This window comes from Callorhinchus milii, unplaced genomic scaffold, assembly GCF_018977255.1.
Source record: "Callorhinchus milii isolate IMCB2004 unplaced genomic scaffold, IMCB_Cmil_1.0 Scaffold2, whole genome shotgun sequence".
NCBI lineage: Eukaryota > Metazoa > Chordata > Chondrichthyes > Chimaeriformes > Callorhinchidae > Callorhinchus > Callorhinchus milii.
The window spans coordinates 19,833,291-20,121,648 of record NW_024704743.1 but is presented as its reverse complement, the minus strand read 5'-3'; the positions used below and the strand labels follow the sequence as shown (position 1 = coordinate 20,121,648).

Genomic DNA, 288,358 nt, shown 5'->3' with positions numbered 1-288,358 from the left:
TTCATGCATGAGTTTTCCTCCCTCCTCTCCTGAAGGTTGGTGTTGGTACAGATTACTCGCTGGTACATTTTTAATAACCATTCTTCATGTGTGGTCCTAAACAGTGAGTGTTAGCACAAACAATTGAACTAATTTAGTTACAACAGCGAAAGTGATTTTTATATTAATCTCTTTCAAAAATAGTTTTTATCATTTGATTTTTTGGGGTATAATTCTTTTTCATGGACCTTACTCAAATGGGCAGCCTTCAAATGTGATTCCAGATAATGTGTGTAAGCGGACTAATCATCTTTTGAATGGCCTCATACGTTTATTTAAATACATTGCATTTATTTTTTATAAAATGGTACGCACCTTAAGTTTTCTTTTATAAATTTGTTTATTTTCCCTGTTTTTTATCTTTCTTCAAACCCTAACTTTTGCTGGGCATAAGAACATAGGAACAGGAGTAGCACATTCGGCCCGGTGAACCTACTCTGAATTCCACCATCCCACAACACTACTTTAGAAGAGTAAAATTTTTTTTTAACAGATTTCATTAACATATCTTGCTCTAATTTTTAGATTATGCCCTCTTGTTCTGGATCTTACAACCAAAGGGAAAGTGTCGTCTTTATTTGCCCTGCCAATTCCCTTTGCTATTTTAAGCACCTTGTTCACACATCTCTCAACCTCCTCTGTTCAAGGGAGTATAGCCCCAGTTTGTCCATCCTGTCCTTATAACTAAGGCCCTTCAATCCAGATATCATCCATATATTCAGGTATTAAAGTTTCAGCCTGGTATCACACTATATGGGGACTTCAAGCTCACTGTCTATGTCAGGGGCGGGACACTATAGATCCCATGGCACTATTTTAAAAGAGAAGTGAGTTTCTCTCGATGCCCTGGCCAAAAATCCCCCAAATAGCATCGGTTTAGTAATGGCTGTTTGTTGGACATTGCTGTGTAAATTCTTTGAAGCACTTTGAGACGTCTCGACAATGTGATAAGGCCCTATATCAAATGCAATTATTTGATATAGGATTATCATATACAATTATCATTCTGGTGAATCTACATTGCACGCCATCCATATCAGTATTGCATTTTCTAAGGTGTGGTGACCAAATGAGGTCTGACATAATGTTATATAATTGTAACATCACTTCCTTTGTTTTATATTTCAGTCTTCTTGTGATAAAGGCCAACAACCCATGGACTTGTTTGATTGCTGCTTGTGTCTATGAACTGACCTACAGTTAACCTCATATGTGGAACCTTATCAAATGCTTTTTGAAAATTTATCTATCCACATAGTTCCAGTATCTTACTCAAGTTGAATGCAAAACAATGCAAAGTACCGCATATTGTAGGTAAACATAAGAGTCACATATAGTTCATGGATGGAATGGAATTTGCCCAGGGAAATATAATGAGACTTTAGACATTAGATAACATTAAGTATCATGTTCAATCAGTGCAAGCAGCAACAAACAAATTGAACAGCATGCTGGTTTATCTACATTGCCAAAGTCATGCTCAAGCTGTGTACCATGCTGGTTTGGCTGCAAATGGAATACAACAAATAACAAATTGTATTTATATAGCGTCTTTTATGTCGGAAGAACGTCCTAAGGCACTGGACAGTAGAGAGTAGCGGTCTGGTCACTATGACATAAGGAGACCACCCAGGACTTAGAGATGGTGCAGAAGAGAGCAATGAAGCTAATTCCCAATATTAGAAGGATGAGTTATGAGGAATGACTAGATAAGCTACATATTTTTAGCTTCTAAAATAGACAATTCAACAGGCTATTACGGATGTATATGCGATGCTTAGTGGAATAGAAAAAACAAATCAGAACAATACTTTTGGAAGGCAAATGCAGCAGGACTAGAGGCATAGGTTGAAAGTTCTGAAAGGCACAAGGAAGTATTTCCTTACTCAGAGTTTAATTAACAGCAACGGGATGTCAGGAATATAAGGATACCAGAGACCAAAAAAGTGCACCCATTTAAGAAACAACTTGAAACTATAATGGTAAAGAGGATAGGGTTGGGAATCTGGAAGGCTGAATTCAAATGAGCCAAAAAACTTTCTTCACCCAAATCTCTCTTTTGATCTTGTGAAGCAAATGAATTAAAGCATAAAGGCAGGAATGTATAGCAACCAGAGATAAAGGAGTGAAAGATTGAAGTCAAACAGGCTGAACAGACTTCTTTATCTGAATCTTTCTGGTGATCTCTTGTGATTATACTGTATTAACCTTTTCCAACTGTGTTTATCAACATGCAATGCAATGAAGTAATTTCAGCCTCAAAATGATATAGGTATGAAATAAAAAAAAACATTGTGAAATTTCAAAAATCTTTTGATTCCCCAAATGGGGATGTTTCACCTTTAAGGTGGATAGTCTCAACATAAATTAAGAAAATTCATGGACTTCTGCCTTTTGTAAGGAATTTTGACAAACTGAATACTGGGCCACAACTGATCACGATGTATTGTAGAAACATGCACAGTGTGGTCATAAAGCAGGCTAATCCGAACACTGAAAATGAGCATCAATTAAATGGTCATTTTGCTCTCCCTTTCAGGTGGGCGTAAGGAAAACCCACAACCTAAGGTAACCTATGAGCAAGCCATACAGTTTTTAATAGAAACCATCAAAAGAAGAAGACAGAAAGGAATAAATCTTTTTCAGAATTTATTTTTTCGCTTGCACCATGGTTTTGTTGTTTGAGAGTTTCACACCCTCGGGCATAAGGATGAGGATTAACAAAGTAAAGGAAGTCCATTTATAAATGTTACTTGAACCCCGAGATGGAATTACTGCTTTCTAAGTCCTGCTCTGTGTTATGTTAATTGAGTCTAATATATATTTATATATATATACTATGTATGTTACTTAATCATTTACTCCAGCTGTTTCTTTCTGGGAATGGGGGAGCTGCTGATTGTGCTACTGGTTGGCTAGGAGGAAGATCATTATATTAGTGCAGTAGTTTGAAGGTCACACATTTTTGGCAGTGAGAAACACAAATGTATTTTTGGAAGAAAACTAATCCGTGGGATGAGTAACTTCAAAAAATATAGACATACTTTTGAGTTTCTAATGAGATTTTGACTGTTTCCCCGTTCAGAGTTTTGCTTTGTTATTTTTCTTTGCTTTCCTTTGTATCGCCTGGGCTGCAGATCCAACTGCAACTGAGAGGCTGAGAGAATAATCCCCAATAATTGCTAATAGGTGTGGAAGACTGGCCTTAAGATGAATTTCCCGGTGATTTTGTCTCCTTTGGGAAGTTCAGTATCTGAGGCTTGAAATCCCTTTGAGTCTTATCCTGAAAGACCATAATGTCTTAAAAGTTAAGATTGCACAGAATATGTGGAAAAGTCTTAAATTAAGAAGACTTAATTTGGAAGCCTTTTTTTCAAAAAATAAAGAACTGCAGAAAAATAGCTTCCAATTTAAATCTTAATTTAAGACTTTTTCACAATTTTGCATGATTTTAAATTCGAGGAGAAAATGGTCTTACAGGATGAGATGAAATCGAATTTCAGTCTGTGGAACTCTGGAAAGCACCTCAACACACTGTTGTGCCTAAGATTGAGGCTCAGTGGTAAAGCTGAAATACAATCACAATTTCCTGACCCAGTGCTCTGTAACATTGCTCGTTGATACTTCAATAATCTTTAGCATCATGCTGCAGTAGGATTGGTAATTAATGTGTAGTAGTTGCTGGGACCTCATGGATAACCGCAGATATTTTGGTACGAGTACTTTGTATTTGTCCCCTCCTTCCCTCCCCACCTTTAAAGCCTGTGTTAAAGCCCATCTTTTTGTCCACATTTTCCCACCACCCTACCAAACCCCACCCCACAATGGACTCCCAGTCAGATGTGTGAAGTACTTTGAGAGTCCTATCAACGTAAAAGGCAGGCATTATATAAATTGTTGTTATGATCATGAGACCTAATTTGCTGGTTCAGTTCACAACTAAAGTGGAAAATTGCTGCCTGGATTAACCAAGGGCAAACACATACAGGTGCCCTTAATCATAATCATACGATTAATAATAATAATCCTTATATTTGGTATAGCGCAGTGATTGTTTTCTGGGTAAATGTAGGAATACAAAACTTGACAGGAGTAGACAAAAACATTCCAGATAATCTGACTGATCCCAACATTTTAAAAGAGTAACTAACTTTTCCTCATTTTTTTATGCTCCTCACTTTAATTTTTTTGTTAAATAACAATCTAATTTCCTTATGAATTTGCTGACAACACCTCATACTGCACACATTCAGCACTCTCTATGTAACATGATTCAATCTGAACTGTCCGTTCACCTTCACAAGGTCATAAGAGCGGTTTGGATGAAGAATACCATTGTTTGACCTCAGCGCTCCAGATAGCAACTTCACAAGATCATACGAGAACACCAACCCTGCAAAATACCTGCTGGCAGAAGTATTGCCAACTGTGTAACTAATCAGACTTACGAGGTAGCAGGACAAAAGTATTAATTTTATTTTCTCTAATTTACTATATTTGCATTCTCATTACCTATTTGGGACCAAGCAGCCTGGGAAGAAAAAATGATCAGGAGGTGGCTGTAGGAAGCTGGGAGGCAGAAATCAGCACCATTCATGAATTCTTAATTCTGTGTATGAATTATTGTAGACAATTATTGTGGAGTCCTGTAGTGTATTTGTTAGAGCACTCACCACGCAAGTGAGAGGATCCAGGTTCGATTCCCGGCAGGACAAAACATTAGGCAAATTTCCTTATTCCACATGCTTCTGTTTACCTACCTAGCAGTAAATATGAACCTGGCTGTTAGTCGATTGGTGGATTGCTTTTCTGGGGGTAATAATCCCTTAAAAAAATAGCAATTTGGTCATTCAATGGGACTGTTTGTGGGACACCGCCTTCCACAATTGGCTGCTGCGTTTCATCCACAATATATACAGTTAATTCACTTTACAGTAACTTCTTTGAGGCACTTCAATTACATGATAAGGCACTGAATCAAATGCAAGGATTATTATTCATCGTTAGACAAGGGATATCATGAGTTTAGAGATGTGCATTTCTAAGTGTGTCAGGAGTGAAGGAAGCATCCTCATGAAAAAGTGCTGTTGATAAACTTGTTATAAGGCCAAACTGCACATAATAAGTTTTGTTGGAGCATTATTGCATGATTTGGGCTCATAGGTTGCTAACTCCCTCGAGGCGGTACTGTAAACTGGTGGAAGTTGTAACACCATGGCTTTCTGTTGGTCCCCATATGCCCACTTCAAAATGTTGTGTTGTGTGCAGCATACAATATGTCAAGAAGATATGGCATTCCAGCCAAAACATCAATGCAACTAAAACATATCCCAGATTTCCTTTGTACAATCCCTTGATACAATTATTCCTTTATAGAGATCTGTGGATTTAAAATAGGAATGATCAACCATAACCACCATCTTCCTAAAGGCAGCCCAGAAATTTCCTGTGCTACTCAAATATCTTAGAAGTGGATTGCGAGAGAATGGAGCAGATTTAGGGTGGATTTGGGTGCTTTAGTTGATCATGCATGGTTTGATTTTTTACATCTGCAGTCAGTTTTTGCTTTTTCCCCGCTCACCAATTTTCTTCTCCATTATTATCCATCCCCTTCCTTCCTTTCCTTTCTTAAAGAGTTTTTGAATTATTTTTCCTTGTAGCGGGGAATGGTTCTATGTGACCCTTTACTGCTTTGCCCAAGCACCAATTATTCAATTACAGTCAGTCTGTTCAGCCTTGTGTGTGTGATCAGCTCAGCTAAGTTGAACCCAGTCCCCTCCGTGGTCCACTACTCACTATTCACTGAATAAACCTGCTGACTCATTGAGGAAACCTATTGATTGTACTGAATGGCAGGCAAGGTGCACATAGTTCGAAATGTATGCAGTCAATGGTTCCCAGTACCCTAGGGAAATTAACAATGTCACAGGGCTGTTGTGTTTGTTTTTGCTGGAGGCTTTTAGAGAAGTAGATTTGTCTCTCTACTCACTTCACCGACACAGCTGTGACTTGGTGGATACATTTACATGTGGTGCAGTGGCCAATACTTGTGTAATTGCTGAATGCAGTTTGAAAAGTGACAGTAGAGTCGGATGTGAGTGTTCTGGTTTCTCTCCCAAGGCTGTGGTAACTACAGACTTGCTAATAAATCTTGCAATTTATAGCTGATGCCCTTGATAGTTGCTTGCTGAGTTTGAGCCACCTGGCGTACCACTGTTCTGAAGAAACCAAAAGTCTGAAATTCTTCATGAATTTTGCCTTAAGACGATTGTTTTAAAATTTAAGCGCGGATAGATCCAGTCTTAATCTGGCAGCTGTTATTCCACAGTTCTTAATAAGAAGTGGAATATCTTGAATTTTTAGATAATGGCATTAAGTTTAAGATCATGAGGAATTTTGGACCTCAGGAGGTTACTTTTCTTGGAGTTGGAATTTCCTTTTGGGGTCTATCTCTCCAGCAGTGATGAGGTAACTTATGATTGTAACTACTTGGTTGCCTGAGCCCACCAGCTCCTTTTCTACTGTTAGATTCACTTTTAACATCAGCAAACAATATTGCAATTATTGGTTTGGAAAAAATCCAGATGTGGCATAATTAAGCCTGTAATGGCCCCTTTTTATGTGTAAATTGGCATTACATTGAAGGGGGCATAAACAACCCAATTCATTATGTCAGTCATTACGTATCAGTTTGGTTCAGTTGGTAGCACTCTTGTCCTGTTTGAGTAATCAAGCCCCATTCGGGACTCTTACTTTTAGATCAGAGGAATGTTGACACCCCACATCCTGTAGTGGAGTCCTGTAGCTCAGTGGTTAGAACACTCGCTTTGCAAGCGAGAGACCTGAGTTCAATTCCAGGCAGAGGGCGAAACCTTGGGCAAGTTTCCTTACTCCACACGCCTAATAATAATCCCTCCAAAAAAAAAAAACAATAATAAATTGGTCATTTTCAATCTACGGCTGTTTGTGGGACATTGCTGTGCGCAATTGGCTGCCGCGTTCGCCCACAAATATACAGTCAATTCACTTTACAGTGTGTTCTGTGAAGCGCTTTGGGACGTCCTCCCGACGTGAAAAGCGCTATATCAAATGCAAGGATTATTATTATTATTATTATTATCCGGTCCCTTTATCAGGACGCCTTCCTCCACCTCCGCCACATTGTCCACCTCCGGCCACACCATACCCCAGATGCAGTCGAAAAACTCGTCCGTGTGTTCGGAACCTCCTGCCTTGACTACTAAAAAAACCCTCTTTGCCCAATCTCCCCAGCTCCACCATTCACAAATGATCCAAAACTCCGCTGTCCACATACTCACCCGTACTAAACTCTGCATTCCCATCACATCTGTTCTAGCTAGGCTCCACTGGCGCTCCAAACGGATTGATTTCAAGATCCTCACACTTGTTTCTGAATCCCTTCATGCCCTGACATCTTCCTATCTCTCCGACCTGTATACCCCACAACCCATAACCCGCTGCCTCCCCTCGACTGGCTCCGGCCTCCTGCATGTCTCTTGTGCCCTCCAAACACTCTTCCTCTATTCCTCCGCCTGGGCCCTTCCTTCCCCATCTTCGGATCATACCTGATGACCTTCCTCTTCAACTGTGCCTATGGTCACTTCCCACTCCCCCTGATTCGGGTTTAGGCTCTGCCACTGTCAAACATTCTGGGATACTACCCTGTGTAAGGGGTGCTATATAAATGCAAGTTGTTGTTGTTTGTTGCTGGGGGAAGGCTGTATTGCTGCTTAACTTTGAATGAGATGTTAAACAGAGGCCTGTCTATCTGTTCAGATCATGACACTATTTAAAGGGCATTTCTCCAGTGTTCAACAATCCTTCAGGGAAATTTCCTATAGGGAAATCCTTTAGTGAAAATTTACTTCCCAGTTACTTGTGGGTCCCGCGGTGTGCAAAATGATTATCATGTTTACATACAAATACACAATCACTCCACTTTAAAGAAATATCAAATGTTGCAACTTTAAGCACATAATTTAGGCTGTCCCTAGCCTGATCTGTCCTACCATTGGTGGGCAGGATTTCAGCCATTCTATCCCCGCTCTCCATCCCAGAGTCCCTGTGCCTTGCACCCTTCCTCTCCACCTTTAAAGTCCACCTTAAGACCTACTTTTTAATTTGCACTTTTGGTCACTCTTATGACTCCACCCTCTTCAGCTCCCCCAGCCAAGATCATTCTCCCAGTCAGCTGTGTGAAGCATTTTAAGACATCCTCCCGATGTGAAACGCAATATATAAATGTAAATTATTGCTGATCCAAGCAGGGATCATTGGATTTCATTCAGAAATGAAAACCGTGTCTGATTTTACCTTTCCCAGTCCATGGGAACTGAGCTCAAATGCAACATCCCAACTGATGCCCTGGTTAAAATCAACTGACTCAACACAGACCAGGGGTTGAATCTGCCACTTCCCATGTCTGTTTTATTTTCTGGTCAGCAAGGACTATGGCACGTGGGGAAACCCTTTGCTTTGCTTACAAATCTCCAGTTTGAGCCACTGCTAACTTACAGAAGCAGAGGTTCTGTTTGCCAGACCAGAGTATTTAACCCCACACCTGAGGGTACACGCACAATGCTTTTGTATATACAGAGAACACCCCACAAGTACGGGGTGCCAGAAGCCAGAAGTACTGGAGACCTCAACGTACACATTGATGTTTTTCAATGCCTTGGCTTCTACTGCTGGAATAGAACCAACCAAATCACTGGCTGTCTTCAAGGCTTTCAGGGTCTGAGTGGTAAGGATCTATCCCCTAGTTTCACGTGTGCCCCTCAAAGTCTTACTGGTGAGATAGACAAACTGGACAATCATCCACAGTGCCCTGGAGCACTGTGAACCTGCCTGACTCATGCATCGGTTCACCACCTCTACCACATAGAATTGTCACTTTGCTTGGCATCTTGGAGCCAGCTCAACGTCCATTCAAAGAGTGAGCGGACATTTAACAAGTGTGACTTCGAACCCTCGCTAGATAGATAGCTGGTAACAGGAATTCCTCTACGAAGAGTATGTTTAAGAACACAGCTGCACATGAAGTATATTACTGCAATGCCACGACCCTCCAGATCACATCGGGCGAAGGTTTTATCAGCTGATCATTGAGGAAGTTAGAACATGTGCGTTTGAATATCAATGTTTTTAAAGATGTTTCGTCCATGTACGCCACTGGGGAGCAGAGGCTGCTCTGTGGCAATTTAATGCAGCTAAAATTCCTTTTCCAGTGCGCCCTGTTAAAAAAGCCTGGAGCCCGCTGATCTCATTTAGATACCATTAACATATAATTACACTGTTGCATTCTCCGTCCTTGAAAGGCATAAACGCATTCTGAATGGATTTGAAAAAAATGTCCATATCAATAATTAAACCATGAGCCAATTAATGTATACATTAGCTGCATGAAAGAAAATTAAACCAGGAAAAGGTTTAGAGGAGGTAAGTTTTTTTTGAGTAAAAAGAAAAGCAGACATTTTAGATTCTTCTGTCTTTCCAGAGTCAGGCCCCAGGTCTCTCATGGTTCTGGAACAGCTGTTCCATTGTGTTTGGTGATAAATTTCTTCTCTAGGAACCCAAAAATTCTATGTAAAGTCTGTGCAGTCACTTTTATTACATACAGGAGAGTGCCATTCTTTCAGGACACATATGGGCATTCTTTTATGAAGTGAAATTGCTGCAGGCTTACAAACCATATGTGAGTCTCTAATGCAAGTGAAATATAACCCACATTTGGAACGAAGATGAGTTGCAATGGGAGACTGAAGATCTACAGAGATATATATTATTGTCATAATTGTCCACAATTTATGCCCTGTCCCTCAGTTTTACAAGGTTGTGTGAAAAATGCATTGACAAATGATGTATCCAGTTTAAGCATGATAGAACAGACACGCATTTCACAGTTCACTTTTTATTTTACCATGTTAAGCTTATAAATAGAAATCGGTAAAATTAATAGATGTTTTCTTTCAGGTGTTTATTAGATTCAGCAGAATGGAGATCACTCACTACAGTTTGATGAAGGTTCTCCTATACTAATGTCTCCTTGAAGCTCTGCTCCTATTTGAATGGTAGCATTGAAAAGTAAATAAGGCCTCTGAAAACTCAAAAACTCCAATGAAAGAAGCATTTTAGCACGTGCCTATGGGGTATTGCCGCTCTTGGCAGCAGTATAATCACTGCTGTCAGAGACAGTGCCAGGCATGCCTCAGCCCTGTGAAGCCTTTGTTTTGTAGCTGGTCAGTTCAGATCTTCACCAGTCATTAGGGAAGGTACAGTGATCCGAAACAAACTTGCTAACAGGCCTCCTTTTGTACGTAATATTTTACATTTGGAAATGTCAAATGTACAATGCAGAAAGTGTTAACATATGTTATTGACAGGTGTCAACACGTGTTATTGACAGATGCTTATAAAAATCTACCATTGAAATTAAACGTGGCATAAATTATTTTACATTGGATTGGATGTTCCTCACAGCACAAGTCGGCCCCATTAGAATGTGTCCGGTTGAACATGGGTTTGCTTAGAGTACAGGCGTCCAGTGGTGACCAGCAAGATCAGCCAGAGCAGTAACAAAATCCACAGTTACTACACTTAACACTAAATACTGTGAAGCTCTTTAAAACAGCTCGGTGATGTGACAATACGACAACAACAACAACAAATTGCTTTTACGTAGCACCTTTTATGTCAGGACATACCAAAGCGCTGGGCAGTCAAGCTGAGGGTTGGATTCGGGAGAGGTGGGAGCCAAGGGGGAAAGGGCATAGGGTGGAAAGATGTCTGAGGCATGGTCAAGAGGAAGGTCTTGATGGACCTTGAAGGAGGTGAGAGAATGGACGAGGCACATCTATGTAATTCATACTTCAAATTCCACACATTTATACTTAAGGAATACCTTAATTTATATTGTAAGTTTTATCACATTATAAGGTAATACTGTATTTATAATGCTGGGAGCAAATCTGGTTCACTCCCAGCAATACAGCAATATGAAGCTGAAAGTCTAGTTATATACTTCCTGCTTTACATCCTATCAAATCCAGGTGCATAGTATGCGTGTTCTTATTTTAATGTTATAAAAGAGCCTGTAGCTCAATAGCGTGGGGGGAGTTCAATCCCTAGATTTTGTTGAAGTTCATAATCTACTCTTGTTGTGTTCTCACAGTTTATGATGTCGTCAAACCTCAAAGGCTGACTTTATAGCCTTGTAACTCCATCCACAGCATTCACTATCCTAGGGACAAAAAGAAATTCATTATCCCACCAATACATATGGGACCTGGATTTCCCAACCAAACTTAATGTTAACAATAACTGGACAAGTGGAATGCAGACAAATATTAATGTTGTGTTTCTACACAATGATAGTTTTTTCACAAACTATAAAATGTTGTGTTGCTTGATCTTACAGTTGAGAACAGAGAGTAATTTTCCCATAATAATACAATGATAATGACAGCTCACTCTGAGATATTTTGAGAGTACCTGTCTAGAAATACAGTAAAACTCGCATATGTCTGATCTGTATAAATTGTATAATTGCCTAAGTCATACATCTGCCCAAGTCCCATTCAAGAATTTATATTCTATGCAAGTTTGACATAACTCATACTTTGCATAAGTCATATTATATGTATGGTCCCAAATGATACAACTTTTGTGAGGTTTACTGTATACGTAGATATTATTAAAACACAAGGTCCCTCTTCTCAATGGTAGCTCAGATGTATCACTTTACAATCTTCACAATGGAAATCTTCCTTTGAGGAGAGGGGAACAAAAACTGCCCACTCTTTCAAGTCTCAATAGCCACAAGACTATACATAGCCTTCAGGGGAAGGGAGGAGAAAGTCTTTAAACAGTTCCTTCACCCAGAAACCTTTCAAACAAAGAAATTCCACACGCGGCTTTTATCATCTTTTACCTCAAATTTTAATAAAAGTTAATAATTTCTCTGTCTATGGCCTAAAGGGAGTGCTACCTTTATTTTTTCCAGATAGTCTTTTCTCAGAACAATATATTCCCATAAGGATTAATCAACTATTTTGTCGTGGACTAAAGAGCCAAGCTGACTACTCAGAATCATAATAATAAGCCTTATATTTGATATAGCGTCTTAGCACGTCATTGAGATGTCTCGAAGTGCTTCACAGAATGTACTGTAAATTGGAGTGACTGTGTCTGGAACTCTATCCCCCAGTGCCTTCGCCTTGCTTCCTCCCTTTCCTCCTTCAAGGCCGGTCTCAAGACCTTTCTCTTTGACCGTGCCTTCGGCTCCCCTCTCGACTCTCTACCCTCTCCTCGCTCCCTCCCTTCCCTCCCCTCACCCTGACCATTTCCCCCTGCTCGGGTCCTGACCCAACTGCACAGCGCCTTGGGATGTCCTTCCGACGTGAAAGGCGCTCTATAAATGAAATCTTGTTGTTGTGTATTTTGTGGGCGAAATGTGCACAAACAAGTCCGCAAACAAAATCATGGTTTGAAGCTTTTAGAAATTCATATCTTAATTTATACCAGAAGTCAACTTTGTCTGTCAAAATATCAGGGCCAATTTTGTGAGCTTTGTGTTTTGTAACAGTTACTTGAGCTTGGACTCCATTCTCACATTATCTCATATAGTACTATACCAAACAAGTCTGAAGGGCTCCCTCTATGGCTCAATGAGTAAATGCGCCGTGTGTTGTGGAACTGAACCAGAGGGAGGTCTGAAAGACTCTTTTGTGTTAATATTTACGATTAAGGGATTTGTAAAAAAAATCTTAAATTCAGTCTTAATTTAGAAGCTGATTTTCTATGGTTCATAAAAAGAACAGGTTTTGAAATTAAGACTGAATTGCAGAATTTTCTACTATTTTGTTCAATCTTAAATTTTAAAACAAATAGTTTTACAATAATAATATTTGTTGCATTATATATAACACATTATCATATTGAAACATCCCAAAGAGCTTCACAGTATTGAATGTTAAGTGAAATGTTTATGTATTTGCAACAAACACGACAGTCAATTTGCACATAGCAATGTCCCACAGAAGCCAGGAGATGAATGACCAATTTAACTGTAGTGTTGTTATCCAGACTTTAGTTTAACATCTCACACTAATAATAATATTTGATATAGCGCCTTATCTTCGAGACGTCTAAAAGCGCTTCACAGAATATACTGTAATGTGAATTGACTGTCTATTTTGTGTGCGAAATGCAGCAGCCAATTGCGCACAGCAGTGTCCCACAAACAGTCGTGGATTGAGTGACCAATTAATTACTTTTTTTAAGGAAATATTAACCCGGAAAAGCAATCCACCAATCAACTAACAACCAATCTAAAACTAGGGGAAAATGCAGTCCTTAGGAAGTTCCCAAGGTTTGATCCCTGGTCTGTGCTGAGTTAGGTAATGTTCGATGACGTTGGGCCATCATAATGGGCCTCATCATCCCTAGGGATAGGGAAGTGAAAGAACATTCAGCAGTTAAAAATCTGTAAACAAGATTTTATTATGTTTCTGAATGTATCTATTATATAATTTCTCTGCTGCAATTGGACCAAGTCAATTTCCTCTGAATATATTATGCTTAACATACAGTGCCTGCAAGAGGGTACGCTGGGTGGGTTACATCTGTGATATAAAAGGCAATCCAGGCTGTCGAGAAGGTACAAAGAAAAGCAATGATATTTTCCTACTTTCCTGAAGTAAAACGTGATTCTCCAGTGAGGTCTTTTAGCTCCTCCCTAATAGTTTTTCAATCCCACTTTGTTAGATTGGACCATTCACCAGGTTGCCTGTTCAGCCACGTAATGTGACTGGTACATTTAGTCACATGAAATAGTCTCTTATCATAAGACCAATAAAAGTGGTTCAGATGAAGCAAGCTGGATGAGTGCTGAGGAATGACACAATAAGCTAAGGCTCTTCGTCTCATAAAGAGATGTCTCAGAGGGACTGTATAGAGAAAATGTAAGATACTTAACAGGATAGAGAAAACAAACCGTGAACAATACTTTTAGTTACACAGGGTAAAAGGGCATAGGTTCAGGGGTGTGAATTGCAAGTTTAGAACAGATACCAGAAAGTATTTCTTTTACACAAAGGCCAATCAACAGCTGGAACAAGTTACCAGGAAGGGTGGTTGAGGCAAGAGCATTTAAGAAACTCTTAGATGCTACCCTGAGAAGATGAAAGGGTGCGTACTGTAGAAGGATGAGATCAAATGGCCTGAAATATCTTCTTCATCTGAACTACTCTTATGGTCTTATGACAGGGGACCTTTTCATGTAACTAAACGTACCAGTCACATTACGTGGCTGAACAACAACAATAAATTACACGTGTATAGTGCCCTTCACGTCGGAAAGACGTCCCAGGGCGCTAGAACACACTAACCTGGTGAAGGGTCTAATCGAATGAAGTGGGATTGAAAAACTGCTAAAAGACATCACTGAAGAATCACATTTTATTTCAATAAAGTGGGAAAATATCAAAGACAATTGGATAATTCATTATCCAGTTTATTAGAAAACCAACTACAAATGAGGGCATTGAATTACTTTTCACAGAGTGTGATGAATATGAGGAGGTGGTAGAGGTAGATTTTTTCAGCAGATTCCAGAGAGAACTAGATACCTAGTTAGCAAAGAAATCGATTGAGGGTATGAGACACAGATGGATTGTTACAATGTGGACTGATTTATCAAACACAGCTGTTGAAGCAAAATCTATAACAGCATTTAAAAGGGGATTGGATTAATATTTGAAAAAAAATTCTAAATACGAGCAAAATGCAGGGGAATGGGAGTTGTGGAGTTCTGTAGCTTAGTGATGGGGCACTTGCCTCACAAGCAAGAGCATTTGGGTTTGATTTCTGGAAGAGCGAAACATTGGCCATGTTTCCTGTTTTTTTCTGGTTCTACATATTCTTAAAAATGTAGTATTGCAAAAACAAGAAAAAAAATCACAAGTTTTTTTGTGCAATATTACAGTGGCCCAATAATTCTATTCATCATAGAACAATATGTACATCAGTTACCTTAGAAATGTCATTTTATCAAAAAAGGAGATTTGGGCATCAGTGTATTAAAATCTTTTTACTGTATTATTCGTAAATTTATAAAGTACCAGGCGCTGAGAATCTGAACTGGAAAAGTCCTTCACAAGACACACTCTGCATTAGGGCCACCTCAGCCACAAAGGAAATAAACACTGGTGCCAAACCCCCTGCAGAAAACCTTTCAGGTGGCAATGTCCCAAAGTAGCAGGAATGAGAGTTGCTAGTTTTGCAGGAGTTTGGTGAGCAAATTGACAGGGAAGCAAATCTGCTCTGCAAACCACCGCCTAATTGCAGAAATTATGTAATCTGGATGTGACTAAAGATACTGATAAGGCAAATAGTCTGATTCAGTTGCTAATGTACCTTTCTGTAGCACTCATCTACAAACAAAATTCAAACCTGTGACTTTCTCCTTATAATTTAGAGTCCTAATGCCAGAATGATTTTTGTTGCTCTTCTTTAAATTCTTTTTTTTTGAACCCTTTCCGGGGAAGGTATCTCACACTGCACACAGTAATGTTACGCAAAGTAACTTGATGAATATTACAAATAACAGGGGAACAAGAAATGCAGCAGACCAGATTCCAAATTAAGGATGAAATGAAATCAAAATTTATGCATGATTTTAAATTTTAACACATTGGTCGTAAGATTAAGACTGAGAAATATGGGCTTTGGATTCCTTTACAACTCTAGAGTTGCCACTCCAAACAAACTTTCTCCATTTACAGTAATATTATACTCCCTTTTCTATTGCTAAGAGAATTTTAAATGTAAATGACTCATTTTACATTAACACTGTGAGACTAAAATGTTCTTGATATCATCCTCTACCAAATGCTTCTAAAAATCAGAGTTGTTTGTTTCCAATGGATTGCCCTCATTAAGCAAACAATGAATTCCAGTAGATTTGCGAGATGCGACATGTTGCTTCTAATCCGTGCTGAATAATCTTTATGGCCTCTTCACCCTTTAGCTAAACATTGATCACATCTGGTAAAATGCTCTTGAGAATTTTCCCATTTACTTCACTCTTTCAGAGTCTCTTTTAATCTGTCTCTCTGTTTCCTTGTCAGTATGTGATTAGCTGTTGCAGGAAACTGTAAGCCCCGAAATTCCACTTCATCTTAGTCCATAAAATTGTTCTTCCTTAAAATTTAAGACCACGCAGAATGGTGGAAAATTCTTAGAACTCAATTTTAATTCGAGACTGTGGAAAAGCAGCTTCCAAATTAAAACGGAATTTAAGAATATTAAGAATTTAACACAAAATGGTTTTACAGACTAATAAAGAGTGGAATTTCATCTTTCGACATTTATTCTCTTTGAAAAATTTGTACTGGATTTTTTTTATTTTTTATATTTTCCGCATCTCTTTCTGGTAGGCGTTTGCTGAGAGATTTCATTAATTGCAGGTGTCAACAAACTACTTTTCCAACTTTTTTCCCCCTGTTTTTCATCTCTCCCTTCATCTGCCTTCACTGTTTTTCTTCTTTTCAATTTATGTGTTCACTCACTTGGATCCCTTTTCCCCCCAAATTCCTTTCTGGAATGTTGGTTCCACTTATTCCCAACAAAACCCTCCTCCTTCACATGCAAGTGCCTGAGTGACTGACCTGAAGTTGACCCAGTCCTGAGAGCTTGACCAAATGGTGACCCTAGCTCCTTTTTATTCAGTCTTCCAATTCCATCCACTACTCACCGGCATGTGGAGAGATTTTCCCACTGTCTTCAAATACCAGGAGCCACAGATATTGGGTTCGATCATTGTTGGCACATAGCTGTAGAATGCAAAACATGTTTCAGTACCGTGTTGGCTTTCAGAGGCCTGAAATTGCTCATGGTCTTATCGTTAAGCCTATTTTCAAAAAAATGTAAGATTGTGTAGAATTCTAGAAAATTGTTAAGAATTTTGCTCGCAAATTTTAAAAGGCTGGTCCTAAGACAATGAAAAATGTCAGGCCTCTGAAATTTTTTTAAAAAAGCAGTAGCTGCTGAAGTTTGGCATGATATTACAGCCCACCTGATTGAGCGAGTTACAAGAAACTTTATCAGGTAGAGGATTATTAGAACATGGAATGTTTTGTTGCAAATTGTTATTGCCATAGCGTGTCAACCAAGCTCAGTTGGTAGCGCTCTCTCTCCCTCGAGTCAACTTCTGTTAACCCTGCAAGCCAAAGCCCTAATGGGTGGTCCTAGCTGGACAAGCAACAGGTCATTGCCATACAATGGTTTCAGTGGCAAGCTATGTAGTTTTAGCTGGTTAGACTCCAGCAACAACAACAACAAGATTCCATTCCACTTGGGAGGATGTCCCAAGGCGCTGTACAGTTGGGTCAGGACCCGAGCAGGGGGGAAATGGTCAGGGTGAGGGGAGGGAAGGGAGGGAGTGAGGAGGAGGTAGAGAGTCGAGAGGGGAGCTGAAGGCACGGTCAAAGAGAAAGGTCTTGAGACCGGCCTTGGAGGAGGAAAGGGAGGAGGCAAGGCGAAGGCACTAGGAGATAGAGTTCCAGAGCCAGCAGTACATCAATGCACACTCTGGGGTCCTAAGCCTTGGCTCTTGCCAACCAATGCTTAATGCGCTCCAGAATTAGGTAAGCAGGATGCATCCCTCCAGGGTGAGAGTGCGCATTCCATTCCAATACACATCTCTGGAACTTCCATGTATAGGTGGGATGCATGTAACTCTCAGTTTATTTGGATATTCTTAGGCAGGGTGATGGGCTTCTGCATGTGTCAGACACCTGGCTGAATGCCATAACATCACATTGATGTGGTCACATTTCATTTCTGTTATAGAATGCCACAACTTTCACCCCATCATCTCTGTTTTGTATGAAATTGATTTTTCTAACTGTCAAATACTTAAGAATCTCGGGGCAATTTTTAAAGTATTTGATGTGCCTCCAAATTCAGGAAATAATAAATGTGTAAACGTTACCCTCCAGAAGAGTTGCTATTGTGTGAAAAGAGCTTAGGTATAACAGAACACATGTGGGCAGTGCCTGCATCGTTCATCATTCATCTGGTTTAAGTTTAACAGCATGTCAGATCATAGCAATGTCGTATAAAGCTTTGTGTATTCCAGGTTTCAACCAACAACAACAACTTACATTTATATAGAGCCTTTCACCTCAGAAGGACGTCTCAAGGCGCGGGACAGTTAAGTATTCACACCCGATTTGGGGGCTGGAATCAAGAGGGTTGGAGTTTGGTTGACAAAAAAAATCATGCACTTATAGCTGTCTACTGTGAGCAAATTGGCTGCTGTGTTTGCCTGCAAAATACACAGCCACTACACTTTCCAGTAAATCCTGTGAAGTGCTCTAAAACTTCCTCCTGATGTGAATGAAAGAAGCTATATCAAATGGAAGGATTTTTTTGGTCCAGAGACCAAAACTATACCTATATTTTAAAGGGAGTTGAATGAACAATTGAACAGGAGCAATATAAAACAGTATGCAAAAGGAACAGGGAAATAGGATTCGGGTAGAGGAGCTGACTACCCTAGAAACATAGACATCATGGCCCAAATGCCCCCCTCCTAATCTCTTTGAGAATACATTTCTCGGTTACTTGCATTTACTTGGATAAGAGATTGCTCGCTGTTGAAGATTATCCATCACCAATCTCTCGTTTTCCCATCAATATTGCAATCTGCACAGTTTTGCAGAACTGCCTCCAATATTCAAATGCCCTCCTTGTTGGTCTCCACCATCCACAAAGTCCAGCTGATCCAAAATTCCGCTGCCTGAATACTCACCCATAATAAACCCTGTACCCTCTAACACATCACTGGCTCCCTATCGTCGAGTGGATCAATTTCAAGATCCACACAATTGACTTCAAATCCCTTCATGCCCTGGCATCCCTACCTCTCTGACCTGTTTACTCCCCAACCCACTGCCTCCGCTCGACTGAATCTGGCCTTCTGCATGTCCCTCGGACGTACTTTCTACCATTGGCGGCCGCGCCTTCAGCCACTACGCCCTGAAACTCTGGAACACTCTTCCTCTATAACTCCGCCTTGTCCTCTCCTTCCCCATCTTTAGGTCATGCCCGAAGACCTTCCTCTTCGACCTTGAGGAAGGTCTTCGGGCTTTGTGTCGTGCTCCGCCACTCTCCAAGCACTATGGACACAACCCTGCTCATTTGCTACGCAGCCTAATTATCGGTTGAACCTGGAGCCTACCAGTTTGCACTCTCTGTTCAACTCCAAATTTCTTGCTGTGGCGCTCCTTTGGTGTCAGCCAGTACAATGGTTTCTGTCAAGTGGACTGGAGCTCACCCTATGTTGACCTCCAAATAAGCTCAAAGTTGTTGTGTGAGAACACAGGAGCCAGGCACCTCCTGATCCATCTGCAGTCATTTTCTTTCTCTGAAGGCACTGTCTTATTTTAGAGTTTGGTACCCTGATGCCAGTAAATATCTGCTATATCAACCAAGTAGGCATCCTGCATGTGTGATCCGAGACAGCGAGTATTGCCTACAAATACACAGTGCCTATGCTTAGTCAAATCCGGTGAAGCGCTTTGAGATGTCTTGACCACCTGATCAGGCACCGTGTTATATGTAAGCGTTATTATTAATGGAAAGCTATTTGAGCATTGTAGGGGTTACAACTTAGCCCAACCCAATTCCTATGCAACATCCACATGTATTAACTTTCTAGTGGGAAAATGACTGCTGAGCGATTGGAGCTTGATTTTTCCTTCCCAAGCTCAGGGGTGTTCAGGCCAAAGTAATGCCCCAAGTCTCACTAGTTGAGATTGACAAACTCAATACAGCCGAGAAATCAAATCACCTAAGTGTCTGTTTTGTTGAGCATTACTCTAGGCAGTTGCTAAATGAGCCATTGGAGTATGTGAAAACACCATCTTTAGTTGATTCCTATCCCTTGAAAGAATTGCAATTGTAAATAAATATTTTCAAATGAAACAGATTATTTTTGCGCATGGCTCACAGATGCATCTCATTACTTCAAAAACTAATAAAACTGCCCATTAAGGCCAGATGGATCAAAAGCTTCAGGGAAATTGCAAATCTGACAAAGAACAGCCTTTGTTTAGTCTCTATGAATTGAGCAAGATTCTTTAACATATGTTCCTTTTTTTTGCAAAATTACCCAAAGTGGATAACTGTGCGCATCAATATCCTCCTGCTTTCCTTTTCACTGAACAGAAGAAAGAAGATACAGTATATTGAATAAAGGGGTGGAGGAGTGGGAAGTATGGTATTGATAATCATAGAAACTCATCAAATGAAATTTCAACTTGTTTTCCATTACTACTGTTACACAGGTTAAATATTTTGGATTGAATTTTGCTCTATTGTTATTCTTATCCTACTGCTTTACACAATTTGCATCATATTATACATTTTACACTTATATGTTGTTGAATGTATGAATTTACATTTCTTTCATGTTGGGAGGACGTCTTAAAGCACTTAACATGGCAGGCTGGGCACCTGAGCTAGAACGGAAGCAGAAGGGGATGGGGAGGAGAAAGATGATCAAAAGCAGTCTCCATATTCCATGAGGAAGTGTGTGACATGCAGATACACACCAGATTAGTGTGCAATTGTGCAGTGTGTAACATGAGTGACCATTAGGAGAAAGAGGGCAATTGTCAGGGGTGTGAGGGAACATGGAATACATCAGTCTTCAGAGCCCTGGACAAAATTCCAACAAACTTTTGACTCACTAGAAAATAGAATTCTATTTAGTGCAGGGGGATCAAACCTCATTTGTTATCATTTCTCAATAGTGACCAACTAACAATATTGTAATGATGAGATCCTGGTCAAGGTCAATGGGTTGAAGCCAATGATTATCTGTGAAAGGAACACTTCAAAACAGCAAATATGCTCTACCATCACTGTCAAGTACAACACATCACAGATCTGACAATAGAGTTGGTCATGGATGTGGGAGTGCTGAAATGACTTGCTCCTGAGGAAAAAAAATAGCGATGGAAATTGCTATGCAAAGAACAGGATTAACATTTAGAAATTCTAATTAGTATGAAGTATTATTTTAGGATTGGCAGAAAAAGCATGAATATCACGCAGAGAATGAATTGTTATGAAGAACAACCAGTTAATTGGTACTTGTCTAACTGTGAGTGAACTTCACTGTGTGGAAACAAGACTGTTTCAAAGGATGTACAAAGCTGGATAGCGCATCAAGGTAAGCACATCTCCTATGTAAGTTTCATCAATGTCAAAAAAGTATTGGCTTGCCTTGGTACCTATACATGGGTAACTGTATAAGGGCTCCTCATGTCTCCAGAAACATGTATAGATAATGCTGCCTTTGCAGATCAAGTCCAGCAATGATTTTTCTGCCACATGCCACTGCCCTGCAGTAGATAATACTGCACAATCAATACACACAAATGCAAGTTGGCCTTCTCTGTCTTATTAAAAAAAAGCCTATAAATCTCTCAACCAGTTGAGATATTGCAAGGACATATTTAGCCAGGAGTAGCTCCTTCCATCAACACCCAGGTTGAAGCTGAATATATAACACAGTCTCTATGTGAGTTAAAGATACATTTCCAGACATTCTAATGGCTTTGTGTTCTTGATGTGTCTGGAAAATTGGCAGAAAATATCTGAGTTTTTTTTCCCCATATCTATTTTGATCTGACGTTCCTGCACAAAGTATTCTACCCCAGAACATCCTAATCATTAATCCAATGTGGGAAGTGTGCAACCTCACAGGATGAACTATCACAACTGTTAGAAGTGATCATACATGCTACTGATAATACTCACCCTGGTTTACTGCCTGTGCACTCGTATGAGTGCAACAGAGATTCAACTATGTACTCAAAGCAGTTGCTGAAACTTTAAGAAGGAACTTGAGGTCCATTTATGACAGTGGAGGTTTCTGCTGATGCTTTGGAAGGCATACTGGCAAAGAGCAGCAAGGAAGAGGGTGTTGTTGTGGCGAACAGGCGGCATTGCCTGCAACCTCTACCACTGAAACATGAGATTTCCCAGGTTGTAGTGAAACAAGTTAGGTGCCTCTCCATTTGGCAACATTGATCTAGGAATATGAGGGACAGGCCTGCTAATTTTCCACCTTCCTGGTCCAGGTAATACAGAGCCTGTTATAGCACCTCCACCCTGGCTGAGATCAGCTAATTCAGCACAATCCAAGAAATTGGAAACTTCCTGATCTGTTTGGCTTATTACCATAGCAGAATGTGCCTTTAGACACTGAGTTTGCAAGGATTATTATTATGGTTGCCAATTATTAAAAACACTATTTAACACAGTTAAACAGTGTTTGTCAAACACAATAAGAATTGTGATATTCAGAAGCCTAAGCAAGCTTCTTCAGCAGTTACATATGGCACTTAATAGGCCATCAATATTAGCTTACCATCAAAAGGCTATGTTGATGGATTTGTAAAGATAGCGTTTTACAGGGAGGTGCACTGTTGACAAGGCTTTTGCAAAGTACTAGAATTTTGCAGAGTTACTTCAGCTAGACAATAGGATCCAACACATGCTGATCATCAACACTAGCAAACTTTTCATTACATTTCTATAATGGGATTTCTCACTAGAAACACATAACAAAATATCCACAGTATTAGCAATTATCATGTGGTGGACCCTAATTACTTTGCTTTGACTCTGACTCAGGCTGTAACACAACATTACTAGTACTACTGTTGCACTTCAGATTTTATTTTGTACTTTACTGTTTTATTTCCATCTTGATGGTTGACTACACTAGCAGTTAAACTATCAAGGACTGTAGCAATTGGTGTAGTGTAAAAATGCTGCGCTTTTCCTTCTCGAAGCTACAAATTGGGTCATTCGCTAAAGTCAGGTGGTGGTCTTTTAATTGAAGACTGGTCTCACAAATTACTCTGCAATATCATTAAAAAAACAGTCTCCCTGGACTTTCAAGAAACAGACCGAGAGCTGTGAATAAACTTTGTGGGAATGGCACAATGCAATTCATACCCAGTGTGCCAATATTACATGGGTGCAAACCACAGTGCTCCTGAAACCATCATTTATGCTGCATGCTTGCTATTGAATTGCTGCCAAAATCTTGGTGATTCTCTGGCAAATGTACAGTATAATTGCAGCGTTAATACATTATTTGTTGAATTTTAATGTTATTGTATGTTTCATGAGGAGTGTGCAATACAGATAAGGCTACGTAAATGAAAGAGTATACTGTATATGTAGTATGTTTTAAAGAAAGGGGAGGGAAATTGTGCATTACGTGTCATTGTGTATGTGTAGTGGGAAGTATTTACAAAACATATTAAGCAGGCAATATTATAGCTGTGTTTCTGTATAACTTTTAATTTTTTTAATTTGGGAAAAATAGATTTCATACCCCTCAGGTTGCCTAACTAGGCACTGCACACCAGCTGAAATCAGATGGCTGTTGGAATATGTCACTTTAGCTGGGGAGATAGATATAAATGTACATTTGGGGGAGAATGTAAGAAAGTCCATTCAAGAGGGTAAGATAAAGTAGGAGGAAAGCCAGTAGGAGAGCAGCTGAATGGGGAAAGCAAAGTGACAGGAATTTCACAATTGTCTTCAATGGCGCAATTACTTTTAGCTTGAGAGGTGACCTCAATGAATTATAAGAACAACAACTTACATTAATATAGCGCCCTTCACAGGGGACAGAGTGTTGGAGTGCTTAACAGTGGCGGAGCCGAGCTGGAGAGAGGAAGGAGGTGACTAAGCACGGTCGAAGAGTAAGGTCTTTAGTCGTGATCTAAAAGAGCAGGGCAAGCTGGAGGGATTGAGGGAGAGAGTTCTAAAGCTTCGGGCCTTAGTAGCTAAAAGCCTGCCGAGTGGAGGCAACAGGTAGAGGAGTGGGGAGAAAGCAGATCAGAAAGGTAGGGAGGTGCCAGGACATGAAGTGATTTATAGACAAGTGAGTGGTTCTTGAAATCGACCTGTTCTGTGATTTGAGAGCCAGTGGAGCCTGGCGAGGACTGGTGTGATGGGGGTACAGAGTTTATTACGGGTGAGACAAACGCAAAGGGTATGAATGGTCAGAATGCCTCCAAAGCAGAGACATACATGTCAAATGTACAGTGCATTTGAAACACCTCCCCCCCACCCCCCCCCACACACACACATTTTACTTTTCAACATGTGTGACTGATTTTTTTTTATTCATATGTCTATGTCTGACTGAGAACATTTTTTTTGAAATTGAAATATGATTTTTAAAGCTTGTCTTGGGGCTTGGTATAAAATTACATTTTTGACTGTCTTTCTTGGTGTTATTACTATCGCTCTTCTTTGCAGTCATCTTCTTAAACTTTGAATTTGATCCCCTCTTTAATCTGTGCTGAGTCTTGATTCTTCAAGGTGATATGTGCCTATGGCTAGCACCTGTTCCCCCTCAAGAAATGCAGAGAGTATTAGTCTTGCTCACGTCCGTCCTTATTAATTGCAAAGTATCTCGTGCAAGTAAGTGACCAAGCTGGACAGTCTCCCTCGGGAAAAGTGATTACTGATGACAATGTTAGAAATATCCTGAGAGTATCACACTCTCACTCTTGTACCGTTCGCTGCTCAACCCTGACAGCTCGACAATGATCTTGCTGTACATGAAGTGACAGGTAAGTATTCACAGACTTTCCTGGTGCATCACTGCAATGGATTCCTTATGAATTTTATACCAAAATAACTAATTTTATCAATTCCAAATGTGTGCTCTGTTACACTTCCTTGTTGCGTGTGCCCCATTTTTACCAGCATTACGGATGTGCCATTGAAGTCCTGAGCCATGGCTTCAGACGATCACTTCTGTCACTTGTGAAATTAATTAAAAAGAACACAGAGCAAAGACTGATATACATCAGTTAATACCTACTAGTGATCCATTCCTAAGCCTCCCGACTAGATAAAAGAATCATGAGTAGTGCCAAGGTAATTGAAATGCACGTCTATAATTATATTTCTTGGCAACGTATATCAGCTTGATGAAAGAGAACATAGCTATCCTGTTGCCAAGCGTTTGCTAATGCTGCTCTATAACACATCACCTCAGGGTGAGGAAAGGTGGCACAATGGATAATAATTTGCTCTTAGATTTTTCCTCTCCCTCACTATTTCGCCCACAAACTACACACAGTCATACCACTTTCAGTACATCCTGTGAAGCACTTTAAGACATCTCAATGGCATGATAAGGCACTATATCAAATGCAAGGATTATTATTATTATATATGTAAATGGGGAGTTGTGCTTGCCTTTGCCTAATGCCTTTTCCATATGATCCAGCTGTTATCTAGAACCAATTGTTTGAGAAATAGTGCCCCATGACTACACAGATCAGAGGGTCACAAAAGGAGTTGATCATTTGCCTTTAGAGTTTGTGGAACCATTTCATTAGTACATGGCAGCTATATTTTTTATTTTAAATCCCACTTTTCCATCTATTATCAATTCCTTAACTTTTCATTTCTCATAGCTCATGTAACACTTGGAATCCTCCTCATGACATTGCACTGCCTCCAGGGCCCAGACAACACTCTCATGTGGCCTAATCAGAGTAAATATAGCTTATGCATGACTCCTGATACTCAGTTGACTTAGCAAAATAGCTCAAGATTCTGTTGTCCATGCTTATTGCTCTGTCACACTGTTTCAATATAGTGAGTGATGATGAGCCAACACCCCAAGTTCCTTTCCAAGTTATATCCCATCCACCAATTACTTGTACCTCCTGCTTTGGTCTTTATAAATGAGAACTATTTTCTCAGTGATTAGTTAGGACTCCAGTGGAGCCCTGTAACACAGTGGTTAGAGCACTTGCCTCGCAACCGAGAGACCTGAGTTTGATTCCTGGCAGGGTGAAACACTGGGAAAGTTTCCTTAGTCCACATGCCTCTGTTTACCAAGCATTAAGTAGGAACCCGGTTGTTAGTCGATTGGTGGATCGCATTTCTGGGGGTAATAATTCCTTACCATAAAAATAAAAAATTGATCACTCAATTCACGACTGTTTGTGGGACATTACTGTGCACAATTGGCTGTTCGTTTCGCCCACAAAATATACAGTCAATGCACTTTACAGTATATTCTGTGAAGCGGTTTGCGATGTCTTGAAGACATAAGACGCTATATCAAATGCAAGGATTATTATTATCTGTCCAGGTATAAAACCTGTCAATATCTGTTTGTAAGAACTTTACTTCCTCTTGATGTTACAGTTTCACTTAAAGTTGAACTAACTCAAAATCCAAATCATTAATGTGTACAAGTAACACGGAAGAACCCTCCATGACCCCAAGATACCTCCACAATTATCTCTCCCTCCCCCTCGAACATTTTGACTTAGCTCCCCTCTTGATTACCTTTTGCTTTATTCCCTTCAGCCAGTTACTAATCCATTCCCATTATCCTTGATAGACATCACTTCATAAAGAAGTCTTGATATTTTGCCAAAGGCCTTTTTTTGGAATTCTAGGTGCACTGTATCATATGGTTTCCCAGTCACATTAATAATGTTTACATTTGATAGTGCGACTTTCATGTCACCAAGATGCCTCAAACGCTTAACAGGATGTACTTTAAAGTGGAGTGATGGAGTGACTATGTATTTTCGGGCGAAAGTGGCAGCTAGTTTGCGCGCAGTAATATTTCACAAACACCCATAGAGCGAATAACCAAATTTATGTGGGAGATTGCTCGTCAGCACACCATGAGAAATTCCCATCTCTTTTCAAAGAGTCTATGTGTCATTTAGGATCCTCCACCCTTTCTCTAAAAGCCTCCCAACTCGCCTACTCTGCATAGGTGAAAATATTTTGGGTGGGAGGAGCTGAGTGGATGCTCCCTTTTAAGGCAGGCGCAGACTTCATGCCAGCATCAAAGATGGTTGTTTCTCCTCCCTGCTCCTTACCTGCAGATTTTCTACCAGCTTAAAAGATGCCCCCCCCCCCCGCTCCTCTCAATGCAGAACTCCAACAGAGGCTGCGTAGTGAGAAGCCGGAGGCGGCCATCTTTAAGGTTGGCACAGAGCCTGGCAATGAGAAAGAGGAAAAATGAGAAGCGACTGTCTTTAAGGCTGTCATGGTCAATGTGGTGAGGATAAATTTGGAAGGGGGAGAGGCTGAGCAGTGGTAGACCTTGCCACCAGCCATCTATGCTGCTCCCTCCGCTCGATGGGCAGTTGCCTGCTTCAAGTACCCCAACCTGCCCACACACACACACACACACACACACCACACACATTGGTGGTTGGCCCTTCAGCCTTTCTGCCACCACTCTCTGGACCTCCATCCTGGGGTCCCTTCACCTCGCCCCCTTTCCTTGCATCCTTTAAGGTCTGTCTCAAGACCTTACTATTTAACTATACAGTGGTTAGAGCACTCACCTCACAAGCGAGAGACCTGGGTTCAATTCCCTGCAGGGCAATCGATACCTTGGGCAAGTTTCCTTACTCCACATGCCTGATAATAATCATTCAAAAAAAATTGGTCACTTCAATCCACGACTGTTTGTGGGACAATTAGCTGCCATGTTTCGCCCACAAATATACAGTCAATTCACTTTACAGTCTATTCTGTGAAGCGCCTTGAGATATATAGAAGACGTGAAAAAGCGCTATATCAAATGCAAGGATTATTATTATTATCATTATGCCTTTGTTCATGTTCCCTCCCCACTCCTCTGGTTAGTCTGTAGGGAAAAGTTGGGTAATCCGGCAAGCAGAGCATAGTCAAGCCAGGATGATAAATGCATGGATGCAATGGACAATATGAGTTCCAAGTCCTGAAATGGGGCATGAGCCCACAACCTCTGACTCAAGAGGTGAGAGTGTGTCGAACTGTGTCAGGCTGACAAACAAATTGCCTAGTGCCATGGAGTTGTCACAAAATGGAGTTGTACCCTGACAAATATCTCTAGCAGAGGAGGGAAAAAATTTGGAGGAGTAAGGAGAGGAGAGAAGATCCAGCAACATGATCAAGTTAATAATGTAGATACACTGAAGAAAGCTCGTGGTCAGAAAATGAAATTTGCCAGCATGACTTTGAAGCAATTGACATTAATGAGTTTGTTGATTATGGGGTTGTGTCAATGATGCCACGGCTTTTGTCAAAATTCAATTTGCAGTGTAAACAGAACAAATTTGACAGACGTGGCAGTACAGAATTTTGCAGAGCTGCTTCTAAACCCAGTGATTCCTAAAGATCCTATTTTATAACTGTGCCATCAGACTCTGGATAAAATTCTTTTTGAGGTTATGGGTGTATTGTTCTAAATTAATTCTTGGGGAGAAATTCCACCTGGGCTATTTGTCTTTATCGACCTTAACACTTGAGAGCTTCTAGAGTTTGGCAAATTGTTAAATTCAGTCTTTGAAGTTTTTAAAAACTTTTGAAGTTTGTAGTTCTTAGAGGAACTTGCTCAAAACTCGCTTCAAATTTAAGACAACTTCCTTTGACAACTTCTGGATGGTCCAAAATGAATGGAATAAATCTAAACCCAGGTGGAATGGTGGAATTTCTCTCCATATGTTTTTTGAATAATCCTTCAGGATAATGGATTATCAATAAAATCTATCATTAATGGTAGGTTTCGAACTGAACTTCAAATCTATAAGAGAATGATTTATCTACAGTCAATTGGGGAGCCATGGCTTTTGTACTTAATTTAGCAAAGTGGCCTGAGATTTCAAACTCCAACTAACAAAATTAATAGCTTGTTAAATTTGCATCTTTTTGGAAACCTTTAAAATAATTTTAAGCCATTATCTGGCAAAACCCCACACAATCAGTATTCTCTGCAGCTTGATTAAAATCATTCCCAATCTTTTTTTACACAAAAAAAATGCAACACCATCAAGAAAACCTTTAAATCCAACCCACGATTGTCTGTGGGACACCGCTATGTGCAATTGGCTGCTGTGTTTCGTCCACAAAATATATTCTGTGAAACGCTTTAAGGAGACATGATAAGGTACTATATCAAATGCAAGGATTATTATTATTATGCCGTACAGCTCTGATTTCATGCCTCTTTGCCAGGTACCATCTTAAACATAATTTTAAAAGTTAAAATTCACATTTAAAAGCCATTCTAGTGCCTGGGATTGATGTCTACGGCTCCCCGCTAAACTAAAACAATGATTGCCAGATTGACTGGAAGAAGCCTGAGGGGGAAACCATTCTCCAGCAGTCAGTGGGTGTTCAGAACTAAAACTGTTCTGTTGCGAAGCCCAGATTTCGAGTACACATTTTCAGCACAGCTTCTGTAAAATGCTCCCAGTGATAATTAGGAATGGAACGGGTTTAGGAATTTGATTTTGACTGCTATGTGATTTCCTTGTTGAAATTGAAGAAAGGGAAATCAGCATTTTACCCCATTAATTAAAACCTGTGGCACTATTCAGAAAGAGAAGGGAGCTTCTCCCAGTGTCCTGGCCAACAATCCCCAGCTAAAATTGGTCATTCACTTCATGGCTGTTTGAGGGACATTGCTGTGAACAAATTGCTTACAAATATGTGGTCACTGCATTTCAGTAAAATCCCGTGAAGCATTTTGAGACATCTTTACGACATGATAAAGCATTATATCACAGGAAGAACCATTATTATTATATGAATTATGAGCAGTGGGGGTGAAATTACAGCCATGCTCTTTTAAGCAGTGGGGCATTCCTATGAATGTAGAAATGTNAAAAAATCATTCTACTTTTAACCACATTCCCATGAAAGATAAAAGCTTCCTCTCTTGTCACATTCTTATGTTTCTTTTGGAAAAATGGCTCTATAAATTGATGAACACTTTTCAGATTATAATACAATAGAAGGAGCTTTCATCACAGCTTTGCAAGATTAGTTTAATGGGTTTGAAGCATTCTTTGCACAGGGATAACATTTGAAAATTGAAAATCGTAACCAGACTTTCTCTTAAATGTAACTTTGGTGGACAATGTGAGTTTTCAATGTGCCTCTAGGGGAAAGCTATAATTGTCTGCTTATTATCCCATTGTTTGTTGCAGAAAAACTATTCTTGCAAAGCCAAATAACTCATCATCTATCTTCTTCTATCTATCTTATACTAATAAAACAACAATGTCTGTCGGTACTTCAAGACGGATCTCATTAACCGATTGAAGTAGATAGGTGATGTATATCTCATCGGAAAGTTCTTGCTACTGGGAGTGACATGGGCATATTTGTTGTCAGGTATCTCCTATCGTTCATAAGCTATTTTCAGGTTTGTGTTTTTTTGCTGCAGTTACACTTGGTGGCTCTCGAGTCAAAGTGGGGCTGTGGCATCGTGCGTCACAGAGCACCTACGTATGTACGCACACACTGCAGTTACGTCTGGTGGCTGCGTCGGCTAACTGTGGCACAGAGCCAAGCGGCGGGAACAAAATAAAGAACAGACGAAGCTAAAGTGCGGCAACAACAACAACAAAATTTAATTTTTAAAGCACCGAGTCCTCCCACTGAGTCCTCCCAGATGAGAATAGAGAAAGATGAAATGTCTGTCTGTGTGTCAATCTACATTCCATATTGGATCCTTTGGTTGCAAGGGTAGCTGAACATGTACTGCTAGTCTCAATATATTTAGCTTTGTCAGCCCGGTCCAGTTGGTAGCACTCTTGACTCTGAGTCAGAAGGTTGTGGGTTGAAGCCTCACAATGGGACTTGGAACTCATATCACCATCGGTGGTTGGGCCTTCAGCCTCTCTGCCCCCACCATCTGGAACTCCATCCCGTCTTCCCTCCACCTCGCTCCCTCCCTCGTCTCCTTCAAGCCACGCATCAAGGCCCTCCTCTGCGACCGTGCCTTCAGCCACCCTCCTATCCTCTCTGCCCTCCACCCTCCCTGATCCCAACCGCCCCCCTCGACCACCTGCTCAGGTCCTAATCCCTGACTGTTCAGTGCTTTGGGATGTCCTCCCGAGGTGAAAGGCGCTTCACAAATGTAACTTTGTATCGTATTGTATCACTTCAGTGCAATGCTATGGGAGTGCTGCATTGTCAAAGGTGCTGTCCTTCAGATGAGTCATTAAACCTGTCTATCTGTTCAGGTGGATGTCAATGATCCCATGACTATTTGAAAAGAGAAGGAAATTTTTCCTGGTGTCGGTCCACAATCCCCCTGATAAAACTGGACATTCATCTCATAGCTGTTTGGGAGATATTGCTGTGGGCAAATTGGCAGTTGTGTTTACTTACAAATAGTCATTGCACTTCACAGTAAATTCTGTGAATTGCTTTGAGATGCTGAGAAGGCAAATACAAGGATTATTACATATATTTAAAAGTTGTTGCTTTGTAGATGCATCATGTTTTTCAAAATCATTTGTTGTAGAAAGAGTGAATGAGGAACACTTGTGTTCAAGATGATGTATTCCAATAACAATACAGCATTGTCCTTATCGGAAATTGTTAGCAAGTACCGTTTGCCATTCTTCAGTATTTGTACTGGAAATCATAGTGTGGAAGTTTCTTAGGAAACACTATGAAAAGACAGGAACACAATAGCTCTCCTTCCATGGTGTTGATAACAGGTTTGGCCTCCTTTTAGACTACAGTAACTGTAGATTACAGCACTGCCAATTGTCACTGTGATCGTAATTGTGGCCCGCATAATAGCACCATGAGCCTAATGTAGTTTTCCATTTGTACAGCCAGCTATCAGTTTTCTAGATCAGATAGAAAGAAAATGTTCAATGAAATGCAAATCCCCTGCAGGGTGTGATTTCTGTGCACATTGGCCCATCATCTCACACAACCTATTGAACGTGCCCTCTCAGTGTGAGGGTCTCAACCAACCCCCGCCATTTTGCTGCAGGACAGCATACCTTCAAATGAGCCACTCTGCAGAAATGTCATTATCTTTAAACAGAAAATGTAATACTTTCAGAAGATCAGGAATGTCTGCACGAAACAACACACTCAGCATCCTAAGCATTTGTTCATACGTGCATTGACATTGTAACCAATTTTAACAAAAAAATAAATTGGAGGGCAATCTGGGCAATAATAGATTGTTGCTGCACACCATTATTATGACAACTAAAGCACAACTACAGATGATTACATTTGGGGTGAGGAATTTGTGCAACAGGGGGACTAAACAAAGGATATGAAGGACATAACACTTGCACTGCTTGGATTGTTAGGAACTTCTGTTGAATGAAATGAAGCTTTGAAACCTTGACCATGTAAGAAGTAGCGTAAAGCCATTGTTTTCTATATTTCCAGTACACAGAGTTCGCAAAACATTATGAGGCATGCCAAAAAATTACTTGTTGGGGAAAAAAACATTTAGGTAGCTGTTGAATAGAGACTCGAGGCCTGAAAGTTCTCGAGGTCTGAGCCTTAGGACCATCACCTTAAAATGTAAGATTCTGTGGAGTTTTGAAAAATTCCTAAATTCAGATTTAAGGAATAACAACAAAATTACATTTGTATAGTTCCGTTCACGGAAGTGCCTATTTTCCACAGGTCCTTTTAATAATACTGATAATAATCCTTGCATTTTATCAGTCTCAAAGCACTTCACAAAATATACTGTAAAGTGAATTGACCGTGCGTTTTGTGGGCGAAACGTGGCAGCCAATTACGCACAGCAGTGTCCCACAAACAGTTGAGCATTGAGTGACCAAATTATTATTATTATTTATTTTTGGAGGGAATTTTACCTCCGGAAAACGATCCGACAATCGACGAACAACCAGGTTCCTACTTACTGCTAGGTAAACAGAGGCGTGTGGAATAAGGAAATTTGCCTTAGTTTCACCCTGCCGGGGAATCGAACCTGGGTCCTCTGACTTGAGTCGAACCTGCTACAGGACTCCAATAGATCCCTATAGAAAACTAGCTTGCAAATTAAGAATTTTGTAAAACTCTGAATAATCTTAATTATTCATCAAGTAGATAAGTTTCAAGATCAGGTAATGCAATAGTACAACACAGTATTTAATTATTGGGTGTCTATAGGCTTTGCAGAACACTGTATTTGTTAAGAATGCCATGTAGAGGCCTGAGTTTTCTTTTTTTTTTACACACCAATTTTCCTTTTTATTAAAGAAACCAGAACCTTAACACAAAACAATAAAATAAAAAAGACCACAAAGAAAAGATACAAGAGGCAGGCATGAGTGACATAGCTTTTAGATACTGTATATGATTTTTTCCCCCAAAGGTAAGCATCATTTACAAATCAGTGATACTTTCACTGACTCTGAGCCAAAGGGGTGGGGAGGTGACCGTAAGCAAGGTTGAAAAGGAAGGTTTTCAGGTGGACTTGAAAAAGGGGAGAGAGGGGGCAAGGCAGAGGGATTGAGGGCGAGTGTTTAAGAGTATTGGGGCGTAGTGGCTGAAAGCGCGACCTCCAATGGTGGAGTGGAGGGTGTGAGGGACGAGCAGGAGGCCGGTGCCAGTCGAGCGGAGGCACCGGGTGGTGGATTGGGGAGTGAGGAGGTCAGAAAGGTATGAAGGTGCCAGGGAGTGAAGGCATTTGAACACGAGTGTGAGGTTAATACCTCAGTGTCCCAATTGTAGTCGATCCGTTTGGTGATGGGAGCCAGTGGAGCCTGGCCAGAACTGGTGAGATGAGAGTGAAAAATTAAATTAAATATTTAATTAAATAAAAAATTATATTAAATATCTTCAAGCTCAGTATACACTTCCAAGGGCTAGAAGGTTATGCTTGAATGCTTGAAGGTTCTACACTCAGAGGGTAGTGAATTTATAGAATTCACTATCCCAGAAGGCTGTAGATGCTCAGTCCTTGAACATCTTTAAGGTTGAGACTGATAGATTTTTAAAAAACAGAGGGATTAGGGGATATGGGGATAGGGCAGGTAATTAGAGTTAGGTCTGAAGATCAGCAATGATCTTATCAAATGGCGGGGCAGGCTCGAGGGGCCGAATGGCCTACTCCTGCTCCTAATTCTTATGTTCTTAATTGAGGAAGGACAGGCAGAGGCTCATGTGGAGCATAAACACTGGCATAGACCAGTTGGGACGAATGGCCTGTTTCTGTGCTACATATTCTAATGTATTCTAATGTATTTTATTTTATGTTGGCTTGTGGAATACCGACCCAGCCCCAAGCTTGAATAAAATAGAAGCAAAGAGAAATAAGAGAGTATAAATAAAGAATCATGGAAAATAAATTTTCCAAAGCTGTCTCGCCCTTCAATTTTTCATCATTAGAGGTGCAGATTTGGTTCAGGGCCAGTTAGTATACAGGAGATGGGGGATGGGAGGAGAGGGGCAGAAGGTTGACTGTGACAATAATAAGACTCACATTACCCTGCTGGATAAAATATTAAATACTAACTGGACTTTCTTTTGGATATGGCTTAAGGAGTATTACTTTCCATGTTGAGGCTGAGCCAACTTTTGTTTCCCACTTTTATTTCTTCCTGGGCGCAGTTCCTTCCCCCACAATCAACATTCTACCTCTTAAAAAACAGCAACTTGCATTTATATAGCAACAACATCATCAAAATTACATTTGTATGGTGCCTTTCATGTTGGGAGGACGTCCCAAGGCGCTGGACAGTCAGTGTTTCGGATCCAAGCTGCGGGTTCGGGATTGGGGAGAGTGGGGGGGAGGGGAGGAAACAGGGTGATCGAAAACACAGTTGACGAGAAGGGTCTTGAGATGGGTTTTGAAGGAGGCAATGGAGTGGGTGAGGTGGAGGGACTCCGTGATGGAGTTTCAGAGGGTGGAGCCAGAGTGGCTGAAGGCCCACCCGCCAATGTCAGGGCAGGTGAGGTGGGGATTGTGAAGCAGGCCGGAGCCCACTGAGCGGAGGGAGCAAGCAGGATGGTAAGGGTTTAGGAGGTCGCAGAGGTAGGGGGGAGCGAGGCCATGGACGGCTTTGAAGGTGAGCACCCTTCACGCAGGGTGGAGTCTTGGAGCGCTGCATGATGAGGGTAGGGGTGGTTGACCCTGAGCAAGGAGATGGGGTGGAGAAAGGGGAATGATCAGAGGTGCGGTCAAAGATGTACATCTTAAGGAGGGATTTTAATAATAGATAAAGAGGGTACAGCAATTGAGGCAGGGAGTTCTGGAGGTCCAAAACCAGTAACAATAACCACAAATTGTTAAAGCATATAAATCTCACTCTAACCCGGCTGGCTTCTGAGCTGTCTTAAGGACTTTCACAGATCTACTTTCTTTTAAACAATCACCATTAATGATTTGCCCAGTGTAGCAAGCTCATGGAGCCAATGAAAGTTTGCAACTCTTATAGATGTGAGGGAAATATCACAGTCAATCTCTCTTAACAAAGTTAATCACTTTTCATCCATCAATATAGCATAAAACCTGTCTGCTCAATTGTGCAATTCTGTTATCCTGTCAACCATGTCTTGAGCAGAGCTGACCACCACTATTTAGGCAGTGGTATAACAAGCACGGAAAGAGAAAAAAAGCAGACAACAAAGAAACAGATTGGGTCAATGCACTTTGGTCTGAGATATCTCAACATAGATGTTGCGTCAAGGAAACATACTTATTATAATCAATTATTTTCATCCTGAGAAATAGTTCAGAGTGTTCAGAGTGTTCAGCAGCTCATCCAATATGACATTTTGTTCTTTCTTCCTGTTTGGAATGAATCCTCCGTCCACATTAGAAGGTATTGATGGTTCCTTCAAAATGCAGTGCTCTCACAGACTCCCAACGTAAACATGGCTTGCTGTCCAGTTCAGCGCCTTGGGACATCCTCCCGACGTGAAAGGCACTACACAAATGTAATCTTGTTGTTGTTTTGGTGGGCAGATAAGAGGTGCTGAGGCTCATAGCTTCCTCAATGGCTCAATATAGCTCTCTGCTAGTCACAAGATCAGTTTGCATGAAGGTGGCTCTTTGATCCATCTGATCTCATCCTTCCAGGACACCCATCCCACAAGAACCCTAAACATTGACCTAAACATTTTTGATTAGGGAAAGAAAAAAAACATCAGGCAGATTTTCTGCTCCTGATTTTTATCTGGTGTTTCTAGTGTGAAATGTCGTGCATAAATCTAGTCAATGGATACTGCAAGCATTTTGACAGTACAGCAGAGCTTGAGGCTATAATCAATTGATATCCACACATATTGTCCCACCACCAACTGGCTCCTCCACCCTCCCTGCCATGCCTTGCAGATTCTTTCCTCTGACTCCCACTGCGAAGAAATGCTGGACTTCTTCGAGTCCAAAATCGAGGGAATCCGCTCGGTTGCCACTGCCCTCCCAACTTCCACACCTTCCCTACTCCCTCAACCCCCACACTCCAACCAATACCCATCCCTCCTTCCTCACCTTTGAACCTGTCACCCCTCCTCTGTCATCACCACCATATCCTCCATGAAGATCACCACCTGTTCCCTGAACCCCATTCCCACCCTTCTCCTTAGATCCCAGCTCCACCTCCTTGCCCCACTACTCGCCGACATCATTAACCTCTCCCTGTCATCTGGCATTGTTCCTACCCCCCTCAAAACAGCCCCTATCACCCCCACCTTGAAGAAACTTTCCCTTGACTCATCCCAGCTACCAGCCCATCTCTCACCTCCCTTTTCTGTCTAAGGTCCTTGAGAGAGCCATTGCCTCCCAGCTTCGCTCTTTCTTCTCCTCCCACTCCTTCCATGAGCCCCTCCAATTGGGTTTCAGAAACTGCTCTGGTCAAGGTCACAAATGACATCCTGACCATGTGTGACCAGGGCTCCCTCTGCCTCCTCGTCCTCTCCTTCGCTTTTGATACCGTGGACCACTCAATCCTCCTCCACCGCCTCTCCTCCCACCTCAACCTTCAGGATTCTGTCCTTGACTGTTTCAGGTCCTACCTTTCACACCGCCTCCACTTCGTCTCTGCAAATGGCTTCTCCTCCAGCCCCCGCACCGTCTTATGTGGCGTTCCTCAGGGCTCTGTCCTCGGTCCATTCCTTGGCACCCTCTACATGCTCCCCCTTGGTGACATCATCCACAGACATGGGGTAAATTTCCACATTTATGCTGATGACACCCAACTCTATCTTTCTGCCTCCAGGACTACTGGCGTCCAGACTGACTGTCTGTCCAACATTAAGTCCTGGACGAGGGACACCTTTCTCCAACTCAACGTCAGCAAGACCGAGGCCCTCCTGTTTAGCTTGCACCAGCACCTCCGCACCTCGGGCGCTGGCAGCATCAGCATCCACGGCTGCACACTCAACCTCACTAAGCCAGTCAGGAACCTGGGTATCTTGTTCGACCCTGAACTGTCCTTTCTCCCCCACATTCGCGCCACGACCGGCACTGCCTACCACCACCTCCGCAACATTGCCAGACTCCGCCACTGCCTCACCCCTCAGGCAGCCGAAACCCTTACCCTCAGATTCGTCACATCAAGGCTCGATTATGGAAACTCCCTCCTCATCGGCCTTCCCAACTCTTCCCTTCACAAGTTACAGATCATCCAAAACTCTGCAGCTTGTGTACTCTCACACACCAGGCTTGGTGACCCCATTACTCCCACCCTTGCCCGACTCCACTGGCTCCCCATCCCCCAGAGGATTGAATTCAAGATCCTCAATCTCACTTTCAAGGCCACCCATGGCCTTGTCCCCTCCTACCTCTCTGACCTGCTGACTCCCTACAAACCTGCCCGGCCTGTTCCATGTCTCCCGCCTGAACCACCCTACAATCGGTGGCCGAGCTTTCAGCCTCTCTGCCCCCACACTCTGGAATTTCACCCACGGTCCCTTTGCCTTGCTTCCTCCCTTGCCTCCTTCAAGGCTGGTCTCAAGACCCTCCTCTTCAATTGCGCCTTCAGTCACCCTCCCACCTCTCTGCCTTCCCACCCCACCCCTGTGCTTGGGTCCTGATCCCTGACTGTCCAGCGCCTTGTGACGTGAAAGGTACTCTATAAATGTAATGATGATGATGTTGCTATAGCCAACAATTCCCAATATAAAATTGGCACTTTCACTTCATAGCTGTTTATGGGACATTGCTGTGCAAATTGGCTTCTGTATTCTTTTAAACAATGCAGTCACTACACTTTACAGTAAATCCTTTAAAGCACTTTGAGATGACCTCCCAACGTGAAATATTGAATGGTAAGATTGTTATATGCATTCTCCACAGGGATCAATAGAGTAGGAGCCCTGGTTAATTTTTCCATGTCTAGCATTGGGACACTGAGGTATTAACCTAACATGGAGATCAGATGACTCAGCATAAACTACATTCTTTCTGCTAATTACATGTTAAACTTTTCAGCATCATGTACCTCTGCCAGTGCATCTCTTTAGCTGAGTTTAAGGGCAAGTGCAAGATTAATATAGGGTGAATTGCCTTCAATTATTCACTTCTTTCCTTTTAGGAGGGAAAATTGCCTTGAGTCACTCAAGTCATCCCTCTTTGGCAGTCTCAGTTGTCCATTTCCTGAGCCAGGTGGGTTTGCAATACATCAAGGCATTGCTGATGACAAAGCAGCCTGGATTTCGAGGGGCGGAGATTTTTCAAAATTGGCTGCTATTTATCTTGAAAACCAAAGCCGAACAGGTAGGGTGATTCTAGCCGGGTAAGCAATGGGAAGCTTGCCTGACCTCAGTGCTCTCAAAGGCAAGCTGTGTGGTTTTACCTAATCAAACTCCAGCGGTACTCCAACACACACACACTGGGGTCTTGTAGCCTTCTGTCTCACCAACCTGGGCCTAATACATTCTGGAATTAGATAAGCAGGGTGCATCCCTTCAGGGAGAAAGTAAGTACTCCATTCCAGACACAAGGACATTTCCATGTGTATTGACAAACTCATTCTGGTTTAATACTGTTAAGCATGTTGATGGGTTTCTGCTTTGATCTGGTTGAGCCAAAAATGATATCCACTTTGGCATACCATGGACAGATCAGGAATTTGGTCTGGGAAAAATAATAATTCTTGCATTTGAAATCGTTGAGACGATAAAGTGCTTCACAGAATATATTGGAAAGTGGATCGACTGTATTTGTGGGTGAAACTTGGCAGCCAATTGCGCACAGCAGTGTCCCACAATGAGATGTGGATTGAGTGTTTTTTTGGGAGGGATTATTACCACTGGAAAGTTATCTGACAATTGACCAACAACTGGGTTCCACTTACTGCTAGGTAAACAGAGGTGTGTGGAGTAAGGAAACTTACCTAAAGTTTTGGCCTGTCCGGGAATCAAACCCAGTGAGGTGAGCGTCCTAATGCCAACGCTACAGGAATCGTTGGCTCAGACTGTGTGCCTGGAGCAGCAATGGTAGTGTCCTTACACCACACATAGCAACCTTATTGTGCTGCTTTCACTAAGGGAAAATCAATTTACTGTTCTATTCAGCATGTTTAAAATACCCACAGTGTAGCAAGTGCTCAAGCTGTGGAAGTTGACAAGGATAATATTAGAGGCAGAACTATCATTTTCAGTTTGCAATAAATACTTGGTAGGTTTTCCCTTTGTAGTTAACGGGAGACAGTGGAAGTCAAAGTAGGCAAAGCAAGGGGTTTCTAACAAGTTACATAAATATAAGCTATCCACCTGGAAACAAATGTGAATTGCAGTTCATTCATGAGATTTATGGTCTTTTTGCATAACCAAAGTTTTTTTGGGGGAGGAATTTGATACTTTTAATCAGTTTATTTAATCTAGTGAGAAAATTAAACAAGAACATTATGTGGCACTGGAGTTTTTTTTAAAAAAAAGTCTTTAACATCTACCCTTGTATTCATGATTTTTAGATTACATAGGATACAACCGTGAATTAAATGAAAGACTTCCTGGGATTCAAAATTGCCATGAGTTTGTGCGTAAACTCATGCTGTCAAATTACTGGGACACATGGTGCCTTAAATCCACAAAAGCTTTTTGGATCAAATTACTTTGCACAACATGTTCCACGTACTTTTTAACATTTTAATGGTGTTACAAACCAACCCAAGGAAGGTGAGGAAAATGACTGCCTCTGGCAAACAATAGAATACTTTGCTAATCAACAACGAGAGGGATCAACGTCTATTCTTTAATAAAATCCTGCAAAAAATACAGGGTTAAATAAAATAAATAAGTAAAATACATACATAGTCGATAATCAACACAGCAAATGTGGTATGAGTGTACAAACTGGTTATAGGCTCTTTAATGTATTACTAGTGGCTATGTGTGAAACTGAAAAGTGTCGGGCTTAAATGAAATAGAGGTCAGATGGAGAATGGTTTAAAAGCCTGTGGTGAAACCAAGACACCAATAATACCCCGATGTACACTCGGGGGCCGCTAAGCCTGAGCTCTTGCTAAATTGTGCCTAACACCCTCCGGAATTAGGTAAGCAGTATGTGTCCCTCTAAGGAGAGAGTGCACATTGCATTCCAATAAACATCTCTGGAATTTCCATGTGTGGGTGGGAAGCATGGAACTTTTCAGTTTGGTTTGGATACTCTTAAGCATGGTGAAGTGTTTCCGCATGTGTCAGGCACCCAGCTGACCTAAAAAAAATCTGTCTAGGTGTAGGTTTGAAGAATGGCCACTTCACTGAGGTACCGGAGAGAAAAGGGGAATAAATTGTCAAAACAATTTAATATGTGTGGCGTGAAGAATGATGGCTTCCCACTTGATCTTGTTTTAGCGACAGCTGAAAACATTAACTGACCTAATATTTCTGTGTGTCTAGATAATTTTCTGCAATTCATACCATTATAGTTAATGGGATTGTTATCTTTCATGAAGCATTTAGACATCCTCCTGACATAAACGGCACTGCATAAATGCAAATTGTAATTGTAATAGTATTGCTTATTATAATACTCCTTACATTTGATATAGCGCCTTATCATATCATTGAGACATCACAGGATACACTGTAAAGTGAATTGACTGTATATTTTGTGGGCAAAACGCAGCAGCCAATTGCACAAAGTCAACAATATGCACTAAAAATGTTTGATATTTATTTTTCCCTTTTTATTATTGCATTGGACAGCATTGTTTTGCAGCTGGTTTGAAGGGTTACACCCAGAATGTTAACCAATGTTTCTCATTCAGTTGCTGATTTACCTGCTGTCATTTGTTTTCCAGAATTTGTGTTTCTTTTTACAATTACTATAATGAATTCAACAGTGAAGCTCAAAACTGGATTGAAATATCATATGTGCAATATGTTTGCAAAGTAGAAGTGATTCCATACCCATTGTGCGCTATTTGAACTGCTTCCTAGTGTTTGTATATGCACTATACAAATGTAATTTTGTTGTTGTTGTCCACTGCTTTTTCTTTGGATTCTGAAACAACTTTGTTAGTTGACACACTCATTGCCTTCCAGGGATTGTAGCTAGAATTCCTCTCATTATAAAAAAGCATTAAAATTCAGTAACAACAAAACTTTAATTAAAAGAGCCTAACAATATAAATATAATAATAATCCTTGTATTCTATGTTTTGCCTTTCATGCTGTGTGGATATCTTAAAGCGCTTCACAGGATTTGATATAAAGTGACTGTGTGTTTAATAGGTGAACCTGCACAAAATGGTGCACTGGATGGGTCATCAGCACATGAACTAATCGTGCTTAAATGCATACCCTCAGCTAAGCAATGAAAAGGATTTCAGAATCACCTGTAATAATTTTCATTGTGCCATGGGATCTTTAATGTTCATCTGAACAGACAGATAGGTCCTTGGTTTAATGTCTCGTCCATAGGATGACACTGTGAACAATGCAGTGCTCCCCCAAACATTGCATTTAAGTGGCAGCCTAAGCTGTGAGTTCAAAGTCCTGACGAGTGCTTGAACCTACAACCTTCTGACTCAGAAGTGAGACCCACCAAATGAGCTATCAAATGACCCACCAAATGAGCTAGGCTGGCTGACATGGGAATTGATTTTACAGACTCCAAAACCACATTATAATGCGGCTGCATGTTGATAATAATCCTTCCTTTTGATATAGCGCCTTATCACGGCGAAACATCTCAAGGCACTTCACAGTGATTGTGTTTAGTGATTGTATATTTGTAGGCAAATTGGCTAGTTCTATCATAGTGCAATGATGTGTTGCATCTACCTCAGCATCTTTGGAATCTAAATACATATTTTGCTCTGCATTACATCTTGTTGTGCACATAACAGTTCAACATTGTTTAATTTTATTCAGTATTAACGTTTCGTCCACAAAATACACACTCAATCCACTTTAAAGTATATCCTATGAAGTGCTTTAAGACATCTCAACAATGCAATAAGGTGTTAATATCAAATGCAAGCATTATTCTTAGACAGTCAGTTATGTCAGTTTCATTGCTAAGCTGATCACCATACAACTAATATTTCCTTTATGTATATCATTGTTTAGGCTTCCTCCCACAGGTTTCCATAAACTACAATTCATGTATTTCTCTTGTTTGATGAATCCAACAGGTGAGCAGTTTTAGAATTTCTAGTGATATATTTACGAACCACATTGAGCAAAATACTATAACCTGCAGGCAAAAACTATGGACCTGGTTGAAGCTGTATGTAGAAGCAGGCACAACCAAAGCCAACAAAATGCTTTTAAATGTAAAATACTAAACAAGTGCTTCAAAAAGAAAAATAACCGATAAAATTAAACATTCAATTTATTCAAAATGTGAAAATCTAATACTGACAATAAATTGAAATAGAGTATATATAAATAAATCGAAAAGACAGAATAAATTGGTTTGCGTGTACCACTGTGTTGTCAGGTCAAAGAGCAAGTGTGCTCAGCAAGTGGTTTTAACACCAACAAAGTGCTGCATTTAAAGGGAGCAATGTCAAGTCAAAGAATGTTATGACGTTTTAAGGGAAAGGCTTTAAGGCACCTAGTCCTGAATCTGAGACCAGGTTACAATTCCAGCACATTACACCTGGATCACCACAAAATCAGAATCAAACCAATTCCCTGGACTAGGTTTCTTCCAGTTTCGAGTGGTCAGGTTTATACTTTGGATCTTACACTGCAGTGCAGCAGCCAGATTTTAGATTGTTTCAGAAGCAGACTGTACTAGGAGGGTCAAATATTTTACTGCATCTTGTTTTTGCTTGCGTGGAGTTCAACAGTTCTCGTCACTAGGGAATTCAACAGTTGGTGCCAATTTGGGGAAGGATATGTTGTAATTCTCCCAGCTGACATTCAGTCCTAAACAATTACTCCAAGCACAACAATGCACGATGATGCCATGAATGTGTTCTGCTGGAAATACAACAACTTTCCTTCGTCCCATTTCCCACCTGATTAAATGACCCATACGAACCCAAAAGTCTGTGGAAAAAATGTCATAAAAATGTCAACTAAAGGAGAAATTATCCTCTTTGCTTAAACAATGTTTCTCTGTGCTACTTTTGCTGACTGTTGAACTTTCATTGAATACGCAAATTTCTAACATTCTTTGGCGTGAAAGAGCTAAAGAGTTCTTTGTGCTAAGTACTTTAATTCTTTCCCTCTCATTTTACACAACCGTTTCTGTGACTGTTTGATACTATTAAAATATCCTTTATCCAAAATGCAAACAAAATATGAAATATTTAACTGATCGTGTTTCCCAGAACAAGTAAGTAGATCATTCATTTAACTAGTCATTTAGCATAATAATCATGCAGGAGGATTGTCATGTACTGCCGTTTGATAATGAATAAATGTTCCAGTTACTTACACAGCACAGACTGGCACAGTGCCAATTACATCTTCAACAGTGACGCATGCAGGAAGCTGCAGTTTTGTTGCCTGCTCACAACATTGTTGATCAGGGGACAACTAGTTCATTCAAACAACTGGTTTAAAACACAGATTACCAGTCTCTGATTGATGGTGAGATTTTTTTTAATGATTGAAAAGAACTGATGAGATAGTCGGTTCTTTTCAATTGTTAGGAATTGGATGGTGGTGCGCTCAGCTGCCCAAGTGTTTTTCAAACATTAGAAAGTAAAGTGGAAAATGTGGTCAGCACCCTGGTCGCAATTAATAATAATCCTTCCATTTGATATAGTGAAACAGTTTTGCTCACAAAATATACAGTCAATTCAACACTTTGAGACGTCTCTAAGATGTGATAAAGGCGATACATCAAACAAAAGGATTATTATTATTACTACTACAGTGCCTTATTATCGCGTTGTTCAGACGTCTCAAAGAGCTTCACAGGATATACCGTAAAGTGGATTGATTGTATTTTGTGGGCGAAACGCAGCAGCCAGTTATGCACAGCAAAGTCCCATAAACAGCCATAGAGTGAGCAACTGGTCAGTGAAATAGTAGAAACTACTCTTATCTTACCGCTGGAATAGTCTGATGAATGTTATTACGTTTCTAGTAGCCACCTTACTTTGAAGCAATTTCCATGACGTTTTCAGACATCGATGTATCTAAGAATAATGGGTATACTGTAGAAACACAGATGTATGTCAAAGCATTCACAATATTTTTCACAAACCCTCAGGCAAAGGGTGGAGAAATTGTCAATACATCACCATACATTGATGCTTTTATCATGATATATACTTTTGCAGAATGTCAGGATTACACAGTGGCGGTGAAGTCTTTTAAAGTATAGAAAACCTCCATTCAATGCTGCTTGAAACAGGCTATTAATTTCCATTTCTGACCCGTTTTGAAAAGGTGATCCTCCAAAAGCAGAACTGCGTTAAATAAATCAATGGCTGGGAGACAATGTGCAGACCCTCACAGTAAATCATTAGCTAATGTTTCTCTGCATCAGTCTTTTAATATTATGCATGTAGTACTTAACATGCAGTTAGAAAAATCAATTTCCATTTATTAAAAATAATTCTCTCCACCTTTTCTGAAAGTGCTGACTCATGCGGGAGTGGGATTCCGAGAGCACCAGCAAGGCATTTATTGCCTAAACTAAGTGTCTATCCTTCATGCATGAGCCTAGACTGCGAGTGTCAGTCTGCAAGCTTGCGTGCGAGTGTGTGTATGTGAGAGCACGAGGGCATGAGCATGTGAGTGTATTTGCACGGGACTTGACCGTGCAAATCTTTCTTTTGACTGAGAAGCAAATGTGTTATGCGCACTCATACATACACACTCATACAGCATGCGCTTGCGTGAGTGTGTTTGTGTGTGAGGGTCAGTGTGCATGCGAAAGGATTTGAGTGTGTATGTGAGTGTTTGTGTGCACTAAATTTCACATGGTGGGTGAGATGAAGCACCTTAAAATTTAAGATTGTGCAGCATTTTGGAAAATTTGTAAATTCTGCCTCGATTTGGAAGCTGTTTTTTTTGCAGTTCTTTGGAAAGCCAGTTTTCTGTAATTCATCATAAGAACTGCTTCCAAAATGACGGTTTCCAAATTGAGACTGAATTTAAGATTTTTAAATAAAACAATTATGCACAATTAAAAAATTGAGGAATTTGAAGCCTACGATATCTAGATATGTGGACTTCATAAAAGGATTTGCTCTCTTCATTCCAGCCTGGGGGCACGAATGTGAACAACAGCACCCTTACTTGCCAACCTGTCTGAGATCAGGGATTAAACCTACCTGGAACCTCCCGGGGCCTGAAATTGAATCTAGTTTTAGCCTAGAATTAAATTAGAATTAAAGATTGCGCAAAATTTTGAAAGATTTTTAAAAGGAATCTTAATTTGGAAGCTGCTTTTCTACAATTGTTAAAAGGAAGCGGCTTCCAAACTAAGATTGAATTTAAATATTTTCCACAATTCGTTGTGAACTTAAATATAAAGACCAGGCTAAGACTGCATGAAACCTCTCCTCATCTCGAAGGCTCAGTGGCTTTACCCACTGAATCGCCAGGACAGGATATTTCCATTTCCAACTTGATAAGATTGTTGTGCGCGCACGCACACACACAATTGAATGGCTGAATCATGGGAAAGGTAAATACCACTCTTGCTTACTTTCTAACAATCAGCGAGTGTGACCTGCCCACTACTTGCCTAGTTGGTAGCCCTCTTACCTCAGGTTGTGAGTACAAGACCCACATTGATTTCGAACTCACAGTCTCGGTTGACACTCCATTGCAACGATCTAAGGTGACATTCCAGTGCAGTGCTAGGGGTGTGCTGCGTTGTTGGAGGTGCCGTCCTTCGAATGAAACGTTGAACTGAGGTCCCATCTGCCTGTCCAGGTGGACGTTAAAGATTCCATGGCACTATTTGAAAAACGAAGAGTTTCCCCAGTGCCCTGGCCATTAATCCGGCAGATAAAATTGATCACTCACTTCATAGATGTTTGTGAGACATTGCATTGTGAAAATTGGCTACCACACTCACTTACAAATAGTCACAAATTTTCACAGCAAAATCCTGTGAAGTGCTTTGAGATGTTGCGATAATGTGATAAGGTGCTATATCAAATGCAAGGATTATTATGAATGACAGAATGAACATGAAAGGAAACCCGCCTCATTTTCACCCTCTACAGCCTGGAGATACTGAGGTAATGCCCACAGCCATCAAAACTGAGATGACCTATTCCAGCATAGAACTTCGATCAAACCATATTGGTCTAAACTAAATTGTATCAAATCGTCCCATACAATTATTATATAGGAAGAGCAATTGGGAACTCTCTTGTATGAAGCCTGCTGGAAAAGTATTATATTTTAAAAGCAAGTCAATGTTTAGACTTGATTTCCAGCAAATTGTTATGACTCAAAATATTACCTAAAAATACATTGCTGAAGTGAGGCTACTTGTTAATTGGTGGAAGATATCTTGGGCAATTCATACTTAAAAAGAGGATAATAATTATTGTTTTTGATATGGCACCTTTCATGTTGGATGTCTCAAAGCGCTTCACAGGATTTACTGTAGCGTGTAATGACTATGTATTGTGGAATCCTGTAGTGTATTGGTTAGAGCATTTGCCTTAAAAGCGAGAGGACCCTGGTTCGATTACTGGGCAGAGCAAAATCTAAGGCAAGTTTCCTTACTCCGCACACCTCTGTTTACCAGCAGTAAGTAGGAACCCAGTTGTTAGTCGATTGTCAGATTGTTAACCGGGGGTAATAATCCCTCAAACTTTTTGTTATAACTTTGTCATTCATTCCATGACTGTTTGTGGGACATTGCTGTGTGCAGTTGGCTGCCATGTTTCACCCACAAGTACAGTCAATTCACTTTACAGTATATTCTGTGAAGCGCTTGGAAATATCTCAACAACGTGATAAGGCGCAATATCAAATGCAAGGATTATTATTGTGTCGGCAAGATGGGGGCGCTTAGCCCAGAAATTATCCCTTTGCTTTTGCACTTGCATCTTCATAAAACTCATGCAAAATGTTTTGAGTTGTTTCATCTTGATACAATAAATCCATCATCTTATTTTCACACACACACGCATGCAGAGAGAGAGAGAGCGAAATAACATTTTGTTAATTAAGCTCTGCTTTTCCTGCAACGATTACAGAGGTCATGAACATGACTCTGTGAATGTTCGCTATCCAGGGGTTTGCCCTGACAATTATTAGTTGGTTAGTTGTCTGTTTTAGTTTTCTTCTTGGTAATTAATTTGATGGCGTAGCATCTGCTGACAAGGATATCAATTATTCTATTCTATTCTTTAAATTCCATTTCATTATTCCAAACAGTGGTCACAGAACAGCAATCGCAATCTTATCTAAGTTCACATACCGTGAGTTCCACAGAGTCAGCCATCCATTCGCCACTTCCAGGACAGTTCTGTCAATTCTTTCGGTGCCTATAGTCAATCTTCATTAACTATATTGTTAGTGTCCATTACTACCACAATTACTGCTGCACTTAGTGTAGGAAGCATTATGATTCAAATTTACTTAGGTTTACCTGCCTTCGAGTTGGTACAGAGAATCTGGTTCAAGGTATCCAACCAGTTCATTCAGGAAACACTGAGACCCAGTTTTTCAGATTAATAATCAAATTGCTTTATTTGAAGCTTCTGGAATCTTCTTATAGCCCTACCCAGTTGGGAGACTCAAATATGGCTCAATCAAACCTGATATTTCAGTAAGTAGATTCTGAATTCAGTGAATAGATAACTGAAGTGGAGTCCTATTGCTTAGTGGTTAGAGTACTCGCCTCGCAAGCGAGAGATAGGATAAAAAGTTGGGCAAGTTTCCTTACTCCACACACCTCTGTTTACTAGCAGTAAGTAGGAACCCAGTTGTTAGTCAATTGGCAGCTTGTTTTTTTGGGGTAATAATCCCTTAAATAAAAGTGGTCATTCAATCCATGCATTTCGTTTTGCCCACAAAATATACATTCAATTCACTTTATAGTATAAAAGCAGAAGTCACTGGGAATACGCTATACTTTATAATATATACATATACTTTTATATATATACAGTAAACGCTATAACACACTGGGAACAAAATACTGCAGATGCTGGAAATCTGAAATAAAAACAGAAGTCACTGTCAGCATTATGGAGAGAAGAAAGTGAGTTAAGGGTTCAGGTCAATGACCTTTTGTCAGAACTGTTTAGAGTTCGACCTGAAGCGTTAGCTTACTTTCCTCTCTCCATAGATGCTGTCAGCGACTTGGTTTTATTTCAGATTCCCAACATCTACAGTATTTTGCCTTTCCCTTTCTAATACATCCTGTGAAGCACTTTGAGACATCTAGAAGATGTGATAAGGCTCTATATCAAATTATTATTAACTGGAACTGAATAAGGAAAACAGCACAGTGTACAGCAGATAACATGTGGGTTCATCCATGATTGGTCAAGTCATTGGTTCTCTGCTTTTTATGAAGCCCTTATTAATTTCTGTTTAGCCACTGACATGAAAACCCTGTATTGGCCCCGATCCTCCGCTCTTGCTGATAAAACGTTCATGTTAAAACAGCCCGTGGGCCCCCTCATTGATATAAGACAGGGCTCCATTGACACTTTTCTATCCTGCATCATGAAGTTGAAGGAAATGAACCGCAAGTACAGTTATCATGTAACTGAATACTTTGATGATGTAGTATCACAGCAATTAGTCATGGCTTCGACACATCCTCCCACAGATTCAGAAAGTATTCCTCTTTCTACCTGTGCTCTCTCTTTTGATTTTAATTTTTGAAAACATTTAGAAAACGATGCAGTGAAAATTAATCTTCCCCAGAACTTCAAGTCCTAACTTCCTGGATGGATTACTACTTACCCATAAAATGTTGCCAAGCAGAGCTGTTTGTTAGATGTAATCTTATCATAACCAGTATTTGAAGCACTGAAGCAACCTTGGGGATTCTGAAGATGTTTGACCACCCCCAGCCCAGAATTCACAATGTTATCTTGACGTGGTCAAACCTTTTATTTAAAAAAAACTGTTCGCTTTGTGCAGGCATTAATCCAATACTGACAGCACTTTGGCATAAATTTGGAAGCGAAGAAGTTCCTAAATTGCACAGTCTGATCTCTTACTGGCCTAAAGACACATTCCTCAGGGCTTGGTTTCATGTTGATAATAGTTTTGACAGTGCAGCTGTTAATTAACAAGAGCCAATGCCTCTGATCAACCATCCTGACAACAATGATCCTCCCCCTCTTTTTAGTCGCATATTAAATTTTTTATATTTAGAGTTTGCACCCGTATTTTCTTTTGATTTCTATCCCCAGAATCACACTGTTTGCAGAAAAACCCTGATTCATTTCTGCAACAAACACATTTATAATCCTTTAAGACTTCAGTTTTACAAAATTTCTTTAGAAACTGTCGGATGCTATTTTTTCCATTTCCACTGGTGACTTAGTGAGAAAACTGCTCTGCAGCGTTCGGTACCATCGAGAATCAGAAAGTCCCAGCTTCCACCTTTGGCGGGTGCTGAGTTCGCTCAGGAGATGTAAGCGGGGCGTAAATTGGACTCAGTATCTGGGGTCAAATCAGCCACGGTTCCTGCTTTCTAGCCACTGCCACCTGCTGGAAAAATGCAGATGTGCAGGTGCCAAGTTGTGCCAGGCCCTAGACTGGATATGATTTCCACCCACAGTCCAACAGCCTAGCGATAGCTCCTCCGATAGAATGAAATGAAGCGTACAGCGCTGGATGGCCACAGGTACCATCCCCTGTCTGTGCTCTGTGTTGGCTGACTAATTTGGGGCAGCAGTAGTGGTATTATAATTGGTTTAAAGCCACAGAAACGTATGGCACAGGAGGAGGACGTTCGGCCTGTTGTTTCTGTGCAGGCTTTCACTGGCTCCAAAGTGACATGCTTGGCAATGGAATATCGTAAATGAGTCTATTCTCGGTGGTGGTCTCGGTCATCCGGCTCCTGAATCTCCGGCTCCACAGAATTCCAGGGCACTGCTAATGACAGCCTGACCCATTGGAAGGGCTTGGAATGGCAGACCAGTCACTGGGAGCAGGGATTCTTCCCTCTTGGCTCCTTTTACCCCTGCAACCTAATGGGTTGTGTGATCCCAGCTGCACAAGCAGCAGGCAGCTTGCCAGACAGTACTTTCAATGGTAATCTACGTGGTTTTAGCTGGTTAGACTCCTGCTGTAACCCAACCACACATTCTGAGGTCCCCACACTAGGCTCTTGCCAGCCTACAATACCTCCAACATTAAGTCAGTAGGATTCATCCGTATAGGGAGAGAGTGCACATTTCCTTTCAGATGCAGGGAAATTTTCAAATGTTAGTGACATACATATGTGGAACTCTCACTCTGGTTTGGATACTCTAAGCATAGTAATGGGTTTCTGCATTTGTCTGTTATTCCTACTCTGATTAAGTTATCTGTTTAGTCCTAATCTCTTGTTATATAATAATAATCCTTGCATTATTAATCTCTTGTTCCTGGCTCTCTGAAAGAGCCATCTGTTTAGTCATATTCCCTTGTCTTTTCCCCATATTTTTCTACATTTTTCCTTTTCAAATAGCTATCTTAATCCCTCTCTCAAGATAACGTAGATTGTGCTCACTCGTTTTTCCAGATAGAGTTTTCCATGTCCTAACAACCCACGCTCTCTTTGCCTTTTGGTGATTACTTTAGCTCGAGTTTCCAACTCACTGACCAGTGGAAATTATTTAGCAAAACTCTTGCCAATTTAAAAAAAACTTCCATCAGGTTTTCTCTCAACCTTCTCTATTGTAGGCAAAAAATCCCCGGTTTCTTCAGTCTTTACTACGTAAATCGTCTGGTTCCTGGTTTCAGCTTCCCTTATTTAAGTGGGGGGGAGAGGAAAAAAAATCAAATGGAGCTGTTGCTGCTCTTGGTCGTTCTGCAGAAACCTAGCTTGAAACTACGTGTGTGTGGGAGTCAGGCAAGGTCAGGATTGGACTCGGCTGTGATGTTCTACACAGTTGAACAATTGGCTGACAGTTGCTGCCTAACCTCACACATGAAGAATGGTCACTTAGGTGAGTTATACCAAAGGGCACTCTGCACCTGTGAATTCTTCCGAAAGAATGAATGAGGGAAGGAAATTGGAGGAAAGAGGTGGGGACATAAGAAAAGCTACTTTTGTTTGAAATGGTAATTACGCAAGTATGTTGAGAAAAGTATATTGAGACACACAAGTAGGTACACTGACTTTCAAAATGGCTATATTGGGTATTGGCTGCTCGAGAGTGCCTCCTGACTATTGGGGCAAAGACAAATAATGCTATCAAGTGGAATGAGAGCTGGGAATCCAAACTTCTATCAATAAACAAGGTATCAGTTTGATGTGAAGACTGCCTGGAGTGAACAATATTATTCCTTCAGCTTCTGATAACTGGAACAATTATCTTAACGGACTCCCTGTAGAGAGAAAGGTTTTCCCTCTTGCACTTGATGACAGGAATGATTACTTAGCTGACTACACTATCTCCAAGAGATTTACAAGCTCAGTTCACCTTTACCATAAGTAATGTGCCGGAGGCACTATTGAGGAAGGGGTCATTCTTCTTTGTCCGACTAAAGAAAACTATTTAAAAATGCAAAACCTAATAAATAAATCCAAAGAATAACTATAATTAAGCTAATGCAAATAGTGGCAAATTTCCGAGTCAAAATTTCCCCAAGCCTAAGGAGGATTGGTGTCATTATTGGTGGAACATTCAAACAAATGTAAGTATGACAGCCATTTTGCTTGAGCGCCCCTCTGTGTTTCAGGTGGAGGAGGGGAGAGGAACATTAACCGTGAATCAGATCAGAAGGAGATTCTCATCCGCTTGTGGAAAAGGCCTTCACAACAGGCTTGCACTTGAAACGTGCGTTTTTTTTTATTTAGACCCGGAAAACTGTCAACTTTGTTTTCAGTGCTCTGTTCCGATTGAATAGACTTTTGTTAATAAGGTAACAGAAAGCTACCAGTACCTTCAGGATAAGGGTACTGATAGTCTCCATGAGGCTATGTCTCTGTGGATGGTGGTATCTTATTTAAGTGACCCTTCTTTGCATGTGAACCTATTCAAAAAACACTTGAAGCCCACTGGTAACTAGTGCTTCATATAATTTGGTTAAAGCTTTAATGAATTGATTCTGCTTCAAGAAAATTAATTCACTAATTTGTATACCAACCTGAACCGAGCTTTGGAAACAAAGGCTAAATAAAGATGCATATTCACAAATTATGTAATATTATTTAGATGCAGAATAGCACTATAAATAATAATAATCCTTGCATTTGATTTAGCACCTCAACACGTCTTAGAGATGTCTCAAAGCGCTTCACAGAATATACTGTATGTAATAGATTATGCTCCATCTTTGTTTAATGCAGATGATCCAGTTTAAATTGGTTTGTTGTTTTGTTTGAGTTCAATACACTGCTTCTAATTTCAAATTCTGGTCTTAATTGCTAGTGATAAAATACACATGAAAGAAAATGAAATGATTTTGCTTGTAGATGGCAGCTACAGGTTGCTGTGCACACATTTACAATTATTTTGCAAATTAATTACTGCAATTTCCTTTTGCTTTCTTTCTCCTACTAAAGGCGGTGATCTGTCCGAGGGTATGGCTCTGTGGGCGCTGGTAGATTTCTTATTTAAGTGATTTATTTGAGTGACCCTTCTTCACATGTGAATCACAATGAGTGTTGGCAGTTTATACAACGGTGGGAAAAATCCAGTCTTCACTCAATGTCCTCACACTAACACACATTCTTTCCTGCAGGGGTCACTAAGTAATGAGCAATAGTTGGTGCTGTGTCAAATATTCTGCTTCATGACCCAAGCACACTGAGATCAATCGTCATGCCTCACTAATGTCAAGGATGAGGTCAGCTAACTCAGCATGGAACAGGATTAACAAGCCAATGGAAAACAAGCTTTTATACCTCTGTCACTTCTCCATTTCCAATACAGTGCTCCACAATAGTGGGGGGGGGGGAGGTTTTGGGACCAACATTATAACAGAGTTTGGGGGGAGGGTAAGGGGTGGGTAAAAAAAAATCACACATACACACAAGTCAATATTTTTAGTATTGACTCACAGCTTTAGCTATTTTTTTAAAAAAACAACTTGATAATTAACACTGGTGTAAATGAATACATCATGTTTTGTAATTTTCACCCAACAGTTTATACAGGTTCTAGCGTTCCATTCCTGAAATACAATTGCCGTACGTTAAAGTTTCACTCCATGTTAACTAGTGCTGCACTGCACCAATGCAAGCACATTTCTGTTGCATTAGAATCTATCTGCCATCCCCAAATCGATATTCCCCACTTGCTATGATCCTTCCACTATTGTCTGCTGGACTGTCAATGAAAAATAAGTATTATAACTCTGTCGTTCCTCCATTTCCATCAATAAGTTCCACAATTCCCAGCTTTATTTGCTGGCAACAACAACTTGCATTTATACATGATTATATTTGGAGCACTGCACAGAGATGGGGTTGGATGCCAAACAAGGAGGGGGGGGCGGGGGAGGTGATCATAAATGTGGTTGAAGAGGTACAACAACAACAAGATTCCATTTATAAAGCGCCTTTCACGTCAGGAGGACGTCCCAAGGCGCTGCACAGTTGGGTCAGGACCCGAGCAGGGGGGAAATGGTCAGGGTGAGGGGAGGGAAGGGAGGGAGCGAGGAGGGGGTAGAGAGTCGAGAGGGGAGCTGAAGGCACGGTCAAAGAGAAAGGTTTTGAGACCGGCCTTGAAGGAGGAAAGGGAGGAAGCGGCGAAGGCACTGGGGGATGGAGTTCCAGAGCCTGGGGCTGAGAGGCTGAAGGCCCGGCCACCGATGGTAGGGCGGTTGGGGCGGGGGATGTGGAGCAGACCGGAGCCGGAGGAACGGAGGGTATGGGCAGGTAGGTAGGGGGATAGTAGGTCAGAGAGGTAGGAGGGAGCAAGGCCGTGGATGGCCTTATAAGTGAGGATGAGGATCTTGAAATCAATCCTCTGGGGGATGGGGAGCCAGTGGAGGCGAGCGAGGGTGGGAGTGATGTGGTTGCGAAGCCTGGTGCGGGACAGTACACGAGCTGCAGAGTTCTGAATGACCTGCAGCTTGTGGAGGGAGGTGCCGGGAAGGCCGGCGAGGAGAGAGTTCCCATAGTCCAGCCTTGAGGTGACAAAGGCGTGGACCAGGGTTTCAGCAGCGTGAGGGGTGAGGTAGTGCCGTAGTCTGGCGATGTTCCGGAGGTGATGGAAGGCGGTGCCAGTTGTGGTGCGGATGTGAGGGAGAAAGGACAGCTCAGGGTCGAACAAAACCCGAGGTTCCTGACTGGCTTTGAGAGGTGGAGAGTGCAGCCTTGGATGCTGATGCTGTCAGCGCCTGAGGTGCGGAGGCGCTGACGTGAGCCAATCAGGAGGGCCTCAGTTTTACGCACGTTGAGCTGAAGAAGGTTGTCTCTCGTCCAGGACTCGATGTCGGACAGGCAGCTGTCAGGACATCGGTGGTCGTGGAGTTGAGAGTAGAGTAGGAAAGGTAGAGTTGGGTGTCATCCGCATACATGTGGAAGTTAACCCCATGTCTGCGGATGATGTCACCACAGGGGGAGCATAGAAAGGGTGAAGAGGAGGGGACCGAGGACAGAGCCCTGAGGGACACCACATGAGACAGTGCGGGGGGTGGAGGAGAAGCCATTTGTAGAGAAGGTCTTAAGGTGGGATTTAATGATAAAGAGGTGGTGAGGCAGAGGGACTGAAACAAGGAGTTCTATTGCATGCTATTTCTACAATAATAAGGTTGCCAAGACATCTACCAGGACTCATCATTGGGCCACTTTCATGTTGGCTCCTGCTTTAGTTGCTTGATAATAATAATAATAATATGGTAAATTTATGTGGGCCAGAATATTGCCAATCGGATTAGGTGGCATTAACATTTTTATAGTGAAGTACACACCACTGCTTTACTGCATCTCACCGAATTGCTGTGGAATTGTGTTCCGATGGCTGACACTGCCTCAGAGAATGTGCCTTCATGTAATGTTGGCAGATTTCAAAATCTATGAAATAACCAACGAGCCTTCAGCTACAAAACCCCATTCAAGATTTTTGTTTCAATCACCTTTAACCTGGCAATACAGGAAGAAGGTTAAATTATTTTACGAAGCCACCTGTTACAGTTGATATTCTATTTTCAGTCCACATGCCAAAGAGTAATGGAGTTCTTGATCAAAACAACATTCAAACCATTAAAAAAGTACAACTTAAAGATGATGGCTGGAATTGTACAAAACTACTTATATAACCTTAAATGTTCTGCAGAAAGTTTCTCCCAGATTTTCAATGCAACCTTTCTGATTCACTAACCTCAAGGGCCTGTTTTTAATGATGTACATAATTTGCATAATTGTTCAAGGTTTTGAATGTTCCCTCCTATTGCTGTACACCAAGCTTCCTGACCAGCTACTATTTCACATTTTATGCAGACATTTATCAGTAAATTTGAAGTTAATCTGGTCCATACGTTGAATAGGACCGAGCCTCGATATGCTGAAATGACTTTCTTTGAACAGACTGTGGATTTCCGGTATCATTGTCTAGCTGAGTAGACTTAAAACAAGACTCAAACTCTGGAAGATCTTTTTCAGAGATCATTTGACACATTTATGCTATTTTGAGTTGGGTTGATGAGTTTGAAAAGGACAAAGAAAACAAGCAAAGACAACTTTAGGGCTCAGATTTCGGCCTCACACCTGCCAGAAACATCACAATCCTTTTGCAAGGAATTTTAGACTTTTTGAAAATGTTATTTGTTTAAATAAACCAAAGAAGGCAAAAATATTACCTATAAAACTGCCAGCGATTTGCCCCAGGTTGCCATTTAATATACAATATTTCAAACATCACACATTCTAAATCTAAGTTGCAGCATCAGCAATTTGCTGATCAGTTCTCTAGGAAAACATGAATACCTGTAACAGTCATTTGCAGCAATATGGCTTGGTGGGTAAGCCTGCAAGAATGCAGATGCTGAAAAAAGGAAGAAAAAAAACTTTTGTAAATTATACATAACTTTTACTCAATTCAGAAGAATTTGCAGAAACGTGGATTTTTTTTAAAAAAGACTTCAAATTTCGGCCCAAACTTAATTTTATTATTTGCTGGAAAAGAATTGGACTTTGGAATTCTATAAAATGCATCAATTTTGGGTAGTGTTGAGGTTTAAAAATATTTTAATGAAAGCATGTTATATTACTACAGCATTTTGTTTAGGACTTAGTTAAAACCAAATTGGTAACAAATGTGCTGAGAGTGAATGTAGCTCCATAAACTCAGTGAACTGTTGACCTGAATCCTTACAATCACAAAACTGCAGTATTGTAACCTTTTACGGTAATTATGTTGTTGAGTGCAGAGTTAAGTGATTCAGTATCTGTCATAGGTCACTTATTATAACTAATGAAAGGGTTATTATAACCGATGGAATCAGTTGTATCCTCCAAGGGCAAAACTTCCTACCTAGTATATTTCAGGAAAAATATTTGTATTGTTAAAACATAAGAAATAATATTTACTATTTGGGTATAATCAACGAGTTCTAAATTGGCTTGTTTCTTGATGAGATTTGTTATTAACAACTCAGTCAAGAAAATGGAAGCACTTTCCACAACCAGAAGTAGATCACATCATTCCAAAACAATTATATTGCAATACAAACTAATTTCGGAGTCCTTCTGCTTACAGGAGGAAACTATTAAGGATTCCTGTTAAGAAATATCACAATTTAGACCCTAGTATACAATATAGTTATGAATAAGAAATGACATTAATAGGCAAGATTTCTTTGTCAATTAAATGGTGAGTATACATCAGTGCCCTTCAATTTTATGTACAGTTTATCATGCACTAAGGTTAATAACACAGCTATTACAGCCTTTCTGTTATCCTAGAGATACACCATTGCTTAAAATGACCAAAAAGAAAATTTTACACAAGTTTGTACTATACATATATAAAAAAACTTACATTTGATATTGAGCCTTTCAGGTCAGGAGGATATCTCAAAGTACTTCACATGATATACTGTAAAGTGCAGTGACTGTACATGTTGGAGGTGAACGCAGCAACCAATTTGCATACAGCAACATCCCACAAGCAAACATGAAGATGAATGGCCAATTTTGTTTGGGTACTGTTGACCAAGACACATGGAGAAACTGTCCTCTCTTTGGCCTGATGGAGGAGTGAGTATCCTGGAACGATTGAGATTAAATGGGTTGAAGGGGTTCATCGGAATCAATCTGTGAAACTGTTCAGGTTTAAACCAGGTTAAAGGGATTACTTATTGTGGTGGAACAGGTTGGAACATTGAGGTCTAATTTGCAGGTTGGGTTAATCATGGGCAAATGTTTACACATGGTTTTAGTTATGTAATTAGCAATCAATGTGAAGAATTACAGTCACCTGCTGTTTATTAGAAAGGAAGAAAAATTCCTTGGGGAGGAACAAGACTGGATTGAGTCCTTATTTCAAAAAGCAGCTGACTTGGTTTTCCTCGAAGCAGATTTCCCCTCTGTAGTAACCTGCTTTCCCCTCCTCTCTTTCAGACAATGATTAACTTGCTATTCAGTATTTTCTGTTATTATTTATATTGATTGCTATCTGTTGAAGCTCTGCTCTCTTCGGAATGGGCGATAACTTCAAATGGTACTGTAACATTTGGACACAAAATGGATGTTTTCCATAGAACAACCTCTTGCTAGCTTTAAATTACATAACATTCAAAAGTAATTCAGAGCATCCCTGATCGCACAATAGGTAAAGACACCATTGGATAAGGCATTGGACCATACAGACTACAAAAGTTGTGGGTTTGAATCCCAGTTTGCATTAGCTGATGGGAGCAGTTGAACTGCTGCAATTGGGTAAATTAAAACAAGATTTCCTCTCTTGAGTACCATCCAGAGACTCCTGCTGGAAAAGGTGATTGTGTAGAAGCTTGGTGAGGACAGGATTGGTTTAGGATATGGTAGCCCCAGAATCAAATACAGTACTCTGCTGACATTGAGTACTAATGCATGTGATTAATAATTACCTGAGCAAGTTATAAGAGAGTGCCTGGTGCCTGTGGAGTCATAGAAGGAAAACGTAAGGAAGTCAAATGCCTTTGGGAGGGAGAGGAGAGAAAAAATGTGAAAGGGAAAAAGTAAAAGTGCAATCATGAAGGATATTACACATTGGAATTCATAACTTGTATATAATAACTGTTCATGAAGCCATGTTTCCATAGATAAGGTGTAATTTCAAAATACTGAGCATAATGAAGGTGCCTGAGGGTCCGTGAAGTCTAGCTGTCTAAAAAGTATTTGAAGTTATTCAAAATAAAGATGGATGTTGCTTGGACCAATTGTACTGCATGACGGATGGTTGATATTTAGTGGTGTGGCTAATTAAACGGTTCATAAAAAAGAGTGACATGTATGAAGAGCTGGAATGGTGCAGTGGTTGTGAATTTATTTTTTTAAAATTAGGAATTGCAGAGTAACAATATTAATTAAAGAATACGGGTGCTTTGGTTTCTTTCTCATGAATAAAGCATTTATCCCTATGGATCTAACATGTAGTATCACTTGGCAATGGAAAATATACACCGTCAGAAGCAATGTTTCATCCAGTTTCGCAAAGGTTTCCAATTTCATGTTCAGTACTGGAGGTTATTTTGTGAATACAATGTAACATTGAATTCCTAGAGAGATAGGATTATTGTTTTTGTATTGTATCTACTTCCAATATTTACATTGGACGTTTATCTTCCAGTCTTAGTAACAATACTTAATATGTATTTTTACTCACCTGTCCATTTCTTTGCATTCTCTGATGGTTTCATTCATATTGTCTGTTTCTAATCCCTTTGTCTTTAGATATTCCCAATAGTTGTTTTTTTAAAAAAACTTTCTTTTCTGACCGTTTCAACTGATGCTCTGCAAGAACAGCCTTAATTTACCTTATCTATATTAACTTACCAACTTTCCAAATTATCTGTGTTTGCAGCAGAGAACAAAGTACATTAATAGGTTGAGACATGTACCAGTGGGGCCCGAATGGCCTGTTTCCTTGCTGTGCAATCTATGTGGGTGTCAGCTTGGTTCAGCTGGTTGCACGTTTTCTACTGAGCCAGAGATTGTGGGTTCAAGCCTCACGTTAGATTATGAGGCTCATATATGACAACTCACGATGTCTAGGCTCACATTTCAATGCAGTGCTGAAAGTGCATTGCATTGTCAGAGTTACTGCCTTTCAGATGAGATGTTAAAGAAAGATCCCGTCTGCCTGATCAGGAGGACGTTAAAGATCCCATGGCAGTAATTGAAAAAAGGTGTCCTCCCCAATGAACCTCCTAGTAATATTGAATATTCACTTCATGGCTGTTTATGGGACATTGCTGTGTGTAAATTGGTGACCACATTTGTCCACAGATACTGTACATGGTCATTGCACTTTACAGTAAAACTCTCATGAAGTGTTTTCAGACGTCCTTCCAATGTGAAAGTACTATACCAAAAGCAAGTATTATATTTATTATATTGCACTTGATTAAATATTTTTAAAAATGTTCTGCAAATTCAAGTTTGACATTGAATCTGAAAAGAATTAAATTCATTTTCCTCTCAGATTTGAATTTAAAATTAATTAAATTTGAATTTAAATTTTTTAAAGTTTAAAAAAGTATATATTTTTTTCAGCCAGATGTCAGGGCCAGAGGGGTTATTCCTCAGCTTTCCTCATATGAGAAACAGACCAATTCTTGTTCTGATGTTGCAGCAAAATTCAGACATTCCATTCCAATACTGGTACATTATTCATCTTTCGCATAAAGTGTTACCAGGAGTATACGTGACAATTATAAAGCTTTCTGGTTCACTAGAATCAACGTCAGAATGTCTGTACCACTCAATAAAGTCACTGTGTGCTTATATTTTAACCATTTATTTTGTGATTGAACTTCTACAAAAAACTTGCTGTGATGTGCTTTGACGCATTTCAGGAAGTGAACTAAATCCAGGGACAAGATATAGGTTTATTCTGTAACCTGCCTAGCAAAGTTACAATATTCAGTCATTGGAAAAAGAAACATTTTGCAGAACACAAACGTTGTTGAAGGTAACAAATAATGTATAAGATTCTCACTGTTATATCAGTTTTTTGAACTATTTGAAGAGGTGTCCCCAAGCGAAAGGCACTATATAAATGCAAATTGTTGCTGTACCTGTTTCTTAGTATAGATCGATGAGAATAATACTTCTATTTGTTATAGTGATTTTTACATCTATACATCTCAAAGTGCTTCACACAATTAATTAATTTGAAGAGTAGGGAAATGCAACAACTAATCTGCAGCAGAAGTATTAAAAATATTCTATCAATCTGCTTTAGCCTATGACAGGCTTAATTATACTATTGCTGGAAATAAAACTCATTTCATTTAAGATAACAGAAAACAGACTGATTCATGTCTGGCACCTCAAGGACATTTTTGAATCAGAAAACACTTTAGAAACCTGACCTTGATCTTGGCCACTATATCAATACACTACAGACAGGGAGCATCACATTCTGGGCTAAGATTGTGTTAACACCCACACATGCTACTACAATTTCTCATGCCAAAAAATAGGTTAAGTAAAGCACTGTACTTAGATTAATAGGAATCAAAATGAAGTGAGGTTTGTGTAACTCACTACTGTATATCCTGGAACAAACGAGGAGCAGTTTATGTTTACTGTTTATTTTCATTAAAAATCCTATGTTTCCAACTATTATTACTGTTATTATTACATTGATGAATACATGGTGAACTTTGAGATGTAAAATCAACATGTCGTATATAGAAAACTACTGTATTGTGAACATTTCTTTTCAATAAGATGTTTAGTACTTGGGAAGTTGCAGTTAATGCTTTGGGCGACTTTATACAGAAATCTAAAAATAATGTTTACGTCTGGGATTTCCTGTCACCTACTACACATAAGTAGCCAGTAAACCTGCCAAATGTTATCTGCCAGAAACCAAACCTGGCAGCTAATTTGTTCATTGCGACTTGAATCAGACGATGTATAACACAAATGCGAATACTTAATTTCTTCATCAACTGTAAATTGATTTCCATCAGCTGATTTCAAAAAGCCCAACAGGAATAAAGGCATTTAGAAAGAGCCTCAAATAGACATTTTAATTGTCCCTTTGTTGTTGAGATACAGTATTTGGATCTTGTGGTGTCCTGAGGAGAGATCGTCACTGCATTCTTTTATGTCCAAAGGAGCCTGAAAGTACAACCCAGGAAGAATAGGTGATTTATTTTACATTTATGGCAGGATTAGTTTATTCAAACTTGGTTCTCTGGGAATTCTACTGGTGATGCTGACCCCTGATCACCAAATCACTTTTACCAGATGTTCCTCCTGCTGGGGCCGATCAGTGTAATTTGTGATGTGGGCATGGGTCTGCCTTCAGCTCTGTGTTTGTGCGGAGAAGCATTCCATCCCCGTTTCTTCTCCTGACTAAAACTTATGCTGTTGGGATGAGCGGAGGAAAGCAGGCGGTGGTTCCCACTGGAGGAGGCTTGAAAATCTGAAGATGTTGGTTCGAGGTTCTTGCTTGTAGCATTTTGTGTGCTGTGATGTGCTAATTAATATCAATAATCAATTTAACAATGTTATGTTAGTTAACACAGGTAGTGGGCAATCCAATTGTAAATTGATCAATTTACATTTATATTGTGCCTTTCACATCAGAAGATGTTTCGAAATGCTTCGGACAACTGAGGAGGGGGGAGGGAGCTGTGGTAGGGGGAAAAAGGTGGCCACTGTCGGAAAGATAGGTTTTAAGGTGGGGTTTAAGGGTGGGGAAGGAGGGGGTAAGGCATGGAGATTCTGGGATGGAGTTCCCGAGGACAGCGACAGAATAGCTGAATATGTCCCCCACACCCACTCTAATTGTGGGGCAGAAGGGGTGGAGGACATGAAGCAGGGCAGTGCTTGCTCGGCCGAGGAATGGTTAGGGCAGTGGGGTCACAGGAAGTCACAGAGATAGGGTGGACCGGGTCTAGAGGGATTTAAAATTGAGGATGAAAATCTTGAATTTGATCCGCTGGGGGACAGAGAGTTGGTGGAGCTAAACAAGGATGGGGTAATGAGCTTTTTCCCGCCTGGTGCGGGAAGAAGACACAGGCACCAGACCTCTGGATATTCTGTAGCTTGCGTATGGAGGAGCTGGGGAGTTTGGGAGAAAAGGATTGTTTGGAAGGGAGCTGAATGAGTTGGTGGTAATAATTGCTAAATGAATTATCAATGTTAATTAGCATAAAAGTGGTAACAGCACAATATTTACCCATTGTTTCTAAACTAAATAAATGATCTGGATAGTAAAACCAGCTGTAAATTGATCAAATGTAAAGCGACAACACAATGAAGGGGGAACAGAAGAGGACGCAGAAAGGATTTTAGGCCAGTTAATCAAAAGGATGGACATGCGGGAAATATATTGATCAGTGTTAGCTCTTTCAAAGTTTTAAAAAAGCAGAGGTGTTGAACATGATCAATTGAATGAAATTAGAGCAGGGATATTAGATAGAAATCTTGCAATAATAATATAACATTACTTTCAATGTTCAGATATGTGGTGAAACAATCAGGCCGACCAGCAGGGAGTTTGGATAGTTGAGCCTCGATGTTATGAATGCATGTACGAGGGTCTCGGCGGCCTGTGGTGTGAGACAGTGGCAGAGCTGGGCGATATTGAAGGGGGGGGAAGGCATAGCGGGCCATGGCATGGATGTGGGGTAGAAAGGACAGTTGAGGGTCAAACAAGACCCCAAGGTTCTGGACTGGCTTAGCAAGGTGGAGTGTGCATCCGTGGATGTTGACGCTGTCAGTGGTTGAGGTGCGGAGGCACTGACGGGAGCCAATCAGGAAAAACGTGGACTTGTTGATGTTCAACTGTAGAAAGTTAGCTCTCATCCAGGACTTGATGTCTGACTGACATTGAGTCAGGACAGCAGTAGTCCTGGAGTCAAGGATGGAGGCAGAGAAGTAGAATTGGGTGTCATCCGCATACATGTGGAAGTTGACCCCATGTCTGCGGATGATGCCACCAAGAGGAAGCATATAAATATTGAAAAGGAGGGGACCAAGGACAGAGCTCTGAGGAACTCTCTATCTCAATCCCTCCACCTTGCCCCCTCCCTCCCCTCTTTCAATTTCTGCCTAAAGACCTTTCTATTTGGTTGTGCTTACGGTCACCTTCCCACTCCCTCTCCCCTTGGCTCTGGATCAGACTCTGCCACTATCAAATACTCCAGGACGCTGCCCCATGTGAAGGGTGCTTTATAAATGAAACTTGTTGTAATTCTCATCAATCCATTTTGAGCCATGTTCCTGAAACTACCAACAACTTGCATTTATTTAGTATCCTTCATATGGGGCAGCGTCCCGGAGAAACCACCAACACTGCTGTGATCTTTGCATCAGAATTGATGTAAAGAACTACAGTATAATTGAATGAATATTGGTGTCAAATCCAAACAAACATTTAAACTTATATTTTTAAACTTCTCAGGCTCTCCAAAGACCCAAATTCCATGTATTGTTAGCCTTGAGACCTTACGACAGTTTCTGCAGTTCTTAAACATTGCTGTGCAAAAGCGGATTTGAAATTAAGATTGAATTTGAATTGTCAAGAGTTCTGAATGATGACCTTAAATGTTAAGAAAATGGTTTTGCTTGACAGGGTAGGTAGAAATTTGGGCCCAGGTTCTTAATGTTATTGGAGAGTTTGTTTCTTTGGTCACACTGAGGTTTAATTGTGCAAACCCAGAGCTCTCTTCAGCCTCAGGCAGCAATGATTTCAAGCAGGCAATATAACTGCAATTTTGCATTCTACAAGGGGAAGCGATGTTACCTTGCTTCCGGAGTACAAAATGAACATTATAATTCTGTTCAATCTGGGTTACCACACCATAAAAAAGCTAGACTTTAATTAGAGAAGTTATAGAAAAGAGCAGCAAACTAATCCCAAGTGTAAAGGGGATGAGAGACGAAGAAAGATTGAAGAAATGTAAGCTTTATGATGAAGGAAAGTGATGGTTAAGAAGGGACTTCTGAGTACATAAAATTATATAGATAAGGAAAACCTAGACCATTACATCAAAGTCAGTCACAAAAGTGGGACCAGAGGACATAAATGGAAATTAGTGAAAAGTAAATTTAGAACAGATGTCAGAAAAAAAACACTTTACTCAAAGAGTGATAACAATTTAAAAATCATCTTAAACCGAGCAATGAAATCGATGCAACAGCATTGGGGTTATTGAAAAAGTAATTAGATGACATGATCTGAAAGTTATATCCAAAAGCAATGGGCTTCAATTGGCGAAATGACCTTTTCTCATTCTCAACTTTGTTTACTTTCTTATTTATTTGCCATAATAAAAACAGGCTTCTGCTGCTTTTCCCCAGTGGGTACTGTAAAAACAATCACACATAATTATGCAGCACTGCTGTGAAACTCTGAACCCTAGTTGGATTCAGTTTGGCATGCTGTGAATTTGCTGCTTATTTGGCTCTCATGTTGAATAAAACTTTGCAACTTCAGCCAAAACCAGACTTTTTTTTATACGTCGATGACATGACAGTCTTCCTTTCAAGATAATAGCCTCAATGTAGCACACTCGTCTGTTCTAACCTCTCACAACAAAAGTAAATTATTTGACAGAATTTCCAATTATAGGTACTGGAAAGCTCCAGCTAAAGTTATTTTGTCTTAAATTATTAGACAATAGCGCAGAAGTATGGAAAATCTTAAATTCAGTACAGTATTAAGTCTTTAAAGTCAATTGTTTCAGTTCTTAAACAGAAACAGCTTCCAAATTAAGGCTGAAGTTCACAATTTCCCACGATTCTAATTCTTGTGCTGATTCTCTTTGCGTTGTGCTTCCTTGGTATTCTGCTTGCAGCCAAAATAATTGCCTTAGGCTAAAACTAGGTGGAATTTCAGATCTCGGGTCCTGGTGCAAAGGCCAAATTGGTAACAATGTCTACCACACAAGACCAAAGAATGTTTTCAGCTGATGATACTTAAATGGAACATTGAATAATGCATCATGTTGCAAATAGTACCGATTTATATGATCTAATTACATTTTAAATCTACTACTAACTGGAAGCAAAATGCAATCATTAAACACTTGGATTCAGGAGATTTTAAAATGTCACTGGGCAATGGACTCATAATTTATCATTTGGATGTTTATGGGAATGGAAATTTTATTGTTGCATTAAAGGAGTGTTAATCTTGGCCTTTTCTTGAGCGCTTATTATGATAACGCACAAAAATGAAACATTTTCTAGTTTTTGAAATCTCATGTACTCTCAGTTCTTGTTGTTTACCCTTTTTATATTTTCTGCATCAAGCACGCAGAAACAACAACAACAACATGCACTTATATAGCGCCCTCTTCGCAGGTTAGTGTCTCAGAGCACTGAACAGTGGCGGAGTCTGACCCCGAGCCAGGGGGACGAGGGGAGGTGGCCATAAGCACGGTTGAACAGGAAAGTCTTCAGGTGGGACTTGAAGAGGGGAGAGAGGGGGCAAGCTGGAGGGATTGAGGGAGAGTGATCCAGAGTTTTGGGGCGTAGTGGCTGAAAGCACGACCTCCGATGGTGGGGCGGAGAGTGCGAGGGATGAACACGAGGCCGGTGCCAGTTGAGCGGAGGTGCCGGGTGGTGGATTGCGGAGTGAGGAGGTAGGGAGGTGCCAGGGAGCGAATGGGTTTGAACAGGAGAGTGAGGATCTTGAAGTCGATCCGTTTTGGAGCCTGGCCAGAACTGGTGAGATGTGGACAAGAAAGACAATGCGGTTAGAATGTGAAACTAAATATAACAAAATATACAGTCAATTCACATTGCAGTATGCACTGTGAAGTGCTTTGAGACATTTCAACAAAGTAATAAGGTGCTATATCAAATGGAAGGATTATTATTAGTTTATTTAAACTGATGGAGTTTGTTATGCTGATTTACAATTTAATATTGGTAAATTATAGAACATTTTTATTGTTAGCACTTACGTACGGTTGGTACCGTATTATTTCAAATTCAAGTGATGCTAGATTAATTAAAATATAACAACGTCAACAACAAGATTCCATTTATAGAGCGCCTTTCACGTCGGGAGTACGTCCCGAAGCGCTGGACAGTTGGGTCAGGACCCGAGCAAGGGGAAATGGTCAGGGTGAGGGGAGGGAAGGGAGGGAGCGAGGAGGGGGGCAATGGTCAGGGTGAGGGGAGGGAAGGGAAGGGGCGAGGAGGGGGTAGAGAGTTGAGAGGGGAGCTGAAGGCTCGGTCAAAGAGAAAGGTCTTGAGACCGGCCTTGAAGGAGGAAAGGGAGGAAGCGGCGAAGGCACTGGGGATAGAGATCCAGAGCCTCGGGGCTGAGAGGCTGAAAGCCCGGCCACCGATGGTAGGGCGGTTGGGGCGGGGGATATGGAGCAAACCGGAGCCAGAGGAACGGAGGGTACGGGCAGGTAGGTAGGGGGATAGTAGGTCAGAGAGGTAGGAGGGAGTGAGGCCGTGAATGGCCTTGTAGGTGAGGATGAGGATCTTGAATTCGATCCTCTGGGGGATGGGGAGCCAGTGGAGGAGAGCGAGGGTGGGAATGATGTGGTCACGAAACCTGGTGCGGGACAGTACACGAGCTGCAGAGTTCTGAATGACCTGCAGCTTGTGGAGGGAGGTGCCGGGAAGGCCGACGAGGAGAGAGTTCCCATAGTCCAGCCTTGAGGTGATAAAGGCGTGGACCAGAGTTTCAGCAGCGTGAGGGGTGAGGTAGTGCCGTAGTCTGGCGATGTTTCGGAGGTGATGGAAGGCGGTGCCAGTTGTGGTGTGGAGCGGATATGAGGAAGAAAGGACAGCTCAGGGTCGAACAGAACACTGAGGTTCCTGACTGGCTTTGAGAGGTGGAGAGTGCAGCCTTGGATGCTGATGCTGTCAGCGCCTGAGGTGCGGAGGCGCTGACGTGAGCCAATCAGGAGGGCCTCAGTTTTACGCACGTTGAGCTGAAGAAAGTTGTCTCTCGTCCAGGACTCGATGTCGGACAGGCAGCTGTCAGGACATCGGTGGTCGTGGAGTTGAAGGTAGAGGAGGAAAGGTAGAGTTGGGTGTCATCCGCATACATGTGGAAGTTAACCCCATGTCTGCGGATGATGTCACCGAGGGGGAGCATATAGAGGGTGAAGAGGAGGGGACCGAGGACAGAGCCCTGAGGGACACCGCACGAGACAGTGCGGGGGTGGAGGAAAAGCCGTTTGTGGAAACAAAATGAAGACGGTGGGAGAGGTACGACCTAAACCACTCAAGGACAGGGCCTTGAAGGTTGAGGTGGGAGGACAAGCGGTGGAGAAGGATAGCGTGGTCGACCGTATCAAATGCTGCTGATAGGTCGAGGAGGACGAGGAGGCAGAGGGAGCCCTGGTCGCAGATGGTCAAGATGTCATTGGTGACCTTGACCAGGGTGGTTTCTGTGCTATGGGCAGCACGGAAACCCGACTGAAGGGGTTCGAATAATGCATGGGTGGAGAGGAAAGAGCGCAGCTGGGAGGCGACAAATCTTTCAAGGACCTTGGACAGGAAGGGGAGGTTGGAGATGGGCCCGGTAGCTTGATAGCTGTGACACATCAAGGGAGGGTTTTTTCAAAGTGGGAGTGATGATGGCAGTTTTTAGGGGAATGGGAACAGAGCCAGAGGAGAGGGACAGGTTGATGATGTCAGTGATATGTGGTGCAAGGAGGTGGAGCTGAGGGATAAGGAGTGGAGTGGGGATGGGGTCAAGGGAGCAGGTGGTGGGTTTCAGGGACAGGATGAGTTTGGTGACAGAGGGTGGAGAAACGGGTACGAAGGTGTGCAGGGGAGGATGGGTAGGAGTCGGAGTGTGGGAGGGAGGGGGTGGGCGGAAGTTGGAGGGGGCGTGACCGCGGAGCGGACTCCCTTAAATTTGGATAACTAGCACTACTCTAAATCACTAATTAAGCATTTATTCTATTTATTCTCCTTACGTCGTATATCCTTTGTATTATATGAATATGAAACCTCATGTTCCATCAATGTAACATTGAGCAATACAGTACTTCAGTTTGTCCACCAGATGGCATCATTATGGAAGTAATGGCACAATTGCTGATGTTTCAGCCGCAAAGCAAATGGTCGGCGGTAATATCACTTGTGCATTGATTAAATAATTTTAGTGGCAAATAACTGAAAATAATAAGGTTTTTAACTTCCTTGTTTCTTAGGTTTCAGAGTAATTTTTGAATCATAACTCAGTTCTGAAACATGACACCAGTGTTTGCCATAGAGCGAGCACACAGTTACCACAGAGAGGCCACAGCCTAGACTGTGAGCTCAGAGGTCCAATTTGAGACTTGATTGTATGTATTATGCATGTGTTCATGTCTGTGAGTAAGTGTATCACTGCAGGTGTGTTTATGTGGGACAGTGTGCTCTAAAAGTGGAACGTCACAATCCACATGATCCATTATGGAGGGTTGGTTTCACAACCTGAGATTGGAGAAATAATTCCAACTGAATCAAGAAACTTTTTCAAATTGATGAGGAAAACTTCTAAATATAAAGGCTGCTATTCAATAAGCAAACACTAAAGATCCCACAGCACTATTCAAAATGAATTTGTCCTGGATTCCTTGCCAACAGCCCAAATAAAAATGTTTATTCCTTCCATAGCTATTTGTGGGATATCACTGTGCGCAAATTGGTTGAAGGAAAATCCATGGCATTATAATAATTATTATCCTCACCTTTGATAGAGTGCCCTATCACATTGTTGAGCCATCTCAAAGCCTTTCACAGGATATTTACTGTGAACTGCAGTAATTGTGTATTTTGTAAGCGAACACAGCATCCAATGAAGTGAATGAGAAAGTCCTTTCTCTTTTCAAGTTGTGGTATGGCATCTTTAAAGTCCACCTAAACAAGCAGACTGGGCCTGGGTTTAACAAAGGACTTCCAACAATGAAGCACAGCCCTGACATTGTACTGTACAAAGTCCCAATTGTGGGGGCTTCAACGTTCTGCCACAAAGGTGACACCTGAAAGAACACTATTCACAGAGACAAAGAAGAAATCTCTCTCCCGGTGTTCTGGTCAACTGTTCCCTAGATAAAATTCGTCATTCGTTTAAAAGCTGTTTGAAGGACATTGCTGTGAGAAAATCAGCTGCCTCATTCGACATTGCGGTCCCAGATGGTACCCTTTCTGAAGGGTGTTATATAAATTCAAGTTATTGTGGGGAACACTCAGCAGGTCAGGCAGCATCTATGGAGAAAGGAAAATGAGTCAACGTTTCGGGCCCACGACCCTTCTTCAGTTCTGACGAAGGGTCGTGGACCCGAAACGTTGACTCACTTTCCTTTCTCCATGGATGCTGCCTGACCTGCTGAGTGTTCCCAGCCACTTCTGTCTTTGTTTCAGATTTCCAGCATCTGCAGTATTTTGTGTTTTGCTTCAAGTTATTGTAGTTGACAATAAATACACAGTCATACACTTTATAGTAAACCCTGTGAATTGCTCTGAGATATTTTAGCAATGTGATGAAACACTATATCAAGTGCAACTATCATTTGTTATTATGTTGATAATGATTATTAGAAAATATCTAAGATGAAAGAGAAAGAGAATGATACACTTATTGAGCAGGGAACACAAAGTACATAGTATCAAACCATTAACCACAAAATGATAGGCATGGAAGAAGTGTACTGTACATGAAAAAGATTTCTCTCAGAATTTTGCCTACTTTGTTTCAGATTTATCATCAAAGGGTATAGAATACTGTATTTGGATGTGGTAAATATATATTCTATCGAGGATGTAATTACTAGGCCAAAAGTTTAATGATATTTGGCTTCAAATGGAAAGTAAAATCGATCAGTTTAACAACTTAGATCCGAAAAACAATTCATTTTCAGACCATTTTAAACACAATAACACAAGCATTTCATATAGAGTCTTGTCAGGTCGTCAAAGCATCTCAAAGCGCTTCACAAAATTTATTCTAAAGTGGAGTGTATTTGTAGGCAAACGTGAGAGCTAATTTGCACACAACAATGTCACACAAAGAGGCATGAAGCGAGCGACCAAATTTATCTGGGGATTGCTGGCCAGGACACCAAGAGAAACTCCCTTCTCTATTTGAATAGTGCCATGGTATCTTTAATGTCCACTTGAACAGGCAGCCGGTCCTCAGTTTAGCATCTCATCCGAAGGATGGTTCCTCGGACAAAGCAGCAACTTCTCCCAGCACTGCATTGGAGTGTTGGCTGACGATGAGTTCAAAGTCCTGATGTGGGGCTTGAACCCACATTCTTGCGACTCAGCCAGACTGACCTGTCAGAATAATGGAATTAGGAACAATTTGTCAAATTTTAGTCACATTAATTTTGTGTGTCAGGAAATAACATTATCAAAAAAAATTCTACAATGATGTGTTGTTTTTAAACATGTATGGCACACACTGAGGTCAATAAAATACTCAGAGAACAGATTATAAGTTATCATGTACAATGAGATGCAAATAAACTTCAACAGAGCAATAAAACTAGAATGACCTTTACGCAGTAATGTTACTTATCACATTAACGGTACATCCCCACTTTAGTGAAACTGTCTTTATAGTAATTACAAGCTCACATATTGAATTGACTAAATCAATAATGCATTTCGAGATAATAACCAAGGTTCCAGTTAAGTGAACCATTAGAGAGTGAACGCAGACAACAACAACAAAATTACATTTATAGAGCCCCTTTCACTTCGGGAGGATGTCCCAAGGCCCTGGGCAGTCAGGGGTCAGGACCTGAGCATGGGGGAGGGAAGGCAAAGAGGTGGGAGGGCGACCGAAGACATGATTAAAGAGGAGGGTCTTGAGACTGGCCTTGAAGAGGGCAAGGGAGGAAGCGAGGTAAAGGGACTGTGGAATGGAGTTCAAGAGGGTGGAGGCAGAGAGGCTAAAAGCCCGGCCACCGATGGTAGTGCGGGTCGGACGGGAGATGTGGAGCTGGCCGGAGCCCGCTGAATGGTGGGAGCGGGCAGGTTGGTAGGGAGAGAGCAGGTCAGAGAAGTAGGAGGGGGCAAGGCCATGGATGGCCTTAAAAGTGAGGATGAGGATCTTGACTTCAATCCTCTGAGGGATGGGGAACCAGTGGAGTCGGGCGAGGGTGGGAGTGATAGGGTCAAAGAGAGCACATCGCCTTTTTTTTGTTTGCAATACGAGAATTCAGAAATTGTACACTTGTTATAAACATTAAACACGGTGAATTTCTTTTAAAAATCAAAACTCTAAAACCTCTAAAATGTACTCAAAGCACAAGTTGGAGTGTACAGTTTAGGAGTCTTGTGATTAGAGAGGACTACAGATAACAAACAATAATTATATTTGATATGTAGTTATAACATCACAATGCATTTTAAACCTGAGGTCTAATTTATTGTATTTCTTAATGGCATTCCTGAATAAAAAATACAGAGAACCGTAGAAATTTACGTCACAGAAAAAGGCCATTCGGCCCATCATGTCTGTGCTGGCTCAATCCCAATATTACTTGCATTCAAGTGGTGCAAATAATCATAATTATCCTTGCATTTGATAAAGCATTTTAACACATCTTCGCGATGTCTCAAAGCACTTAATAGAATGTACTGTAGAGTGAATTAACTGTATATTTTGTGGGTGAACATGGCAGCTAATTACGCACAGCAGTGTCCCACAACCAGTCGTGGATTGAGAGACCAATTTTTTTTGAAGAGATTATTACCACTGGAAAAGCGATCCACCAATCAACTAACAACTGGGTTCCTACTTACTGCTCGGTCAACAGAGGCCTGTGGAGTAAGGAAGCTTGCCCAACGTTTCGCCCTGCCAGGAATTGAACCCAGATCTCTCGCTTTTGAGGTCAGTGCTCTAACCACTGTGCTGCAGGACTCCATTGAGAGCAAAAACACACAACGGCAACCTAGAGAAACTTTGCTCCGGCCTATTTGCGCATTAGTTTCCTGGACACAGACCAGAGATTCAATCTGGTTCCACTGCTTACTGAATATTACTTGCAGGGTCATCAGGAAAGCTAAACAGTTTTTCTTTCTATTTAGTTCTACTACTACTAAAATATAGCAGAGTCGTTTTTGTAAAATCAAATATGTTCCTGGTTTTAGTTCAATAGGAAATAGATATGCTTAAAAAGACCGATTCCTATATTTAAAATTGTAACTGTAATTTCAACACATTATACTGTAGCAGCAATTATTTATTTTTTATTTACTTATGTGTTTCCCAACATTTACGTTTCCAGGATAATAATAAGTGTTAAAATTATTATTGACCTATGGAAAGTGTAACTAGACAGTAACTGTAAAATAAAGATTTATTCTTCAACATTTATTAATGTAAATATCGTCAATAATGTTACATTCTGCTAGAGGGCCACAGTACATAATTATCCATATCTTCTTGTGTGGAATCTATTGCAGAATTCTTTCCACTACCAGAATGAATGTAATGTTCTCTATTATATTCTATTTCTTTTTAAAATGAATACCATTGTCATATTAATAAGCTCACATACAAAGTACTAATATAATTTACATAATGATTCCATGGTCTATGACTACAGATTTGAACCCAATCATCATAATTGTCACCCTCAATTTGTTCCTTTCCCTCCTCAAAGTAGTGGCATGGTTTCAATGTTGCCTCCTCAGTACCAGCTCATTATCACTGTTGAGAATGAACACATATACACATCACAGTGTCCACCCCAATATAAATATATTTACATTTTTTAGCATCATTTCGCCCACAAATATATGGTCAATTCACTTTACAGCATATTCTGTGAAGCTCTTTGAGACATCGAGAAGACGTGAAAAGCGCTATATCAAATGCAAGGATTATTATTATTATTATTATCTCTCATGCCAGGAATGCCTCCTGATGTGAAAGAGTTGAGGAGGGGATCTGAGCAAGGGGTGGGGGGGGTTATCAAAGGTTATTAAAGACAGAGTGGATAAGATGACTGATAGACAATTGGTCAGACAGTCCTGGAATCAAGCGTAGAGGCAGAGAAACAAACTGGTGCCACTCCCATACATGTGGATGTGGACACCACGCATATGGATAATGCCACTGAGGAAGTATACAGATGATGAAAAGGAGATAACCTAGGATAGAGCCCTGAAGTATTGAAATGTTGAACTGAGCCGCATTTGACTGTGTGGGGGCATAAGGAGAAGCCATTTGATGAGGCAAAGTGGAGGCTCTGAGATATGTAAGAGTGAAACCAGGACATAACATTGCCTGCAGCAATTCTGTTCTACTTTCCCGTGCTGGTGTTACTACCTCTGCAATCGTTTTGTTGGAACATATTATGAAATTTGTGCCCTCTGAATCAATAAGAATTACATTAAACAAAATGGATTTTTCAGTTGTGTATCCACACACATTTTGTTTGGCTCATCCACAGTATAAGGTAACAAAATATTCCATATTCTGATCATAAAATTGCATTAGTAATTCCATAGGGAATATTGTAATCAGGCAAATATGCTCTAATGAATATTAAGAAAAATATTTCATAACAGAGTTGATATTATATTGCAATAAATCTGTTATGAAAGATCGTATTTTTCACCAATATTTTTTCCCGTTGAATAATTCAAACCTCAAGAAAGCTATAGTAATTGTCCTTAAGGATTAAAAATTGTGATATAAACTCTTTCTTTAGGTTATTGAGTTTTAATGCAAATATTAATAATAATAATGCTTTCATTTGACATAGTGCTCTTCATGTCAGGAGGATGTCTCAAAGCGCTTCACCACATTTACTGTAAAATGTAGTGACTGTGTACTTTGCCGGTGAATATGGTAACCAATTTGCATAGAACAACATGTCGCAAACAGCCATGAAGTGAATTTTATCCGAAGGATTGTTGGCTTGGACAGGGAGTAACTCTCTTTTCTTTTACTTTGTATCATGCAATGGAATCTTTAAAGTCCACCTGAACAGGCAGAACCTCAGTTTAACATCTCATTCGAACAGTGGCACCTCCGACTCTGCAGTATTCCTCCTGCACTGTATTGAAATGTCAGCCTGGACGTGAGTTCAAAGTCAAGACAACGGGTCTGAACCTATACACTGCTACCAACTGAGAGAGCCTGACAGCTTTATATATATTATATATATCTATATAATTATATATATATATAATATTCCTCACATTTGATATAGCGCCTTATCATGTTGTTGAGACGTTTCTAAGCGCTTCATAGAATATGCTGTAAAGTGAATTGACCGTGTATTTTATTATTCAGTTAGATACAAGATCAAAAGCAGATGATATATATATTTTAAACTTTTTAAAGTAGTATACAAAAAGCGTAGAAGCAGTTTTTGGTAATAATTTGAGACGTTTAAACCATCATATTTTCTAGAAAAAAATCTTTCCAATAATGGTATGTGCAATTGTGTTTTTAATTAAATGTGCGTCCAATAAAAATAATGAGTTTTCGACTACAATTGACCAGGCTGTTGTAATTTTGTTATAAATCAAAGACATAATCCTTTCAGAAAAATAATTATGCAGTGTTTGTGTTATGTAATGCCAAGAAATAGACACAGAACAGAAATGGTATTGCATCTCTTGCGAATGCAAGCTATAAGGGCAAAGTACAACAGACATTTCAATACTGTGTTACTTTTTTCATCTATGGAGATTATTTTTTGGATAATACATTACTTATTTTGCATTATACTCTAATAGGCTTATAGCAAATATGGGCCAAGCTATCTTTGACATACAAAATGATTTAAACCAGTGGTATCCTTGATGTACTGGAGTAAAGCACATGCAACCTATATGCCCTGTTACTGCTAGGAGTGGTATAATTTTCATCAGGAAGCCTGATTTACACCCTGGACATCTTCACATTGGTTTATGCTGTTAAAAGAAAACACCTGATATCCAATGTCTGCTCATATGCAACTGAACACATGTGCAGAATTCTGAATTGGGTGGGCGATTTGTTTGGTGTTATAAAAAACATTTGGGGTTAAAATTCCAGCTGTGCTTCGATTCCCTCAATTAATGTTGCATTTCAGAGCATCCAGAATTTGCAAATTGTTGAATTCAGTCTTAATTTAAAACTGGTTTTCTATACTTAAAATAAATGAAAGAAAACCTGCTTCACAATTAATAATTTGCCAAAATTCTGGACGCTCCGAAACACTATGTTAATCAAGTAAACCTACAGAAGGGTGGAACTTTAAAGTCAGTAGGAATCAAATCCCATATACCCGATTGCTTCCCATACCCTTTAATATTCCTGTTTTTTTTAAACATCAATCTAATTCTCTTTAAAACTAAAACATTCTAACCATTCTCTGTGTAAGGATTTTTTTTCTGACCTCCCCTTTAATTATTTTTGTCATTAAGGATTTGCTCCCATAGCATTTCTGCTGCAGTGTTAAGAATTGATCTACTACTGAAACCAGATCTCAAGGTTGCCTTGGCCCCTGGATACATTTATTTTTGTCTCTTTGCATATCTCCTCAGTCTCATGTTCATTTACATATTCATTTCTCTCCATGTCTTTTTCTCATTTCTTTCCAGTCATTGAGTAGCAATGTGTAGGAATGTGAAATCCCTTAGGTCAGGGTGGTCTAATCTTCAGGCTGCCACAGGCCAGAATTCCTATTAGAGAAAGGTCCACGGGCCCCATGAGCAGTATTTTGGGTTTCCCTTCCACGTTTTTCATGTTGAAAGGACATCATAAAGTGCTCGACACTGTCGGCCGGGCACCTGAGCTGGGGGCGCTAGCCAAGAGAGGTGGGATGGGGAGGGGAAAAGATGACTGAAAGCGTGGTCAAAGAGTTAGGTCTTGATGTGCCTTGAAAGAGGGGTGAGAGGGAGGGAGTCCAGGAATGGAACTCCAGAAAGTGGGGGCAAAATGGCGATGGTGGGGCAGATGGGTTGGGAGGAAAAATAAGAGAACGGCTGGGTCAGGAGGGGGCAGGGGACATAGCAGAACACAGAGAGGTTTTTCACTGGGGCCGAAGGAGATTCCAGTCTTCTGTCCTGACAGTGAACCATGGAACGCTGCCCTCCCTTCTCTCTCTCACTCTGCTCTCTCACTCTTTTTGTTTCTCTCTCTCCTCCTCTCCCTCATATTCTCTCTCTCTCACAGTCATTCTCCTTTCTCTCTCTTGTGCTCTCTCTCGCATACACTCTCTCTCCCTCTCTCACACACACACACTCTCTCACACTCTCTCTTCCCTCTCAAACTCTCAATCACTCTCTCGCTCCACTCTCTCCCACTCGCTCTCTCTGTTTCTTTCTCTCCACCTCTTTCTCACATTCTCTCTCTCAATCACTCTCTCTCCCTCTCTGTCAATCACCCTCTCTCAATCTCCCCCTATTGGACCACGCTGCCTTAGGTTATGCCAAAAATTAAAGATGTATAAATTAAAGAAAAAGTAGTCACGCAAAGAGTGCATCTCTTTCTCCTGTGAGAATTTTTTAAAAATTCTGCCTATGACAAATGTACCCATAGCATTAATTGTCCAATTAAAACAAACTAGACAAATGTCAATAAGAGACGCTTAAGCGTTTACAGAAAATACAGGAACTATAAATTATCAATGAAATTAACTAATCTAAATTTCCTGAAGAAATGGATGCTGCTGCACAATAACATTCCTTGTAATAATAATTTGGTGTAGCACCTGTCACTTTGGAAACATCTCCAAGTGGTTCACAAAGTTTCTATAAAGTGCAGTGACCATGTATTTGTAGGCAAATGTAGCAGCCACCAGCTATGAAGTAAATGATCAATTATATTTAGATGTTTATTGGCCAGGACACCAGAAGAAACTCCCTTTTCCTTTTGAATAGTGCTATGGGATCATTAACTTCTATCTGAACAGACAACAACAGCAAACTGCATTTATAAACCCCCGATGGTTCTTGGGATATCAGGAGGCTGGCCTAAGGACAGTCGACAATTTGCACCTGAGTTAGGGGTTGGAGGGGGTGGGGGAAAAAACAGGGAAAGAGGAAGATCTTGAGATGGTCCTTGAAGGAGGTGAGAGAAGGGCCAGGTGAAGGGCTGGAGTTTCAGAGAATGGGAGCTGAAATGTTTTAATGGTGGAGACGGTTGGAAGCGTGGTATAAATGTATCACCTGAAAGAAGGCACTTCTGACAATGCGGCACTCTCCCTTCACTGCGTTGGAGTGTCAGTCTGCCCTAGACTATGAGCTGGACGTCCTGACCTGGGGCTTCAACCCACATCCTTCTGATCCAGAGACAAGAGTGTTACAAACTGAGCCGGGCTGACAACTGTTCAAAAATTATTGTAGTTACAGTATTTATTACAAATCAAATATGGAGACATGAGTAACTTCTTTAATGGTGCAGGCATAAGCGACTTGTTTAATGTACACAGGCGCCAAACAAATTATGTATAATTAAGATGTAAATTATAATGGAGCTTTTGCTTATACGCCTGCAATTTGTATTAATAACTTCCATTTGCGAATGCCTTGTGTAACTGAAGAGACTTTGGTCAAACGTATATTTTACTTTAAAGCTAAAAGATCTGTTCTCTTGTTCAAACACATTTGGTTTTCAGTGTTTTGCAGATCTATGAATGTATCCGTTTAAATTCAAAGGCACTTGAGCATTATGGCACCAATGCAACATCATGATTTTCTGGAGTTTAGACAATAAGTTATAATAGGGTTTTTTATATTTTTTATATATATCTACATGAGGAAGGAATTCTTCCAACCAACTAATCTGTTTGTAGCAACTCCCACCGACTGCATCCAAACACATAAAGTGTCCAAGTGTCTGATTATTCATTATTGCAGTTTAAGGAGGCCGGTTGACATATGTCAATGTTCTTGTTCGGCACCAAACACAAAAATAGGTAGGTTAAGCACTTCGCCAAGTTTTTCCTTTCTTACATTTTCTTTGCACAGAAAAATAGCCTCCCATCAAATATATGTTGCATTCAGTCCATCTTGGTATTCACAGTAAATTGCAGGACCTCATCTGAAAATCATTCTTTTTACTTTTGTTGTTGTGCCATTTTCGTCCAGGAATCTGCACTCCACAGCTGTATTCTTGGAATTGTTTGGAATTCATTGGAGTCAAATTCGCTGCTTCTGGAAAATGAAATTCTTATTATTACAGATGTGTTGGCTTGCAGCTGTGGTTCCATTAAACATTAATCATTAACATTGCTCATCTCACAATTACCATTCAGCAAGGATAGGCACATTTGCAATTTTGTTAGCATTGCATTAACATTTGAAAGGCATCCTATCTCTTGTTTATTATGATAGGAGGGATCTAAATCGTCCTCCCCTTTCCCTGGCTATGGGGAAGCTGCATGGTGGCTTCTTCTCTCCCACATTGCAAAATAATAATAATCTTTGCATTTTATAAAGCGTGTTATCATGTTGTTGGGAATGTATTGTGAAGTGAATTGACTATATATTTTGAGCATGAAACATGACAGCCAATTGTGCACAGTGACGTCCCACAAACAGTCATGAACAAATTGTTTTTTTAATCGAACCCGGGTCTTCTTGCTTGCGATGCGAGTGCTCTAACCAATACACTACAGGAAGTTGAAAAAGAAAAAAGAAAAAATCGTTGTCCTAGATGTCATGCTTTGCTTGTGGTAGAGTGTTACTAATATTACTTCATCGTATTAGGTAATATATAATACTGGGGACTGCAGGAAACAGTATATGGGAAGAAATAAAATGTTGGAGGTGCATCTTTCAGATGAGCCACGAACCTAAGGTCCTATCTGTCTGTTCAAGTGAATTTAAAGATCCCATGACACTTTTTGAAAAGAGAAGAAAATATCCCACTACTTCTCTGGTCTAGATTAATTGGTCATTAATTCACCCCATGATTATTTCTGAGGATTTTGAATGTGCAGAAAGCTGCTACATTTGTCTACATTACACGAACAGTCACTACGCTTATAATAAAATAATAAATAATCCTTGCATTTGATTTAGCCCCTTCACGTTGGGAAGACATCTGAATGGGCCTCACAGGATTTACTGTGATTTGTATTGATTGTATTTTGTGGGAGAACAGTCTACAGCAACACTACAGTTACTTAAGAAACACTTTTGAATTGTTTCAGGAATGAAATCAAGCTATAAAAATGCTAGGTCTTTCTTTCACTTGATTGGATTTGCATTTTAGTTCACTGGCTAAAAGAAATCACATTTTAACCTGCTGCGCAAAGTTATGTGGAAAAAGGTGCAACAGGATGAAAGTGAATTGAGCACTGATCAGAAAAGCATACCCTGAATGTACAATATAATACAAAATTACATTTGGATCTGAGCGGGATGGACGGTGGGGGGTTGAGGATTGTGTTGGGATTAGATAGGGTGGAGTGCAGGGAGGGTAGGAGGGTGGCTGAAGGCATGGTTGAAAGGAAGAGTCTTCAGGCGTGCCTTGAAGGAGGCAAGGGAGGGAGCAAGGTGAAGGGAATGTGGGATGGGGTTCCAAAGGGTGGGGGCAGAGGAGCTGAAGGTCCGATCGTTCCAGAAGCAGCGAATTTGACTCCAATGAATTCCAAACAATTCCAAGAATACAGCTGTGGAGTGCAGATTCCTGGACGAAAATGGCACAACAACAAGAGTAAAAGGAATGATTTTCAGATGAGGTCCTGCAATTTACTGTGAATACCAAGATGGACTGAACACAACATATATTTGATGGGAGGCTATTTTTCTGTGCATAGAAAATGTAAGAAAGGAAAAACTTGGCAAAGTGCTTAACCTACCTATTTTTGTGTTTGGTGCCGAACAAGAACATTGACATATGTCAACCGGCCTCCTTAAACTGCAATAATGAATAATCAGACACTTGGACACTTTATGTGTTTGGATGCAGTCGGTGGGAGTTGCTACAAACAGATTGGTTGGAAGAATTCCTTCCTCATGTAGATATATATAAAAAATATAAAAAACCCTATTATAACTTATTGTCTAAACTCCAGAAAATCATGATGTTGCATTGGTGCCATAATGCTCAAGTGCCTTTGAATTTAAACGGATACATTCATAGATCTGCAAAACACTGAAAACCAAATGTGTTTGAACAAGAGAACAGATCTTTTAGCTTTAAAGTAAAATATACGTTTGACCAAAGTCTCTTCAGTTACACAAGGCATTCGCAAATGGAAGTTATTAATACAAATTGCAGGCGTATAAGCAAAAGCTCCATTATAATTTACATCTTAATTATACATAATTTGTTTGGCGCCTGTGTACATTAAACAAGTCGCTTATGCCTGCACCATTAAAGAAGTTACTCATGTCTCCATACTTGATTTGTAATAAATACTGTAACTACAATAATTTTTGAACAGTTGTCAGCCCGGCTCAGTTTGTAACACTCTTGTCTCTGGATCAGAAGGATGTGGGTTGAAGCCCCAGGTCAGGACGTCCAGCTCATAGTCTAGGGCAGACTGACACTCCAACGCAGTGAAGGGAGAGTGCCGCATTGTCAGAAGTGCCTTCTTTCAGGTGATACATTTATACCACGCTTCCAACCGTCTCTACCATTAAAACATTTCAGCTCCCATTCTCTGAAACTCCAGCCCTTCACCTGGCCCTTCTCTCACCTCCTTCAAGGACCATCTCAAGATCTTCCTCTTTCCCTGTTTTTTCCCCCAACCCACTCCAACCCCTAACTCAGGTGATGCGGGGGACGTGGGGCAGGCCGGAGCATGCTGAGCCGAGGAAGCGGACAACTCGATAAGGGGTTAGAAGGTCACAGAGCTCGGGAGGGGCAAGGCAGTGGAGGGCCTTGAATGTGAGGACGAGGTTTTTCAACTCTGAGGAATGGGAAGCCAGTGGAGCCAGGCGAGGGTGGGGGTGATAGGGTCATTGAACCTGGTACGGAAGAGGACATGAGCTGCAGAGTTCTGGATGATCTGCAGTTTGTGGAGGGAAGATTTGGGAAGGCTGACAAGCAGGGAGTTGGCGTATTCAAGCCTAGATGTGATGAATGTATGAATAAGGATTTCGACGGCCTGAGGGGTGAGGCTGTGGCAGAGCCGGGTGCTGTTCCAGAGGTGGGGTAAGGCAGAGGAAGTGTGAGGGAGAAAGGACAGTTGAGGGTCAAACAAGATGCCCAGGTTCTGGACTGGCTTAGTAAGATGGAGTGTGCAAACATGGATGGAGATGCTGTCAGTGCCTGAGGTGAGGAGGTGCTGATGGGAGCCAATCTGGAGAGCCTCGGTCTTGTTGACATTCAACTGTAGAAAGTTAGCTCTCATCCAGGACTTGATGGCTGACAGACATTCTGTCAGCAGAGCAGTTGTCCTGGAGTCGAGGGTGGAGAAGAGATAGAGTTGGGTGTCATCTGCGTACATGTGGAAGTTGACCCCATGTCTGCAGATAATATCACCAAAAGGGAGCATATACAAGTTGAAGAGGAGAAGAACAAGGACAGAATCCTGAGGAACACTGCACTAGATGGTGGGTGGGCTGGAGGAGAAACTGTTTGTGGAGGTAAAGTGGGCAGGGAGAGGTTAATAAGGTCTGTGAGTAGAGGGCCAAGGAGGTGGAGCTGGAAGGTAAGGAGAGGGATAGGGAGGGGGTCGAGGGAGCTGGTGGTGAGTTTCATGTGGGTTATATTGGTGGTGAGAGAGGAAGGGGAGACAAGTTCGAAGGTGTGGAGGGAGAGAATGATAGGGGCCGGAGTGTGAGGGGGAGATGTGGAGGGTTTAGCGCTGAGGAGGGCAGAGGTTGGTGAGCAGTTCCCCTCGATTTTGGTCTCGAGGAAGTCCAGCATCTCCTCACAGTTGAGAGAGTGTGAGAGTGTGAGTGAATGAGTGAGAATGAGTGTGAGTGTGAGAGAGTGTGTGAGTGAGAATGTGAGAGAGTGAGTGTGTGTGAGTGAGAGTGAATGAGAGTGTGTGTGAGTGAGAGTGAGTTTGAGTGAGTGTGAGTGATTGAGTGTGTGTGAGAGATTGTGAGAGTGTGAGTGTGTGAGTGACTGAGTGAGTGAGTGTGTGAATGAGAGTGAGTGAGTGAGTGTGTGAGAGTGTGTGAGTGAGAGTGTGTGGATGACTGAGTGAGTGTGAGTGAGTGAGTGAGTGAGAGTGTGTGAGAGTGAGTGAGTGTGAGAGTGAGTGTGAGAGTGAATGTGTGAGTTAGTGAGTGTGAGTTAGTGAGTGTGAGAGTGAGTGTGAGTTAGTGAGTGTGAGTTAGTGAGAGAGTGAATGTGTGAGTTAGTGAGAGTGTGAGTTAGTGTGAGTTAGTGAGAGTGTGAGTTAGTGAGTGTGAGTTAGTGTGAGTTAGTGAGAGTGTGAGTTAGTGTGAGTTAGTGTGAGTTAGTGAGAGTGCGAGTTAGTGAGAGTGTGAGTTAGTGAGAGTGTGAGTTAGTGTGAGTGTGAGTTAGTGAGAGTGTGAGTTAGTGAGAGTGTGAGTTAGTGTGAGTTAGTGAGAGTGTGAGTTAGTGAGAGTGTGAGTTAGTGTGAGTTAGTGAGAGTGTGAGTTAGTGTGAGTTAGTGAGAGTGTGAGTTAGAGTGTGAGTTAGTGTGAGTTAGTGAGAGTGTGAGTTAGTGAGAGTGTGAGTTAGTGTGAGTTAGTGAGAGTGTGAGTTAGAGTGTGAGTTAGTGTGAGTTAGTGAGAGTGTGAGTTAGTGTGAGTTAGTGAGAGTGTGAGTTAGTGTGAGTTAGTGAGAGTGTGAGTTAGTGAGAGTGTGAGTTAGTGTGAGTTAGTGAGAGTGTGAGTTAGTGTGAGTTAGTGAGAGTGTGAGTTAGTGTGAGTTAGTGAGAGTGTGAGTTAGAGTGTGAGTTAGTGAGAGTGTGAGTTAGTGAGAGTGTGAGTTAGTGAGAGAGTGAATGTGTGAGTTAGTGAGAATGTGAGTTAGTGAGAGTGAGTGTGAGAGAGTGAGTGTTTGCAATGGGAGTGTGTGGGAGGATTGGTTGGACCGCGGGCGCGCGCACGGGGGGGGATGCGGGGAGGCGGAGCGAATCAGGAGGCGGGCGCGGCGCGCGTGCACCAACCCCCTCCCTCCCTGTCCTCGTGCACGCGCTCCCGCGAGGAGTGGGGGGGGGGCGAGAATCTCCGGAGCCCGCGCGTGCACTCAGCACAGCCACAGACACACACACACACCACACAGACACACACAGCCCCACACACAGACACAGCCATAGACACACACAGACACACACACCACACAGCCCCACAGACACACACAGACATACACAGCCCCACAGACACAGCCATAGACACAGCCCCCCACACAGACACAGACATACACACCACACAGACACACACACCACACAGACACACACAGCCCCACAGACACACAGCCCCACACACAGACACAGACATACACACCACACAGACACACACACAGACACAGCCACACACACAGACCCACATACAGACACAGCCCCACAGACACACACACCACACAGACAGACAGCTACACAGACACAGACAGCCACACACACACACACACCACACAGACAGACAGCCACAGACACACACAGCCACAGCCACACACACAGCCCCACATACAGACACAGCCCCACACACAGCCCCACAGACACACACACCACACAGACACAGACAGCTACACAGACACAGACTCACAGACACAGACAGCCACACACACACACACACCACACAGACACACAGCCCCACACACGCACCACACCACACAGACACCCCGCAGCCCCCGCGCTGCACGGCAGTAGCCCTCCCGGATCGTTGCCCGGCAGCTCGGGACCCGCCGCCCCGCTGCGAGAAAATGAATCCGCTGTGTGCGCGCTGCGGGAAAATCGTCTATCCCACCGAGAAAGTCAACTGCTTGGACAAGGTAATCGGTTTTTCTTCTACCCTCGAACCTGCACCTAAACCTGACCCTAATCCACCACCTCCACCTCCAGCAGCTGCACCACCTCCACCTCCAGCAGCACCAGCAGCTGTGCCCACACCTCCAGCAGCAGCTCCAGCTGCAGCTTCTCCCATTGCCGGAGTGTGCGGGAGGCGGCGGTCGGCGGCGGCGCATCGCGGTCACTGCGGTTTTACGCGTTGAAGCTCATCGCCCGTCCCCGAGAGCAGAAAGTGTTAAGATGAGAGCGAGTGAGTGACTGCGTGTGTGTGGCTGTGTGTGTGACTGCGTGTGTGTGGCTGTGTGTGTGACTGCGTGTGTGTGGCTGTGTGTGTGTGTGTCTGAGTGTGTGTGTGACTGTGTGTGTGTGACTGTGTGTGTGTGACTGTGTGTGTGTGTGGCTGTGTGTGTGTGTGACTGGGCGTGTGTGTGTGTGACTGTGTGTGTGTGACTGTGTGTGTGTGACTGTGTGTGTGTGTGGCTGTGTGTGTGTGTGACTGTGTGTGTGTGTGTGGGCGTGTGTGTGTGTGACTGTGTGTGTGTGTGTGTGGCTGTGTGTGTGTGTGTGTGACTGTGTGTGTGTGTGACTGTGTGTGTGTGACTGTGTGTGTGTGACTGTTTTTTTTGTGTGACTGGGCGTGTGTGTGTGACTGTGTGTGTGACTGTGTGTGTGTGTGTGTGACTGTGTGTGTGTGACTGTGTGTGTGTGGCTGTGTGTGTGTGTGGCTGTGTGTGTATGTGACTGGGTGTGTGTGTGTGACTGTGTGTGTGTGTGTGTGTGGCTGTGTGTGTATGTGACTGGGTGTGTGTGTGTGACTGTGTGTGTGTGTGGCTGTGTGTGTGTGTGGCTGTGTGTGTGTGTGACTGGGCGTGTGTGTGTGTGACTGTGTGTGTGTGTGGCTGTGTGTGTGAGACTGTGTGTGTGTGTGTGTGGCTGTGTGTGTGTGAGGGGGTGGGGGGCAGTGAGGGGTGAAACCGTGCTGGGAAATGCAACCTTTCGGTTCGCGGCTCAGCCAAAGTGTTCATGCAGACACCGAGGAGGCGGAGGCTGGGATGCGAGGCGGAGGCTGGGATGAGAGGCTGAGGCTGGGATGAGAGGCTGAGGCTGGGATGCGAGGCTGAGGCTGGGATGAGAGGCTGAGGCTGGGATGAGAGGCTGAGGCTGGGATGAGAGGCTGAGGCTGGGATGAGAGGCTGAGGCTGGGATGAGAGGCTGAGGCTGGGATGAGAGGCTGAGGCTGGGATGAGAGGCTGAGGCTGGGATGAGAGGCTGAGGCTGGGATGAGAGGCTGAGGCTGGGATGAGAGGCTGAGGCTGGGATGAGAGACTGAGGCTGGGATGAGAGGCTGAGGCTGGGATGAGAGGCTGAGGCTGGGATGAGAGGCTGAGGCTGGGATGAGAGGCTGAGGCTGGGATGAGAGGCTGGGATGCGAGGCTGAGGCTGGGATGAGAGGCTGAGGCTGGGATGAGAGGCTGAGGCTGGGATGAGAGGCTGAGGCTGGGATGAGAGGCTGAGGCTGGGATGCGAGGCTGAGGCTGGGATGAGAGGCTGAGGCTGGGATGCGAGGCTGAGGCTGGGATGAGAGGCTGAGGCTGGGAAGGAAAGGGTTTTGTATTTGTTCAGCATATGACGCATTGCCAAATGATGCAAAGCCTTTGACCGAACGCCTTTCCTGCTGACAGATCTGTCAGTGACAGTGACTGTGGCTACACCTGAGTCTGCCAACCTCTGGGAAAGCAAACAGTGCACTCACTGTCTGCCTGTCTGCCTGCCTTTTAAAAGTGGTTCTAGACCCTGCTCTACAATATTTCTACTTGCTTCTTTTTTTTTTTGCATTCACTGGCTATGTGTTTCTTTTTCAAACCTATGCCTTAAAAGAAACCTTCCTTTGCCAGTTGCATTTATGTCCACGACCCATAAGTTATTGACGCAGAATTTTTTTTACACACACTGATATGTTGATAAGGAAAACGATTTAGATTTGCAACAAACACCTGTGAGATAGAGTATGTGTGTTTGAGGCTGTTTTCAGCGAGCCTGTGGTTAAGACGATTAAAATGTTTTTTTTATCCGAGTTATCTTGTAGTAATATTGTCTTGGTAACAGGGCAAATCGGTTGATAAAGAATGGTCCTGCAATTTTGTTTTTATAGTACTGGCACAAATCATGTTTCCACTGCGAGATCTGCAGAATGACCTTAAATATGAAGACATATAAGGGATACGAAAAGAAACCCTATTGCAATGCGTAAGTAAACCTGGTTGGTGTACGACCCACGATGTACAACAGAAAAGCAATCTTGGCATTGTGCTCTCTTACAAATAACACTGTCCTGTCATTAATTTCAAGTGGCGACACTTGGGAAACAAATTGAGTTAACATTGCCCAGTAAACTGAGGTTGTACTCCACTCAGAATTTGTTTTTCATCGTTTACATAGGAGCTACATGCCTGTGTAGCTGGTGATGTCTGTAAGGTACAGTTTTTTTTAATTTTTCAATTACGAGCATTTTTATTATAAATTTGAGAAGCATTTTTAAAAAAACAAAGCTAGAGTAGATTACAAGTGATTATCAATAATAAGTATAATAAATTGAAGTTTCATAGTTAACAGTACTCATCAAAACACTGACTAAACAATGTTTTCCAGTTCTGTACTTTCCTATTATCCTATCTGTAATTCTAATTATTTTGTCTGACACATGGGCACATGGGAATAGAAAGGAATGTGTCAATTTCAATTCAGAATATTTCTTGTTTTTTTTCCTGTGTTGATTGATGAGGATTGGTTAGCAGTAAGACTATGGAAGTAATTGTTACAACTAGCACCACAGTAAAATTAAATTCCAGAATTAACTCGCCAGAGCAAAAGAAGTACTCAAGTCTTTCTTGTTCCCAGTAATGTGTGATAAAAGAGACTCTTCTATAACTGAGCAGCTTGGCAATGAAAGTGAGTCTCTTGAAATTTGATCTAATTTGGTATCATTCGAAGTTGTTACAAATGTGCCTTTTTCTGTGACTATGTTAAATCTGTTGATTTGATTGTATGCTTGCTTTCTGTTCTCTCGCTTTGTCCCATTAAGTCACAGATCATTCTCAGCTTTCACTGAATAACCTTTCTGATTTCTTTTGTGAAAAAAATTAAACTGTGGCTGAGTGGATCAGCTGTGCTTTCACCTCTAAGCTTTCTAGGTTAGGATTCAGCCCAAATTGATAGGATGATATTAATAATAATAATCTGTGCATTTGATATAATGCCTTAGCAGGTCGTGAAAATGTTTCAACTGAAGTGCTTCACAGGTTTCACTGTAGAGTTTAGTGATTGTATATTTTGTAGCTAGCCAATTTGCTCAAGGCAGTGTCCCACAAACAGCTGTGAAGTTAATGATTTGATTTTATCTGGGGGATTGTTGGCCAGGACGCAAGGAGATACCCACTTCTCTTTTTGAATAGTGCCATGGGATCTTTATCACCCACCTGTACAGGGCGAGGAGGCCTCGAAGTATGCTCCCCTTGCACTGTATTAGTGAGTTAGCAACAACAACAAAATTACATTTGTAAAGTGCCTTTCACGTTGGGAGGACATTCCAGTCAGTCTCAATGTTCTGATATGGGGCTTGAACCCACAATCTTCTGGGATGAAAGTTTATAATTTTTCTGCATTTCTTTCATGTTTCCATGAAATGTGGTCTACATTTAGTTTACAGTAGGTTTAATTGCACCACTCAAAATTACAAAACTAATTGACACAAAAAAGTGGCCAATAAGAATGGCTTGTGAAGACTCAGAAAAATGTACACTAGTTGGAGCCAGTCGGTGTCTAACCACACTGAATATGGACTGTGAGTACTTGATACTGGGTGCTCAAACTCCAACAAAAGTGTTATTTATAATTTGAATAAAAATAAGAATGAGCACTTAAAATATACTTTGAAGAAAGGACTCCAGCCTTCCTTTTAGTCAACATTTGAGTTCTGTGAAAAGAAACTGTCGGATAAACACGACAAAAAGTTTACATGCAATTTCATGATGTTCGTTACAGACGCAGCCAAATCTCATTGCAAACTGAACAGACCCTCCACGTTTGCCGGGGGAATACCAAATTAGTTTGCTAATCTCTCAATTGATAAATGCACTGACAACGGAGCCACACAGAGTTGTTTTGTGGGGTCGTCAGAGTCGATTTTAATGCCTCTCATCTAGCGAGGGGAAAAATGAGCTAGATTTTCATTCCTGATTGCTGTCCAGAGACCCCTTTTGGAAAGTGCATGAGTATCATGAGAATAGGATTGGGCTCTTACTGGGATGCCCCTCATAATTGAATGACATGTAATAATAACACAATGGTTAATACTTGAACACTGATTTTGGGAAGGGTTATGGAGGATGGTTGATACCCATAAAATGGTATTCGAGGTGAAAATGTTAGCGGTAATGTAATTTCTCAGTCTCTCCAATAGTATAACATTGATATGACTGTAACCAAAGGCGAATGAACAAATGTACACAAAAAAATCAGTTTTAAAATGATAAGAATTTCCAAGATCAATTAATCCCAGGAGCAAATTGGCATCCTCTTGGGAAAAGAGAGGATTATCAACTGAGGGAGCCAGGGAGCATTGAGAATAATTTTATATATTTAACATTTTTTTGCAAAATCTAGCCTTTTAAACAATCTATAAAAAAATTCTTCTCCTATGTTTTGGTAATTTTTGTAACATCAATCTCTGAAGTCACTTTGGCTGACTCTAGGTTGACCCGCCAATACAGTGATTGGGGTGTGCTGCAATGTTGGACGTGCCGTCCTTTGAATGAGACCTTAAACGGAGGTCCCGTCTGCCTGTACAGGTGGATGTTAAAGATCCCATGGCACTATTCGAAAAGAGAAGATAAATTTTCCTGGTGCCCTGACCAACAATCCTCAAATTAAAATTAGTTATTCACTTCACAAATGTTTCTGGGACAAAATATTTCTGTTTCTTCATGGATGTTAGCTGTGCGCAATTTGCCTGCTGTGTTCACCTACAAAAATACAATGGGTTCACTTTTACACTAGATTCTGTGAAATGTGTTGACTTTCCTCCCGATGTGAAATGCGCAAATCAAATGCAAGGATTATTATTCATTGGTATTAATTTTGCTAACTCCACCCTCCCCCATTTCTCATCTGCTCTATTTTTCCATCCTTCCAGCTCTTTGCTGCTTCTCAACAGCAATACTTGTTCTTTATCAGAATTGCTTGGTCACTTAATGAACTGCAGCATTGGGAGCTTCTGAAATCACATTGCAGTTCCTTGACTGACTGAGAGTGTCACTGTGGAGTACAAATGGTATTGGAGTTTTAAACTTATTTTTAATGTTGCAGCAGATGCACCATTTTTTGTTGTTAATCCAGTCATCAGTGTTTCTGTTTGAGGCAGAGTATATGTTTTAGTTAACAATGTCTGGTGTACTTGTTAATATTTGGAAAGTTCCCAAACTGCTGGATATTCCTCAAACCAAACTCCTTTTCAGTTAATTGACCTAATACTTTGTTAGCATCTGAACTGTTTCTTCCTTAACTGATTCACCAATATAAATTTGAGATGTTCAAGGGGCATTGGAATTTCAAACCATGAAGTTTTTTTAAAAAAAGGTTGCGTTTAAAATTATTGGAAAAATTCCAGTGTTTTCTCAGGGCAAATTGAACATCCTTGGACAAAACTGGCTATTAAAGACGCATTATTTTGTAAACTGAGAAGGGAGGAGGGCAACAGAATTTTAAAAAAATGTGCATTTGGGTATAGTGCCTTTCACATCAGCAGAATGTCCCAAAGCACTTCACAGGATATATTGTAAAGTGGAGTACATGTGTGTTTGTGGGCCAAAGTAGCAACCAATTTTGTGCACAGCAATGTGTCACAAACAGCCATGGAGTGAATGACTACTTCTCTTGGAGGGATTGTTGGCCAGGACACCAGGAGAAACTCCCTTCTCTTTTCGAATAGTGCCATGGAACGTTTAATATTCATCTGAAGAGGCAGCTGGCACGTTGGTTTAAAAATAATTGACATTTATGTTGGAATTATTGATGCCTGGAATAATTCCGCAGTGTTGTTGCAGCATCTCTTTGTATACCTAAAGTTAAATAAACATGAGCTCCTCATTTGCGGTTCTACAGGTGTGGCAGTTTTCATGATATCAAGTCTGATGCAACAGTATTTTTAGGAGCACATTTACAGTTATTATGTCGCTTATGACTTGTGCTGAAGGATGGAGAAACGTACAAATGTGTAAATTTCTAAACTTCCATTGAGTCAGAAATGCAATGTGCAGAGCTTATGTTACAGAATTAATTTGGGGTCTCTTGAGTCTGGGGTGTATGGTGCGGTATTTAATATCCAACACTTTTAGGATTCTTATTAATATTTTTTTTTAGCATTTTGGAGGAGTATTTTCAGAATATAGATGTACAGTTCCATCAAGAGATTGATTCACAGTCTCAAGAATACAGTTATATAGTATGCAGAAACAAGAGTTTCTGTTACGTTGAGTGAGTTGAAATGCATTATCCTTTTAGTTGATTAGTAATTAATGAGGACATAAAGGTCACCAGAGGGTACCATTGTAGGTTCACACTGATGATGGTGTGAAGAGTTATAGCTACAATGAAACATTTGCAAAATCGGGGCTGACAAGGTCAGGAGGGGATTTAGTGGATGCCTTCAAAGTTATAAAAGGGTCTGAGGTTGTTCCTACTGATTGGTGAATTGGAAATAAGGAGGCATAAATTCAGGATTGTCGTTTAAATTAAACGGAGGTTAGACATTTTCGTTCAAAGGGTGATTGGAGCGCGAAACACTTTATTCCGAGTGGTTATTGACACCAAGGCCGTAAGATTTAAAAAGGAAATCGGTTAGGTTTTCAAAGATAAAACAACATAACAGGGTAATGGGAAAGAGCAGGGAATTGTGATTTGTGTATCTAGCTCCAGTGGAAGACGAAACAACTGCATCAGCTTAGCTGCTGGGCCTCTTTATGTGATATAAATTTTAAAATAATCCAAGAGAATGGCCTAAAATGTTCTGCAATGCACAATGTATGTACGCCCCCAGTCCCTTTTTTTCTCTGCTGACAATTTCCTTGTTTCATACATTCCCTGACCTATATGAAAGCTAGAGACTCAGTCACAGACCTCCAAAGATGCATTTTATAGCTGGATGCAGGTAAGGTCAGGGAAGGAAGGTGTTAAATCCTAATATAGAGGTGCTTAAATTTTGCATGCTTCATTCCACAATAGAATGGACCTCTGCATGGAGAATCTCCCATGTGTCTTTGTCTTGACATCCGATGCACAACCATTTTGAACTCTTGTCAAGTGTTCACGCTTGAACACCAAATATACATAACTTCAGAAAGCATCTTTTGCACGTATGGCAGGCACTGCTTGCTGAATAAAGATTTTGATTTAATATGTATTAAAATAATTGGTCAGCTTTTACTTTTCAGATGTAAAGTTACTTTTTTCAATTTGTTTTTGTTAACCATATTACATCATTAACACAAATCAAGAACAAAACAGCTCAGAAGAGTATATATTTATGCATGATTAGCGTTTACATGTCACCAATATTGTACAATATGTTCCAAATCTAGTTATAGCAGGTGTTTATCTGCAGAATTAGCAATACAATAAGTTAGTTCAGGAATTTTCGTTGATTTATTGCCACAATTATATTAGGTGCTTCTGGCCTCCATGATAATAGGATAATATTTTGCTGACAATTCCAGATGATTACTGTAACAATACCAACTGGTATTTTTCATTCATGCAGACTAATGATTCAGAACAATGCTAATGTTAGAATATTGCCTCATGCAGAAGATCACAAGTTAAGGTTTTATTCCAGAAATCAAAAGACTCATGGTTGATTGCTGGTAGGTTGACTTGTGACTGAAATTTAGAATATGCTATCTTAAAGTGGGTCAAGAAAGGAATACCATTTTGAATCCCAATGGGTTTTACCAGATACTGGCTGCCAACATTTGTGGCAAGAAACATATGGATTAATGTTAAAGGTGATCAATAATAATTTCTTTTTCTTTTAAATGTTTTTTTTTGACATTTGTTTGTCCCTTTGGGGATAATTTACTTTGAATTAGAAATTGAACATTAGCTTTCACTTGTAAGATACAAGATGTAATAATAATAATCCTTGCATTTGATATATTTCACGTCTTCGAGACATCTCAATGCGCTTCTCAGAATATACTGTAAAGTGAATTGACTGTATACTTTGTGGGCGAAATGCGGCAGCCAATTGCGTACAGCAGTGTCCCACAAACAGTCGTGGATTGAGTGATCAATTTATTATTATTATTTTTCTTTTTCTTGAGGGATTATTATCAGGCGTGTAGAATAAAGAAACTTGCCCAAGGTTTTGCCCTGCCGGGTATTGAACCCAGGTCTCTTGCTTGCGAGGCGAGTGCTCTAACCACTGAGCTACAGGACTCCACAAAAATGTAAAAATTATAATGAGTTAGTTATTTATGCTGTATAATGTGCATAGTTTATTCAAAACTTTGATTGTTGCATTTAGTTACTGAGTGAATTTTCAGACTTTATGAAGAAAATTACATTCAAAGTTTGGATATGATGCCTTTGAGTGTCCTGTGAAGGTTGCTACATATCTGATTATTCAGCTTGCACCATCATATATATGGGATTGATAGTAGTGTCACATTTGAAAGGTTTTGACAGAAAATGATTCGTTAAATGATACTATTTTCTGCAAATGTCCCTAGATAAATGCAACTCTAGTTTTGAAGTGATGTTGTATAAAAAGGTATGCTGATGATTCCTCATAACGACAATTTTGTTCTCAGTGGGGGAAGGGCAAAAGATTGTCGGTGAGCTTCATTCAATGTACTGTTCCAAGTCTAGCTGCGTAGAATCTGGGATATGGCAACTCCCTTGACACCTCATTACATTTTTACAGACACAAACCTTTTCTGAATTAGATTTTTTTTACTGATTCTTCGCACAGAAATTTCAAAAGGGAGTAGGTTAAATATTAGCCCAACCCACGACCCCCCTCCCAAAAAAAACCCTCAGTGGGTAACACATAACGTATGTATTTCAAATTGCAAATATATCAGGTTTTTGTACAAGTTCTTTTTTGGTATTGTTTTATTGCACACATCTGTTGTACCTCAAGGCTCTTGAAATACAGAACTTTTGTTAATGTATGGTTTACATCACGTGTACGGAATTTTTGAGAAAGCTCTTTTTTTAACAATTCCCTAAACGTGCTGTAAATGATACATTAACAAAAGTTTAATCCAGAGAAAATCAACAAAAAACATTTATTTTGTATTCATTATAATCTGGACAATAATTTAGTTTCATTTGTACAAACGTTAGATGTTAGAGCCTTGGAGGAGGTGTAGTGGAGGTTTACAAAAATGATTCCAGGGATGAAGGGCTCGAGTTATTATGAGCAGAGGCTGGACGTGTTTTCACTGGAGCAGAGAGGGTTGAGCTTCTGATTGAGGTGCACAAAATCATGAAGGGTTTTCTTAGGGTAAATTGAGAGAAGTTAATTCCATTGAGAGGGGAGTCATTAACTGGGGAATATAGTCATAAGATAGCCACACGAATAGCGAAAGGAGAATTTAGGAGGATTTTTTTTCACCCAGCGAGTTGTTGGGATGTGGAACTCCCTGCCGCGTAAGGTGGTGGAAGCGGAGACCATTGTAGCTTTCAACAACAACAACAAAATTACATTTGTATAGCACCTTTCACATCAGGAGGCCATCTCAAGGTGCTGGACAATCAGTGTTGGGGGTCGGGATCGGGGAGGGTGGATTATACCCAGGAAATTTCATCAGGGAAGTAGACAGGCATTTGAGAGAGAGGAGCTTGAAGAGGTTTGGGGATAAGGCGGATGGGGTTATTGAAGTAATCTCCCTGCCAGTGCAGGCTTGATGGGCCAAATGGTCTCCTTCTACGCTGTCAATTTTTATGTTTTCATGTTTCTGCTTTCCAAATGCTCAGGAAGCTAGAGTGTGCCAGGACATAAACCTTACCATGTATAAGGTTTGATTCTCTCAAATCTATCAATATTTCTTCTTCAAATTTTAATTGGTTTATTTCTATCTCTAGTCTCCCAGAAGATAATTACTGCATTCTGCACAGTCAGCCCTGTGGGAAATTTCAAACTTGTTTATTGATGAAAGGGCCTCTGTAATAATTGCTGTAGACCTCTTTAAGGAGGTTCATTTTTTGAATGTCTGGTTTATATGTTTTATGCTTGAATGGGACACAACGCAGAGATAACTATACTGGAACGTTGGAACCTTATCTGTAGAACAGTAAATGTTTCTTGATTTAATATTTCTTGATTTATGCCTTAAGAAATTGATGGCATTGATTTATGCATTTATTTTCTTAGTCAGCACTGTCGTAGAATCTGAAATGTTCCACAATGATGTGGCCTTTTGGACCAGTCAGGACATGTTGTTGACACTTTAAATAGCTTTCATTACTCTTCCAAGTCAAAGCACAAACGCTTTGCTCATGTAAAAGTTTTTATATTGCATGGGCTGTATTGTTTTACATCACACCACTTCTGCAAGGGATTACATTTGTTTCCTTGAGGGATGGTGCAAGCAATAGAACTGATAATCTTTGTATTTGATATAGCATATGGTGTCAAAATGTCTCCAAATGCTTCACAGGTGTACTGTAGTGACTCCTTGCTGCAGGCAAACTCAGTAAACAATTTGTGCATAGTAATGCCTCACAAGCAGCCATGACGTGAATGACCAGTTCTGTCTTGAGCAGAACACCAGGAGAACACCCTCTTCTTTTCGAGCAGTGCCATGGGATCTTTAATGTCCACCTGAACAGTATTTGGTTTAATGTCTCATCAAGGATGGCACGTCTGATGGGACATCTGCAGTACTCTCCCAGTGCTGTATTAGAACTATAGGACCATAGAAATTTACAGCACAGAAGAAGGCTAGTGGCCCATCATTTTGATAAATAATAATAACCTTGCAAGTAACAAATTGTTGCACACGAGCTCCTGTTGAATTTACTATCCATGCTTTTCCACGATCCTAAAAGGTGGGGTTGATTACCATTTAAATATATTTGTGTATGGCAACTTAAAACAAATTCTGTATCTTTTTGCAATGATATCTTGTTGCCTGCTCAACTCTTTTGTCCCCTCCCTAAACTATTTAGAGAGATGTTTATGTAGAAATGTAGCTCAGAATGTTCACTGTGTCATAAGAGAGATGAAAACAATTCTTGAGTGCACTGATTTGATCTTTCTAGATCATTCCAGACCCACTGTCATCATTTGTCTCTCCAATGTAAATCTGAATGTGTTGTTCTAGGTTTCCGTTCTCTATCCTTTGAATATTTTGTACACTTAATGTCCTAAGGTAATAATGACAACAGTCCTCACATTTGATATAGTACCTTTCACATGGAGGGGATGTCAAAAAGTGATTTTAGTAAATGGATTTACTGTGTAGTGATTATATAATAATATTAATAATCCTTGCATTTGATATAGCGCCTTATCATGTCTTCGAAACATCTTCCCAGAATATACTGTATATTTGTGGGCGAAACAAAATATATATGTTGAGAATAAAGAGTCTTGTGCTATTTTTTATGTGGCAGTTGGTAGTGTGTTAAAAGCAAAATTATTGTTTCTTTTGGGGAGACAAAGCGGGAAGTACGAAAGCAGAGATGGTATTTACTTATATTTCTAATTATCTTTTTTGGATTTCTTTGTTGATATTATTTTATGTGGTATACATATTTTGGAGTCCTGCAGCTCAGTGGTTAGAGCACTTGCCTCGCAAGCAAGAGACCTGGGTTCGATTCCCGGCAGGGCGAAACCTTGGGCAAGTTTCCTTACTCCACAGGCCTGACAATAATCCCTCAAGAAAAGAAAACAATAATAAATTGGTCGCTTCAATCCACGACTGTTTGTGGGACACTGTTGTGCGCAACTGGCTGCCGCATTTCGCCCACAAATATACAGTCAATTCACTTTACAGTATATTCTGTGAAGTGCTTTGAGATGTCTAGGAGACGTGAAAAGCACTATATCAAAAGCAAGGATTATTATTATTATTATTCTTTGGAAGCTGCTTGAAATTGTTTACCATCGCGCATGTCTTCTGGTTCCATTTTCCCTTTCTCCTGCATTTACTTCTGAGTTCACCATCACTGCTACGCAATTAAGTTTTGTTTAGAAAAAAAATGAAACTCACAGAACTGCAAACTGATCACAACAGTGGCAAAACCAACATAAGGAATATCAGTGGCATCTTGTTGCCAAGGAAACTGCTGTTGTACTGCCTTCTTTTTCTCACTTCTCTCGGTGTCATGACTGTCATGAGCATCATGTTTCTTACTGCTAATTTCTGCTTAAAGTACGATTTTCAGCCCGGTTCTGTAATGAGGGGGATTCTGCAATCAGAGAGGATGGTCTGCGTTCTGGTTATTAACAATAATGATCCTAATAATATTAATTAATAATAATAATGAGTGGATAGTAAAAAGATGATTAGAAATGTAAGGAATTGAAGAAAAATGGGAATCGTAAAATCACACCACAAAGTAATATAAAGTGTACTGAATGTGGCGGGCATTATCCTCGAAGTGTTTCCTTAGCAACTGGACTCCATTTGGTTCCCATATGTTGCTCCTTCTGCTGTAGCTGTGTTTGTTGCATTGTGAGGCCACTTAAGTGGCATGAAGGCTAAAGCTGCCAGCAGCAGAACCTGACTGTATCTTGACTACCTCTGAAACTTTTGGTAAACGTCCACAGAAGAAATTGGGATGCCGATGATCAGAGGTGGTAAAAATGAACAGAAAAAAAAACCTTTGCGTTTGATATCGTGCTTTTCACTTTGGGAGGAGCTCTCAAAGCTCTTCACAGAATCTTACCGTAAAGTGGAGTGATTGTTTATTTTGTAGGCAAATGCGGTAGCGAATAATTTTATCTGGGGGATTGTTGGCCAGGATGCCGGGAGAAATTCACTTCTGTTTGCAAGAATTGTCAATCGGATCTTTAAAGTCCATCTGAACAGGCAGAGGAGACCTTGGTTTAATCTCTTATCTAAAAGATGTCACGTCTTAACAAACCAGAGCAGCCCCAGCTCTCTAATGGAGTGTGAGCCTGGAATATGTCAATTTGAAGTCCCAACATGGGGCTTGAAATCACACTGTTCAGACTGAGAGGTACTACCAACTGAGTCATGCTGACATCTAGTCAAATACGTTAAGTTGCAAGTAATCGAATAGTCGATATTATTTTTAAACAAAAGTCAAGAAACAATAATCTTGTTGACAAAACAATGAGATCTCAATTAAAACAAAATGTATTGAATGGGCTAATCTCACAATAGGTTCAGATTAAGATCGCCCTTTGCTTTTATCCTTCAGGAAGGCCCACCCAACTGCCCTCTCATCTCTGCATCATTGTATCTTCATTGGAATTGGCCTTATGTCCTCTTGATTTGATGTCCCGGTACATTCGGAAAATATTGCTCTGGGTTTACTTTTACAATCCCATTTAAAGCTTCTATCAAATTCTTTCTGAGATTTCTCCTTTGAAGACCGAAGAGCTCTAGGTGTCTAGTCACTGTTCACACCTCATTCCTCTAACATTGGGGATCATCCTCATTGTTCTGTGTACTGCTCCAAGGGCCTGTGCAGCTCTTTTATGTCGCAGTGGCCAGGTGTGGCTTGCCCAGACCACTACACGTTTTGATTATGATTTGTGGGGTCTGACCCCAACTGATTTGGCAACATAGCCAACATCTCTGCTCATCTGTTTTTTCTTGTTCATTTCTGCCTCATGCTGCTTTGACATTTTTTTTCATCAGTCAGGTGCCTGACACATGCGGACAATTATCACCGGGCTTAAGAGCATCGAAAACAGACAGGAATTCCACATCTGCTACCTCCACGTAGACATGTCTCTGTGTCTGTAATGGAATGCACTCTCCCTGGAGGGTTGCACCTTGCTAATTTGGGAGAGCATTAGGCAAATTGTGAAGAGCCAAGATCCCAGACTGTGTGTTGGGATACTGTTTGGGGTGTAAAAAGCATCTTGGTAAATTGGTCCAAAGGTCTTGTGTGAATAGGAACTAAAGTCTCTCTTTTTTCAGATAAGAATCTGAATAACTGGTTGGATGTGTACTATATAATTATGTATTGTTATGTAATATTCTTATGCTGGGCTTGTCTGTCTGGCTAGCAGAGTTTGCTTCCTGTTGATCTAAAAAATCTATACTAACTATTTAGTAAGATGTGTGAAATGTTAATCATGGGTTTTGGTACTGGTTTGGGTGAGAATGAGATGCTGAATCTAGAACTTCCATTTAATTTCACAGTAAGTACTTTGTAAAATGAGAACGTAAACTCATCGAGGCGCAGTCTATTTAGAAATTAAATGGAGAAGAAACAGTAGTGCAATTGTCCCATCTGTTGCTACAGTGTTCAGACGAGAGGTAGAATAAAGGAGCTCATATGACATCCCAGAAAGAGCCAGTATATTTCTGTGGCTTTATGTAATTATATCCAAATTGACTGAACTTTGATATCCAAGAATAGCAAGGAAAGAGGGAGTTATAATAAGATTCCATTTTATTCAAGGAATTAAATACTTGCATGCAAAAAGCCTCGTGTTTTTTATGGGGATTCAAATGTAAGAATGAACTTAGTGTACACAGTGGAGGATTGTGTCCTTGCATCAATTTGAAATGTACAAAACTGGTCTGGTGTCAACGCTGAATGAAATATTGATTTGGAAGTTGCAGATCTTAAGATTCCCGGTGCCTAAGACAAATGTCCCCCTGTACTCTATATATTTTCACAATCTGTATTTAATTCTGAATAATCTGAGATGAAACATGCAAGAACATATTTAAGAAATTTTCCTGATTCCCTGGGTAATCAAACACAATTTCAGAATGTCAGTATACAGTACAGTATTCAGTTCTACCAGTTGCATTTCATAAATGACATTCCTGTAGTCTCAGACTTTTCCAACAGCAACTTGCACTCATACAGAGCCCTCCATGCAGGGTAAGGTCTCAGAGTGCTTAACAGTGGTGGATCCTGACTCCGAGCTGGTTGGGCGTGAAGTGACCATAAGCACGGTCGAAAAGGAAGGTTTTCAGGCGGAACTTGAAAAAAGGGAGAGAGGTGGTAAGGCGGAGAGATTGAGGGAGAGTGTTCCAGAGTTTTGGGGCATAGTGGCTGAATTCGTGAGGGATGAGCAGGAGTCCATTGCCAATCAAGTAGAGGCCACAGGTGGGGGATTGGGGAATGAGAAGGTCGGCGAGGTAGGGAGGTGCCAGAGAGTGAAGGGATTTGAACAAGAGTATGAAGATCTTGAAGTTGATCTGTTCGGTCATGGGGAGTCGGTGGAGTCTGGCCAGAACTGGTGAGATGTGGGTACGGAGTTTGGTCTGGGTCAGTATGAGCTGGATTTTTTTGAACAGTGGAGCTGGGAAGAACGGCGAGGAGTGCGTTTGAGTAATCCAGGTGGGAGGTGACAAACTCATACACGAAGGCTTTGGCTGCGTTTGGAGTCGGATACGGTCAGAGGAGGGCAATGTGGCGGAGGTGGAGGAAGGCGGTCCTGGTCAGGAACCGGATGTGGGGGAGGAAGGCCAGTTGGGGGTTGAACTGGACGTCTAGATTGCACACTGCTTCGGTGAGTCCAAGGAAGAGGCTGAGGAGATTTAGGAGTTCAAATCCGCAGGAGTGAAGATGTTGATGGGAGCCAAGAAGTATGGCTTCCGTCTTGTCCATGTTCAGCTGCAGGAAGTTTGCACTCACCCAGGGCCTGATGTCTGCCAGACAAGCTGATAGAACATTGGCGGACCTGGAGATGCAGCTGGAGGAGGCAAAGTAGATTTGTGTGTCATCTGCATACATGTAGAAGTTTACTCTGTGTAATGACATCGCCAAGAATATATGAATATAAGTGCTTTGAAACGTCCTCTTGACATGAAAGGCATGACGTAAACGTATATTAATAATAATAGAATAATCCTTGCATTTGATATAGCGCTTATCACGTCTTCTAGACCTCTCAAAGCACTTCACAGAATATGCTGTAAAGTGAACTGACTGTATATTTGTGGGCAAAATGCGGCAGCCAATTGCGCAGAGCAGTGTTCCACAAACAGTCGTGGATTGAAAATGACCAATTTATTATTGTTTTGTTTTTTGGAGGGATATTGTACTGTAATATCTATTCCGAGACGTATTCTTGGGACATTCATTCAGTCTTGATTGTAACTATTCATTTTTCCAGTAGTTTCTTTCAAGGAGATAATTGACTACATGGTTAATTGAGTTTATACTCGGATGTTTGAATCAGCGCTAGAACAGATCTGTACTTTTATCTCAATACCTACCTCTGAGCAGTGATCCTCGTAGTGAAGAGTGGGTTTGGCTTGCAGAGGCATCAGATGCTAAAGTGAAACAGCAAAAACATGCTATGCTCCACTAATATAGTAATGTACCCACCTGCCCCACAATTGGCGGGAGAGCCTTCAGCCACTCTGCCCCCAACCTCTGGAATTCCATTCCCCAGTCACTCCGCTTCGCCCTACCTCCTTAGCCTCCTTCAAGTCCCGCCTCAAGACCTTCCTCGACCATGCCATCGGCCACCCCCCTTCCCCTCCCCTCCCTTCTCCCTCCCCCTGACCCCACCTCAGGTATGAAATACTGTACTCTGTCCAGCGGCTTGGGAAGTCCTCCCGACGTGAAAGGCGCTATACAAATGTAATCTTGTTGTTGTTGTAGTGTTTCTATATGAAACTTGCTTCTGTTGAACCCAATCTGATGGTTCAAGATAAATTTGAAACCTTCAGACAACTTGATCCCATCTTCCCAGAATCCCTACACGACCATTTTCTCATCACAGCATACAGCTGTTTTTTGAATGAAGTCAGCATACTGGCTTCAACCACCCTTTCTGGTAACCCGTTCCATTCATTCTTGTGTCATGACGCGATGGATAAGTTGTTTTGTTAAAACTCATGTAACCCCACCCCATGGATCAATGCACAGGTTTATTAACATGGTAAAACAACAAGCCAACTATTATTGATGTTATCCAGGTTTCTGTTAACTGTCTTGTGGAGACTGATGACGTTAAAAGAGGACAGATGAAGTGGATGTCAGCAGGAGTTTAATAATATTGGTATAGGTATATTATATACATAATGCAGGCAAATTGTGGAGCAAAACATTATCTGATTTGTCTGTATGTGTGGGGGTGCACGAGAATGTGAATTTGCCTTTAAGAAGTTGTACAGTGAAGTCAAGACATTAATAATGACCGTGGCCCTATCTTGATGACAATGTAACAAATCTTGCTGTTTGTTATTCTTTTTAGATATAAAGTACCTGTTTTTTCTTTCAACCCAGGCACATTATTTTAGTACTGAGCCCTTTGAGCCTTATTCCTTTCGTAAACCATGGACATTCCACAGGCAAGTCTTTGAGCTGATTGGATTGTATAAGAGAAGTTGTTCATCTAAAGTTAAACAAGGAACTTCATTCCCAAATTAAGAAAAAGACAAAATACTAATTCACCAAATCTGTAAGGAGAGTTTTGTGACTGGCATGAGAATTTAAAAGCAGTGACCAATTCACAAAAGGGATACATAGTAACTCATTAAAAATTCTAGCTTGCTTTTTAGTGTAAATCTCTTCTGACATATCTGTTTCTTACTTGTATTGTATTTGTTTATTGCCATTTTGACTGTAAATGATATAAATGTAGCAATCAGTCTGAAAACTGGTGGTCTGTTATGTGCAATATGCTTTTTGGGGGGAGTCTGGTAGCAAGATTGAAATGTGCAAGATCCAGAAGCAAATTACTCTACTCCAATCAGGGAAGTATTTAGCGCTCGAGATGTAAGGCAAACAAGTAATAAAGAGCAGAGTTTTGTATCAGAATGAGGCCAGGTAAGTGAGAAGAACAGTTTACAAAGATCTCAAAACTCTTAACACGCAGGATCCAAATGACTCTTGCCAGCAGAAATGAAAATGTTGATGAAAGAACAAGCTGCAATTGTCCTACAATTGCAGAAGAACTATAATTTCTGTAACTATTTGGTGCATATTAAAAATGCATCACAGAATGTATCAGATGTATGCACGTACAAATGTAATTTGCATTTCATAAAGCTGTAAGCACATATATAGCTCAGTTTTTTAAAAAAAGAAATAAAGTCTGATTCAAAGATATAGGATCGTGAATCATGCTTATGTATCTAGACAGATGATTCATCTCCATCCGAGGCCTCTGAAGAAACTGCATCCTTTGTTCCTGAAGGCATGGGATGAAGGTGAAACTGAAGTGTGGTTAGAGATCACTGGCTCACTATGATAGCTCCTTCCAACATGCACAAATATTAGCAAGAACAACAAAGAGAGCCTTAGGACAACATCTCACTTGCAGTGTTGCGTTAAGGATCGCTTAACAAAGTTCTTGTATGTGATTGAAAAGTTAGACAGACAGAGAAACTGCGGGGGCTACAGGGACAGCCTCCAGCCTGACCCTGGGAATTTAATAACCAGCAAGTAGAGTGTGGTCAGAAGGTATTGAAACACCAACATGTGTTTCATATTGCAGAAATGGTCTTCGGCTTGTTTCATGGGGATATTCCATTCTCGTATCATGGTATGAGGGTGACTGTGCACAGCTAGCCAAGCAGGTTGTTGAACTCACCATCCTGCTGACTACACTAATCTGCCATCTGCCATCTTTCACCTTCATGCAGCTCAGGGATGTCTCTGTTGTTGTGACTTTCCATGAATTCTAATAGTCGTGTAACTTTACAGCTGTTTCATATATAGCTGAATGTCAGGTGCTGGATTTTTGACCAAGCATTTGTTCTGTTTGTAGGGTATAAAGCAGACTTCAAATGTGTTGAGTTTCCTGCTACAAATTTGATCTTTTATCACAGAATGTTTCTGAGTAGCTTCAAGCACTATATCGGGTAAGATGTCAGCTTTGCTTACGTGCTTGCCTTCTGTGTGGGCTGTGGGTTCAATACCCATTTCAGGACACTCATGCTGGCACAGTGCTGCATTGTCAGAAGTGCCATCCTTCAGGTGAGACGTTAAACCCAAGTTCCGTCTTGTTGCTTATACAGGTGGACATGAAGATCCCATGATACTACTGTATTTGTGGGACCCACTGTGCACAAATAAGCTGCTGCATTTGCCTACAGTTACTGTCCCTGCAGCTATTCAGCTATACATGTGAAGCACCTGGAGGTATTTCAGCATTATCAGGTGCTATATGAAGTGCAAAGATTATTTTGCTAAATGGTCAATATTGGAATTTCATTACCAGTTATACACAGTTAATATTTACTGAAACAGGATTGAAAAAGCAAACCCAGAATAGTATTTTGTGAACCACTAATACAGTAGAACAATGGGACATAGGTTTGGAGTTCAGGACAGTTTTTCTTTACCCAGAGGGTTATTGATGACTGTAGCGGGTTGCTCAGAAGGGTGCTTGAGACCAAGATCCCAGACTCATTTTTAAAATAAAGTGCTAGGAGGATGGTAAGGTGGATATTCTGTGAGGATGAGATCAGAAGAAGGGCCTACTTCATCTGAACTAATCTTGTGAAAAACACCATCATTCTGTACCTAGGTAAATGTGGACCATTTTTCTTAAATTGGATTACTTGTATCTATTCAGATAGGATTAACTAAATCCCTGATTTGTGTGTGAGTATGTATGTGTATGTGTCCCTGTATAATTTAAGAACTGCTTTCCTTATATAGTGGATTTCCTGTTTTATTTTGAGCACTGAGGATTGTTTAATAATTTATATTTAATAATTAAAAAATGATTCCCTTACTATTGTGTAATTGACAATTTCTAGTTGAGTGAAGTTACTACACTAAATATCATATTGTAGTCCAAAATATATTTTAATGCTTAAAGACTTTTTTTTACTCCGAGGATTAATAGCACAATGCTTTCTCTACTGCAGACAGAACAGTTGCAACTCATTTTATACCACAGACATATGGAGAAATAATAACTTCAAGCATTGCAATTCATATTGTCCATTTTTGCTGAAAAGCTTCTCTAAAAATATATCTTATGGAATCTTTCAAACTCTGTGGACCTATTTCTATCATTTGTTGTGAGACCTGAATGTACATTATGGTGGAGAAGAATGTGGGGAAACATAAAGCTTTGTTTGTTTTTAAAAACAATTTTCTTTGAATAGAATCAAAAGCCCATTTGATTTTGCTTGTAGCTGAAATGGTAACCTTGTCCTTAGACCTTGAAGAATTAATTTTAAAAGCAAAACTCTGTTTGCATTGTTGCTAATAAAATTACTGGATTAGTGCATCTGAAAAATGAATTGTTTGCAAATCAATGACTTGATTTTACTAGTACTTTGCTATAAATTGTGATTCATTACACAAGTCTGTGCATTGAACTGAGAAGTATCATAATGTTTGGTGCTGGGCAAGAAGTTTCTGTGCCACTGAATTAATATGCCAGAAGCTAATTCAACTTCATTGATGTGTTGGAAGTTCATAATTGCAGCATGGAGAAAATAGTCTCACATGGTGCTGAAAGATTAAACAGAACATTTCCTGTCATTCTGTGTCCCCAAATAAAATCTCATCTTAAGATCCTACTGGCTCTTAACCTGCTGAGATCTGAACTCTGCAAATAGTTAATTATTTTTATGTTCACAAAGATAAAGCATATTTATAATAATATATAATAAACCTTTCAATTGATACAACCCCTTATCACGTCTCGAAGCGCTTCACATAATATAGTGTAAAGTGAATTGACTGTATATTTTGTGGATGAAATGGTGCAGTTTATGCTGGGAAAATGTTCTCGTTTCAGTCACCCAGTATTAGCTTCAAGCACTTTCGAATGAGTTATGAAGCAGAGCAAAGCTCCCTCTACTCTGCCTGGACAATGTGCTTTGTCCCAACTCCAGAAGACAGTCTCATTCTGTACCATTGTTTTGGTTTCCTATGCCAGTCACCATTACGGTTGTTCTGAGCGAGATTGTTAATTTAGGGACACTTTTCCGTGTGCCTCTGTACTCAATGGGAACTATGTTCCAAGCAAGTAGAATCCTTACAAGTCACAAGAAGGGAGACATTTTCATCCCATTGGTCTGAGCTGCATTTGAAATTTGGGGCTCTTTAATTCCAGTTTCAGTCTTTAACCTTAATTTGTTCTAAAATTTAAGTTTGCACAGAATTGTGGAACATTTTTCAATTGCTCAAAAATTTTGGAAGGTCATTCTTTTTAATAATGGCACAAAACTGACTTTCAATTTGAGTGAATTTAAGAATCTTACATTTTAAGACAGAATGATTTTATAGTCTTAGATTAGGTTGAGTTTCCTGACTCAATCCCTAAAAAGTTTCCAGACTCAATCCGTAAAAGTTTTTTTCTGCTAATGCTCTTGTACCACTTATTCCACTAATATTCCCACCCCTTCCCAGTTTTAAAAACATGTTTCTATAAACGCTACAGTGGCAGAGAGAGCTTCATTGCCTCATTCTAAGAATATTAAAATAATGGTACAACTATGTATTTCATTTAATGCTCTATGTTTCCTCAGTGGTAGCACACAATACATTCTGTTTCTAACAATATGGAATAAGTGGAAAATAATGAGAATCTGCTTTTATGTAAGATTGAGATACCCAATCGTCTGGTTTCTTCAAAGATTAGCTGTCTATTAAAAAATGCATGTTCCTGGTTTGTGACCAACAAACATATTCTTAATCATTTGCCTTGTGTACGCATTGATACAGACACTCACAAGAGTGCAGACATATTCCTCAATACTATTTTGAGAAGTAAGTTACACCCTATACATGTTTTTCTGATGAAACAATGACTGGCAGTCATTCTACTAGAAGGAAATGCAGTTAGCCAAAAGAGATTTATAGCGTGCAATTCAGCTGTGTGCAGAATTAGTGACTATTTAAAACAAACTAAGCATGTGATTATAGAATTTAGTAGTATTTCATTTTTTTTAACACATTCAAGTCTTGGAAGTCAAAGCCAGTATTAGTTACAGTATATTCAACTACCCCAAAGTCTTTGAACTTAAATAAAACAGATTATTTAATTAATGACCTGGATCTCAGATTATCTGTAAAAACTGTGTTAATGGTCAGGTTCCCATGGCTTTCTGGGCTCCAGTGTTCTGTAGGTGTGCAATGCTGAAATGCAGAACCAACTTTACACATTGAATTATTGAAAGGAAGTTTGTTTATTCATTTTGGATTTATTCTTGATTTGTGCAGAAGAGATGCAGAGATAAGACCTAGTTCAAATATTTTTAAATTGAAGGAGAGGCCATAATGCAGTTCCTCCCTGTTTAAACAACCAAATCACTTAATGGAAGTGCAAGAAAACACAACACCCAGTTTATTGTATACAGAAATATGCCACTGACAGGAAGAAGTTGAACATTTGAGAACTAAAAGGGAATGGGCTTGTGCCTCATGACTTTTTCCTGTTGTGAAACAAAATCGGCTAAATTAATGCACAATTACTTATGATCATGTGAGCCGAACTGTACTTCCACATCATTGACACAAAATCGGGTTTCCGTATTTGAATTGGAAGTAGCCTTTTACGAGATAAAGATGAACGATTGTCTCATTTGAAGGAGCTTTTTATGGTTGATTTACTCTTATTTAAAGCTCTCCTGAGAATAAATTAATCTCTCTCTGTCCTCTTCTAGAAGGCTAACCTGACAGCTAAATGCCTACAGTTGATGAATTCAGTCAAAGGTTGTCCTTTTTCCCAAGCCCTGTATTGATGTTTGATGGAATCCTTAGTTGCAGCTTCTATTTCTTTCAATGGCTGTGATTCGACATTAATACTGGGAACGGTGTATAATATGATAGAAATCTGTAAACTTGAAATCTGCAGCAGCTAGTCATGGATGACATAATTTTTTTTAGGATAGGAAAGAGGTTTGTTATCTCCTAGGCAACAATGTGATGCTGAGCTGACCCAGTGATTATAGAAGCTGAAATTAAATAATTGAAGGGGGAAATGGTGTTATGTTTTAAAAGTCGGATTTTGATATTCAGTTTACATAGAGGAAATATCCTGGACACCCACATTTAAAACCTCAATGGTTAGTGACCCTAATCCATCTGAAACTGATTGCATTTGCCCTTTCGCCCAGTTAATTTAATGCTCCTGCATCAGATCTCACTGTACTCTTTAAAGTTGGATATGTCAGTATGCATCATTTGCTACATAATTGATTCAGTGCATCTCCTTCATTGTTTGTTTTTGGTGAGCAGACATGTTTCAGGTACTGGTTAAAAACCATGTTTCAGAAGATTGAATGAAATCAACAAAGAGGAAAATGAGACCAGCGTACATTGGGATCTAGTACAAATGAGACTAATACATTGCAAATAATGGAAAATTTCTCAAACGTTTTTAAATAAATATATAAGTTTTTTTTAAAGTCAGATTTTGTAAAACAGCAAATATTTTTCTTTCCTGCCTACTGCTATTTTAATTTCATTGTAAACACACAAGTATTTCTCTGCAGTAATTTAACTATGCAATGCGTAGAAAAGGAATCAATTTCATTAAGGAAGCAGGAAAAATTTAATGCTTTTCTGAATAACAACAACTTGAATTATATTGCGCCCTTCACACAGGGTAGCGTCTTAGAATGCTTGAATAATAATCCTTGCATTTAATACTTATCATGTCTGCGAGACATCTCAAAGTGCTTCACAGAATATACTGTGAAGTGAATTGACTGTATTTTGAACAGTCACCTGTGGTTAAAACTTGAATTCTAAACTGGAACAATTTGTGAAGAAATCCACAATTTGAAGATCTATAGGAGTGAAAAAGTTAAATCAAGGCTTGGACCTCCTTTAAATTTCTAAGGGTTGTAGTAACTACTAAATGTATACTCAAGTGTGGCAGGTTAAAGTGTCTGCTGCCATTTAACCTTCTCGACTTTGTTATTGAGAATCTGGCTGTGAAACTCTGGATATGAAATTATATTATGTCCTTTCCTGGCTTATATTACTTTCAACACTTAAAAAAATATTTTCTGACCGTTTTCTGCAAAATGAAATTAGATTTGAGAGTGCGCTGTAGAAGCTGTTCAAAAGTTATGCTTATAAAACTGGCCCTAAAGTACTATTTTGGAATTCACATATTGGTAGCTGAAATCTGATTTTTAGTTATTTTCCAGTTAGAACGCCTGGAGAACAGTGAGGAAATAGTAAACTCGACTAAATTTCTTTCACAGTCCCTCACCTCTTGTAGCTGAATATATCCTTTTCTCCACTGTGGGCTCTGTTTTTCTAACTATTTTATTTTGCTCTGCCTTCTATGTGTGTGTCTCATTGTTTTCCTTAATCTGCATCTGTGTGTGTGTCTTTCTGTCTCTCTCACTCACTTTCACCGTCACTCTGCCTATTGTACAAAAGTAAGTACCCCTGAATAAGAATTTAACTTCGCTCTACTGGAGGAAAAATATGTGGGAAGTTGCGCAAATGAACGCAAATAATAATAATCCTTGTATTTGATATAGCGCTTTTCACGTCGGGAGGACGTCCCAAAGCGCTTCACAGAATATACTGTAAAGTGAATTGACTGTATATTTGTGGGCGAACGCGGCAGCCAATTGCGCACAACAATGACCCACAAACAGTCATGGATTGAAAAATGACCAATTTTTATTATTGTTTTTGTTTTTTGGAGGGATTATTATTAGGCTGTGTGGAGTAAGGTAACTTGCCCAAGGTTTCGCCCTCTGCCTGGAATTGAACTCAGGTCTCTCGCTTGCAAAGTGAGTGCTCTAACCACTGAGCTACAGGATTCCAGAGTTATTAGGGATGCAGTTTATTATTGTCCGTCGTTTTGTAGCACTCTCACCTGTGTGTCCGGTTCCTACAAGTGTAAATATGTTGCATTATTGAACTCCAGACACTGAGGAGGTGGCATTTTTGAAATGGAGTGACTGAAATTCAACTCGTGAATGCTGATAAAAACTGCAGCACAATAGAAGCTAGCAGCAACCCAGGACTGAGCACACCAGTCAGTTAGAGCTACAAGAGAGATAGGAATGAAAGACATTCTGAGAAGACATGAAAGCCCGAGGCAGAAAGTCCAGATCTGTAGGATGGGAACATATCATTTTAGAATTTTACTGCACAGAAGGAGACCATTGGCAAATTCTGCCTGTACCAGATCATTGAAACAGCTACAACATGGTAGAGGAGTAACACACTTTGAAGAAGACTTGGGGACCCTAGAGTGTGCACTGTGATACTGCTAGAGTCTCACCAGCCAAAACTGCATAGCTTGCTATTGAGAGCAGTGCCTGGCAAGCTTTACTGCTGATTCTCCAGCTCGGACAACCCTACGTGTTAAGGCTTTGGCGTGCAGGGTTCATGGGAGTTGAGTGGGAAGAGTCCCTAACCCGAATGACTGGTCAGTTCTTCCAAGTCAATGAGCCGGGCTGGCTAGGCTGTCATCAGCATTGCCCTGGAGTACTATGGACTCACCTGGCTCAGGAACTGGCCTACCGAGACTGCCATAGAGGATTGCCTCAATTCTGACATTCCGTGCCAGACAAGTCACCTTGGAGCTAGTTCAGCTCTAAGGAAACCCTTACCCTCTCTCTTCCCCCCCCGGGAGCAAGGATATCTCAAAGCGCTCCACAGGATATACTTCAAAGGTGTCATGACTGTATTTTGTAGGCGAATGCCACAATGAGTTTGCACACAGCAATGTCCCACTAACAGCTGTGAAATGAGTAACCAATTTTACTTGGGGGTTTGTTGGCCAGGACACTGGGAGGAACTCCCTTCTCTTTTAAAATAGTGCCAATGGGATCTTTAATATCCACCTGATTAGACAAATGGGACTTCGTATTATCTCTCATGTGAAGGCCAGCACCTCCAACAATGGAGTACACCACCAGCACTTGAACCCACAAACAGCCTTCTGACTTTCTGAGAGCGCTACCAACTGAGTGAGGTCGACACCCTAAATCTTGTCTGGAAAATTTCGGCAATTGGGAAGCGATGCAGCCAATCACCGCCTGCCATGTGATGGACCTTCTGGCAGCCTATTTAGTGAGTTTAACACGCTCCTGTCACCCTAGCAACCACACATTGGAGAGGAGCCATGCTACATTTCCACATTTTCTTTTTTTTTTTTCGCGTGTTGTATCACGGGAACATAACCAGCTTGTCATTCCCCCTCCTGCTCGGTAGAGCTGAACAAGACAGGACAGCTTGAAAAACTTAAAAGTACAGGTCAGGGGTCAAAATATTTAATCACGCATTGGACCTCAGTGCTTCATGATCTGTTAAAGATACCTCCACCTTGGCAGATGTCATTAGTGAAAAGTTCAGACACTTTTTATTCATAGATATATAGTACTTGTGTGAATCAATATCAGATATGGTATATATTTCAATCTCTTCCTCTAATAGGGCATTGAAGTTGCAAGATGGGGCTTAAGGTACATTGTAAATTGCTGGCAGAATACAAGTTGAGTGAATAATGCTATGACGAGCATTGTCCCCAATGTTAACACACCACTAACAAAATGTAGCTAAGTCTATGAATCTTGCACAAATATACAGATGTATATTTCTCGCACCGCCCCCCCCCCCCTCAAAAATGATTTCAAACATTTAAAATAATGGAAATAATGGTAGCTTTATACCAATCATTTCAATGTCTTCATCAGTTTTGCACAATCATGTATCTCTTTATCTGCAGCCATGTCTCAAAACAGTTGTCTTCACAATATCCTGAGGGGCGGTATTTCATGTGCTACAACCTTTCGAGCGGGGTCATAAAATAATGTCCCAATATTTTTCAAGCCATTGAACAGTTATCTTGGTTGTAACTCAAATCAGACTCACTATAGGCGTGAGCAGGTGGGTTTATATCAAGTCGGTTTATATTCTTGGCCAGTTCAGGCTGCAGTTTGCAATTAAGAATGTGGGGTATCTTGGTTTCTGCATACCTCTGCCAAGAAGGCAGCGAAGCAAGTCTAAACTTCCCACATGCTGTCTGGAGAACTTGCCTACTGCTCCCCTGTCTCCTCGGTGGAAGTCTGCCCATTTTGGATGCCATTGTGGAAAGTGGCCACCTGCTCCTGGTTGTTGGGGAAAGTGCTGTTGTTTGCAGCACTAGGAGATGACACAGGAATTCCTTGGGAAAAACAAAACCGTTCCAATTGCTGCGGGTCTGGCAGACAGTGAGGTGGGGGGTGGGCGGGTGTCTAAAATCAGCAAAGTCCAAGTGAATTCTCTGAGGAGAATAGGAATCCACAGAATCCTCACGTTTTTCATCCATCAAGCATTGGGTGCACTGGTCTGACATATTATAAGGTGTGGTGTGCCAGCTGGAATTAGTAATAGAACCGTTACCAGACAAGTGTGCCTAGCTGCAGATGACGATCAGATAAGTAAGGAGCTGTACTTTATTGCACACAGAACTAACTTTGTCTGAGAGATAGATAACTGTGGCCACAGGTTGCAGTAGCTGAAAATAAAGTTTCACTTATGCGTATTACATCCTACCTGTTGAATCTGCTATGTTGGTCCCTTTGTACTGCAGTAGATGTCGCTTGTTTACCACTAACTTGTGTCAACCGTAAGTCATCACTGGTGTTAAAGCAGTGAAATGATTAAAGTTACAAAATAAAACTAATGTTGGTCTGTACCTCACCCATGAATGAGGGCTAATTATGTTTTTTTCATTAATGACATGGAATTATTCTTACACTACAAAGAAGGCAACAAAATTTCTCTTGGATTTTAGGAGAGTTGAACTATTTTACTCTCCAAATTCCATCACTAATTACACAAGGTAAGGGTGGATACACTTGGAGATTTGGGGCCTCTTCTTTTGGCAAGTGTAGTGAATTTCCTATTTGTCTCCTTTGATTGTATGATAAGTAGCAGCAACATTCGAAGCATGAAATATTGCAACTTTCCACTGATCTTGTTGCTCACTGATGCCAATAAAAATACTGTAAATGGAGTGATTTGAAGCAGTGTTGAACTATTTGACTACAGGGTGCAGTTAAAGCGCTGTAAATAAAAACCTTAGACATACAAATAAATCTTGCATCTAATTTGCACAAAAATAGTTCATATGGTTTTGGAAATGGAGGATTTGTATTGTTTTTCTGTGTTTTAATTGTTGCAACTTTCAGGCATTGTACTTATAACAACAAATTGTATTTATACAGCCCCTTTCACGTCGAGAGGACATCCTAAGGTGAAAAGTTTGCATCCCACCTGGGGGTTCTACCCCAAAAAGGGTGGAGGGCAAGGGGAGTGGAGGTGGGAGGGTTACCAAAGGCACGTTTGAAGATGGAGGTCTTGAGACTTGCCTTGAAGGAGTCGAGGGAGGGGATAAGGCTGAAGGGCTCTGGGATGGAGTTCCAGAGGGTGGGGGCAGAAAGGCTGAAGGTTTGGATGAGGGTCTCGGCAGCCTGAAGGGAGAGAAGTGATGATGGAGGCGTTCAGGGAGGCGGAGGCGGGCAGGGTGACCGAGGCAGGCAGCATGGCCGAGGCGGGCAGGTTAATGGTAGCCAAGCATGAGGGCCCCCATCTCATCAACATTCAACTGGAGAAAGTTAGCTCTCATCCAGGACTTGATGTCTGACAGACAATCCATCAGGACAGCAGTGGTCCTGGAGTGGAGGGTGGAAGCAGAGAGATAGAGTTGGGCATCATCTGCATACATGTGGATGTGAAGTTGCAAATTCGACACATATTGGCAGAAACAGATTTTATTTGGATACATAAACTGGATTTTGGAGAATTGGACCCTTTTAATGAGTTAGATACTTGTAGCACTTGTGAGGGACATGTTCAAATATCATGATATTGCTTGATTTGGGAGAGCATTTTTCTTCTTAGCTTTGAATTTGCCTTTTTTAAAATATATTTATGGACCCTATGTTCTGAAACTCATGCAATTGGTTCAATGCTGGCATCAGCTGCTTTGCTTTTTCAGTGACTTCTGCCCTTTTCCTGTGAGCATTTTTCATATAATCAATGGATGTCATCTGCAAACCACATGTGATGTGCTCTGCTTGGATTGTGCAAGTTTATTATCTCACATGAATTCATCAATCTGTATTATAGTCATATAACACACAAACCATTTCTATTTTGTGGAAAGCGTCTGCAACCTTCTTATTCAGGTATGGAGACAAACTTTTCCAATCAACCATTAACCTGAGGGAAATAATGCAAAGTGTTTACTGTCACTGTTTCTGTGGTTGGTTGTAGTCTTACAATTGCTGAAGAAGTAAAATCCATTTGTGATCTTTTCAAGCTAATGCCAATACACTTTGATCTTGGCAGGAATTGCATTGACCGTGCCTTCAAGGCAAATTAGAGGTTGTAGTCAGGATCTATTTGAAGGCAATAGAATTTTTCCACGGCCATAACAAGATGGTATTAGCTAATTCTAATGGTGTAGGCGTATAATGACACCCAATCATGTAACTAGCGATTACAGCTGGCACACTATTTAGTGCCCAAATAATGCAACAAGTAGTTCAGGATAATGCTGTTGGTACTTGTTTGTGCTTAAATGCTCGCTCACTTTCAGAGCTGAGTTGTAAAGTTAGGTAAAGGCCAGGTTAGGGAACATTTCATTTCTTTCATGTAATTCATTATACAGGCAAATTATAAGGAATGGTACTTATTTCCCCTAACATAAATCTCCATAGTTACTTTAGTTCCATGCTCCTCTGTTTACCTTGCACTAAGTAGGAATCCGGTTCTTTGTCGATTAGCGATTAGTGATTGCTTTTGGGGGTAATAATCTCTCCAAAAACAAAAATTTGGTCACTCAATCCACGACTGTTTGTGGGACACTGCTGGGCGCAATTGGCTGCTGCATTTCATCCACAAAATGCACAATATATTCTGTGAAGCATTTTGAGTCGTCTCAACAGCTTGATAAGGCACTATCTCAAATGTAAGGATTATTATTATTACTACAGGTTTCCTTAATGACTGAAATAGTATTCTTCAGTCTAAAAAACAATTAGACTAAAAATAATTTTATTGTAATGTGCCAAAACACCTATTTAATCATATTTAATTTGTTTAGGAAGTTGCTTTTGAGCCGTTTGGAGTGCATAGACCTGTAATAAAAGGGGTGTTGAGCTTTTAAAACATGTAAATGTAACACCCACAACACTGGAGATAGTTCTGATCAAACAAGTACTGTGTTTGTTTCTTCGTTCCTCAGATTGAGCTCTGTCACAGTAACTTGCTATGACAACAAATGTCTTGCGGCAGAAAAACAGTTCATATATTTTGTTTGAAGATTTTATTCTCATGTGAAACCATTCAAAAGATGAACAGCCTGTTGATGGCCTTATTAAAATGTGCTTATTAAAAATAATTCATGGATGTATTGCTCTTTACAAATAGCTTTCCTGAAGGGGTCTGGGTTTAGAGTGGGTGGTACTGTTCTTTCTCCTGGGCTAAAATCCACCCCCTGCTGATGCGATTTACTGTTTGAATTTACTTTACCTGTTTGAAATAAGTTTTGACAATCTCAAACACATTCCTAGATGGGTCTCAGTTCAGCACATGAAACTGACCATAATTTGGCACTGTTTAGCATTAACCAAACTAGTTTAAAAATTGTCCATTTTTATAACACCTTCTCAAATCACAGGAAATTGCTGTAAGATGTAACAACTTTTTGTTTGCAGTCATACACAGCAGACATTTTCACAAAATAAGGCCCCATAAACAGGGATGATGGCCAGAACACCAGGAGAAATGTTTTTCTTTTTTTAAATAGTTTTTTATGGGATTGGAGGACGGGACCTTGATTTAATTTCTCATTGGAAAGATGGCATCTTTGACAATGCTGCACTCCCTCTTCCCTATCCGCAATATTAGACTATGACTACATTGAGAGTTTGGCACACAGCCTTCTAACCCAGAGGTGAGAGTAATATAACTAAGCCAGGAAGACATATCATTGGTTTCACTTAGAGAGATGAGGGTGGTTAGTGTGCAAAGTGGAAAATAAATCACACTGATGCATTAAGGTGTGATCTTTTGAGTTCGGATTAAAATACAATAGGCCGTGTAGAGAATTTTATCCTTCATCTGGTCTATGCAATTAGCTAACCAAAGATTGCTTGAAGCTTATTGCAAAAAGTTCATGTGAACCTGTTCCTTCAGTACTGGCTTCCTTCATTAAAAATACCATTAGTTAGTCACTTTTCAAATCTTTTATTTATGCCATCCTAAACCATAAGGCGTAGGAGCAGGAATAGGCCATTTGGCCCCTCGAGCCTGCCCACCATTTAATAAGATCATGGCTGATCTTCTAACCTAATTCCATTTACCCGCCCTATCCCCGTATCCCTTAATCCTGCTATCCTTTAGAAATCTATTAATCTCAGTCTTGAATATGTTCAAGGGCTGAGCATCCACAGCCTTCTGAAGTAGAGAATTCCCCAAATCACTACCTTCTGCGTGAAGAAATGTTTCCTCAACTCAGTTCAAAAAGGCTGACCCTCATTCTTGAGACTATGACCCCTATTTTTAGATTCTCCAACTAGGGGAAACAGCCTCACAGCATCTACCCTGTCAAGACCCATAAGAATCATAGGTTTCTATAAGATCACCTCTAATTCTTCTATATTCTAGAGAATATAGGCCTAGTTTACTCAACCTATCCTCATAGGTCAACCTCATCCCAGGAACCAACCTAGTGAATCTACGCTACACCCCCTCTAAGGCGAGTATGTCCTTTCTTAAATAAGGAGACCAAAACTGCACACAGTATTCTAGGTGTGGTCTCACCAAGGCCTTATACAACTGTAGCAAGACTTCCTTACTCTTGTACTCTAACCCTTTTGCAATGAACGCCAACATGGCATTAGCCTTCATAGATGCTTGCTGTACCTTCTTGTGACCGGTGTTCAAGAACATCCAAATCCCTCTGAAAACTAACACTACCTCGTCTCTCCCCCTCTAGAAAATAATCCAACAATAATAACTTGATCATTTTCAATCCACGACTATTTGTGGGACATTGCTGTGTGCAATTGGCTGCCCCTTTTGGCCCACAAAATCCAGTTTACAATATATTCTGTGAAGGGCTTTCAGACGCCTCAATGACGTGATAAGGAACTATATCAAATGGAAGGATTATGTCTTAGGCTGTGTTTCTCAACCTTCACTGCATTAGTGAATTCACTCCAATGGATCTGCTAAAGAAGGGAACAATACTTGTGGTACACATTTTCAAATGTGAGTGAAGGAAGCCGCTGGGAGTTGGGTTTGATCGTTAAAACAGTCAGTAAAGGGGAATGATTAGTTATGAAATAGGAAAGGGAGGAACTATTTAGCCCATTGAACCTGTTCCACCAATGGATCTTTATAGATTTATTTATTGCAACACCCCACCCTTTCACCAACCTCTTGATACCCTAAGTACCCAAGAAGGTGATCTGTTTGTCTTGATTTCACCTCTGCAGCTTTCTGGAGCAGACCATTTCACACCTTCACAACCTTCATAATATCTGTCAGACATCAAGTCCTGGATGAGAGCCAACTTTCTACAGCTGAATGTCAGCAAGACTGAAGCTCTCCTGATTGTCTCGTGCCAGCGCTTCCGCACCTCCGGCACTTGCAGCATCAGTATCCACGGTCGCACACTCCACCTCTCCAAGCCAGTCAGGAACCTGGGCGTCTTGTTAGACCCTCAACTCTCCTCCATATCCATGCCACGACCTGCACTGCCTTCCCCCACCTCCGCAACATTGCCCGACTTCGCCACTGCCGCAGGCCACCGAAACCCTCATACACGCATTCGTCACCTCAAGGCTCGACTACGGAAACTCACTCCTTGTCAGTCTCCCCAACTCTTCCTTCCACAAACTGCAGATCATCCAGAACTCTGCTTCTCGTGTCCTCTCCCACACCAGACTCTGTGACTCCATCACCCCCACCCTCGCCCGGCTCCACTGGTTCCCATCCCTCAGAGGATAGAATTTAAAATCCTTGACCTCACTTTCAAGGCCCTCCATGGCCTTGCCCACTCCTGCATCTCTGATCTGCTGACTTCCTATTAACCTATCTGCTCCCTCTGCTCAGCAGGGTCCGGTCTGCTCCATGTCTTCCGCCCGACCCATCTTACCATCGGCAGCCGGGCTTTCAGCCTCTCTGCCCCCACTCTTTGGAACTCCATCCCAGAGCCCCTTCAGGCATGACTCAAGACTCTCCTTTTCAACCGTGCCTTCAGCTGCCCTCCTACCTCTCTGCCCTCCCTCATGCCAAACCTTCCCCCCTACACTTGGGTCCTGATCCCCAACTGTTCAGTGCCTTGGGACATCCTCCCGATGTGAAAGGCACTTTACAAGTGTAATTTTGTTGTTGTTGTTTCCTTACCTCAATTCTAACTATCTTGGTTCTGATTTTAAGGTTATGCCCCGTGCAATGGATCCCTGGAATAAACGATTCACCCACTGTTTAACCTTTGCTTTCAGTATTTTAAATATCTCAATCAAATGACTGTACTCTAACTTCCTCTGCTCTAAGGAATATAATTCCATTCTAGCCAGTTTCTCATCATAGCTAAACCTTTTCATGCCAGTTATTAATTTATGTCCATTGCTGGATAGACACCCTACAAGGATAGTGTATCCTTGCTAAGATTGGGTGTCCAAATTGGAACCCAGTACTCCAAATGAAATCGGACCAGTATTCTATATTATTGGAAAAACACTTCCTTACATTTATATATAAATAAATCAATACATGTCAGGATCAAACTTACTGTAACTGCTTCTTGCACTCGAGAGCTAGATTTTTGTTATACAGTGGAAACTACTTAATCCGGACACATCGGGCGGTGGGGGGGGGAGAGCAAGGGGGTTTGTCCGGCTTAAGTGACGTCCAAGGTTAACAGATATTCCCTTACCTCTTCCTGCCCAGCAGTGCAGTGCCGCCGCCTCCTCCCTCCCATTGCCATTCCCATTGGACGGGAAGGGGACCAATTAGCGGCAGCTCTGAGGTGAGTGACAGCCTGAAGCCGCTTGTGAGTGGATGGCCTCCACCCATTCACAATCGTCTCAGCTGTCAATCAATCGCAATTTAACTCCTCCCACTCCCTTCCTTGTTTCTTCCCCATCCCTGGGCTCCTTCACTGATTGACAGCCTGAAACTGCTTGTGAATGGCTGGAGTCCACTGTCAATCGCAATTTGACTATGCCCCCACCCCTCCATCCTGGAACTGCTTGTGGCTGGATGGAGGCACTCAAGATACAGAGTGAGTAGACACAGTGGTGACCCGCTTGTGTTAGGAGTAACTAGATTGTTGTCCGAATTAATCGCATATTTAAAACTGGTAATAATGCAAATTAATCTGTGCCGGGCGTTAACCGGCATCCAGCTAAAGCGGCTTCCACTGTATTTTAAATATTTTTACAAGTGGAGTCCTGTAGCTTAGTGGTTTGAGCACTCGCCTCGCAAGAGAGAGGACCTCGGTTCGATCCCCGACAGGGCAAAACGTTGGGCAAGTTTCTTGACTCCACAGGCCTTTGATTACCTAACTGGTAGTAGGAATCTGGTTGTTAGTCGATTGGTGGATCGCTTTTCCTCAGATAATAATTCCTTCAAAATAAATAAAAATAATTTGGTCACTCAATCCATGACTGTTTGTGTTACACTGCTGTGCGCAATTGGCTGCTGCTTTTTGCCCACAAAATATGCAGTCAATTCACTTCACAGTATATTCTGTGAAACGCTTTGAGAAGCTCTTTGAGAAGTCTCGAAGACGTGATAAGGCACTATATCAAATGCAAGGATTATTATTTTTAAAATGTCCATTTATTTTGTATTTCCTAACCATTAACGTAAGCCAGTCTTCTTATGTTGGACAGTTGTTCCACCAGCTGGTTGCCCTCCGGTGTCCTCCTCCACCAAAGGGACCTATGTTAATGTGTAAACCATAGTAGCAAGTGTCAGCAAGCCACACAACTGTATAGGGGCAAGTCCGAGTTTGACCTCATCTCATTTGCTGCCATACACACACCCACAAGACCATTAGGGGATGCTGAAGAGATAATAAGAAGCAACAACAACAAGATTACATTTGTATAGCGCCTTTCACATCAGAGGACGTCCCAAGCAGAACCCGGGCTGGTTTTATCTTCCCCAATCAATGGAAGGCTAGGGCCAATTTAGTCTGGTGAAAATCCTGCTGAGATAGGCAAACTCAATGCAAAACGGGATTCAAACCAGCGAGTTTGTAAACTGCAGCTCAGTCTGCTGCTCCATTGGAGCTGTGAACTAAATTTTAATGGTGTATGGACTTGAATCCCGAGATCTCTCTTGAACCCCTTCACAAATCCACATCCTAATCTGTGCATATTTTTCAGGATGCTCAACTATTCTGTCCCTGATGATAGATTTTAGTAATATGCTCACCCATGATGTTAACCGCACAAGGCCTTTATTTGCTTTCTCCCTTCTTGAATGGTGCCATTACATTTCTGTTTCCCAGCCCTCTGGTACAACTCCCAATATTGTTGAACTTTGGAAAGTAATAATTAAGGCCTTAACAGTTTCTTCCTTTGTTTCTATTCGTATCCTGCGGTGGAAACCACCTGGGCCTGGAGATTTGTATGATTTCAAGCCCATTAATTTATCCATTTCTAGTTTTCTCTTTATAATTAGGCTTTTAAGTTCTCCTCTTTCCTAAACTCTAGCCTTCCCTGAACCTCTGGTATCTCAACCTCTTTTTCCACTGTGAACTCTGAAACAAAATGTTTATTCAGCAATTCTGCGATGTCCTGATCCTCTACAACTATCACACCTGTATCTGGTTTCAATGGACCCAGCACCTCCTTTACCAACCTCTTTCGCTGTATATATAAAATGATTTGATGTTACACTTGATACCATGGACTCAACACTGCAGAGAAAACAAAAGTCACTCCATGTGGAATTTCTTGTGAAGGTGATGGCCAATTTAAGCTCCCCATGAAGCCTCTGCTGGGTCTAAGTGCGAAGGAATAGCAATTCTGCTTTACATCTTATGGGTGTGGGAATTCAGCAGAATCCAGTTGTGAAGAATTATAAAATGTTTAGATCGCACAAAGTGAGGCTGCCAATTAGCCAAGGTGTCTAGTGCGTCATCAACAGGGTCTTGGAGAACTGTGAACCTGCTCAGGAACTTTAAAACTAATACTGCTACAACTTGACTCCGTTATTCAATTGGCAAACATGTCACCACGCAATTAGTTCACCGCCAAAGTTAATCTGCTTATCTTTTCATTCCTCCATCCCCTGGGCAGTCACTCTTAGGTCATCAGATAGCTTGGTGCACAACAATTTACATTTATACAGTACCTCTTATATCGTGAGACATGTCAAAGCACTTCACCCAGCATACCTGAGCTGGGGTTAGGGGAGAGAGCTGAGGAGGGTGGGTGGGTGGGTGTGGGGGGAGACGGGTGGGGTGGGGGTTTAGGGGAAAAGGTGACTGAACAAAATATCAACGCTGACGATCACAGTTTTTAGATTACACGTCTGTGTTGAGTTTGCTGATTTCAGATGGGAAGCAATTCGGATGCTACAGTTATCTTTAATATTCTTGGGCTAGGGAAGGAAATGAATCATCTAGGGCTCTGACTTCCGATAGTTATCCTATTCAAAATTCTATACATGTCGATGTTGGGCAAGGGAATAATTGAGCCTGACTGTGATGAACCCACGGTTGAATAGCTTGATGACATTCACTGAGGCACGGTCATGAACAATGACATCTTTGGCTAGGACTGGAGGATAATAGCACCCATGGAACTGTCAGAGGAAAAATAAGTCAAAGTACCTTCAGAAAGGAGGAGGGGAATAAATTGATGCAAAGGAAGCTGAAAGGTGTTCCTCATACTCTTCAAACTACTGCATTGCTGTACTGCAGCTTTGCTTTCCATGTTTATGAACACTGCCGTTAACTAAGTACTGTATTCCATCAAACTGAAAGTTCATAGAATTATAGAATCATAGAATCTTACAGCACAATAAGAGGCCATTCGGCCCATCGAGTTTGTGCCGGCTCTTTGAATAGAGCAATTAATGTCAGTCCCACTCCCCAGCCCTTTCCCCATAACCCTGCAAACACGTCCTCCTCAAATACCTGTCCACTGCATTTTTAAAAGTAGTTATCGAATCGAGTTGTGACGTAATCTGTGATCTTCAGTGTATCTAATCAAAAAAAAACAATAATAAGTTGATCACTGAATCCACGACTGTTTGTGGGACACTTCTATGCACAATTGGCTGCCATGTTTTGCCCCAAATGCAGTATATTCTGTGAAGTGCTTTGAGACGTCGCCAAGATGTGATAAGGCGCTATATCAAATGCAAGGATTATTTTTATTATTATTATTAAGGGAGGGCTGTTGAAACTGCGGACTTTCAGGTCTCTATATTAAATTGTGGTTACACCTGTCTGTTTAAGGTGTGCCATAGAGTGCCGCTTATACTATTCAAAAAAGAGTCATCAAGTTAATTTACATTGCTCGCTCTGAGGCAACAATCATCTATTTTACACAGATAGTAATTTGGTTGGATCACTGTGTCTTTAACTCCATCATGTACTTCGTTAGAGCAATGAATTGTTTAAACTTTTGATCAACCATGGCATGGTCCTGCACTAAAAGCTTTGGGCCTCCAACTTGATTCATGAATTTAAACACTTGTTTAAATATATATATGGGAGTTCTGCTGTTTCACTTGATTTTGACCGGCTTCAGTGCTTGGGTATTATACTATATTAACATCCACCTAGTATAATAGTAACTTCTCTCCTTCCCCAGTCAGCATACATACCTCATCGAGAGAGATACCTCACATCTTAAACAGGGACAGATGTGGCTGGTACCCATTTCTATTTTATTTACTATTAGGTAATGAATGATGACCACTGATGACTTCTGGATGTGTCTTGAAATGGATTAGCTCATTGTTATAATACAATATGAATTTACATTTATATTGTGTCTCAATGGGATGTAGCAAGGAGCTGGACATTGGGGAATGAGTGGGGGAAAGATCCTGAAAGGGCAGTCAAAGAGAAAGGTCTTGAAGCAGATTTTAGAGGAGATGAGGGAAGGGCATGAATCAGTTCACTTTCTGATCAGGGGTCAAATCTGTGAGCTTTTAGATGCCTTTGACAACTCGTTGGTTGCTTTAATTTCATATGAAATATGAAGCGAAGAGATTTTATACATCCCGGGCTGATAAATAATAATAATAATAATAATCCTTGCATTTGATATAGCACTTTTCACATCTTCTAGATGTCTCAAAGCGCTTCACAGAATATACTGTAAAGTGAATTGATCGTATATTTGTGGGCGAAATTTGGCAGCCAATTGCGCACAGCAGTGTCCCACAAACAGTCATGGATTGAAAATGACCAATTTATTATTGTTTTTATTTTTTGGTGGGATTATTATTAGGCGTGTGGAGTAAGGAAACTTGCCCAAGGTTTCGCCCTGCCTGGAATTGAACCCAGGTGTCTCGCTTGCAAGACGAGTGCTCTAACCACTGAGCCACAGGACTCCAATGATAGGATGGTGGTCTCATGGTTTGTCTGAAAAATATTAGTTCTTACTGGCAATCCATTGTTGCATTGTGAGCTTCATGGCCAGGTTAAGGGATCGGGGGGGCCCTAAACCAACAACAACAACTTGCATTTATACAGCACCTTTCACTCAGGGTAGCGTCCCGGAGGGTTTAGCAGTGGTGAAGCACGATGCCGAGCTGGTGGGAGGCAGGGGGGGAAAACAAATTACATTGTGTGGGCCCGTTGAACTATGCAGTCAAAATATGCAACAATACCTTTTTAAAGTACTCTGTTGCGTGACTTCATAGTTGTGAACATTCATTGATGATGAAAACTTAGTGTACTTGTCAAGTCGTGCTCAGTAGACAGCAATGGCAGTGCATTGAATCTTTCCTGGATCATCGTAGATCTGAGTGAGTTTTTGATGAGATTCATCTTTGAGAACGAACTTCCACCTTCACAGACTGTTACTGATACTGTAGTGTTAGGAACGTACCAAGAACAACTGCCACATTTGGAAATGTTGATTAAACCGAAGTGATTCTGTTTCATGTACTTTAGCATTTCTCACTGAGTTTTCTCACTCTTAATGTGATATGAAATTCAGAAAGTGCGCAAATTCATCAACACTGATTGCATCCAAATCTTTTTACAGCCCTACTGAGCTCTATTGTTGCTAGATATGGCTTGTGCTCTCTATACTGCCTCTTACCTTCTCTTGCAGTGTTGGAGTGGTGGGATGCTGCATTGTTGGAGGTGCTATCCTTTGAATGAGACGGTAAACCAAGGTCCCTCCTGTCTGTTCAGGTTGACTTCAAGATTCCACAGCAAGTTGAAAAGAGTTCCTCCTGGTGTCCTGGCAAGCAAACCCCTGGATAAAATTAGTCATTCATTTCAGGCCTGTTTGTGCTACATTGCTGTACGCAAATTGGCTGCTTCATTTGCTTACAAAATACAGGAAATAATTTGTTAAGTTGTACTGTGACGTATGAGGCCTTTTTCTCTTGTTACATCTCGTTTAAAAACTTGTGGGAAATGTACGTCAATAATATTCACTGAGTGACGTTAAATGATAGAGCCAGTGAATAAAATAGGTAAATAGTACTTTGCGATTGCAAATGATTGAGAATAAAATTTAGAGGTTTGAATTCAATAACTATAGAAGCGCATCTATTGAAACTGGTGACTTATTTTCGGTACACAAGGCAAATTATTTGTGCTTGCCGCAGTCGATACCCTTGCTCAATTTGCAGTTGTGTTTTAATTATTTTTACACAGTGACTGCTGGTCAGCATTTGTCAGTTTCACAATCGAGCCACAGTTCAGTGTAAGTTTCCAGGTATTATTGAAGACTGCATTTTGCTTTCAGAAAGATATCATGTTTGATGACTACTTGGTGCTGTATTTCATCTGCTTATAAAATGCAACGCTTTAATACTAACAGTTTCGTCCACAAAACATACAGTGAATTCACTTTGGGAGGAAATTCTACTTGGTTGGAAGGAAGTCTCAAAGTGCTTCACAGGATTTACTGTAAACAACAGCAAGTGGCATCCAACCTTTCCACTGCAGTCTATGATGTAATCCTACATGATGGGTGTTGTATACGTGCATTTCTTGTATTTGCTGTAAAGTATAGTGACCATGTAAATCTAGATCCAGAAGGAATTTCTAATCCCATGGTCATCTTTCACTAAAGATTTTGAAAGATCCACTTTGCAATTAAGTTTTAATATTTATTTTGCAAATAACTATAAAAAGAAAAGCTGGGGAAATATTTTTTATTCATATGCAATAATACTGTGAATATTACCTTGAACTCTTTCCTATTAAGTTCACAATTCGGGCCCTGAATAAAGAAATATTGTTGTTCTATTCAGAATATGACCATCAATACTATTTTCACTGATCTATTTGTGAGACAAATATCTACAACTGTTTGTGGGACATTGCTGTGCACAATTGGTTGCCCACAAAACATGTAGTCAATTCATTTTACAGTATATTCTCTGAAGTGCTTTGAGATGTCTTGAAGACGTGATAAGGCGCTATATCAAATGCAAGCATTATTCTTACTAACCATCAGCATGTTGATCTATTAAAATGTAAGTAAAAGTAATTAGGTGGGTAATTAAGTGGATATTTATTTGCATTTATTTACATTAACAAAGGAGAAAGACAAAAGGAGATTAATACCTTAGTTTCCAAGATAAAATGATAGTATTTTTGTTTTGCCTATTTCCCTCTCTTTCCTTTTGTTAAGGTGCAGCCTCATAATCGGGTACAGTTCCACTGAATGACAGCTCTTTGATCCCTTATACCCAGGGTGGTTTAACTGGCAGCCCACGGGCCACATCCGGCCCAGTGGATGATTGCATCCAGCCCGTGAACCATTTCTGCATCCAGTACCCGTGGCTCCATTATCCGGGTCCCTACTTCCCCTCCTATTGCCCGGGTTGCTTGTTATCAATACCCCAGTCCCTCAATCTCTATACCCAGTTGGCCAGTTTCAGTATCAGTGACCCCAGTTCCTGTGCTCTTCGATCCATGCTCGGCTCCTCGCCCCCTGTTCTGGGCTACCCAAACACATGGCCACCCGTATCCTAGCACCAGCCCTGTACTTAGTGCATGGCAATTCCATGGACTCGATATGGTGAGTTGATATCTTGTGAAGCCCAATGCACATTCGAATCCACAAGCCTTAGCCAATCCCCTAGCCAAATAACATTGGTCACTCACTCCATGACTGTTTGTGGGACATTGCCTTCCGCAACTGGCTGCTGTGTTTTGCCCACAAAATACACCGTGAATCCACTTTACAGTATATCCTGTGAAGCTCTTTGAGATATCTCAGCGATGTCATAAGGTGCTCTATCAAATGGAAGGATTATTATGTACAGCAACAACACCAACTTGCATTTATATAACACCCTCCATGACAGGTGGCGTCTCTGAGCACTTTATTATTATTGTACATTTGGCAAATATTAAACTCTGAGGGAGGGAGCGAGTGGAGGAAACTTTAGAATGGAGTTTCAGAGAGTGGAGGTAGAGCGGCTGAAAGCCTGACTGCCTGTTGAACTGTTTTCAGACCCCTGAATCAACTTGGATGGTGCAATTGGTTACAATCATTTTCTCTCTCACAATGATACTTGAATTGGTATATGTAGTTTCTAATGTATTCATTTATTTATAATGGATTTCTCTTCTATTTTGCTTCTGATCATTGACCTAAACTTGTGTTTTGTAAATGGAGAAACACCCTTCCTTTCAGTGAAAAATGCAGCTGTTTATTTTGGTTTTAATAAAAAGGGTTACTTGATTTATTTGTTTTTATTAGGTTAAATAAGCAGACACATCTACTTGGCGCCAACAGGAAGTGTCTCTTGCAAATTGCAGTGAACTTCAGATCAGATTTTTAGCATAAAGATATACAAAGCATTCTGCCAATCTATTTTGTTTGTGCATCTTACTGCAACGACTACCTTTCAGAATGCATTTTCTCCAAAGGTGAAGTAAATCAACAGAGAGAAAATAAACACACAAGACAAGAGCTATTGTCTAAAATGACGAGTGCTTACATGTTTATTGAAAGTAATGTTCTGTCCTGGACATCTTCCAGAAGCTGCATTTGTTTCATATTTGACCTGTCAACGACAGATCCTGTTTAATATCCAGTCATCCGTTTACTTGTCAAAAAAAGGAAATTCAAATTATTATTTTAATTTGGTATCATTCTTGTTTTTTTGATAAATCAATTAACGTTACATTTCCCCCTTGTTCTTGTTATTGATTCATTGCCCACAGGAAGGGAGGTGAAATGGTCAGAAGATTAAATAATAATGAAATAATTAACCCTTACATTTAAACCAGAAAGTGTTGCTGTTGTTTTTTGATGTAAAAGCTTGGAAGGAGTTGCTTAGCACAACCGTACAAGGTTGCTAAATTTATACGATTTTTAAATATGCTACAGTCTCACTGTATCAGGGTCAGTATCCTCTCCAGTCTTGTTCTCTCGCTGATGTTCTCAGAATTTGCCATTTAATTGATAGAAAAAATCATCAGAAAGTGACTAAATAATTAAATATTCTAGCCAAATCTTTGGAACTATTCAACTGAAAGAAATACTGATAAGAGTCCATAGTGCAATTTTTTTTTAACCGGTTGCAATTTTTTTTTAACCGGTGGCAGTCTTTTGGAAAGATCTTGAAGAAGGATAGCTTGAATAGTAAATCAAGTGAAGAGAGGCTAAGGGAGCTAAATCTATTTTCACTTGGAAAAATCTCAAGTGGAGATGATCCTAGTATCAAAATGACTAAAGGGAATAATCAGTGGATGGATGTGCATCAGTTTTCTGAACCGTGGGAACTGAAGGGCATGATAAACTGAGAAGTCTTCAGAAGTAACTTAGAAGTAAGAGACTACATTTGGGCCTTTTTCATTCTTCTGTAGGACTGACAGTGCTTTATGCTTTAAAACAGCTTTACGTAGTCAGAATATTTTTAAATAAGAGATTCCCTTTCAAATTATTCGAGGCTTTGAAATGTTTCAATATGTTTTGTTCTTTTTCCCCCATTTCTAGATTGTACATTTTCCCCCTTGTTCTTGTTATTGTTTCACTGCCCACAGGAAGGGAAGGTGAAATGATCAGAAGATTAAATAATTAATCCTTACATTTGATACAACTCCTTATGACATCTTTGAGATCTCTCAAAGCGCTTCGCAGGATTTTTACTGTAAAGTGCAATGATTGTAGTTTGCAGGCAAATGTGACAACTAATTTGCTCACAACCATGCCTCACAAACAGCCGTGAAGTAAATGATCAATTTTATTTGTGGGGATAGTTGGCCAGGACAACAGGAAAAACACCTCTTTTTCGATAGTGTCATGGGATCTTCAGTGTTTACCTGACTAGGCAGGATTAGGGGGATCTCAGATTATCATTTCATCGGAAGGGTGCAGCACACCCCTGCATGGCACTGGAAAGTCTAGAATCAACCTGGAGTTGAAAGTCCTGATGTGGGGCTTGAACCCACAATCTTCTGACACGAAAGCGAGAGTGCTACCAACACCCAAATTGATCCCCTTCTACCCTTATGTATCCCTTGATGGCCTGTCACTGACACTGACCGAGGCCTAAGAGTAGATTACCTGCCCATTGTTTCACAGTAGCATTTACAAGGAAGGGTGAAAATTAAAAATTATTCTCATGCTCATTTTTGGATTCCTTTTAAAACCTATTTCTAATGTATTTTTAGCAACAAGCATATATTGTACTTAGAAAATGTAAGGATATGATAATTATTTCAATATGATGGAAGTGCTAACCTAGCAAATGAACATTTATTTTAGAAGGGCATTTTTAAAAGTGGAACAAATGCTTAAAGCTAATGATTAATTGCAGCAATTATTGTGAAATAACCAGACTGGAAATCTTCAATATTGGCCCATACTTCCATAAACATCATTAATAATACATGTCTCCTACTGTAAAACTGTGGTGAATATATTCTATTAATTATAATAATTAATATTACCACAATTAATATACAGGTAATGTATTTATAATATAATAATAATCAATAATAACAGTTATTAATAGCACATGTAGCAAATCTATTCAAAAAGAGTTTTAAATGGCAAAACATGGGCTTTTTAACCGAACAGAAGTTTTCTTGAAAGGGGATCCAAATACATTTTAAATCGTTCACTGTTCTTTCAAATTAATTACTGTGATCTTTTCTCAGCAAATTTATTATTCTTCTGGTTAAAAGACTACCTGCATATCAGAAAATATGTTATGCAAATCATTTTGTCTAAATAATTTCTATTTAACAATTCGAATTTTATAATTTTTGAATTGGAGTTTCTATGTAAAAAAATTCCCATTTCAAATAATCGGTCAGAGATCACAGGGCTTTATTTTGGAATTACATGTCAATTACATTAATGTAGGATTCACAACAGCAAAAATATTTCAATATCAGCCCATATCCATCTCCTGCAGGTAGACACAGAATATTTGTGGGGATAGATTAATAATAATAATCCTTGCATTTGATATAGCGCTTTTCAAGTCTTCTAGACGTCTCAAAGCGCTTCACAGAGTATACTGTAAAGTGAATTAACTGTATATTTTGTGGGTGAAAACGTGGCAGCCAATTGCGTACACTAGTGTCCCACAAACAGTTGTGGATTGAGTGACCAAATTATTATTGTTTTTTCTCTTGAGGGATTATTATCAGTTGTGTGGAGTAAGAAAACTTGCCCAAGGTTTAGCCCTGCCGGGAATCGAACCCAGGCCTCTCGCTTGTGAGGGAGTGCTCTAATCACTGACTCCTACAGGACTCCTACATATAGATGAGATTTATTAAGCACTGAATGTCTTAAACTTCAATAATAATAAAGTTTCAATAATAATAAGTTTAAGAATAAACTTAAACTTTACCTGTTCCACATGTAGTGGAGTCCTGTAGCTCAGTGGTTAGAGCACTCGCTTTGCAATAGTGGAGTCCTGTAGCTCAGTGGTTAGAGCACTTGCTTTGCAAGCGAGAGACCTGAGTTCAATTCCAGGCAGGTCAGGGCGAAACCTTGGGCAAGTTTCCTTACTCCACACGCCTAATAATAATCCCTCCAAAAAAACAAAACAATAATAAATTGGTCATTTTCAATCCATGACTGTTTGTGGGACATTGCTGTACGCAATTGGCTGCCGCGTTCGCCCACAAATATACAGTCAATTCACTTTACAGTGTGTTCTGTGAAGCGCTTTGGGACGTCCTCCCGACGTGAAAAGCGCTATATCAAATGCAAGGATTATTATTATTATTATTATTATTATGTAGATCCGATTAAGCCCACATAGACCATATAGACCAGAGTTACAATTAACAGAAAACTTGTAGAGGATCAAATGGCTTTTATCTCATTTTTTATGGACAGAAAAGACATCATTTAACTTCCAACTATTCATAACTTAAGATTACTTTTGATTTTTCTCTTTTTTTAAAGGAACATTTAGTGTGTCCAATTATTTTCTAATTTTCTCCCCAATGGCATGGACCTCTCTGTTCCTGGTTCTGATTGCCTGCCAGTTGCTAGGTGGCATTTGTTCATGTGCTTTTTTTGGTCAGCCTGGTGTCTGACACATACAGAAACCCATCATCAATCTTAAGAATATCCCAACCAAACTGGGAGTTCCATGTATTCAACCTACACATGGAAATTCCAGAGATGTTTATTGGAATGGATACATGGTTAACAGAGATTTAAGTTGATAGATAATTATAATAATAACATAATAATCCTTGCATTTGGTATAGCACTATATCACGTCTTCGAGTTGTCTCAGGGCGCTTCACAGGATATACTGTAAAATGGATTGACTGTGTATTTTGTGGATGATTGCGGTAGCCAGTCTGAACACACAAACAGCCATAGAGTGAATGACTAGGAGTAATATGGGGGAAAAGTCGAGATATAGGTCTTGTGATAAGATCTAGGATAGGCACTCGTTTACCAGCCAGACTGGGTGGGCTGATTGACCTGTTTCTGAGCTGTTTTTTCTATGAATGGAAATAAGCACTGAGACATCCTTCTGACATAAAAGGTACTATATAAATGTAAATTGTACTGTATTGTGCAATTAGATGAATGAAAAAGCAACATTCTTGATATGGTATATGGTATGTTTGCCTGCTTCCTGTCCAGTTGATGCTTATAATAAATTCCTTATTTTTCACCAAAATGCCTCCCTTCCCTGCAGAATACAACACAAATCATTTTGGCTACTTCAATTCAGTCTGACGAATATCTAGAGAAAGTATCAAAAGACTTCACAACAATCATAATCCAGTGCTGAAAGATTGCTAGACATTTTAAATAAGATATCAGACAAAGTAGCAAAATAAAAAAAAATGGGATTATTAAGTACAATCAGATGATATAATGGGAGAGAAAAATAAACTTGAGGGATGAGCTTTGGTGACCTCAATGGCCTACTCTTCTCTCCAACTTTTCTTATGGTCCAATCCTTCCATTTAATCAATTCATTATTATTACAATGAATAAAATAAGTCTGAATATTGTTCACAATATTGAAAGAACGTGTTTCTAACATAGCAAAATAAACAGATTGATTCTTAAAGAAAAAAAAAATCTACCTATTTAATTGAGGACATTTGTGATCGAAGGATTTGGCATTTTCTCTTTTGTTGGTCTGCAAGTAATTTCATGCATGTATTAATTTGGATAAAACAATATGTGCAATTCAAGATCTAAAGCCAACAAAGTAAATGTTTTCCACTTTTATCATAAGCCAAAATGTTCTGATGTGGTTTTATCTACCAGTTACAAATTGTCTGGTATTATTGTACACCCAAACAAATCAGTTAGAAAAGTTTACATCACTTATGTGGACTCCACCAAACCCCATTAATCTACCAAAGGCAAATGTGTATTTGACTATTGAAATAAAAAGCAAATTCTAGCGAGATAAAAGGGACCTTGTTCAGATTAACTGGAGGAAGAAAACTGGCAAGCAGAAATGTATATCAGCTGGGGGAAAATTTTAAACAGGAGATGGAAGCAGTATAAATCAAGCATATTCCAGTAAGAAAAAGGGGCCGTATTGAAGGCCAGGATTCTGTGGATGAATAAGGAAATTAGATCAAATATGATTTTTTGAAAAAGAGGATTCAGGGTTTATAGGCAGACTAATCAAATTAAGAGAAAATTGAAGAATATTTTAAAACTGCAAAGAGGGAGACTAGAAAGGCTACAAGCGAGTACAAAAACAATTCGTGAAAGATAATTGTAAGGCTTTAGATATTCATATTTGTTGTAAAAGGTAAGATCAATTAGGGGTACATTCACAAGCTTTAGACTTTCAAAATACAATCTATTCTTTTTGCTTAAAAACAAACAGAAATAGATTTAAAGAAATAGAAAAATGAGCACGAGAAGAATTTTTAATTTTCACCTTTTCCTTGTGAATGCCACTGTCTGAGACAACGGGTAGATAATCCGCTCCCAGGCCTCTGACAATGTCTGTTGGACAGGTGAATGCTGATCAGAAGGGGTTTATTATGGAAAGTCATTCAGGACTGTTCTAGGATGGTTGTTGACAGCAGGTGCTTGCTGAATAGAGGTGGTTACTTCAGCAGGTTTGACTGTGGATTATTTCCACTTGTCAGTGGATCAATTATCTCCCTTTCATTTATATAGAGACTAACTAGAGATAACAAATGGAAAGCAGAAATGTTTATCAACAGGGAGAAATAATTTTAAACAGGAGATGTAAGTATAAATCAAATATATTCCAGTAAAAACAAAGGGGGCTGTTTTGAAGGTGAAGATTCTGTGGATAAATAAGGAAATGAGATCAGTGGGATTGGACTGTGAAATTCTCTACCACAAAACATTGTTGAAACAGAAATCCATAAATTCTTTCAAAAGGAAATTAAATATATGCTTCAAGAACAAGACTATCACCATTTTATCATTTACGAATACACATTCCTTACACTTTACAGTTAAAAAAAATCCTGTAAAAAGTTTGAGATGTTTCAACGATATGGTGAAGTGCTGTATCAAATGCAAGGATTATTATTAATATTACTTAATTCGAGTAGGAAGAGTGGCATTAAACTAGAAGGCTCAAATGGGAAAAAACTCACCAGCACAAATTTGGTGAGATGAATAGTTTCTATGCTGTAACACTATGATTTCATTGATGTCATGGGTGAAATAAATTGAACAAAACTCCTGTATATTTATTCAAGTTTATATTCCACTTTCCTTCCTGCCTTGACATGGCAGCCCAAGGTCCAGCATCTCCCAAGTAATCACATTAGCACAGAGCTACTCTATTTATTCAGCCCTATTAACTTTGGGTCCAGACAGGTATTCATTCAGCTTTTTTCCAAAGCTATTGATTGACACAACATCAACTGTTTTAGCTTTAGATTTAGATCTGAAATTTCTGGTGTTTTCCAGGATTTGTATCATTTGACACCATAAATCCCATACATGCATAGAAGGTTATGTGTGTTTTTTCCCCCCAATGAAATGCTACATAAATAACTGTAGCAGTGACTTGAATAAGAGTTGGCTTTGCTCCCTGCCTTTTCTGCCTCTCACTTTTTTTGATACAATTTTAAGGAATCACGGACCGGAACTGTTTGTCAGGAGAGAGTCCCATAGTCTTGTGGAGGCCCGTAGCGTAGTGGTTAGCGAGATTGCCTTGCAAGCGAGAGGACCCGGGTTCAATTACAGGGCAGGGCGAAACCTTATGCAATTTTCCTTGCTCCACACACCTCTGTTTTCTTAAGCCTTCCTAAGTAGGAACCTGGTAGTGAGGCGATTGGCAGATCGCTTTCTGGGGATAATAATCCCTCCAAACAAAAGAAAAAAAATGATCACTCAATCTACGAATGTTTGCGGGACGTTGCTGTGTGCAATTGGCTACTGTGTTTCATCCACAAAATACACGGTCAATTCACTTTACAATATATTCAATACAAGGATGTGATAAGGTGCTATATCAAATGCAAGGATTATTATTATTAAAAGTGGTAGAGGTAGACTCATATAAAAAAGCAGTTTGATGTAGCGATTGGGGTATGCTGGAGTGTGTGTACTGGAGGGATAAGATCAGATGGGGCCGAAAGGACTTCCTTCATCCAGACAGATCTTGTGATCTTGTGATAAGTACTTGGCTAATAAGGATATCAGAGGGTATGGATTAAAGGCATGCAAATGGTGCTGCAGTACAACAGGATCAGCCATGCTCTAAGAAAATGACAGAGCAGACTCAATAGTTGAATAGCCTACTGCTATTTCTGTTCTGTTCAACCACAGGAAAAAGTGGCTGCTGCAACGGATAGCAGAAAAAGGCTTCCAGCAGCAGAATGTGTTCAGTCACCAGCGCCTTAAGATAAGATGCCTCACTTTCACTTGAAGTTGTCCCTCAATGACAAAAGTGGCATCTCTGACAGACGTGTATCATAAAAACAACATTTAAGTTCATTCCACAAATCTACTGCTTTATGCTTACAAATATTTCTTATAAACCAAGTCTTTTTTCTTATAAACTTATTTGTTACTGGTTAACTTTATGCTAGTGCGTTTTAAATCTGAACTGAGAAAGCTCAAAGTGTGCTTACATTTATATTGTCCAAAAAACAATTTTAATTTAGTCTGTTTTAGGCAACAGCAAAATCTGTTGTGACAACATTCTTTGAAAAACAATGAGGAGACCGTGTTTCTGGCACATAAACCTTATTGTGATTTGGTTGTTTGAAGGTCACTCAATGTGAGAAAAAAATGTGAAGACTCCAGAACTTACCTACAAAAAAAAACGATCATGTTAGCAATAGTTAAGGGTTTTTTTCAAGCCAAGAATGGACATGTGATCAAATGTAATGCCGCCATCCTGAAACATACCTCGTCTGCATTGCCAGTTGCCAATTACCAGCCTGTGCAATGTGATGGGTATGCATTCCCAGAACCTGCTCACCTGTGTGTGCATCACATTCTGTGTGCGATCACACAACCAGCAGTGAGCACAGTCGGGCAAGTTTCGGGCAGCACACACATCATCACAGGCACTGAGTAAAATCAGCCAATGCGGGTCTTAAAAATGAAATTCAGGTTAAATTGAGCTTTACCTGAGTTTCATTTTTAAGAAATCCATTGGGCATTTTTGATGAAAGCCTTTTTTCCAAAAGAAAAATAATCTTTTTAACATTAATCTGAGCTAAATTATTCCAGGATTAATGCGTTTACAATACAATGGCAGATAATTATGTAAGTTATAATGTTTAGGCTACAACACAACATTCGAACATTTATCAGTTGTAGCATTAACAATTCATTTGTCTTCACAGTATAATTTTGTACCGTGCCTGTTAATTGCTATTATATAGAAATGTACATGTTGATGCTGTTACTTCAGTGTACCATTCCATCAAGTGCTACATGGACTTTGATCTTCATAGCGATGCACGTCAGCATGTGCAGTGCGAGAAATGTGATTATGAACAGCAGCATGAGAAATTAATAAAACAAACAATCCATCATAATGCTGTCGACATCCCTCAGTGAATGTGTCTCCACGTTTAGCATTGTTTCCTGTACATGGGGAAAAATTCGAACTTGTGGAACAGGCTCCCTCAGGAGATGGTGGAAGCAGAAAATGTTGTTTGTTTCAAGAACAAATGAGATAGATTTCTGCTGGGAACTAATATCTCGGGATACAGTATATAGTTTGGGACACAAAATGTCAAGCGACTGCCAGTATAGTGGAAGGCGAACTAAATGGACATTGGTCTTCTTTCGCCTAGCAAGTTCTTAAGTTCTTATATTCTTCTCACTCTTGTCAATTACCATTTCATAAGTTCTTAATTTTTTTAAACAAAATACCTTATAGAATCGACCATGATGGAATCGACCGTGCCTATAATCACCTCCAATTTCTCCCCAGCTTGGCGTCAAGCTCCATCATTGTTAAGTGCTCTGAGACCCTATACCCATGTGAAGGGCGCTATATAAATGCAAGTTGTTGTTGTGGAATCTCAAAGATATCAGGTCCACCGATACAATAGCAAAACATCTGTGCACTCCAATGGAATTTTAAAATTAAGTGCTAAGCAACTTCAGCTCATTATCAGATAAACAATGGATCTGATCTACATACTCTTATTTCTCCTCAATGGGCTTCCTCCTGTCACAATGAATTCAAAATCTTCCAGAACACCGGGTGTGTTAGATCCAGCATCAGATGAGAATTTAGTATCATCCTCTCTTGAATATATTTTATTCATTTGGTGTTTTAGCTGTTCACTCCCACAGTTTTTTTTCTCACTTTTTTGACTTCATTTTCCAGCCACTGCTCATTTACCGTTTCAATGCTTCAAAGAATCTTTTAGTTTATGATGCTTGGGAGGCATAACAGTGCTGATCTCTAGGATCCTCTTTGTATTTCTCAAATAGTAGCTCTATTAACCTGTTTGCACAGGGGAGTTAAGTGAGGTCTCCTTGGAGCTGAACTAGCTCCAAGGTGACATGCTTGGCAGCGGAATGTCAGAATCGAGTCAGCCCTCTCTGGTGGTCTCAGTAGTCCGGTTCCTGAGCCAGGCGGGTCCACAGTATTTCAGGGCACTACTGATGACAGCACAGTCAGCCTGGCTCATCGGCAGGACCTGGAAAGACAGACCAGTCACTAGGGGCAGGGAGTCATCCCATTCAGGTCCTACCCTGCAAGCCAAAGCCCTAACGGGTAGGGTGGTCTTAGCTAGGCAAGCAGTCGTTTGCATACATTTTGATTATCCTCCGAGAAATCTATACTTCCCTTTTTATCATCTTATTTTCCTCATTCCCCCCCACCCCTATTTTAATTGACTTATTTCTTCAGTTTGCAAAGTGCTTATTTAATAAAGGGTGACCTTCACGCAGGTATTGATATGACTATTTGATTGAGCAGCATTTTTAGCATTGGTAGCATTCTCAACTCTTGAGTCAGAAGGTTGTGGGTTCATGAGCCACATAGGAACTTTGAGTTCACAATGTAGGAGTATTGCATTGTTGGAAGTGCCATCCTTTGAATGAGTTGTTAAATCAAAATGTCTGCCATTTCAGATGGACTTTAAAGATCGGATGACATTACTCAAAAGAGAGAAGGGGGTTTCTCTGGGTGTCCTCATCAACAATCCTTCAGATAAATTTGTCATTCACTTTATGGCTGTTTATGGAACAGTATTACCACATGAATCTAGAAATACAATCCTGTCACTTCACTGTAATTCTATGAAGCATTCTGTGATGTTTTGGTGCTATATCGAATGATACTATTATCTTGCATTCATAGTTTGCAGTGACTGGTTATTTTAGTTCAAAACGTATAGCAGTGAGGGAAATAAAGATATTCAGCATTAATTGCAGTGGTGTGGATGGATTGCAACAAGGAAGGGCTAACGTAATGACATGTCATATTTATTCTGTAAATAGATAGAAATTAGTATTGATTTTTAGCCAGAACTTTATTTTTATTGCGTCTTCTCTGTGATACCGGTTAATGTAGGTCAATTAATGAAGACTGTTCCTTCCATGTATAATTTTTTGCAAAGGTTGGATTGTGGACTTGAAAAACATTATTGGGAATCCATACTTCTTAAGCAAAGTAAAAGTCTTCAGGTGAACATATTGCATTGCCTAATCAGGAGTTCCTGGATGAAGTATAAATATTTATATGCAGATTGATGAGCTCTGAAAGGGCACTTGTGGTTTCTGTGTTTGAGTGAATACATTGCATTTCTCAAAGCATTGAAATAGAGTCAGCTTGATATATATAGTGCCTTTCAGGACATCACAATGCTTTAAATAATAAATGGGTGGGGTGGGGGGGTGGGGGATGCATGGCGGGGGGTGGGGTGGGGGAGGAAGGAATTTGAATGATTAGTAACAAAACCGTGGAAACTAGTTATGCAGCAGCACACATTTTTATTGTGATATTTCACTTTACAGGCAATGTTCAGAGGCTGCAAGAATGCTATGAAAAGCAATTTAGTGCATTGCGTTGAGAACGATTCTACTTTACCCCTTCAGTGAGTCATTCTCAAACTGCATTTGGTAGGAGAATGGAGTGGTTTGAAATCAAATGTCAGTTTAAGCATTACTGATTGAGGTTATAATAAGATTCATTGAGACTCTTTTACTGGGACTACTATTTGATATAGCGTCTTATCACATCGTCGAAGCGCTTCACAGAATATATTGGAAATATATCAACCATTGTATATTTTTGGGGTGAAACGTGGCAGCCAATTGCACACAGCAATGTCCCCAAACAAAATTAATTATTTGTTGAGGGGATTTATTAGCCCTGGAATGCGATCCACCAATCGACTAACAATCGGGTTCCTACTTACTGCTAGGTAAATGGAGGCGTGTAGAGTATGGAAACTTACCTGAGATTTTGCCCTGCCCGGAAATCAAACCCAGGTCCTCTCGCTTGCTAGGCGAGTGCTCTAACCACTAAGTTACAGGACTCCCATGATTAATCAATGTCAAAATCTTTCCGCTAGTGGGAACATGACCCTTAATTGAATTGTTACATTATCTATTGATTAGGTGAGTCTTAAACAGTCAAGGGTATAAGTAATGAAAGTGAGAGTTACTTAGTGTTGCTGATTATGGTGATTTTATGAAAAGGATATGAACATTACAACATTACAACAACAACAACTTGCATTAGTCAGGATTTGAAAGTGGGGAGGGAGGGGGCAAGGTGGAGGGATTGAGGGAGAGAGTTCCAGAGTTTCGGAGCATAGTGGCTGGAGGCACGGCCACCGATGGTGGAACGGAAGGCTTGAGGGACGGACAGGAGCTAGAGCCAGCCGAGCAGAGGCAGTGGGTGGTGGAGTCGGGGTTAAGCAAATTGGATTGGGTGGGATGGAATTGAAAATGAATGGGAGGATATTAATGAAACTGTTGTATTGAAATTGTATTCTAAAGTTGTTTTATATTTAGCTGTGATTGTGCTGTTTTATTTAATATGCTGTTCTATGCTTGTAGAGTAGATTACTATTTTTTAGCTTTAAGTTTATGTGAGAGAGAAAAACACTCTGAGGAGCAGCTTCTACAGCAGTATCGACAGAATAGAAAGACAAGGAATACTGCAACAGAGTAGGAGAGGATGGGAGAGAGAGTAGAGGACTGGAGACCAGAGGTAAGAGGAAAAACAATGATTAGACATTAAGACTCTTGTGTTCTGAATAGAATGCAAGAGTAGTGCTAAAAGAAAAAAACTTTATCAAGGACAAACTTGGGAGATGTAGACATATCTTCAACACTGAAAGCCAAGCCCCAATAGTTAGGATCGTGCTAGATGGGCAAGTATTGTGCTGAGCTCTGAAAAATCCATGGGAAAAAATAATTAGGTGATGAAGCGTTAAGTACAGCACAAAGAGAACAGTTTAAAAAGGAAACTATTATGAAGTCCCATTATAAAACAGAAGTGGGGTTCATAAAATCCCAAACAGTGTTATAACAGGATGCAATTGCTAGTTAGCCCTTCTGCATTCCCTATGTGTGCATGCTGAAAGACAGACGGCTTAATCAATGGTTCATAACCAAACCAAAACAGTTGGCTTACGAGTCATTAGGTGACCACTGACGTGGCTTCCTCTGCACACAACTGGGGGATATATTAAAGAGCCGATAGAGAGAGCTAGACTCTGATTTTTAGGGTAAATATCCATTTCACTTTAGAAAATTAACTTGCAATAAGTGCTCCGAGTCGCCATCCGGCTTGAAGGGCACTATACAAATACAAGTTTTTGTTGTTCTTGTTGTTGCATTATAACAAAGCATGCTACACAATGACAAGGTTCTACTGTATCTAGCCATTATTATAACTTTGGAAAAACAACAACAAGATTACATTTGCATCGCGCCTTTCACGTCGGGAGGACGTCCCAAGCCGCTGGACAGAGTACAGCATTTCAGACCCGAGCTGGGGTCGGGGGGAAAAGGGAAGGGAGGGGAAGAGGGGTGGCCGATGGCATGGTCGAAGAGGAGGGTCTTGAGGCGGGACTTGAAGGAGTCTAAAGAGGGGGCGAGGCGGAGTGATTGGGGGATGGAATTCCAGAGGTTGGGGCAGAGTGGCTGAATGCTCTCCCGCCAATGGTGGGGCGGATGGGTCGGGGGACATGGAGCAGACCGGAGCCGACTGAGCGGAGGGAGCAGGTGGATTGGTAGGGGGTTAGGAGGTCGCAGAGGTAGGGTGGGGCGAGGCCATGGAGGGCTTTGTAGGTGAGGACCAGGATTTTGAACTGGATCCTCTGAAGGATAGGGAGCCAATGGAGTCGGGCGAGAATGGGGGAGATGGGGTCACGGAGTTTGGTGCGGGAGAGGACACGGGCTGCAGAGTTCTGGATTCTCTGCAGCCTGTGGAGGGAAGGCCAACAAGCAGGGCGTTTGCATAGTTGAGCCTGGAGGTGATGAAGGCATGAACAAGAGTTTCAGCGGCCTGAGGGGTGAGGTAGTGGCAGAGTTGGGTGATGTTACGGAGATGAGGGAAGGTAGAGAGGGTCATGGCTTGGATGTGGGGTAGAAAAGACAGTTGAGGGTCGAACAAGACACCTAGGTTCCTGCTTGATCATAAATGGCAGCCCGTTTTGAAGTGCACAGTTCTTTACCCATCAAAGTATGGGATATTTTCAACAAATGAATCAGCATCGTGTTCAAAGAAGAAATATTAACTTAGATGCTTACGACGTATGATGATTGGAAAATTGGTTGAGTCAAGCAGTGAGCCAAAAAAATACAGACTGAAAATTGAATGTTTCAAAACAGGCGGAATATATTTAAAATGTTTATGTTGCAATAAGGATGCATGTTCCCTGCCTGAGACGGTTGTACAAGATCTGATAGCTATTCAGTGTTTGTTTGGCTATAAGAAAGAGGCTGTGTATAGAACTACTATTTGTGTATGATGAATCACGATGTGACAGAATCAACTTATTTGGCTATGAATAACTTTGCAAGCTCTAGAAGATACTTTATAACCAAAGTTCACATGTCTAGACCTGTTGCCCCATTTAATGATTTCCATGTTAGTCGTTTATGAAGGTTGTTGGTGTACTATACATTACGTTTCAAACAACCTCTCTTAACACTCAACTTGATGTGAAGCACTCAAACAGTGCACTACACAATGCTTCCATTGCATAACCCTGTAAACCCATGTCATTCATGTTCTCTCCATTGTTGCTATTCAGGTTAGACAGATGGGCTCTTCCCCAGTGATACATTTAGCATTTAAAAAAATAATTTAATCGATATTTTCTCACAATCAGACAGATCCTTGGCTTGTGTTATGATAATGGCACCACCTGGTAACACGTGACATCACCAAACAAGGTCAATGCACTTCAACAAAAAATTGATAAGTGTAGTAATCCCAGTCAGACTAGACTGATATCTTGTTCTATTTTCAAAATGTGTCCACTGTTCTACATTGTATATATGGATTTCAGATCAACTTTCAAATCTTTTTTATCCAGTAGTTTTAGAGTTTAGAAAAGTTTTTTTTCACGGAATAATGTAAACAGTGTTTTCTTTTGGTGTGACAGCTGGTTAGGGAAAACAAGGTAAATGTGTGAGCTACTTTTCATCTTGCACAGATGATTCCTGGATCTTTTTCTGTCCCTGCGTTTCCTGCAATACTGCTGGGGTTTAACCCATGAGAAACACTGGCAAGCTTTCTGCTGCTTGTTCATATCAGACCATCCTACCAATTAGGGCTTTGGCTTGCTAGGCTAACAGGACCTGAGTCAGAAGAACATTTGAACCAGTTTACACACGGTAATTTATACATGTTTATAAGTATATTTATAAATATATTTATTTACAAGTATAAATGTGTAATTTTAAATTCAAATTTTATTTGAATAGAAGAAAAATTTGGGTAGCTCAAAACAAACGATCATTTATATTATGTAAAAATATTCAAAACACATTATTATCATGTAATGTCATTCTGAACCGTGTATATGTGCAGTACTTCATACATACTCCTGAAAGCCAATTATGGTTTAGCATTGAAGTATAGATTTATATTCTCAGAAAAAATGCAAACACAGTATCAGCCATGTGTCAATAGCAACACGAGTGGTAATGGGTACTTCAATCATTGCAGAGACCCCAGAAGGGATATTTGTCTACTTTTTTTATGTAAGTAGTTATTGGTTTGGGCACCCAGGTACGATTTGTGCCATGACTAAAACATTCTAAATTATCTTCAAGCAAACAAGCTCTGTGAAATCTGAAAGGGATCAGGTGCATCTTATTAATTACATTGAGATATTTTTGTTGAAGACGTCATTCAAGCTAAGGAAGTGTCTCCACTTTATTCCATTTCTGGGTCTTTCTCCCACATGCCCATCAACCTCAGCAAGATTTGAGGTTGAGAGTTTGCATGATTAACTTGCTGATCATCAGGGTCTGCCTTGTGATTCCTTGCTGCTCGCAATCATCACAAAATATTTTCAAACATGATCACAGTCATTTTAAAGCTGGGATACTTCAAGAATGCTTCTTGGTTGGCATAACAGCCAGCACAGCTATTGCTGTTAGCATGGCAACGGGAACCATCGATTATGGTTTCCGCTCGCACCCTCTGTCGGCAGGCACTGGCTTGCATGACATCCCCCACCCTGCCTAACCCACCATCGGCGGTTAGGCCTTTAGTATTTCTGCCTCCACTCTCGGGAACTTCCACAAAATATACAGCAATTCACTTTACAGTATATTCTGCGAAGCACTTTGAGACGTCTCGAAGACGTGATAAGGCGTTATATCAACAACAACAACAAGATTACATTTATAGAGCGCCTTTCACGTCAGGAGGACGTTCCCAAGGCAAAGCAAGGATTATTATCATGATAACTCCGTACCTTTGCCTTGCCCCTTCCGTTGCCTTCTTCAAGGTCTATTTCAAGACCTTCCTCTTTGACCGCACCTTCGGTCATTTTACCGCCATATCCCCCATTGGCTCCCTCATGAATCCAACCCCCAGCTAGGCCCAATGAGCCAGCCTGAATCCAACCCCCAGCTTTGGGACGTCCTCCTGATGTGAAAGGCGCTATATAAATGCAATTTGTTGTTTTTATGGATCTCAGTTTAAAAATGATCATTCTTAGGGCAGTCAATATTTAATTCAAAATAAATATATATAATTTAAAAAAATTAAGATAAAATATTGTTGAAAGCAAACTGCTTTAAGAAGCCCAACATACCCTGAACTAATTGTTTTCAGCAGGTTTCCCAGTTAGAATATGTCATCTTAACGTTACTAGGATGGACTATGAATTGACCTCATTGTGTTCAATCCAAATATTCCTAATCCATCTTCTGGTCCAAATGAAATATTCTTTTATTTACAAAAAAATGATTCTTTACCTGGCATCCTTGGCTGAAAAGCACTAGCTTGTAAACAGTGACACGGTGCATATTGACTGGCAATAGTAATGGGATTTTATTTGTTTAACACAAACCACAATGCATAGTTAAAACTGGGGATGTATTAGGGATGTTTTGGATCGAACAAGGCAATTTCACAATTTATCTTGCGTCTCAATGGTGTGAACTGCTCTAAGAATGTGACAATCAGGGCACAGTAGATTAGGCTAATTTAATTGAATAAGTGAGAAGAAGGAAGAGAATATTTGAGATGAATGTTCACTAGACTGGATGCTTTCTCCTAGCAATCACCTCAGTTTGACATTGGCAGAGGCCTGCAAGTTTATTGCCCATTTAGGATTTGTGTCTCAGAATTTCTCGTGGTCTTAATCTTGAGACCATCGTCTTAAAATTACAGTCCAATTTCAAGTGTTACAAGAGTTAGAGCACTCCAAGATACTACACTGCATGAAGGGCACTATCTAGATGCCTGTTGTTATTAAATTAAAACTGCAATCTCGGATCAAGTTAAACTGTATATCTTTGTCCAGGCATTGGTGTTAACATATGTGCTTGTATCTGGGTAGGTGATGGCACTTTGTCTTCATCATTTACATTGTGTATTGCCCTTTAGCCTGATCTTAATTTCTCTTGCCTATTATACAATTTCATCCTTGTTCCAATAAACTCCTTAACACTGACAACTATTCAGTAACTGCAACTACAGTTGCTCCATTGACACAATGCAGTCCTTTCAAGGGCCTTTGTAACTGGAATATAAAACTGTTTATCGCCTGCATTGCTGTGATGTCTGCTTTTAGCTTTAAAGACACTCAGGGGAAGGGAGGAATCATTCTCTTTTTGTCCTTATGAAAGGTACCCCATATTTATTGCCACCGACCAAACTAAATCCTTCAAACTAACAGTTTAAATTTGATTCTATTCAGAATTGCATTTCCCTGCTGCAGAACCTCAGAAACAAGCTCTCTGTTATCCTTGGAGTATTCATCCTGGATAAACCAACGTCCTGGTTATTCATGAGAAAAGCTCTGAGTTAACACTTGTGAGGACGGAGATTTTGCCTTAAATTCTGTTTTGAACAAGCATGACATGTCATTCATCTTCTCTCATGGGTTGATTCTTAACTCCAACCACAACAATTTGGACTTATACAGCTAGCAATGTTATATTATAGCTATTACAAGCTATTAGATTTATGATATCGGCTGCATGTCACTGAGCTTCAGGCTTCTGCCTCTTCCCCCCCCACCAGTTTGTAGAAATACTTGGACTGTGTTGCCTAAAGTCTCAAACCTAAATCTTTTGCCAGAATGGCCTCTAATTCAATTCTGCCAATACGGGATAGATTGAATTGCAATCAACTAATCAGATTAGTATATAAAATGTGCTCTTGTTTGTTTTGTGCTGTTTATTTTATGCGATCCATTACAAATCTTTACGGGGTAATCAATAAAAGAGGAAAAAGCTGTTCCATCTCCAATCAGCAGCTTTCAAAATGAATCATGGCACTGTTGTATACTTCAGCTGTTGAATCTTGTTCAGCAAACATCACAGACAAGTTAGTGTGGGGATAGTGCGGTCTATTTTGCGAGATTTGTAAATGGTAAAACCTGTGTGTATCAGGTCAAAATTACTTGGATGCCAATGTCAGTATGACGTCCCTGAAGCCAATTTATGGCTAAAGGACAAATTCTATGTACCTATCAGATTACTGTTGATAGGTGTCTATTAAGTTCCAGAGGAATGGCTTTAGATGTATCCGAATACCTGCAGAATTTGATATTTTAAAAAGTTTTTAACTAATTTTGCAATTCAGACCACAGTCCCTCCCACATGCAGCAGAAGCTGCATTCCAATAGCCCAGGCAACTCATGTCAATTTACCTTCTGGTTTTCGATCTTTTGTTTAATCTCGATGGATAAATTGATATTTTGCTGAGGTTTTTTTTCCGAATTGTTTTGATTTTCATTGAGGTTTTTGACTTCAAACTGCGGTACTAGTTTGAATTTGCATGTCACTTCTTGCACAGTGTGTGTGTGAACAAATAAACAATTGCAGCAAAATATTTTATCACAATTTAGTGCCTCTAAAAGTCACGCTTACAACAATCATTTATCTTATGAGGTCAAATAAGCAGCCATTCATTGAAGTAGTAAGCACATAAGGTACTTTAATACAAAGTAAATTTTCGGCATCACTTTCCTGTTCTGCAAATAGTGAAATTATCCGCAGATAGTTGAGGCAGCAGATGGTTCTGCAGTTTCAAAGCTCAAATATTTGATGTGTCCTTATTGTGTTGTGAATTCAAGTTGCATTTCGGTGAAGCACACCCTTCACTTGTCTTGAACATATCTAAGCTGGATGAATGCCATTTCAACAGATGCGAAAGTGACTGGTTTTGTGAGAGCATGTAGTGCCAACACCACAAGCAATGACTGGGTTTGATTCCTCCACAATTCAAGAAGTGTTATACGTTCAGCGTTGATCACATTACGAGCTACGTCAATGGCAAAATCACACCTGATTTTTTTTATTGCAAAGGAAGACTTGAAGAATATTTTCACAGTCGTTAGCATCGTGTGAAATCTGAGCCGTGGATCAAGTGTTCTGCAATTGGCAAAGAAAGAACTTGGTCCATAGAGTCCCTTGAGAGGTGTGATTGCCTTCATTTTATTTTGGAACGCTGCTGCAAAAAGCCTGCATTGCAGATTTCAGGGATTGCTTCCTGGAGCCAGATCATTGTTTGGTGTTCTAGTTTCTTCGTGGCATTTTTGCATTCATCAGCAACCTGGAGGCTATAGATAACCAGTGTCTCAATGCGGTATATCAGCAGTGCTTTTGTTTCCATCTGTAGCTGTATCTGATGGATGTTTGTCAGAATTGCACTGAGAAAAAATAACTTGCAAAGCATCTTCCACTAGCCATCAGATGTAGTTTCTTTGCCTTCTTTGAGGTGGCTGTGCCTTCTTCGTTAATTAAATTGTCTAATGGGGTTCCCAATACTCATGGATATACCCTGCTTCAAGTTAGGAAAGAAACCCACTGCAATGTCACAACAGGAGCCACATGGAATGTAATTTGCTCCCAATGGTGGACGCACAGAGTCTGAACAGTGCTCAATTCTGCTTCTTTGCAAACTTGAATATTATAGGAAAATGAAAGACAAACTCATCGATGTCATGAAACTCGTCAATTTTGATTGCACAATCACAAGATTGGTTTGGATGAAGAAGGCCCTTTGGTGCATCCGATCTTGCCTTCCAGAACACCCCCCCAGCCGATCCCCCCGTCCCCCCACATTCCCCCTCACAGCATCAAGTTGCTTTTTAAATCAGTCCAGTGTCCTAGTAACCTTTCCTGGCAACCTGTTCCAGTCATTGATTACTCTCCGAGTTAAGAAAAACTTCCTGGTATATCTCCTGAATTTGTCCTTCAGAAATCTAAACCTATGTCCTCTTGTTCCACTGACTCATTACATCCTGAAGTATTGGTCTGGGTTTACTTTTTCAATTCCATTTAAAATGTTGTACACTTCTACAAGGTCCCCCATGAGTCATCTTCTCTCAAGACTGGAAAGCCCTTGTTTTTCTAGTCATTGCTCATAGGTTATTCCTTGAACCGTTCAATGGCTACATGCAAAAGATGGGTAACGATGGGATGTGCAGCAGGTGTTGGTGCACGTTTTGCAGCATCTTTACTGAGCCTTAAAATTGTACTGCAGAATCACTATTGATTGACACAGTTTTCCCATGCCAGGCTACTCTCTCAAGACATCCGGAATCCATGCAGAAATGACACTCACATTGCACAAAATGAACAGATGATTTAAAAAAGATTACGCATTGATTGCTTTTTTTTTTACACACTGTAATAGTGTGCAAAGATATTGATTGCTGGTTGCCCTCCAAAGAGAATTTTTCATCCTCCATAAAATCTTAATTTCTGCTTGATAATAGCTGAAAACTTCTGGAAGATATTTGTCTTGTAATTGATGACATTCTGGGCATTCATTGAAGAGCCATGAACATTCATCTCAAATATTTTCTTGCTTTTAGCTATTCAGCAGATATGCCTGAAAGCACAAAGTGCATACTAGGTTATGTGGAAAATCTGCTGCTTCCTCCTTTCTTTGTCTGATTCTTCCCAGACAGCGGGAGTCAGGCCTCCTTGGAGCTGAACTGACTCCAAGGTGACATTTCTGGCAACAGAATATCAGAATCGAGCCAGCACTTCGTGGCAGTCTCGGCAGTCAGGTTCCTGAACAAGGAGGGTTTGCAGTACTCCAGGGCCCTGTTGATGATAGCCAGCCTGGCTCATTGACAGAACTTGGAGGGGGAGATCAGTCACTGAGGGCAGGAAATCCTCCCATACGGCTCCTGTTAACCCTTCAAGCTAAAACCCTAACGGGTAGGGTGGTCCTAGCTGGTCAAGCAGTGGGAAAGCTTGACAAACGGTACTATCAATGGCAAGCTTTGTGGTTTTAGCCAGTTAGACTCCAGGAGTATACCCCAACGCACACTCTGGGTCCCCAAGCCTTGGCTCCTGCCAACCTGTGCCTAATGCTTTCTGGAATTAGATAAGCAGGATGTGTCCCTCCAGGGAGAGAGTGCACATTCTATTTCAGAAATCTATCTCTGGAATTTCCATGTGTAGGTGGGATGCATGGAATTCTCAGTTTAGTTTGGATACTCTTTAGCGTGGTGATGGGTTTCTCCATGTGCCAGACACCCACCCGGCTGACCACAATTTTTTTTAAAAATTCCCAAACAAGCCTCCATTACAGACCAGGTAATCTTTGCTTGAATTTCTATCAGTCTTATTCATTGGAGTCCTATAGCTCAGTGGTTAGAGCACTCGCTTTGCAAGCGAGAGGCCTGAGTTCAATTCCAGGCAGGGCGAAACCTTGGGCAAGTTTCCTTACTCCACACGCCTGATAATAATCCCTCCAAAACCAAAACAATAATAAATTGGTCTCTTCAACCCACGACTGACTGTTTGTGGGACATTGCTGTGCGCAATTGGCTGCCGCGTTCGCCCACAAATATACAGTCAATTCACTTTACAGTGTGTTCTGTGAAGCGCTTTGGGACGTCCTCCCGATGTGAAAAGTGCTATATCAAATGCAAGGATTATTATTATTATTATTATATGTTCAGCTACACAAAACTTCTGTCTTACAGACTTATGGTGCAAAGTTGTCTCTTCCTCTCCCATTTCCAGACCTTGTCACTGTTTTTATTTCTAGGTCAGGATATTCACTACAATATATCTCTGGGGATTTTCTCCTGCAACTCATTCACAACACAACAAGCAAGGAGAGATTATGTACTCCAAATAAGTCCGAACACAGTTTTAAAATTGGACGTCTGTTGATCTTTCAAGTGACCGTCAGTCACACTCAAGCCTCCCTCATTCCTGGGTCTCCTCTACCTTCTCTGGGGTTATTAGATCCACTATCACGTCACTTCTGGCTTTGCGCATGCACAGCTGACTTAGCACAGGCAGAACGTAATGGCAAGTGAGTGGCTGCTTGCAGTGAATTGAGTTCACAGATAAACTGTTATAACCAAATTCATGCTGTAAGGAAGCATGCTATAACGGGGCTGAACTGTACAATGATACTGTTGTGAAGTCTGCTTTAATTGCTCAGAATTGTCATTTGATTCGACTATTAAGACTGGATGTCTATAATCAGATTATAAACTGATTTCTGCAATGGTTCAGCTGCATAATTAGAAGAGAATGGGGACCCGCATGTCAATAACTTCAACTGTAATGATAGCCCTCTACCAAAACCATCTTATTATGTAAGGAAACACCAGTTTAAAATATTATTAAATGAGCATTGTAATGTTGCAGAGTTTTTCAGCTAACTCATTTAATGGAGCATCCTCTCCTAAATGCTGCTGAATTGTCGCCATTCTGGTTGCTAGGGGAGGTTTTGCACTGGATTTCCTTCAGCACAAATGCTTTTAGTATATACTTAGTATGAAGCCTTATGCTTGCCATTTGTACCTTTATGCAATCTTCTGTTTTCAAATCAAATGAAGTATCATGCAAGATGCCTAACCAGACAAAAATGCCTGTACGTTCTCTCACAGAAAGAAAAAAATATTGCTCTCACCTTGAAAATTAGGGCCTCAGAAGGATAGAGATTTATTTAATAACCTTTTAGGATGGAGAGTCACCGGATATCAACCCTTCAGCACTAGCTCAGTGGGATGATTCCCTGCCCCCAGTGACTGGTCTACCCATCCAATTTCTGCCAATGAGCCAAGCTGACTGCGATGTCATCAGCAGTGCCCTGGAGTACTGCAGACCCGCCTGGCTAAGGAGCTGGACTACCGAGACCATCAGTTCAAAGTCCCACCTGGGGCTTGAACCCATAACACTCTGACTCAGAGGCAAGAGTGCTACACCTGAGCCAGACTAACACACGAATAGTAGGCCTAATATTATTTTCTCTGCCACAGCATTCCCTTCTCCAAATCCAGTTTAAATGAAACACAATTGCGGCTTATATTTTTTGTTCACACTTGTTGAGTCTTATTAAATAACACAGACAGGAAATCTATTAAAAATACATTAGAGAGATAACTGAATCATTGCTACTATGATTGGTAGATCACTCCACATTTAAAAGTAATAATTGTTTGCTTTTGTTGTTGGCAATATTGCTAGCATTCACAATTGCATGCCAGATTAATTTAAATGGTTTGTGAAGCACATTTAAAGTCAACCCAAGCAAATATTTTTATACTTATTTTGTAGTTTAACAACGGCTACCGCTATGGTTTTATGGCTTTAGAATCTTAACATCAAATTCCCATCAATTAATCTGTAAGATCAATGTCAGCATGAGGGATGGAAGGGCAGTCTGAGTTCAAGGAACTTCTCCTGTGAATATGTTTTTTCATGGATAGTATTCTGTTCTGGCCCTTACCTCTCTTTCTTCCCTAATCTAATGTTGCAATAATGGTTACAAACCATTTTTGAAATCAAAATTATCTGCAACTTTACCAAAGATTCTGTGCGCATTTAGATCCTGATTAAATACTCTTATGTTCAGTTGCATCAAGGTTGGTGGAAAATTTTAAGAATGTGTTAAGAAAATGGTATTTCTATTTCTAGGTAGAAAATTAGAATTTTTAATTTAATTGAAGAAATTTTCATGGTGCTAAAACTCCAATTTTCTTCCTGTTACTAATCCTACAAACATTTTTGGAAGAAATTTGCCCTTTTGTTTGCCTTGATTAAAGTATTATTTATTTTTTGTGCGTGCGAGTGTTACATTATGATGATGATAATAATAACAATAATAATCTTGCATTTGATGTAGCACCTTATCACGTCTTGAAACGTCTCAAAGAATATACTGTAAAGTGAATTGACTGTATATTTTGTGGGCCAAATGATGACCATAAAGTTGCCCATTATAATGCCCATAATGAATAAATAACCTTCATCAGCATTTAGTAATTTGCACGGAACCATTGAATGGTTTTCCAGAGAAGATGGATTTGACAGCTGTGATTATAGTATTTGAAATGGGCTCCCAGAATGTTTTTAGAAAATTCTCAAGATGGGAATTGCTTTTCGTTTATTTTCAATGATGTAAATAAAAATTAACCAAATATTATAAATCCTAACACAGTTTTTTAAAAATGTTTTTTAACGCCGGAAGGAACGAGAAAGCCATTGTAGCACATTATCTTGAAGTTTGCCTTTTAAGGGAAGTGATGCACAAAATGAGATTAAGTAGAACAAGGTATCCAGTGGGGCTAAGTATTGCATTTGTCCTTACCAACAGGTTCTGTGTAAGATTAATAGGAAATTGCTACGGCAACCAAGCTCTATGGCTTCTTGACCTTTATTGTTTGAAGGAGGCAGTTTGAAAAAGTTTACTCCTGTAATATAAAATGTCAAAATTGAAGTTGGTTTGCGAAGAAAGGTTGGAATGGGATGAGTCATCTGTGAGTGTGCTCACTCTGGAAATGCTTCAATAAAATATCATGGAATGATTCAGCACAGAATCAGACCGTTTGGCCCATTGAGTGTCTGACAGTGTTTGATTCCGTGTGAGCTCATCTAATCACGCTCTATTTGCTCCCCTGCCCTTTAATATTCTTCCTCTTCATCTCTCAAGGAGATGGCAGCTGAGGCAAACATTTCTTTCCAGGAACTTGATAAATATTGGAGACACTCGTCTTGTAATAATGGTTATTTCAGAAAGCAGGAGATTTTACACCTGTGTTCCTGTACAGTTTAGATTTACTTCAAAGAGAATTGTGACTATGTGAAATGGACTACCTGGGGGGGGGAGGGGGGGCATGGATATAGATTATATCAGAAAATTCAAGAGCAAATTGAATCATTATTTGGCGAAGAAATCTACTTAGTCGTACAAGTGGAGGGTAGGACTTTCAGACTGACCAGCTGGCCCATAATATTGGTCACAATTCCAGTCCTGCTCATTTATATGTCCCTCTGACATTGATGGACTTTTATTGAGCTGATATATTTGTGACATTGCACGGCCATTTTTTTATTTGTATTTTGATTTTCTCTTTATACTGAACACGATTACACATTCTACCCATTCAGCTCAAACCTGTTATTAGGATGGGCCCAAGAGGATCAACGTTGATTGACATTGCGTATGTGTGAATATGTAATATCAAACAATATATTTTTAGCTGTATCTCGTTTTGACTGCAGATTGGAAACCGGATGTGTAAAGATCAGTCATGTACAGTCCACCAACTTGCATTTTACCACTTTGAAACCATGGATAGGATGAACACTGCAGACTGTTGTTCTTTATTTGTATGATAGAGCCATCTCCTGATCTGTAGAATGCACTTTTTCTGTTTGGCTGGTGTTCCAAACAGATGAAAGGAAAAAGGACTTGCTTCATAAAATTCAGAAGCAGTTGGTTTGTAAAAAATACAATGTTGAATGAGAATTATTTCCTATCTCTGGGTTTATTCTATATATAATAATGATAATAATCCTTGCATTTGATATAGAGCTTTTCATGTCTTCTAGACGTCTCAAAGCACTTCACAGAATAGAACATAAGAACATAACAATTAGGAGCAGGAGTAGGCCATTCAGCCCCTCGAGCCTGCCCCGCCATTCGATAAGATCATGGCTGATCTTCAGACCTAACTCTAATTACCTGCCCTATCCCCATATCCCCTAATCCCTCTGCTTTTTAAAAATCTGTCAGTCTCAGCCTTGAAGATGTTCAAGGACTGAGCATCTACAGCCTTCTGGGGTAGTGAATTCCATAATTCACTACCCTCTGAGTGAAGAAATGTTTCCTCAACTCTGTTCTAAAAGGCTGACCCTTAATTTTAAGACTGTGACCCCTGGTTATAGATTCTCCTACCAGGGGAAACAGACCCTCTGTGTCTACTTTATTCAGCCCTTTAAGAATCTTATAAGTTTCAATAAGATCCCCCCTAATTCTTCTGTACTCTAGAGAATATAGCCCTAGTTTATTCAGCCAATCCTCATAGGTCAGTCCCCTCATCCCAGGAACTAACCGAGTGAATCTACGCTGCACCCCCTCTAGGGCAAGTATGTCCTTTTTTAAATAAGGAGACCAAAACTGCACACAATACTCTAGGTGCGGTCTCACCAAGGCCCTATACAGTTGCAGCAAGACTTCCCTACTCTTGTACTCTAAACCTTTTGCAATGAACGCTAACATGCCGTTCGCCTTTTTAGTTGCTTGCTGCACCTGCAAACTAACTTTTTGAGACTGGTGTACAAGGACACCCAAATCCCTCTGCACACTAACACTATCTAATCTCTCCCCCTCTAGAAAATAATCTGTTTTTCTATTTTTTCTACCTAGGTGAATAACTTCACACTTCCTCACATTAAATTCCATCTGCCACCTACTCGCCCACTCCCCTAGCCTATATATATCCCGTTGCAATCTTTTTGCATCATCCTCAGAGCTTACTCTCCCACCTAGTTCAGTGTCATCCGTGAATTTAGATACGTTACATTCAATGTCCTCGTCTAGATCATTGATGTAAATTGTAAATAGCTGAGGCCCAAGCACTGATCATTGTGGCACTCCACTAGTCACATCCTGCCAATTCGATAATGACCCGTTTATCCCTACTCTCTGTTTTCTACCCGTTAGCCACTCTTTTATCCTTTTTAAAATCTAAATATACTACATCTACTGGTTCTCCCCTATCTAACCTGTTAGGTACACCTTCAAAAAACTCTAAAAGATTAGTTAAGCATGACTTCCCTTTTGTAAAGCCATGTTGACTCTGCCTAATCTTGTTATGGTCTTCCAGGAATCCCATAACGACATCCTTAATTAAGGACTCAAGAATTTTCCCCACCACTGATGTCAGACTAACTGGTCTATAGTTTCCCATCTTTTCGCTCCCACCCTTCTTAAATAGTGTTGTCACGTTTGCAATCTTACAATCAATGGGAACCGTTCCAGAATCCAGAGAATTTTGGAAGATCAAAGACAAGCCATCCACTATCTCAGTAGCCACCTCTTTTAAAACCCCAGGATGTAGGCCATCAGGTCCAGGAGATTTATCAGTTTTAAGACACGATAATTTACCTAAAACCATTTCTTTACTAATATTAATTCCTCCAAGTTACTCGCTAACATTTTCTTCTTGGTTCCCCTCTATGCTTGGTAGGTTTTCAGTGTCTTCTAAGGTGAAGACAGTAGCAAAGTACTTGTTTAATAACTCTGCCATGTCTTTGTCCCCGACTATAATTCCCCCTGTCTCTGACTGTAGCGGACCCACATTTACCCTTGACAGCCTCTTCCTCTTTATATACTTATAAAAACTCTTGCAGTCTGTCTTTATGTTCCTCGCTAGTTTGCCCTCATATTCCATTTTCTCCCTCTTAATCACTTTTTTGGTTCTCCTTTGTTGATCCCTAAAGTTCTCCCAATCCTCGGGTTTACTACTCATCTTAGCTGCTTTATAGGCTTCTTCCTTTAACTTTATACTTTCCCTAACTGCTCTAGTAAGCCACGGTTGGGCCACCTTTCCCATGGCATTCTTATTCCTCAAAGGAATACGTGCTCGCTGGGAATTTTGCACTATCTCCTTAAATGTCTGCCTTTGCTGGTCTACTGTCATATCCTTAAATCTAATTTCCCAGTTTATTTTGGCTAAATCCTCTCTCATACCAGCACAATTGGCTCTACTTAAATTTAAAACCTTTGTTTCAGACTTAACTACTTCTCTCTCTAACTTAGTGCTAAATTCCATCGTATTATGATCACTTTGCCCTAGAGGAGCCTTAATTTCCAGTTTGCTGATCAGTCCTGCTTCATTGCACAAAACAAGGTCTAATATGGCCTGTTCCCTGGTTGGCTCCTCGGCATACTGATCTAGATAATTATCTCTAATACATTCTATAAACTCTTCCTCTATCATACTTTTCCCAATTTAGTTGTCCCAATCTATGTGCAGATTAAAATCACCCACAATTAATGTTTTTCCTTTACTACATGCTCTGCTAATTTCCTGATTTATACTTTGAGAGATACTGTGACTGCTGTTCGGGGGTCTATAAACTACTCCCACTAGGGTTTTCTGTCCCTTGTTGTAAAGTTAATTGACTGTACGTTTGTGGGCAAAACGCGGCAGCCAATTGCGCACAGCCGTGTCCCACAAACATTCATGGGTTGAAGTGACCAATTTATTATTGTTTTTTTTCTTGAGGGATTATTATCAGGCGTGTGGAGTAAAGAAACTTGCCCAAGGTTTTGCCCTGCCGGGAATCGAACACAGGTCTCTCGCTTGTGAGGCGAATGCTTTAACCACTGAGCTACAGTACTCCACTTGTTATTGTATTAATTGTTCACACATTGGCTAAATACCAGCTGAAAGTTTACAGTTCATATTTACCCCAACTGCATGCTTGCTCTGGAAGCAATCGTTTTAATGAACTGTTTTGGCCATGTGCAAAGATGATTTATTTTCAACCTGTTCAGAATGAAACACCTTCAGTACAAGGCCAATTAGAACACGTTATACAACTGCATTGCTGTGCAAAGATTATTTTTAAAAATAGTGGTAAAATAAATCTAATCCTTGCATTTTGTTACATAGGATTTGCCGGAATGACAATGTATTTGTAGGTAAACATGGCAGCCAATTTGTGCTCAGCAATGTCCTACAGAAAGTCTTGAAATGCATTACTGTGGAAACTTTAGACCAGGACTACATGGGAAACTCCCTTCTCTTTTTAATTTAACACCATGATTTTTTAATGTTTATCCAAGCAGGCAGTTGGGACTTTGGTTTAACTTCTCTTCTGAAGGACAGCACCTCCAATAATGCAATACCACCCCAGCACTGTATTGCAGTGTGAGACTAGACTATGTGAGTTCAAAATTTCACCAGGGGCCTTAAACATACAATGTGCCTTCTGACTCGGGGGCAAGAGTGCTACCAACTGAGTCAGGCTGATGGCTAGCAAGAATTCTGATGACACCATAAAAAAATGTGAATAAACATCCAGTAAACACACCGAGGTCGCCTATACAACGATCACTTTGTTTGGAAAAAAAACAACTTTTCACTGGAAAAAAAACAACACTTTGGGGGAAATAAACTACAAAAATACAAAAAAATTACAGGCACTTTTAAGTGCAAAGTCAGGTATTGAAAAGAATAACTTGTATTTTGCTGGTACTTTTCTGTTGCATTTTTAGTTATGTTGATGATTGTTAAAAAATGGGAACAAAGTTTAGTGAAATGTTGAGGCTGTTTTGCGTATTTTAGTAATGCATGTCTGTGGTTTAAATATTGTGTTAGTCATTCCAGAATCCTGCTGTTTCATAGTGTAATTATACAAACTGTTAGGGGATTACATATCTGCTTTATTCCTTACAACTGTCATTTATATTTTCTCTAGAGAAATCAACAACATTTAAAGCTTTATGTTTTAAGGGAAACACTTCTACATGAACGATTACATTTTTATATTAAAACGATTCCCCCCCACCTCCATCCAGTGGATTGAGCTCTGTCCCTGTGTGTTGTGCATATTTGATGGTTCTCAGCAAATTGAGCTGTTTTCCAGTTTCCTTTCCTGCCTTTTACTTAGTTTTACTAACAATCAATATGCAAACCAAAACTAATCGGGAAGCTACATATCAGACAAAAAGCTATCTGTTTTTGTCAAAGAAATTATCGAATGCCAGGAGGATGTTCTAGAGCTGCCACAAAGAAAATAATAATAATCCTTACATTTGATATAGCGCCTTATCACATCATTGATACGTCTCAAAGCACTTCACAGAATATACTGTAAAGTGAATTAACTATATATTTTGTGGGCAAACACGCACAGTGGTGTCCCACAAACAGTCGTAGATTGAGTGTTCACATTTTTGTTTACTGGCATCATACTGGCATCATTTGTGGTTTGTGATGTGAGGGAAGCTTTATTTTTAATAAATTAATTGAAACGGTTGGCAAAAGTTGAAGCGACCCATAGGCCGGGTTGAGAAAAAAAGCAGAGTTCTCTGTAAGAAAGTAAGCTTACTTTCAAAATGATATTGTATTATTGATTTTATACAGATTTTAAGAACACTTAATGTAGATTTGCTTGATTTTGATACCAGTATAATTTTATACTCTATGATTCATTTTAACTTCATAGAGCTGTGCCCTTTTTAACTTACATTCCTTATACTGCCAAAAAAAACGTCAAAACAGTCACGGCTAAGACAAAAGGACACAAACTCAAGCTGAGAAGAGGGAAGGTGAACAGAGTTCAGATTTAATTTTTTTTCCACAGAGCATGATGAACGTGAAATAGACCACTCAGAAAGTCTGCAGAGGCAGAACATATCAGGAAATTCAAGAGGGAATTCTATAATTATTTGGTGAATTGAATTGAATGGTACGAGAGATTGGAAGTCTATTATGCACCATGTGTAAATGCATGTGTAAAGTTGGAATTACAGGTGCCCTTCATTATTTAATTAACAAACAATGGAAAGGTTTGTTAATCACATAATTAATAAAAACATTTCAATCATTAATTACGTTTAGTCCTCTGCACATGTGTTTTCACACAGTTCAGAAATCGTAACTAAGACTGATGAAGTAATTGTCGATTTTTTTAAATACTCATTTTTTTAAACCTCAATATGGGCCAATGATCATTTTGTGTTTTGAGTCTAATGTAATAGGCCAAAGACCATTTTGTGTTTAAAGTCTAATGCAAAAAAAATCACTATCATCTGTATAAAGTCAAACACTTTTTACATTTATGTTTCTTCCGATGGTTCATTCACATCATGACAAATATTTAAATGTTTGGAGGAAGAATGATGCTCTGTACAAAATCAAAATAATCTAATAGGTTGTTTAGCACAAACTTCTTTATGCAAAGGCTGGTGAGACTGTGGACCTTGTTGGAGAAGCAAAAAATCATCAAAGTATTTAACAAGAAGCTTGATGCACACCTGAGGGAGAAGGGAATAGAGGTTTATGGAGAGGAGATTAAGATAGGTGGAATCTCATGGAGGATTAACCCCAGAGTGGACTAGTTGAGTCAAATGGCCTGTTTGCACGCTGCAATGTTCTACGTAATTCAATGAATGACGTGAAAGATGCTTTACAAATGTAATTTGTAGTTGTTGTTGATGCTGCAGTCTGCCGTTTAGCAGCAGAACACTGATAAAACACCTTGTCTTGATATGCATGTGACCTTGTACAGTGAAGTGCAGCAGATTGACTAAATAGTCTAACCTCCAGTGGTACCCTGTACTTGTCTATAATGCCTTCCATTCAGCTCTGACCTGCTTGAGTTGTTGATTTGTTTGGTAGGATTACCGAGATACAAGAGTTCCAAAAGTTGCTTGTCTTATATTGCGAAATTTAAAATTGTGTTATTGGTTCTCCTTTAATTGCTTTTAAATCAAGTGTAAACATGTAAATGTTGAACTATCATGTATAGCTGATAGTTCCAAACCATAACAAACTTGCGGCAACGTGCAGCAATCGATTCAAATTTAGCAGATATTAAATCCCACTTTGAATATGACTAATCTGGTTGGACCCGGAATGTGGATAAACGAGTCCTGATGTTTTCCAATGAGATCTACCCTAATAATCAATCAGAAATGCGTGGCATTTTATTTTTCGCTTAACTGACAAGTAGTAGGTAATATTCACACCACATTTGCAGTAAATGTAGTTGTGCCATCGAAGGTCAGGGTTTCCCTCTTGCTGGACATGGTCACTGCCTCAGGCTTAACATCCAGTAAATACGCCTTATTGGTACAGAACTGTCAATTATCATTCCTTTCCTACACTTGATTTAATGGAGGACTGATAATACAATTACGTGTAGCCACATACAAGTGCAAGTTAACCGCATGTCTGTGGATGAAGTCGCCAAGAAGGAGCACGTAGACAAGGAAAAAGAGTGAACTGACAGTACAGCTCTGAGGTCACTTTGCGAGGGTAAGGGTAGAAACTATTGGAGGAGACAAAGTGGAAGCTGGTGAGTCAAATGGGATTAAAAGGCAAAGTAAAAGACACAGTGGGCAAACAGTGTTTCTTTTTTTTAAAAAAAAGCACAGCTTAGATTAGTTAGGGAAAAATAAAATGAAAGTTATAAAAACAAGACAAAAGAATGAAAGAAAGAGAAGGGTGACAGGGTGAGCAAACATGATTGTTTAGAATTTTTAATTTGTGCAATTTTATTTTAACACCTAGATACTATTGTAATATATATTCTGTGGATTTGATATGTATCCCCTTATCACTTTGTTGAGATGTTTCAAAATGCTGCACAGAATATACTGTAAAGTGGATTGACTGTATTTGTGGGTGAAACATTTTATATTTTATCTTGTTCCTGGTATTTGAGCAGTGTTATTTTTGTAGTATTTTATTATAATCTTTTGGTTTGAGGGATTGTCAGGTTAGCAAAAATCTGAAATAAAATTTGACGTTATTACATTTGTTTATTACAATAACCTCGATGAAGTCTCTTCCAGGTGTATTTCTTATAGTTCCTTTACATATTTGATGAGTCTGATGCTGTGCATGGACTTAGCAGAAGTCATGAAGGAATGGTGCATGCTGTCTGCCGTATTCACAAATCCTTTGTAAAAGTTTCAAGATGAAGTTTTACTTAACATTTGTAAGACTCTTCCAGTGGTGGAGATTGAATATCCTTGTTCTCATTATTAAAAGCATATGTTTATGTAGTTATTTTAGTGACAAGCACAATTAGGATGCAATGAGGAAGCAATAAAGGCAATATTGATGTGTTCTGTGGACTCTAGCATTGAATGTTACATGTATTCACCTTGCTAAGCCAGTCTGGAATCTTGGGGTCTTGTTCGACCCTCAACTATCCTTTCTACCCCACATCTGCGCCATGATCCGCTCTGTAATTTTGTTGTTGTTGTTGTATTTACTTGTAATTCTAGGCGATTAAGACCCTCAACATTGCTGAACTCAGCTGCATGAATGCTGAGCTTTGCACATTTAAAATCTTCATTCGTTTTTATAATACGTCATGTATAAATACAATTTTCGTAAAGTGCCTCAGTTTGCAAGTACTTTCTGTACCAATCTGTGAAATAGCAACACATGTGCTAATCTAGTGCACAAACATGAGAATTATGATGAACAGTTCCTTTGTGGAAGCTAATTTTAAGACTAGAATTCGTCCCTGTAATGTCTAAGATCCATTCCATAAGAAGGCATAATAATAAAAAAATACTGCTCTAAGCACCTTATTCATGTTGAAATATCTTAAAGCATGTTGTGTAATGAGTTTATTTTGAAGTGTAATGACTGCTGTCATGGAAGCTAAAACATGCCAGGAATGTTCTGCAAGTGACAGAAGTAAATCACGTATTGCAGTGTCATTTTGGTGAGTTTGCATGTTGGTTCTGTTGGTCCCATATCTTCCATTGAAGTTTAAATCCTCTGGTGGACCTCAAACCCACAAGCTTTAACCTGGAAGCCAAAGTGCAGAGTGAGCCTAACCGACCCATATGGTGCATGGAATAAAAATACCTACACAGCACGCTTTATCAAACCATATCCAATCTACTTAGTCATTGACTGTCTCACTGAATTTAGTTTGCGAACGTTGAGAAGTTGCATACCAATTCCATACCAATTCTAGTTAGAGCCAAACAACAACAAATTACATTTGTATAGCGCCTTTCACGTTGGGAGGATATACCAAAATGCTGGACAGTCAGGGATTTGGACTGTATACTTTTGATGCGAAAGCAATGTGTACAGATACTTTTAGCTAGTTTGCTGCCTGTGCAGTTGTAAGAATTGTATTAATAATTGAAGATACATTAGAATACATTAGAATATACATCCCAACTGGTCTATGCTGGTGTTTATGCTCCACATGAGCCTCCTCCTGCCCTTCCTCAACTAAGTCTTCAAGCATAACCTTCTATTCCTTTCTCCCTCATGTACCTTTCCCTTAAATACATCTATGCTATTTGCCTCAACAACTCCTTGTGGTGGCATGTTCCACATTCCCACTACTCTCTGTGTGAAGACATTTCTTCTAACTTCCCTACTTGATCTATTTGTGACTATTTTATATTGATGGCCCCTGGTTTTGGTCTCCCGCACAAGTGGAAACATCTTCCCTATGTCTACTCTATCAAAACCTGTCATCATTTTAAAGACCTCTATCAGGTCACCCTCCTCTTTTCAAGAGAAAAGAGTCCAAGTATGTTCAGCCTTTCCTGATAGGTATACTAAGATATTTTTCTCTTGTACATCTCCTTTGCATGTCCTGAAAGTGTGTCAGACTTATATCAGTGATGTCTGAATCAAGAACTGGGCTAGTTTCTCATCTTTACCTTACGGGATCTGTGACTTGCTGTTTAGATGTGTGAAAGGAAAAAATAACATGGAAAGACATAGCCCATTGTTGAAGGCAAAACAAAACACAGTATGTCTAGTGCTTTACCATGTTGCAGCCCTTCAATTAAATACCTTTTCAAAATAATAAACAAACCAATAGGAGATTAACACCATTATCTTGCAGGAATGTTTGTGTAAGATAATACTGTTAACCTTCTCTTGGGTTTGGATATCGTCTCAACTTAACATGACAGCAGAAGCAGAGCAAATCTTTTGATGCTGTGCCAATTATTTTGAATAGCTGCTGTGTCAGTTTGGCACAAGTTTGTAGCATTCTTGCCCCCGGGCCGAAGGTTGTTAGTTTTAACCCTATACTAATATTTGTGCTCATAATCTACCTTGACCCTCCAGTGTTGAAGCCTTCTTTCACTAAGTCCTTAACCTTTGGAACTCTCTGCCTTGTCCCGACTTTATCGATCTTTGAACCCCAGCTAAAATAATAATAATCCTTGCATTTGATATAGTGCCTTATTGCATCTTTGAGACGTCTCAAAGTGCTGTAAAGTGAATTGACTGTATATTTTGTGGGCGAAACGTGGCAGCCAGTTGCATACAACAGTGTCCCACAAACAATCGTGGATTGAGTGACCAATTTATTATTATATTTTTTTGAAGGAATTATTACCCCTGGAAAAGTGATCCGTTAATCAACTAACAACCGGGTTCCTACTTACTGCTAGGTAAACAGAGGCGTGTAGAGTAAGGAAACTTGCCCAATATTTCGCCCTGCTTGGAATCAAACCTAGGTCCTCTTGCTTGCGAGGCGAGTGCTCTAACCATTGAGCTACAGGACTCCACAAAAACCCTACCTTTTCGACCAAGCCAATGGTAACCTCCCTCTTCTCTCTTGCTCAGCCTCACTACTGTAAAGCATTCTGAGACACTATCCTACATGAAGGGGCTATGTAAATGCAGGTTGTAATTGTTACTTACCTGTGGGGGTGCTGCACTCTTGAAGCTGCTAATTTTGCGGATGAGAAGTTAAACCAAAGTTCTGTTTACCTGTTCTGACAGGCTTTTAAAGATCACATGACAATATTTGAAAGAAGATTGGGGCGTTCTCACAGTGAAATGGAGAATATGCCTCTCTCTTCCAAAATTCACCTCCCCCAGATTAATTGTTCATTCATCCCATTGCCATTTGTGCTACATTTCAGGTGCAAATCAGCTGCTGCATTTACCAAATAATTAACCTTGTGTGAAGTACTTTGAGATTTGATACGATGAAGGCAGTGTGTCAAATGTTGCTATCAGTTATTATAACAAGTGGTGGTGGTGGGCAATGAACATTCAAATTATAGCCTTCAAAATGCATAGCAATGACACTTGTGATACATTTGCACAAGGTATTTGGATTGATGCCAATTTCAGTGAAAACATTTCCATTTGAAGGTGGGGAAGGGTTTGGAGCACCAATGCAGTTGAATAATCGGAGATGCTCAACCCCTCACCATTTTGTTACAACATAAAGTTACCAGTCTTAGACATGCTGTTAGAGAATAGATAGAGAATGAAATTACAGTTACGTTGGACATGCACCATTGATAATATAGTATTGTCAAAGTGGATACATGTAACACTGATAGGAATTTCAGTTCTCGGGTGCATTTTCACAGGAGGAGAAGGTAATTTTAAGAAGTAGCTCGTACATCACTTGTAGCCAATTTGCAGTATTTGTAGAGATTTCAAAGCAAGTTGCAACCTCCACTCCCTCTTCAACCAGCACAAAATAGTAGTATTTTTTAAGAGAAAGTGAATATGTGTAGTGCCAGGGCTAAAATGAATTGTATGTTTTTGTATCTGCTTTAATTATTTATAAATCTAAACTAGTGAAAGGGGAATATGTATTCTTTCATTCCTGTATTTAACCTAAGCTCTGTGTTTTTTTATATATGAAAAGAATCTGATTGTCATTTTATCTTGCTGTTTCAGGCACTACCCAAAGCAGTCGTTCACTATAGTTGCCGATACACCAGAAAACATTCGTCTGAAGCAACAGAGTGAGCTCCAGAGTCAGGTAGTGTGATTCTTTACTTGAGGGAATATTTTGCAGAGGTTTGTCAGTTCATAGAGGTTTTGCTTCAGCCTCTTATCCTTAAATTTAAACAAAAGTTAAGATCTTACTTCTGTTTGTATTTCTCCTTTGTTTTCACCACTTCACACGTGCTGGATTTTATTTTTGTTGGGTAGCGCAGAGATTTGATATTTGTGTACGTTCGTGGAATAAATTGTCTTTCTATTCCAAGATCATTCTGCTGGCCAAGGACAACCCCAGACTCCTCTTTTCCACCACCCACCACCTCCTTCGCTCACTTTCTCACGCTGTGCCTTTTCTCTCCTCCAAATGTGACTAGATGATGTACTTCATTGGGTCCAAAATGGAGAAGATCTGCTCTGCTGCTCTAATGTCGCCACCCTCTCCCACTCTCCCATCCCCTCTGGCCTCAACCCATCCCTCCCTCCACATCTTTGCTTCCGTTTCTCCTCTATCATTCATCTCCCGCATGAAATTCACCATGTGTTCACTTGACCCCACATCTCTCTAACCTGACCTCCCACCTCCATTTGATGATGTCCATTGCCCACTTGCTAAAGGACATCATCAACATCTCTTTGTCCACCGACATACTTACACCCCTTCAAAAAGGCTGTCATCAGCTTGCTTCTCAAAAAAACTCTCCCTCAACTCATCCTTGTTCTCCAACCACCATCTGATTTCTAACCTGCCTTTTAAGGTATTCAAATGGGTCCCTGCTTCCCAGCTTCACTCATTCTTTTCCCGGAGCTCCATACATGAATCACCCCAATCTTGTTTCCACTCAGCCCATAGTACTGAGCTTGCCTTGTTCAAAGTCTCTCCATCTGTGACCAGGGCTCTCTCTACCTCCTTGTTCGTCTCAGTCTCTGCCACATTCGTCACTGCCAATTATGCTATCCTTCTCTGATATCTCTCCTTTCATCTCCACCTTCATGGTTCTGGTCTATGCTGGTTTCACTCTTACCTATCTCAGCATCTCTACTTTGACTGTTCTAACAGTTTCTCCTCCCGCATGTGACTGTCACACGCAATGTTCTTCAGGGCTATATCCTTGGTGCTCTCCTTTTCAACATCTGTATCCTCCTGCTCGGCGATGTAATCCACAGGCATGGAATTATCTGCCACATGTGTGCGGATGACACCCGACTCTATTTCTCTGCTTCTGCCCTTTATTCTAGGACCATTGCTGTTCTGACTGATTGCCTGTCAGACATCAAGTCCTCGATGAACTTTAAGTTTCTCCATTTGAATGTTGGCTAGACTGAAGCTCTCCTGCTTGCCTCCAGTCAGCAGTTTCTTGCCTCAGGCACAGAGAACATCAATATGCTTGAATGCACACTCTCTCATGGAGCCGGTGCGCAACATCATTGTGTTTTTCGACTCCCAACTGTCCTTTAAACCTCACATCCATTGCTCTGACCTGCTCAGTTTTCCTCTACCTCTGTAATATTGCCTGCCTATGTCATTACCTCTCCCTCAGTCTGCCAAGACCCTAATTATGCATTTATCATGTCCAGGCTGGACTGTGCAAATGCTCTGCTTTCCTGACTCCGCAACTGCCCTACACAAGCTGAAAACTCTCCAGAACTCTGCAACCATGTCCACTGTCAGGCTTTCTGACCCTATTCTCTGGAATTCTTTCCTGGAGTCCCTTCGACTCGCTCCCTCCCTCATCTCTTTCAGGTCCGTCTCAAGATCTTCCTCTTTGACCACGCATTCGATTATCTTTCCCTTGCCCAACTCCTCCGCTTCCACCCTCAGCTCAAGTGCCAAATCAGGGCTGTCAGGTGACTTGGCAAAAGACATCTTCTTGATGTGACCCATGCTATATAAATGTAAAGTTGTATTGTATTTGGGGAACCTTGGGGTCTTGTTTGACCTTCAACTATCCTTTCTACCCCACATCTGCGCCATGACCCGCTCTGCCTTCCCCCACCTCTGCAACATTTCCCGGCTCCTCCACTGCCTCACACTGCAGGCCACCAAAACCCTCATACACGTCTTCATTACATCGAGGCTCAACTATGCAAAGTCACTGCTTGTCGGCCTCCCCAACTCCTCCCACAGCCTGCAGATCATCCAGAACTCCACAGCCCGTGTCCTCTCCCGCACTAGGCTCCGCCACCCAATCACCCCCATCCTCGCCAAACTCCACTGGCTTCCCATCACATAGAAGATACAGTTCAAGACCCTGGTCCTCCCCTTCAAAGCCCTCCATGGTCTTGCTCCCCCCTACCTCTCCAACCTCCTAACCCCTTACCACCCTGATCGTTCCCTTCGTTCAGCGGGCTCCAGCCTGCTTCATGTCCCCCAATTGCTTGCCCCACTATCGACCGGTGGGCCTTCCTCCACTCTCGCCCACCCTCTGGAACTCCATCACACTGTCCCTCCATCTTGTGGAGTCCTGTAGCTCAGTGGTTAGAGCACTCGCTTTGCAAGCGAGAGACCTGAGTTCAATTCCAGGCAGGGCGAAACCTTGGGCAAGTTTCCTTACTCCACACGCCTAATAATAATCCCTCCAAAACCAAAAACAATAATAAATTGGTCATTTTCAATCTACGACTGTTTGTGGGACATTGCTGTGTGCAATTGGCTGCCGCGTTCGCCCACAAATATACAGTCAATTCACTTTACAGTGTGTTCTGTGAAGCGCTTTGGGATGTCCTCCCGATGTGAAAAGCGCGATATCAAATGCAAGGATTATTATTTTATTATTATTATCTCGCCCCTTCCATCGCCATCTTCAAGACCCAACTCAAGACTCTCCTCTTTGACCGTGCTTTCGATCTCCCTGCTTCCCCTCCTGCCCTCCCTCCTCCCCCACCCTGATCCTCAGCTCGGGTCCTTAACTTTGTCTGTCCAGCGCCTTGGAACGTCCTCCTGACATGAAAGGCGCTATACAAATGTAATTTTGTTGTTGTATTTGGATTGTATTGTACAATGCAGGTTTCCGAGGAGAATTTGTGTTGGTCAGCCAGGTGTCTGAAACATGCAGAAACCCAGCACCAAATCTTAAGTGTGTTCAAACCAAACTGAGAATTTCATACATCCCATCTGTACAAGGAAATTCCTGAGATGTTGGAATGGAATGCTCATTTTGTCCCTGAAGGGATGCATCCTGTTTACTTAATTCTGGAAAGTATTAGGTGTAGGTTGTCAAAAGCCAAAGCTTGGGGAACCGAGAGAGTGTGTTGGGATACTGCTGGAGTCAACCAGCTAAAACCGCATAATAATAATTAATAATCCATGCACTTGATATTGCGCCTTATCATATCGTCTAGATGTCTCAAAGCGCTTCACAGAATATACTGTAAAGTGAATTGATTGTATTTTTGTGGGCAAAGCACTGTGGTATCCCACAAATAGTCGTGGATTGAGTGACTAACATCCTTGGTCAAAGTGACACATGACATTTTGTCCACCTGTGACAAGGGCACCCTCTGTCTCCTCATCCTCCTTGATCTATCCTCCACTGCCTCGTCTCTCACCTCAACCTTCACAGTTCTCTCCTTGACTGGTTCAAATTCTACCTTTCACACTGTCTCAACTTTGCCTGCAAAAAACGGCTTCTCTTCCAGCCCCCGCACTGTCTTGTCCGGTGTTCCTCAGTGCTCTGGTTCCCTCCTCTTCAGCATGTGTATACTCCCCCTTGGTGACATCATCCGCAGACATGGGGTCAACTTCCATATGTATGCAGATGACACCCAACTCTATCTCTCTGCCTCCAACTTGTTTGACCCTCAACTGTCCTTTCTGTCCCACATCCATGCCATGACCTGCTCTGCCTTCCCCCACCTCCGCAACATTGCCCGGCCCACTCAACCATCGGCGGTCGGTCCTTCAGCCTCCCTGTTCCCTTTGGAACTCCATCCCACACAGTCCTTTCACCTCGCTACCTCCCTTGCCTCCTTCAAGACACAGCTCAAGACCCTCCTCTTCGACCCTGCCTTCTGCCACCTCCTACCCCTACTCTCCCTGCCCTCCACCTGCCCCCAGATCCCAACCCTGTGCTCAGGTCCAAATCCCTGGCTTGTCTTGGGGCGTCCTCTCGACGTGAAAGGCGTTATACAAATGTAATTTGTTGTTGTTGTTGTTGTATTCCTGGTGGACAGTCATACTCTCTTAAGAAGAAAAAGAGATAGAGACTATTATAGAGCAAAAGAGAGAATGTTGGAAACTCAGTGAGAAAGATAGAAGCAGAGGCTAACCTCAAAGGGGGCTTGGATTCCTAGGCAATAGCCAAAAGGAACAGATTATTTCTTTTTCGCTGTGTTTCTATTGGCTATTTGCAGGGTCCCAAATTCCCCTTTTGAGCGTAGCATCTGCTGCTCTTGTTCTCACTCTTCTATCCCTGAGAGAGATTACAGTAGAGTCTAGGCTCAAAAGAGGGTTGGCATTCTGGTGCAATTTGTGAACTGAGACAGACTGTTTCTATTGGTTATTATCCAGGAATCCCAACCTTTTTTGAGGCTAGCCTCTACTAATCTCTCTCGCTCTCTCTCTGAGAAGGAAAATAGGCTAGACTCAAAAGGGGCATTTGGGACATTAAAGACAGGATTTTTATTTTTACAAAAAGTTGCTGCTATGGAAGCAACAATTGGCCACCCAAGTACTTATCTCTCTGGGAAAACTAATGTAAAGTGGGGACCCAAAAGAGGCTTTTTTCTGAAGGGTTTAGAAATTTCAAATAATGAGTTGTTTTTCTTCTGCAATGTGTAGAAAATGTAAAGACAAAGTAACTTCAATGTAAGGCCAACAAAAGTTAATCGGAAGTGCAGGAGATTTTATTAAAAAGTAAAACAGTTACAAGCGTGTAGAACAAATTACTAGTCTTAAGCAGAGCAAAAACACTCCAAAACAGAACTAAGTAATTGAGGTTATCAGATGATGAGATGTGTTGAAAGAATCTTGTGAAAAGTTGTGTGGGTAGGTTCAACAGATCAATAGACTATTGGTCGCTGTGTTTTTGTTGCTATGTGGTTTTTGAAACATTGCATTTCATTAATAAAAAAATTGGTGAAAATCAAACAGGGAAAATCAAAATAATGGGAGGACAAGCAAGCACAAATGAAGGATTAAGTTAACAACATTTGCAAGTATAATGCAACTCAATTAGGCAAATGAAATGAGATGCAAAAAGTAAGAGCAAGTGCATTTGATTGAATGCAAAAATCTTCAAAAGGTGCAAATTTTGCTATAGAAAATGTGTTTTCACCTTGTACTGTGACGAAAATGGGGTCAGACAGCACAGGTGCAGGATCTCACTGTTCATGTAGGTCTAATTAAATTACTCAGCCCATTGGGTAATTCAGTAATTATTCATGAATATGACAAATAACATGATTATTTTTTAAAATGTATAATGCCTTTTGTGTGACTTGAATGTACTAACAGATGGTTCATATACAAGTTCTGCAATTCATTATATCACACTGTAATTTTAAATAATAATTGCAATATGATGTTATATTCAACCCTGCTGCAGTCATCGGGTTTCTTGAAATTCAAAGTATCGATAACACTCATATGATGACTAAACAGTAACCGAACAGTGCAGTACTGTGTGAAGTGTGGAAATAAAGTAGAACAGTCTAGAACATCCGATGTTGGCACTAATTGTGAATCATTTATTTAACATTAGATCATTTTTGGAGAGACGGTCACTGTTGAGAGATATTTTAAGACTGATGTCACAATAAGTATATCTAACATAGTTTGTATGAGTGTAGTATATAAGGTTCAATTTTGTGTTTTCATTTGAAAATTAATAACGGGAGAAGAAGTAGGAGAGGAAAATGGTTATAATAATAATCCTTGTATTTGATATAGCACTTTTCACATCTTCTAGACGTTCTCAAAGCGCTTCACAGAATATACTGTAAAGTGAATTGACTGTATATTTGTGGGCGAAATGTGGTAGCCGGTTGCGCACATCAGTGTCCCACAAACAGTCGTGGATTGAAGTGACCGATTTATTATTGTTTATTTTCTTGAAGGATTATTATCAGGCGTATGGAGTAAGGAAACTTGCCCAAGGTTTTGCTCTGCTGGGAATCAAACCCAGGTCTCTCGCTTGCAAAGCAAGTGCTCTAATCGATGAGCTACAGGACTCCAGGCTACAGATTATAAGAGAGTTGGAGAAGCGAACTGAGCAGGAGAGTTTGGAGATCAACCAATTACTTGGAATGGGTGGTAGGGGGGTGGGGGAGAGGTGCACACAAAGAATAGTAAGCTGATTTGGGGGGTTGGGGGGAGAAATGAAAAAAATCCTTTGAGTCCTTAAAGTGCTGCCTACGCCACTTTTTAACATGCTGTATATGCAAGATACATGCATGAAGCACATGCATGTCGAGTGCATTCGTGTAGGAAGTGATGTTGGCAGCAGCCTCATGACCCAGAAGTGGGCAGTTTTTGTTAGCATGGGAAGCTGACACACATGTGCAGCATGTAAGTGATATTGTGGTGCCCATTTTGGCATTGTGTCTTGCTATAATGTGGTGTTAGTCATAATAGGTTTTCTCTGTATAAAAAGGCAGGGGAGTGGGACTACATGGATAGTTCTTAAAGAGAACGGCAAAAGCACCATGTTGTATTCTATGATCTATGAAGATGTGAAGATGTCTAAATATTACTAATTTCAGTCTGTCGCTCCTTTAAAATGTACAAGTCGTGTTGCTGGACTAGGTCTTGGAGTATCCGACCTTTAATAACTGGAAACAGATTCAATAACAACTTTCAAAAGGGAATTAGATAAGTACTTGAAAATGAAACATTTGCAGGGGAATGGGGAAAGAGTGGGGGAGTGGGAATGATTGGGAAACTCTTCCAAAGAGCTGGCACAGGCACGATGGGCCGAATGGTCTCTTTCTGTGCCGTAATATTCTATGATTTGTGAACTACATTAGACACTATTTTCATAATGTATACTTCCTACCTATTATTTATGGAGTCTGGTTTGTGTTTTAGGCAAATGTTCTTTTTTTCCTCAGTCAATTGAAAGCAGGAAAATCATTTAGAGGTTTGCGAATTTAATGTCTGGTGTTTTGCCATCTACTAACCTCTTTATCTGTTGAGTTTTCCTGTCTTTCCTCATGCCCAGAAAGTCTACAAAGATCCATAATTCTTTCCTTTATTGTCCTTGACCTCTATTTACATTGTCTGTGCTGTGTCAGTCAAGTTGACAGTATCATTTTTAATTTACTATGTGTAATGTTTTTGACTTGCTTCTGCAATCATCAGTTGATGCCATATTTTTACGAGATGAACTATTCTACAGAAATCAGTACTACAATAGAAAGTCCCAGGGCTGAATTAGTTACTCCACATACTAACTTCAAAACTATTCAAGTTTGTAATTCTATTAAGATTCTCATCTATTAGTTGATATTGTGTACCTTCCCATATTTGCAAAAGGACAGAAATAGTACACCATCACAAGGGACAACTGTGCTTGCAGATGCTATTGCCTGCAGGATATCAGTCACTGTTTACCATCTGTGCATTGCAATAAATGAGTCTCTTGTAAAAATATAAGCAACCAATGAGATTATATATGTTTGTGCAGCAAATTGAAAATTGCTTAGTGTTTGACACAAACATGCTATCTATTTTATTTATCTTGTCTTGAAGTAATACTAAATATTTTTATGATGTTTGTTGATGTAAACTGTGAAATATGCTTGCAACAGAGGAGAGTGGGGAGGAAGTTCCAATGTGACAGCTTGGAGCCACCTGAACTGTTACCATAGTGATGGTTAAGAAGGAGGTGAATGTGCAAGTTCACAGCAATTTGTTTAACAGTATAGTCGTATTATTTATGTAATTTCCATTCAAATCATCCTCGAACAATATTGTTCAAAAGGCCAGGTATTGTGCCAGCAGCGGACTAAACAATTCTGTGTTCTGTGCCGTTGTAAGTGGAGTCCTGCAGCATAGTGGTTAGTGCGCTCACCTTGTAAGTGAGAGGACCTGGATTCAATTACCAGGTGGGGTGAAACCATAGACAAGTTTCCTTAATCGACATACCTCTGTTTGGCTAGAAGTAAGTAGGAACGTGGTTGTTAGCTAACTTGGGGGGATCGCTTTCCGGGAGTAATAAAACCCCCCCCAAAAAAAGTCACTTAATCCATGACTGTGGGAACGTTGCTGTACACAATTGGCTGCCGCGTTTCACTCCAAAAATACACAGTCAATCTGCTTTACAATATATTCTGTGAAGTGCTTTGAGACGTCACAACGTGATAAAGCATTATATCAAATACAATGATTATGTTATGTGCCTTTTTTAATATCAGAAAGAATTGTTAAATTTCTTTTCAAGGTTAAATTACATTGCATGTTTTCAGCACCTTGTCATGTAAAAATTTCTCCCAAGTGCTTCACATTAATTACTGTTTTTTCTATGATTTTATGATTTTTTCTATTGGTAAACATGGCAGCTGTTTTGTAAGGTCCCAAAATCGTCCATAAACTGAATGACCATTTTATCTGAAGGAATGTTGGTTAGGTCACCAGGGGAAATTTCCTTCTCTTTTTGAAATGGTGTCACAGGCCTTTGGTTTAACTACTTTCCCTAGCTCCATCCTCCAGGTTCGAGCACATCCATAACTCCGTAGCCCATAACCTTCTCATGCCTATCACTATTCACCCGCATCTTCAACTATCTCCCTGTTCCCCCTTCCAATGGATTGACTTCATATCCCTCCATGCACTTGTTCCACCCCAATTCTGCAGTCTCCTCCAATCTCACATTCCCACCCACTCCCTCCGCTTTGCAAACTGCACAAAGAAATATACTATATAAGTACAAATGTTGTTTTATTGTCTCATTGAAGATCAGCACGTTGGATGATGCAGCATTGTACTGGATTGTCACCTTAGGCTATGAGTTCAAGTCCTGACATCATCTGTTCAAAGCCTTGGGATGTGCTCCCAATGTGAAAGGTGCAATATCAATGCAAGTTGTTGTTGTTGACGTGGGCTTCAACCACAACTTTCTAACACAGAACCAACTGAGCCTAGTTCACCCTGTATAAATAGTTCTAATTAATCCATAAATTGGTTCCTATGACAAGTTGTGTTTGAAGCAGAAAACATCAATGAATTTTAAAGGAAATGCGATGGGAATATGAGAGAGAAGGGAATAAAGTTGCGTTGGTTGGAAGGTGGGGATTTGGATGGGTGGAGGCTCAAGTGGGATATAAATACTGGCACCGAGTAGTTGGCCTGTTTCAGTGCTGTAGATTCTGTATAATATGTCTGATATTTTTCAGTCTGCCTCCCCCAAGAATTTTTTTTGAATAATACATGAATTTGATGCCTTTGCAGTCTTTCCCTGATTACCTGAAAGCTAATGCTATATTGGCAGTTGACAAGAGCATCAGGATTCAACAATAGTCCAGCTGGTAGCATTTCTTGGCAAGCAGATATTCCTCTGTTACGTGTTTGTGAAATGTTATGGGACACCATGTTTGGCACACCATTTAAAATCGTTTAAAAATAGTTCCACGTTTTCTGCATTCACAAGCAGCAAGATTTCAGTAAAGAGTGCCATTGGGTCATTTTAAATGTGTTACAGTATTAAGTGGGAGGACAATTAGACATCATAGAAATTCTTCCTGCCTGATGTTACTTGCTGTCCTCCGTTCCTGGGGATTTTATGTATAATGTATGTTATTATGCATGTTTCAAAATGCTTCACAGAGTTTGCTCAAAAGTGTAGTGAAGCCATGGGTGTAAAAATGGTCCCTTGTGAATGTTGATGTGGGAGATTGGAGATCAGGTTTGGTGTCTGGGAACAGATTGTTTCTCCCACCCTGTTGAAAATGCTGCTAAATTCTCACAAGAGCATCACATGTTGGTTCTAAATAATAAGGAAAAACACAAAGGATTTTTTGTTTTAAATGAGGAGATTGGTGAAGGCAGATTCACAAAATTAGTTATTTCACTACATTGATGCTTCTTTAATAGAATATGCTGTGGAACTGTGCATCTCGTGCCCTAACAGCTAAGCTTGAAATTTGGAATTCAGGTGCAGTCATCGCAGAGAATGAAATGGCAATAATTTACCTGAGCAAGGTTTAACTGGGAAGTGGGATAAATGCACTATCCTGTTGCAGAACAGAATAATAATAATCCTATAATAATCCTCACCCCCTTCCCGTTGAGAGGACGTCCCAAAGCGCTTCAAAGGATTTACTGTAAAATATAGTGACTGTGTGTTTCATAAATGGACACTAGCAGAATGTGTTGAGTTCTAATGGTACTGCGTCATATTCTCTTTCCTTCCTTCCTCTACCCTCCACCCTCCATTTAGCATTTTGTGCTGGTTGCCACGACACCATAATGCAGTACATAAGGTGGCTGGAACAGTTTTATTTGACTGCAGTGCTTTAAGTTATTATATGTCATATAGTTGATGTAACATGATGGTGCAGATTTGTTTAATTTCCTCCATGCCTTTGATCTCACTATACAGAAACATGGTGAAATTTATATTATGGCATCGACCATCCGTATCACTAATTTCACATCAACATCTTAAAGGAGTTGTACAGTTGTACTGTACAAATCTGGCCTGTTTGTTGGACATGGTAAAATGGATAATATTTAGTAACAAATTGCTGCTACATTTATCTCTTTGTCATTGAATGAAATGATTCAGATTTTTTTTGTTCTAGCAACTTGCATTTATATAGCGCTCTTCACCCAGGGTAGCGCCTCAGAGTGCTTCACGGTGGCGGAGCCTGGCGGGGCTGTGACTATAAGCGTGATCAAAATAGGACCATTTTGGTGCACTCCTGTTGTTCAGTTTCAGTCCCTGAGACGCTACCACGTGTGAAGAGTGCTATATAAATGTGTTGTTGGTGAGGAGAAATGCATTGACTGAAATCCAGCCTTGATGTTGAGCTGAAAGACTCCCAGCTGACAGAATGGCCTCCGCCTTCAATTCATGTTGTGATGAGCAGAGCTGATCTTGTATTCTTGTAGCGAAGCTGGCAGTGTTACAACTCAGCTATTGCGTGCATTTCCATACAGCAAACACTTTAAATAATCTGTTGTTTGGGAGAGAAGAAAATTCTATTTTAAAATCGGATGCGTATGCGTCATATCAGTTTCTTCTTCATCTGTTCTCTCTCCGTTTCTGGCCGTTTTAATTTGATAGCTCCTCCTTTACTTTGTGACATGGCCTCCTTGAAGTCTGTTTAGTGACAATTGTCTTTAAGCTTGTTGGATTCCTTCTCACTTGAGCTTCACTGCTCTCATCAATTCGTTCACTCCTGGCAGGTCTTGCTTTACTTTCGGCTTCACTCCTAGTCATGTCAAGTAACTCGCAACTTATTTCCATTTCCTTCCTTCCTGCATTTCCATCTGCTTGGTTTTCTCTGTTTATTCCCTAGTAACTGCAAAGAGGAGTATATAGTGCATGTCAGTCTTCTAACTGATGTTGCTAAACTGTTTGCAATGTAAAGTCAGATGGTTGCAGTTCTCTAGTAAAAGTAGAAACGATGTTTAACCTTTGAGAATAGCTAAACATATCGGAACATCTTCCGCATTTTTACACAATTGCCATCACCACCAATTTTTCTTTATGAATAGATTTCTTCACTAATAAAGTGTAATTAGAAGCAGACCATTCCAGTAATAGCTATGCAAATATCCTTTTACATTTTAATAATAATACTCGCATTTGACATAGTGCCTTTCACATCTGGAGAGAGTCTCAAAGCGTGTCACAGGATATGCAATAATATACAGTAGGCATACTGTAGGCATATGTGGCAGATAATTTCCACATAGCAATGTCCCACAAACAGTCATGAAGCGAATGACCATTTTTATTTGGGTCAGAATACCAGCAAAAAACTCCCTTCGCTTTTTGAAAGGTGCTATGAGATGTTTAATGCTCATCTGACCAGGCAGGCAAAACCTTTGTTTAACTTCTTATCCAAAAGTGTGGTGCCTCCGTAGAACCTGGTGTAGGAGAGGTCACAAGCTGCAGAGTTTTGCTGCAGAGGGATGAGGTCAGAGCAGCTGCGGAGTCTGGCAAGCAGGATGTTTTAATAGTCTAACATGGACGTGATGAAGGCATAAATAAGGGTCTCAGCAACTTGGGGTCAGTTGAGTGTCGAACAGGATACCAAGGGTGCACACTGGCTCCACGAGATGAAATGAGCATACATGCAGGTTGATGCTGTCCTGGTCTGAGATAAGAAGGTACTGATGGGAGCCAAGCAGAAGAGTCTCTATCTTGCAATGGTTTAGGTGGAGGAAGCTGGAGCTCATTCCAGGGTTTTGTGTAATCAGTCAGTCGGAACATCAGTAGCCTGGAATTAAGGTTAGAAGCAGAGAGGTAGAGTTGGATGTCATCTGCATACATGTGAAAATGGACCCATGTCTACAGATGGTATCACCAAGGAGTGTATAGATGGTGAGAAGAAGAGGACTGAGGATGGAGCTCTGAGGAATGTTGCAAGTGGCCTGTGGGAGTGGGAGGAGAAGGCATTGAAAGTGACGATATAAAGTTGCTGAGGTAGGAAATAAAAAGATAAGGGATATTGGGATAAGGCAAGCAGATGGAGTTAGGTTAGAAGATCAGTCATGATCTTATTGAATGGCGGGGCAGGCTCGAGGGGCGAATGGCCTACTCCTGCTCCTAATTCCTATGTTCATATTGAAAGGACAGAACAGGTGGTGGAGCAGGGAGGAGAGATGGCGGAGAAGACTGGCCAATGGTATCAAAGGCAGCAGAGAGCAAAGAGACAGAGAGAGTCCTGGTCACAGATGGTGACAATGTCATTTGTGACTTTGACCAGCAAAATCTCAGTACTGTGAGGGCCATCTCTCTGGCTTGTCTCCTCCTGCCTTTAGACCTGTATGAATAGGGTTATATAAATAGAACTGTTTGTTGTTACAAGCTCGCACTTTGTCTTTAGTTGTATAGGTGTTGGCAGCTCTCAGGGTCTCATAAATCATATAACAATATGGTACATTTAACCACTGAGCCAGGGAGGAGCACAATGAAAACAGATACAATTCTGGTTATTTATTGCAAACTTCTGGGTGCAACATGACTCCAAAACAGTCAAACATTGTCCAATACCCATTATAATACTTTGCAGTTATATTCTCAAAGCAGACTGTTGACTGCGTGTTCTAGAAGTGGGTCCCAGCTATTTACCTGGTTCATCTAGTACTTGGACATGTGCATAGAGAAGATTATTTCTAAATTAGAAGGTGTAAATTGTAAAGAAGACAGGTTAAAAATGCAGAGACAATTAAGCAAGTGGGCAGTACTATGGCAGGTAGAGTTTAATATTGAAAGTGCGAGATTTTGCACATTGGATGGAAGAATAATGGTTGAGAGTAGGTTGTAAATTGTTGCACCGAGATATATAGGGGTATAAATCCATTAATTGGTCAAACTTAGTTTGCAAGTGCAGAATGTATTCGTTAAGGCAAATGGTTTGCTGACATTTATTACAAGACACTTGTAATATAAAGGGAGATGCTCCAGTTTATATAGAGTTCTGGTCCGATTTGGAGTAGTTCAATTTTGGGCACCAAATTGTAGGAAAGATGTATTAGCCTTGGAGGGTGTCCACTGATGGTTCCCTAAATTAATGTCTGGACTGAAGAGGTTTCTGGCTACGATGAGAGGCTGGTAGACTGGGATTATATTCTTTAAAGCAAAGGTTAAGGGGTGAGTTAATTGAGGAATTTAAAATATTACAAGGAATTGACAGGTTAGATAGTGGATGACTCTTCCCTTATATCCATTATAAAAGGGCACAACCTTAACATCTGAGTCAAGACATTTTAGAACTGAGGGATGAGGTCAGAGTCAGATCATATTTCTTCACACAAAAGTTCATGAAAAGCCCAAAAAGCTCTAGAGGTGGAATCAATAGGGACATTTAAAATAGAGATTAGCAAATAGTTGTATACTAGATGTTTTAAGGGATAATGGCAAAATGGCAAGATATTGGTATTAAAAACCTGCCAAAATCTAATGAAATGGTGGAATAGGTTTGATAAGATGAATGGTATCCTCCTGGGCCCCTGAGTTGGAGGTGGATGGTAGGGAAGGGAAAGATCACCCAAAGTGTGCTCAGAGAGGTACATTGTGAAACATGACTTGAACGATGGGAGGGAGCGAGTTTGAGGGACTCTGGAATGGAGTGCCAGACACAGGGGCAGAATATGGTGTGTAATGTGGCAACACCACACGTATATGTTATAGTACAGGAACACTACTTCTTTAAATGATTGATGCAATGTATAGGTAACAGGTCGTGTAAAGTTTAACAAGATGGAGAGTTAAGAAGCATGTAAGAGCCAAGTAGACAACAGCTTTGATTCCAACATTAACTGTGTGGCTACTTTCGAGCCACTAAGATTGAGCTTTTGGTTTTGTGGTATTTTCCTATTGATTGATTGTTTTTTCAGTTAACTGATTGGAGACAAAATATCATTGATGTCTTGATAATGTGCCAATTCCCTCCGCTCAGCCGGCTCTGGCCTGCTCCACGTCCCCCGACCCACCTGCCCCACCATTGGTGGGAGAGCCTTCAGCCACTCTGCCCCTAACTTCTGGAATTCCATCCCCGAGTCACTCTGCCTCGCCCCCTCCTTAACCTCCTTCAAGTCCCGCCTCAAGACCTTTCTCTTTGACCATGCCATCGGCCACCCCCCTTCCCTTCCCCCCACTCCCCCGACCCCAGCTCGGGTCTGAAATGCTGTACTCTGTCCAGCGGCTTGGGACGTCCTCCCGACGTGAAAGCCGCTATACAAATGTAATCTTGTTGTTGTTGTTGTTGCTGTTCTGCCTTTGAGTCAGAAGGTTGTGGGTTCTGGACCTCGATGTCTTTTGTTGAAAATAAAATCACATTCAATGTAACTAAATTCAGTGTGCTACCAACTGAGCAAAGATGTCGCAGTGTTAATGATCACATACATCGGTGTGGATATGTGTTGGTGTGTGATACATTAGAATACATTAGAATATACAGCACAGAAACAGGCCATTCGGCCCAACTGGTCTATGCCGGTGTTTATGCTCCACATGAGCCTCCTCCTGCCCTTCCTCAAAAAAGCCTTCAAGCATAACCTTCTATCCCTTTCTCCCTCATGTATCTATCTAGCTTCCCCTGATCATCTATAATGATTACTTTCGTTACATTAAAAATTGTAACCTGTGTCGCTGATGATTCAATGAGTCCCCTAATCAATCAGTAGCAATTTTGAGCAGATCATTGCTTTTGCGCTTGCAGAGAAATGCAGCCACTTTCTCGGAATGGGTTTTGTTGCAATTTCAACTGTAGAAGTTTGTTGACATAAAATAACTACAAGTTTTTTTCAGGCTCCCCCTGTACTAATGCCATGAAAGGCTTAAAATTTTAAACAAGCTAAGCTGATTTCACAGTTCTTATTTCTTCTCATTGTTTGGTGCTACTGCTTTCAATTACGATTTCCTTCAGGTTTTCTGTGATTTATGAACATTTTAATTCTTTTGTCTACAGGTACAGTTTCTATACATCTCAAAGTGCTTCACAGGATTCAGTGTATCGTATAGTAACTGTGCATTTGTAGGCAGATGTGACAACCAATTGATGCACAACAATAACGGCATCTTTCATTGATATAGCACCCTTTACCCAGCATAGTTTCAGAGCACTCAAGCAATGTCCCACAAACAGCCATGAAGTGAATGACCAATTTTATCAGGGGGATTGTTGGACAGCACACCAAGAGAAACTCCTTGTCCTTTTCAAATTGTGTCACAGAATGCAGAGCCAAAGATCTGTTTACAGTTGATATTAATTGATTTAAGGCTCTCAATTATGTAATAATTTTAATGAGGGAGGGAGGTTCCACCTTTATAGCACATAATTGAGTTCCAGTGTTGTCTGTTTCCCTCTGATGGGAGTGACAGTAGAATGCTGATTATTTGCCAATTATCTGCATGATCCATTTGGCTGTACTATGGCCCTGGCTACATAGTGATCCCAGTAACCTTGTATGCATCTGCATTACTTCATGTGCGCACAATAGTTGTTCTTGCTGGAGGAGCAGTGGGAGACACCGGCAGAGTGGGAGAGACCGAGGAAAGATGGTGGAGAGAGGAAAAGGGCTGGTACAGTGCGATGAAGAATAACTATTTGCTGCATTCCAGTGCTTTATGTTAGATATTCTTTTTTGTTTGGACTTTTCCTTCTACTTGCCTTTCAGCTGGTCCTTGCCCCAGGCTGAATACAGTTTGCTTCAAACCTGACCATGGTATGGTGTGATAATTCAGATATCCTAGATGATATCCATTTATTTGTTCATTAAGTAGTAACTAATTAATAATTCTGCATTTGTGACCTTTGTTTTAAAATCTGCTCTTTCTGTTGGACGTCTCCAAGATCCTAAAGTTCAAATTTATAAGAAAAGCCACATTTGTGCGTCACATACTTCCCTATTATTAAAAGTCTTCGGCCATGTTGGCATTAGACTATCATGTTAACATATTCAAAAGTTTAATTTCTGTTCTGTGACCATTACTTGCATTGTTTCACCATTTATGCTGTCAGATGGAGCCTATCCTGTACCAAGTCTAGAAACGGTGATAAAATATGCTTAGCTCTGACATTGAGGTAACCTCCTAGATGATATGCCTTTATTTGTTCATTAAGGTCTAACAGTCTGCAACACGCCCTGTGGACTTGCATCATCTGCAAGGGGTTTAACTCCACCTCCTACAGATGGTGGTAATTATTGACCCAAAATGTGTTCCCCTTTTGGAAACAGCATGGACCTATTTTCAAATTATTTTGCCCACCTTGTTGGTTAGGTGTGTTTAGTCAATCATTCCCTTTGTTTAATTAATTTATTGGATTGTAAGTAATAATTCAGAACGACTCAAAGGCAAGTACAGTAGAGAGCCCAATGTCACACAAATTGAGCATATAAAACAGTGCAAATATCAGGTCATCAAGCAAATGATATGTGCACCTGCAATACTAACCAATGGCTTGTTACATCAGGAATTTTACTGTCATTGTAGTGCTTACGCTATACCAGCCCTTCCATCCACAAAAATAGTGATCCCCTCCCCCCCTCTTTGATTATCTCTGTGACTCACTTTATCAAATCGAACCATAGAAATTTACAGCACAGAAGAAGGCGATTCGGCCCATCGTATCTGTGCTGACTCCGTCGAGAGTGATCCTTTCGGTCTCACCCTGCAGCTGAGTCTTTTTAAGGTATATGTCTAGTTCCAATGCCTAATCTCCCCATTTGCTTGCTTATTGACTGCAGTGTATCTTAAATTGATGCCCTCCAGTTACATGCTCTCTCTCTCTCTCTCTCTCAAACTCTTGTTTGCTCTCTTGTTTTCAAAGCTGGATAGCTTTATCAAGAGTGGCCCATGCACGATGGGCTGAATGGATTCCTTCCGTGCATGTAAGATTGTATGATTCGGCTACCAGTTAGGGTGTTAAGCCATGACACTGAACACATTTAAGAAAAGGTTTGCTGTTTTGGGAAGCTTTGGAAAGCTGTTCTGGAAGCATGAGGTTAACGGACCTTGATCGTTTATACCTCTGTTGTGATCCCGTGAAATCAAGTCATGGTCAATTTGGACAATTGAGGGACTTAAAGAGTTTGCCATTGTTAACTGTTTGAAAATAAATGAATTAAAAGCAGGTTACTGTGTGCTGAATACTTATTTAAACATTCGAGGACGCAGAGAGAAGGAAAAGGTGGTAGAGCCTGGTTTTCAATGCTTGAGAGGAAAATTCAGAGGAGACAAGTGCCAAACCAATCAATATCAATAAATTGGTAAAGACCAGAAAGGTTGCAACAGAGAGAGAAATGCTGGAGGCAAGATGGGCCTTTTTGTTGCATTGCATTCACGTCTGAGAGAATTGCTGAATTTTTGTTTAACACATGTAGAAGGCTATTGCCCAGCTTAAGAATATCCAAACGAGACTGAGAGCTCCACATACCATCTACACTTGGAAATGTCCCTGTGTCTGGAATGAAATGCCCCAGTGGGAAGCATTCTCTTTACCTAATTTTGGAAATTATTAGGCGCTGGTTGGCGAGGCACGAAAGGAGGAAACTAAACTTTTTTAAGGCTACCTTTGGCTGAGGATGAGATAAATTATATTTTGCATTGATGTAAAAAGTATAAAGGAGACATGCACACTTTATGTGGAAACTGCTAATTTGGTGGTACGCTTTGCACATTTGAGTAGCTTGGGAGGAAGGTCACAAAAACATTTCTACCATATGCTTTTAAGTATTTTTTTTACCAAGAATGATTATTTTAGCATATGTGTAGAAACTAATAGCACAATTGTTTGACTCTGGAGACAAACATCTTTCTTGGTGAATTTAATGGCATAATTGCTTTCACCTGCAAATAACATCTGCTGAAGAATCCATTAATTCTGGGATGATAGTGACTCACTTGGTTGAGGCCACATAGTTTACTGCACATTAGTTGTATAGCAGTCAAAAATGATACTTGGATTACTGACCTGACTAAATCCCTTATGTCCAGCAATTTTTCACACACAGCTCCTGAAGCCCACTAAAACCTGCTGGTTACTTTTCTTTCACACAAACAGTGGAGTGATTATTGCACATGTCATTTTAGCTTTGAGAAACTGTGAGAAATAACACTGGTAACAAACTGAGATTGAGTTTGGGAACATAGAGTACTGCATTGCTGCCTTAATCAATGCATGAAGTAAGTTGTCAGCAACAACAATTTGCACTTGTTTATAGCACCTTTTCACATAGGGTGAATGAATCATTGTGCTGAACAGATATAATAGAGAGCGAAAAGGGAGATTTTAAGGATGTTGATCAAAAGCGCAAAGAGATATGTTTTAAAGAGAGCTTTGAAGGAAGGGAGAGAGCAAGTGAAGCAGAGAGTTTGAAAGAGTTCCAGATAAACAAGAGTTTAACTTGGTCAGTTTGTTCATCTGTACTTTTTGTGAAGGGGTATATTATAGCTACTAACTATCAGCAGAGTCTAATTAAAATATAAACTGGATTTTAATACCTGGTTGCTCTGTATCTTAATACTGTTTTCCGGGTAACATTTGGGAGAATTATTTAATGTTAATTTTTTCCCATCTGAACAATAATAATATAATTATTTGCATTTGATGTAGTACCTTTCACATTGGGAGGATGTCTCAAAGCAACTCACAGGACTTACTGCAAATCATAATAATAATCCTTGCATTTGATATAGCACTTTTCATGTCTTCTAGATGCCACAAAACGCTTCACAAAATATACTGTAAAGTGAATTGACTGTATATTTGTGGGCAAAATGTTGCAACCAATTGCGCACAGCATGTCCCACAAACAATTGTGAATTGAGTGACCAAATTATTATTGTTTTTTATTTTTTATTAGAGGGATTATTATCCCCGGAAAAGTGATCCGCAAATCGACTAACAACTGGGTTCCTATTTAATGCTAGGTAAACAGAGGCCTGTGGAGTAAGGAAGCTTGCCCAACATTTCGGACTAAAGTGTAGTGACTTTGCATTTTGTAGGCAAGCGTGGCAGGCACCTTAACCCATGCTATGTCCCACAATTGGTCATAAAGTGAATGATCAATTTTATTTGAGAAATTGTTGGCCAGGACATACATACCGGAAGTTTTAAGTTCTAAGAGTTTCAAAGAGAGTTTTTTAAGAAATGTTAAAAGGGTCAAGAAGAATATATGTATGTGTGTGGGGGCAGTGTGAACATTACTTTTCATTGTGAATCTGATGGTCACTGCAAGGTCAAATGTCCTCAGAGAGAAAGATGTCAAGAGTGAATTTGGGTAGGAATCTGTGACAGTAAAGGGAAGAAATAAATAATGGGGAACTGCTGTAAACTATTGGTACAAAGTAATTGAATTCACAAATGAACTGTTTGAACAAATGTCTGTAAAATGTGTTTTCAAGTCATGAGAGGCTTACATTATAGTATTTTGAACTAAAATGCACTGAAATTGAAAATCTCTAAACAAGTAGAGAAACTCATTGAATTTGTTTACTGTTGATTCAGCCTGATAAAAGAAAGACCAGAAAAGAGCCAATCTGAGCATTGAATCAAACGTGATTGCCAGTCATTTGGTTCAAGAAGCAATAAATCTAAGTCACTGTTGGCTTATAAGTCTGTACCTATGTGATTCTTGTAATATAAAGATAGGGGTCCAAGAATTCTTCAGTTCCCTGGTGAAACACTTGTTTTTCAATTCATTTTGAAACAGACACTGGATTTAGTTCAACTCACATAAAACAAGTGATCAGTTTCTCTTGCTGCCAAATATGGTGACTTTGAAACATCGCATCAGGAGTAAACCTGATCAAAACTGCTGAACAAGCAGGAATTTTTCTTCCCAAATGTTCATGTTGCTTCTGGTTTGTTTATACCCAGTGTATTTTTATATAAGCCAGCAGGTAGGGGAAAATAATTCCCCTCTATTTGACTGCCAGTGCAGCTGTTTTTCTTCTATTTATCTTGGCCGCTAAACAACAACTGGACAAATTACTCGAAACAAAAATTTATGAAAAATATTGCATATTAAAATTTCCTGATCCCTGACTGTCCAGCGCCTTGGGATGTCCTCCCGACGTGAAAGGTGCTCTATAAATGTAATTTTGTTGTTGCTACACACATGTGGTAGTTTGTATATGTAATTTTCTTTCATTTAACCTTGAAACATGTTTTTGCTCAAGAGAGGACAATTTGTAGGAGGTAGCAGTGGTTAGGGACTGACAACTTGTAAGAGAATGATTGAGGAATAAAGTTTCTGAGTTCATGTGGTGGCTTGAACTTTAAATTGCCCTGAATTGCAGCCCAAGATCTCCAGTGGATCCAACTCACACGGCTGAGTTTAGGATGTTGTGCAGATATAGTGACTTATCATGGCTTTGAATCGTCTCAAAACTTTTCACAGAATATACTGTAAAGTGAATTGACTGTATATTTTGTGGGCGAAACATGGCAGTAACAAGTCATGCCTCTCCCCAGGGATTACTGTTGTGGCCTTAGCTTTTCATCCTGTCTGTCAATGACCAGAATACCAGAATGGAGAGAACTGTTTTTAAATTTGCTGATGACAATTTGCTCGGCGGTGTTGTGAATTGTGAAGAGGAAGTGCTAAAATGCAGAGATGTAGATGGATTAAGTGAATGGGCAAAACTGTGGCAGATGGAGTTTAACATTGCAAAGTGTGAGGCAGTACTTTGGACAGAAGAATAGTGTTTGGGAGCATGTTCTAAATGGGGAAGCACTAGGAGGGTGGATGAGGATGAAGATCTAGGGGTTCAAGTCTAGATCACTAAAATCTAGTTTGCAGGTTCAGAAAGCAATAAATAAGGCCTTTATTAAAGGAATATAAAAGTAAGGACATGCAGCTCCAGCTATTTATTGTTGGTTAGACCTCATTTGTAATACTGTGTTCAGTTTTGAGCACTTAACCTTGAGAAGGATATATTAAGCTTTTGACATATGCAGAATCCCATCTGCATCCTTAAGAGTATCCAAACCAGACTGTGTGTTCCACAACAGGCTGTATTTTTAAACATTTAAAAAAATGCAGGCTTGCAGGAGGGTAAAGCTGTGAGTGTACATGGCCACTTTCAGAAGTGCTTCTGTGATAAATGAGGTGCTTGTCCTGCAGTTAGTGATTGCTGGCAATCAAATTGTTCTGTCTAGCCATTTTTTAACTCAGCAGGTGTCTATCTGAGAAATACCGAGCCTGTTCCCTAAGAAGCTCTAATTTGGCCTTTCTGATGTTTAAAAGTCCGCTGCAAATCAGTGCCATATTGTGAGAACTTTACAAACCCATAAACCGTTCTTTAAAGCCTCCATCTAAGTTGATGAGCTACCAAATCAGTTGATGTGTGGTTAGAGCCAGAGCAAATAAATGTGAATGCTGGAAATCTCTAATAAAACCAGGCGAAGGGTCACATCACACCGATCGTTTTTTTTCACATGCTAATAATAATAATAATAATCCTTGCATTTGATATAGTGCTTTTCACGTCGGGAGGATGTCCCAAAGCGCTTCACAGAACACACTGCAAAGTGAATTGACTGTATATTTGTGGGCGAACGCGGCAGCCAATTGCACACAACAATGTCCCACAAACAGTCGTAGATTGAAAATGACCAATTTTTTTTATTTTGTTTTGGAGGGATTATTATTAGGCGTGTGGAGTAAGGAAACTTGCCCAAGGTTTCACCCTGCCTGGAATTGAACTCGGGTCTCTCGCTTGCAAAGCGAGTGCTCTAACCACTGAGCTACAGGACTCCACAACGTCATTGAAGTGCTGTACATTTTACTTCAGGAGCATGGAGATATTTTGTACTTTTCCGTATGAGCAAGCCAGGCTGCAATACACCAACACTGCTCTTAGTCTGCCAAAGAAGAAAACTAATGTGATGATTGTCATGATTGTGGACAATTGGTCTATTAGCTTCTGAACGGTACAATGCGTTCAGCACATCTCAAATGCTGCTTAAAATACCATTTTTTTTAGCAGCATATGGTTATTTCAAATACTGTATTAACGAGGAGCAAATGGTTTTGTTAAGTGGTTATAAGAGCTTGGGATAGCTGATTTTTTTTCCTACAGTACCCAACAGTGTCTGTAATCATTCCAGACCATTTTGAAATTGAAAACACATCTTTGTGTGGTGCTAGCAATTTAAAGGGATGGTACCTTCAAGGAAAAATATTCAGCCGACCTGGTTGAAGAAGGGAAGGATAATTCCTCTTTTCGTTGTTGTGATGTGTTTATAATGTAAAAAGAACTTAAATTTGATACAGCGCCTTTCACATCGGGAGGACATCTCAAAGTGCTTCCCACGTCTTACTGTAAACTGTAATGATTTTATTTTGACGGCGAGCATTGCAGCCAATTTACACCCAACGTTCTTCACAAACAGCCATGAAATTAATGCCCAATTTTATTTTGGGGATTGTTGGTCTGGACACCGATAGAAACTACCTTCTCTTATGAAATTGTGCTATCTGGAGCAGTCAGACATGTCCTCAATTTAATGGCTCATCTGAAGGACGTAGCTCTGGCAATGCAGTACATATAGGGTTTTATGCCAGCGCTGTATGAATGAGAGAGGCTGACCAAATGCATTACCAAAAATAATGGATCTTTTAAATACTTTTGCTTTAATACTCACAGTTACCTCAGTTCCACTGATGTAATAAACTGATGTACAATAAACAATGTGGAACTTTAGCTGGCATCAATGAGCACTGCAGATCAGAAGTAATGTAAGTCTAGGCTGATGCTCTAGTGCAATTCTAGGGTAGTCACTGTATCGATGGAGGTCCCATCATAGAATTATACAGGACAGAAGGAGGCCATTCGACACATTTTTTCTGTGCCTGCTCTTTGAAAAGAAAATTCCTGCGATGAGTTGTTGAATCGAGGTCCCACCTGTCTGCTCAGGCAGTTAAAGATCCTTTGACAATGTTTCAAAAGAGTAAGGAATTTTCCCCTGGTGTCCTGACCAATAATATAAATAATAATCCTTGTGTTTAATATTCAGATTTCATATAGTGCCTTATCATATCAATCCCAAAGTGCTTTTGCAGAGGCTTCCTGGTTTTAATATTAATCAGAAACTTTTAACAATTTAAAGTAAAAACATTTGAAACTTTACTGATGCTCTCCAGCTACACCTCTTTTGTTTTATTTAGTATGTCCTGCTTTTTAAAAAAGCTTTATACTTGTTTCAAACCCCCTTTGTTCTAACTTTTCTACCTCTTAAAAGCTTCCACTTACTTTCTTGCTGTCACCTTCCGTATTGGGAGGTGGGAGCATCATTTTTGGTAGAAATACCCTGGAGCTGCCAATTGACAAGATCACACCACAGTCATTGACCCTATATATCCTATAAAAGAAGGTTGGGAAAGTGAATGTAAATGCACGTCAGCATCTCCAAGAAAGATGCTGTGTTAATACATAAATATCTCTCAGTAGGCCCAACGTGTTAAACCAGAGAGACATGTGTTAAAAAGATGAAGTTATTTATTTGGACGCTGCTTTTAATCTGATAAAATGCAATTTTTTTCTTTTCTTCCAGGTCAAATACAAAGAAAACTTTGAGAAGAGCCGTAAACTGGGGTTCAGCATTGTTACCGATACTCCTGAAATGCAAAGATTAAAAAGGACACAAGAACAAATCAGTAATGTATGTAATACTCTGCGTGCGGCGCCTTCAGTGAAGGATATGTTCTCTATGATGGTTTAAAAATATTTCTGTGTGGACTGAATGGTTTAGTAAAAATATGTTGCATTCTTGTGTGGAAGGGTTAAAGTAGACTGTTCTGAAAACATTGATTGCCTGGTGGGAGTGAGTGAGAGGGAAGAGGGGTAAATGTGTGGTGCAATGACCATGTCTGAACATGGACGGTGGTATTATTTGATAATTTCAGATGCATTGGAGCTGCATTATAATACTGTAGTCTGGGTTCAACATTTGCTGTAACAGGGCACGAAGGCTGATCAATGCTTCCCTATATGTTTTGTATGTGGAAAGTCGGCTCGCTTCAAAATGTCACTTAATAATGGCTGATTTTGAAGGATCATGTTGCCGTTGATAGCACTTGCTGCTCATTGCATATGTGGTCATTTTTAACATGTATTGGGAATCTTGTTGGGATTTTGAAGCAAGCGATTTTGAGGCTTTCCGTGCCTATTTGTTAGTAAGTAAATGTGGGATCCACACTGTTGCCTTCAAGCGAACCTGGGCTATGATGAAATGCATTATAACGGGATTCTACTTTGATTAGCTCGTAACATGCTGAAGTGTCAGCCTGAAAGAAGTACCATGTCAGTATGTTTACATAAGTGAGCGGAAATCACCAGTTTTAGTTTAAATCGAGTCTGGAAGTGCATGTGATGCTGTGTGATGTTCTGATTGTTAACATTTTTGACGTATACATTCACATACATCTTCACGCACACATTCACACACTGGAACAAACTGGTGTCAGTTCTGAATGCAACAGTCATGACTTTGCTGCAAAAATATTTAAAATGATGGTCATCCTGATTTTCCTTCTAAAATTGTATTTGATTGCTTTCTCATTTTTTGATCTCTGAAGGTCTGTGTACACCGAGGGAGATGTTTTAGGCTTTCATTACCTGCTACCTGAAATAATTCAAGTTTGTATATTTCATGTTGATCAAAGATACCAGCACACAATCTAATCCTCTATCTGTGCACTATTTGTTGACGACCGCATGAATAGATGAATGCATAAGTTCTTGCAGTTTCACTCCCGAGATATTTTGTCTTTGTAGAATGCTTAATTTGCATTAAATTATTTGCAACAATATAAAGATTAAATATTTTTTGTGGTCTTTAAAAATTGTGTAGACGCAGTGGATCACTTAACCGTGAATTATTAACAAAATTAACATTGAAATGTTGGATGAGCACATTGGATTTTTTCAGATGTTTGTCATTATCAAGTATTGTATTATACCACTCAAAGGCTCAAAAGATGTTGATTCCCATTGACAACACAATTAATCATTTGAAATGAATGTCTTGAGTTTCACACCAGTTCACAATTTTCAGTGCATCTATGAAGAGTAACGGATATTGAAGAATACCTTACAAGGTAGGTCTGCTTTCATGTTCAGTTTAATTTCTTTGAAATATTTCATCAAAATTCTTTTTAAATCATGAACCAATTAGTATTACATAAATCCAAATATATACCATTTCCTGTGTCTCTAACAAATCATATTTTTTGTCTTCTGCTTTATTGCAGAAAGGCCACAGTCACTGAAATATAACCCTGAAGGCCACAGTTTGAGAAACATGTCCCACAAGTCATTTAACTTCTACTTGAAATGGTATGCGGACACAGCAGGGGTATCAACCATTTAAATAAACTTGCATCTGTATATCATTACATCTCATAAAATGTATGGAGTATGGATTATATTAGTATTTGTTAATTAATCTTCAACAGGGAGGTTAACTCAATGAATAATAAGTTAACGGAAAGTCAAGTGAAACCAGCTGGTCTGGTGGGAGTGTAAGGTTAGTGCATTGTATGGTAAGAGGATGTAACCAGTTCTTAAGCTAATGGTCAGATTTAAACTTTTCTCTCAATGTGATGCATTTGTTGTTGCTCTATTGATCTGATTTTTGTTTAAAATCAGCAGATTTTCAAGATGAACTTTTATCTTTAAAATCCCTCACTCGTCATGGAAGTATCTTAAATATCTTACCAAACTTTTGTCAAAGCTCATAAATCACTTCCTCTGAATCAAATTGCTAGGATTTGAACATGTTTCTATATTGTGTGTGTTTCTGTCATTTTTATACCCTAAAATTTAATAAATGTGATTTCTAAAAAAAGTTTGCTTGCAAAAGCATAATTTGACAGTAATAACTTGTGAAGCACTTCAAGATGTTTCAATGCAATAAGGAGCTATAAAAATGCAGTTTATTTACTTCACGTCTTCTAAATTCTTTCAAAATGGGATAATGGGTACGTTATGTATATCTGTACAGTATATGCTGTGTTGAGATTCTATACTGTGGTTTGTTAAATTCTTATATTCTAATCAGTGAGCCATGACAGAGATTTGAAATGTGAATACTTCACACATCTGTCAACTACTAGTTTTCCTGCATTTAAAGGTAAGATACAATATGGATAGTTAAAGAGTAAAGCTCCCTCTGCTGTATCCCAACAGTATGCTGTATCCTCACCTGATAATTCTATCAGTAAAAGGGAACACTAAATATTTGTTAATGTCAATAGAAATAATTATTACCTCACATTTGAGAGGTGTGATCTGTCACAAATTATATGCTAATTGTACAGCACTAAAATTTTTATTTCTCAAGGTAAGATGTACAGAAGAACTTATTGGTACAACAACTCACCAATCAATGTATTTATATAGCGCACTACATGTGGGGTAGCGTCCCGGAGCACTTAACAGTGACGGAATCTGATTATAATTTTAATTATACATTAAATATGACTCGCACAATGAACTTGAATGATTAATTTAAATAACTGAACAACATTGACTTTCTTTTTTATCATTTGTCCTTTTAGGAACTGTCAGTCTTTATAAATCAATGAGTTTTGCTTAAAAAGATGAACTTTCAAATGCTGTTGTCTTTACTGCAGGCAACAGAAGGATCAGGAATCAAGAACCTGAGGATATTATGACATCTATTCATTCCATAAGTAACAGCCATAACAGTTGGTTATCTGATGAGACGTTAAAATGTCATATATTGATTGATTAATGAATGATGATCAAAACCCCAAGTTGTCACAGAAGGAGATAAGTCCCTACAGATTTGCAGCTGTTACTCTCCTGAGGCCATTATGAAAGGTATTTCTTTTTTAGTCTGAGTCCACATGAAAACCGCTTTATTACATATACGTTTTCAACTTGTTCCTGGAGTTATGTTAATTAATCTACCAAGCAAGCATGCCAGAGGAACTGTCTGTATTTGCTCTTCTTTTCCGAACCAGTAAAACTGTCACCCTGATTTGTTCGAGCAACATACATTGATTCAGCAATAGAAAAGGCCTGTAGACACATGATGGTACTTAAATGGTTTTAGCCAAGTAAACAAAAGAAGCTGGGAAGCAATGTAACGTAACCATATAAAGATCTCATAAGGATACAATATTACTTTTCATTATTAGTACCAGGATAAAAAAAATCATCGTAAAGCGATTTCCATTTCAAGTTCTCTTTTTATTTACCAAACATACACCCGGAAAAGCAAAAAAAGGCCAACGGAAACAGGTATTTTGATAAACCATGTCTTTTGAACAACACAGAAAAAAAACAAGAATTTTCAATAAACTGTTGATATTTGGAATATTGGTTCTTGTGGTAACAATGAGAAATACCATTTGACAGAAAAATAATAATATCGGTAAATAATATTGAACTTGATGCATTATAATGGCCTGTTCCAGGATTTTTTGTAGGTCTGTTTCTTTAGCGTTAGGCTATAATGAAATGTTAAGCTGTAAACAAAAGGAAACCACCTCAAGTCAAAAAATATATTAGAATGATAATTTCCTCACATTTTATGATAAATGAAAAGTGGCAGTACTTCTTTTGGTGCTGAGTTGCGCATAAGTGAGATTTGAATGGTGACTGATCAAAAGTGTATTCATTAGAATGCCACTTTGTTGTTTGCTGGTTTCATTTTCTCTTGTCGTACAGTACAATTTTAAAACAAGTGCACACACAAGCTTATTGTTTGAGTTAGATTGGGCAGAGTTGGGGATGGGGGAGAATTCCAATTCCACATGGTGGGTATTGTAAAGTAAACTTAAAGATTCAACAACGTAGAAGATAAAGGTCCATCCCTGGAATAGCTGACTATTTAATCCTACTTCCTTGCTCTTCCCTGTACCCTAGATTGTTTCTATACATAACATCCATGCTTGACTATGCAAACTCCTTGCTTGTCGGCCTCCCCAACTCCTCCTTCCATAGGCTGCAGATCATCCAGAAACTCTGCAGCCCATGTCCTCTCCCGCACCAGGCTCCGTGATGCTATCACCCCCATCTTCGCCCGAATCCACTGGCTTCCCATCACACAGAGGATACAGTTCAAGATTCTGGTCCTCACCTTCAAAGCCCTCCATGGTCTTGCTCCCCCCTACCTCTCCTAACCCCGCTACCATTCTGTCCATTCCCTCCGCTCAGTAGACTTCAGCCTGTTTCACATCCCCTGCCTCGCCCGCCCCACCATTGCGGGCAGGCCTTCAACCATTCTGCCGCCACCCTCTGGAACTCCATCCTACAGTTTCTTCGCCTCGACCCCTCCCTCGCCACCTTCAAGACCCATCTCAAGACCCTTCTCTTCGACTGTGCTTCCAATCACCCTACTTCCCTCCCGCCCTCCACCCTCCCCAATCCCGAGCCCTAGCTCGGGTCCGAAACTTTTGACTGTCCAGCACCTTGGGACGTCCTCCCAATGTGAATGGTGCTTTATAAATGTAATTTTATTGTTGTTGTTGTCATGATGGGCCTTGCAGGAGGCAAGGGAAGGGATGAGGTTGAAGGGACTCTGGGATGGAGTCTGTGTGGTGGTTTGCGCATCCATGTAGGTTGATGCTGTCAGTGCCTGAAGTGAGAAGGCGCTGACGCGAGCCAAGCAGGAGAGCCTCCATGTTGTCGACATTCAACTGAAGAAAATTAGAGAGAGAAGAGGGAGAAATAAGTTTGAAAGCGTACAGAGAGGATTGGGTGTAAGTGGGAGGGGTGGCAGCAGCAATGGCAGAGGCAGCAGAGTGGATCCTCACAATTTTGCACCTAAGGAAGTTCCATCACGGCCTCGCTTCAACAAAGCTGAGCAGAAGAGAAAGGAATGGGAATTTAATAGTTGTACCAAAGCTAAGGTCAAAGAGCTACATATTTAATTGGGTTTTCAAGGCGGGGGAAGAAATATTCTCATGATGATTATCATCAAAACGAATACTTCCATCTAACAAACTTATGGATTTCTGACCCTGACAGTGACGCTGTTATTAGTATTTCCAGACCCTTGCCTCCTTCAAGACCCATCTCAAGAGCCACTCTTCGACTGTGCTTTTAACACGCTGCTTCCCCCACCTGCCCTCCACCCTCCCCAATCCCGACCCCCAGCTCAGGTCCGAAATTCTGACTGACCAGCACCTTGGAACGTCCTCCTGATGTGAAAGGTGCTTTACAAATTGAATTTTGTTGTTTCTTTTTGTCTAATATCCTTTCAAAAGTTGTTCTATTTTAGCCATGTTTTGTCAGGGCATTCTATGTCCCAACTGCTCTCTGTTTTATTTTTTTTAAATCTCGTAACTTCTCCTTTAGTTTTTTTTTGAATTTTCTGAATTTATGCTCCTCAGTCATTGACTTACCATACAGAACACTGGAAATAGTATTTCTTATGTGCCTTATCGAAATCTCCTTATCGAAATATGCAGTTTTAGCTACTTAGATTCCAGCAGTATCCCAACGCACATTCTGAGATCCCCAAATCTTGCCTCTTGCCAACCTGCAATTAATACTCCCTCCAAGGAGAAAGTGCACATTTCATTCCAATAAATATCTCTGGAATTTCCATGTGTAGTTGGGATGCAAGGAACTCTGTTTACTTTGGATACTCTTAAGCATGTTTCTGCTTGTGTCAGACACCTGGCTGACCCCCCAAAAATTCCTTTATAGTTCTGATGCCTTCTCTCAATTGTCTTGCCATCCCATTTCTAACCTGTCCTTCCTGCCAAAGCTCTGGAAGGTGTTGCTGCTAACCAGCTTTACTCTCACTGCTCCCTCCACTCCTTCCTCGAGCCCCTCCAGTCTGGGTTCTACCCTGTCCATAACACAGAGACGTCACTTGTCAAAGTCATGAATGACATCCTTCACCTCTGTGACCAAGGCTCCCTCTGCCTCCTCGTCCTCCTGGACTGCTCCATTGCATTTGACACAGTCGACCACACCATCCTCATCCACAACCTCTCCTCCTTCATCCACCTCAGTGGGAGCACACTATACTGCTTCGAGGCTTTCCCAACAAACTGCCTTCACTTTGTCTCTTCAAACGGTTTCCCCTCCTGCCCCTGCCTGGTCATCTGTGGTGTACGCCAGGGCTCCATCCTTGGCCCCCTCCTCTTCCTCAACTATATGCTCCCTCTGGGCAATATCATCCGCAGACACGGGATAAACTTCCACATGTATGTGGATGACACACAAACCTACAGCTGCGACTCGAGGTCCGCCAATCTTCTCTTGGCTTCTCTGGTGGACATTAAGGCTGGATGAGTGCAACTAAGTGTACATTGGCTTCCATCAACAGCTTCTGTCCTGTGATAATGATGTCTTCAACCTCCCCGGCCTGTCCCTCAGACTCACCGAACCAGTGCGCAACGTAGGCGTAGGCGTCAGGTTCGACCCACAGCTGTCCTTTTTTCCCCACATCTGGTCCCTGACCAGGATTGCCTTCCTCCATCTCTGCCACATTGACCGCCTCCAACTATACCTTACCCCAGATGCAGCTGAAACACTCGTCCATGTGTTCGTCACTTCCTGACTCGACTTTTCAAATGCCCTCCTTGCCGGTCTCCCCAGCTCCAACATCCACAGCTCCAACATCTACACTGTGTGAGAGGAAATGCAAGTTGTTGTTGTTTGTCTTTGTGCTAGTTTAAAAAAAAAACAACCGGAGCCAACTACTCAAGTTTGTATTCTTAACTGAAGTGTCTCATCCCTGGAATCATCTTGGCGAATCTCCTCTGAACTCTCTCAAGGCCTTGACATCTTTCCTAAGGTTCGGTGCCCAGAAATCGACACAATACTGCAACTGATTCATAAGAATCCAGCAGTTCTTTCATGAGCTTAATGACGTACATATCATCCTGAGTGTACCACCCTTAACAGTGCTAGATGATGTCCTGAGTGAATATATAATACTTTTTTATGTATTGTAGAAGTCACTCCAATCATGTGGAACAGTAGATGCAAACTATTTTTCTAATGCATCTTGCATGTGGATTTTAAATAGTCAAATCCATTAAAATACATATTCACTGCATTCGGTAATAATGAAAACACTTTTGAGTGATTTTACAAGAAATACATGGTATTCTGCTACATTCATATACAAAAACAGATGAGATACATATTTATGTCAATTGTTGTATTTGTTTCTCTTTACGACCTTCTAATCCCATCCTGTGGCTGTGAATACAGAAAAGTCTTTAGATGTGAATGTTAATTCATACTTATCCAAATCCTCCTGGTAACCATTCCCATGTACAAAGCAATGCTTTTGAATTCACTAGATTAAGCGTCAGTAGAAATGTGGCTTTTTCTTTTATTTTATAATCAGCTTGTGAAATTTTAAAGAGATTGCAGTGACAAGTGTTGGCATCAAAATGTCTGTACTTTTGTTTGAGATCCAATTTTGTTGATGTTGGCTTTCCATTAATTGCAATACATTGGTGGAAAGCACATGATTAAGAAACTTACTGAGCACCTATTATATGCAGCGAAACAGACTTTCCTTTGTTTTCTGTTTATGTTCTTACGACTAGAAATTATACAGGTGATCCAAAAGTGGCTGTTTTCCAGACATCACAAAATTCTGTGTCTGCTTTCGACCAGGCAGAAAAAGCTAATTTTAGTGAATATTATTGAGGCCAAATATATCAGCTCTGTTCGTATTGGTCAGGGAGTTTTCCTATTGTAAATGTTTAATCCCCTCTTCCAGATGGTTTCCAGTAAAGTAGATGCATCATGATTTTTCCATATTTATATATAAATAATGGGGCTAGCTTGCCCACTTGAGCTCTGTTCTTAATCCTATTCTTATACTCTTTTTCCAAATCCTTTAATATTACTTTTTCCCCCCAAGATTTATCCAATTCCTTTTAAATGTTGTCACGGGCCTTGTTTTTAACAGCAGTTTGTGGATAAACCAGTTCACATTTCTTCATCCTAAAAAATATCTTGCAAACTCACCTTATTTTCTTCTCAAAATAATCCTCACATGTGATTGACTCCCAATCGGGGAAATAGTCTGTCTTTCTTTACTCTTTCAGAAACACTTCGGAATTTTAATCTGCTGCAGCGAAAATAATCCTAATTTTTCAAACCTCATTACGTAACTATAATCTCTTATCTCTGATATAATCCTTGTGACTGTCCTCTGTATTCTTTCAATGCACTTTCCGTAATGAGGCAGCCAAACATGGAAGCAATGCTCCCAACTGTGGCCCAACATCTTGAATAAACATCTTTGCTATTGTGTTCCAATACATAAAACCTAGAATTCCATTTGTTATTTATGGTCGAATCTACTTGCACGCCCACCTTTAAATTCCAATGTATCTGTACTCTAAGGTCTCTCTGCTTCTCCACTCCGTTAAGAATTGGGTAATTTCTCACAGCTTTCTTTTAATTTTTCAGTGTCTGACTCCAAGAGCTATAGCCATAGCTTTTTCTCAGGAGCATTACAAAGAGCACCACGTAAGGAGGAGAACCTGATTGAGAGGAGTGGTTTATGGGCAGAAGGTAAATTATCTTGACTTATCTGAGGATGTACTGAACTGTAAAGTTACATTTAGCAGATCTAATAGTAGAATTACAAAAGTTATCAGAAGAGATAAGGTTTCTTGGGTGACTTCTGAATGATTAAGATGCCACAAGCTGAAGGCAGAATGACAGTGAGCAGTGAATCATGATGCAGCATTCAATCTGATGGTGAGGCAAGGATGAGATATGAAGCCTTCTGTGCCACTTAGCAAAGCTCGTTACTTCCCTCGGGCTGATGGAAGGCTCATGGTAGCGAAAGAGGCATTTACGCCAAGAGAAGACAGCAAAGGATTCTCCTGGACTATCCAGTACAAGACATGTCAGGTTCATTGACTGGTTGAGGTTTGTTGGAGGGTGTTTTTCAAGGTAATACTTGAGAGGTAATAGATAGCAGGTAGGAACAGGGGGCAAGAAAATGGGTAGGAGATTCGCTAAATTAACTGACTCGTCAGCGATATGGATAGGTTGGTGCACACGGAACCAGTAGAAAAAGGTGATTTGCTTCCTCTGAAGATACCTCATTGGACGATTCAGTTAATCTTTGCAAAATATTTACAGCGTATAGTGTTCTGCATAGTTTTATCAAGGGATTGCCCGCTATTCATTAATGAGCAAACGATGTGTGCCGAGAAACTTGACAACCTGCTCTAGGGATAATGCCCTAAGAAAATAAAATCAGCTGATAACAAATCACTCCAATTCTAGGTATTAATCTAATAAGAATGGTGATTTTTCCCTTTGTTGGTGTGTACATTGCCCAGTGCTGCCTGACATGGCTCATAATTACATTTTATAAATGTGACTTTGAGCATGTTTATTTACAGTATCCCCCATCATCCCAGTCCTTGCCAGGCTGCACTGGCTCTCTGTTGCAGAACAGATTGATTTGAAGATCCTCGCACTTGCCTACAAATCACTTCATGCCCTAGCACCTCCCTACTTCTCCAACCTTCTAATGCCTCACTCTGCCCACCCCCTTCTGTACATTCCTCGACCCCTCCTTTCCACCATTGGCAAACATGCTTTCAGCCACTATTCCCTGAATCTCTGGAACTCCCTGCCTCAGTCCCTTCACCTTGCCCACTCTTTGCCTATATTCAGATTCGATTTGAAGACTTTCTTCTTCGGCTAAGCCTAGGGTCATCTCTTTCTCCCCTGCTCAGCATCAAACTGTACTATTGTTCAATACTGTGAGACTCTATCCTGCATGAAGGGTGCTATACAAATTGTTGTTGAGTTGTTTGGCACAACCACGTATGATAACAGTTGTAGAAGCATAGAAACAGTGCCCAAGTAATTGTAACAAGTACACATTAGTAAAGGATGGTGACCCTGTGGATAACCTGGCTTTGTAATGTCAGTTTTATCAACAGGCAGATACTCCATTTGTGGGGTGCGGGCAACCGCTATAGTAGCATGAATGGATGATGATTGAGTATCAGATCAAGTGATCTTTTTAAACCTTCAGTATGGCGGGCCTGATATCCATAAAACAATAAAAGTCCTTGCATTTAATATGGAGCCTTTCACGTCAGGAGGACATCTCAAAGTGCTTCAGGGTTAACTGTAAAATGGAACGACTGTGTATGCTGCAGGCAAAGGCAGCAGCCAGTTATGTGCACAGCAGTGTCCCACAAACAACCGTGAACTTTGTGAAAGGAGCTATTTAAGTCTAAATTGTATTGGATGAAGTGAAGAGCTGATTCTGTAATGATTGGAATAAGTCACGATACATTAGGGCCCTGCAGGCTTGAAAAGAGATGCCTCAGAGGGGATCCTAAAGAGGTACATAAGATTGTCATTGGGATTGAGAAATCCCAAACAATACTTTCAGATATGGCAGGACAGCAGAACAAGAGGGTGTACATTCAAAATTATACATCAGAGGTCTGCTTCTCTAGATAAAGTGTTTGAACGAGCCATTACTGAAGATGGATTGCTGATGCGAACACCACATCCTGACTGCAGAATCCCAAGATCTGTTCCATTCTGATTTCCATGTGCTCGGGTATCTTAAACCAGTCTGCATCGCGTCAGATAAAGCCATTCATCAATAACCGCAATCACTTTGGTGCCAGCAATCCGTCTTCAGAATTGGCATTCTGTCTCTCACTTCATGGCCTCAGATGATTGTCGAGCAATCACCATCTTTAACTTTTCTTCTTGAAGTAAAAATAGGAGGCACGCATACTTTGTGGATGTATAGAATTTGCCAAGGGAGAAGCTGAAAGATCTAGTATTTTGTTTCTGATCAGGCTGAACCTGGAGCGTTGCATAACATTCTGACGTAAGGGAACTGCCTACGTCCTTGAGGCAGTGCAGAGGAGAGCTATAAGCTTTGGAGGAATGAGCAATAATATTAATAATAATAATAATACTTGCATTTGATATAGCGCTTTTCACGTCTTCATGATAAGACAATTTAGAAGTCTTCACCTTGAAAAGATGTCCGGAGGGGCCTTATAGAGCTAAATAAAGTTTTAAGTGGGATTGAGAAAGTAAACCCGAATCAATACTTTTAGATATGGCAGCAGAACAAGAGTGCACAGATACAAGGTAACAAAGGCTAGTTTGTGTGTGAGGTATGCTCTGGACTCATTTAAGAAATAATTCAATCCTGTAATGGTAGGACAATAGCACGGGTGTTCCCTAGAATGGTGAGTTCAAATGGCTGAAGAGCTTTCTTCATCCAAATTTCTCTTGTGATCCACAGTGGACTAAAATTGCAGCGATTTCAGCAGCTTAATATCAATAGAAATCAGAGGATTTGGATTATATGAGCACACTGCAAAATCTCAGCAAATGTACCTGCAAATGGAGAGTATTCTGTGCTTGCTGTCGAAGATTGTTGAAACGTTATCAGCAAGGAGAGAACCAATACTAAATGATTTAATTTTCTGACAGCAGGTTTACCTGATAGCCTGGTAGGTTAAAGGCCCAGTGTAGCACTTAGTCATGAAGGTCACAGGTTTGATCTCTGGTCTTTGCTGAGTCAGCCACTTGCAGTTAGGGAACCACAACAAAAAAAAGAACTAATGCGTGGGGGCGCAATTTCAGTGCAAGTTGTTGTTGCTATTATTACAGTTGGCTTTAGTGTGGAGCTAGTAGAGTCCTGTAGCTCAGTGGTTAGAGAACTCGCCTTGCAAGCGAGAGACCTAGGTTCTATTCCCGGGTGGGCGAAATGCTGGGCAAGTTTCCTTACTCCACATGCCTCTGTTTATCGAGAAGTAAGTAGGAACCCAGTTGTTGGTTGAATGTTGGACTGCTTTTCTGGGGATAATAATTCCTTAAAAAAACAATAATAATTTAGTCACTGAATCCACGACTGCTTTGCGTAATTGGCTGCCGCATTTCGCCCACAAATATACAGTCAATTTACTTTACAATATATTCTGTGAAATGCTTTGAGACGTCTAGAAGACGTGAAAAACGCTATATCAAATGCAAGGATTATTATTATTTTTGTGCTTTGGGCTCAGGAAATGTCTATCTATTTCCTGCCCCTGATCATTATGCAGGATTGTCTGGCTGAAGCAGAAAGAAAGACCAATTTGTGTGAAGGATAGAAGGTGCTTTTACAGATGTACCCAGCAGAAGTCCACGTCATCATGAGGAGTGGAAGGGAGAAATTCGACATTTAAAAAATTTACATTTGCAAGCATAACTTTCTGCATTTTTTTAATGTTTGGCAAATATTTGACTGAAAGTGTCTAAAATCCGTCCACTGTAGTAATCCACTAACAATTGGAAAATATTCACAAAATATATTTTTATGATGTGCAACTGGATCAGGTATTATTATTTTAATAATAATTCTTGCACTTTGATATAGTGCTTCCATATCAGGAGGATGTCTCAAAGTGCTTCATAAAGTGGAAAGTGTGTTTATTGTGGACATTTGTAGGCGAACACAGAAGCCAGTTTGCACAAAGCAATGTCCCACAGCTATGAAGAGAAGTGATCAACACTGGATGAGGAATAATATAAAAAGGAACAGAGAAAGAACAGGGAAATGGAATTAGAGTATTAGCTACAATAGATACATTAGAGACCGTTTTGCAATACATCTATGAAATATCCCAGAGCGATTTTAAGGCACTAATCTGTCTTAAGGCACTAAGAATATCCTTCCTGGGGAGGAAATAAGCGGGGTCTCTTTGGAGCTGAGCTAACTTCAAGGTGACATAAATATAAATTGTGCTTATTCATCAATTTGTTTTAGTGCTTATACATCTGCAGTGCTTGTATATTTACAGTTATAACTTTTTTCTTTGTCACAAGAATATTAAAAGTTTTTCAGGATTCTGCCTTTCCCAAAACTGCAACCCTACTCTGTTTGAAAACTTCATGTGCCTACTTTCGATCTTTCTTGTTCGGTTCCTAAGTCTTCTGATTGACGTTTGAAAATAAGACATTCCCATGAATGGTGAGCAATATTAAATGTTTTGTGCACATGGATAACTTTTTTATATTAAAAAAAAGTTTGAAAGAAATCTCTGAAATTTGCAAATTAGGCTGGGATAAAAATATTTTCCTTAGGCGATGGGTTGGGCTGGTGAATTGTTTTGTTGGGTTGGTGAGGTTGTAAACTATTTTACAATAGGGTGTAGTTCATAACACAGGTGAGGTTGCCACCCAGCCAGATTCCCCCTGCCTTCCTATGTTTCTAAGATAAACAAAGGGCTAGATTTTATTATAATCTTTCTCTCAACACCACACCCCCTTGTGAGGTTCCTGGTTTGCGGAATACATTTGTGAAATGTTGATTGGCAAGTTGCAGCTCAGATGAGCAGGATTGTACAAATACAATAATTTGCACTTATGAAGCCCTTTTCACTCACGATGACTTAACGACAACTATCGGAGCAGTTAACAACAACAAATTACATTTACGTCTTTCACATAGGAATGATGTTAACAGTTGTGATGGGAAGAATCAAATAGGGAGGGACAGGAAGGAAACATTTTGCACTCGCCTTGCCAGCGAGACACCTGGGTTCAATTCCTTAGTTTCCTTACTCCACACGCCTAATAATAAGCCCTCCAAAACAAAAACAATAATAAATTGGTCATTTTCAATCCATGACTGTTTGTGGGACACTGCTGTACGCAATTGGCTGCCACATTTTTCCCACAAATATACAGTCAATTCACTTTACAGCATATTCTGTGAAGCGCTTTGAGACGTTTAGAAGACGTGAAAAGCGCTATATCAAAATGCAAAGATTAGTATTATTAAAAAGGGTACTTACGTGTTTTTTTTGAAGGCAGGGAGAGTGGAAGCAAGTGGAAGAGAAGAGATTCTTCTTCAAATTCAATTTCAAATTCAAATTCAAAGCATTTAAGAAAGGAGGGTAAGACCGCCATGGTTCCTGTTCTATTAAAAGATTTTTTTTTTTCTATTGAAGAAAATGACAACTCCCTGAGTACAGGTGAGATTTTGTTAGATTAGATCAGATTCACTGTGTCAAAAAAATTGAATAAACTGGGTTTAAGCAGATAGAGGCTGGGCTTGGAACATTCTGAAGATCACTGGGCGAATCAAGCAGAACTGTGAAACTTAAACTCATGCAAACTTGTAAAGAGCAACAATGTTAATCAGTATTCAGTCGTACAACACCAACTTGTATTTATATAGCACCCTTCATGTGGGTTAGGATCTCTGAGCGCTTGAACATAAAGTAAGAACAGTAATAATAATAATAAAAATCATTGCATTTGATATAGCGCCTTATCACATCTTCCAGATGTCTCAAAGCGCTTCACAGAATATACTGTAAAATTAATTGACTGTATATTTTGTGGGCGAAATGTGGCAGCCAATTGTACAGAAAGCTATGAGGATTTTCGACGTGGAAAATCACTTTTGATTTCATATTACAAGTGTCAGCAAAGCTTATTGTACCAGCAGTGTTGCAAACCACTGCCGGAAACAGAATTTTGTTTTAATTTATTTGCCGTTAGTTATTTATGCATATACAGTGTAAGATTTTAAGCCAAAAATAAAAATGAGACTAGAGACAGAATAAGATAAGAGCTTGGCTAATATTCTTTGGATTTATACACAGTTCCTTTAATTGGTTCAACCGGACACCCAGATGATTAGCTTGTGGTGGGCCTCTTGAATTAAACTGTGGCAATGGTCATGTTCTGCCTGTAATCTAAGAAGCAGTTTTTTGCATTGTACTAGCTTCTGTATCATTTCTAAGGTCTGAAATTTCTCATGGCTTTAGCTTTATTGCCATTGTCTTAAAAATTTGAGACTATGAAGAATTTTGGAAAATTCTATTGTGTCAAAATATGGAAGCCATTTTTCTGGATTTCTCAAAATGAAATGCAGAAGACTAAGAAATTGTGGCCTTCAGTTGCCTGCTTCAGTTGTATCCAGCACTAGACATTCGTAATTTCATGTTGAAGGTCTCCAGACTCTTGCTGCTGATGTGAGAAGCTGTCATTCATCACATCTGTATCCCATAGTTACGCAACAGCAAGTCAACTCCTTGGGTCTACAAATAATAGGATTCTCAAAGTTTAGGATATAAATGTTTGTATGTATAAAAGCTCTGGAATGACATCAATAATGAGTGTGAAGGTGATGTGATTAGTTTAAGATCATTTCTATTTACCATCCTTTAAAACTTCAGAGATTATATTGATCTGTTTGGACTCAAATCTGTAAACCTGAATACAGTACTGGAAGTATTCTAGAGCATTATCTGTGATTTCAAATGCTGAAATTGCTGACAAGTTTAAAGCTCTAGCATTTGTCTGTGGCACTTCCGTATCCCTGTTTTTATATATTTGCAAGAATATTCCAAGGTAAATCGCCGTAAAGATGGAGAATATATTTAAAACATGTGCAATTGTTATACTTTTAAACAGAATCACCATTTTGTCTTCTGAATGTAGGACCTTTCTCATAATTACAAGGCTGAGGGCAGAATCAAGTTGTGCTGTTGTGTAGTTGTGCCTCTCTTTGCATCCCGTCTCACACCCCCTGTTCCTTGAAAGCATTGAGTGGTGGGGAGGGGAGGAATGGTGTGAGAGGAGCCAAGGTTAGTTTTGTTCCTAGAGTAATTTTCAGAATGTGAAAAAGTTGGCATTAAGAAGTCAGCCACCTTGTGGTGATATTTTATATTGAAGAATTGCATGCTATTTTGACACTATTTTAGTGACAGAGCATTCAATCTTCTTTTAATGTGATCTTTCCACCCACCTCTTTAAAACTCTAGCTATCATTTTGAGGTGATGAATTGAACTACCTGATGAAAATGGATGCTTGATGAACTCTCAAGTGTGTGATTAGGATTACTATAGTGAACACTGTTCAATAAGATTAAAAGGCATTACGCCACTCTTGACAAATTGGTATTCTGTTTACCAAGGTAATACATTTTCGTATGTAGATTGCGTAAACATTCCTCTTTACATAATAAACTATGCCAGGGTACTTGGAACTTAATGTGTAAAGAATTAACCCCCCCTTCCTCAAATCCACAGCCTTGTTTGATTTTTATAAAGCTGGATTTTATTTTATTCAATGGAGCATATTTTGAGCTTGTTACATAATAATAATTCCTGCATTTAATATAGCGCCTTATCATGTCTTTGAGATGTCTCAAAGCACTTCACAGTTTATACTATAAAGTGAATTGACTGTATATTTTGTGGCCGAAACGTGGCAGTCAATTGGGCACAGCGAAACAGTCGTGGATTGAGTGACCCAATTTTGTTTTACGTCCTTGTTTGTCCTACCCCATCTCCTGTAAACCATCTGGCCCAGCTTGTACTGTGTATAATTGGGATGCCGGAGCAGGGTTGATGGGCCTAATGGCCGATTCCTGTTCCATTGCTCCTAAATACAATGCAGTAAGTATAATGTTAAATTATATGTAATCGCACATGAGCAGATTCACTAAGTTTACCAAAATGAACCAAATAGCATTTAGCCCACATCAAAAAATCTGTGACATGGAGTACACTGACTACAACAACAACAACTTGGATTTATATAACTGCACTCCGGACGGCATCTCAGGGCGCTTCGCAGGGTAGCATCTCTGAGCTCTTAAATGACCTGGAAGTCACCATTTTTTTTAGAGTGGGAAGTTGCTTGGACATAGCATGCGTGTACAGAGTACAAGAAGTAACATAGCCTATGACCTGAAAGTTGGCCCCTTTTTAGTGTGTGGCAAGCCAGCTGGTCTGAACTTCCAAACCAGCCGTGTGGGTTCACAGGACACCCACCTTTCCCATCTTATAAGTGAATCAGCATACAAAAGGGGCATCTTCAAATTGGGTTTTACTGTATTTTTCTCCTTGATCTTTTATTTTTTCTTTTATGTATTATTTTATGTATTTTTCTTTTAATTTGACTTGTATGTTTTCCAAATTGTTATTCTAATTATCATTCTAATTTGGGTTGATTCACATATAGATTATAATCTAAAAAACAATAAAATTACATTTATAGAGCGTCTCTCACGTCGGGAGGACGTCATATTACAAAATAAACAATCGTATCTGGAATTCAGGACATTTCACAGATGATTTCAGTTCCTACTTCTTTAGGCTTTGACATCATATGACTATAAATGCCAGCATTCCAAGCATTTTTAACAATTATATTGACATTTTTTAGAAATTAATACAATACAGAGGTCATTCACAAAAAATTCCAACCTATTTGCTATTGTGCATGGACTGAAAGATCAATTGTCACTGAAGTGGGTTTGGTTTATATTGTTTTGTAATGTAGGACAATCAGTAGGTGAATGAAGCGCTGTTTGATTTTCTTTGTTTAAAGTGCATGTTTTTTTAAAAAAAATAACTATACAGCTAACAAAGCACGATAATTTTCATGGTACATTTTACACGATACCTATCTAGAAACCGCAGGGTTGAACACACGCCTACTCCTCCAAGTTTCATTGATGAGTCAGACAGTTCAGAACATGTCTACACCTCTGAGTCTAATTGGTGAGCTAAAAAAACAATGCCTGGGATTACTCAGGAGTTAAGCGGTTTCAATCTGTCACCCTTCTTGTAAGCTTTTCAACTCCAGTGGAATTGTACTTAAATAAAAATAATCTTTACAATTGATATAACACCTTTCAAATCTGGGGGATGTCTCAAAGTGCTTCACAGGATTTACCGTAATGATTGTATTTTGTAATTTGGAGTGAGGAGTGTTAATCTGGAGTAACCAGTTTACTCTATGTCGCAAATTGTTTGATGTGGGCTAAATTCTATTTCATTTAGTTTGGCTGGGACACTGGGAGAAACTCCCTTCTCTATCTAGTGTGCCCTGGAATCTTTAGCACTCACTAGAACAGGCGGACTTTCGTTTAACATCTTGTTCTTATATCGGTACTTCCAACAGTGCATCGCACCTCCAGAACTTCACTGGAGTGTCAGCCTAGATCACGTGAGTTCAAAGTCCTGATGTGGTGCTCAAACTCACAACCTTTTGACTCGAAGGTGAGAGTGCTACCAACTTTTACCCTCCACGGGAGAATATTTGTAAACAAGGGTCGAAAAAGGAAAGAGCTGAGTGGACTCATTGAAATTCAAACCCAGAACCTCTGAGTCCTAAACCTACTAAGCTACCTTAGATGATTTCTATTTTTTTTAAATCACTTACTGGGGGAAATGGAAGTTTTACCACTATTTGTTTAAAACTTTTAATTTCTGAATGAGTTCATTTCAAGCTAGGGAAAGTAATTTTAGAATTAATGTTTTCCCTGCTGATTTTCTTTCCTGTATTTTGACTTTCCATTTCCAGAACGGGTAATGATAAAGAAGCTCCATCAGTTTAATGCCAAATAAAATAAAAATGTTACTCCTGTAATCTAAACCCCTTTCAGGAGCTAGCATTTGTCAGACATCGGCTTCACCTTATTAGTATGTGACCTTTTAGTTAACAAGCTATGATAATTAGAATGGTATTGCCCTCCAAGGCTGTAATAACCATTTTTACTTCAAAGAAAACTACAAAGAGATGGGAGCCACTCAGAACATTAACAAAATTAGAGCAATTTTTCTGAAGCTTATGATCCTTGACAATAAGACCAGCGTTAAGATTTGACAGATTTTGTAACTGAAAAGCCATATTTATGTTTTAAATCTTGATTCGAATAAGTGGCTAATGCAGAATATTTTTGCAATGCATAAAAATCATTCATGAAAATGAAGTGGTTAATTATCAGGAAAACCTTTGAAGGCACAACTAACTGCAATGGAAGTGCAGAGAGAAAAAAAGGAAAATAGCAAATCGGGAATGAAAAATTGAGTTCAGCAAAAACGTTTAGATCAGAATAATGTCAGCCGCTTGAGCCTGTTCCACCATTTTATAAGATCATGGCTGATCTGTACCTCAAGTCCAGTTACTTGCTCTTGCTCCATATCTCTTAATGCCCTGACCTAACAATTACCTATTCGAAGTGCTCTGAGACGCCATCCGGCGTGGAGAGCGCTATATAAATCCAAGTTTTAGTTGTTGTTATCTATCTCCGTTTTAAAAATACGAATTGAAATGTCCAACCAGTGACCATACTGCTTGGAACAGAGCTAGTTCACAGTGCTCCAGGGCACTGGTGATGGTGGACTTGTAGGGCTATGCTGTGGCCAGGGATTATTCTGACTTGGTTCTATTAACACTGCAAGCCAAATCCCTGATAAGTCACTATTTCAAATGCAAGGATTATTATTATTATTCTTTGCAGTGGTAAGATGTGTGGTTAAGCTGCTTAAACTGCAGACGTACCCCAATGAACACACTGGGATTCCCAAATCATGCCCTTTGTCAACTTGCGCCTATATAAATGGAAGCTGTTGTTGATCCACCTAATTTTCTGTGATTTGGAAAACAGGCAGTTCCTCAGAGAAAGAGTGAGGCCCCTCCATATAGAAAGCCATACAAATCTGGAAATCTCAGTATTTTGGAGACTTTTAAGCATGTTGATGGGTTTCCACATTTGTCAGATAACTGACTGACTAAAAAAAATCATCAGGGCCACACTAATTGATGTGTCTTGTTTGTCGGAGGAGGAAATCTTTTTTCAAACAACTGTAGCAACTGAACTGCTTCTGGTAACAGCAACCTTGAATGCCCTTGTCACTGGGAGATTCCAAGCACCGTTGTAAGACATTGGTCAATCCTCTTTGTCCAGACAATATGGTGCTATACAGCAAATGTTCTAATTTTATCCTTTTCTTGTAAGCCGTGGAGGAGAGAAAAAAGGCAACTGCAGTATTTTGCAATATGATGTGAAAAAATGTCATGTGTAGCACATGTTGCCAATAATAATTGAGATACTACCTTGTGTGGACGGGCTATACAAGTGCAAGTTGTTATTGTTGTAGTTTGTCCATGATTAACAGGAATTGAAACCTCTTGGACCAGGTTGTGAAATCCCTAGATTTATTGCATGACTAAGCCACAAATTTGTGCATAAGTTTCTTCTACTGGAATTCAAATAAGCACCTTGATTAATTATCCTTGAGAATTAAAAATAAATTAAAAGCCATTTTGTTGTCGCCTTCGTACTTTCAAAGTACTCTGATGGTAGTGTATTACCACAGTAGAACAGATAGTTTTATATTCCTTTATCAGTAGGCTCTCATTTTAAAATTATTTTGCATGAAACATTTTCCTGGAAATATCCAGCATCTTGAAATCTGGATTTAATTTAGCTATTTTGAATCAATTGTAAGAATACAAGATGTATTTTGGTCATTTACAGTTCAAGGTTTGTATTGATGATTTCCACCCCAATTGTACTGCTGGAAACAATCTGAAATCACTTCCAACGATTCACTGCTAAATATGATAATAATAATAATAATAACAATCCTTGCATTTGATATAGATATAACATATCCTCAAGATGTCTCAAAATCGACTTATTTCCTGCTCCAAAATTACTTTTGAGGTTATGTGTGCTAAGCTTCTTTAACGGGTGGTGAACGCAGTTTACTTTTTGTTAAAGTGCTGATAATGTGATAAATTCTTGAGGGCGATGTAATCAGACTACCCAAGAATGTTTATCGGACTATTTCAACAACAACAACAAAATTACATTTGTATAGCGCCTTTCACATTTGGAGGACGTCCCAAGGCGCTGGAAGCAACAGCAACTTGCAATTACACAGCACCCTTCAAGCGAGGCAGCATCTTGGAGAGTTAAACAGCAGCGGAGCCTGATGCTGAGCCGGTGTGGGGAGGGGGGGGTGGGTGGCGAGAGGAGGTAACCGTAAGCAAGGTCAAAGAGGAAGTTGTTGTTGAAATGGGGGTTTGTGGGCTTTGTCCATCCTTTCTGCTGTGGATTTAACATAGCTTTGTTTCACTAAATCGATTCAAAAAGCAAAGCATAAATAGAACATTAGGTTGCTCTTGTTGTATCTACCAGCTCAGTAGGGGAAATATTGCATTGTTCTATGTAGGGAATAAGAAATTATTAAAAACTGCTCTCAGCAGGCGTTTTCAGTGTTTATTGGAAAATAAAGTCAGGCCCAGCTTTATTGGAAAATAAAGCCAGGAGTCACAGTGACGATGTAATGATAGTCAGAGGCATTGCATTGCATTTAGCTTGACAATGTTTGCACCAACAACCTTTTTTAACACCTTTAAAATTTCCTGACAGAGAACTCCATTATCTCTCTTAAAAAACTTTATGATCCAAAACAATTTAGAATCTGGGTGGGCTGAGCAGAATGCAGCAGTGCTTCACAGCTATCGTTTGGAACAATTACAGCCATGAAGAATCACCTTCACAGGTGTCTTATCCATCAAGCTATAGTCACTCCCCCCACCCCAACCACCACCACCACCACAAGTGTCGAGAAAAATAGTGCTCTTTGAACTTAAATAGAACAGTCAGTGTCATTTGTATCTACACAAGTTCTGACAACCAGTCTGTTGCAAAAGAAGCTTTGCAATGCTCTTTAAAGGGTATTTTTTTAAGTGGCATTGCAGGGCTTCAATCGTCGAAATGTCCTGGATATTGGAAAATCCATTCACTGGAGCACGCTGGAAGTGATGTCTTCTGTTGCTATTACTCAGCCAGAATACGCAGGTTTCGTGCATGTTTTGTTGTGTGGCAGCAATTTTGTCTAAAACATTTTTGTTGATTGCTTTACAGATGCTGTGGAATTTATACACCAGCTTCCAGCTTTAGAAAACAAGTAAAGGCAAGTTACCACAGTTTTCCTTCCCCTTGAAGCTAAAGGAAAGGTTGTGAATTTTACAGGTAAACCATCGAGAAGAACAGTTTTTCCAATCCATCATTATGTCTCAGTACTCATTCAGTCACTTTTCTCAGGGCAGTTTGATTCAGTTTAGCTTATAAAATGTACAGTCAAAATGTATAGTCAATTTTCTTTAGAGCATAGAACAAAACACAAAATACTGCAGATGCTGGAAATCTGAAAACAAAAAACAGAAGTCGCTGGGAACACTCAGCAGGTCAGGCAGCATCTATGGAGAAAGGAAAGTGAGTCAATGTTTCGGGTCCAGACCCTTCGTCAGAACTCAAACCCTCAGCCCTCAGTTCTGACGAAGAGTCGTGGATGCGAAACATTGATTCGCTTTTCCTTTTTCCATAGATGCTGCCCGACCTGCTGAGTGCTCCCAGCGACTTCTGATTTTGTTTTCACTTTTGAGTATTGTCTGTGAAGCACTTTGAAACGTCTCGAAGATGTGAAAAAGCGTTATATTAAATGCAAGGATTATTATTATTAATGTTCAAAATGTATTTTGAATTATAATTGACGAAACTGACAATCGCTCACATCTTTTTACAATTGACAAACCTTAGGTTGAAAGGGTTTTAAACGGTTTAAAGGAAAAATACTGACAGCTTATCAACCAGATCAAAGAAAATATTTACGAAGGAAGAGATATAGTAGGTAATTTTGTTGCTGGATTTCATTGATCAGAAAACGACTGTCTGTTTACATGATGCCTAGCTACGCTCAGGCTTAGGTGATAAGGTGATGATTTAAATCACTTTATTGATTTTATAGTTACAGGCTTCTTGGTGATTTATATACTATTGACTTTACTACCACGAAAATGGTTAATATCATGGGTGAACATTTCTGAGGTATAATTTACAGAAACTAAAGCTAATTCCACATTTATTGAAACATTTATTAATTTAATTAGTTTCTGAAAGATTTAACATTACATTAAAGATTGAACATTAAATGTTAAAGATTTAACATTAACAATCTGCCTGGATTAATGTATTTATGCCTGGGTAGAATCAAAATTTAATTTTGTCAACGAGAACAATTTTGTTGACAGGCTATTTTAATTGTGCAAATAAAACCAGAAGTTGGATGCGATATTTGTGTGTTGGAAAAGAGAACAAAGTTTGTTACTATGTCTTTGCAACAACCCTTCCCCAGATAAAATTATACAGCATAGAAGGTGGCCATTCGGCCCATCGTATCTGTGCTGGCTCTTTGAAAAGAGCTATCCAATTCAATCCCACTCCCCCGCTCTCTCCCCATAGCCCTGCAAACTTGTCCTCCCCAAATAATTATCTACTCTCTTAAAAGTTGTTATCGAATCGACTTCCATCACCCTTTCAGGCAATGCATTCCAGATCCGAACAACTCGCTGTGTGAAAAAATTTCTCCTCACCTTCCCTCTATGTCTTTTAACAACTATTTTAATCGGTGTCCGTGGGTGACCGACCCACCCGCCAGTGGAAATAGTTTCTCCTTGTTCACTCTATTGAATCCCCTCATAATTTTGAAAACTTCTATTAAGTCTCCTCTTAACCTTCTCTGCTCCAAGGAGAATAATCCTAGCTTCTCTAGTCCCTCCTGATAACTGAAGTCCCTCATTCCTGGTATCACCCTGGTAAATCTCTCCAATGCCTTGACATCCTTCCTAAAGTGTGGTGCCCAGAGCTGAACACAGTACTCTAGCTGAGGCCTAACCAGTACTTTGTTCATCATAAATTCCTGACTTCTGTATTCTATGCCCCTATTTATAAAGCCTAGTATCCGGTATGCTTCTTTAACAGCTTTATCTACCTTTCCTGCCACCTTCAAAGATTTACTTATGTGAACCCCCAGGTTTCTCTGTTCCTTCACCCCGTTTAAGATTGTACCATCAGCTTATATTGCATTGTGTAAATTTGCTGCCACATTTGCCTACAACATACACATTTATTTAACTTTATAAGAATTCCTGTGAAGCGCTTTGAGACATCCTCCTGATGATACTATTGACTATCATCTCATTTATTAATGTGTTTCGAAGTTGCAGAGAGAAGAAGGAAGATTTCAGCCAGCCTCAGGCTCAGGGATGTGATGCAGATACAATTCAGTCCAGTTCTTGGGGTTGAAAAAGTTGAGTTCAAGCATCAGTTGATTTGCCTCATTCTCACTTGTGGCCTGAAAGAATCCTTCCAAAACAACAAAAAATTGGTTACTCAATTCACGACTGTTTGTTGTACATAATTGGCTGCTACGTTACATCCACAAAATACACAGTCAATTCACTTTACAATATATTCTGTGAAGTCTTTGTGACGTCTGAACAACGTGATAAGGCACTATATCAAATGCAAGGATTATTATTATTAAGTCAGATTCAAATTGTAGTTCTCAAAACCTAAGTTCTACTCTTTGGGCAGTACTCAGAACATTTGGTGCTAGTGGAGCAGAAGACATCGTAAACATCTTTAAGCATTCAAAACAGTATTACTGCTGGCAGTGTTCCTTCATTTCCTTTTTTTCTTTTTCTTTGACTTGCTCAAGCATGACAGTCCATGCATCTCTCAGCTCTCTCTAGTTGGCACTGTTGCGACAGTAGATGATTAAGCCATCACAAAGTTAGCAATTCCAGGAGGGGTTTTGAACATTTTAAAATTCTATTAAACTTGTTGATGAAGAAGAAAATCAAAAATGTCATTGTTATTTTACAGAGCAATTTAATAGATTGATATAGAATTGTCTAACAATGCCATCATCAAACAATATTGTCGTCAAAAGAGGCTATTTCAATTTAAATTCCCGCATATATTCATTCCGGCTAAGATTATGTACAATTTCAGGCCTATTGACTTTTTAGGCAGGTAGAGTTATGGTCAGGACTGCTGGCTTGATTTCAATGTTGTTCCAGGGAGGAGGGGTGTTCTCATAATCTGACTGCACCATTGATTTAAAATTTAAAAAATCTATAGGTCTCTGGGATGTTGTTTGGTTCCCTGTTTGACACATTCCAGTCAGGTTTTTGCTCCACTCATACCATTTAGACCATCCTAGTCAAAGTTGACATTGTGTCACTGTGACCACATAACACACTGTCCCTCTTCATATCCCCAACCTGTTTGCTACCTTCAAAGTTGACCGTTGCACTTTCATTGTTCCATTCCAACCTGTCGCAACACATTCACTACTTCCAATACAGTGGCTCCTTATCTTGTGCCCACTGGTACACCACAGGGCTCTATCCTTGGTCGTCTCCTAGATTTCAATGTGGATACTGATTTGTCATAGCAGCTTCCATAACCATGTGATTAGTTTCAGTGTGTGTTGCTGATACTCAACTCTACCTGAACTACTACCTTTGATTCCAGGACTCTTGCTGTTCTAATCCATGGCTGTCTGCTAGTAAATCCTGGATAAGATCTAACTTTCTGTAACTGACTGTCAACAGGATTGAATCCATCTTGTTTGGTTCTCCCCTGCAACTATGTGACTAGTTTGATTAGCTTTCCTGGTTGTTTACTCAGACTGAACCAGTTGGTGTATATATAGTGTTGGTGTTCAGCTTTTGATCCTCAGCTGAGTTGCAAACCCAACATTCAGTCAGTCTCAAAATCTGCTTTCCTCCACTTCCACAAGAACGTCACCTATACCTTACCTTACTTGCACTGTTGCTGAAACGCTTATCCCTGTCTATGTTATCTTAAGGATAGATATTTCCATGTTTTCCTTGCCAGTCTCCGTAGCTCCAGCCTCCCAAAAGCTTTAAGTGATCCAGAATTCTGCAGTCTGTGTTCTCTCTCACACAAGGATCATCACATTTATTAAACTAATTTTTGCCAAACTGTATTGGCTTTTAGTACCTTCAGACAATAAAGTTCAAGCTACTTGTACTGGTGTTGAAATTACTCCACAGTTCTTTTGCAAACTATGGAAATCTTCTTTACCTCATTGTTCCATCCCGTATGTTCTACTGTTCTGGTCTGTTGTGCATTCCCCTTGCTTCTATATAAGAGGCGGCTGAACTTTCATCCACAATATCCTGCCCTCTGGAAGTCTCTTCCAAAATCATTTTGCCGTTCTACCTGAATTTCCGTCTTCATAAACCTCCTAAAAACGTACATCTTTGATTGTGCCTTTGGTCAACATCTTTAAATCTCGTTTCTTTTTATTATTTCTCTGCTTGGTGTCCACCACTTTATTGAGCAATTTGAGATGTTCTTTTATATGAAATCCACTATTTAAATGCAAGTTGTTTTCTAACTAATGCACAGATTGCAATCTGTTAAAGTATTCTTAATAATCCATCTTATTTGTTAAACTTCAAATTATTATACTCTTACTTTGAAGCACCGACTAATAATTGAGTCATTTTACTTATCAGACATAGTGATGCTGACAGGCAGATTGCAGTTTTTGATCATTTAAATGCAAATGCACCGCTGTCTTCCCTTTTGGCAGTTAAACACATAAATTACCTTTTGCAGCAACAACAATTTAATCCTGTTTATTTGAACATTTTGCAATTTAGTCCTTGTAAACGATGGAGAGCTGTAAATGCATTCCCAGTTGAATGCCTCATCCTCTCCCCCATGAATTGCATTATTTGTGACGTGAGAATAAAAAATAAAAAAGGGGGATACATATTGCTTGCTTTTTGATGAGTTGTGTGCAATCCTGTGCACATTGGAGTAAATTTCCTTCTTGGGATGTGCAAGTTCATTTATCAGTCTTGGGATGATATAAAGTTCTCCTGGCAAGTGTGATAGCATTAATAATTCGGAGCTCACCTGTTTTCATGGAACAACTCAACTCTTGCTTCATGGTTCTTTGTATTCAATATACATGAAGGGTGCTATATAAATGCAAGTTGTTATTATCCTGTGAAGGTGAGTTTTTATTTGTTTTTAATGTTCTGTTTAATTTCAGGCAAAACATCCAAGTGCAAATATACTGAAGTTTAATGGGCCATGAAAATTACTGGCAACATCAAAAGCTAGACTGCATAAGCAACGTTTAAATAAATTTACTCCCAACAAAATAACGTAACTAAAAACAAAGGAGAAAGTTTCAATGACCAAAGGACCTAAAAGACAATGAGAACGGGTTCCCTCTGCATTCTAATCTTTACATTAATAAACCACATCTGCCAACGTCTTTCAAAGATTTTGTTATTGTAAGAGATGGAGCTTGGATTGTATGATCAATCCCACGCTGGGTTCAACCAGGCTCGGTTGGTAGCAATGTCACCTCTGGGTGAAGAGGCTGTGGGTTAGAGCTCACATGGGGACTTTGAACTTACAGTATAGGCTGAAACTCCAGTGCAGTGCCAGCAGAGTTGTGCATTGTCGGAGGTGGCATCCTTCAGTTTAAGATGTTAAACTTAGGTACAGTCTGCCTGCTTATAATAATAATATTCCCTGCATTTGATATAGTGCCTTATCACGTCTTTGAGACGTCTCAAAGTGCTTCACAGAATATACTGTAAATTGAATTAACTGTTTTGTGGGCGAAACGCAGCAGCCAATTGCACACAGCAGTGACCCACAAACAGTGGTGGATTGAGTGACCAAATTATTATTATTATTATTTTTTGAAGGAATTAATACCGCTGGAAAAGCGATCCGCCAATCGACTAACAACCGGATTCCTACTTACTACTAAATAAACTACTAAGAGTGTGGATTAATGCCACTTACCCAATGTTTCGCTCTGTGTAGGAATCGAACCCAGGTCCTCTCGCTTGTGAGGCGAGTGCTCTAACCACTGAGCTGCAGGATTCCAGTGGATGTTATAGGTCCCATGGCAATATTCAAAAAGAGAAGTTTTTCTCGGTGACCTCATAAAATCACAAGATTAGTGCGGATGAAGAATGCCGCTCAGCCCATATGATCTCATCCTCTCAGAATATCCACTCTCCCGTCCTCCCATTACAGCGTCAAGCTGTTTTTTAAATAAGTCCTGTGTCCCCACCTCAATATCCCTTCCTGATAACCTGTTCGTCATTAATTACCCTCTGTGTATAGAAAAACTTCCTGGCTTATTCCTGAAATTGCTCCTTGAACTCTAAGCCTATGACCTATTGTTCTACTGTCTTGGTGCATCCTAAAATATTGTTCTGGATTTACTTTTCCAATCCAAACAGTCCCTCGGATAAAATTGACATTAATTTCATGGCTGTTTGTGGCCTTTCATGACATTGCTGTGTGCAAATTTACTGCCTAATTTGCCTACAAAATCCACAGTCACTCCACTTTACAGTAAATCCTCTGAAGCTCTTTGAGATGTCCCCCTGACATGTTAGATTCTATATCAAATGCAAGATTATTATTATAAGAACATATGAACATAAGAAATAGAAGCATGAGTAGATCATGCAGCCTTTCGAGCCTGCCCCAGCATTTAATAAGATCATGGCTGATCTTCTAATCTAATTCCATTTACCCGCCCTATCCCCATATCCCTTAATCCCGTTAGTTTTTAAAAAATCTATTGATCTCAGTCTCGAATATGTTCAATGACTGAGCATCCATAAATTCACTACTCTCTTGAGTGAAGAAATGTTTTCTCAACTCAGGTCTGAAGGGCTGACCTTTAATCCTGAGACTGTAACCCTAGTTTTAGATTCTCCAACCAGGGAAACAGCCTCACACTATCTACTCTGTCAAGACCCTTAAGAATCTTATAGGTTTCTATAAGATCCCCTCTAATTCTTCTGTATTCTAGAGAATATAGGCCTAGTCAACTCAACTTCTCCTTGTAGGTCTTATTACAAGAGAGGCATTTGATAAGTGATATTTACACAAAGAAATAAACCCATAAAGTTCAATTGCACTTGGATTATGGTTTGTAATTCATCAACTGAGAAAAAATATTTTATAAGATTCATTAATTTCCACCACCGACTTGATAACTTTTTGATAATAATCCTATTATTTGTTTACACCAAGGTTTGTAAATGTGCCAAACTTTGGAGAACCACTCCTAAAATTCTTTCTTTCTGTTTCATTATGCAAGACCATGACTCAGTTACTGCACACACAGTAATAATAAGTAATAATCCTTGCATTTCATATAGCTCTTTAATGGTTGAGATGTCTCAAAACGCTTCACAGAATATATTGTAAAGTGGATTGACTGTGTATTTTGTGGGTGAAACGCTGTAGCCAATCACCAGTAAAGCCACGGCTTACCAGACTCCAGTTATAATAATAATAATCCTTGCATTTGATATAGCCCCTTATCACACCTTTGAGACGTCTCAAAGTGCTTCACAGAATATACTGTAAAGTGAATTAACTATATATTTGTGGCCTAATTATCTGGAATTCAAACCTAGCTGGACAGGGCTCAAAAAGGATAAATTAAAAAAAAAATTCTGCGAGCCCAGGATTGTGCGCCCCCACTTCACTGTGCTCGCTGGGCTCCAGTGGCCAGGGATATTGACTTTAACTCGGTTTGAATCCTGCAAGCAGAAGACAGCTTATTGTCTATCCTCTACTTGCAGGATTTAAACAATTACAAAACTGGTGCTAGCATTTAGCGGCAGTTTTAGGCACTGAAACAAAGAGGGCGCTGAAAAATGCCGGCATTAGCATTTAGCTGGAAATCGCTAAATTTTAGCCCCCACTCCCATCAGTCAGGCAGTGTTTTAGTGTCATGTTAGGAATGCTGGCAGGGAAAGTAATAAGTGAGTATTCCAGTCTTGAGACTCGAGGTACTAATAAACTGCTCAAGCTTTGCTCTTGAAATTTATGAAGTCGTGCACCCTCGACAACTGCTGCCTTGTTATCCATTTCCACCCATCCACTAACCTTTATTTGTTTATACTTTATGTTATATTGAAACCTAAGAATGTAAGGAAAGGCAAGGATTAGAGGAAGCAATTTCACTACCATTCCTCTTCCTCCCCCTTTCCTATATTTTAATTTTCTTTCTATGGCACCTAACCGCTATGCGTTGACCATTTCATTGTAAATACTATTCAGCTTTACGCAGGCTGGTAACCACTTCTGGAAGTAACAGACCACATAAACCTTGTCAATGACATGCATTAAAAGCGGCTACAACAGAGAGGTACTTGTACTGAATGTCAATGGCATTCACTGCAAAAGTAGCGACATAGAGAAGTAGTTGTACTAAATATTCAACGTTTCTCCCACAAAATATACAGTCAATCCACTTTACAATATACTCTATGGAATGCTTTGAGACGTCTCAATGACGTGGTAAAGCGCTATATCAAATGCAGGATTATTATTCTTATTCTTATTCCATTGTAGCATCGAGAAACAGCAGGCAACACTTTTTTTAGAATCTTGCCTTTCTAACAAAATTGGAATGGGATGAGGTGATGGAGAGGAGGTAGCAGCCACAGAAAAATAATGGTCCAAATATTAGTGGCAATTGAAGGGAATAGATCATATAATAATTATATGTAATGTAGTTATATTTAATGTGTAGAACAACAACAATTTGCATTCATATAGTGCCCACCATGTGGTGTCTTGGAGCACTAGAGTTAATCAGGTGAATATGTGGGTTACATAGAGTGGTTTCAAGAAAGGATGGCCTTAAAAGAAAATCGAACGTACAGACTGGAGTCTGGTATTAAGGCGGATCATAGATCACGCCCTTAGAATCTTCTTTGTAGTTTTTTTACAATTGCCTTTTAAAGTAGCCTAATAAATCACTTCACATCCTGGCACCTCCCTGCCTCTCCCATCTGTATAGCCTGTACCACCTGCCACCTTCACTCACCCTCCTGCATGTCCCTCCTCCCCTCCGCTCCACCATTGGCAGTCAGTGCTTTCAGCCACTACGGAACTCTTTACCTCAATCCCTCTGCTTATCCCCTCCTTAACCGCCTTCAAATCACACCTGAAGACCTTACTCTTTGACAGTGCCAAGGTATACCTCCCGCTCCCCCACACAGGTTCAGTGCCGAGCTGCCCACTGTTAAGTGCTCTGAGACGTCGTCCCACTTGAAGTGCTCTGTATAAATGCACATTGATGTTGTTTAATGGTGTGTTTCTCCATTTAAATCTAATCAAGATAAATTGTTTAATGAAACGTAGAGAGATTACAGCAGTAAATTTTTATGGGGGAACTGACAATTAGGCAGATGAACTGGATCATTTTAATGGTACATTTTCCTCTCTCCCTCACTTTTCCTGGATTGTTTTATTTCTTTTGAAGTGGAGCTCAGTAGGTGCTGGGTGCTTTGCAGTCCGTCTGAGCCTTGACAGACTGTTTGATCACAGGGGGATTGTTTCCTCACCTGATGTCACGAGATCCCACGAAAAATTTGGATGAAGAAGGTCATTTGACTCACTTGATATTATCCTTACAGAACACCAACCCTACCATCTCCCCTTACAGCATCAAGCTGTTTCTTAAATTAATCCAGGATCCTGGCCTCAATTACTCTTCCTCGCAATCTGTTTCAGATATTAATTTCTCATTGTAAAGAAGTACTTAGAACCAGAGAAATGTACAGCATAGATGGCAGCCTTTGGCCCATCATGCCTGTGCTGGCTCCCTTAAGAGCAATCCTTTCAGTCCCATTTACTGATTTAAGATATTTACCTAGTTCCCTTTTGATGGGCAATGTGGATGCTGCCTCAACCTCCGCTCCCAGCAGGGTATTCCATATTCTCTGCATGTGAAAAAAATCTCCTGGTGCTTGTCCTGAAATTGGCCTTTGCAACCCTGAATATGAGCCTACTTGTTCTGCTGTCTTAGTAAATCTGAAAGTAAAGGCTATTTAAACAAGAAAAGGTTCTTTGGTGTCACCATTAAGCAAGTATATGCAGGAGTGAAACATGATATTTTGGTTTGATTAAATAATAAATAATAATCCTTCCATTTGATATAGGGCCTTAACATGTGATTGAGATGTCTCCAGGCGCTTCACAGGATATACTGTAAAGTGGATTGACTGTGTATTTGATTGTCGGTCATTCGTTGAATCTGTCTAATCCGTATGCAGCTGATAGGAAGGAGGCTACTCAGATGCCAGGTTGCACTTTGTACAAGGCACTGTTGAGACCACATTTGCAACGCAAAAGGTATCGACAACCTACCTCACAACAAGGGTGAATGCAGGACTTAGAACTTGATGTTATAAGGAGAGGTTAACAGAGGTGAGCATGCTCTCATTTAGAAAACAGATAGACTTCTTGTAAATTAATGACTTGTGCCATAATCTTGTTAATTGCTATACAATTACTCTCCCCGACCCAGAAGTTACCCTTTAGCTAATTGAGTTTGAGGTTCTGAGCTCAGGACGGCTGCTGGGTAAAGAGTGATCCCTGAAGTGGGGAGAGTGCTGACTGCGCTACAATTCTCAAGATTGTGAAAGCAAGGAATTAATTTCGAAGTCAATTACAGCTGTAATTTGGAATACATTTTATCTCTGATATAAATCAAACATTGGCGTCCATCCCGATCTGAAAGTCAGGAGACGCCTTTCTCAGAGGAAGGGGCACCGCCACCTTGTGGTCATTTAGCGTTTGACACCGAAGATTGCAAATAATGTTCAGCAACTATTGGCAACTTAAATTATCATTCCGATAGTTATAAAATGTCACAAATTAAAGCTCATTATTTCACCACCTGGGTTTCCTAATACCCTCGATGGTCATCGTCCATTGAAAACAAAATAACATCATGTAAATCTTTGGACCATAGCATTGCACGAGGTCAGAATAACCTGCAGGTAAGCTTTAGAAGTAGGAAAATTGCAATGATTCATAACAGGTTCAATAACAAATTTGATAATTAGCCAAACTATTTGAAGCAATCCATTTTTGACTCCATAAGTGAATACAATTATTATTATTGTTAAAAATAGAGCAATGCCAATCACTTTATAATGTAATAATATAATAATAATCCTTACTTTTGATAAAGCGCCTTATCTCATCTTCAAGCCGTCTCAAAGGGCTTCACAGAATATACTGTAAAGTAAATTGGTACTAAAACTGTCAACTTTCTGTCCCTGTGAATGATATGGCTCCATTTCTTGTTGCATTACCCTTTCCTGCAAACTTCCTAAACGTTTATAAATTTACTTTTCAAATTACATATGCAACTTGTTCTTCAACTGTCTTTTTAAAAAAAAAGAGATTTAAACATTCATTTGTGTATAAAGTACACACGTGTATTGCCCCTACCTTCAGCAAGGCATGTGAGTGAAGTATTTTGACTTCCCACTCTGGACCCAGGACAGTCTCAAAACATACAGCAGCAGTAACAATAAACAAAGATATACTATAAAAATGCAGCAGAAATCCCTTTCCCCAAGGAATATTTAAACTGTTCCAGCTTTGACAACTACTGTACTTATTCCCTCTTTCCAAAAATAACAGCTGAAATACAACACTACTGCTTCAATGAGTCGAGTAGAAACTCCACTATAGACCTCCCATGCTGTACAATAACAGCACAAAGATCTTTAATCTCCTAGCCCTCTAAACTGAGACAAAAACTGAATCCCAAAATGTCTAACCTGACCATTTTAATTAATTTGACGTTCATTCTCCTTACTCGCAGTGTAAGAAGATTCGGGTAAGGAAATGCCTTATTGGACATAATATGGGTAATAGGTTCATTGAACCAAAAATGAGCTAAACAGCTCACTTTACTACAGTTGGGGAAAGTGTCTCCAAACGTGGACTTTCAGTAGGGGCTACTGAATAGCATGATCAGGAAGAGAAACCCTGGCTGATTTTCTCATCTTAAACCCTGGGAGCTAAAGCTAATTGCAGCATCTTAACTGCACCCTTCGCAGATTAGTTGACTCTGTAGAAAAGATTGAACCTCAGACCTTTTTGGACTTAGATGTGATGGCCTTATCGCATCTCAGAGTGCTTCACAGATATTTGTTGTCAAGTATAGTGACTGTATAGAAAATCACAGCAGCTATTTTGTACATAGCACAAGATGCTAAAATGAGCAAGAAGTAGCTGACAACAACAACAACAACAAATTATATTTGTATAGCACCTTTCACATTGGGAAGATGTCTCAAGGCCTGGATAGTCAGGGATTTGGACCCAAACAGGGGCTTGGGATCAGGAGGTGTGGGAGGTGGCAAAAGTGTGGTCGAAAAGGAAGGTCTTGAGACGAGCCTTGAAGGAGGCAAGGGAGGGAGCGAGGCGAAGGGACTGGGATTGAGTTCCAGAGAGTAGGGGCAGAGGAGCTAAAGGCCCAACCACCAGTGATGTGGCGGGCATCATGGGGGATGAGGAGCAGGCTGAAGCCTGCTGAGCGGAGGGAGCGGACAGGTGGATATGGGGTTAGCAGATCATAGAGTTAGGAAAGAGCAAGGCCTTGAAGGCCAGGATGAGGATTTTGAACTCTTATCTTCTGGGGGATGGGGACCCAGGGAGCCGGGTGGGGGTGATAGGGGTAACGGAGCCCAATGCGGGAGAGGACAAAAGCTGCAGAGTTCTGGATGATCTGCAGCTTGGGGAGGGAAGAGTTGGGAAGGCCGACAATCAGGGAGTTGGCGTAGTCGAGCCTAAGATGTGATAAATGCATGGATGATGGTTTTGGAGGCCTGAGGGGAGAGGCAGTGGTGGAGCCGGACGATGTTGCAGAGGTCGGAGAAGGCAGAGCGGACCGTGGCACAGGTGTGGGGTAAAAAATTTGTGGACGGTGTTGCTGCCAGTGCCTGAGCTGACAGGAGCCAAACAGAAGAGCTTCGGTCTTGTTGACATTCAACTGGAGAAAGTTTGCTTTCATCCAGGACTTGATGTCTGACAGACATTCTGTCAGGACAGCAGTGGTCCTGGAGTCGAGGGTGGAGGCAGAGAGATAGAGGTGGAAGTTGACTCCATGTCTGCGGATACATGTGGAAGTTGACTCCATATCTGCGGATAATGTCACCAAGAAGAAGCATGTACATGTTGAAGAAGAGAGAGGACCAAGGACAGAGCCCTGACCAATTTATATGGAAGGTTTTTGGCGCAGACTCTTGGAGAAACTCTTCTCTTTGTCGAATAGTACCATGGAATCTTTAAAGTCCTCCTGAAAAAGCAGCTGGGACCTCAGTTTAACATCTCATCTGAAGGACAGCACTTCCAACAGTGCATCATTTCTCCAGCATGCACCGGACTGTCAGCTTAGACTATGAGGTGAAGCTCTAAATTTGAGGCTTGAAGCTAAAACCTATCAATCTCCAGGTGAGAGCTATGAGTTGAGCCAACTTTCTACAGCCAAATGTCAGCAAGACTGAGACGCCCCCGATTGGCTCGCGCCAGGGCCTCAGCACCTCAGGCACTGGCAGCATCAGCAACCATAGTTGCACACACCACCTCACCAAGCCAGTTAGGAACATGGGCATCTAGTTTGACCCTCAACTTTTATTTCTTCCCCGTATCCATGCCATGCCCCATTCTAACTCCCACACCTCCACAACATTGCCCGACTCTGCAACTGCCCCACCCCTCAGGGCATCGAAACCCTCACATACGCATTCGTCACCTGTGGAAACTTCCTCCTTGTCGGCCTCCCCAACTCTTCCCTTCACAAGCTGCAGCTCGTGTTCTCTCCTGCACCAGGCTCCGTGACCCCATCCTCGCTCAGCACCACTGGCTCCCCATCCCTCAGAGGATAGAATTCAAAATCCTCGTCCTCACTTTTAAGGCCCTCCATGGCCTTGTCCCTTCCTACATTTCTGACCTGATGACTCCACGCCCCCCCCCCCCCCCCATCAACCTGTCCACTCCCTCTGCTCAGGAGGCTCTGGCCTGCTCCAGGTCTCCTGCCCTCGGTGGCTGGGCTTTCAGTCTCCCTGCCCCCACTCTTTGGAATTCCATCCCACAATCCCTTCGCCTTGCTCTCTCACTTGCTTCCTTCAAGGCACGACTCAAGATCCTGCTTTTTGACGATGCCTTCACCTCACCTCTGCTCGGCTGGCTCTGGTCTCCTGCTTGTCCTTCTTCCACTTTGCTCCACCAGCGGCGACCGCACCTTCAGCCACTATTCCCTGAAGCTTTGGAACTCTCCCCCAGACCCTCTGCCTTGCCTCATCCTTCCCCTTTTTTAGATAATGACGAAAGACCTTCCTCTTTGACGTGCTCAAAGTCATTTCCTCTCTCCCCCCAGCTCGGCTTTAGGCTCTGCCACTGTTAAGTGCTCTTGAGACACTATCCTGCGTGAAGGGCAAGCACAAAGAATGCTGTTCTTCGAATTAATCAATTAATTAATTTGCATTTTAACTTGAACATGCTCCCTCTTGGTGACATCGTCCACAGACATGGGGTCAACACCCAATTCTATATCTCTGCCTCCACCCTTGACTCCAGGACCCTCTGTCAGACATCAAGTCCTGGATGAGAACTAACTTTCTTCAGTGGAGCCTCAACAAGGCCGAGGCTCTTCTGATTGGCTTCCGTCAGCGCCTCCACTCAGGTGCTGACAGCATCACCATCCAAGGATGCACACTCCACCTTACTGAGCCAGTCTGGAGCCCAGGTGTCTTGTTTGACCCTCAACTATCCTTTCTACCCCACATCCTTTCCATGACCCGCTCTGCCTTTCCCCCATCTCCGCAACATCGCCCGACTCCGCCACTGTCTCACACTGCAGGCCACTGAGACCCTCATACATGCATTTATAACATCCAGGCTTGACTATGCAAACTCTCTGCTGGCCAGTCGCCCCCAACTCCTCCCTCCATAGGCTGCAGATCATCTAGAACTCTGCAGCCCGTGTCCTCTCCCACACCAGGCTCCATGCTCATCCCCATCCTCGCCGACTCCACTGGCTTCCCATTACACAGAGGATATAGTTCAAGATCCTGGTCCTCAACTTCAAAGCCTTCCATGGCCTCACTCCCCCCTATCTCTGCCACCGCCTAACCCCCTACCAACCTGCCCACTCTCTCTGCTCAGTGGGCTCCGGCCTGCTTCACGTTTCCCGCCTTGCCTGCCCCACCACTAACGGGGCGGTCACTCTGCCTCCACCCTCTGGAACTCCATCCCAAGGTCTGGGATACCCTCTGCCTCGCCCTCTTCCTTGCCTACTTCAAGACCCATCTCAAGACCTTCCTCTTGACCCTGCCTTCGATCATCATCCCTGCCCTCCACCCTCCCCGATCCCAGCCCCCAGCTCACGTCTCAAACACTGACTGTCCAGAGCCTTGGGACGTCCTCCTGATGTGAAAAGCTCTATACAAATGTAATTGTGTTGTTGTTGTTGTTGATGTTGGGGTCCTCATGTGAAACACCTGGCTGACCACAATTGAAATAAATCAATGTCTTTGGACCAGCATTTGTAATAACAATAATAATCCTCACGTTTGATATAGCACTGTATCGAGTTATCGAGACGTCTCAAAGCACTTCACAGAATATACCGTGAAGTGAATTGATGTATTTGTTTTAGCAAAATGCGGCAGCCATTTGCGCAGAGCAGTGTCCCACAAACAGTCATGGATTGAGTGACCAAATTTAGGAACATAGGAATTAGGAGCAGGAGTAGGCCATTCAGCCCTTCGAGCCTACCCCGCCATTCAATAAGATCATGGCTGATCTTCTAATCTAACTCCGTCTGCCTGTCTTATCCCCATATCCCTTAATACCTCTATCCTTTAGAAATTTAAAAATATGTACTTTTCAAGGGAATATTACCCTCGGAAAATGATCCGCCAATCGACTAACAAACGGATTCCTACTCACTGCTAGGTAAACAGAGTAGTGAAGATTATCAGAAGAAATGATGAGCACTATACAACAATAACAACAAAATTCCATTTATAGAGCACCTTTCACGCTGGGAGGATGTCCCAAAGCGCTGAAGCACTATATTCTTAAAGTCGAAAGAAACTTAATCTATTATTTACAGAAAAAGTGTTTTGAGGGGATGGTTTCACTAGAAAATTGCCTATAAATATATCTGATGTAACTGGATTCTGTCTCTGCTCAAATATACCTTCCAAATTCTTGGTATCCATGCATAGCCTAAAAGAATTTCTAAGAGACCATTTTTAATATTATTAAAGTCAAGATATTTTTGAGTAAAAAAAAAGTTTAACCATGTTTCACGTGTAGCCTTACAGAGTCAAATCATTCTACCCTATGCATCTAGTTTCAGTGAACATTAGTGCACTGCACAAAATTGCCAGCAGTTAGCACGTCACTAACTTTGGTACATTGTTTCTGAAAGGGTATAGTGATAATATTAGATAGCAGTGCAAGAATGTGATGGCATAGATGTTGAAGTCATGTTGAAGCAGTATAAGCGAATTGACATTTTTGAAACGTTTCAGTCATTTGTGAGTTTTATGAAAAGCAATAAAGTCAAAAGAAGATTTGCATAGATCACAACATATCTGTTTGTCAAAGTAAAATAATGAACATTCATATAAAATATTCAGTGTTGGTGTGTGCAGGGTGCACACTTGCCACCTAAATTGAATAGAATATGCAGCAACCTTCAGATAACAATGTTCCGCAGATTGACAACACTCATTCCAAAGTAATGAAATTCTCTCATGCCTCTTTTGTTCTTTGGAGTTCTTTTAAGTTTGGCAGCATGGCAATCGGATCTGAATTGTTTAGTCTTACAGAACTTAATTAAATCTTGCATTTTAATTCTGTAACTCATGGTGACAGAGTTTAGGGAGGATGCAGAAACACAATTTAGAAACGTGGCCACACAGAGGAGTCACTCGAGCCATCTGCAAAGTTTCCCATTCACTTGTATTAAATTCTTAAGATAAAAGCCATCAGCTTATCAAGTGGTTTCTAAATTAGTACGGAGTCTTGATAAGCCATGCCACAGGAAACGCACTGGAGAATACATTAATGCAGAGTAGTTGGGGGCAGTGAAGCATTTGTGTGGGATTGTGTGCTCCTGTCCTTTTAATTAGCTTTTTATTTTAAAAAAATGAGGATGCATGTTATTTACGATTCTAGAGAAGAAGAGGGAACTGAGGAACAGGAGGAGGTTAATGAACCACAAACTGATCTTAAAGTTGTATGTTAAGTGTCCGTTGAAGGAAAGCTATTGAACCCATATTTGTTTTCTTTTCAGGCGTTTGGTAAACCCTTTGTGGAAGACAGGGGCATTGAATTTGCTAAGAAATGCAGTGACCAGATAAGTGATGTAAGTATTTCAGCTGGTTTCTATGCAGAATCTTGATTAAATACATGAAGTCAACATTCTTTTTGGTTTAGAGATACTATTAGGAAATTGATAATCATCACTTAGTATGTCATTACATAAATGCGATGAATTACTGAGACTCCTTCAAATACTGACTTGATGGGATCGATGATGTTGTGTTACGATAGTTTCTGGTTCGGTGTCAAGTTCGCAAATGTTCAGTGCTCTAAGACTCTACCCCATGTGAAGACTGCTATATGAATGTAAGTTGTTGTGTTTTTGTATTACTTTTGAGTTGCATGTTTGGCTTTTCAGATTAAATACAAAGAAGAGCACGTAAAGTCAAAAGGCAAGTTTACCTTTGTCCCGGACACACCTCAGCAGCAATGTATGAAAAATGCAACTGCTCTCATTTCTGAGGTGAGCTGCTTGTGAAATCATTCTAAATTAATCTTGGATGATGACTGATGATGACTTGTGTCCTAATAGGGTTATATATCAAGATACCAATTATACTGCAGCTTCCCTCTGGGTTTACTTAGGCAAGTGAAGCATCTACTGCATTTGTTAAGCTCTGCTCATTACAAGCCCAAGACACTTTATGATTATGGTGATTAAAGTGCCAGAAACCTGAAAAACCTCACAATTTTATCCTTTAAACTATTCTCTTAAATTTACAATTGTGCAGAGATTCTAGAAAAAAATCTTAAATCTTAAATCAGTCTTGATCCTGAAGCCAGTTTTGCAGAGAAAACATGCTTCAAAATTAATACTACGCTTTAGGATAAGTTCTTCAGTGCAAGCTTAAATTTTAAGGCAATGGCCTTACCATTAATTAAGTTCCTGAGAAATGTAGGCCTGTCTGAATCTGCAGTTATTTCATTCAGTTTGTGTCTATTTGTGATGGATTGTTGTAAATGATGTTATATCTTAAAAGGGTGTGAGTCTGCCTCAGTTAGTAGCACTCTCGCCTCTGAGTCAGTAGGTTGCGGATTCAAGCCCCATGTCAGGTCTTTGAAATCACAGCCTCAGCCGACTCTCCAGTGCAAGGCTGGGATGTACTGCATTGTTGGAGGTGCCAATCCTGAGATGATAAACCAAGGTCTTGTCTGCCTGTCCAGGTGATATTAAAGATCCTATGACCATTTGAAAAGCAAAAGGAGTTTCTCCCAATCCTGGACAACCATCTCCCAAATAAAATTAGTCATTTACTTTGTGCTTGTTGTGTAGCATTTCTATGTGCAAATTTGCTGCTTGCATTTTGCCTACGAAACACAGTCACTGCACTTTACAGTACATCCTGTGAAGTGCTTTGAGATGACATCCTGACCTAAAATGTGCTGAACAAAATGTAAGGATTATTATTATATTCTTGCTGTGTAAACTTGTGCTAATCAGTAAACATCAATGAGTTTGTACAGAATTGGAACATCTACTTCATTCAAAAGTTTACACAGCTCATTCAGAATTCTGCCGCCCGGATACTGACCCCGACCAAATTCCGTACCCACATCTCATCAGTTCTGGCCAGGCTCCACTGACTCCCCATCACCGAATGGATTGACTTCAAGATCCTCACATTTGTGTTCAAATCCATTCACTCTCTGGCACCTCCCTACCTCTCCGACCTCCTCACTCCCCAATTCAACACCCGGCGTTTCCGCTCGACTGACACTGGTCTCTTGCTCATCCCTCGCACCCTCGCCCCACCGTCAGAGGTCACACTTTCAACCACTACGCCCCAAAACTCTGGAACACTCTTCCCTCAATCCCTCTGTTTTGCCCCCTCTCCGTTTTCAAGTCCCGCCTGAAAATCTTCCTCTTTGACTGTGCTATATCTCAAAGCAAGATGAATTAAGTAAAAACATTGTTGCCACATGGGACCCTCTCAGTATTGCTTTCAGGGATAGAATGAATTACATAGCCATTATATTCAGCCTATTCCCCAAATACTATTCGTTTATTGAAGGAGCTTGTATAGAAGATGTTCAATTGAAAGCAATATCAGGTGAACTGTTGCCAGAAATGTTATTAGTAAAACTTGAGTTTCCTCTTAAAGGAAATGCATCCCTTAGATATTATGACCTTTATATGAAGTATAAAAATAACTTCCATTGCACCATACCAATACAGAGCTTCCTTCACAGCCTGAAAATATACAAAGCCATATAATAATAATAATCCTTGCATTTGGTATAACGCCTTATCAAGTCTTCGAGACGTCTCAAGTGCTTCACAGAATATACTGTAAAGTGAACTGACTGTATATTTTGTGGGCAATACATGACAGCTAATTGCGCACAGCAGTGTCCCACAAACAGTTGTGCATTGAAGTGACCAATTTATTATTATTTTTTTGAAGTAGTTATTACCCCCGTAAAAGCGATCTGCCAATCGACTAACAACCGGGTTATTAGCCAATTGACTAATAACTACCGGGTTTCTAATTACTGCCAAGTAAACAGATCCGTGTGGAGTAAGGAAACTTGCTTAACATTTTGTCCTCCCGGAAATCGAACTCAGGTCTCTCGCTTGTGAGGCGAGTGCTCTAACCACTGAGTTACAGGACTCCGAAGGTGGAGCGGAGGACTTGGGGGACAAGGAGGAGGCCAGACCTGGAGGAACGAAGGCAAGGGTACTGTGCTGAGGAGAGAGGAGGTCAGAGAGATAGTGGGGTGCAGAGAAGTGCAGGGACTTGAATACGAGGGTGAGGATCTTGAAATAAGAGCGATCATTTGGCATGTCAAGCTCACTCCTTCTACATATCATGCAAAACCTTTCATATCATGCAGCCAGTATACTGACTGTCTTTGACTTCAGTAACAGACTTTCTCTTGAATTGCAATATAATACTTAATTAACTTTGGGTTTGGTGTTGGCAGCTTCACATTGAAACTTTCAGCGAATGTTCAGTGATCACACTTAATTCTTTTGCCTTCTTTCGGACCCAATATATATTAGGTTACATTGTCTACATTTAAAATTATCAGAATAAATTCCTTGAGCCATCGGGAATCTTCTTTTAAAATGGTTGCAGAGATTTGGTTAAATGCCATTCTTAAAATCCATGATCTTAGTTAACGTCAGACGCAAAAGACGTACCTCACTGGAATATTCAGCTCAGATTATTCACTCAGGTTGCAACTCATAGACTGGATGTCTACTAACTGAATGGAACTGATGTATGTTATGAATACCTAATCAAGATTCTCCTAGAAAAATATGAAGCTTGTTTTGTTGATGCAAGAAAGTGAAGGAGAGAACAAGGAAAAATCCCTCTTGCCATTAAGTGCACTTGTTATTGTTATAATTGCATGAAAATGCAATTATAACAATAGCAACGGGCATTTATACACTACATCCTTCCTATGGAATAATGTGTTGGAGAACATATATATCATAAGTAGTTGGTTAAAATCATTGCATCAAATATTGGCCAAGATTGTTAAAGACAACCTTTTGAAAACTTCTGAGTCATCATTATAATTTTTGGTTAAAATGTTGAGTCTCATTTTCCCATTGTGCAGATCAAGTACAAAGGAGCTGGGAAAGAAGAAAGCTCCAAGTGTTTGTATGCACAGATGCCAGCAACCATCGATACTGTCTTTGCCAAAGAAGTTTCACAGATTCAGAGTCAGGTATGATGATTTAATTGGTCTGGTTCTGAAGTGTGCACTGAAAATATTAGTGTTATCTGTACTGTAAAGGTCAAATGGAAGTTATATTCATGTGGTGACAGTTTCAACATAACACTTCTCTTAGTAATTATACTTCCAAATTGTATTTCCATGGATCCGATCTTAATCTTGAGGGAAAGTAGCCTTATGATTTTTGTGCTGGGTTTAAAGTTACGTTTATTAATGTCATTTCTGCACAAGAAGGCAACACCCTTGCATTGTAACTGCTACAAGAGGACTATTACATGGAAAATCTAAATTAGTTCATTAGTTCAACACTGAATATTCATTCAGTGTTGTGAAATGCAACTTTGTTCAACCAAATAAAACATCTATTTTGAATTGATGCCCGAGCAACACAGATGGGTAGAAATTTCACCCTGCTTCCACATTTTCTTCATGTCTCAGAGCACTGTAATTTGGCATTTTATTAAACGCAGTCTTAATTTTGTTGCTGTTTTTCTGCAAGTTCTGCACAAAAAACGGCTTCATAATGAAAACAATTTAAAGTGCACATTGTGAAATTCTAAGAACTTGGAGTAAGTCTAGACCCAAGTCGAATTTCTACCCTACATGGTGAGCATGGATGCTGATGCATTTATTACATATTTATCTATGTGTTCAAACAACTCTTCCCAGAAATGTGGGTGAGTCCTAATCCTGGGATTCCACCAGTATATTACTGCCATGATTAACACGAGCAGTTTGCAGCAAATTGCATTTATATAATGCCTTACACTTCTGGTGAATGTCCCGAAGCACTGGAAACAGTGCTCATGTTAAGAAATGCAGAATTAAGTTGCAATATAATTATGCCACTTTGGACTTTTATTTTTTCAAAATTAACATTTAAAACTTTGCAACATATAACGTCAATAACAGTGTGTGATCCAAAAAAGACGAAACCAAAATGAAACTTCCCTTTTCATTACAGACTGGTTAACTTTATTTTCCTTTATTTGTCAGAAATATTATAAACACAAACATGACGTTGAGAAAGGAAAATCAAATTACTCAAGCATGCAAGAACCACCGGAGGTTAAACATGCGATGGAAGTCAACAGAAATCAGAGTACTGTAAGTCAACTATCTATTCTATTCTGTTAGGAAAAATACCTTGAGATATAATACATAGATGTATCATAGGGATACAAATGACATGTCAAGCGACTGCCAGAATGGTGGAAGGCGAATCAGATGGTCCTTGGTCTTCTTTCGCCTAGCAAAAGGTTCTTGTTTGTTGAAGAATAATAGAATAAGCAGAGATTTCAAACAAGATTCTTCAATTAATTAGATAATTAAGGAATCCATAAAAGCATTATGTCAATTTGTGGGAACTGCATTCAGACTCTCTTTCTGTAGCAAAGATCCCAGAAGATGGCATGAAATAACTTCTGTTACCAGAATTTTATTTTTGGTCAGGAAACTCCTCACCAAATATAGGAGTATCCAAACAAAAGTGCCGAGAGTTCTACGTATGTTTAGAAACTTCCATTTGTTTGGTATGTAATGTGCATTCTCTCCCCAGTAGGGACACACTTTTCTCATCTAAAATAGCAAATTATTAGGAGCTGATTGGCAAAAGACAAATTTTGTGAACTCTTAGAGTGTGCATTGCGGGTACTGCTGTAGTGTAAGCAGCTTGCCATTGTGATCACAGGAAAGCTTCCTGCTGCTTGTCCAGCTCGGATCTCCCTACTCCTTAGGGCTTTGGCTCCAAGGTTTGCAGGAGCTGAGTGAGATGAATCAGTGCCAGAGATGGTTAATGAGCCAAGTAGGCTTGTCAGTCTATATCAGTGCCCCAAAGTAATGCAAATCCGCCTGGCTCAAGAACTGAACTACCGAGACCACCACAGAGAATTGACTTGATTCCAATATTCCTTGCTACGCAAATCAGTTTGGAACCAGCTCAGCCCCAAAGAGACCCTGGTTAGCTGCCCTTCCCCCCAAAGGATAGAGTCCCACTCAGACCCCAGAATCGTAAAAGTATTCCTGCAACATGATCTACCAAGAAAGAAAATCTGGTTATTGATAAATGAGGAAAGCTCTAGTTTATATCATATACTTATTTTTTTTGGTACAAACTCCTCATTGGTGTTTTTGCCATCTTTTCATTGATACGCTTGTTCTATAGGAAATGCACTTATAGGAAAGTTTAATAATTGTTTGGGCATGCAGTGTGAAAACAGTGATTATTCTTTCTCGGGTAAAATATTGTGAATAATTCAATTTCTTTGGAAACTAATTTGACTAAATTTTCCTTAAGTAGTCCTTTTAAAACACTACGTTTTCTCAGTGGCAGAATTTTTTCATCCAGTTTATGACAAACAGTGGGGCATTTATGTGATATTTTATTTCCTGCCAGATTTTTTCCTTTTACTTTATCACTTAGGTTTGGCAGTAAACAATCCTGACCAGAGTTACTTAAGGCAACAAGTACATTAATTAATGCAGGTGTTACTGTTAATAGCATAGCACAAGGCTTTCTTTTCCCTGAGCTGTTCATCACTAAAGCTTTGGTGTTAATTAAATGAACAGACAGCTGGTCTTGATAATGCCAGAGCCACATAAAATAGCACTAAAACCTTCAGCAAGCAAAACCTATCCTGCACCAGAGTCACACTCAAATAAATGGAGCAGCTGTTGTCAGGGGAAAAAAAAGGAAGGAGGTTCCATAACATCCATTGGATTTATGAGCTCCTCTGGCGTTTCCTGTTTATTAGTGAACATCAAGTCTGATGTCGACCCGGACTGGACAAACAAATTATAATTGATTTATAGTTGACTTGGAGAAGAGTTGCAAACGTAATCTGTGATTAACCCAGCTTTACCATTACAAATTGACAACTGGTCATATTGGGAACAGCAGGAAGCCATTCAATCCTTCAAGGCTGGTCTGCCAGTTTGTCTTTTAATCTCATTTTTCTGTCTTTTCTCCATGTCCCTTTTTCCATAAACCATCTTACTCTGGTAGAGTGCGACCCTGTTATAACTCACTTTTTTATAGCGAGAGTAACATCACCTCCCCCTCTACCCGGCTTGGTGTCAAGCTCCAGCACTGTTAATTACTCGAAGGCACTATCCCGTGGAGGACTCTATATAAATGCAGGTTGTTGTTGTTTTATATTCCAAAAATCACTGTATAAAGTTCAACAGTTAATTAGCATTAATTGATTTCTACATCTGCAATCTAGATTTTAATGAATTAGGAATTTGGATTCCAGAATTATTTATCTCTCCTTTTGCTGAACTTCCCAATATTACTATCTGTCATTGTTGTGTCCATAGTGTCTGTCAGAGATTTCTCTGGCATCTGCTAAATACAATATAGTCTTTCTAGCCTTTCCAAAAAGTCTTATGTATAAGTTGAATGATTTCCGATTGTCTTGTGTGTTCAGGACACCAGGTACAATCGTCTGTGCATATAATTGCCTCCACCTCCGGCTCGGGCTCCTATACAGTACTCCTCTGTGAAGTGTTTTGAGAAGCCCTCTTAAAGGCTGATTATAGTTGTAAAATTCTTGTTGGTTGTAGTTTGCGCATTTGGAAGGATGTCTTCCCATGTATGTGATGAACACAAGTGTCATTACCTATGTGATTCCCTGGGACAGTGGAAAAGTGCGGAAATATTTGCCAAAAGATTACGGGGAAATTTGTAGGGAAGTGCGGGGAGTTGATTGGTGCTGTTGGGGTACATTTTACTGCCAACATACATTTTTTCACTTTATTGATAAAAACTAAAACACGGGGAAATAACACATATTACAAAAAAAATATGAATTGCTTCTTTAACAAAAACTGGGTGGCCCATTTTTTTTCTCAGTGGGGTGGGTCGGTGGACACCAACGCATTTCCTGGTCTGCCCACAGTGACGTCAGGTAAACAGTGAGAGGCCTGGGTCCAGAAACAAAATTTTTAGCATGTTTATAGCGGAGGAGGGTGTTTGTAGTGGATTCCATGGAAAAAGTGCGACCGCACTTTTCTGTTGACCCAGGTGATTACCTAGAATCCTGTTTGGATTCATTTTACTTGTACCGGTTTGCTATCCCAGGAAAGATAAACCCAGACAAAAAGAGTGATTTGTGGGAGCTACTTGATGTTGCCTTGAATTGTCAATGCAAATTCAGTGAAAATTTCAGCACCTTGTGATGTCCTTCTGACATGAAAGACATTATATAAATATAATTTGTTGTTGTAAATCCCACTCCAAATCCACAAGGTCCAGTGCAGAAAATTATTTTTTTTGCTCTTCTCTGAACCTTATGCATCAGAGTCCCTTTCACAGTTGCGTGTCCAAATAGCATAGAAATGCAAATTTAGATTCACTCCTGATCTGTATAGGAATGGAATAATTTGCTTCAACTGATAATAAACATTCTTGTATTGCATCCTTATACTTGATTTGCTTTGCTGCTAAATTATTGATCATTCGCTGAAAGATAGACCAGTTCTTTAAGTGAATGATCAATAATCTCAAACCTTATTCAGCTTTGCTAATGGAATCCTGTTCAATATAAAGGGTCTAGCACATAGATTTGAACATGCATGGGAATGGCCAAAGAACAATGTAGTAGATTGATCTACACAGATTTGCAAAGAAGGTCACTTGGCCCAACCTGTCCGTGTACTCCACACGAGCCTTTACACTTTCCTTATTGTCTTTCATACCCTTCTAATCCCCTCTCCCTCAGATTAAAGTAACACAATTTAACTTTGCGAAGTTATGTTTGTAACAAACATTTAACAACTGATAAAATAGCAGAAATAATGAACAAACTTGTGCAAACTTAAAAAATTTAACTTGAACTTATTGTGATGTTTTTCATGAAAGTTTTGAACGTCTCATAAAGTGCTTCAAAAAAATCCTGATAGGGATCCTTGAGCAGAGAGAAAAGGTTGTAACTTTGTTGATCGAAGACCTGATTTTTTGGGATTAGGTGCAAGGTGAAGACATTTTGGTAGAGTTTTCCATAGAGTGAGGGCACAATGACTGAAGCCTATGTCACTGATCCTGGGATAGTGGGAATGATGAAGCAGTTGACCAGATTTCATCCCCATCCCCAACCCCCAGGCCAACAAGTGAGGTGGAGGGATTTAGAGGGTTTCGCCCACAAAATATATAGTCAATTCACGTTGCAGTATATTTTGCGTATAATCTAAGCGGGAGTCTCCTTGGAGCTGAACTGGCTCCAAGGTGACATGCCTGGCAATGGAATGTCAGATCGAGTCAGCCCTCTGTGGAGGTCTCGGTAGTCCGGTTCCTGAGCGAGCCGGATCCACAGTATTCCAGGGCACTGCTGATGACAGCACAGCCAGCCTGGGTCATCAGCAGGACCGGGAAGGGCAGACCAGTCACTGGGAGCAGGGAATCCTTCCACTTAGCTCCTGCTAACCCTGCAAGCCAAAGCCTTAATGGATAAAGTGGCCCTAGCTGGACAAGCAGCGGGAAAGCTTGGCCGGAAAGCAATATGAATGGCAAACTATGCGGTTTTAGCTGGCTAGACTCAGCAGTTTCCCAACGTACACTCTGGTGTCCCCAGGCCTTGGCTCTTTCCAACCTGCGCTTAATACTTTCCGGAATTAGGTAAGCAGGATTCATCCCTCCAGGGAGAGAGTGTGCATACAGTTGCAACAATCTATCTCTGGTATTTCCATGTGTAGGTGGGATACATGGAAATTCAGCTTGGTTTAGATACTCTTAAGCACACTGATGGGTTTCCACATGTGGCTGACACCCCCCACCCCAAAAAAAATTCTGCGAAGTGCTTTGAGACGCCTCGAAGACATGATAAGGTGCTATGTCAAATGCAAGGATTATTATTATTATAGACCAGAGCAGGAGGATCAGAGGGCGCAGGCAAGATAATCGGTCTTGAGTAGATTACAAAATTGGGAGGGCAAGATTATGAGGCGATTTGAAGGTTATTTGAAATTGATTCACTGAAGTGCAGGAAGCCAGTTAAGCCTCACAAGTATGGGACTAATGAGGATTCCAAAGGCATACACTGTAATGAGACATTCTGTAGTGTCATATGTTCAACCAAAAAAAGTCCAGTCATGAGGTGATAAAACTCGAGAGTGTCAAGTAATGACAGTATTTAAATCCATTATTATAGGGGCTGTGAAGTAAATATTTTGACTGATATGTTACATGGTTGTTGATTAAAACTTCTCGTTGTGACAGTGACTTTATCAACATTATTTAACCTAGTGATTAAATGGAGTTTGTGGAAGAGCCGGTAATGAGGGTTGTGTCAGAGCTTGTATCTATGATACAAAGCCGATATGCTATGTGTTGACATGTTAGATGCCAGAGGGACGAGCTGTGTTCTCGCAGCCCCATGCTATTTTGAAACAAATTGGTACTGAGGGGCTCGCTCATGTGTAAAGAAGTTATAAATTTCCGTTGTTTTTTGGGTCTGGTTTCTTCCTGTGAGTGCATTATTACATAATATAACTGCCAATTAGAGCTTTTTCCCCCTCTGGACTTTTACTTAAGATAAATATTAATCCACAGTATATATCTGCAAAATGTACTAACAAATAAAATTAAAATATCTAATTCAATGCTTTATACCGTCTCCTTTTCAATATCTGTATGCTCCCTCTTGATGACATCATCCGCAGACATGCAGTCAACTTCCACATGTATGCGGATGACACCCAAATGCCTCCACCCTCGATTCCAGGACCACTGCTGTCCTCACAGAATGTCTTGTTAGATACCAAGTCCTGGATGAGAGCTAACTTCCTGCAGTTGAACGTCAGCAAGACTGAGGCCCTCCTACTTGGCTCCCGTCAGCGCCTCCATACCTTGGGTGCTGACAGCATCACCATCCATGGATGCACTCTACATCTCATGGAATTAATATGGAACTTCAGTGTCCTGTTCAACCCTCAACTGTCTTTCATACCCCACATTCGTGCCATGGCCCGCTCTGCCGTTCCCCACCTCCGCAACATTGCTCTCCTCCGCCACTGTCTCACACCGCAGGTCGCCCAGACCCTCATACACGCATTCAAACATCCAGGCTCGACTATACAAACTCCCTGCTTGTCGGCCTCCCCAACTCTTCCCTCCACAGGTTGCAGATCATCCAGAACTCTCCCGCACCAGGCTCCACGACCCTATCATCCCCATCCTCGCCCGACTCCACTGGCTTTCCATCACACAGAGGATGCATTTGCAGATCCTGGTCCTCACATGTAAAGCCTTCCATGGCCTTGCTCCCCCCTACCTCTGCGACCTTCTAACTCCCTATCAACTTGCCCGCTACCTCCTCTCAGGCAGTTCCGGCCTGCTTCACATCCCTGTCTCGCCCGTCCCACCCTTGACGGGTGGGCCTTCTGCCACTCTGCCCCCATCCTCTGGAACTCCATCCCACAGTCCCTCCGCTTGCCCTCTCCTTTGCCTCCTTCAAGACCCATCTCAAGTCCCTCCTCTTCGACCTGTGCCTTCGTCAGCCTCTGCCCGCTGCCCCTCCACTCTTCCCGATCCCGACCCCCAGTTTGGGTCCGAAACACTGATTGTCCAGTGCCTCAGGACATCCTCCTGATGTGAAAGATGCTATACAAATATAACTTTTTTGTTGTTGTTGTAAATCAAAAATCGTCATTCATCCATATAAGTTCCAGTCTGGCATACATTACGTTTTCAATAATTAGTAAACGTTTTATTAATTAGCAGGTAAAGTCATTCCATTTTGGCAAAAAAGGTTGTACATGCAGGAGAGACAAACTACTTTTGTTTTGCTGGTTGAATTTTTGATTTTCCAGTGAATGATGATGATAAAACATATTGTTTGCTTTGTTTTGAATAGGTTTTGTACAAGAAAGATGCACTGAGCATGCACAGATACACGGAGATTGCTGACAGACTGGACATCAAAAAAGCAACACAAACATCGAGGCTTGTCAGTAACGTAAGGAACCCTTAGTTTTACTCACAAGTAAAATTGAGCAGATTTCTTTGTGTTGAATACTGAGCTCTGCCATTGGGCATTATTTGCAAATTGACACATGTACAGTCACAACGCTTCTACTGAACACCCCATTTAGTTTTTGCTGCCTCGTGCATGTCTGTTTTTATTTTTCATAACTGAGTACAAAGAATAATGCTCGCCTTTGTTTACCTAGCAGTAAGTCCGGTTGTTAGTTGACTGGCGGATTGCTTTCTGGGGATAATGTTCCCTTCAAAATACTCTGGACTGGTTGTGTCCATCTTCCAGTGGGTACTACTTGAAGGAGTAACATTGGTGCAGATAACTGTAGAGCTGTACTGATGCAGAGCGCCTGCTGTCTGTATCTGTCTTTGACCTTGGTGGATCTGCGTCAGTAGCGGGGGTGTCTGGTGTTATCATCATTGTCTGCTCAGTGCTCTCTAGAGGTGAAGCCTGCTGTCATTGGATAGTGTTATGTTATGCTTCAGAGCTGCCACTGACACACAATACCATTTCTGAATGGAGAGCAAAGGTAATGGTAAACCTGTAACAATACATTTTACAGGTGATGTATATGTATTTCATTTTGTCGGCATTTATCAACACTACTTACAAATATTTTAATTCCTTACACTATTAGACATTCAGACACTTTGACATCTAAAATGCAGACATTTTGCTTAATGTAATTAATAAGCAACTACAATTTTAAGAATAAACTGAAATGTTATTATAGAGGTTATTTATAATTATGATTCATTTTTATAATCTTAAAATACAGACACTGCACTTTACAATATATCCTGTGAAGCACTTTGAGATGTTTTGACGACATGATAAGGTGCTATATCAAATATAAGGATTATTATGATATTGCTGGGTATTAAAGTATTGTGGCTGCATTATTTAATTGCAAGAAATCTTAGAAAAATTGACATCAGAGACTCTGCTGCCTCCAATGAGAGAAGTGTAATCACAATGCTCTCGCTAACTGTGAGCAAGTGTCAAAAGAATAAAAGCTTCACCAGGATTGGCACTTCTCATATAAAATCAGAAGTCGGTGCCAATAAAAAGTAATGTAGCTGCATGTTCTTGTTTGTCCCCGGGTATTTTACTTGTATTTGAAAATTAATTTAGGAGGTATATTAAGATAAATGTTTAAATTCCAGTGTTTGCTGTTGTGTGGAAATTATTCTTCATTAACACTTTAAAGAAAGTTTTGTGGCAAGCAATCTGTCATTCTGTTGAAACTCTTAAGAAAATGAACCAAGGAAATGCAATCAAATCAGTTTCAATCTGTTAGGTGACAGATTGTTGATTAAGACTGAATGCGATACTTGCTAATATTTAACATTTAAATGTTTACTAATTAAATGTTATGTTGTTTTTTTTACAGGTAGAATATAAAAACGACGCTAAAGCGGCAGCAGCTATGAAAACATCCATAATAGGCAGACCAGACATTGAACACGCTAAGGAGGTTTCCAAATTAACTAGTCAAGTAAGCCTTCTGTTGACTTTAGAATTGTTTAAAGGGAAAATATATGTGCACAATAGAGACCCTGATATCCATACTAATTCTAGGATCCACAATGTCCACACACTCCTCCCTCTGCCACGACCTCATTGTCCATGCAGCCAAAACCTTCATCTCTACCTTTGTCACCTCCAGTCTACTTTTCCAATTCCTACCCACCAGCCTCCCAGCCCCAACCTTCACACCCACGAACTCCGCACTCATGTTCTCTCCTGCACTAGACTCCTCAAGGCCATACCTTTCATTCCAAATCTTTAGTTTCACCGGTTCCTGATCATTCAGTGAATTGACTTCAAGGTACTTGGCTCATTCTTACCTTTAACTGCCTTTGTGATTTTTCCCCACCCTAACTCTGCAATCAAATGCAATCCTACTCCCTTGATACTTGCTCTGCTCTGGTTTGCTTCATGCCCTAACCTGCTCCACCCCATCTTTGATGAATGAGCTTTCAACCACTTTTACCTCTGCTCTTGAAACCCTCATCAAAACTTACGGTTAAAAAAAGTTGACCGCACTAACTCTCACGCTGTTTGATCAGTCGTCAACAGTGCCTTTGAGTATTGCAGACCCGCCAGCTCAGGAACTGAATTACTGATATTGTAACAGAGAATTGACTAAATACTAACATCCTTTGCTAAGCACATCACCTTTGAGCCAGCTCAGCTCCAAGAAGACCCTGCTTTACCTTCATATCAACTTAGCAGTAGAAAATGAATAATGATGATTAATTGAAAAAGCTATTTGGGGATGGTGAATGGCAACAACAACTTGCATTTCATAGCGCCCTTTACGCAGGATAGCATTGCGGTTTTGAGTCCCCTCTGTTCACACTATTCATATATGACTCGGAAGAAAGCAGTATGTCCTCCCGATGTGAAAAGCGCTGTACAAATCTGCTATTTTAACATTTACTGATTATTGCAATGATGTGGGCAGGTGAATAATATGAAGAGAAGTTTAAAAAAAACTTCAAGAAAATCTGTATGCATCCAGCAGATGACTCAAGCCCTGAAACATCGATTTTTAATGTAGATAAATGTAAGTTAAATAGAACACAACATTGTAAACTTGTATACATAATAAAATATGTCTATTAGCAGAGGCAGAAAAAAGAAAAATGACCTGAGTGTGGTCAGTGATGGCTCTCTGCAGGTTTCCAGTTAATATTGAAATGCTGTTCTCTGTCCAGCGCCTTGGGATGTCTTCCCGATGTGAAAAGCGCTATACAAATGTAATCTTGTTGTTGTTGTTGTAATATTGAAGCTGTTGTCAGCAAGGCAAGGTTACTGTTAAAAATAATAATATTTGCTTTATCGTGTCATTGAAACACCTCAAAGCTCTTCATGGGATTTACTGTAAAGTGAATTGACTGTGTATTGTGCACACAACAATGTCCCAGTTTTATTTGGGGGATTTGTTATCTAGGACATCGGGAGAAATTCCCTTTTTTTGAATAGTGATCTTGACTTACACTACACTTGTTCGAAGAGAAGACTTCATTTGGAATATTGTGCATACTTTTGAGAACGGTACCTTCAAAATGGCATTAAAGCATTGGAACTGATTCATAGAAAAACAGCAATCATTATTCCATGATTCAGAGTTCTTGAGTTATGAGAAGACAATCAGAGTGTGATAATGCTGTTTGCAAATTGGCTGATGAGGTCATCCACAAAATATAGACAAACACGCCACTTTACTTGTATCCTGTGAAGCGCATTGAAATGTCTTGGTGACATGATAAGGTGCTGTATCAAATACAAGGATTATTCTTATAATAGAGCTGAAATTCCCATTGAAATAAAGACCAATGGTGTAGAAGTGACTAGGCTGTTTGACTTGTACAGTGAGGAGAGAACTAGATTAAAAAAAAACTTTGCATTTGATATAGTGGCTTTCGCGTCACGAGGTATGTAAAGTGTAATGATTGTTCATTTAATTGGTGAATCTGGCAGCCAATTTTCATGTCCATTAGAATGACCAATTTTATTTGGGGGATTGTAAGATAGGACACCAGCCAGGATGATGGTGTGAGAGCAAGAGGCAAGAAGGTCCTGGTGAGAGACAAGTAAAATTGGGGTGCTTAGAACAATATTTTCCAAATTAATTTGTTCCTGAAACTATTTTAAACTGGCATCAAGAATTTCAAGGCAGTCTCAAATAATGTAAACACTGTTTTTCAATCAAATATCCAATATATTTTCAGCAGATCTGAATTTGGAGCAGTTCATGTTGTTTTCTATTTATTTGGTTATTACAATTAAGTTTCCATTATTCAGTCATATTACTTTCAATTAGTTACATAACCACAAGTTCTATTTTATCTTGAGATCAAGTCATCAGATGGTTACCACTTAATGAGCTGAATGGGATAAAAAGGACATTCTCCTCTTGTTGACAGGAAATGACAAGTGGTGATCCACAGGGTTTTGTACCGGGACACAGTGTTCACTCTATATATAACTGACCTGGTTGTGGAAATAAATAGGAGCATATCCACCAAGCTGAGAGCTTTAGTCTTTTGTGAAGAAGAGAGCTAAAAATAAAAAAATGGACATCGACAGATTAAGAGAGCAGAAAATTGAGAAATGTATAAGAATGTAGTGAAGTGTGAGTTAGTACATTTTGGACATAAGAATTACGAATGGGAACACTTTCTAATTCAGGATGTCTTGGGAGGGACCCAGATGGAAATTAGGGGTCTTCGTATATCAATCAATAAAGGCTAGTTTGCAGGTACAAAAACAATCTAGAGTAAGGTTACGAGTATGTTGAGCTATATTAAAGAGGTATAGAACACAACAGCAAAGAAGTATTACTGCCGGCACATAACCCTGCCGGTTAGATCTCATCTGAAATGTGTTAAATTTTGGTAAGCAAATACTGGTCTTGCAGCAAGGACAACAGCAATTGCCAGAACAATACCTTGGATGAAGGGACTTAGATGATAGACTGGGAAAATGTGGATTATATTCACTAGACCTGTGGAGTTTTAGCAATGATTTGATTAAAGTATTTAAAATAATATTTAGCATGATGAATACAATGGGAATTGGGAAGATGGATATGAATGGTTTTGTCAACATTGTCTACAAGGATAATAATAATAATAATACTTGCATTTGATATATCGTCTTATCATGTCTTTGAGATGTCTCAAAGCACTTCACAGAATATATTGTAAAGTGTAGTGACTGTATATATTGTGGGCTAAACGTGGCAGTCAATTGCACACAGTAGTGTCCCACAAACAGTTGTGGATTAAGTGACCAAATTATTATTTATTTTTTTGAAGGAATTATTACCCCTGGACCACTGATCCATCAATCGACTAACAAGAGTTCCTACTTACTCTAAGTAAACAGAGACGTGTGAAGTAAGGAAACCTGCCTAAGGTTTCATCTGGCCTGGAAATCGAACCTAGGTCCTCTCACTTACGAGTGCTGTAACCACAATGCTACAGGACTCCATAGAGAATCTCAATAGAGATCAGGAGAATATGAATCTTCCGGGGTTTGGGGGAAAGAAGTACATGTTTAACTCTATAGTTTTGCCATCTTAGAGTAAGTAGACATGATGACTCCTGAGAAATGCTTTGCTTTTGGTAAACTGCTGAGAATGAGGTGGAGTTCAGTGTAAAGATATACTGGGTGCAGCAAGAGTATTTCACTTCAATTGCTGTAACGATAAATGTTATCCGAAATGCTGTTGGAATCTTTAATTCTTTAAGTTTAATTTAACAGTAATAACAATTGTTACATTTGTTATAGCTCCTTTCACATTGGGAGGACCCCTCAAATACTTCACAGAATTTACTGTAAAGTGCTACCACCGTGTATTTTGAAGGTGAAATCTAACATTTGAAATTTTGTTCTGTTCCAGATTAACTACAAAGACAAATATATCAAAGAAGGAAAAAGACATCACTACAATCCTCAGGAAAGTGCCTCTTTCAGACAATTGCAAACAGCAAATGCTCTTGCCAGCAATGTGAGCACCCTTTATAGCAATCAATTTCGTTCTCTTCCCTTCTGTAGCTCAGGAATTTGGCATAACGTTTGCGCTTTATATTGCTTGAGAGAATTCCTTAATGGGATCTAAAATGCATCATTCTAGTTTGTGACTGAAATTGCGCAATTTTCTCACAAAAGGAAATTGAGCCAGATGGGTATGAAATACTCCAGGTCACTGCTAATGACAGACAAGCCTGCCCTCTTGTCAATAAGACAAGGAATGGGACACTGGTCACTGAGGGCTGTAATTCTTCCTATTTGGCTGTTGTTAACCATGCAGGCTCTAATGGGATGGTTGTTCTCAAAATCGACAAAAAGCAGGAAAGCTTGTCAGAAAGTGCTCTCAATGGCAAGCTATTTGGTTTCAGTTGGTTAGATGCTAGTAGTACCCCAAACCTTGGCTCTTGCCATTCTGTGCCTAATACTCTGTGGAATTAAGTAAGCAGGATGCTTCCCTCCAGGGGAATAGTGCGCATTCCATTCTAGAAACACTGACATTTCCATGTGTATGTGGACCTCTGCCTGGTTAGGACATTCTTAAATATGGTGCTGTGTTTCTGCATGTATTTTTCACAGAAACGTTAAAAGGAATCGGAACCCAAATCTCTATTAATACTCAAGCTTTTCTTATGTTTTCAGGTAAAATATAAGCTTGATCTTCAAAGAATAAATCGCACAGCCTCGCATTTGCCTAATTTGTTGCATCTGGAGCATGCGTTAACAGCCAGCAAACTGCAAAGTGCTGTGAGTTTTTCATAACTTTGCTGTACTGTATTTTTTTGAAGCTGTAAATAATTGTGCAGCAGTCTGGCTGCAAAATGTACAAAGCAAATTAAACTGAAGGGTAAGAGCAAAATTCTTGAAAATGGGTAACATTGCTCATTTTGATGAGCACAAATCTGTGCCAAAGTTTATCATTAGCATAACACAATAATCCATCCACTACTAATTTACATGCACATTGGAGGAAGATTTTCCTGAAAGCTGATGAGTTATTTGCAACTTGCAAAGGGAAAGAACTTGGTGATGCTGACAACTGAAGTGTGGGAAGATGTGATTTGTAAATTGCATGCTTCATTTCAGTAATAGGTTTTTAAAGCCATCAGAAACCAATTGGAAAACAAATCATATCTAGTTTGAAATAAACTAATTGCTTAGTGTGTGTTTGAATCAGACTCTTATCAGTTGTGTGCAGAAGCTTGGGAGTTGTGAGTTTTTTCATTTCCTGCCCTTACATTGGGCTGTGGAATGTTCTGGGAAAGGGTTAACGATCCAATGACAGTTTCTGCCAATGTTACCTTTTCACCTGAGGGAGAGGTTAAAAGGAAATTCTTCACTGTGAAGTTTTGAAGGGGTAGAATTTATTACAACAAGTGGTTATTGAGGCTGGGTCAATAGAATCATTCAAAAAGGGACTGGATAGGCACTTGAGAAGTAAAAAAAAGAAAGGATATAAGGAAGAGCTAGAAAGTAGGATTAATCAAAATTGGTGACTTAAAAATACAGAGGATTCAAACATCAGGCTGACACCTCTAAAGAAACGTGAAGGTCAACTACTCCATGACTGTGGATCCATTGAAGAAACTAAACACTTTGCAAAATAAAAAGCCACAAAACCAGGACATTGTTTTTTCAACTTCAACGGATATCTTGCTCAGCGTGCTAAGTCCTGGCGACGTTCTCCTATTTAAATGCAGAGGTATCAGTGGCTCAGACATGATGAGCCAAATGGCCTCTTTCTGTGGTGAATGTTTCCGTGTTTCTGGTCAACAATCCTTCCGATGAATTGTTCATTTAGCTGCTTGTTAGCTGGATTTTGCTGGTGTAAATGATTGCTGGATTTGCCTCCAAAAACAGTCATTGCACTTGATGTTAATTATACTTTTTTTCTCAAATATTTAAATGTAATATATACTATAAAAATGCATGGGTTTTCCTTTTTAGTGAAATATATAGATTGATTTGCCGGCTCTGAAGTAGTGGAACAAAGGGTTTAACATTAGAAATGTATTTTTTTCTTGAAATAAAAACAGAAGTAACTGGGAGCACTCAGCAGGTTGGGCAGCATCTATGGAGAGAGAAAAGTTTCAAGTCAATGAGTTTGAGTCAACTCACTTTCCTCTCTCCATAGATGCTGCCTGACCTGCTGAGTGTTCCCAGCGATTTTTGTTTTTATTTCAGATTCCCAGCATCTGCAGTATTTTGCCTTTTACTCTTTTCTTGATGTTGATTGTTTGGCTTTCAAAGTATTTCATTGCTTTTCCAATTTGTTTGTATAAGTGGATGAACCACCAGTCCTAGGCCATTGCCAATACTGCTCTGAAACTGTCTTCGGTGACCCTTCCCACATAGAAGCACCGTGCTGGTCTTATATTTCAGGCAGGTTACCTTAAGGAGGATTTCAAGCATTGACCTTGATTGGTATGAGCGCTAAGCAGTAGCTGCTGCTAAAGCTTCACAACTCCAACTAGTGGATCTGACACTCGATCAGTAAGAGTGTATCAGAAGAACGGTGGCAATACTCTAACACGTTTGATGTTGAGTTGTACTGTTCACTATATAGCTTGAGGGAGTTCTTGCTGTTGGTGTTATTCAATTGTGGGAGTGTCACAGTAGAGCGCAATCCTTTCCTTTTTTAGGTTCCCAAATTCTATCCAGTCTTATCTGGTAAGACCAATTCATCTTAAAATTTATGGAAAATTCTTCAGTTCAGTCTTAAATTGGAAACTTGTCTTCATAAGAACCCTAGAGATCGGTCTTCCTGACTACGACTGAATTGAAGAATTTTTCCCCAATTCTACGTGATCTTAAGTTTTAAGATAAACTAATCTTGCAGGCAAAAAACTAGTTAGAATTTCAGGCATCTCACATCTACAGCAGCAGCAACAACAACAATATGCATTTAAATAACACCTTTCATATAGGAGAATGTCTTGAAACACTTTACAAAGACAGAGTTGTAGCTATGAAGGAAATGTGGGGCGGTGAGGGTGGGTGGTGTGGTGGGGAGGCAGACGAAGGAGCTGAAAAAGAGAGTTCTTTAGAAGGGTTATGAAAGCACAGAAGGAGAGAGTGGGGTGGAGGGGTTTCAGTAGAGTTCCAGGGAGTAGGACAAAGCAGCTGAAGTAACAGAACAATGTTATTGAATTCTACTTTGGAGCTAAATTCTATACTAATGTCTGACAAATTTCCTTTTAGTATGAATACAAGAAACAATTTGAAAAAAGTAAAGGTCATTATCACCTGGCATTGGATACTTCAGAACAATTGCACCATAAGGAAAATAAAATACTCCAAAGTCAGGTACAGTAAGCTCGAGATGCTACTAAATAGAAAAAAGCTTTGNTTTTTTTAAACATGGCTTTTGTCAGAGTCTTGAAACTTGAATCATTTTGTACACGACAGGTCAAGTACAAGGAAGAGTATGAAAAATCTAAAGGAAAATCAATGCTGGAAGTTATGGAGACTCCAAATTATTTAGCAACAAAAGAGGCACAGAATCTGCAGAGTGAGGTGAAGAAGTGCAGATTTTTTCAAATTTTGGACATTATCCATTACTGTCACTTATTTATGCAGAATGTCATTTTTACACTACACTGACAATGAGGCAGAATGTACTGTAAAGTGAATTGACTGTATATTTTGTGGGCGAAACATGGCAATCAATTGCGCACAGCAGTGCCCCACAAACAGTCATGGATTGAGTGACCAATTTTTTTTTTTTTTTTAAGCAATTATTAACCCCGGAAAAGCGATCCGCCAATGGACTAACAACCGTGTTCCTACTTACTGCTAGGTAAACAGAGGCGTGTAGAGTAAGGAAACGAGAGTTTGCTAGGGGAAAGAGGACCAAGGTCCATCTGGTTCACCATTCACCATCCTGGTAGACGCTTGACATGTTGAGTCCCAAACTATTCACTGTTTCCCAAGATATTATTTTCTAGCATAAATCTATGTAATTTATTCTTCAAACAAACAACATTTTCTGCTTCCACTGTCTCCCTTGGGAGCCTGTTCCATAAGTTTACTACTCGCTCACTGAAGTAGTGTTTCTGCAGATTTGTTCCGAATTTCCCTCCTTTATTTGCAGGCCATGTCCTCTGGTTCTACTGTTCAGTACAAGATAAAACAGCTTATCATGGTCTACATTATCTATTCCCTTCAGAATATTAAAGACTGTAATCATATTGCCCCCCAACCTTCTCTTCTCAGTTAATAGACCTAATCAACTATAAAATTAGTTATTTCACAAAATAGTTTTGTCCTAGATCAAGAATCATTGCTGACAAAAGTTAAGACTAAATATACTATAATGATTCCTGAAGCTTCCACCGGTTTACTATTTTTGCGATTCAAGCAGGAAATGCTGATTCCTTCAAACGCAGATTTTATTTTAGGAAATAATATTATGGAATAGAGTACATAGGTTGTTTGGGACATAAGTGCATGCGACCGCCAGGCAGGTGGAAGATGAACTAGTTGGACCTTGGCCTTTTTTTTTGTCTCGCTTTTGTTATGTTCTTATGCTCTTATGAAACTGATCCAAATAGTAATGGCAGACTGTTTTTCATTTACATGTCCACTGACAAATATGGTTCGTTCTATATTGAGCTGAATAAACAAATGTTTGGAATTTGAAGGTTTTCGCAGTATACATGAAAGCAGATGTCCAATGCAAAACAACATCCAGAGATACCTCACTTACTGTGCTTGTGAACGATTGTCACATCTTTTGTCACGAGAATGAAATATGTAAACTGCACATGGAAACATTGACACGTTTCATATTGTGCCAATCATCAGAAGGAATACAGAAGAGATTATGATGAGGCAATCAAAGGAAGAATGTCGGTGGATCTTGATATGACCCCGAGCTACTTACATGCCAAACATGTCTCCAGTCTTCTTAATGAGGTAACTCTCACCCTTGTTATTCATATACAATGGCACCTCTAGTTAATGCAACTGAGGAAGCATATCTGATGCACAGATGAATGTGTAAGATGTCAAGCAATCAAACATTTATAGATACTGTTTGTTTCTGCCATAATAGACAGAAATATATTTGATAGATGTAGTTGTTGTTAAACTTGTGATATACACATATTTTGATCCATAAAACCTGTTTCTTTGACCATGCTTTTGGTCCGTACCTTCAAATCCTCCCTCTTGCCCTCAATGATCCTTATTATCTTGATGAAGGACTTCGGCAATCATTCTGTGTGGTATATTAATGTTGCTTGTTCTTTTCATTGCATTTTTGCCACCATGGCTTCCTCAATAAAAAGTGAGGGCAGCTTATTAAGTTCCATCTTTCTGTGTCTAATACACATGCATATCAGCAGATGGGAATTTTATTTGATAGATATTGTGGTCTGCATTGATGGTTTTTGCCTCCTTTGACCTTGAGCAAAGCTCCATCTAGTGGCTTGGACCGTGCCTTCAGCTCCCGTCTCGACTCTCTACCCCCTCCTCGCTCCCTCCCTTCCCTCCCCTCACCCTGACCATTTCCCCCCTGCTCGGGTCCTGACCCAACTGTACAGCGCCTTGGGACGTCCTCCTGACGTGAAAGGCGCTCTATAAATGAAATCTTGTTGTTGTTGGAAAGAATGGACAAAACCTAACTAAACAAATGACAACTGAATTTGAAATTGGAATAAACAGATGTATTTTTTGTTGGCTTGGTGTGCCAAATATTCATCAAACCCTACCTTATAATAAAATTCAACTTTTTCTTGTTTACATTATTGTTTACATTATTGCTAAATCATGCCTTAAAGTGACAACGTTCTATTTTCAGAAAGAATATAGAAAAGAATGGGAAGAAAATATTAAAGGAAAAGGGCTGGCTCTGGCGGGAGACACACCTGACAGGGTTCGAGTCAGAAATGCATCCCAGATATTAAATGAGGTGAGCGTACACCATCCCAAAATGATTCAAACATTCCTGAATTCAACATATTATAACACGATGATGGCAGACTGTCCAAGCCAACTGGATACTCAACACATGGAGACAGAATTGGTCAACCAGAATTTGTTAAATATGAAATATAATACAAAATTACATTTGTATAGCACCTTTCACATTGGGAGGACATCCCAAGGTACGAAACGGGAAAAGCCTCAGTACCCTCCAGGATCCCTAGCCGGGATTAGCAACACTTGCTACCTCTAACAGACCAGGAGGGATGCAGACACCTGGGTTTGCAGTGAGTGGCTCTGTGCCTTGCTCTCACTAACAGTTACCACCTCCATGCTCTCTCAGGCATCAAGTACAATAGCACCGATCTGGCCTTGAAGCTAGACCTCATGCATCTGCTGTTCTACGCAATTGAGAAGGCATAGTGCCAGAGGAAAAGAGGACAGGGGGTGGTGGGGGTGAGGGGAAGAAGGTCGGTTTACAGCTTTTATACCACAAGTCTCTGTGCCCCTTCCCTCTGCCAGGCAGAATCCAAGGTCCCTTTGGAGAGTCCCTTCACTCAGCAGGCCAGTTCCAAAGCCTGGTATAATGTCTATCCAAATGCCACCTTTTGTTTCATAGTGAAAGATTATTAATTCTAGATACTAATTTCACTGTTGCAGAGAGAGTACAAAAAGGATTTTGAAACCCAAATTAAGGGCAAAGGAATGGAACTAAGTGCAGATGTTCTTGATATTAAACGTGCCATGAAAGCATCAGAAGTTGCCAGTCAGGTCAGTGCACATTAAGGGATATTTGTGTCTTCACGGTGGTTTTACTTATATTAACCCTTTGACCTGCTCACTGTTGTGATAATGCAAATAGCCTTATTGCAGATTTTTTTTGGTGCTTAAGGTGTTAATTATGGCAAATTCTTATGATAAATATAAAATAATTTCGCTAAAATTTTTGTTTGTTTACAAAAAGTTAACCCTAAGATTATTTTCTTTTAATGAAACATGACACAAGGGAAATAGAGCGCTGCCTAAATTATAGCTGACGGCATAAGTTTCCCACTCTCAAAAAAATGGCTGACTTGTGGTTCTTTAGGTTGCTTCTGAAGTCACCTCCTGCCTTCGTTCCTCTGGGTCTGGCATCCTCCTTGTCCCCCGAGTCCTCCGCTCCACCCTCGGCGGCCGTGCCTTCAACCACTATGCCCCGAGGCTCTGGAATTCCCTTCCTCCCTCCCTTCGCCTTGTTCCTTCTCTTCCTATTTTCAGGTCCCTGCTGAAGACCTTTCTTTTTGACCGCGCCTTTGGTCACCTTCATCCCCCTTCCCCTGGCTCGGCCCCGGGATCCGTTACTGTGAAGTGCTCTGAGACGCCGTCCGGTGTGGAGGGCGCTATGTAAATCCAGGTTGTTGTTGTTGTCGTTCTGCGTTGTGTGCAGGAAGCACTGCTGATGTTACCTCAGATGCTCTGTGCATGTGTGAGATGCATAGGAACCATCATTGACAGCAATCCTTGCACGTAGTGCCCAGGAAGTGACACCAATAATAATAATAATGCTCCTTGCATTTGATGTAGCGCCTTATGACGTCTCCTAGATGTCTCAAAAAGCTTCACGGAATATACTGTAAACTGAATTGACTGTATATTTTGTGGGAGAAATACGGCAGCCAATTGCGCACAGCAGTGTCCCACAATGGTGACCTGATGACCCAGAAGTAGCCATTGTTTGGTGCCTCACTGTGCTCTAATGAGGTTCTCAAGTATGAACAAAATTATAGGTTAATGCCATTTCTAAGCAAAAACTCAAAGCTAAGTATAGGTTTAATATTTGCAACAATTCTCTATCAATTCTTAACATAACTAGTTTTCTTACTTTTAATATTTGTATGTTACTGAGAAATGCAAGTATGTAATTCAATGTAATGAGCCAACCTTTGTGATTTCTGAATGCCTATGGCAACAAAGAACTAAAATCTCGGTATTTATTTTCATTTTTTCTCTGTCTTAGGCAATGTACAAGCAGGTTTCTGACTTGGGTCAAAGTAAATATGGAACTGTTACCAATACACCAGAGTTGATGCATGCTGCACACATAAAGGATATTTACAGTCAGATAGGCAATAATCAGATTGAGTTCTGCTTGAGAATTAAAGTCAAAACATTTCAGGGGATTTATCTTACAAAGATTTACCTTGTAAACATATATTTTGCTGCCCACAGAAAAAATACAAGGATGAAGCAGAAAAAATGCTCAGTACTGTTACCACACTGGCAGATACTCCAGAAATGGAGAGAGTTAAGGAAAACCAAAAAAATGTCAGTATGGTATGTATAATTTGTTTCTTTTATTAATGCCTGCAGAAGTAAGAGTTAATTTTCTGATCTGCTCTTCTTTTTTAGCTCTATACATTCATCCACAACATGACTTTCAATGAAATGTGATCGAAACATGGGTTTAGTTCCCACATGTATGCAGATTGGACCAAGCTCTAATCTTCCGCGTTTAGCCTTTGACTCCAGAACCATTACTATTCTGACTGACTGCATGTCAGATATCAAAGGCCCAGATTTCCACCTTTTAGCCTATTAGACCTTTTAATCTTAAAATTTAAGCTTGTGCAATATTGTGAAAAAATCTTAAATTCAGTCTTACTCTAGAAATCTGTTCTTTTTAAGAATTACAGAAAAGAACTCGCTGCCTGAGGCAGTGGTAGAATCAGATAGTATTGATGCATTCAAGAGTAAGCTAGACCGTCACATGAGGGAGAGGGGGATGTGAGGGAGCAAGTGAATGATTGGAGACTCGTGGAGTATGAACATGGACTGGTTGGGCTGAATGGCCTGTTTCCAGGCTGTACATTCTTTGTAAATCTTCGTAAATTAAGAATAATGTTTGTTTCTATTCTGCAATCTTCTTATGGTTTCTGTTGGATAAAGTTTGTTTTCTTGAACTCCACGTGGTCCTGGTTCGCATCTGGAATATTGTGTGCAGTTTTGGTCTCCTTATCTAAGAAAGAATATACTCGCCTTAGAGGGGGTGAAACATAGTTACTAGGTTAGTTCCTGGGAAGATGGGGTTGACCTACGAGGACAGGTTGAGTAAACTAGGCCTATATTCTCTAGAATATAAAAGAATTAGAGGTGACCTTATTGAAACCTATAAGATTCTTATGTGTCTTGACAGGGTAGATAGTGTGAGACTGTTTCCCCAGGTTGGAGAATCTAAAACTAGGGGTCATTGTCTCAGGATTAAAGGTCAGCCCTTTAGAACTGAGTTTATAAAACATTTCTTCACACAGAGGGTAGTGAATTTATGGAATTCTCTACCCCAGAAGGCTGTGGATTCTCAGTCATTGAACATATTCAAGACTGAGATCGATAGTTTTTTAAAAAAAACTAAAGGAATTAAGGGATATGGGGATAGACGAGTAAATAATAATATAATAATAATAATCCTTGCATTTGATATAGCGCTTTTCACGTCGGGAGGACGTCCCAAAGCGCTTCACAGAACACACTGTAAAGTGAATTGACTGTATATTTGTGGGCGAACGCGGCAGCCAATTGCGCACAGCAATGTCGCACAAACAGTCGCAGATTGAAAATGACCAATTTATTATTGTTTTGTTTTTTTGGAGGGATTATTATTAGGCATGTGGAGTAAGGAAACTTGCCCAAGGTTTCGCCCTGCCTGGAATTGAACTCAGGTCTCTCGCTTGCAAAGCGAGTGCTCTAACCACTGAGCTACAGGACTCCAAATGGAATTAGGTTAGAAGATCGACCATGATTTTATTAAATGGCGGGGCAGGCTTGAGGGGCCAAATGGCCTACTCCTGCTCCTATTTTTTATGTTCTTATGTTCATCTGCAGAGACGATGTTAGAAGTGCATTAGGCTACCTTCATGCTAACAACAGTAGTAAGACAATAATAATAAATAATAGTCTTTGGATTTAATATAGCACCTTATGATATCAAAATCACTCAAAGTGCTTTGTAGTAATAAATTACTGTTAAATGTAGTGATTGTATTTGTAGGTGAATGCAGCAAGCAATTTATGCACAGCAATAATAATAATACTTGCATTTGATAGAGTGCCTTATCACATTGTTGAGATGTCGCAAAGCTCTTCACAGAATAAAGTGAAGCGAATGTATATTTTGTGGGCGAAACAAGGCAACCAAATGCGCACAGCTGTTTTGGGAATCTTAACAGCCTTTGGTTCTGCCTTCTGATTGCTCTCCTTATAATAATCCTTGCATTTGATACAGCGCCTTATCACTTTGTCGAGATGTTTTGTGGTGATTGTATCCAATCCTCTCCTCAGTGATCACTGAGTCTTATTGAACCTCTTCTGCTGCCAAGTTCCTGATCTGCTGCCAAGTTCCTTCATTTGTTGAAATTGTATCTAGCCACTTAGCAACCTCTTCCGAGGTCACTCTCCAGGTCCTGTGAGACAGGTTGAAAGGGGTGGGATGACGCAGAAAGAAAATTCAGCCAACTTTTGAATATTTAAAGCTTTCAAGCTATGATGGTGCCCATAATTAGGCCCTCTCCAGACCTTCTTACTTTGGTTTCAAACATTTCTGTTAAAATTTATAAACAGCCAATTTTATTATTTTCTGCTTGCTTGGGTGCTTATCGGTGAATTATGAGGAATTACATGTTTGGAAACCTTGATGTATCACTGACAGTAAATGTAGAAGCTATATTTTGGCTCATGATACATTTCCAGCTAGGCAATGAGTTAATCCAAATAACATTGCATAACTATCAAATGCATAAAAATGTAGTTCGAATGATTTTATTGTTTGTGTTTCTTTTTTCACTCGTATTAATCCAGTTCCATTTTTCTGTTTCAGATCCAGTACACTGCAGACTTAAAATCACTTAAAGGCAAGGTAATAGCTGTAATTGAAACTCCTGAAATCCGCCTTGCTAAAGAGAACTGCATGAAGTTCAGCAATGTAAGTTATTGTGGAGAAGAATTATTAACGTTTCAAGAAATAGGCATTGGAGTCTTAGTTTACTAAAAGAAAAGATCAATTGGATAATGTTTGACTTTCACGACTTATAATAAAACTACTAATAATAATCATCCTTGCATTTATTATAGCGCTTTATAACATCTTTTAGATGTCTCAAAGTGCTTCACAGAATAAACTGTAAAGTGAATTGACTGTATATTTTATGTGGAAACACAGCAACCCACAGCAGTATCCCACAAACAGTCGTGGATTGAGTGACCAAATTATTATTTTTTTTAAAAAAAATTTGAAGGGATTATTACTTCTGGAAAAGCGATCTGCCAATTGACTAACAACCGGGTCGCTACTTACTGCTAGGTAAACAGGCATGTGGAGTAAGGAAACTTGCACAATTGTTTCGCCAGCCTGGGAATTGAACCCAGGTCCTCTCGCTTGTGAGACGGGTGCTCTAACCACTAAGCTACAGGACTCAATAATTATCATTTTATTATGACAACATATCAATCCTGTAAGGTCATGGGCATTCATTCTAACCTCTCTTTGTACTTGACTAGTTAATCATGAAAGAATAAACTCACGCAGACAGGTTATGATCTTCAGTCAACCTAAAAGCAATATGATATGTAAAAACAAACAAACGAAAAATGTAATTAATAACTGCAGACAGTCATGTAGAAGAAATGCAAATATTTTTTCTCGGGTGTTGCTAGTGTGCTGTCAGACTTTGTTTTATGGACCATCAAAGCATTCTGTTGTCCACAGCTGGAATCCTGTCCCAATTCCATGCTCTACTCATGCATACAAGTGCCCTGGGAGCTGACATTATCTACCATGACAGGAATAAGGCCAGTGTCCTTTACTAGAGGAAAAAAAAGGAAAGATTGGGAATTTGGTGTCAGGTTGATATTGTTATCATCCCATTTTCTTGCAATGGCCATGTGAAACCTGAATATCAGGCGATATTTACTATTTTACCATTTCTCCCAGTCGTCAGGTTCCAATTATTTTTGTTGGGGGAGTGAGGGATAGATAAGAATCCTTTTGTACATTTGAGTATTAGCTATATGGTGGTGGTGGCTGTTTTTGATATTAGCTTTATTCATGGTTCTTACCTGATTATTATTATTGTTTATGCATCAAATAACTATTGAAGCTCCCTGTTCACAACCCCACAGAACGTAGGGGAGTGGGTTAAGCTGGATTATTGTCTATTGGAATGGGAGTGGAGAGTGTAAGACTCTTTCTGGTTGTGGAAAGGTAGAGGCATTTTATTTGGATTCTTTTTGTAACTCCACCCTCCCCAAAAGAAAAACTGAGATTTTTTTTAATGTGAAGAAGGGGGTGAAGAGACTGCTATCATGAGTTATGGTACCTATTTGCTCCCACGTGTTCAATGTTAGTTGCTCATAGAAAAATACCTCTTCATGTGAATAAAACCTACGGCAGTTAACCTTAGAAAGGAATTGTTCCATTAACCCAAACATTAGATTGATGACGATGAACCTGAAAACATTGAGATTGATTCCCAAAATTAGAGGAATGAGCTAGGAGCAATGATTAGGTACATTAAGAGATATTTCAGAAGGGGACCTCATATTAGATTTTAAACAGAATTAAGAAAATGAACACAAAAATTCTTTCAAATATGCCAGGACAGCAGAATAGATTCAGGGATGCAAAGAGCAGTGTGTGGGTGACCACGACGTCATTCAAAAAAAAAGGACTTTTTCAGAGGGTAAATAATGACTGGATTGGGTAACTGGGGAGGGTTCTTGAGGCTAGGGCGCTGCACTCATTTAAGAAACAGCTTGATGCTGCAATGGGAGGATGATAGGGTGGATATTTTAGAATGATGGGACCAATTGGGCCAAAGGACTTTATTCATCCAAACAGAACTTGTGATCTTGTGATTGCCAAGTCCAGCCTTTTTACAAACTTATTAAAATAGAACATTTCTGTGTTTGACAAGGTGAAATATAAAGAAGAAGTTGGGCAAGGAACAGCAATTCCAGATCCTTTTGACTTAAAACGAGTCAAAGAAAATCAGAAGAACATCAGTTCGGTGTGTAAACGATTAAATATATAAATCAATTTCTAAAACGACAGTATTAATGGATGTAATTACAGAAATTTGAAAGCATTACTTCAAAATACTTAAATTTTTTCCACTGGAGTCCAAACAACTTAAACCGTATAGTTTTCTATTGAAAGTACTGTCTAACAAGCTTTCCTGCTGTTTGCCCAGCTAGGACCATCCTATTATCAGGGCTTTGACTTACAGGGTTAACAGGAGCTGAGTGGGAAGAATCCTTCCCACAGTGACTGGTCTGCCCTTTCAGGTTCTGCCGATGAGCCAGGCTGGCTGTGGTGTTATCAGCAATGCCCTGGAGTACTGCAGATTCACTTGGCTCAGGAACTGGACTACCGAGATCGCCCCAGAGGGTTGACTCGATTCCAACATTCCATTGCCAGGCATGCTATTTTGGAGCCAGATCAACTCCAAGGAACCTACACTTAACGCCATCACACACACACACAGATGATAAATGAGAAAGATCAAACAGGCCGATGGGCTTTTCTTTCCAAACAGAACTTGTGCTTGCTAAGTCTCGCCTAATGAGCGTGACTGTTTTTTAAATCTATTAAAGTAGAACATTTCTGTGTTTGACAAGGTGAAATACAAAGAAGAAGTTGGGCAAGGAACAGCAATTCCAGATCCTTTTGACTTAAAACGAGTCAAAGAAAATCAGAAGAACATCAGTTCGGTGTGTAAACGATTAAATATATAAATCAATTTCTAAAATGGCAGTATTAATGAATGTAATTATAGAAATTTGAAAGCATTACTTCAAAATACATACATTTTTTCCACTGGAGTCCAAACAGCTAAAACCATATAGTTTCCAATTGAAAGCACTGCCTAACAAGCTTTCCTGCTGCTTGCCCAGCTAGGAACACTCTACTGTCAGGGCTTTGACTTACAGGGTTAACAGGAGCTGAGTGGGAAGAATCCTTCCGGCAGTGACTGGTCTGCCCTTTCAGGTTCTGCCGATGAGCCAGGCTGGCTGTGGTGTTATCAGCAGTGCCCTGGAGTACTATAGATCCACTTGGCTCAGGAACTGGACTACCGAGATCGCCCCAGAGGGTTGACTTGATTCCAATATTCCATTGCCAGGCATGCTATTTTGGAGCCAGTCCAGCTCCAAGGAAACTATGCTTAAATCCCCCCCCCCCACACCCCCCTACACACATGCGGATGATAAATGAGAATGATCAAACAGGCCGATGAGCCCTTTTTTCCAAACAGAACTTGTGATTGCTAACTCTTGCCTAATGAGTGTGACTTTTGTTTACAAAAGCTATTAAAGTAGAACATTTCTGTGTTTGACAAGGTGAAATACAAAGAAGAAGTTGGGCAAGGAACATCAATTTCAGATCCTTTTGACTTAAAACGAGTCAAAGAAAATCAGAAGAACATCAGCTCGGTGTGTAAACAATTAAATATATAAATCCATTTCTAAAAAGGCAGTATTTATTAATGAATGTAATTATCATTTGAAAAATAATTAGATGTGCATCAATCTTTTCCACTCGTTAAAGCCATATCATTTAAAAAAAATCTGAACCAAATGTATGAGGCAGGCTCAACATGAGGTGTGTTTGTCTCACCATAACAACAACGACTTGAATTTGTATAGCGGACTTCACTTGGATAGAGACTTAGAGTGTTTAATGTTAGCAGAGCTTGATTAGGGGAGCGGGTGGAACTGGATTACAGTATTTTGTAAGAGGAGTAGATAGAACTGGATTACAGTGTTGTAGAAGGGGAGCGGATGCAATTGGGTTGATTGTGGAATGGTAGAATCATTTTATTTGGATTTTGCATAGCTATTTTTTTCAACATCTATTAAAGTAGAACATTTCTGTGTTTGACAAGGTGAAGTACAAAGAAGAAGTTGGTCAAGGAACAGCAATTCCGGATCCTTTTGACTTAAAACGAGTCAAAGAAAATCAGAAGAACATTAGCTCCGTGTGTAAACAATTAAATATATAAATCAGTTTCTAAAAAATGGTATTTATAAGTGAATGTAATTATAGAATTATTATTATTGAAAGGATTACTTAAAAAATCATTCATCTTTTCCACCAGTATAATAGTAATAATCCTTGCATTTGGTATAGCGCCTTATCACGTTTTAAAGATGTCTGAAAGGGCTTCATAGAATATACTGTAAAATGAATTGACTGTATATTTTGTGCGCAAAATATAATAATACAATTTTTAAAAATCTACACCAAGTAAATGAGAAAGTATTAACAAGACATGTTTGTCCCAATAGATCAAGTATAAAGAGCTGGTTGGCAAGGGCACTCCCGTCAGTGTTACTATTGAAATGGAACGAGCCAAGAAGAATCAAGCAAATGTCAGCTCGGCAAGTCCTCGTATCCTTTTGTTTCTGACAATCTCATTCTGAGTTTTTGCTCAACACAATAATAACACGCATTTATATAGCTTCCCTCATGCAGGCTAGCGTGCCACATTGCTGGACAGTGGCAGAGCATGACACTGAGCCGGTGGGAGGGGGAGGTGGCTTGAGCCGGTGGGAGGGGGAGGTGGCTGTAGGCACGGATGAAGACGAAGGTCTTCAGGTGCGATCTGAAGATGGGGAAGGATGGGGTAAGGCGGAGGGACAGAGGAAGAGTGTTCCAGAGTTTCAGGGTGTGTTGCCGCATCATGCAAAGTATAGATGACAATGTTGCAGCATCCTGATAAGTACAGACGATAGAATTACAACAAGCACCCAGGTGAACATAGCTCCCTTCACCCAGGTGTGCCAGGCTGCTCATTCCATTCCAGACACAGGGAAATTTGTATGAGGCACACATATATGCAGCTCAGTCTGGTTTGTATACTCTTAAGCATGGTGGTGATTTCTACATGTGCTAGACACCTGGCTGACTAAAACAATTTTTTATTTGAGTTGATTACATGAACATTTTGAAACTGGCCTAGTTGATTTCATGTAACTTTAAAGTTGCAAAATTGATTTTGCTTATATTTGTTTCCTGCAGATTCAGTACAGGTATGACCTGAAGGAAATGAAAGGCAGACCGGTTCTCCTTTTAGACACACCAGAAATGAAACGTGTCCGTGAGACACAAAACAATATCTCCATGGTACAGTGGAAGAAGCTCCCCAGAGCAGCACATAGAAGAGCTGGCACTTGCGCACTGATTTTAGTACTGACTGCACTTGACAGTAATAAACTTGGGTAAACTAATAGAAACCCATGTGTGGCAAAGCTGTTTCCAAATTAACACCCAAGGCATGTTTTTGTGCAAGAGAGTTTTTAAACCATTCTCTATGGATGAGATCGTCAAAAGAATTCATTTTTTTTAATAAACTTTGAATGAAAACCTTGTCTGTTTTTTTGTTTGTGTCACAAGCACTGCTTGCAGAACCAAAGCATTCACACCTGATCCATTGCACACAGTCTGAGAGACTGCACGTATGAAGTGTGTATGCCTGGTGAGCTCTGTGTGGTTGTGTATTAGCATATCTGACTGCATGCCTGCATTTTGGGTATGAAAATTAGCATTAAATATATGTGTAGGTATACTTTAATATTTTCGATAAGATAAACTGTGATATGTTCACTATGGGAAGAAATAATAATTGTCCACATTATCAACAATTTCTGTTTTATTTTGTTAACAGATTAAATATCACGAGGACTTTGAAAAGACAAAGGGCAGGGGCTTCAATCCAGGGCTTGATGACCCTGCAATAGACCAGGCACGGAAGAACACTCAGTTTGTGAGTGATGCTGCCTACAAAGGAGTGCATCCTCACGTGGTGGAGATGGAGAAAGGCAGACCTGGTGTCGTGGGTGGTAAGTTTTCTGATTTTGAAGCTTGTGATTATCTCCCTCCGTTGGTGGTTACTAATCACTTCAGCTAGTAACCTCTGGAATTTTATCCCTGTAGCCCTATTCCCTATACCCCTCCATCTTGCTAGGCCTTTAAATCCCATTTACAACCTACCTTTTTGACTACTATGGTCATCTCCCCTCTCCACCTTCTCCCTTGCTAATGTATTTGTGAAGCTCTTGAGATGTTACCTTACGCAGAGAACGCAATAGAAATGTGCAAAATTTTTATAACCGCAGAATAACATTTACAAGGCAGGGAAAGTGTGAGATGTGTTGTCATAATTATCACCATGGGATTGGGACAATCTTGTGGAGAGGGCGCATTTGGTGCTTTCCCCCAGATACTAGCCTAAGCATAATTTGAAAAAGCAACAAATTGAAGCTAAAGTAAAATGATTAGCAGTTAGCAATTTAAAACAAATCCCTGTTGCTCTGTTAAAATTAAAAATGGTGCTCACTCAATTCTGAAAAGGCAGAAAAGGCTGAGGGAGAACCATTCTTCAAGGGGAAGGGCTTTAAACTTGTATTTCTTTTTGCCCCTAATGAAGTGATTATTTCAGCAATAATTATATCACAGACAGCTCTCCCCCTCCACCCCTACTGAATAGAAGCTCAAAACTTAGCTTCCCTGTTAAATGTCACATCCTGCAGGTAAACATCATGCATCGTTACTTCTCTGGAGATGCATCAATCCTGTTTCCATTCAGCTTTAAATGTATCCAACTTAAAGAAGCTCTGTATTGTTTTTAATGTAAGGTACAGATAAAACACTTCTTTTTTTAAAAAAATTCAATTATAATGGGTTTAACTTCTCTATAGTGAGTTTTTAATTAAAATAAATTTTCACTAGCCTTGGGAAAAGGTGTGCCATGTTTTAATGCCATGAAGATTGATTCTGTCCAGAATATCATAAGAGATTAAATAGGAATTTGGGCTGCATTTTAGTTGCAGTATGTGGCAAAGAGGTACAGTTGGGAATGATTGATAGCTGCTGGTGTGTGACTTTCATTTTGGGAAGCATAATAAGGAGAGCAAGTATACTTTAGGTGATAAAACTTTAAAAAGGACGTGGAAGAGATGAGGGATCTAAGGGTTAACATACATAAATACTTAAAGGTGGGAAGGCAGGTGGGAAAAGTTGTCAAGAAAGCAAATAGAATCCTAGGTTTTATAAATAGTTACAGAAAATATAACCAAAGAGCTAATGCTAAACCTGTATATATCTTTAGTTGGATCGGAGTTAGAATATTGTGTCCAGTGTTGGGAGGATGTCAAGGAATAGATATATACAAGATTTTGATGGAGCCAATAGCGAGAAATGATTTCCCTAGTTAGTGAATCGGTGACTAGAGGGCATCAATTTACAATAGCAAGCAAATGGGGAATTTGGGAGAATGTTTTTCACACACAGAGTGGTTAGGACATGGAATTCTCTGCCAGGAGTGGTGGTTGATGCAGAATCCATATTAACTTTCAAAAGGGAACTAGAAAGATATCCAGAGAGTAGTGAACTACAGGGGTTAGGAGAATGGGACTGAAATGGTAGCTCTTTGAAAGAACCAGCACAGACATGATAGGCGGAATGTACTGTAGATTTCTATGGTTCTCTCCAGTGGTTGCAACCGAACATTGTGAAAGCAAATGCAAATATACAAGATGCTGACATTAACATAATATTTTCATGTTTCTGTTGCGGAGTGCTGCTGAATACCAGCGCAAATTGTGATACACTTTCAAAGTCTGTGCTATAGCATTCCTAAGCCATAGGTCTATTTGAAAGAGGCAATTCTGACAGGCAATTAAAACATGGGTTAGATCCCCTGTAAAAACAGTTCAAGTTGCTTGCTTTAGGTTTAAATGTTTGAAAGGATAATGAATGTTCATCTTATGAGGTCCTAGACTTGGTAAATTTATATATAATTTTAAAAGCTGATTCAAATAGCAGAAGTACCAATATATACAAATAAAGCGTATCAACTGCTTATGCTTTGTGAACTTCAACCATTTTGGTTTAAGTTGTATGTTGGATTGTTAACACTGGCTTATAAAGTGCTTATAGTTTAGGCTCTACTGTCTAAACTATTAGAATCTCTCATAGACTTTCCTTTTCTGCTAAAAGAATTTAAAGTATGGCGCACAGATCCTGGTTCCATCTTTGACTTTGATCCTCTTGAAGACAACATCCAGTCCCGGAGTCTACATTTGCTTTCTGGTATAGCTCCTGTCTGCTTTTCAGTTTTATTTTTAGTCTTAATTATTTTGTGTAATGGGAATGCAATGAGAAATACTATATGATAATCCTTGCATTTGATATGGCGCCTTATCACGCCATTGAGACGTCTCAAAAAGCTTCACAGAATACATTGTAAAGTAGATTGACTGTGGGTGAAACTCGGCAGCCAATTGCACACAGCATTGTCGCACAAACAGTCGTGGATTGAGCGACCAAATTTTTATTTATTTATGAAGGGATTTTACAAATTTGTAAATATTGAAAAACATCTTATTTCAATAAAAAGAATAACAGCAGCATCATAGGAGTAATGATTTTTTAAAAAATCAATGACCGCAGGCTCAGCTCTAATGAATAAAAAGCCTTAGATTATCATTGAGCAGAATTTCCTGGAGACCTTGAGTTACACAGAACCAATAACTCCAAATTATTAAAGTTTGAAGTAAGAAATGACTGACCCTGAGGACTATAGGTAAATCAATGCCAATTTGCATCATTAGATAGGATTCAATAGAACTACAATAAAAATCTAAAGTGCGTAACAAAATAAATAGCTTCATATAGGCTTTCAAAAACCGCACAATACAGTAAAATTAATCGTCAACATTGTGCTATTTCTACTTTAGTAATTATTCCTCATTTTGTTTAGTATGGTAGAATATCAAAGGGCCTTTACTCTTACACTATCAGCTTGGCTCGGTAAACAGCTGAATCAGAAGGCTGTAGATTCAAGCCCCATGCCACAACTTTGAACACACATAATCTCGCCTGACACTCCATTGGCAGAGGTGCCATCCTTCAGATGGGATGTTAAACTGAGGTCCAATCTGCTTGTTCAGGTGGACGTTGTCATGTACTCAAAAAGAAAAGGGAGTTTCTCCCAGGGTTCTGACCAAATCCCAAGAAAAAATTGGTCATTCCCTTCATCGCTGTTTGCAAGACATTGATGCGCGCAGATTAGCTGCTGTGCTCACCTACAAAATATAGTCATTACACTTCACAATAAATTCTGTGAAGTACTTTGAGATGACCTCTCGACGTGAAAGGCACTTTTGGATCTCAAATGCAAGGAATATTATTAGAGTTATTAATAATCCCCAGAACTGGTCTGCCAGCATAGCCAGGCTGGCTCATTGGCAGGACTCAGAAGTGCAGATCAGTCACTGTGGGCAGGGACTCTTCTCACTCAGTTCAAAGCTCTAAAAGGGCCAGGTGAACAAGCGTCCCAGGCGGTGCTCTGAGTGGCAAGCTATGCTGTTTTATCTGGTTAGACTCTAGCAGTACCCCAATGCACACTCTGGGGTCCCCAAGCCTTGGCTCTTGCCAACCTGCACTAATACTTTCCGGAATTAGGTAAGCAGGGTGTGTCCCTCCAGGGAGAGAGTGCGCATTCCATTCCAATAAATATCTCGAGAATTTCCATGTAGAGGTGGGATGCATGGAAATCTCAATTTGGTTTGGATGCTCTTAAACATGGTGTTGGGTTTCCACATGTCAGACACCCGGCTGACCAAACAAAATTAGGACAATGATTAAATTGCTGGCAGGTTTATGGGAACTCCTCTCCATGAGCTAACTGGTTCTGTACATTTTCAGACCTTGCAGTGAATACATACTAATGTTATATTAATAAAGCGACTCAAATATCAAGACAGCTTTATTAATGTAATATTAACAACAGCAAACTAAAACTAAATACAAACTTAATTTTATTGTTTTTTAAAAAGTTACTCCTTTTGTCATCACTCATTTTCTCTCTATCCCTATTCTCTTGTTTTTATTTTTAGATTTGTTTTACTTTCTCCATTTATTGAACCTTTTTTTTGCATGGTTTTCTGATTGTTGATTCTTCTTTATGACCGCAGGCATCCAACCTCCCAATTGTACAGCATGCACATTCTACAGAAATCATTAGTTATCAATATATACGTTTATAAGTTTATAGATTTGGAACTGGTGCTTTCCCAAAACACAAACAGAATATTATAGTTCTATTTGTATTGGTAAATTGATTGATTGCTTTTCTACAACTATAATCATCATTTGACTTTTGGTAAGAAAAAAGAAATAGCTTACTTTGTATTTTTCACATTTTATTTTATTCTTTTCAATGTATTAGCAATTATCTCAAAAGCTTGCAAAACAACCCTAAATGTATACTGGTTATTACAGTCGTTGAGCATCAACTGTGAGCAAATAATTGGAAATATAGTCGTGGGGATCTTAACGTTGAAGGTAATTGTTAGACTGGAAACATCAGAGTACCATTTGATTTTTAAAACGCAGCCCAAATTAATGCTCGTTTTACACTATAGAACTTCAGTGCAATGTGGTTTCTATATCAGATCATATCTGATTTGACTCGGAATTGAATTGATGCATCAATATAATAATTATTTTAAAAGCAAATACATGTTCAAGAAAGTTGAAAAGTTTGGTTAACTGTGAAAAGGACTGTCAAACCCCCAGCTCTTTAATTATACTTTTTATAAAAAAGTTAACCATAGTTGGTTGGTGGTTATCAGGTGTGCTATTCCAACCTGTCTAATGTCACTTAATTTAGTTAGTGTGAGAAGGTTGTCCTCTTTGTCAGTCCAATATGATGGTGTGATGGTCTCCATTTGCTGACTTTAAGCTTCCTATTTGAAACATTTTGGCAAAAGTCCAAATTTGGTTCATGTGATTGTGAAACCAATGCAACACAGTTGTCTAATTTGGTTCTGAATTGTTAATGTTGTTCAGGGAGGTTGCTGGAATGGCTGGTGTGAGAACTGGGGTATAGTGATGAGTTTAAGGCACATTTGGAGGTAAAATTCCCCAGGGTCTAGTTGTATTCCAGCAATGTAGCATTTCAAAGTGTGCAGGATTTAGCAAATTAAATTCAGTTTTAACTTTGAAACCTGTAGTTAGAATCATAGAATTATACAGCAAAGGGGGCCATTCGACCCATCGTGCCCGTGCCAGCTCCTTGAAAGAGCTATCCAAATTAATCCCACTCCCCCATAGCCTGGCAAATGTGTCCTCCCCATAGTTCTTAAAATAACTTACTGAAAACCAGCATCAAAAATAAAGACTTTTAAGAATCTGACAAATTCTGGATGCTCCGAAAAGCTGGAACTTCAACACAATTGTTTGGATAGAATAAAGGGAACTATGGTTTGCAGGTATCAATTTTGTGTGGTCTGACCTAGTAGTATTTGATCCTGACATGAGGTGTTTGAAATGAAAAAAGTGTTTAATTCCCCTGAACTAACATTGCTCACCTCAATCACAAAGGAATTTACTAAAAAATGAAACGCTGGTTGGCCCAATGTGACTCAAGAGTGTAAAACAAATATTTATTAGTTCTGTTGATTAAGTGGAAAGAAAAGAATGCTCATTGTGTTCTCTGATCTGTCATTTGCAAATAAAACATAAATTTATGAAAATGACAACTTATTTTAAACGTGCAGAGAAATTACAGATTATATATATGTTCAATTGGCCATGGCTTTGTACACAATCTTGTATGTAGGTAACATATACACCTACACATTTATGGTTGTTTGGTGAAATTTTGAGATACCACTTTAATACATTTTCTGTTATCTTATTTGGCTTTACATCAACCCTGCTTTGTGTGCTTTCCTTTCCTTGCTGTAGAAAAGGTAAAACGTTACAGTAAACAATCTGAGTCCACAAGCGTGGGCAGTGTAAGTGTTGCCGGTGAAAAGTCAGAGGTAACTGAGCTTAATCACAGCTTCTCCTGCTACAGTGAAAGTACATTGGAACTATCTGAAGAAGGAGGTACATAAAATATCAATCTTGAAACAGTACTAACATTTACTGCACACTGTTGCATGTAAACTGCAAAAATCTTTTCTAGTATAAAACGGAATGGTTCTACCACACTTAGAATTTAGGTGCAATTCGTTTTGCTTTGGGTTTTGCAATATTAGTTATTCAATTGTTATTCACATTATTCCTTTGTTTACCAACCTTTTTCATACTAATATCAGAGAGTTATTTTGTGTGGCCCATAATATACCTGGCTTAGTCAGTTAGAAACGAGTGTAAATAAGCCAAGATAAAATGCACCTTGCTTGCTTTTGCTTTCAAATACGTGGCACTTTAATCCTAATTGTATATGAGATGTTTCTTTCAGCAGACTATGGGTTAAAACTGAATTAGCAATTTTCTTGGTTTACAGATGAGCAGGAAATCTCATGAGAATTGAGAATTGGTAATGTAAACAGAAAATGGCTAGAAAGAGAAGATAAGAAGGTCATTGTTGATGATAGGAGCACGTTTTACATGTGAACATGAAATGAGCACTGCTATTGCAAACAAAAGATGGCTAGACAGCTTGTTTTTTTAGTCTCTGTATTGGTAACATAGTTATGGAGCATCTGTCCTTTGGAGATGCACTTAGGGCCTGCATTTATTATCTTTGGACCATCAAGTCAAGACAGATGCTTGTAATGAGGGCTCAAGGGTAAAATTGAACCTGGAATATCTGGGCTTTAGCTTAACCAGAGAACTACTTGTCTTCTACTCTACCATTGCTAAAGAGTAAATTACCCCTGACTGCAGCAGGATAGCATTATAATATGGTGTCTTGTACCCTATAAGCTTCTGGTACACATTCTGCTTTCTTACAGAAGCTGTAAATGTTTGAGAGGAAAAACGGAGAGCAGGAAATAAATAATTTAACTTCAAAAATGAACCAAAAAGGGCAGGAGCAATAGTGTAGCGGGGAGAGCTGCAGAGTCACTGGTTGGAATTCTGGTCCCTACTGCATTTGCTGGTCTTAACCAGGAATGCATGGAGAGACTACCTTGGCCCAGGCCTTCCCGGGTTTATAGAGGTGAAAGCCAGCTGGAGCTCCTGCTCCCCATCCCTCTACCACACCCGCTACTGGTTCTGCACATGTGGCAGATGGGTGGGGAGATGTCAGGTTTAGCTGTGACACCTTTTATAATCGAGTAGCCTACCAGCACAACTTGCATTTATATAGCGTTCTACACTCTGTGAGCTCTGAGACGCCATCCGGCGTGGAGGGCACTATATTGTTGTTGTCAACAAGTTGTTGTTGTCATTGTTGTAACGTCTCTGACAGTTACATAACGCACAGTGCCAAGGCTCACACATGAACAATGGCCAAAAAGCAACCAGTGCCTGTGGAACTGCACCCCAACAAGAGAAGGCCAGACCAGGAACAGAGAGGCTTATGCCAATGGAGAGAAAATTAGAAAAATGATTGGACATACTATGTTTTTTCAAGGAACAATCAAACTATCTCTGTTTCTAGTTCTTTATTGCACAAGTCTTCCACTCCAACATTGAGAATGCAGTTTTCTAGTTGGCCCTATTCCATACTTAATGTTTCCTACACAACATTTGCCCTTCCTGTTAATCACTTATTGGATGACAATGGGATGCAGACTGTAGAGATACGCCAGAGATCTGTTGATGAGGTGGAAAGGCTCTAGTTATCCTGGTTATGTAGCTTGGGTTGGTGTTTTTTTTTAAAATCACATTCATCCCAATCTCCTGCTCGCTCTCCATACCTTTATCTCTACCTATGGATCAAAAATTCTAGAGTCTGGAAGATGAGGTAATATCGTTAGATTAATGTTTACCCAGATATTTCAGCTGTATACAGACCTAAAAAGTGAAATGGACAGCATTTTACATGGTGACCTGATATCCACACTTTTTGTATCTACAATGGGGGCAGGTCCCAATTCATGCAGATATCAGGCTCTCTGGTGCATATATAAAAAAACCAATAATATCCAAACTATGATACTCTTCCGCATTGTTGAATTAAGTAAAATGATCACTCTCAGCCTGCAAATGTTTTTCTACAAAGCAGTATTTCACCAAGAGAATGCAGTGTTAATAAACATAATCATCTTATCTCAATCCCCGTAATGGCTACCTACTGAATTCTACAGTGGCAAAATGCCTTATTGATGAACACCAACGTTTCAAGAGGAATATTAAGTTTAACATTTTTATATAAAACATGGAAGCTGGTGCTAATTTAATATGGGTTCTGTAATCCAATATGATTTTCATGCTGACATTTAAGTGCCTTTTGGGCAGAGGAAAATCACAAGGGAAAAAGAACAACACACTCAAATTTGATGAGAAAACACAGGAGGAGGCAATATTCTCATCTTGGGTCCAGTACTGTGTAACTAGGGATCATCAAAATCAATTGATTTGAAGCTTTGTGTGAAACTTTCGTAAAGCAGAACTAAAAATAGTTCTCTTGATGATGATTACAAAATGTGCAGTCACTGGATTTTACAGTATATCCTGAGAAGTGCTTTGTGAAAAGCACCATATCACATGTATGGAATGTTATGTAATTTTTTATAATTATCTTTCTGTAGCTGCTGTCCTTCCTGGGGCATACCAGCAGGTACAGTCTCCTCATTCCTCAGGTTTTGGCTACATGCACCAGTCCAGTGTTTCCTCTATGAGGCCTCAGCATTCTCAATCAGTCTTGTTGGTGAGTGAACTAGTTGTACTTTTCTTCACTGGTTATAGAATGACGCCGGTGAGTATTCACTGAGCAATGAGTATTCCTTTTCAGTCAGTTGTGATTTTTATAATCGGAGGCATAATGATTAACTTACTGAGTTTTAAACATGATTTTTCACTAAGAGTTTGGGTCTAATTTGCAGTATTTAACACATTTCTTAAATGAAATCTGGAAATCCACAACAGCCAACCCAGAGGAATGTCACTTTGAATTTAGTGAGTGTGATATGCATAGTGTTCTTCCTGTTGCTGGATGGAGATTTAGATTTATTTAAATTTAGATTTAATGTCTATTCAGATTTATGCATTTAAAAAATACTGCAAAAAGACCCCAGTTGTGATTATCTCCTCCACAACTACTGGCACATATTCAGGTGTTGCACTCAATCAATAGTGTAACACGTGTCTGGAGTGTCCTGGATTCTACCATCAGCTGATACATACGGTACCTCTCTTTGTGGTCTTCCATTGTTATGTGACTTTTTTTATGGAGTACTCCAGAATCAGCAGAAGTGCTCAACGTACCCAGGGTATCCACTGCAAAGTTATTCTGTGAGAATTTCAAATCTTATTTGTTCTTCGTACAAAGAGACTTTGGTATCCAGCTTAGCTGATGCATTATATCATGAAAAAGAGAATCAAGTTAGACAGTGACTGGTTGCAAGATCTGCCCGCTAACTCTTAATCTGTCAAACAATTTACTGTAACTATTTGTGTTTTTATTACACAGAGGACATTCAGGGCAATGTATGACTACACTGCAGCGGATGATGATGAGGTTTCCTTCAAGGATGGCGATTTTATCGTCAATGTCCAGGCGATTGATGAGGGTTGGATGTATGGCACTGTCCAGAGAACTGGAAACACTGGAATGCTTCCAGCAAACTATGTCGAACCTTTTCACTAAATCTAGTTTCTTGCCGTTTGTGCTTAATCCTTTATTTTTATTACACTAAACGGTAATTCAAATATTAAAAGGGAGCAATGAATCTGTTAAGTATAATAAACCCATATTTACTATCTAGTGGCTTTTCATTATTGTATTCCTGATTATTGTACACCTAGGACTTTCCAACTACCTGTTCTTCTCAATGACCAATGTGGTCATTCACTAAGAAGGGTATCTTGCAGTCAATAAAGCTTTTACTAATGTTATACTTTAATATAAACCGAAGTAGCAACATTGATTGGGCTAGTCCGTAACTGCATAACAAACTTTATCAACTGTTGGGTGTAGTTTGCAGCTTGTGATCAGCCCTGATCATAACTGGCTGCAGCACAAGTGTGATTTAAAAAATAAATTAAAAAGTAGCTATAAGCAATTTTGCTTAGTTTGCTTTTAGGGTATTTGCAAATTCCTGTTTTTGAAAAGTGATTTAAGTTTCAAATACTCATATCAAATATGGTATCTTCTGTTACAAATGATTGTTGGCTAATTTTGAAAAGATTGAATACTAATCAGTACACATTTGTATCTTCAAATGCTTGTGAGATGCACAAAATGACTAAACTCTGCTTTATAGTATAGTACATTGAAGGTATTTCCTTGATGGAATTATGTTTTTCTTTCTATGCACTGCGGATATCTCAAGCACTTTCTTTGCACTGAAGTGAATTGTCTGTGTACAGTTCAATCAACAGTGTTTTACTCCAAAGGAAATGTATGCCCCCTCTGGCCTAGAGGACTCTGGGCTATTATAAAATGGGGTCTGAAAACGTGAGCGTCATCTGGTTTGCTTTGCTTTGGTTGTTGGTCATGCATGCTTTGTCTGCAGTGTATTGTTAGCCAATAGACTGTTTATTAAATTGGTTATAAGATAATCCTTATTAACATTATCCTGATGAATGAACAGGAGTTCCATATAACTGGCACACTGCTGTGACTAGTACCAATAAGGGTCAAATAAAGTTTATCTAATGTATACACTAGTGTTTTGATTGGTGGTCATTTTTTTCTTTGAAACAGGAGTTCTTGTCATCCATTTCATATCCATTGGTAGAGAGACAACTTTAAAAATGCTCGAAAATGTTATCTAAAACCTGGACCCATAACGCAAACCAACATCTTATTCACAGGATGATTGAACTGAGGTGTATTTTTGTCTTTATTTCATTAAATCTTTAACAGATAGGGGCTTTATTTTGGAGGCATTTCCATTTACACTGCAAAATACTGTCCTGCATTCCTACCCTCTTCCTACCCCTGTGACCTACTAACCCTTTATCAACCTGTCCACTCCCTCTGCTCAGCAGGCTCTGGCCTGCTCCACTTCACCTACCCGGCCTGCCCCACCATCAGTGGTCAAGCCTTCAGCTTCTGCGTCCCCTCCCTTTCGAACTCCATCCCACATTCCCTTCGCCTCTCCCTTACCTCCTTCAAAGCACTTCTCGAGATCCTCGTCTTCGACCATGCCTTCAGCCACCCTCCTATCCTCCTTGCTCTCCACCCTCCTTTAGCCCAACCCCCACGGCCCCCCCACTCCCCCACTTGGGTCCAAATTCCTGACTATCCAATGCCTTGTGACGTCCTCCCGACGTGAAAGGCGCTATAGTTTGTATTGTATTATAGATTGAAAATAGCTTTTATTGTTTTGGTTTGTCAAACAACAAATCAGAAATGAGGGTACGATTGTGATGGGGTGGGGGGTGGAAATGGCAGGGTGAGTGTTCTGGACGAATGAGATTGGATGGGCCAAAAGGCCTTTGTCCAATTCTACTTTTATAGCATAGAACTGTAAGAGATTGGAGCCTAAGTCTGATTACTAAAAGGTAATGTTTTTCCCATGTCTTTCCGGTCGGAATTTCCAATATAAAGATTTAATGGGGAATATAGCTATTTTTAATGATCACGTATATTGGACTCTGTTCATTAGGTGCCCCCTCAGGGATGTCCTATCTATATCTGTAAGAAATGTGCTGAATACTCCAACTACATAGAATTTTGTAGAACCAGCTCAACTCGTTCATGTCAGTGTTTATGCTCCACATGAGCCTCCCTTCTGATTCCGCTCTCATAGTATTTTTTTGCTATGTTATCTCAGCTTTTACAACAACCTGTAACCCAAACATCAATTATTACAACAATTTGTAATTATATAGCACCCTTCACGTGGTGAAGCATCTCAGACCACTTACACACCCTCTTGCTAGGTGACACATTTGTTGGCTATTGCTAACTAAAATTATTGTTCATTTTATTTCTGGACAGTGAAGATTTTTTAGATGCCTTACTAAAGTGGTCACACACAAAAAAAATTACTTCCAAATACAAATGGGAGTCAAAAGTTAACTGGAACAACTAGAATGAACAAAACAAATTCCTTCACCAATAAAAGCTGTATGCTGCTGTGTATCTATGGAGATGAACAGAATGAGTGCATCTTTTGTATGAACACTAGCCCTGAGGTCCAGTCTCATGAGGTAATATGCAAACTTTCAAAATTCCCTCCACACTTTTGACCACAACTCCCCCGTCTCTCACCTCCAACATTTCCCAAATGAAGCCCACCACCTGCTCCCTTGATCCCATCCTTGCTCTTCTTACCTCCCAGATCCACCTCCTTGCACCCCTACTAACAGATATCGTCAACCTTTGTCCACTGGCACTATTCCCGCCTCTTTATAAACACCCCCACCCTCAAAAAACCTTCCCTTGACCCATCTCTATTCTCTAACTACTGTCCCATCTCCAACCTTCCTTTTCTTTCCAAGGTCCTGGACTGAGACCTAGCATCATTCTTTCCTGCCACTACCTGGATGAACCCCTCCTTTCTGGTTTCTGTGCTGCCCACAGCACAGAGACAGCCTTGGTCAAAATCACAAATGACAGTCTGTCCATCTGTGAGTGGGGCTCTCTCCTTGTCCTTCTCAATCTCTCTGCTGCTTTTGACACTGTTTACCATTCTATTCTTATCCACCACCTCTCCTCAGCTTCACCTTCATGGTTCTGACCTTGCCTGGTTTCATTCTTACCTTTCCCATTACTCCACATTGTATCTGCTAACGGCTTCTCCTCCAGCACTTGCACCGTCACATGTGGTGTTCCTCAGGGCTCTGTCCTTGATCCTCTTTAATATTTACATGCTCTCGCTCAGTGATATCATCCACAGGTATGGGGTTAACTTCCACCTGTATATAGATGACACCTAACACTATCTCTGCCTCCATCCTCGACTCCAGGACCACTGGTGTCCCCTGCTCGGGTCCCAACCCAACTGTCCAATGCCTTGGGACGTCCTCCTGACGTGAAAGGCGCTCTATAAATACAATCTTGTTGTTGTTGTTGGAATGTCTGACAGGCATCAAGTGCTGGATGAGAGCTAACTTTCCCCAGTTAAATGTCAACAAGACTGAGGCTCTCTTGCTTGGCTCCCATCAGAGTTTCCTCACCTCAGGTGCTGACAGCATCACTATTCACAGCTGCAGTTTTCACCTCATTGATCCAGACGGAACCCTTTGGTGCCTTGTCTGACCCTCAACTGTCCTTTAAACCCCACATTTGTGGCATAACCCGCTCTGCCTTCTCTCACCTCCGCAACATTGCCCACCTCTGCAACTCCTTCTGCCCTCAGGCTACCTCTGCCACCTCCAAAAAATTTACCAACCTACCCACTCCCTCTGCTTGTCAGGCAGTGGGCTGCTTCATATCTGCCCCCTGCCTACTCCACCATCAACGGACGGGCTTTCAGCCTTTATGCCCCCACTCTCTGGAATTCTGTCATGGAGTCTTTCTGTCTCGCTCTCTCCCTTGCCTTCTTGAAGGTCAGTCTCAAGACCTTCCTTTTTGATTATGCCTTCGATTATCCTCACACCCCCTCCCATCCACCCATCTTCATTCCAACCCCCAGCTCAGGTCCTTGACTGTGCAGCGCCTTGGGATGTCCTCCTGAAGTGAAAGGCGTAATATAAATGCCATTTGTTGTTGTTGTAGAGTGATATATTCACAGTATTTACATTAACAGTAGGTTACATTTTACAATAACTTATTGCATAACTTTGCCCTTATCATCCTTCATTCTTGTTGTGGATGCTTAAAACTACTTTCCCTGTAACTATTTTCTCTCGCGTTTTGTAATGCTACTCTGTGTGAAGGGTAATCTATAAATGCAAGTTGTTGTTTCTCTGCTGCACACCATATATTCAATCTGAATTGTTTAAGTAGCTGCTTCAGTTTCTTATAGAGCTGCAGTATGTATCATTTTCACCCTATTCAGATTAGATCTGCTAAGTCACCTCAGTTGCATGAGATTTTGTTTATCTGCTTTCAGTGTATACGTGTCTTAATTACTGAACACTCCACACGCCTAATAATAATCCCTCTAAAACAAAAAAATAATAAATTGGTCATTTTCAATCTACGACTGTTTGCGGGACACTGCTGTGTGCAATTGGTTGCCGTGTTTGCCCACAAATATACAGTCAATTCACTTTACGGTATATTCTCTGAAGCACTTTGAGACGTCTAGAAGACATGAAAAGCGCTATATCAAATGCAAGGATTATTATTATTATAGAGTATATATCCTTTGAGACGGAGTGGGGGGTGGGTCTTTGAGATTCAGAATGCTGCTTTACATTTTTTGACTTAACAAGTTATCACAACACAAATGACTTGTGACATATTAAAACCTCTAGTCCACCACTATTTCAGCAAAGAAGTTAACTCTGGAATTGCATTAAGGGATAAATATATTTGAGTGCATTTGTCTTTTCACATTTGTGATCTGTGTTTGCAACAGTGCATAGAGAAATGCATTCTAATTATATATCTTTGTTCAACTTCTGCCCTGAGCCTCAGTCATTGTCAGCCAGGAGTCAGCTAGCAATCTCACCTCTAACACAGAAGGTTGTGGGTTGCTTAGGACTTTTGTTGTAATCTAGGCCGATAGTCCAGTGTGTTGTTGGAGGCGCCTTCCTTCGAATGCAATGTTAAACCCAAGTGCTATATGCTTCAATGCCATTATTCGAAAAAAGAAGGGAGTTTCTCCCATTGTCTTGATAAACAGTGTCCCACATAACTGATCATTCACTTCCTTGCTGTTTGTGGGACATTGCTGTATTGAAATTTGGTGTCACGTTCGCCTACACAATAATTGTTATACAATATGGTAAAATCCTGTGAGATGTCCTCCCAGCGTGAAGGTCACTATATCAAATCCAAGTATTATTATCATTATCATCTGGCTCTCTGGAACCCTCCGCCAAATCCACTTGGCCATGAACCTTTCCTCCCTGCCTGATAATTTCTCTCTGAAGTACTTCACGATATTTCATTCTAAGTGAAAGTTTTTATATAAGTGCAATTATTTATCTACTATGTATTGATCTGAAGTGGATACATTGTATCATTTACCATAGAAGATCTTTTATTTGTAGTTATTAATTTTTAATATGTATCATATGATTTATGGGAAATAAATTAATATGTCACATGTAATTTTTTTGTATTATCTTTCAAACCTAATCTCTCAATAAAGAAAATAAGGTGAACTTCAAGCTAATTTCTCCAAAATAACATTGTTTTACAATTTCTAATAATCAAAAACAAGATGTTCTTTGTGACTGCCATGTTAAACTATAAAGATCTATAATGCAGTAAAATTTACATTTATTATAGTGCCTTTCATGTCAGGAGGACATCTCAAAGCTCTTTATATAGTCAGCTGGATACCTGGGCTGGAGAGGGACTAGCTGAGCTGAGTGAAAGTATCGTCAAAGAGGTAAGTCTTAAGTCAGTCTTTAAAAGTGGGGAGAGGGGGGATGCATCAGAGAGACTTTGGGATGGAGTTTCATAGAGCGGAGCAGAGTGTCTGAATTGGGGAACGAACATGAAGCATAATTAATCAATCAATTTGGAAAATAGCAAACTCCAACTGTCCCTTGGGTGCCTAAGTTAGTAGGAAGCTAACACCTCTGGTTTAGAAGGTTGTGGGTTCAAGCTGCGTGCCAGAAATTGAGCTCATATTCTAGGCTGATTCTGCAGTACAATACTGGAGGAGTGCTTCATTGTTGGTGGTGCCATCCTTTGGATCAGAGACCTATTCTTCAAGTGGGTCATTACTCATTGCACATCCCTTGAAATATTTGAAAAGGGAAAGACTTCCTCTATCTCCTCCCCTTCCTCTCTCCTCCCCTCTTTCTCCCCACCCATGCCCTCTCTCTCTCCCCCCTCTCTTGCTGCCCCTCCCTGTTCCCCCTTCTCTCTGCCCTTCCCTGTCCCCCCTTTCTCTCTGCCCCTCTCTGTAGCCACCTCTTCCTCCACCTCTCAATCCCTCTCTCTCCCAATCAGCCACGTGCATCCCTATCTGCAATGACAGGAGCAGTGGTTGCTGAGGACACGGGTGGTAAGAGACGCGTTTGCTTCCTGACAGACTGCACAACTGCAGACATTCTTTCCACTCTCCGTGCTTCGTCCATCCCAACCGCTCCTGTTGCTGCTGTGGAAGGATGTTCACCAGGAGGGAGGGAGGGAGGCAGGGAGGGAGAGGAAGTTGGAATGTTTGAAATGGTCTCAGGCTGGATAAAATCACCCACCGGGCTGGTTGTGGCCTGTGGGCCACCTGTTGGATCATGCTGGTCTAGATAATAGAAACGATTGGAACAATTCCTGGATCCTTAAATCTTGGAAATATAGGATTTGGGGATCAGGTGGGTGTCTGGCACATGTGGAAACCCATCACTGTTTAAAGAGTATCCAAACTAAACTGAGGGTTCCATGCACCTCATCTACACGTGGAAATTGCCGTGTTATGGAATTGAATGTGTACTCACCCCCTGTAGGAAATCATCCTACCTACCTAATTCTAGAAATTATTAGATGTAGGCTGGCAATAGGACCTCAGAGACAGCATTGGGGTACTGCTGGAATCAAATCAGCAGAAAGCACAGAAATTGCCCTTGAATTATAAATAACATACAGATAAAGATATAACCTGTGTTCATATAGTAATCCTTCTCTTACATGATTCAAACGCATTGACTCAAATCTGCCACATTTCGCCCACAAATATACAGTCAATTCACTTTACAATATATTCTGTGAAGCGCTTTGAGACATTTAGAAGATATAAAAGCGCTAAATCAAACACAAGGATTATTATTATTATAAATAGCATAGATGTATTTGAGGGAAAGCTAGATAGGTACATGAGGGAGAAAGGAATAGAAGGTTATGCTTGAAGGCTTAGTTGAGGAAAGGCAGGAGGAGGCTCATGTGGAGCATGAACACCAGCACAGAACAGTTGGGCCGAATGGCCTGTTTCTGTGCAGTATATTCTAATGTATTCTCATGTAATCCGAAAGTGCTGGAAATATGGAGTGTATCAACCAGAATCTGAAAGAAAAAGGTAGGTTAATGTTTCAGAACAGAAGCAATGGGTCAGAGAAGCCCCTTGATAGGATTGAGAAAGATAAATCTAAAAAAATCAAAACCAGTTGTAGGTCATATCTATTCAAACAGCCTGCAGTTACAGAGAGACGGCTAATGGCTAATGGGTCATTAACAGATTGTGAAAGGCTGAGTAGAGGTGTTAAAAGTGATGTACGTGTGCGATACAATGACAGGTTCAGAAGGAATCTAATTTGCAGGGATTAGGATAAAGGCATAAGAAAGATCGGTGAGCAAGGTAGCGGGAATATATTGACCCGCTTTGTAGGTCAGGCTGGAAAAGCAATTACAACACCTATGCCTTCATTTCTTTTCATTGTCCACGATTTCCATGTGAGGTTTGGTTCGACTTTAGGCAAATTTTTCTGTATGTCTTTCTAATGAGAATTCCCATCATTTTTAGTGAGGAGATTGAGTTAATCACCAGCGAGTCTTGGTATATAAAATCCAGCCTGTTATGGGAATGTTCTCGGGACATTCTGCAGGGAGTTGTGACTTATTCCTTGGTGAAGTTTGAGGATAAATCTACTTTGCTTAAGATAAAGCAATGGTGTGATTAAGATGTGACGTTATTGTCAGGGTGTCAGCCCTGGGTTGGTTGGTAGCACACCTGGGGATTTGGGGCATTTTAATGTCCCAAATCCTGGGATACTGGTTCCCCAATTTTACCTTATCCAGAAAGTCTGTGGTTGTTCTCCACAGCAATGGGATACCTCAAAGAGTGCATCCCTTGGAGGGGAGGACGCCTGAGAGGATTAAACACCCACTTGTCTGATCCCAATGGCTCCTTCTCAACAGCTTAGCAGGAAGACCTGTCCTTCCCTTCTGTCCAGACTCAGCCTTTATACAATCTGCAAATCCCAGCATTCTCTTCAATGAATCCCAGGATTTGGGGAGCACTATTACCATATGAGATCCCGGGATCCCAGCATCAAGATTCCTGGAATTGCAACCCTCCTCCCGCCTCTGAGTCAGAATGTTCAAGCCCCATGTCGGGACTTGGAATTCGTATAGTTTTAGTAACACTCCAATGCGCTGCTGGGGGTGTGCTGTACTGCTGGAGGTGCCATCCTTCATCCACCTGTTCAGGTGGACACTAAAAATCCTAGCCACTATTTAAAAAGAGAAGGAAGTTTCTCCTAATGTCTTGGCCAACAATCCCCCAAATAAAATTGTTCATTCACTCCATGGTTGTTTGTATGACGTTGTCATATGCAAAACTGGTTGCCCCGTTCACCCACAAAGACAAAAGTCACTCCACTTTACAATGAATCCTGTGAAACGCTTTTGGACATCCTCCTGATGTGAAAGGCACTATACTAAATACAAGAATTCTTCTTCTACTTCTTCTGCTTATTTAAACTTGAAGCAAAGTTGATACCTTCGTCATCATAGGACAAAGCTGTTAATTCAGTTCATGATTTAAACACTTTGAGATGTCCTCCCGACATGAAAGCTGCTATATAAATGTAAATTATATTGTGTGAAGAAAATATCATGAGCGTGGAAAAGGAGCCTAGCTTGTTATTGACTTTCCGACTGTGAACACCAGCAGAGCGCCAACATCATTATCTCAGTAAAATACAATTAATGAGAAGCAGGGCAATCACACGTCAAATTCAACTCTGCATTCGTCAGCTTCTACAAGTACTTTATATATGGCCAGGCAGCTGTCCAGAGAGCAAACTAATAAACTATCCTTCTGAGCTCAATACGCCTGAGATTGAATAGACTAATAAATCAACTCTAAATTTCCCAATAAACATGCAGTAGGTTGCTAGACCTATCTCTAACAGAGCCAGAAGGTAAGAGTGCAAAACCAACGATCTGTGTGAATATTTTAAAAATAAGAAATTTGCAGGTTTGTTAAGATTTGCTCTGCTGGAGGATGTTTGTTACTGGTGGGAGCTTCAGTGTCAGAATATGGAATGTATTTTTTAATAATAATGTATTATTATTCCCTATTTGAATAGTGTCATGGGATGGTTAACACCCATCTGAAGAGGCATATATGATCTTAGTTTAAAATCTCATCAAAAGGATGGCACCTCCTAAGAACATAAGAAATGCTAGATAAAAGAAGGCCAAGGTCCATCTAGTTCGCCTTCTACCTTTCTGGCGGTCACATGCACATATGTCCCAAACTACCTATGTACTATATCCCATAATGTTATTTCCTAAAAGAAAACTATCTAATCTGTATTTGAAAGAATCAAGACTTCCTGTTTCAATGTCTTCCTAGGGAGCCTGTTCCGCAGGTTCACTATTCGCTCACTGAAATAGTGTTTGAGTAGATTCATTCTGAATTTACCCCCTTCAATCGCAATGTAGCTCTTCTCCAACATTCTGCAGGAGGGTTAGCCTAGGCTATGAGTTTAAAGTCCTGATGTGGGTCGTGCACCTGCAATTTCTTGTCATATCCCCTTCTCTGATCGCCATCTGAGACTGGTATTAATATAGGAATGGAAGTGTATTTCGCACCAGGTTCCATGACCCCATCACCCCCACCCTCTCCCGGCTCCACTGGCTCCCCATCCCCCAGAGGATAGAGTTCAAAATCCTTGTTCTCGCCTTCAAGGTCCTCCACGAACTTGCCCCTCCCTACCTCTGCAACCTGCTGACCCCATATCAACTTGTCCGCTTCCTCCGCTCAGCAGGCTCTGACCTGCTCCACGTCCCTCACCCAACCCTCAGCCTGTCTGCCCCCACCCTATAGAACTCCATCCCACATTCCTTTGCCTCACTCCCTCCCTTGCTTCCTTCAAAGCGCATCTCAAAACCTTCCTCTTCACCCGAGCCTTCGGCCAACCTCCTACCTTACCTGCCCTCCACCCTTCCTGATCCCGAGCTCCAGCTTGGTTCCAAATCCCTGACTATCCAGGACCTTGGGACGTTCTCCCGACATGAAAAGCGCTACACAAATGTAATTTGTATTGTAATTTGTGTTGCATTGTATTTTGTATTTGTATTGTTGGTGGGATACATAAGAGGGAACTTGGAACTAAAGTTAAATGATATTTTATGTAGGGACTTAGTAAACTGTATTGACTGCATATGACATGAATATACTTAAATATATTCGATGTATGCCATGCCCATAGTTTCATGTTGCTGCAAATCCACAGACTTAAAGTGGTATGAACATAAAGCAGAGCAGTGGGATTGAAAGAGCACGTTGCTTTGAGAGCTGAGTGGCCTCCATCTGTGCTGTAAATGTCTATGATTCTATGATTTCTGTATTGGAAGTCAGTAAAAAATTTGCTATTAAATTAACAAGAAAAAAATGCATAAAAGTGAATAAGTTGCAGCTAGGAAACTATAGAAACCCATTAGCTACAGTTGAAAATATGAATAATGGAACAATTTATCAAGCGCTGAGATTGAATGTGAAAATAATCATAGGTTCCAACTTCATTATAAGCCTTTATAACAAACAAAAATTACATTTATATAGTGCCTTTCATGTTGGGAGGACATCCCAAGGAACTATTTATAAATATATGAACCTATTTATAATCCATCTTCTGTAATGCTCCAGAATCTATTTGGAATATTTTTACTAATGCTTATTTAAGTTTTGACATACAATTAATTCTGTATTCTACTTGAAACCCTGTTTTGTCCTTTTATTTGAGTGTATTGTATTGCACTCATTGCTCTCCAATTACATCCAGCACTACATAATCACAGTGTGCAGAAAACCTCTGAAAGCTACATGTGCCAGAAATAGAGTAGCTGTAACTGTATAGAACAAATAATAAATAATAATAATCCTTGCATTTGATATAGTGCCTTCTTGTCTTCGAGACGTCTCAAAGTGCTTCACAGAATATTCTGTGAAGTGAATTGAAGTTGAAAGCAACTATGTCTCACAGCAGCAACTATTGAAGGGTTGATCCAAAATATGCTGGCTTTAGCTATCATGTTTAACTGGCTTTATCTGCAGCCTGGGTGTCAGTTTGACGCAGTCTTAGCACTCTTACCTCTGAGTCAGAAGTTTGTGGGTTGTGGGTTCAAGCCCCACGTCGTGTCGCGGAATCACATAGTCTAAGTTGACGCTCCAATGCAGTGCTTTTGCATTGTCGGAGGTGCTGTCCTTCGGATGAGATGTTAACCCGAGGTTCCATCAGCCTGTTCAGGTGGATGTGCATTATTTGCAAAGAGAAGGGAGTTTCTCTTGGTGTCCTGGCCAACCATCCTTTCAAAATAAAATTATTCACTCACTCCATGGCAGTTTGTGAGACATTTCTGAGCTCAAACTGACTGCCGCGTTTCACCTACAAAATACACAGTCAATCTTCTTTACAGTATATCCTGCAAAGTGCTTTGAGACATCTCAATGACATGATAAGGCACTATATCAAATACAGGTAGTTATGCAATATTGACTCCCACGTTTGAAGAGAGTTTAATAGCAAGTCATAAGTCTTATGACTATCCAATTGACAGAATAATAGGTGCTAATTAATCAGTAATGGACAATACCTTTGGCACGTACCTTTACTAGTTTAGGGATGTGAGAACACACAGAATCCTACTCGTAGGGGATAAACATCTGTTATGAGAGGTCATACAGTACAATGCAATTTACATTTATATAGTGTCTTTCACATTGGGAGGATAGCTGATGGTACTGCAGTTCTCAGACACAGGAATACTATTTCATATTGTTCATGGATAATTTTTTAAAATTTAAAAATGCTCTAGAAACTGACATTTAGATAATTTTAAAAGAGTCTTGCAACTTTTAAGGTATCCACTATCATCTCTGATTGCTCTGCTCAGCTTGTTCATTGGGGAAATTAATTTGTTTCCACTGGTAAGGAAATGAGAGTGTATAGTGGGGAAGCTAGAACAGTGCAGGTGGTCTAATTCTTCACTGAAACCTTTACCAGCCTGTTCGCTCCCTCTGCTCAGCGGGCACTGGCCTGCTCCATGTCCCCGCCCTGCCTGATTCACCCAGACCTTCCTATGGACGGGTATTTGAGGAGGACGGGTCTGCAGGGTTATGGGGAAAGGGCTGGGGAGTGGGATTGACATTACATTGGTCTTTTCAAAGAGCTGGTACAGACTCGATGGGCCGAATGGCATCTTTTTGTGCTGTACGATTCTATGATTCTATGATTATAACTGTGCCTTTGGTCATCTTCCCACCCCCACCTCCTTTGCTCTCCACCCTTCTTGATTCCAACCCTCAGCTTGCGTGCAAACTGTCCAATGCCTTGGGATGTCTCCCAACATAAAAGGCGCTATATAAATGCAATTTTGTTTGTTGTTGTTTGTTTCTTTGTTCACTGAAATATCTAGGTTTGAAGTTGGATCAGGCTCCATATACCCATTAGTTCCCGGCAGCTGTTCCAGAAAGGCATGATAGGACTTGATCGTTTATTGAAAATACCACTTGAAATGCCATTCAGAAATTTGAATGTTCTGCAGGCCCAAATGTACTGTATAAAGCAGCAATCATCATGTACTTGATTTTAATTCTACATTTTGTATGTTGATACTATTTTGTGTAAAGGTGTCCTGAATGCACATGATTATAGTAAAAAACAATCCTTGCATTTGATATAGTGCCTTACCATGTCTTCGAGATGTCTCAACGGCCTTCACAGAATATACTATCAAGCGAATTGACTATGTATTTTGTGGGCAAAACACAGCAGCCAGTTTTGAGGTGAAGAAGTCTAGGAGGACCTCTTCGCACTTGCCGTTTGATGTCAGCATAGAGGGAGCTTGAGAGGGTGCATGGAGGAGGTGGAAGGTTGGAATCAAGAAGGGTGGAGAGCAAAGGAGGTGGGGCTGGAGGAGGTGGAAAACAGTATCTTTGCATTGTTTTTGGCCTCCAAGATGACTTGACAATAGGTGCGGAGGTGCTCGAGTCACAGATGGCAGTGAATTGTGAGGCTGGATCCCTGACATCTGGACTCAAACGTCCAGCTTTGTGTTTTGAATGAGTGGAGATGACTGTTGTACCAGTGGGAGTGGGTGGATTTGGAAACAACGCTGGATTTCAGGGGAGCTAGAGAATTAAAGGAGAGACAGTCATTCAGCAGCTTGATGGCTGCATCAGGATCGCTGTGGGGAGGGCCAGAGGGAGAAGAGGTCCGAGGAAGAGAAGGCATTTGTGAGGTACTAAGGGGCAGGCTTTTTCCAGGGACGAAAAAAGATGTTGAAGTGCTTGGAACTTGGAACAACAACAACAACAAATTGTGAGGGTGGGGGGAAGATGACTGAAGGCACAGTCAAAAAGCATTTCAGTGTTGAAGTTGATGTATTGAAAACTATTTAAATATTAAATTACCTGTTCTGGGTTGATTTTTCAAGAACCAGGCTCAGCTCTTGTGTGAGGAACTAGAATTGAATCTTATTTTGATTGTCTGCAGGTGGCAGTGAAATACCTATGAACAGCTCCCTGCTGAATTTCACAGCTGTATAAGATTTAAAAACACATTGAATGTTCTGTAATGTACCTACTGCATGCGATCACCACACAGTTAATGACAACATTGCTGCCAGGGTTAAGTAGCGGTGACAATAAGTCCAATATGAACTGTTAGAGTTGTTTGAGCACTTATCACGGTCCTAAATATAAAATATTGTTCTGTTCAGAAATGTTTTTGAATAAAAGTTGACTGCTGAAAAATGGTGATACATTTCTCAGGTGCAGAATATCAAATGACTATTACATATGAAAAGCAGCCCACAGTTTTGGAAAATACTAAGCAATATTCCATTAATTAATACCAGCCACTGCCTCCTGCAACCCTACCATCCAGCTGGCACCCTCCATTCAGCAAACTACTTTGTGTGGGTGAATAAACTTTCAGGCAATCTGCCCCCACTTCTGGAACTCCATCCTGGAGACCCTCCACCTCACCCCCTTCCTCCCCACATTTAAAGCTTGTCTTAAGATCTTTCTTTTCCACTGCGTCTTTGGTCATAGTTCCACTCCCTCTCCCCTTGCAAATAACCTAGCAAATGGAGTAAGCTCACCTCCATTATTGTTAATGTGTTAATTCGAAGTGTGTTTGAAACCTGACTGGTTCAAAATACCATGCTGTAACTGTAAGTACATGGGTGATGCTGCTTCTCAGTGCAATGCTTCATACCAATGGATTTCTTTCAACAGCTCTTTAACTGATGAACCTTGGTCACCAAATGCAACCTGCTTCATTCAATACTAGATTTACTTTAACTGGAGCCATTGGCACTCGCTCAGTCTGACAAACAGTTGAAAGTTTGTCAGACAACTTAAATTAGGCATTCCATCAAAGGTAAACTCTTTGCAATTGCAGCATCTAGACTTGTGATCAGTTAACATTTACCCACTCTTTCTTTCTTTCTTTCTTTCTTTCTTTCTTTCTTTCTTTCTTTCTTTCTTTCTTTCTTTCTTTCTTTCTTTCTTTCTTTCTTTCTTTCTTTCTTTCTTTCTTTCTTTCTTTCTTTCTTTCTTTCTTTCTTTCTTTCTTTCTTTCTTTCTTTCTTTCCAAAGTAAATGTCAACATTTCAGAATAGCCTTCCTCGCTTCTGTACTGTATTGAAATATTTAAAATAATTGCCCATTTTGTATTTTCACCTAAATACCAATTTTATAATTTGTAATCTTTATTTGTGAACACAAAGCGGGGTAGTTTTAGTACAATTTACAATACAATTTACAATAACATCAGGAGGATGGCTCACAGCATTCAACACAATAGTGGAAGGGAACAGGGAGGGTTAAAACGATTGAAAACATGGTCAATGAGTTTGTAAATTATAAAATTGTCTTTATTTATTCAAACTTTATATACAGTTACATGTGTATCCACACCAAACTGAGCGTTCCATGTATCCCACCTATACATGGAAATTCCAAGAGTTCTATCTCTTTCTCAAACCCTTTAATCAGTTTCTCATCCATGGCTTTCTCGGGCACTTCACTCTAAAACTATATCACTCTCTCCAAAAAGAAGTTCACTGTTTCCTCAGTCCTAAGGTGGTTTACGCTAAGTTCCTCCTCTACATTCTGTACTTTGGCAGCTTGTAGGTGGAAGGGATGTCTGTGCCTTTGTTAAGCGAAGTCTTCGACAGAACTTTTATTGCAGATCATTAGAACAATTTATGGGCTTTCAATCTTCTGAGTCCTGCTGGCATAAGGTTCCAGGTTAACCAGGAATTGTAGAAATCGACAGGGCAAAGCACATAGCGCGATTGCACATTGATGTCATATCAACTAGTCAGAAATCAGAAATCAGTACAGCTGTGCTACTAAAGCAAAACCTTTTTCATGCAGTGAGTTGATGTGGAGGTTTCATGAATTGGAACTGGTGTCCCATTGCGTTTACCACCCTGTGGATTTTGCACAACTGTACTACAAATGCAGTGGGTTCAAATCACTAGCGAGTTCAGCTTCTATATGATATCTTAAAAGTTCCCAATTGTTCAGTGGAAAGAATTCCCATTATAAACAAGGCTGGTGAGTTTGCCAATCACTGAAATGTCACTCCAGTAGCATTCTGTTGTCCTTTTATTAATATAATACAAGTGTTCATATCAGTCAGTGACCTCTCTCCAACAACAGTCTGCCAGGTTATCTCATAAGCAGACTATTTTGTCCCCCTTCTGGACTGCTACGATGTATTTGGACTCCGACCCAGGTTCACAATAAACTTTTACATCACTAGTACTGCATATGTTCTCTTGAGGCTACCAAATCTAGTGTGAGATGGACATTTAATTAAGATCAGCAAATTGTTTATTTCAACCCCCCCTCCCCCTCACCCCAGACTTCTGGAGCTTCCCTCCTGTACACCTCTCCCTTGCCCCCTCTGTATGTCTTCAAATCCTGCTTTAAACCCCAGATCTTCGACTGTGTCTATGTTCACCTCCTCCCTTCCTGCCTCCACCTCTCCCTTCTCTTTTGCTCAGTGTCCGAACCCTAATTGTGAAATACTCCACTGTGAAGAGTTGTTGTTCTTGTTGTAAAAATAAATACTAACTTATAATTCCAGTTAATTATGCTGCAAGTCAATTTTTCTGACTGGGAGATACTGTATATCTAAAGTACACCCCTTAAGTTAACTTAACCACATCTTCTATACTATAACAACTTGCATTTAGATAATGAGCTTCATGTGAGGTACAGTCTTGGAGCGGTTAAAAGATGTCAGAACTCACAGGTCTTCTGAAAGAACGAGTTTCATTGCACTTTCTTTTGGAAACTGAAAAAGCTCTTTCCTTTTGAGGGTTAACTTTGCGCAGTTGGCAGCACACTTCAATGCTGGGTCAGAAGATTGTGGGTTCAAGCTCCAAGTTGTTGCTTTGGGCTCTTCTGGACTCCAGATACTCCAGTGCTGCGGTGGGGAGAACTGCAGTGTCACAGGTGCTATGTTTCCGATGAGACATTAAAATATGGGCCCTGTCTGCCTGTTCTGATGCACGGTAAAGATCCCACTTTTGAAAAAGAGAAGGAAATTTCTCCCAATGTCCTGGACAACAATTCTCCACATAAATTGGCCATTCATTTCATGGTTTTTGTGGGATATTGCTGCAATACAATCACAGCAACTTTGTTGCAAACATTTTCCAATTGGACACTTTCTGTTCACACTTTTTATATTGTACAGAAAATAATTTATTTACGCTACTCAGCTTGTCACCCCTGGGGATGCTGTAACTCAATGTCATTTCCTATTTTCTTAACCTCTTGAATCGCTAACAAAAAGGTGTAAGTGCCATTCCACGTGAAGGGTACTATATAAATACAAGTTGTTGTTGTTGTTTATAGTATTTTTACAAACATGTGAAGATATTGCCAGAAAATTAACCTCTTATATCATCATCATCATCATAATCTTTAGTGCTTATATTGTTGAAACTTTTTAAAGCACTTTACAGCAATTACTGTAAACCTGGGTCACAGCCCCTATGCGTGATCGGAGTCCAAATACATCATAGCAGTCCAGAAGGGGGACAAAAAAATCTGTTTATGAGATAACCTGGCATACTGTTGTTGGAGAGAGGTCACTGACGTTATTGTGTGTTTGTAGGCAAATGTGGCAGCCAATTTGCACACAAGTTCCCAAAAGCAGGCCAGAGGTGAATGGCTAATTTTATGGTGAAGGATAAAATTTAAACTGTGTCATTTTCTTTTAACGTCTACCTGAACAGACAGATGGACCCTGGTTGAATATTTCATCTGTTCCTCGTTGTCTTTAATTAATCATTCTACCTCATCCTCCTGCAAATGCAGTCACTACCCATCGACAATGTGATACGGTGCTCTATCAAGTGCAAGGATTATTAATATTATAATGGCTTGAATAAAATTAGCTACCAGCTTGCTGACAGAATTTTGTCCTCTTGTATATTCTCCAGCCAACACATTTGAATTTGTGTTTTGAGCATCTGGCTTTGATTTACTTTGTAGCAAACAGGTGCAATGCATTTTTTTCCCCAATTATGTTAGCAGAATTTTGGAAGTTACTGTCACATTCAATATCTCCTTTCACGTGTAAGTGGTTTGAGACATTCTCCCGATGTGCAAGGCACTATACACATGTAAATTATATTGTAAAATAAGCAACACCTTACAGTGGTTCCAATTTCAGCCTTAATTTGACTTTTACAAGCAGCTGGAGAATGAGGTCTTTACATTTGTGTTTGGATGTTTAATCTTGAAAGCAGC

The 288,358-nt window shown here is 40.2% G+C and overlaps 1 protein-coding gene and 1 long non-coding RNA gene across 7 annotated transcripts; both read left to right on the top strand.

Moving 5' to 3' along the window:
* The first annotated feature begins 84,195 nt into the window (after positions 1–84,195).
* LOC103176291 (LIM zinc-binding domain-containing Nebulette) lies at positions 84,196–271,229 on the top strand. Of its 6 annotated transcripts, none has more exons than XM_042346937.1 (27): positions 226,200–226,374; positions 226,462–226,533; positions 226,849–226,953; positions 230,061–230,171; positions 231,177–231,287; positions 238,031–238,132; positions 239,547–239,651; positions 243,570–243,677; positions 244,340–244,444; positions 246,899–247,003; positions 247,106–247,213; positions 248,504–248,614; positions 249,501–249,611; positions 250,286–250,396; positions 251,834–251,938; positions 254,475–254,579; positions 256,570–256,662; positions 257,273–257,365; positions 257,993–258,085; positions 258,538–258,630; positions 258,941–259,024; positions 259,674–259,778; positions 260,320–260,494; positions 262,653–262,745; positions 266,409–266,552; positions 269,150–269,268; positions 270,031–271,229. In XM_042346937.1, the coding sequence occupies exons 1-27, from the start codon at positions 226,315–226,317 to the stop codon at positions 270,205–270,207; spliced, it is 2,904 nt and encodes a 967-aa protein (XP_042202871.1). In that variant the 5' UTR covers positions 226,200–226,314; the 3' UTR covers positions 270,208–271,229. The 6 variants fall into 6 exon arrangements, with proteins under 6 accessions (XP_007887935.2, XP_007887936.1, XP_042202871.1 ...); XM_042346936.1 differs by having other exon boundaries at positions 258,941–259,033; XM_042346938.1 differs by lacking the exon at positions 258,538–258,630 and having other exon boundaries at positions 258,941–259,033.
* LOC103176292 lies at positions 190,450–209,424 on the top strand. The gene is made up of 3 exons (XR_487580.1): positions 190,450–190,485; positions 196,063–196,167; positions 209,331–209,424. It is a non-coding gene; the product is annotated as an uncharacterized LOC103176292 (long non-coding RNA).
* Positions 271,230–288,358: the final 17,129 nt, after the last annotated feature.

Bases quoted from the DNA above. Each gene is read 5' to 3' on its own strand.
- LOC103176291 (XM_042346936.1), top strand. From the start codon at position 226,315: ATGAGGATGCATGTTATTTACGATTCTAGAGAAGAAGAGGGAACTGAG. The intron at 250,397-251,833 runs GTCAGTGCACAT...TGCTGCCCACAG, and splicing joins CATCAGAAGTTGCCAGTCAG to AAAAAATACAAGGATGAAGC. The intron at 262,746-266,408 runs GTATAGCTCCTG...TCCTTGCTGTAG, and splicing joins GAGTCTACATTTGCTTTCTG to AAAAGGTAAAACGTTACAGT.